General features: G+C 42.2%; 2 protein-coding genes across 4 annotated transcripts; one reads left to right on the top strand and one right to left on the bottom strand.

Annotated features, from left to right (window-relative positions):
- Positions 1-998: 998 nt before the first annotated feature.
- Positions 999-30,108, bottom strand: LOC122155128 (androgen dependent TFPI regulating protein). Its single transcript, XM_042808902.1, has 6 exons — positions 29,956-30,108; positions 22,783-22,917; positions 21,339-21,440; positions 10,887-11,002; positions 6,234-6,385; positions 999-1,042 (listed from the first exon to the last, which is right to left on the bottom strand). The coding sequence occupies exons 1-6, from the start codon at positions 30,106-30,108 to the stop codon at positions 999-1,001; spliced, it is 702 nt and encodes a 233-aa protein (XP_042664836.1).
- Positions 30,109-88,376: 58,268 nt separating this feature from the next.
- On the top strand, positions 88,377-198,462 carry HIVEP1 (HIVEP zinc finger 1). 3 transcript variants are annotated; one of them, XM_042808867.1, is made up of 9 exons: positions 88,377-88,446; positions 90,654-90,800; positions 151,137-151,190; positions 168,175-174,104; positions 180,332-180,465; positions 181,769-181,944; positions 184,363-184,467; positions 193,469-193,986; positions 196,739-198,462. In XM_042808867.1, exons 2-9 carry the CDS (start codon positions 90,761-90,763, stop codon positions 197,906-197,908), a joined length of 8,127 nt encoding a protein of 2,708 aa, XP_042664801.1. In that variant the 5' UTR covers positions 88,377-88,446; positions 90,654-90,760; the 3' UTR covers positions 197,909-198,462. The 3 variants fall into 3 exon arrangements, with proteins under 3 accessions (XP_042664801.1, XP_042664800.1, XP_042664802.1); XM_042808866.1 differs by lacking the exon at positions 88,377-88,446 and adding an exon at positions 89,143-89,184; XM_042808868.1 differs by lacking the exons at positions 88,377-88,446; positions 90,654-90,800; positions 151,137-151,190 and adding an exon at positions 159,320-159,413.
- Positions 198,463-254,623: the final 56,161 nt, after the last annotated feature.

Consider the following 254,623-nt stretch of genomic DNA (forward strand, 5'->3'; position numbering starts at 1 on the left):
ACCCCGGTGAACTGTGTGTGCAGTAACTGTGAGCTATGGGTTTGGGCAATGAAGGCAGAAGCATTGCAGCTGGTTTCAAATCCTCATTGAAACGCAACGCTAATAACAGAGATCCCTCCCGTTCACGTTGACCATGAAGGAGTGCTTACACCACTGCCAGTTTTGTCTGTTTATTGGAGTTTCCAAAGCACATCTCCAGTGTTATAGATGTTAACAACATGTTGGGGCTAATAACAGAAATCAACTATATTGAGCGAGTTTAGTAAACATGTGAATGGGGTGTAATTATATGGCAGGCAGCTTTATGTTAAACAGTGCTTTAAATTAACGTGCTTTCTGTCAAAGCAATCATACAGTCGGTATAATTAGGTTACTTTTGCCACAAGATTAACTGAAACCAAGAAAAAGGAAAAAAAGTTGCGTTCAGATTTCATATTAATGTGGAAGGGGGGATATTTTGCACGTTAATATTCCCGAATGTTTCTCATTAGAAGAATTTGGCTTTGTGGTGAACTTTCTGAGCAAACATTCCTAATTGCAGTCCTTGTTAGCCCAATTTGTTATCTATCTAGCTTGGAAGTCGCAGCAGTGTTAAAATTATCCCTCGTCTTAATTTCTTCCAGACTTGATGAAAGGCAATCCAAACAAGAGCTGGCTTGCATGCGCAGGTCCTTCACGGTGTGGTGCCAACTTGTGAGGGAGTTCATTTACCAGTGACAAGTTTTAACCGTGGACACATCCCGATGTACGTTGTGCAAGAGACGAGAAATCTGTGTAAACAGATGAACACGATTTTCTGATTCATAGCAGTTGCGGAGTTATCATGTAAGAGGCGAACGTTTCACATTTTCCACCAGTTTTCCATATGTCTGATGACATAATGGCTTCACCAGAAGCTGCAACGCATTGGAGAAAGGATTTATCACAGCTGCATTTATTTTCCTCTACTTCATGGCTTCAGCATTCATGGAGAGATTGTTTGGCTTGAAGAGGAGCGTTCACTTGCCTTTCCGTTTGTAGTCCAGTATTACTATTGAATCTCCTGTTCCAAGGCAGAGGAAAAAAGAATGTTTAAAAAAAAAAAGGTAGAACAGAGTGAGAAGTCCTCAGATAAATTCAGGCATGCTGCTGGGAGGTGGCTGTGAACTTGTCCCCAGCGTGCCAGCAGGAACTGAGCTCGGTAGGGATTAGGAGCAAAATGCCTTAGACCAGCTGCCTGCAGGAGTCAAAGGAGCTTGGGATGTCCCTGGCAAGTAAGGGATTACTCAGTTTCTGCAAGAGGGACTTACAATCTGCCAAGGACCACATCCTTGGTTGGGAATAGTGGTGCTTCACTAGTGGAAAAAAGCATCTGCCACTGAGCAGCCTTGTTCGCTGTAACAACATGTGAGAAGCTTTCAAAATAAAGCACCTCTGAAAAGGCAGCAGATATGAATCCAAGCAGCTGGGATATCTGTAGGATGGCACAGGACTTACTGCTGAACCACAGCTTTTTGAGAGCATCTGTACTGCCATGGGCACCTAGCATGGCCATAACCAAGTATGTTGGGGTACCTTTATCATCTGAAGCGCTGTCGCAGCCCCTGTTCCTCTGTGCTGATGATCACTTACAGGGAGCCCTTTTTAAAGGTGCTGTATTTTGTCTGCAGCCCTCAAAGGGCCTGAAACACTGTAATTGCTGGGTTGTATTTATCTCCAGCCTGCGTAGCATGTGGTGGTTGACCTGATAAGTAACAAAGTCCTGGCATTTCTTCCTTCCTAAACGGTCCTGTGAGCATTTAGTGCTGACCAGTACAAAGACTGCAGGGAGTATCAGATCAGCCTATGGGGCCAGAGACAGCATATTAGCAAACACCTGTTTGTATTTGCCCTGCAGTGATGAAATTCTAAGCCCCGGGTCGCCTGAGCTTCCGCCTGTGTGTCCCTCTCTCCCCTGCAGATCATCAGATAAACCTGTCAGCACCACCAGGGCTTGTGACAGATGGTGTGGGTTCCCTTTAAACAGCTGAACTCCTGTACCAAGGAGTAATCTGCAGCTCGGGGGAGTGGCAAGTATGACAGATATAAATATGCCATCACGAGCCTGTGGCATAACTAGGATGAATGAATGAGGCAAAAGTGGGTATTCGTACGTGGCTTGCAAACTCGGGCCTGTTAAACCCTCTTACAGGTGAGTCCCATTCGTCACTGGCAATACTGTGAGACTGCAGACAAAAACGTTATTCGTTCACTGAAATAAATGGATATACTTTGGACTGTTACTCTCCAGTCCTAAAGGCTCAATAGAACAAATGCTCTTGATAGAACAAATGAAGATATATTCTGGAAAAGAGGCTCTGTTTAAAAATCCCTGCTGGACCCTACAGAAACAAGAGGACTGTCAAAATGAAGGGTCGGTTCTGTCTCTATGCTGACAATTACCTGCAGAGCATCAGCATTTTAGGGTTCGTAATAAAGCTGCTGTTTGTGAGCCAGCACAACGGTAGGATGACTCCTCAACCCACACAGCTTTGCTTTGTACCCCTTCGTTTGCCACTTGGCTTTCTGCAATCTCAACTCAGTAGCTGCTCAGGAGGTGTCAAGACTTCAATTGTATGGAGGTATTACTTTGTATTGTGCAGGTTCCTCTGCCACCACGCAGGCTGTGTTTCCCAATAGCTGAGCACTCTGTATTCAGGGAGCTTGGCTTCACAAGTATGTAAGAACAAAAATAAAAGCCAGGGAAAACAACCCAGCTCCTAAAACCAGTTATATGGTTCTGTAAAATATATTTTGCACAGAGGTGCTTCAAAAAGAAGAGGGAAAATATGTTAACGAGAAGATTGCCCTCTAATTTTAGCTTAGCCTTGGGTGAATATATTTCAGCTAAGGCTTTCCAAAGCATTCAGGAGCTCCTACAGGTTCTGCAAGATCACATTCATCTACGCCTGAGGCTGTTGCTAGTTGCTCACCTATTGCTCCTGTTCACCTGCACTTCACAACATGAAAATGAAACAGCTGCTGAACGTTTTATCAGACCTGCTAGACAAAAGGCAAATGAATCCTCTGCATCTTCAAACGCTGGTGCCAGAGACCTCATCTGAAATGTTGCTTTGTCTGCAATGGAGAACTTTGATCCTGAGGATCTGTTTGTCTCAGCTGGAGCAAAACCTGAGGGAAGCTTGCTTAGCTTTTGCTGTTCAGGGTTCTAGTTTTGCAGATCAAAGTTGCCTGCACGATGTTTCCTACCCGTCAGGAATGAGAGAAGCTATCACACAGTTCATCTTTGGCACCCTGACCCTGCAGCCAAATTCTTGGGCTGAGGTAAATGTATGGCAATGAAAGAATCAGCCCATTGTTTCCAATTATCCTCTTTGGAGTTTCTGTATTACTCAACATTGTCTAGCACTCCAGAAACTCTGGGATTTACAACAAACAAAAAAAAAAGTCATTACTTGGTACTATTTTCTGTGCCTCTCGGCCTGTGCAGCTGGGTTGCCTTAGTTACCATGAATCCAACTGTGCGACTGGAGGGAAAGGCAAGTGAGAAATAATACATTTTTAAAGCCTCTAATACTATATGAGGCAGTTTGTCTATAAATAATAAAACAAATTTAGGATCTGGCATCTTTGGGCTGTTCTGAAAAGGAAAAAAACAGGGTTATGTTATTAAACAGCCTGCATTTTTAGCTCGCAGAAATGATGCTGCATCTCTCTGGTGGAGCACAGGACATAGCTTTGAAATGACATGCCCTAAGCTGAAAGTCGCTATCCTTGGACTTTGGAATAATTTGGAGCTAAATATACCTTTATGGGTGGAAAAAACAGTAAACATTTACATAGCTGATGCTCTTTTGTTTTGGCAGAAGTGGTGGTGGCCTGAAGCTACAGAGGAACGTGGCAGAATCCTTATGGAGCACAGTGCTGTGGGACAAGCTTCATTTGCTGCCTACAATTCTCCCCAGGATGCGAGTGCTCCAGGAAGCCAGGTGTGATGCTCTCACTGAGCTATTTGCTAATCACTTCTTGCCTCTTCAAATAAGCACAGCTTATCTCCATTGCTCTAGGCAGAGTCTCAGCCTGCAGCAGCCCAGGCAGGTTTTGTCCTTTCCCACTGCAAATTGCTTTGCTTTGTTGGTTTGGGTTTTGGGTTTTTTTTTGGTTTTGTTTCATGTGTGTGTGTGTTTCTTTCCACCCACTTATTTTAACTGTATCATCTCTTAACTGTGATGAGAAGGTGAGATGGGAAAGGGTAGGATGGAAAAAAAAAAAAAGTACATGGAGGCATTTTTGCTGCAAGAAGAAAGGTATGTTGGAATTGCATCTTCATTCTATTTGCAGCTGTTTTTACTCTGGCAGTGCTGAGCAGATTTGTTTCAGTCAGGAATACATTAAGACTCTGGCACACTGTAATTTGGAATACCTTCCCTCTGGCTGTGTTTCAACACTATTGGGATCTTGTTATCAATACCAGCTTAAGGAAGTCCTGCCTTTCTCATGGGTGGACACAGCCGGGAAATGGATCGGCAAAATTATCTGCGTTAAAAACAAATCCCTGCTCACAAGAAACAGGCATGTGTGGTGGAGTAGGAAGGAGTTGGAGGTGGTGGGCAGGAGCTCATTGAGATGTTATTGCTCCCAAAGCCCCCATGTAATCATACTGCAGGCTCAGATACCACAGAGGGACCAGCTATTGGGGTGTAGCTTGCAGCTTTTTGTATCAGTGTGCTGTAAATCTAGGTAATGCCATCAGTCCTGGAGGCAAGCAGCTGAGGATGCATTTAAAGAAGTAAGGAGAAAGTGAAAAATATAAATGGAGAGACATCCAGCACATGGAGAGGACCTTCATGGAGTATGAGAGCACATCAGACATAAACAGAGAATTATCACGTATGCTGCACACATATATATGATCTGCAGTTACATTAGCACACACTCTAGACCTGAAATTGTTACTACCTATTCATTGTGAAAAAAAATCTGATTCTTAACTAATACAAAACCTGATATCTAACACGAGACCTAAGCTGTCTTGTGGTGGTTGTGTCGTGGTCTTTGATTAAACGGAGAGGTCAGAAATTACTCATAGTAATGGTTGCTATCTATGCGGTGCCTCTTTAACTAGAGCTAGCGCAGAGTGCCTGCAGATCTGTTTTCAGTTACACAGAATCCTCATCATGCATCATATTTATGCAAGAATAAAATTCATCCAAAATTTCCAAACTTGGTATGTAGAGCAAGTGTCTTGTTTGCAAAGGTATGAACCACTGAACTTGGTTATTCAGCACATTTGAAATTCAATCTGCTGCTCTGAGGTAGCTGGGTACGGCTGGTGAGAGACTAGCTACAGACACTCCACTTTGGCTTGACAGGCATGTGAGACTTCACAAAATGGATCAGGCATCAAATGCTCCCTGAGAACAGAGGGAGGTTGTCTTATTTACTTTCAGAGGTGTTTCTGCAGGGCTTTTTCTTTCATCAGAAATCTAGTTTAAGAAATTGCAAATGTTCACACATTTGTCCTAAATAAAATACACACGTTTTCTTGACAGAAACGCTTTCATCCTCAAAAACTTAATCTTGAATGAAAAAGGAAAGAGGCAACCAGAAGGGAAAATAATTAATAATAATAAAGTCCCACACCAAGACTCTCAAGCTTCATCAGTTCTCTTTGCTCCTCCAGTGTTGTCCTTCTAAGAGACATCGTTTCTCCTAACTGCTCATTTATCCAAGTAAGGTTGACTTTCATTTTCTTTAAAGCATTACTGGTCATGCCACTACTGAAGCCAAAGGGAGATGTTTCAACAGCCCATTAAAACTTCCCAAAGTGCTGCTGCATTCACAAAGCTTTCGCTTGGCTAGACTAATGCCTTCCTATAAATTCTTAGTAAACCATTCCTGAGTCTGATAAACACCATACGACATAGGTAAGAGGGTTTTAGGCAGAGCTATTTTGCTTCTCCAAACCACCGTTTGAGAAGGAATTCAAAATACAGTGATTATGCTGGTGGGAGGTTCTTCTCAAGCCACACTGGAGAAAACTGGCCCAGATGTTTCTTTTTGTTTGGCAGAGTTGGCAGCCTTCTAGTCTGTCCTGTTTGTTACTAAATTCTTAGGACCTGGCAATCTCTATCCAGAAGTCACTCCCTGCCCCAGTGTATGTGTGTCCTTCTCCCCACCTGCCTTGGTGATCATAGGAATTCCCTTTTATTTTTTCTAATACGGATAGAAATAAATAAAAAAATTGGACTGACCCCATATCATACGGTTTAGGAACTCTCCAAAATTGTAGAAACAGACGACGATGGCAAGGCTACTGATGAAAAAGGCTCCTAGCCCAGCTGGGCTGAATGAAGCAAAGAGAGGGTACACCCACTCTCCTGTTACAAAATAAATCCATAGGACCCTGGGTGAGAGGAAAAACAACATTTGGTTAGGGCTATTCAGTCAGAAGAATCATTTGTTGACTTCGGGTTTCTAAAGGGCCATGTTATCAAAACAGGATTGATACGGAGAAGATTAGCTCAGCTGTTGATGCATCTCCTCAATATTTGGGCTATTTGCTGTGTAGCACACTTGAGTCATTGCTAAATTAGATGGATTTTGGTGCAGCTTGAAATACACAAGGTGTTCTGCTGTCACCTTGGTGGCATTGGCTATTAAAACAGTAAAACAGCAGTAAAATAGTAAAATGCTCAGAAATACAGGTGTGCACTTCAGTATAGAAGTGAGGCTTGTTCAAATAAGCTCCTAATAGGTTTTTGCTCTTTATTTACTGATTTTTCAGTCCCTATCTAGAATCCAAGGGTCTATGGTAACAGAGGTGCTGTTTCTCATTCTTTCTATCCTGCTGATGTTGAATGCTTTAGAAAGTAAGAAGAGATTTCAGGAGATGACAGGGCATGGACTATTCTCTTAGGTCCAAAATTAGGAGAGGAGAAACAAGTGGGTGGGAAAGAGATGTACTCACTTTGCTCTCTTTTTCCAGGACCAATTGCTAGGTACTGGTTTGGAAGAAGGAAAGAATGAAAAAGAAGAGAATGACTGTCTGAAGTAGGCCCTCTCTTTCTGCCTTTTTCTTCTCTTAAGATGAGACCTGTGGCTGCTGCCAGTTCACTAATACTATTTCTTCCATTACTCATAGTTTATAAGAGTGGATGGAAGCAAGTGCCTAGATTTAAGAGCATAAAAATGGTGTCTAGATATATATTTGAATGGAATATGTAAAGAATATAAAATGTATGGCAGATCTCCAGTGATTTCTGTGAGGCTGTGCCCTTATAGGATAGGGCTGAACTTACCTAAATTGGTCACCTGGGACAAAAGAATCCTAAAAAGATTTAATTATTGACTGGAGAATACACCTGTTGAGTACTTCCCACTACCAGTGCTGACATGGGAACACCATGGCACTCTCTAAAGGTGCCCTGCCTTGCATCATGCCTCAGGGAGAGAAGTGGAAACCGGTTGTCCCACCAGCATGTCACAGAACTAAGCCTTTAAAGAGTGCTGAGGAATAAAATGTGACTGAAAGGATGGCTTCTTGTTTCTACAAGAAGAAAAGGAAGAGGTAGATTGGAGAGATGTTAGGGTTAGTGACAGAGCTGTCTTTGCATGAAGATGTGAAGTGTGCAGATTCATTTGCCCAGAGAGGTGGTGGATGTCCCATTCCTGGAGGCATTCAAGGTCAGGCTGGACAGGGCTGTGAGCAACCTGATGCTCCTGTTGAATGAAGGAGAGTTGGACTAGATGATCTTTAAGGATCCTTTCCAACTCAAACGATTCTATGATTCTATGGTTTTCCAGATTCAAGAGAGGTTCTCTCATCCAACAACCTGGGCTGCAGTACAGCCATAAAGAGAAAAAGGCCTGTGCAAAGGCCAGGGAAAGATGAGTAGGAATGTCAAAGACCAGGTGCTAACTGAAGCCTGTGCAGTACAGATATCCATATGCATTCTTCACTGTACTGGGGCTGCTGTTTTCTTAATACATCTCAAACAGTAAAACAGAGTGAAAAAGTGCCTTTATATATTGAGGAACTAGATTATCTTGATCTAATTTAGCTGGCTGGAGTGCCTGATAGGAAGCACTTCCATGGGAAATTTCAAACTTAAAAAATGACTCGACTGTTCAGAAGCACTAAAGCTCATTCAGTTTCCTGACCTGATGGAAGCTGTGTGTAGCTAGGGTTTTATCTTGGGACATACATTCAGGGTCATGAGTTTATTCATTTTGACTACAGAATGGTTGACAGATTTTTATTTTATTTTATTTTATTTTGCTAGGGATTTCATAAAATGCAACCCAACAACTTGCAAATGCACGTTGCCTCTTTCTTGTGGGCAATCAGCTGTTAAACACACATGCAGCGTTCAGAAGTCGATTATTCTGAACATTTGGTTACACCAAATTTCAATGTTTAGCAAGCTTTTACAGTGAGAATGTAGAACTATACAATGCCCAGAATTATGGAGGACATAGACTGAGAAAACAACTTGGTATAACCAAAGCTGCAACACTGCTGTGAGACTGAGGACAGCATTTAGATAGTGGAGGAAAGTGATGCGCAGCAGCCTGAGAAGGCAGTTTGATGCTTTTGTTATCTGACCATTAAAGTCAATGGGAGCTCTGCATTCACTGGAGGAAAAATAAAAATGGTTCCCTAGGAAATTGTTGAATGGGAAGATCCAGAAAGGAGGAGAACATATTGGCCACACATGAGTTTTCTGAGGTGGTGGTTAATGCAAAATTAAAAGGTTATGAACTGAAAATGAGCATACAGTAAAAGAAAAACATTTTGATTCCTAACAGAGATGAAATATGGGCATATTTTAAGAAAGCCATCAGTTTCTAGATTTTTTTTTTTTTTTTTTGTAGTTTAGGTCTTTATAGATGGTGTGCAATCTGTAATGATTTATATTCCCTTACATTGGTAGTTTGATCTTTTCTCCAAAAACACATGCACAGTTGTGAGGAGTAAGATTTATTTTATCCTGATCTTTATTGCTAAATTGATATTGCCACTGAAATGGGAAAGAGCTTGCTATTGTTACCTCCTTTCCAAGATTTAGAATGACAGTTCTGAAATGTATATATTCTTCACAGCTTTCAGTGTGATGACTCCAAGAATAAGGCAGGAGATGCAAGATCCATCCATGCAAGAATTAACATACCGAGCAGTTTTCTTTGCCGTGATGACCTGTACTGGAAGCTGCCTTTTCTTTTTAATCCTATGGGTGTTCAAAGCTATCAGAGGCAAGAATCTGGTTCAAAAAGTCACAAACTGCTTGATTTCTCACTGCCTTGGAGGGACCTGGCAGCACTCAACCCATCGATAGTAGAGGACGGACAGTGTGATGACAACAGTGACAACTCAAAAAGAGGCTTTAAGGGAGCACTCTGTGTTGCTTGTGAAACATAAGGCACCCAAATGGGGTTATTTAATCAGCAGGTTGCAGCTCCAACAGTAAAATATGTGCACATGTTAAGTACACAGACTGAAAACCTCTTCTGTTAGTTGGAAGCTTTTGTCTCTGGCTTCAGGAACAAGGAAGGCAGATGGGAGATTCCTCATTGTCTCAGAAGGAGGGAAAGCAACAGCGCTGTACTCCCAAGAAGCCCAGATCCAGGTACCAGGGCCCTGGGCCACAGGGGACAAGCACAACAAGGAGCCCAGAGGCGTGCAAGGCCAATTCAGAGAAGATACGAGAAGGACTGAAACAAGCAGTCTGATCAATTTCAGACTGAACAGGATCTGTGAAAGCTTGCCCCCACCGTTATCATTCCCTGGCTGGAAATAGGGGGCAGGAGAGGTTGTCCTATGGGCATGGCACACAGCAGTTTGCTTCTGCATCCACCTGTGCCCTACAAGGCTGAGACAGAGCGCTTGCTGGGGAGCCAGGGGAGGTGGTAGTCCTGTGTGCTTCGGGCTTCCTCATGGGCATCGGGTGGGACTGACTGGAAAGGACTTGGCAGGGAAACGCGTCTCTCACAGCTATAATAGTATTAGGCTGTGGGCCGGATTAGGATAAATGGCTCCAAACTGGGTTGCATAACATAGAGCTAAAGTCTGCTGCTTCCAAAGCCACTCCTACGGGTCTCACATCACGGGAGTGTTTCATCTGGGCCGCTTCTTTTCTGTTCCTGTATTTCAAACAGTGGGCTGAGGTTACTCTCATCTGATGGGTGGATGGAAGTGGGAAGGCTGGATCCCTGCGTGGTTCCAGCTGCTTCTCAGAAAACTTTGGGTGAGTGTACCCTGAAACTATGCAGATCTACTCCAGAGCTGAGTCTCAGAGTGATCTGAAATGTTAGCAGCTGCCCATAACCTGGATGCTATGAGCAGGAAAGGATGCAAACACAGCTCCAGGGGTGTGCAGCACATAGAGGAAGTGGGTGGAGGGCTGTGGACAGGACCCTCTCAGACAGGGTGGTGATAAAATTGGGCACATTGCTGGCAATGTAGGCAGTGTCCACCAGTGCAGATGGAGGTGGTAGTGGGACAGATGCCTCCTCAGTACCCATTACTTCCCACCTGCCTCTGAATATCACTTTCTAACTTTCTAAATCCAGCGTCATGCCCCTGTGAGATATAAAACTGAGTTCTGCTCCTTTCCTGCTCTCCTGGCTCCTGGACTTTGAGAGTTGATGTTTCTGGTAATGTAGGGTCTTCTTTTAAGAGGCTATGAAAGAGCAGGGGATACCAGGTGTGGCCTCAGCAGCCGTACTTAGAAGAAACCCACTCTGCCTGCATCTGGAAATGATCTTCATGAGCCTCACCTGGTGTTTAAATGGCTTATCTACAGACCAGATTGTTGTCTGAGAGGGAACTTAGCGTATGTAGAGTGTGGCCTTGCTGTACAAAGCAGATCACTTGAAGTATGTGTTCTGAAGTACGTGGTTCTTACCAACTGACATAAAGAAAAGAGGCACAGCCTAACAGGAACAGTCCCTTCTTCTTTGCTGGGTAGCGATGCGGTGTGGCAAGGATTTCCAGAAGAGCAAGTGGTAATACAGCTGTGTGCTGCAGAGAAAAAAAGAGTGTGTCACAGAATGGTTGCAGCACTGCTCACAAAGCTCAAGAGCTGGCATGTGGGCAAAGGGTATGGTTCGACAGGAGAAAACTATTGCAAAGTCATTGGTAGTTGATGGGAGAAGGTTAGCAGGATAGCAGAGAAAGATGCACAAATTTAAAAACTAGAGGGAAAAAAAAAAAAAAGAAAAATACTGAACTAGTAATTTTTTGTTTCCCCTGTGAAGTCACAATCTGCTGGATGCATAGCATGATGTTTCCTCTTGTCCAAAGGAAGTGGTTCTATTTCTTTCAATGTTTATGTTTGTCAGAAACTGTGCTGAGTATAAGATATGGTAGTATGGTATCAAAATATATTGCTGTACGTAGTATGAGATACCACAAATACACATGAAATTCTTTAGATGCACTCTGATCTCTAAATGCACACGTGTACAGCATGGATGAAAATGCTTTTTATCTATTTCTTTCAGAGGCAGACAGCCATTTTTGTCTGTCGCTGCCAAATAACAGCTGACTGTACATACTTCCTCAAGACCCCCAGTGCACCCCCAGGAGTTGCTATTCATACCTGGCTGTCACACTACCGAAACAACCCATCTGTCTCAGTTAGTTAGTATATTTTCTTTCAGAGAAAACAGAGAGAAAATATTTACTCGATGTTCCGGTTTCTCTCACTTATTAGCACAATATTTTCTTCTGTTCTGCTTCTCAAAGATATTCTTCAGCTCTACGACCCTGATAGTTGATGTACAAACGATTCCCTCACTAATTTAACCAGAAAAGTGCCTCCAGTGCATACCCTCCCTTTCATATATGGTCCCTGTAACTGTCTGTCACTCCAAAATCTATGCATTAGGGTGCGCACCATCATCATAATGGTAATTAGGTTTTGGGTTTTTTTTTTCTATGAGTGGGCAACTGTTTGTCATCAAGCAAAAGTGAGATGCCCATGGAAGACAGCTATGGTAGAAAACTTCTTCATCCTCACAATTAGGCTTTAGCCATTCACAGTGAATTTGTCCATTTTGCGAAGTGGATATAAGTTCTGGTTTTCATCTGATGTGCAACAGCCTACAAAATTCCTTTGGGTAACAAGAAATGTCCTTGCTAGTCCTTTAATTAATTTAAACCCTTTTAACAGCTTTAAGCTGGTTGTTCCTGCTTGTATTTTTGCTGTACTGAGAAGAATTTAGTATTAGTGACCTGGTGAAATAATCCTTCGTTAAGGCAAACAGTTTTCAAGTAAGGGTTATTTTATATACTTATTTCCTCAGTTTGGGGCTTTTTGTTCTCAGAGTGAACACTAAATAAGCACAATTCTCCAATATGATGCTCCTTTAATAGAGAAAGTATATGATGCTCTGGGACAGTATTAACAGGAATGTTGTGTGTAAGAGCTGGGAAGTTACTGTTCTACTCTATTTGACACACATGAGATTTTGGCTTGCATTCTACCTCTCATCAAGGACACCCCATTTTGACAGGGGCAAATAATTTGGAACACACCCAGAGAAAGAACAGCACAAATGACAAGAGAATGCATGAAACATATTATTGAATCTTGAGAGAAAAGGAAAATGAGATTGACTTTTAAAGACTTACGATGCTGATACAGCAATGACTGTGATGACTGCCTTCTCCGTATCCATCACAAGTAGGACCAAGAGTGATAGGCTCAGTTTCCCTCAAGAGAGATTTGGCTTTATATTGGGAAACACCTCATAAGGACAAGCAGAGAAGCAAGGAGCTAGGGCAGCTGAGCAACCACTTCACAGAAGAAGCTAAGACAAAAGGTTGGGTGTGTTTCTGCCATGCCTCAGTTTTCCTCTTACTTAACGATCTGAACCAGCTCACCAAGGGTTATCATGCAGACTCCAAAGATGATGCAAGAGCAAGCAGAAGCAGAGGATGAAAGCATGGAGAAACAGGGGGTCTCCTTTTCTGGTAAGAACACTGTCACAATTAAGACCACTGTGGCTCTGGGCAGCCTGGTGTAGTGGTTGGCGACTCTGCCCATGGCAGGGGGGTTGAAACCAGATGATCATTATGGTCTTTTTCAACTCAGGTCACTCTATGATTCTATGGTGATGACCACCAGCATCTCTACTTTCTTAACAATCCTCCGTCTCAATTCATGCATCTTTGTGCTGTCTTACAGTACGGGGATCCCACAGGAAAAGAGAAAGAGGAGAGAAAGGCACCTGATTTGCAATTTCTCAATTTCTCTCTTCCATCAGATGATGGCTCAAGACATCCCTCTGATGCACTTTGACCTCATCAGACAGCAGAGCAGTGCTCTCTGATACACTCACAGGGAGCAGCAAAGGCAAGCCCACTATGCTAACACACGTGTTGGCACTGAAGAAGTTTAGGAAACCAGCAGTGGTTGTGAGAGACAGTTGGAAGCTCTCCTTTTTATTATATGTTGATTTAGAAAATCTGATCTGCTAAACTAGTTATTTTTTGTTGGGTCCTTCTCTGTTGGAGGAGATAGAGAAAATACTGAGGGGTCTGTAGATCAAAAAAAGTTTGAAAGTCTCTAGCAAAGCTGAAAATATGGGAACTTTTGGAAATAAGTTTAGAGGTAGGGACAAGTTCAGATTTCTGCTCTGCTTGATTTATAAGGGCCTGAAGACAAGTTTCTTTCTCACTGGAAGAGTGCTGCCACCACCAAGAGCACGAAAACTGTTTGGGAGTAGGGCTGCCTGCCTCTTGTTTTGTGAACAGTTTCTCTCAGCTCATGGATCTATCCTGATTTGGAAGAGGAAAAAGGAGAAAGAGAAAAAAGTAGAAAAAATAGAAAATGAAAAGAAAGTAATCTGTTGTAGTGCAGGAAGGCTTTTTCTCCCCCCAAGTTTAATAATGACACTTGTATAGAATTAATTAATGCACGTGCTGTGTTTTCTATACAAATCATTGTAGATCTCTAAACATATTTTGCCATACATTAACCCAATTTTACATAGCAATGCATTTTCAGCTTATCCTAGCTAGAAGGTCACTGTGTATGTTAACTGGGTGCTCTGTTAAGGGCGATTTATAATTGCCATGCAGATAACTTCTCAAGACAGATAGTTCTCGGTTAGCTCATGCACATTCAGAATGATAGTGTTTAACCTTTTGGTTTTGGATATGAAGTTTCTCTTTTCTTTTCAACCTAGAAACCAATTGCTGGCTTGGAAAATGTGTGGTGCAATCTTTCCTTGTATCTCTTCTATCCTGGAGTCTGCTGGTGACTTCATGTGTTTCTGCCAAGGCCAGTTTGTCCATGAGTGGTAAAATGATGGTAGAATTTCTGCTGAATAACAGAGCATGTTTACAAGAGCAGATGAGTTCCTCACGACACATATTTATACAGCAGATACCAGAAGAAAGCTTAGCTTGCCACAGAATGCAGAGCCTGCCCTTTGCCTATGACACTCGGTTAGCTTTCCAGATGACTTCCCTCTCATAGCTGATAGACGCTGACTTTGGCAGATCATTAGCGATAGGCTGTGTATCATAGCTAATCATATCTGCTGAAAGGCTTTAAAGCCTTTTCACATCCTCCTCAAAAAAGATGTATTTTTTCCCTCTCATTATTTTTACCACTGGTTTCTAGTCCGCAGTTCATTAAGCAAACTTTCAACCCTGTTTAGGTATGCTTTGTCTAAAGAGAACAGCGTTTGTACAGGACCAAATTCAAAGACAAAGTTTTGCTTCCTTCTTTAAAGAAAACATAATAATTAAGCTCAGATTGACACAGATCAAAACATTGGCAAAAATTGCTGGAAACACTGATTCAGGTTTTTTTTAATTTCAATTAACAGTTTCTCAGTTTCCTGTATAAACAGTGAAAGTGTCAAAAATAATTATCTTGGAGAATAAACTATTTTACTGCAAGATATGGAAAACTGGGTGTCACAACAGTGGTGTGTACTGGTCTGCCTGTTGGTGAACTGAACTGAATCACAGACATGTTTTTTCTCTTGGTAGGAAACCTGTTAGTACTTATTTTTCTGTTCTTTTAAGTATTAATTTACTTGTCTAACAACCTCTGTTTGTCGTGGAAAGCTCTTAGCTTACAAGTTTAGTAAGAGTAGAAGCATTCTGAGTGGCAATTCTTTTATTTGTAGAGTGGGAAGAAGGATATGGGACTTTCCAAATCATCATTTTATTAACAAAAACACTTGTTTTTCTGAATTTTTTTTCCAGTCATTTGACTGAAAAGCCCTCCGTGGGTCTTTTTGTCACTTAGGGTATTCAGCTTGGATTTGCTTTCTTTGCTCTGACAAACTCAGGTGAATCGGACCTAATCATAAAATTGTACATTCTTCTTTTTGCTCATGAACTTTGGCATTTGACTACAGGGGAAAAGGTTTCTTAAACGTATGTTGAATTTTGTTTGAAATATTGGCACGCTATCTTGTCTCCTACAGAGAATGATGAAATTATAACATTTTCCTGTTTCCCTCTTCTTTTGTTTCCTGCCCTATGTTGTCAGTTGTTTCCTAGGATACATTTCAGGTTCATGAGTTTAAACTGAGATAAACAGTCCTCGCTGGATGTTATTTCCACTGTTGGGTAAGACCACATGGAATTTTCACTTCCAGTACATGTTATTTTCAGTAATTTGTGTTTGTTTATTCAACATTATAGACTTGCTGTGCCCTTGAGAATATAAGTGAAAGCAAGTTTCCTAGGGCTAAGAAGACGGGGTCGGTTAGAGCTGTTGTTCAGCTGTAGGTTCCAGCTTTGCTGAGCTTTAAGGCCATGAATATTCTCCCCAGAGCTGCTGAGATCACTCACACGCCTAACGCGTGCATTTCAGTTTGACTCAGCTTGACCCTGTTTGACTCCACAGTCAAGGAAATGATGCCACGGCTGACCATAGCTGTTTGTTTCTCATTTGTCTGCATTTACATACCCTCTGTGTCTGCTTTTCATTAATACGTGAGACTTTAGCAGGGGATTTTCACAAACATTTACCACTGGCCAAACTAAATTTAATTGGGCTCAGTTGGACACCATTGAGTGCTTTTGAAAAAGCGCCTGCCTTTTTTTCAGGCAAATTCCCAAGAGTGCTTGTGAGCTGAAAACCATTCATGGTAGATACCCGTGTTTGTGTCTTCTCATAATAAAACTAAATGGCTTCCTGTCACCATAGACACTGTTTAGTTTTATATACTCCTCATAACTTTCTGGATCCCGGCATGTCCTCTCCTTTCTTGGCTTCATCTTGAGATAAATTCCCTCTTTGGATTTATTTTGCTAAGATACTCTCTTCATTCAAATGCCTCCATTAAAATCTTATTTTGCAGTTTGTCTGCATACATTTTTAATTCTTTGAATCTCCTCTTTTTTCTTCTTAATTTTGGAGTGGAAAAAGGTTTAAGCAGCATTGTTCATTGAGATATTCATTAAGATATTTAGCAACGTAACTGATTTTCTTTCAGAGTTGTCAGCTGTCTCTTACAATCTTGGCCATGAGTGCGTGCTCAAGAACTCACTATTCAAGCTCGCATAGCTAGAGTAGGAAGTACGAGGAGCCCTATTATGAGCACACATGGTACCAAATTAATTGGGAAACTACTGCTCAATTCCAGTCCAGTAGCACTCTGCACTGAACTTCAGCTACTGTCTGTGTCTCCCTTTCCTGAGCCTATTCATGCTTATCTTTAAAGGCATTATTTTTTTCCATGTTTTTTTTTTGTACACATAGGTAGTTTGGGAGCATGTTCGGATGAAACATCAGACCAACTGTAGATCAAAGGTAAAGCAGTATCAGAGGTGACATTTTCTGTAGGCATTTTTGCAAACAAGGTCCTGGCTGAATATCTGAGTCATTACTAGCAAATGTTTTGTATCAGTGTCAAAGACAGAATTTTAATTGCATTTCTGCCTGGCATTAGATGCATAGTCTAGGAGCTGATGTTGCACCGCAGATGGAAGCTGATGTGGGACTGAGATGACATCCTTCATTGCAGAATACTTTCATCCAGATGTTCCTTCTCAGGGTGGGATATGGGGGCTGCACCTGTGCACACCAGAATAGCAGCAGCCAGGGAGGATTCCCTGCCATAACATGTGTCTGTGAAACACATACTTTCTCCCGGAGGAAATGAGCTTATGTCAACAAAAATGGGAACTTAAAAAAAATATATGTAGTGCTGGGAAAAGCAAAGCATCTTTGCAGTTAAACTGTGTGAGGAGATTAATGCGTCACAGCCCTCATGCACACATTCTTCTTCTTTGCCAAAAGCTGAATGTGACTGGATACCTATGAAGGTCCATAGGTGCCAGACAGCTTAAAATTGAGATTCTATGAAATGCAAACAAATTGAAATGTTTGTCTCTTGTATAAGTAACAAGAATTATTAAGCATTAAATACCAATTGCAAGAAGAATTGTTTGAAATGGCCAACAATGAAACTGTTCTTGTGTACACATTTGGAGCAGGAGTCTAATTGGAGTGGCTTGGACAAGCAGGTTCTGCTCTACACAGTAGTTTTGCATGCGCCAGGCTGGTCAATGTCACAGCAGCTTCCTCAAGTACTGAACGATATAATCATCCTCATAGATACCCTCATACATGAGTAAGAGTGAATTGCATGCATACACCTCATTTTCTTTTCCAGGTGGAGGTAAACCATACTCTTGCAACACAACATTTTTGTTGGCTGTGTCCACATAGGGAAGGCAGTGGTTTAGCTAGGTACAAGCAGCTTGTAGACACCAAGAAGCTCCAAGATGAGAAGAAGATTGTCAAGTCTTGACCCCGTTCTTACTGACATGGCACTCAAGTCTTTGACTCCATAGTATTTCCTTTTTACTTTCAGTTTCACCTTGGCATTTTAGCTTCACCAGAGCAGAGTTCAAAGGTAGATGACGTGGTTTATGTTGTCTACTTTGCTGAGAGTTTGCCAGGTGTTTTTTTTTTTTTCTTTGCCTCCATTTATCATTTTGCTCCTTTTTAAGTCCTAGCTATTATTCTTACAAGCTCTTCAGAACAGTAACTATTCATAAGTACATGTCATTAAAATGCCTACGGTACTAAAATGCTGATTTTTTTTTTCAAGAAGGAAGGGGGTAGTATGGCTACGTAATAAAGTAGGAAAAAGATAGCTAAGCTAAAATTAGCCACAACCTAAAAATAAAGGAAAATGTATTTTTTTAAAGAAAATTTGTGTTTTACAGGAATTGTGACTTGTAGACAAAAAAAAAAATAAAAAACCAAAATAAAATACAAACCTCCTTTATGGAAACACAACTATAGTATTTCCATTTTTGGCAATGCATCTGCTCAACATTGATGTATTTTTGAGCGTTCTCTTCTGACCCAACATTGCCCTTTTTTGTGCAGCATCCAATTCCATCAGCCCCATCAAAATGTGGTATTCCCCTAAACTACCATTAAGTTGAATAATACATGCATATGATTTAATCCAAGCTGTCTCCAGCAGTTAGTGGTCTTCTGGAGAGTATCCAGATACTGCATGAAAAGAGATAACTGGGAAAGAAATAAACAATTTTGCTTGACAAATGGACCAGTGTATCTTTTGTCCCAGCCATCTTAGTCTAGTAAAAAATCTTGTTCAAATACAATTATTTTCTTGGAGACATAAATCGTAGTTTTTTCTTCCTCTGTGATTCTCAGAGCTTGGTACAAAAGCAGCATTGTTATCCCAGCCAAACAGGAGATGGAACTGAGGCAAAGCCTTTGGGTTAAACTCAGTAGTAAGCTATAAGAGAACCCCAGGTAGCTGGAAGCTATTAGTAAGATTCTTTTCTGCATTAGCCATCTTTTCTGCAGAATAGGAAATGTTTCAGCTGAAACTGCTAAGACTCGCCTAAAATGGAAGCTCTGGATGATTCTGGCTGTGTGGTGGGAAGGCACTGACACCTTCCCACTCTGAGAGCAGGGAGTGAGAAAAATAAGTGGCTAGTTCATTTTTGCAGGGAAAGTGCTGGAGCATCACTGTGGACTGAAGAAGCTTTATATTCCTGAAGTGATTTTGTGTGCTTGTTTTTTAGGCTCACTCTTTAGTTACATAACAACATGTGCCTTCCCTATTTACCGTGTTAAAATAGGCTGAGATAAACTCCCACTGCAAATGACACAGCACTGACATATACTGCTGATACACTGATGTCTTTTTCCACCAAAGTCAGATAGCTGCTGCCTCAGTCTGCTGCAAAATGTCTGTAATCTCAGAGCCATAAAGCACAGCAATGTGCGAAAAAGTATTTGCTTGGCAATCAGTACCTGAGAGATTGCCCCTTAAAATGTTGGTAGCTCCCCAGATCCTCCCAGTGAGTATTTTGGATTGGAAGAAAGAAATACCTCAGCTAAGGCTGAAGACCTGAATGCCCGTTGGGCTGGAAATAAAGCTTTTTGTAATGCTAAAAGAGAGCTTTTTTTTCTGGAGGGCACTGAAGACTTATTTCCAAATCTTTATCATGGCATTATTAGAATTTTTGCCTCTGGCAAAAAGAAGTTTGCTACACACCTCACCTGCTTCCACAGTGAGGAAGAAGTGGTATTTCTATCAAATACTTTCTTTTGGAGGGTTTATCAGATTTTTTCCGAGATGGACAGTGCAGTGCAGTGCACGTTGCACTCTGGTGAGTGATGTGCAGATGATTTCTAAGAGGCCCCATGATGAGAAAGTGTCCCAAAACACACGGATTGACAATAGCAGAGATCAGTCTGCACTCATGGCAGATGTCTTACACTCAATAGCTAAGGAAAAGAAAATTTACCACCCAGAAACTGTCAAGCACAAGATGTCTGCAGTGTATTAAGAGCTTTAGAAATAAAATACCAGGTTGTGATAGAGGTTTGCTTTATGTGAAGTTTCTCTCGTCAAAATAATTTTGAGGAAGAATTGTTTTCCTTTTTTAACACCCGTTTTTGACATTTCTGAAATGGAAAAGCTTTTTGTTGTTGTCAAAATGACTCTGTTATGAAATGTAGATGTAGGTAGGGTAAGGAAGATGTTATAACGAACACATTTTAGGAGTTCCTGCAAATAGTTCTACCTCATAAAATAAAACTGCAAGTTCTTGCAGCTCCTAACCTTCCGTGTCATAAACAAATGTGGAAATGGAAAGGGCAAATTCTCAGCTGTGTGCCGGGATTAAAACAAGAAGCAGAGCCTGTCTCCCCTCACCACTATCCTGTACCCTCCCCTTCCCCAGTACATCTTCTGCTGTGAAGATTTTAACATTCAGCAAGCCGACAATACCCAATTCTGGACCTAAAGCCAGTATGATATTGAAGACAAAAGGAATGTTTTCGGGATTTAAGAAGGAATGGTGCCCTTTTCCATCTATTAAGAGGTTTGCTCTGGTGCTTAAGAGCCCCAGTGCAGATAGATTGGTGGGCAGAGAGCAGGTGATAAGGTTAAAAGTGCACGATGGCTGCTGTTTATCAGTCAGATATCATCAGTGCGGACGGTGCCTGTATGTGTTTGGATTCCACACACATACATTCAAAAACACGTATCTCAACCAAGGGGCTACTCAAAACTCTTAACAAATTTACCTTAAAAGCACTGCTGAGCTGCTGCAGTGGGTTGGGAAGGGGTGCACTGAAGAAATGAAGTCTGGAGAGAAGTGAAGCTGAGGCTTCTGTGCGCTTATTTCATACTTTCTGGCTCCTCCAGTTCAGTCTAGCTCTGAACCTCTCCCTTCTCTCCCCCTTCCCATGAGGCCTCCCTGACCTTACAATCCACCCACGGTTTCCATGTTGCTGTCATCCTCCTTACACTTGACTGATGAGAAATATGTGATTATTTAACACATCATAAAAACAGCCAGAGCAAATGAAGGAGAAATCTGGAAAGTATTTTTAGAAATCTGTAAACAATCATTTCGATTCAGCTATTCAAAGCTGTGCACACGTTAGCTTATTAGCTGTTGAGCTGTCAGATGTTCTTTGGTTCTTTCACCTTTTTAAAATAAAATTAAGAAACACTTTGTTATTCTCCCAGCCATTTTGTATGTCACAGACTTCTGTTTGCAGAAACAATTTCTTTTTCGAGCTACAATAAACAGAGAAGGTTTTTCTTCCCTGTGACTGCACATCATTTCATTGGCTTCAGAGGTTTGACAAGCAATGATTCACTGACATTCCTGGTGTGCTAAAAGGCTTCTCAAGGCAACTTCAGGCACATGCATCTGTTTGTTGTGTACAGCTCAACATCAACGTCAGATAAGCAGGAAGGAGGAGGTGAGAAAGAAGAAGCTGTAAAACTTTTCTGGAAAGATGCCCAACGCAATGGTGGGACGCACATTGCCAAGGCTGTCTGCTGTGCAAGAGGCAGGAGTGTTTGTTACTCACCATGGTGTGATTTAGCCACGTTGGAATGACTCCATCAAGGCTTTTGGGGTAAACCAGCTCTCGGTTGTAGGTGTACAGGATCCAAAAGGAAATAGAAACAAACTGGAAACAAAACACAAGAGGGAAGACATTTCCAAAGGAGAGAAATGGAACTGATGGCATTTGGGCAGTGCTTTCATTTCAAGAAGGTAAAATATCTCCCATGTGAAAAATGGTGATATTGCCAGATAATCTTATGTATCTCACATGTTACAACGTAAAGAATTTACACTGAGGTGCAGTGTTCTGTGCTGATAATGTGAGAAAACTCCGTTTATAAACTGACAGCACTGACATTTCTGGGGAATGTGTGATTAACTTTAAATGTTTTTTCCCTTTGCAGATGGGATTTTTTGATGGTCCAGAAGTTCTCTTTGAGGGATTGGCTGTCAAGCCACACTGCTTGGTAATGAAGTAAAAACAGACCTTTCTAGAGCAGTTCGCCTAAAACTTACTCTACCTTCACTTAATTTCTAAGCTTAATTTCTAATTTTCAGGCCTTGCACCCATCTTTTCCAATAAAGGAGGACTTACAGCGGGAGAACTGAAAAGGAGGAAACAAACTCTGGTGTCAGCAACCAACATCTGGAAACTGATTTGCAGTTTCTTGTCCTGGCTTTGTAGTTGGGCATACATTGTGTCTCCTGGAAATAAGCTGAAAGAATGTGACTGTGTTATGCCTCTGTGCTGGTGAAGATGCATGGGGGATAGGACAAGTACATGGTGGATGTTGCTGTGCAGGGAAGATAAATAAGCCTTCTCTATCCCTGGCAGAATTTCTTTAGTGAGCCAGCTGGCCGAGCTGCTTGGGGACAAGATTTAAGCAGTTTCTCAGCCCTGTGAGATTCAGAGGTGATTGCAGGCTTCATTCACATGCAGTGGTACCCATGGGTTCCAACACTCAGCAGCAGACAAACAGTGCTGTCTGTGGGGGAGTAGGTGATCCACGGTGAATCTGATGTAGACTATGACAATAATTAATGTCCTGTGAAGCTGTATCTCTCTGGTGCTTATTTTAAGTCATGCTGGAATTGGAGAAGGAGGTGTGAGACGTTGTTGTCTCCCAGGCACCCTCTCATGTCCTCTTGGCCCATGCTGCCCTTTTGAGAAATGCCGTAAGTGGATCATTCCAAAGCTATTTGGAACATAAGATTAACAGAGGGGTTATACTTCACCCTTTGGGGTCAATCTCTGTTCATTTGGGGACAGTAACCCTGAAGTTTTCACAAGAAGCTTTGTATTCAATCGTGGATGCTAAAGGCTTACACTGTCTGCTCTTCTAGATGGTCCAAATCTGTTTTCAAATGGTAAAAGGTGGTCTGCAATCCTTATTTGTTTGACATGTGTGCATGTTTTGCTATTCACATCTATGCAAATGTTATTTGTATGTACAGAAGTTACTTACTGTGGACACTGGGAAAGCCAGGACACTGAAAAGAAGGTCTCTGCTGGAAATTACGCACTTAGCACATCGCAGTTCCTTAATTAGCCTCAGGACATCAGCCAGGAAGGACACCCCATAGAAGACAGCCTGCAAAAACTAAAGTAATTACATCTAATGAGGAAAACTCATCCAGCTTTAATTAGCATGTTCCTTACTGAACTCCATTCTTGCTCTTCAGGGAGCTGTTTTGTTCACGAGCTGCAAGCCCGCGTGAGGGAAATAGCTTTGGGCTAAATCTTTTTTACTAACTGAAAGTGATTAAATAAAGTAGTTTGGGAGATAACTTTAACGGTATCTCGTTTAACAGACTAAACAGAGATGTGTCGTGTGATTCGGATCAAGGAATGGAAGGACATGTTGAAAGCAGCTCCATCGCGCCTCGTATGTTAATTGTTATGTTCAGTGTGTCTGAGCAGGAACAGAAGTAAACAAAATTTGGCATGTGTTGGGAGATGTTTCCTGTAAGGGAACTGCTTGATAGCTTCTCCCATGGTTTAGTCAATGCAGGGTCTTCTCTCTGGGTACTCACAGAGCAGCTGACTCCAGGGCTGTACGAACCAAGGAGCTCAGAATGCTCCAGTATGAAAACCAGCTGCAGAAGTCACCAAACCAGAACCTCTGTTGCTTAGCTCAGGGGGATTGAGGGAAGGATTTCAAGTGCTTGGAAGCAGAGATCCAGACTTTACTAATGCTGAGTACATTAAAACATAACTAATGAATTTCAGAGTGCGTGTGGGATCTTTCTTACAAATCATATGCAAGGTATGAGTGTAGGGCTGCTTAGGGAAGATGGTAGGAGGATTTTGTAAACGATCAGGTAAGTGACAAAACAGAATTCTGCAAATTGCATGTGAAATTGTGTGTGAAATTGTGTATGAAATTGTCAGAATATTGTGGTTTAAGCCAATACTGCTTTTTCTGATTACTTTGTTTTCTCTCACAGTGCTATCACAGCAACTCATGCTGAACCAGATGTGTCAGACACACAAAGCCAAGCAGAAAAAAATCTTCTCCTGCTATCTCGCATTCAGACAGCTGAGTCTAGTTTGGTTCTGTTAATTCATGGGGTGGCCTCTTCTTTCAGGCTGCAGTGGACCAAAGTGATGCAACATGGGGAAATCAGTTTACAGCAAATTCTGGACAGCTACTGATGCTCAAATGCTGTGTTACAGCTTTCAGGATGAGATCTCTTTTGCCATGATCTTATTCTGAATCAATGTTTATTTCAAGAGAAGTATCTGAAATTGTTGCTGATTACTTCATTAGTTGGTGAGGGAGCTGAGAAGGGTGGTGCTTGGGAGGGGACAGAATTAGTGCAGCACTTCTCCTTCCAAAATCCCTGTTATGAAAAGGATTGAGGGAAGGAAGGACTGATTTCACCATACCCTTCTTCACAGTAGGACTTCTGCAAGCTTTGATAGAACATTTTAGAGACCAAGATGCCTTGCATGTGGCCACTCAGGATGAGGTCACGCATCACCTGGTTCAGCTGCAAAACCTCATGTTTCCTCTCTAAAGCATGAGGTGAACAGCTGCATTTTTTATATAAAAATGCACACATGGTTTTGTTCAACTCCAAGGTATCTAAACCAGCTGGTTCCCAGCATAAGTTCATACAATCATAGAACAGCTTGGGTAGGAGGGGACCTCAGGGATCATCCAGTTCCAGTCCCCTGCCACAGACAAGATTGTCACTCAGTGCCAGCCAGGGCCCCATGTGACCTGGCCTCAAATGCCTCCAGGAATGGAGCTTCTGCAGCTTCTCTGGGCATGAATCTGAGTCCATTTGGGGATTCAGCCCTCCAAGTCATGATTCTGATACATAGAAGTATGTGCCAGGGTGCAGTGTGCTTAGAGCCATACACATGCTCAACCCAAACACATATCCGAGTGCTTGGCCTCACCAGGACACCAAAACCAAGTCCTTGAAGAGCTAAGAAAAGCCTGGTAATAAACAGAAGCTCTTGCTACACCCTGTAGAGCCAGCAGTAACTTTCTGTAAAAAGCCTGAAAACTGAGCATGAGGGTGGTGACAATCTGGTGACACATAGTGACTAATGACCAATAAAGCAGTTAGGGGAAGGCATGGTTCCCAGAGGATGGGGCTATTATTATCTTGTACGTGTTCAGCCTTATATTAGTCATAGGACAGAGATAGGCTTCTCCCTCCCCATGACCCTTCAAAATTAATTAAAACAAACAAATCTGAAAGGAAACACAGAGTTCCAAAACAGCCATGTCAGTCTGTGAAGTATTCTGTCTTATTTAGGGGAGAAGAAAGTTATCTTCTGAATGGAAAGTACTCATCCAAATATGTAGCCTGATTCATTTCTCTAGCTGAGCGCTAAGAGCATCTCCTGGAGAAGTTTGAATCCTGTCTCAGCAGCACATTTTATGTACTGCTCATAGCTCAACCTATGTCCGTTGGAGTGGATTCAAAGGGTATTCAGTTACTTTGTGGTCATCCTGTATTTTCAGAAGCAATGGAAAGACGTAATAATATAATTTTCAGAGCAGAAAATTGAACCTAGCAAGAACCATCCGTCTGACAGGATGAGAAACAGTGACTTAAATCAGCTCCCAACTTGCAGTCTTTCAAACTTGGTCTTATTCCTGTAAGAAAAAAGTGTATCCAAATCTTGCAGCCCTTCACTAATGGACTAGATGACTTTCAAAGGTCCCTTCCAGCTCAAATGATTCTATGAATGTTGAGAAATCTTGGGAAAATGTTGAGATTAAAAAAAAAAAAAAAAATTGACATGAAAACATGAAATTATCCCAGATGTCCTGTGAACTTCCCAAAGATTGGAAGCATTCAGAAAGCTAACAACTAACCCCACGGAGAGAGTAAGGATATGACAATCCCTTTTGGAGAGATGTTGCTTTCCTTTGCAGACCCTGCGCAGCTCCATGGTGCAAGGTGCTGTAGAAACCCTTCATTTGCCAGATCAGTTTTCCAAACTAAGAGTCATTGTGACAAAGGAAAATTGTAGTTTTTATCCACTTCACTGATCAAAGGGGTGTTTCTGTTCTGGCATGATTCACTTTCACATGTAAGATCAGACATATATACATACTGAATTCTCAAACTTGTAGAAATAAACTGGGCTCCAAACTGTGCCCTGAAAGGGAAACAAATCTAATCATTTGGACTGACCTATTAGATATAACAGTCCACATTTAGTGCAGACACATGTCCCTTCACACATCTGAAAGATAGGTGTACTGAATGCGAGGTCAACTTGGAAATATGTAAAAGAACTTCCACAAGAACTGAAAATACTTCAGTTATATGAGGCAAAAGCATAAGGCCTAAAATGGGGCAGGAATGCAATTAATAGTTTTTGAAGGTGCAGTGTGCTCACTGTTCAATGATTTACTAATAGATTTATGGCAGAGAGCAGATTTTCATGAGCTCAGCTATTTCAGGCAGTGAATGGTTCTGTTGGTATTCTTCTGTATCACAGACAAATAAATACAGAACTAATTTTATCTAACATTTCTGTTTGTTCCCTAGTCGGTCAATTAACTCCTTTAGTGGAAAATCCACTTTGCTTTTTTTTTTATTTCAACAAAAATATTGTTTCCCTTCTGAATCTCGATTGCTACGATCACTAGATAGATAAATGAAAGTGAAGGAAAGTAAGAGCTGCAGCTCTCCTGGGAGCACCACATGTCTGGCAAGGCATTGTGCACAGTGCTCGAAGACAACCGTATCTAGAAGAAATTCTTCCAGCATCCCTCCAGCAGAGCTGGGAGTCAAACTGCATTCCCATCTCCTGGAAATCATCATGTTTCCCCATATTTCCATAGCAGATCAGAGTGAGCTGGCCACAGCAGCTTTCTGCTGGATTGAATTTAGTGCCTTTTTAAAATGCAATTCTGAGCTGGTAGGAGGAATTTTTTGGGAAAGTTTCCAAATGATGCCAGATGCCAGGCAATCATGGCCCGGCAGGAAAGACATAGAAGAGCTGAACCAGAGCTCTGCACGGCTCTGGGGAAAGCTTCAAGGGCACAGCTCAGCATGGCAGCTCCTCTGCATCAGCACAGTGTGTTGGGAGCCTCTCAGCTCTTCCATGGCACTGTTCTTCATGGCACCCCAAGGCACTCCTGGGCCTATTCCCAGTTGTGCAGGAGCACAGCACAGTGGTTGTTTGTGGGCACTGGCGTAGGGAAGGAGCAATCTGGGCAACCATTGGTTTTCAGGGGATGCAAGGAAATGCAATGCCAGGCACGTGCACCTTAGAGGCGGGCTCCATCCCATGCCACAGAGTTGGGGTGTCAGGCAGCTTCTTTGAGGCAGAAGGGCTGCCAACCATGGAAGAGGAATTTGGACTCCCTGCATTATTGCCACCTTTTCTGTGTCAGAGCAAGGCAGCCCCTCTCTACCTTCCCGCTGGCTGACAGCTCCATTGTAGAGTTGGTATCAGATCAATGCGTGGTTGAAGACTGGAGATGAAAGACTAGAGAAGTGGAGCAAGGGCCTCAGCTCAAAGAGATTTAATGGGATATGAGCTGCTCAGCAGATTCATAAATGAGCTGGGGAAGGGAGTGAATGTGAAGGTGGCAAAGCTTTGTAAGTCTTTTTCTATTTTTTTTCTGTGGAAGCTGAGCCTGACTGTGAAATTGCCAAAGAATCTCAGGACACCGGGTGCCTGAGAGATCAAATAGAAAGGCAGAAATCAGTGTTGGTAAATGCAGTGCGGAGTATTTCAGGATAAAAAGCATCTTCAGTTATACGTTTTGAGACGGTGGGCTCTAAATTAGCTATGGCTCTTCAGGGAAGAAATGCGGGGCTCAGTGTGGACAGCTGCCTCATACTGCTGGCTCCTTGCTCAACGGTCATCAGAAAAAAGAATCAGTTAAGACTTTTTAAGAAACAAACAGACTGGGAAACAACTTCAAGCCACTGTATACATATGTGTTCAGAGCTCAACCATTGCAGTCTGTCCTACTTAGCCCTTCATGAAACTAGAAAGCATAAGGAGAAAGGCAACAAGGAAGTTTTAATGAAAGTATTGGCCCTTTGTGAAGAGAGATGAAAAAGACTGAGACTTTCAGCTTGAAGAAAAGAATAACCAGGGGAGGAAATCTCGTAGAGGTCTGTAATGAGTAGCAAAGAAAAAGCGAACAACAATGGACAATTGTAACATAGCAGTAAATGGGAGCCCAATTCATGGTGAAAATGAAAAGCTCTTTCAAAATGAATTGCTCTTTCACACAAGGCATTGTATTGTGGAACCCATTGCCATGGGACATGGGAGGAACCAGAAGTGTAAACAGGTATGATTTTCGTTTATAGAGATGAGAAGTAGGCTTTGAATAAGTATTAGATATCTCAGCTTAGGTTTACCTTCTGGGTACGTCTGGGTGCCGCTGGAACGCAAGCTGAGAGGGCAGAACTGTGGAAAGATCATTTTACACCTCCACATCATCTTGTCTTTGAGCACGTAGCTTTTCCCTGATCAACCGCTGGATACTAAGTTCAAGGGAACCTAAATATCCATTCCAATAGATATTTCTGCTTTCCAAAATGCTGGGAGAGGGGCACTTGTTTTCTCAATCTTATGCTTGAAGGGTTTGTGGCATACTGGGGTGGTAGGTCTCAATATAACTGTGTCTGGGGACACAGGATGGAGGTGCTGCTTTGACCGAGGGCATGGCTGGTGCTTTAGAGGGGACAGCTTTAATCCAAAAAAAGACTAAGGAGAGGAGCTGGGCACACAGAGAGCAGCTTGTCCAGGACTTAACTATAGATGTTTTAGGCTACTGACAAATGTCCCTACATGAAGTACTGAATATCCATAAGGTAGTTGAATCCTGGCCGTTTGATTGTTGGCATTTCAGAATAAAATAAAATAAAATAACATAGAAAATTTCACAAAAAGTCTAAGTGTACTGATAAGAAAATAAGACAAAATAACAACAAACCACTCATATGTCATCCTGATTGAAGCAACGCATATGTCCTCATCCTTCCATTTGGTGCTTGCCCACTGACAAGGACCCTGTGGCTCTTTGAAGCCCAGGCTGCTATCAGCCACTTTGTGTGCCATTAATTTGGTTGTGAATATTTCCTTGAATAACAGAAAAATTGAGGCTGGAAGGGACCTAAATTTCCCAAAATCCCTGAGTGTGTGCAAAAGCCCTGCTTGGAGCTGGGGACACCTTAGGCTTCCAACGAACACTGCAGCGAGGTATCTCCTTCTGAAGAGTAAAAGTAAATATAAATACATCCACTGCCAGGCTTCCCACTGATGCTTAACTCTGACTGTCACATAGAACAAACAAAAGACCAAAGGGACCTCCATCCCTTTGATCACCTTCAGGTTAACTGAAATCTGTCACCTGCAGGAATCCTCTCCCAGTGCTCAGCTTTTCCACCCCACTGCTGCCATCATCACAAGTCACTGATGAACCTTTTGGTCTGTGAACAAGTGCTCAACCCCAGAATATCTCATGCACTTTCATTTTATGTCTGCTTCATGTAATGTCAGCATAGTAGGAGAACCAGAACGCATTACGGTCTACATTTTTCAGTGTAATTTTAGGAAATGCAGCAAACAGCATTGACAGCACTATTAAAACACATGTAATAATGTCACAAGCATCTCTCTGTAGGCTGGAACATCCTCCCCTTGTGTTCTAAACTGACTTCCAAACTCTGAACGCTCAAATTAGCACTATGCCATGCCTTTTTTCACCCTATCTTGAATTTATAGGAAATGCAACCTACTGAAGAGCGGAAGTCAAATTGCAAACAGCATGATAACATGCACTGCTGTTGCTTAACTGTTAGTTAAGGGTTAGATTGCACGCATCAGTCCTTCTGGACATACTCTACTTTGTTCCCCTCTTCTCACTGGTAGCTCATCTTTCACAAAGAGGCAGCTTGCTGTGGAGTACTCACTTTTCAGAAGCCAAGCACTTGCCAGCCAATGCTCTTTCTGCATAAAACCTGTGACTACATTTCACTGCACAAGCACAGGCACCCACTGAGCTCCCTTTGGGCTATAAACCGTTAAAGGAAGCAGTTTAACAGCAGCAAATCCACCAGCTGCATATGTCTTGAGGCACAGACGGCAGACAAACAAATAGACATATTGGTATCACTGTACAACACAATTTGCTTACCAGATTGAGGACTGTCAAATATTTCCACTGCCCACCGTAAAGGAACACTTCAGATGGCCGTTCTTCTGTTCTTAGATGTGTGAGTGAATAGAGGACGAAAAAATACCAGGCAAGAACAAGGCAATGGTAAGCTGCGAGAGTAGAGATTTCCATGCTTTAGCAAAAAGCGAGTGGTAATCAGTCTGAAAGCAGCTTTTCTTTTAAGGCCCTCGGTGGCTGTGCATGGAGGCAGCAGGGAGGGAGGGATTGCCGCCTCTGAGCAGAGTCGGGCCCCTGTGCCACTTAATCACGTTGGTAGGAACATTCACAATGCTGTGAACCTTGCTTCTGTTTTTCCCCTTTTTACTGCTAAGAGAGGCTGGAGGGGGACAGGGTGAGAGAAAGAATAGGCTTACTCCCTGGATTTAAATGCCTTGCTCAAGATTAGCAAAGATTAGTTGCAGAGTTACATAAGTTTTTTGGTGGTTGGTTGTTTTTTTTTTTTTTAATGTGAAAGTCTGGGGGGATCTTTGCTACTGATTTTGTGTAAGTGGCTGTGGTGCAAACAAGTGAGTGAAAACAGACATTCTGCTTGCTTGTAGCTCCAGGTATAGGCACATCTCTGATTCATTTTGAGCAGCCTTTGTGACTGCCTTCCCTTGTGCCAAAGGGAAACACAGTGCTCAGTGAAACTGAGTTGTTAATAGGCTGGGGAGGTGGGAGGGAAGCCGAGAGGATTAGTAGGCAAAGGTTCTCTGAGTTGAAAAACACCGAGCATTGACATTTTTTATGGGAAAAAGCTAGAGTCCTTCACATAGGAAACCCCGGAGGGGATGGAGCATGGGGGTAGGCAACAATGCCAGAGCAGCACAGAGCTCCTCACCCACCTGCTCCCCTAGTGCTGCCACCCAGAGAGCCTCTTCCACTGTGTGACCAGCTGAGGTGAAGGAGAGCAGGACTGGTGCTCACACCGTGGACACGGAGTGAAGATCTCATGGAAATGCTCATTTTTTCGTCCTCTCCCACCTTGCCAAAGTGCCCTGATTAGCACTGGACCCGACACTTCCTATCTGGGCCCCCACAATCGCAGTGCTGCCTGCAGTAATTGCCACCTGGGTATTTTTCCACGCTCGAGCCCTGCAGGATGTGGCAATGAGGAGCTCCTCTCGTCACTGCAAAGGCTTTCCTTGGGCAGGGCTTGGCTTTGGCCAAGCACATTGCATAAAATGAAGTCTTTTTGCATTTCCAATTGTCCTAGAGGGAGCGTTGAGCAATCTGCTGTGTTTTGAATTGGTTTGTTTTTTTCTCTTGGATTTATTTTTCCCCTCTGATACTGGACATAAGGCTCCACGTGGGTTGATTTGCTACGAGCTCAGGCAGTGATTTGCATGTATGTTGGGAAATAGTCCTTTCAGTAAGACTTCATTGACCTCTCCCCTGATTTGGACTACCCACATCCCGATACCCTAAGCATTCCAGCCCAAATGAGATATTTCTGACTTGTTTAGGAAGACGTAGATATAGATGTTCTTGTGGTTGTTTGAGGTTGGAGAAGAAAACCAGAAAAAAAAAAGTGAAGGAAAAAAAAAAAGGAATATGTTTTTGAACATTGACAAAGCCATTGGCCTTTTCCAAGGAAATCCAGCAGAAAACACTTCACAGTTGCCTTCACAGTCTGATGAGAGGCAGTGGGGGATGAGAGGTAAAGACCTCAATTTGCATCCCTCGGGTTGGATATTGGTACAGAAATTATTCTCTGAACAGTGGTGAAGCACTGGCACAGTTTCCCCAGGGAGGTGGTGGAGTCACTGTCCCTGGAGGTGTCCAAGAAATGTGTGGATATGGCACTGAGGGATGTGGTTAGCAAGCATGGTGGGGGCAGGTTAGCGATAATTTCAGTGGTCTTTTCCAACCTTAATGGTTTTATGATTCATGAGCTTCTTCCTCTGCAGCTCATTAAGACATATTAAGACTCATCCCTGCAACAAAAGGCAGGAGTAGAATAGGAGTATGGCATGGAGTATGGCCCTTTTTATTATTGATTTGCATATCAAAGGCACCTGGCATTCAGCACTTCACAAGTTATCTTCACACCAGTCTTTTTGATGGATTTGCTACAGTGCAACTTTAAAAACAGGAAGGCGTCTGCTTTTGCTCAGCAGGTTCCTGAATTCATGCAAATAAATGTAAATGTATGCAAAATGGCAAGGTATGTTTTTCTTTTCTGGAAGATCGTGGCCGGTAGGGCTGAGAAAGTGTAAAGTATGGTGACAGTTTTTTGATGTGGACACCTGTCCCACAGACTGAGACCATCTGCTTTGTTTTCCCATCTACAAGAAGCAGGATACGCATCCTTCAGCCTAGCTACAGAATGCAGAAAAATTGCAAGGGAAGGATGAGTGCCAGGTACGTCTGAAGTCTCACACACCGTGATTCACAGAGTCTTCTTGTGCTGGCAGTGCAATGCAGGGAGGAAATACACTGGAAAAGCAGTAAGCAGTACATTATGCCTTCTCCCCATTGGGATAAACATCTATTCAAAGTTCAGTGGAACAGAAAATTCAACCCAAAACTTTTTTTTTTTTTGCAAGAGTTGAAGATGAAGAAGAAAGAGGGAGCACATCAGGATGCAGACATATCTAGTACTGCTGCAGAGCAGACAGGATCGGCAGAGGATATCCTATTATCCATCTGCTTGATCCCACATCCCAGCTCATGTGTGCAGCTGAACTACATGAATGTATTAATGCTCCCAGCATGCTGCAGGGGCTCATCTAGTTTGAGCAGTGATAGCTGAGTTTTTGCTGAAGAAAACTGGGGGCTTCCACTTGGTGCAATAATTGGTTAAACTAAAGGACAGTGATGACTAACCAGAGCTGTGAAACACCTTACATATGCAAAATGTCCTCTGCTCATATTCTCTTCTAGGGGAGAGAGTTAACCAGTTTAGCTGGTTTTGCTGTGAAATGGCCTTCAATCACTCACTATAAACTCTTTACTCAGAGAGCAGCGAGGCACCAGCACAGGACGCTCAGAGAAGATGTTGGTGCCCCTTCCCTGGAGGCAATCAAGGCCAGGTTGGATGGGGCTCTGGGCAGCCTGATCTGCTGGGTGGCTGCCCTGCCCATAGCACAGGTTTGGAACTGGGTGGGCTTTAAGGTCTCTTCCTACACAAACCATTCTGTGATGCTATGATTATTATGGTTCAGGTAGTGGATGTTACTATCATAGACCAACATGTCTGTTTGAGATGCAACAGTGTGTCTCCAATAGTTGGCACAGTACCTCCAGGCTCCCAAGCACTCCTCTTATTAAGCATGTTGTTACCATGGAGTGCTTGGTTCACACCTCAGCCTGTCTGTAATGAGAGCAAAAAAGGGAGCGATGAGCCCTCATCCCCATGATGTGTTTGTGTGATTATGTACTCAAATGGGCTGCAAGGTGTAACACACAGAAAAGGCCCCATGCCTTGAAAGCTGCCTCTGTTGATAGAAACAAACATTCCTGCTTTCTCATGGGCTAGCAATTAGTGAGGTGACTTTCTTATTATACTTTACACTGGCAAGTTTTGCTTTCTGCCAGAGATTCCTCCATTGATAGCAAAATGAGGCTAAGCAGGAAATTGCCAGCAGGTGGATGGCACTAAGGGCAGGTGGGAGGGAAGGACTCAAAGCCAAGGAAGCCACACAGGAAAGGTTTTGGGGATGTGAAAGCCAAGCTGGGTCTTTATGCCTAGCTTCTTTCCTAGGCACTCTCTAAGAATCTGTGAGTGATGTGAAAATGGAACTGGCTCCTGTCAGAGGGATTTTATTGGGTGAACAAAGCATGAAGTGTGAGGTAAGTGCAGTTTTTCTTCTAATTTTCTGCTGCTTGTTTTTGTCCTTAATGCAATTCTGTTATCCTAGGCTTGAATGTCATAAATTGTTCATTGTTAATTTATTGCTGTCATACGCTGGCTTGTGTTGAGGATGCATTCCCTAAAGCAGGACCCATGGCTGCCCTTCTGTGGCATCTTCTGTATCTTATGTGAGCGTTTCCAGAGCTAATAGAGCATATCTCGGCTGTGTTCTGGTAGCTGTTGGTGTTGTATGGGTTTGTGCAAAGACACACCATCTGATGAATGTTAGCCAAGAAAGCTTTTTAGCATGTAGAAGTAGTCTGCCTGAGCTTTATATCCTTGGGGACGTTTGTAATAATGGTTACAGAAACAATTCTGTAACTGTTCTGACATTCAAAATGAAGCATAATTGACAAAATTGCAAGCCTGGTGTAGTTTTGCTCCAAGCATCCTCGAATCCTGAGCCAAGCTCCTGGAAATCATGTGGTTAGTGTAAGTCATGAGACTTAATTCTTTCTGATTTTATTTGTCTTGGGCTTTAGTAGCTTCTAGGGGTCTGAGTTTTCCAGCTCTTCCTCACAGCTGTGTGAGTGACAAATGTAAAGATGCTCTAACTGCTAATCTGGGCTGAGGGCTTTGCCTTATTGCATGGCAGTGATAGCTGCAACCAATAAAAAACAAATACCCCGAGACCTTGTTTGCTCTCCAAATTTTAGTGCTACAACTGCTGCTTGCTGCTCATGGAAAGAACAGTTTAACTGTTGAAAGACATCATGCATCCTTCTGCATGGGCCTCTCATCTCACCTTCTGTGAGATTTTATTCATATGGATGTTTAAGGCCAAGACGGGAAGTGATTTCTCTCATCTTAATAGGCTTCTTCTGAATGGTTCTTTTAAAACTTGTTCTATGTTGTCAAAGTTCAGAGGGGTTTTTCAGTCCTGTGGTGACAAGTGGTGTGCTGGCAGAAGCTGGATGCAGCAGGTGGCCCTATTTGTGTCTGTGCTCCAATTTCAGTCTGTGCAATACAGTGAGTTTTAAACTGGTGTTTAAACTGTGCATTTATTCACGCTGCTCAATGAAATGTCACTGTGATACAGAAACAACTCTTCCTGCATAACAATAACTAACTTGACACCTGTGATAGCATTAAATGAATGAAAATTATGACATTACAGTGAAATATTTCCAGCAAAGATAAGAAGAGAGAACTGGCTTCAACAGACAGGGAGAAGAAGGCTGAGGTACTCCGTGAGTTCTTTGCCTTGGTCTTCACTGGCAGCCAGGCTTCCCACATCTCTTGTGTTTCAGAACCATTAGGCAGGAGTTAGGGGATTAAAATCTCTTCTGCTTTAAAGCCAAGTGCAAGGTGTTGCACTTGAGTTGGGGCAATCCCAGATATGAATACAGACTGGGAGAAGCAGCCCTCCAGAGAAGAACTTGGTGATCCTGGTGGATGAAAAGCTGGATATAAGCCAGCAGTGTGTGCTTGCAACCCAGGGGGCCAGCAGTATCCTGGGCTGCATCAAAAGATGCATGTCCAGCAGGGAGAGGGAGGCAGTCATTCCCCTCTACTCTGCCCTTGTGAGGCCCAATGTGGTGAACTTCATCCAGACCTGGGGCACCCAGCACAAGAAAGATGTGGAGCTCTTGCAGCAGTTCTAGAGGAGGCTCACAAAGGTAATCAGAAGACTGGAACACCTCTCCTTTGAAGACAGAGGGAGCTGGGTCTGTTAGCACAGAGGGGAGAAGGCTCCGGGGAATGACTGAGGTCACAGTGAGAGTAGATTATCTCCTTCCTCAGTCTTGCACTCTCTGATTGCAAGCTTAGGGAAGGAGGGAACAGCTGGGCTTACCTCTTTCTGTCCACACCTGCCTGCTTCTTGCACTGTGTTACAGTCCTGTGGATTGAGTCAGGGCAGAGGTGGCATCTCAAAGAGCACCTTGCTATTGCTGCTTACAAGGCAGACTGTTGCTATTAACTTCTTAAGGTTATTTCACGTAGGAATGGACTTGATTTTGGGAAAAGGAGAGAAAACAAATTTTTTTTTTCCGTCCTTACTGACAAAGTCTACCTTAATGTTGTTGTTGTTGCTGCTGGCTTTGTTAGATGGAGCACACTGGCATGCTTCTTTTCCTTATGGCTATTTTCAGGGCTGAGTAAAAGCGCCTCCAGCTTTTTCAACACTTCACTTGGCTATTGGTAGATAATCAGATTTACCTGTGAGGAATCTGAACTTGGGATAGGCCATTTGCTACAAAACTCTTGTACTGATATGATCCTTTCTGCAGTCCTCTGAAAACATGGTTCATAAATGTTTCATTACTTTTGAGGGACCTGAGATTTCTTGGTATGTGTGCTTCAGGTTCCTAATGATATCTGAGGTTGTCCATAAATCTTTGTCTCCTGGACAGCTGCTGGGGGGCAGTGGTGTTTGCTGTTGGCTTTCTGGCTCACATACTTGAAATTTTCTTGTGTTCTTCCTTCCTGAAAGTGGGGGTGGAGAAGAAATCAAGAAACCTGCCCCTGCCAAATTCAAGATGTTGGTTATCAGCCCTTTCTACTGTTTATCATTCATGCAGCTGAAAGCTTCCTGTATTTGGCAGTGATTTGAGTTCATCTGCAGCCTGCAGGACAGAGCTTCCTCCTTGTTTTCTACGGAAGCTTTCTTCTGTTGTTTGAGTTTAGACTTGGGAGTGATCCATAGCAGCGCTTTCTGCTTGCACATTGTGGAGCCCTTTAAAAAGGGAAAGCATTGTGACTCCTGCTGTGAAGGAAACCTGAGCTCCTGGACAAATTGCTCAGGGGTTCTGATCCCAAAGTAATAGGTGGAAATTGCTGAAAAGACGATGGTTTTGAGTTGTCTTTTCTTGCCAGACCATGCCCTGCTGTAGTGGCATTACCTATATTCATGTGGGTGAGTGCTGCAGGTGATTTTGAGTGTCTTACTGGTGATGGCCACGGCTGGTGACCAAGGCATGGGGTAAACAGGCAATGAACTGAAGAGCACCCAGGCCTGGAGGAGACTGTTGCTGGGTACCATTAACACCAGCCTCGTGTGAGCCCAGCTGGGATTTGGCTGAGGCTGAAGCTGGGCAGTGCCAGCTCCCGCAGAGAGGAGTGCTGGTGCCACCTAATGAAGCACCAGTGCCACTTCTCTCTATGCCCTGGGCTGCCAAGAGGAAATATCGGCTTCTGCGTCATTAGTGACAGCCTCGTGGTGCTGAACGAGCCTTTGATCCCTTCCTGCCTTGCAAAACTGCATAGTGGGTGGTAAATTAATCCCTGGAGTTCAGCCCAGCATGTGTACAGAAAGCACAGTGGAAAACGTAGGCGGTGTGCACTGATACTCAAAGCCAGAAGCTTGCCTGTGCTCTTGGGCTCCGGTTGGCATGGTTCCCCTGGCTTTGGTGGCAGAAGCTCTCTTGTGCAGGTGTTTACAAGCATGTCCTCCTCTCTGGAGGAGTAACGTTATCAGTGTGGAGCAATGTTATCAAAAAAGCTGAGCTGAGTGATGCTAAAATTCCAGAACTGTTTCTTGCTCAGAACTCAACTTTGTGGCTCGCCAGTGTCTCCACAACACTCGTTGTGATGCTGGACTTGCAGAAGCCAATCCAGCACCTCCAGCTTGCAGAGGTACAGTAACAGCCCTCATCAGCAAGCCTGGTGCAATGGGAAGCAGCAGGCAAACTCTGAGAACACAAGCCCTTCTTTAGGGCTGAACGTGTACAGCCCACAGAAAATGAGATACCCTGATTACTTATTTGTACTTTGTTCCAGATATATGATGGTGAAAAAAGTCAAACAATGTGAAAATGTGGAGAAAATAGATGTAAGCAAGCTCTACTCTGTTTCAGTAGTGCAATGACCTGTGCATTTTGATGGTTTTGGGGATTGCTGTTGCAGATCTGGCTTGCCACTTCAGTTTGTGGGACACATGCAGACTTTTAAAAATGTGTTTGAAGTGTATTTCTGCAGTGAAGGCTAAAAAAAGCCTTCCATTCTAATTGGTCTCACTTAATCCACCTTCAGTTTGTGAGCTTCAGTGGTTAACTTTGCATTTAGGCCATGGAGAGAAGTTTAGCAGGCAAAAAAAGATGAAGGCAAGGACTGAAAAATATCCTACAATCTACAGGAAGAAAGTATGCAGATGAAAATAGCAAGAAATGGAAAGGAGAGCACACAGCTTTCAGTAAGCTGGAGTATGATTCTTCCAGCTGTCCTGCTTTTCAAATGTAGCAGCTGATCTGTGCAAGCAGGTAGCTGTCAGCAGCAGCAGTTATGAGTGCCTTGTTGCCTTTGGGTGCTCTCTTCCTAAAGGAGGGTATGTGGTGAACGCTGCTGGTTTAGAATCAAGGACTGGTTTGGTGAAGTAGAGGGGGGAATTCTGTCTCTTGGAATCCCTGTATTTAAATACATGTATGTATGTAGATGTGTTGTTTTGTCCACCTGCTGATGAGCCTTCCCTGGGTTGTTTCACTTACAACAGAGCAGCTCTATGGTGGAGGAAGGAGATTCTCTGAATTGTACTTTGGTATGACAACATGCTGTTGGACTTTTCTGGCTCAGAGGTTGCATTTAACTTGCAGTTTGCTTATTTTTTGATTGCAGCACTGACTAAAGCAGAATGAATGGAAATGTTGAGTAAGTCCAACATATCTCCAGTGTGCTGCTTAGTACCTGTGTTATGTAACTGGTAGGTCTTCAGTGAAAATCACAAAGTATCAGCAGTGCAGACTTTGTCAAAAAGTTGTGGGAAATCATTAGCAGGCATCTTTTCTTCTTGCCTTGTTCATTTTCCAGCCAGTTAGGTTTTTAGGGGTAGGAGAAGTAGTTTCCAGTGGTGGCTGTCTGCTGTGAACAAGCAGAGAGGCACAGTGCAGCATGTTGAGATTTGAGTGAAGCACTGATGAAAGGGATCTGGGCTTCTTGGGGGTACAATATGCTATAAAGTACTGCTGTGTGAGTCACTATTGTTGTCCTGTTACCTCCCGTCCTTTCCCCAAATCAGGCTGTCCTACCAGCTGCCATGAGGACTCTTGCTCTGCATTTATTCCTCCTTCCTCAGTCACTGCAGTTGGCAGGTGCCACTCAATGGCAAACTCATGACTCTCCTCCTCAACTGTTAAGGTGAAATAGTTGTTAAGGGTAATCAAGCTCTTTCTCTGCCTTCATAGGAATCACTCTGTCATCCCTAATGAATGAGGCTTTGTTCCCTCAAGGTAATCCTGTCTCTCCTTGCTTCTGGTGGAATCTTTCACTCAGGACAAACCTGTTTGGTTTTTTTTTTTTTTTTTTTCCCCAGATGTGGGGAACTGGGGGAAAAGCAGAAGATAGGCATGATTTTTCACATTGATTTCGTCTGAGTTTTGGTAAGCCTTGCTTGGAAGCTGCTCGAAGCTTGTTGGCCTGACATGTTTGTTTTGGAGAGGATGTTCCTTATTAAGTTAGTGGTGGTTACATGCAATGTAAGTTTTTAAAGTGGGTCAGCTACCCAGAAGTCCCAGAGGATGATATGTTTTTACAAAGAGGATGCTGGAGTGGGTGAAGAAGTGTCATGAGGAGGTGAACGACACAGAAATCTTTGCTTCAGAGACAGTAACAACCATCTGACCTCTTTCTGCTTTAACTTTCAGCCCTCCTTGAGCACCTGCTGGGCTTCCCTCCTTGAGTTGAGTGCATCTGAAGCCTGGTGCAGGTCATGCTGCTCACTTCTTCCCCATCTCTTGGGACTTTTAGGTTGGGGATGCTAGTTATGATGGTGTCGGGCTACAAGGCATATGGAGAGGAGCTGTATCTGGATGTGTTGTGACACTAGGGTTGATCCTTGCAGAAAGAGGAAGAGCATGGAGTTCCCCAGTGAGGATGACTAAATGCGTCACTTTATGCCAGCATCAGAAATGCAGGGTGTGTACTTTCCTCTCCCCCTTTCACTTCTCTATTTTTATTTAGAGCAAAGGAGAATCCCCAAACCCAAAAAAAAAATAAAAAAAAAAAAAAAAGTTTGCATCTGTTTCATTTTCACACATATGTCATGATGTCACCTCCATCCCTGGAGGTGCTCAAGGCCAGGTTGGATGGGGCCCTGGGCAGTCTGGTCTAGCATTAAATGGGGAGGTTGGTGGCCCTGCATGTGGCAGGGGGGTTGGAGATTCATGATCCTTGAGGTCCCTTCCAACCTGGGCCATTCTGTGATTTGGGAATTCCTGTGGTTCTGCAATGGCTGTTCTCGAGTGTGCACAACTGAGGGAAGCCAGAGGCAACTGGGACCGCTCAGCATGAGGATTTGGTTTCACAGAGCAAGGCCCTCCTGGAGGCTTTGTCTTCCACTCCCCCGGGTGCTCAGAAGGGGCTGGTGCCTGCAGAGGTTGCTGCTCTTGTGCAACAGCTGCAAATCATCTCCTAAACCCATCCCCAGCCAACACTGAGCACGGCTTTGTTTTGCTTCCCTGAATATTGTGAGGTGCTTAGCAGCCCCAGGGGTTGCAGTGCTCCAGGGCTGCCCTATAGGTGAGCCCATCCAGGGCTGGGGATGCTCACAGCTGTTCAGGACAATTTGTCTTTAGAGACGAGACGTCCTTGGGAATACAGCAGAAAAACAAACTACTCTCCTTTCTTTTTTTTTTTTTTCTTTTTTTCCCCCTCCTGCTTAGCAGTCCCCTGGTGCTTCGCCCTCCCTCGCGATGCTCCCACAGCTCCTCTGCCAGCATCTCCCTCCCGGCCGCAGCCTGCGATTACCGCCGTCGCTCCCCAGGGATGCCCGTGTTTAGCATTGTGCCACCAGGGACACCCCACGTGGCACAAAGCAGCCCAGCCTGCGTCAGCCTGCAGATGCGAGGCGCTTCACTGTGCTTATATACACGTACGCCTATAGGAAAGAGATGATTTAGCTGCATAAACTCTCATTAACGGCAATGAGATCGCAAGGCTGACAGCTCCAGGAAGCTGTTTGATAGCTTGCTCCTGACGTGCGGATTTTGAAGCCCGTGGTCATACCTGGCGATTAGCTTTTCAGCAGTAATCTGCTGCCATGAAAACAGAGCCTTTCAGTGGCTTGCGTGAAAAGCCTCCTGAGTGAGTGCCGTGATTCAGGGCCAAAAATAATACATCTCCCTTAAACAATGCCAGCTCTGTGGTCCAGGCTGACAAAAGCCAGTTAAATTTAAAGGGACCCTGTTAGAACAGGCCTAAAAATAACTCCAGCCAGCTGTGTTTTGGTGAGTGGGTGCATGCTCACATGGTGCTGTCCTTCTACTCTGCCAATTTTGTTTTTTGTTGTTATTGTTCTTTTTCTTGCCTGACTTTGTCTCGCTCTTCTCATGAAGCAAACACAGGCTTTGTATATCTGTAAGTATGTTCCTTTTTCCTTGTCCTCCTCCTGGACAAGTGAAATAAAATACATACAGGGTGTGCATGTATGGAGTACAGCTGCTTCAAGAGCAGAAGCAGAAGAGCTTCAGTTGGTTTCCCCCTCTGAAGCAGAAATCTGAGCAGATCTGTGTTTCTCAGCATCGTTTGCCAACTAATTTTCTCAAGTCCCCTTTCCTGTTTTTGGAGCAGTATAATAACTGCTGGAGAATCCCTTGCGAGGCCATGATAGGAGACATCATCCATCTCCCCAGAGGAGAGCTGCTGTGTTTGCTCATCCCTCTCCCACGTACCCACCAATATTGCTGGGGATGTTACTCTGAATGGTTCCTGCTTATTTGGAATAACATACCCAAATTGCACAATTACTGACAGAGATAATAACAAAAATGGCCCAAGCATTTCCTTCCCACTCTTTTTCTTGTGGGTAGAGATAGAGGTTGCAACACTGAAAAGTGAAGCAGAGATTGTTTTGAAGAGAGAACACCAGTGCTGTTCAAGCACAAGGAAACCATAAAATATGATCAGGTGTCTTCTTATGATTGACAGTGTTCACATCCTAATGTTATTTCCAAAAGAAATCATGAGTGAATGCTGACATCTTGGTATGACTTTGATATGCTTTGATTTTGCTGGAATGCCATTTTCCAAGGGATCTCATGCTCTCCCCAGGGTGATTTACCTACAGTGGATGCTTTCAGCATCAGTGGGATCTGATGTGCATTTTGCTGTATCAATACAATGCGGTTGGCAACAAATTTGGCTAGTGATAGGATATTTAAACTGCTACTTGCAATTCAGCAGGTTTCTTTTCCAGAGCATTCTTCCTTGGCTTTGGGTTTACAAATACTTCAGAGGACAGCAGTGTTCAAGGGTGAAGAGGGTATCTGCCACCAGGGAAAACAAAGAGGATGGAGACTATCAGATAGTCTCAGATATTCCTGCAGGCTTGCACTGGTTGGAGGTATAACAAGCAAGAAACCCTTCATTTTGATCTCATCATTGGCACTGAAATGAAAATGGAGTTCAAAAGGCTTTTCATCTTAAGAAACAGAGAGGGCATCTTCAAGATATTCTTCAGAAAATAGTTAAATGGAAGAACCTAAGTCTGTAGGTTTGGTTTTTTTTTTGCATTCATTGATCTGATCTTAGACAAGGCAGACCAAAAAAGTTCACTTCAGAACACTTGGACTTTCCGTGTCAGCAAATTGTCCACAGCTCATCAGCATGGATTCATTACTTGTCTGAAGAACCAGAAGTCAGAGCAAGTGTTGCAGAAAAATTTTGTAAAAAATAGATTCCCATTTCTGCAAGAAGCTACTGGAGTACATCCACCTTTTCTGTTTACTTTCTGCAAATTGACTTACTGGTGAGAGTACTGTGGATTTTTTTTTTTTCTTAAGGCAAATGTCACATGGTAGTCCCCAAAAAGCAAATGTTGAATTAATAATAAACATTAGCATTTTTTTCCCCAAAAAACTGGAGTTGATCATTCAAATACAGCAGGACTGTTTGATTTGTGTTCAATCAGGACTAATCAGCACAGTCTGAATTTTGAATGTTAAATGCTTATGGAGTCTGCTTATAACTGATCTACATGATAAATTATGCAGACAGTTACACATTTAATTATTTCAACAATGTCTATCCAAAGGTTGGTATCTGCTGGTGGACAGTGCCCAAGTGAGGCAGATGTGAAGGAATACAGAGAGTAATTTCCTATGAATAGTTTACTCATTTCTGAGCTTGATTCTGAGGTTTACAGTTCTTAGCTTTTCTACAATGCCTGTTGCTGCACATTCACGAGGGAGCCTTCTCTCATTGAAAAGTTTTTGGTGTGCCTTGGGGGGAAGCATCACTGCTGAGATGTGATACAGGTCATGTATGGTGCTGCCTGTGGAACAAGATGCCTCTTGAATGTGTGGTGCTCCCATCTGGCTGTTGATGCCATTCCCCTCTTATTTACGGGTGGTGGTTGTTTTGCCAGCCTGTGCTCTTCTTTGGCTGGCATTGTGCAGAAAGGAACATCTTGTCTTTGGTACCAACATATCACAGCCCAAACTCTATGGGAGCATGATCTAACTTGAAACACGCAAATTTGGACTTCCTGATGAATTTTATAGGGTTAAGGAAAAGAGTAATATTGTGTCTTGGGCTTGGATTGCTTACACGATAGGCTGCGTAGCTAATTAAGACTTTCTTATTTTGGCACAGTTTGTATCTGAAGAAAGAGCCTCAAAACAGCCCGACACAGCAATCAAATGTATGTGGTAGGAATGATAACGTATACAAAGTTTTCACCAAAATGTTAATTTGAAGTAGATTTTATCAAACTGAATTTCACCCAAGGTTTTCATTAAGGATAAATCCTAAAAACAGATTAAATAAATAAATCCCAACAAACCAGAAATCCCTTTGTAGAGGGACCCTGGGCTCTCTCGTTGCTATCATTATCATCTTCCTGTGACCTTCTGAACAATGAGAGTTTTCTGACACTGTCATCTTCATCGATTGGAATGCATTTCTGATTTGCCACAAATTAGGCAGTGATAGCAAGAGATGCAGAAAATGCCTTTTTTTTTTTTTTTTTTTTTTTTTTTTAAGAAGTTTCATTAAGAAGTCAGCAGCTGTTTCTCATCCACAGCTCTGTCCCTTCCCTGCTTCTGCCTTTGCAGCTAAATCCCACCAGTGAAACTGAACCATAAATAAAGATGAAATTAGCTTGGTTATCCAATTTGAGAAAGGTGCAAGAAATGAAAAGTATATCACAAGTCAAAGGGATCGTGCTTACTATTTTTTCTTTATTAATAGGGTTTTCAGTCGTCAGACAGAGCAAGTACATTTATTTGGGGCTGTTAAACTTGTACTGTATTTTCAATGAAGAATTAAGTACGGGGCAAACAAAGGTGTAACACAAGGCAAGATCACCTAGGAAGTTCCCACATGGCTTTGCCTCCCTCAGTGATGGGCCTCTCTGCTGGAGGTGAGAACAGAAGGCTTCTGATCTGCAAGAGGAACATTCCATTTCACTTTCTCCAGTCAAAACTCACCCATACCACAGTGCAGCTCACTGTGATGCGCTCCTTCAAAAAGTCTCATCCAGGAAATTAGAGGTTTCATTCTCAGTCTGTTGAAGCCTGTAGAGATCTCTCCTCATTATTTCAGCTAGTGCTGGAACAGGGGCATAAGTGATCCTGACAGGAAAATGAAAATGTTCTGGGGAATCCACAATGGCTTTCAAAAAGTACATTGCTGTGTATATGGTGAAGATGCCTTGCTAGATGAAGGAAAATTGTATGGAAGTTAATATGCTTTAATTTATAGAGAAAAAAAAAAAAAAAGAATAATTAAAAAAAAAAAAAACCACCACCAGGGAAGTTGGCTAGTTAACTAGATAACAAAAATATCCCAAACTCCACAAGTATATGACAGCAAGTATGCACCAACAGCTTGAAAGAATCTCTAAATACTGGAGATTAGGGAGAGGTCTATTCAGGCAACCCTGTGTTTTAACTCTTTCTTAACTTAATTCACTGCAATGAATTGTATTTTCCCCAAGGGAAGAGTAGAAAGGTAGATGAAGTGAAACTGGCTTAGTTGTTCCTCTGCCCCGAAAAACATTGATATGACCCATGCAAAATGTTCAGTTCACCACCCCTGTTGCTCTTTGTGATGGGATAAGGTGAACAGAAAGTTGGCTGTGCAGTTCTTGGGCATAACAGAAGAGAAGGACCCCTCAGACTTGACAATCCTGTTTCAAGGCCCAGTGCTACTGGCAAGGTGTGGGATATGTGCAGACATCAGAAAATAAAAGAAAAAGGGAAGAGAAAGAATTCCTTTAAACTTGAAGATTTGTTGCTCACTTGTATAGTGAAGCACATGGTGGTTGTTTTGTGAGAGAACTCAATATCACCAATCACCTAGACAGTACCTGTAGACAAGACTTATTTGATCTTCCCTTATACAGTGGACCTATCCGTTACTTATGGGATTTGTTTCCTCTCAGGAGGATGGCTTGGGTAAAACAAGGCACTTTGTGCATTTACACGATGAAATAAATGCTTCTAAGGTCGTAATCTCCATTGCTGGAGATATTCAGAAGCTGTTTAGGTGTGGACCTGAGCAGATGGCTCTAAGTCACCCCATTTGAATGAAGTGTTGAACCTCAACAGATCTCTTCCAATCTCAGATACTTCCAGTGGGTATTGTTCTTGGTGATGCATAGCAGTAGGACAAGGAGTAATAGCCTAAATCTTGAACGCAGAAAGCTGTGTACTACCATGCAGATGAACTTCTTTATGGTAAGGATGATGGAGCCCTGGAACAGGTTGCCCAGAGAGGTAGTTTAGTTTCCTTCTATGGAGACATTCAAGACCCATCTGGAGGCCTACCTGTGCAATCTGTTGCAGGGAACGTGCTTTAGCAGGGGGTTGGACTCAATGATCTCTTGAAGTCCCTTCCAATCCCTGTGATTCAAGACGATACAAGTAAATAAATAAATAAATAAATTCTTGTTCTTTCTGTAAGTAAATTCTTCCTGTTACTGCCATCCTACCTGACTGATCTTGGTCTCTCAGAATGTGCCAGGAGCCTGTCTGAAGGTTTGTTCATGCTGCTTAACAGCTATCTCTGTTTTGGACATCTGCTGGAACTGTCCAAGATGTGCTGCTCTTATTATCCATAATGCAGTACCTGTGTCAGGGCTGGGGTTCATTCCTGGTCCCCTCTTGGTAGTGTTGACATAGCCAGTTGCCAGTCTTGATGAGAGAGAATAATAATGAGATGAAGAATGGCGGAGCCTTTTCAACACTTCAGGGCAATGAAAAGTGAACTCTTCAGACCATGCTGCAGTAATTGTGTGTGCTTCCTCTATTGATAAATGCCTCCATAGTTCTGGCTGCAACTTCTCATAATAGCAAATATCAGGGGGAAAAGATAAAATATGTCTAGCAGAACAACTAGACTAGCAATAATACCCCCCAGACATGCCTTTTCCAACCCAAACCTTGGAACACAAAATGGAAAAACATGCCAGCATCTACTTCATTTCTTTTAAAGCTGTCCTTTATCTACAATTTCACCCACTCTGAAGCAAATGCAGTAAGAAGGAATTTGACTGTTAGTTTTTCTCAAATTTAGGTACTGTCCATCTAATTTCCTCTAATGCTTCCAATGCAGACTGTGTTAGAGGAACATATGGTGTGAGCCTGCTTGTACCAGACATGAGCAATGAGCAAGGAAGGCAACTGATGGGTGCCTGATGGCAGTGTCGTCTTCAGTGTCTGTGGTGCTGCACCAATTGGTGAAAGCCAGGGAGGCAGTGGGGTAAGCTTGAAGAGAGTACAGGGCAGGTGCTTTGCTTTGGTCATCCACAGACTACCTGAAATAAATGTTCCGAATCCGAGGTGAAAAGCTGAAACTCTACTAAAAGCAGAGTGTTCTTGGTTCTCACTTTTGTAAGATGTTTACCCAGAAGTCCAGAATTGCAGCATCCCAAGTTCTTCTGTAGCTCTGTTTATGATCCATTGCCTCCTCCTTAAAAAATAAAATAAAGCTGTCTCTTAAGGACAGTGGGAGCTCAGTGGCATCTTTTGTGTGGTGGCTTTTTTGTTGTTTTTTTTTTTTTTGCTGGAGAAGTATGAGATGTGGCAACAAGGAACAGCGCAGTACAATGACTTAGCGGGAAGGGAGATACTGTAATTTGGCATCTTGCGCGGCACACAAGCAGTAGTTTCAGATATGCTTTTCCACATGGATGAATGTCAGCATTACTAGCAAGTTTTTCTTCTCCAATTCTAATCAGCCCTGTAGCAAAGACACAAAACTGTATTCATAAGTGCCTATATATATATATAAGGGTGGCAAATGGTAGAACTGAAGGCTTGAAAATGGAATTCAAAGGACCAATCATCCTTGTGATTGTTCTTGTTATGAAACGGTCTTATGATGATACCTATATTTTACAGAAAGGGAGATGTGCTTCTTCTCAGGCTGCCAGAAGAAGCTGTTCTGTCTCTGTTTCATTTTTCCTGGTAATGAAATGTGGAGTTTTTCACCTGACAGATCAATAGCCTTTCAACATCTTATTTATTTTATTTTTTTTTCCCCGTGCTTCCTAAATGAATGTCTGTTATTTGGAAGCATACCAGAAAAAAAGAGAAAATGACTACAGAAAAATTTGAAGCAGAATCTTACATTTAAGCAACTGTAATGCAAGAAAAAGGGATGAAATGTGATTTTTTTTTTTCCTTCTTTGTGGTGAATGAGGCTGTTACTGCATAATGCCTTTGATTGGTAGATGTTGGGTCCTTTTTTGATGGCAGACAATCAACCAGAATCATCGTCTTCACTAGCATGATCTGCACCTGGCATTTCAAAAACTTTTAATGTAGCTATCCCCAACTTTTGCTGGGTGCCTGGCAGTGATTGCTTTGAGTAGGCTGGACTGGTCTTGCTCTTGTTTCCAGCTAGGGAACTGGATGTACTCAAAGTTATCCCAATAAAGCTTAAGTATGGCCAAGACAACAGGATTTGCCTGTCTGCAAAGCAAAGATGCTTAAAAGCGTTCCTACGTTGCTGCTGTGGAGATTCCTGGAAAATTAAAGTTTTGCCTTTATAAAAAGTAGGAAAAGAATCTGTGGGCAGACCGTCCACCAGTGCACTTATCTTCTTTTCCAATTACTTCTGAGGAATCAGGACAGCAGCAGATCTTGCTTGTCTCTGGTGGATCCCAGAGCCATAAAGGAATAAGAGTAGGCTGAAGAGAAGTAGTGGGTATGGGCTTCTCAAACCTCTGGTGGATTAGAGAACCCCAAAGGGAGGCGATGTAAGGAGCAGTAGTTTTCAGCAGGCTCTAGGCCACTGGGGGTATTTAAGACTCACAGGCAAGATTTTGGCACTCCACTGAAGTTTGTATTTCCAGTTTCAGCTACATTTTACACTGGCCTTTGTCCTGGATGAATGTTGCCTTTTATTCAGGACAAGTTGTCTTTTCAGCAATGTTTAAATGTATTTTTAATGTGAATTATCATGTATGGTACAGCTTCTGAAACAGAAAGGGAGGCTTTGAGAAAGCTTTTTGCTGGCAGTAAATTAGATTCAAGTTTCTGTGATAAGCTGTAATAGCTCTTCAGAGCAGATGTGTTTTATCAATTTAAGAACACAGACTCAGAAAACATGTACTGAATTTAGAGTTTCAAAAATGTATTTTCATGTTAGTGTGTACACAGTCAGCAATAAATTTACAGAAGCTATTACTTTCAGTTAAACATGATGCAGCTTGCAGTGAACCTATTACTTACATATTGGGTGTTGGAGGAGCTTTCCAAGCTACATGTTGCTTCCTACAGTGAAGCCGGGTGCTGGATGAAATGATGGGCTACCAGCCTAGGTTTGGCCAAAGGAAAAAACACCCTACAAGGCAGATAATCCACATGCTGTTGTATAGACCCATAGCACACAGGAGAAGCATCCCACAGTTATGTCAGTGATCCAGTTCCCTGACATGGGGGCTGCTTGGCTACTGCTTCACGTGGCAAGAGACACATCACTGACATCTCCTCCTCCTCCCAAATGTTGCTCTCAGCCCTTGGGGAGGACGTGGTGCAAGCTGCCAGCTTGGGCTGTGCTAAACTCCCAGCAGTGCCCTCTCATTGTAGCACTGCCCATGCACTCCCTCTGCTCAGGGGGATGGCCCTGCATGGTGGTATAACAGATGTCAGCTAGATTGTACAGCCCTGTGATGGCGATCCACAAGAGAATCAATGTGGTCCCCATCTCATAGGTGCTTTTGTGGCAAATCACTATTGAGTTTTATAGAGGAAAGAGGTCCAGATTTTCTGGGTGTTGTATGGGTAGGAATGGAATAAAGTCCTTTCCATTGCCTGGCCATCTACTTCTGTTTTGCAACAGCACCAGTCTGTAAACGAGGCACTTTTACTCACCCCAGCTATAAGAATTGATGAGCACTGCCAACCAACACTTTTAAGATCTTTTTCCTAGGAAGAGCATAACTCAGAGCAGGCTGCTCATTTCTGCACAAATGTCTGTTTTTCAACCAGGCTGTGAAAATAGTCAACAGAATTTTCATGACATTTTCACCAGAAAAAGCAGTCAAATGAGGGAAGGTTTTGCAAAGCAGTAGGTTGATTTCTTCACTGCTGTAGAACACAGAGTGCCCATATATTGAGAAAAAGGCCTTGAATGAGACCTTTCCAATACTGCCCATGTTACTTCTGTGCATGGAACATTTTCCAGTCCTACTGATAAACTGGCTTGCTAGGATTAGAGAATTAAGAGGCTAGGAAAGAGGCTGCTTGAAATTTATTTCTTTCTAGCAAAGCTTTCCTAAGGAAGCAAGTCTTATGCAACAGCATTAACTGTCTGGACCGGATCTCTCAATAGCTGAATTCTTTGGTTATTTTAGAGAGTCCTGCAAAAGAAAATGGTCTGAGTCATTGGTAAATTCCATCTGTCATGAATATTAGATCCCCAGAAAGTAAAAGGCAAAATGTTTGCCCCAGATTCAGGCAAAGTCTGCAACATCATCGTGTTTGTTGCTAACTGCTCAAGTTAGAGACATTAGAGAGATAGTTTCCGGATGTCCCAACCAAAAAGGTCCCTTGAGAGCTTGAAATCAACCACAAGGCACAGACATGCAAGAAGCTAGTTTTCATTTGGTTCAAGTGTGTGAGGGACTGGCTCTCAAACCTCTGATTCCCCTCACCAGCACCATTTCTGTATGGCTTGATTTCTTTTTGAAATGTTCTGTGCAGCCTTGAAAAAAATGCTCAGGTCTCAAATACCTACAACCACTTTTCCCCCATGTAAGGCAATGGGTGCTGGTAGACTTGCACACTCAGGGCGTACAAGGAATTTTCCAGCAATCCCTATAGAGCTGAGGTCAAGTAGAGAGAGTTGGATATTTTCTGTCTTCATTGCATCATTCAGTTGTTTTCAATCCTCAGAAAAGCCTCTAGGGTTTCCAGGCTGGCTCCACTGATGTGACACGATGCTGGCTGTGTTGTTTTCTCTGGCAGTTAGATGTTTTTCTGTTTCATTCTGTGGTTAGGTTGAAAGGGGTTGCCCATGGTTTGGGATTTCCACCTCAGTTCCTTCTTTCAGCATGGAGGAAATTCACTACTTCTCTCAGTGCGATGTGATGTGGATCATGACTATTTTTGTGAAAATCCTTTTCTAGTCCCATTCTGCCTGGAGTTTCATGACAGCAACCAAAACAGATCTGTTCACTTTCAGCTATTTGCACAGAGTGGAACAGCTCCAACTGTAAATACTGAATCTGATGGCAGAGGAGCCAGCAGCCCTGTGGTACAAGTCCACACAGACATCTCCAGCCTGTGTGATATGGGAACCTGAAGTGGTTCTGTCTGCTGGAGTACCCTTACATCAGACATCCCCTTTGTTGCTCAGAGCAATAAGCTTTGGACAGGATTGGGTCAAGAGCAGAGAAGCTGATAAATGCCAGTATGGTGTGTAGGAGGAAGCGGTTGTGCCAAAGAAAGCCACAGAAAACACAGCTTTACATTACCTCATCTCTACTTCATGTTCTTCGGCTGTGAGGATGAGTTGTCCTGGGGCAGATTTTCTCATTAAACTGTGCTCCTTGATTCGTCTGTTTAGGGCCTGGTGCTCAGCAGGATGAGTGCTACCTCTTATTGCAAGATTCTGTAGGGTCTGCCACCATGGGTATTGTTATGGGCTAATTGTGAGATCTCTTAGCTTTATCCTGATGTGCAGAATAACAGCCCTTGTGAACACATTGGTTGCCTGTAAAGTTCTGGAGTGTGGGTAACTAGGCTTGGAAGGAGATATTGTAGGAAAAAAGTGCTTGCTTATACTCAGGTTGATTGGTCTTCTGGTGGCTGAAAGCAGTGCTGGCAGGGAAATGTTGTATTTTCCTATTGCACTTCACTTGTTTGGCCCCAGGAGATGAGAACCAGAGGTTGTGGTTTCTGCAGCTGCAGATTCAGTTTCACAGATAGCTGTCCCTGGTTGGCAGGTGGATCTGCTGACTGACTTTGGAACATAGCAATGAAGCCCTGGCCCACGAAGGTGCTCTCGAGGAGTAAAGATCTGCAAAATTCCACTTTTCGTTTGCTTCAAAGCAGGAATGTAATTTTCCCTTAGATGCAATTCCTCCTTAAAACAAAACCTCCATGTACAAAACACAGTTGTGACTTTGGATTGCGGTAGGGGAAAAAGATGAGTCACATGGTTATAGTCATGCAACCACTGTAACTTTACTTTCTGCAACAGCCACATAAGGCTTGCGTATCTCCTAGAAACATTATAAAGAGTTCAGAGGTGTGATTTAAGAGGAAGAGTGCTAGAAGGCTTTCTTAGAAAAGTTTATTTGTGTGTTCTTACGCACTGAAAGCCATTTGCTTGGCAAATTCCATGAGCATCTACGGTGTTACTGCTGTGACTGAAAGGCTGAGGCTCGTGTCAGTGCGCATAAAACCCTCTGAGAAGAGCAGGTGACATGGTAAATTCAAACCAGCCAAACAAAAAGCCAAAGGTTGTTATTTTGTTTTGGAAAACTTACGAACAAGTGACTGTAACTTCAGGGTTTTTTTAAAAAAAAAAAGAGCAAATTTCTACGAGCTGTCATCACAAGTATGGACAGAAGGTGACTGCACACCAAGCAGAGCAGAAAGCTTTCTGGACATGTTTCACAGGCTCTCTCATAACCAAACTTTTATGGAAACCCCCCTAAACAATCTGGGCTATTTCATAGTGCTTAAACTAAAACTAGCCTTCCAGCTTGCAGATGAAGCATTTGGATTTGTGAGAGCACTGCTCAGCACACGTGTATACAGCGTTTCTCTTGCAGGAGCACTCTGCAGGCAGGGGAAGCAGTGGGGCTAGAGGAGTCCTGGGTGCAGCTAAGTCACTGTGGCACAAACAGGTCCTCTGTTCTTGCAGGTGGGAAAATGCTCCTCTCGGAGTTGTCTGGGCTTTCTGTATCTCCAGGCACATTGTCAGTGTTATAAATAGCAGTGCTAGGGCTACGAAGGAATGCAGGGCTGTGACTAATGCTCTGTTTGAATAAAGTGCCTTCTGCTGTGGATTCATGTTTTTATTTGCAGTTGACACCCAACATTTACAATCTCCCCATCCTGGAGTGCATGACAGATTTGGTAGGGCGAAGCTTTAATTCCTATTGGTAAACTACAACAGCCCCCAATGTTGGGCCTTTTGCAGATCTCTGCCCAAACGTAGGCCACAGCATAAGAAGGTGTAATTTACTGTAAGAAGGACTTTAAGGCTATATCTGTGGCCTAACAGATTGTGTGGAGCATTATTCGGGTGTGCAGATGTTAAAGCATCTTTCAGGAGCAAATCATTTTTTTAATATGTAAGTGGAGATGAGAAGTCTACTGGCACAGACTGGGTGAAACAATCAAAGCATTCCTCAAGGTTTAATGGCTATTTAATGAAGAATTCAAAATTCAGTAGTATAAACAAAAATATCAGTCTGGAAACATTTTCCTAATCCTCTCAAACTCGTATGGAAAGCCTTGCTGCTTAGTACGATCAAAGCTGGCTTCAAGGAGCAATGAGAAGCAAATTGGACTGGGATCATGTGGGAAATCCCACCGGGGGAGTCTCAGTAGTGAAATAAAGCCATTGCTTCAAGAACTCTGCTTTTCTGCCACGTTGCAAGCACAACTGTGAGGAAGTGAGATAGTGGCTGTTGATTCTGGGGACTTTTGACAGGCACCCATTGCATCCATTGATGTTGTAAAGGGTCCTGGAGGGGATGAGGAGCCTCTGCCAGTGATTGATCACAGACCTTCAGCCTCTTCAGTGTGATATGTGCATCTGACCCCGAGGCTGAGGAGAAGAAATGCTTGCTCTCATGACACACAGCAGGTGAGATCATTGCTTGAGGAATGCCAGACAGTGTTGTAATAGTCTCACATGCTTATCTTCTGGATGGGCTAATTTTGCTCAAGCTTTAGAAGACAATTTTTTGTTACTTCTGAGGTGGTTTCTTTCCTGATAAGCTGTTGTAAATGGCAATAAAATCTGCTTTATGTTCTCAGCTTTCCAAAGAAACAGCAACTCTCAGGTCAGGGCAGCATGTTGCAGATGGCCAAGCACTGCAGTTGGATTGATGACTTCTAACTTGAGAGCTGTCTGACTGCCATGTACACCAGGTCTGCCCTAGGAGGGCTGCATCTCATTTAAATAACTGAGTTGTATCCAGAGAGCCACCCAAACCCAAGCTTCTCACCTGCCTTCCACTCTCCATCTTAAGAAAAATGGAGGTGGATTATAGGCAGAAAGGCCCTACCTCATCATTCTCAGGGACCACAGCATCAGTGCAGCCCTGCAGCTGGACCACAGGAGCGATGAAGATGGACCTATGAGCCCGGCCACCATGGTGTGTGCTTTTGTGGCTCTTGTGACCTCTGCTCCCAGGTCACAGAGTTGCTTCAAGCTGCACTTCTGAGAAAAGGAAGTGTCCTAATTGCACTCAGTTTACCTCGCATTGCTCTAGTTCTGTTTATTATACTGAACTCTTTTACTAGTTCACTTCTGCTTCCCCTACAGTAAAGAGTGCTGACCAGATCATGCATTATTCAGAAAATACACTGGGCCTTGTTACATAATTTAGCATTTTTTCCTTCTGTTCAAGCATCTCCAAAATTTACATCAAGGAAATTAAGGGAAGAAAAGCTCTTCAAATTAAAATCTTCCAATTACTGAATGCCAATACTGAAAGTAACTACAAATTTCTGTTTCATAGAGCAGATAAGAGGTAAGAGGATGCACAGCCTTCTTTGTACCCCGCTAAAAGTTAATGGAATCTCTTTGTTTCACTCTTCGACAGTTATAAAAGTGCTGCCTTATATTGCAGTCTCTAGAAGCATAAATAAACCTGTGTATTTATGCACATAGATGGTGACTCAACTGCTTCAGATAAAAGGGTCTTCCAAAATTGCCATCTGATATGGAAGAGGGGGGAAATTTAGCAAGTAATGCTCAGTGTGATGCAAAACTAAAGAAGCAGCAAAATATTCTAACTACCCTGCTCTGAAGTGTTGGATGTGTGTACTGATCAAACAAGAAAACAGGGCTTAATCAGTATTCATTCCGGTATCTTGAAGTGCATAATGTTGGAATATCTCAAAATATAACGGCTTTTGTCCTCATTGGGATAGGTTTTGTCTTGACACAAGCAGGAGCAGATAGTGCAGGATGGCTGATAGTGTTCATGGCTGGTAACCAGCTTTAACAGCCACCTGAATGTGTGATTTCTGCCAGTCCCTGGTCAAGCAGAGGGTAAGCAGAGGAGTAACGCTGGGCTTTCCCTGCCTGAGCTGATTTACTACACTGGTAATTCTGTCACTAATAATAGAGCAACCGAAGCCAAGGGGAACTCTAAGGCAAAGCAGGGATTTACAGTAACCAGAAAGCGAGGGTTTAAAGCAGCCAGGAAGAGAGATAATTGCAAGTTGCAGCGTTATTAAATTGTAATATCAGGTGCAAAGCATTACGGGGCTAACCTAACAGCATGCATCCATGCAGATCTGCACAAAACACTTGCTTGTTCCTCTGTTGTTGGCATCAACTCAACAATCCCCAAACACAGCCTGAGCATAGATCTAATCCAGCAAGGAAATGCTTGGAGTTGAGATCTCTCAGCATCTTGCAGTGCATTTAGAACTGATCTGAGTACCGAAACTTCCGTTCCAAATGCTTTGCTAAGAGTCCTATTTAGACAGGTGAGAGCTTTATTTACCAGACAGCCACTCTTCCTGTGCCATGCACAGTCTGAGTTTGTGTGTGTGGTGAGACAATGCAAGATGTATTGCTGCTGGAGAGCACCACGGTTAGAGGAGGGATTTGAAACAGAGGAGGTATCAGTAACTTTGAGGGGGAAAAAAAAAGAAATAGCAAGGCAAGGTTTTTACCATCAGGAAGCGGGACCCCTTGTAGCTTTTATCCTGTATTTTTGGAGCTGGGTGCTGGTTTCTGGCACCCTGGCAGAGTGCTGCTTGGGGCTGCTGCTTTTTTTCAGTTTGGTGTGATCCACAATCCAATCAGCTGCTGGGCTTTTATAGAGCTTTAAAATGCGTCCCTTTCTCCCCACCTTCATCTGTGATTTACATTTATTAACTGTATGTACAACAGCAGTGTTCTTCAGCTTAGTTTTCAGTTAAGAAACAAGAAGTCGTAGCACTGCTGTTGCTGCGCAGGGGCAATCTCTACTTTTAGAACTAAAATGTTTGTCAAAATAAGGATTTGATTTTTTTTTTGCTGCTGCCCTGTGCCACATGCTGGGTTGGGGGACGGTATGGGAGGCCAGTGCTGTGCAGGAGGATGGGGCACAGGACCTCCATCTCCGCTGAGCTGGAGCAGCCAGGTGAATGGACATGTCCTGCACCACACCTAGGCTCCTATGGGAACCCGCTTTGTTCAGGCATAAGGCAACCCTCTCTGGGCTGTGCTTACAGGTCTATTTTTGCTGCTGCCGGGTTTGAATTCCCTATAAGCTGTTGAGTAGGGCAGAAAAAAAATTCTTCTGGGAAAAATGACTCCTTTGCCCTTTTGGATGCAGTGCTGTGATCTGACCTCCGGCCCAGCGGAGGGCTATTTTTCCAACACTGGGTCTGGGCTCAGGAGCTGCTGAAGTGACACTTTCTCATTCAGACGTATTAGGCCACGCACCAGCTGATGATGTCCTATCCAAAGCACATCTGAAGGATTTGTTTGTCTCTGAAAAGATAATTTCTGTTAAACTAACCCTTCCAGCAGTATGCCATTTCTGTGTTCCTGGCCAGACAGCACTTATCTGAGTATGTTACAAACTGGTACTTAGATCAATGTTCCTCTGTTACGTCTTCACCTGAATGATTTTACCTGTTTTAAAGCTATGCATTTTACAGAAGCCAAAATAATGGCTTTTTCTTTCCAGCAAGCCTACCTGAAAGCTTCATTTAACTGAGCTTACCTGGGACGTTACACCCCAGACAATTTTGACAAATCAATCATGCTGTCTTAATTCAGAAACAATGACGAGTTTTACTGTTCTTGTGTGAAGTTCTTTTGTTTTTATCTTCTCGGTGCGATTATCGCTCTGATTATCTTAGAAGGATTTCATCCGACTTTGAGTTTCGGTGTACTTGAATTCATTATACTGTCTAATTTATATTTGATATAAAATGACAATAGCTAGGAATTGTATTGACAGAACTTTATTGAAGATAATTACTCAATAGGAATCATTCTGGATGAGTTAATCAGTTTGAAAATTTGCTTCAATTTTACAGCACTCCAGCGATAAGAAGTGTAGCTATACACATTTTCCTTGCTAAATTGTAGCTATAATTTTGTTTAAAACTCTTTGAGTTCTATCAGGTAAATTTGAGCTCCCCAGAGAAGCCTGTAACACCTAAGCTCAACTTCTGAGATTTGATTAATTCACAGTTGAAGATGATATTGCTGCAGGCAGACATCTTGCTCGTTTCCCTGCGATGGCAGGTTGTCACTTGCTTCGGGAAGATGGCTTGGTGGGAAGGCTGGGAGAAGCTCAATGTTATTGAGGCAAGGGGCTGTTCTTTTGTGAAGGAGGCAGGAAAACTGGCTGCCACCACCAGAGTCTGGGGTTTTCTCTCCTTCATCCAAACCCCAGGGAAGAGCTTGAGGCCCAGGTTCCTCCCCAGCCCCTTTTCTCTCCAAGTTTCCATCACCGACCTCCATGGGACTGGACACAGGCTCTCATTTAACCATGCACGTAACTTGCTTTGGGATTTCAGAGGCCTTATGCTCAGTGCTTTGCAGAATCAATATACCGACATAAGAAATATTGATTGTAGCTTTCAGTGTGGTTACGCACATTTTCCCTCAATAGGCTGTAATAATTTGCTCATTTGGTTATGATCTATGTCCACTTGAAAGAGTTGTCATAATTGAAAACCTAAAGCTTTGCCTTTTTGTTAATCTATTAAAATCCACTTGGAAGCATGGGCCTTCTCTGTGATATAGTGGCTGTTTCCCATCTTTGGCTGGAAACTGGTATGCATAGGACTGGTTTTCCTGTAACTGCCTTCTGACGAGATGCTCCAGAAATGATTTTCAGCCAGAAGAAAAAAGAAAAAATTCTAACAGTAAACAGTGGAGTGAAGGGAAGAAAGAGATGAACAATTGGCCATGCATTGAGGTACATCTACGCTGTGCTCACAGAGAGGAGGCATTCAGTGGCCACAATAGCTTATATAGGCTTGACCTAGTAAGTGGTGTAATTGTCACTCAGACATATTCAACTGGTATTTATTTCATGCCGTATCTAAAAATGAATTGAGTCATAAAAGTGAGAAATAACGAATACTGAAGATAGGGAGACAGATGTAGAAGGCAGATGAAGACAGAATGATCATGCTGAGAAGTCATATTGAGAGTGTGCATTATGGATCAGTTAATTCTTTCGTAGACTATTAATTCAGGGTTTATTTCTCCTTGCTGAAGCCTCATTGTCCTAATGCATTTAGACAGAGGAATAAAATGAAAAGATGGGGTGCGCATGATTCAACAGCCAGAGAAGAGAGTTGCTGTGTGTGGCCCACCCTTCCACGTTCCATACTTCCCACTATAAAACAATTTCAGATTCTCTTCTAAATCTTGGAAATCACTTATACTATTGTGCTTCAGCTGATTTATTTGTATTCATTTTCCTCTTAGCCAAATAGGACTGTTTCTTGGGAAGCATTACAGAACATCGCTGTGCATTCAAGTTATTTTAGTTTGCCTGTTTGCTTTCTGCAGATCTCAGAGGTTGCCAGCTGCTTATTTTAAGGGTCTGGGCCACCCAATTATTAGTGCTCACCTTAACACTGATTCCAAAGCCTTCAGGTAGCTTTGTATGGATTTTTATACTGCTGTTCGTATCTATCTTATCAGCTCTGGGACATCCTTCGTGGAGAACTCTGGGTGCAAACCACTCAGCAGAGAGGAGAAAAAGGCAGTCACTGCCTTAAAGGCTGTACAAACATTTTCTTGATCTTCAGTTAAGGAGACAATGCAATGTTATGCTGGCAGTCCTCGTGGTAGCAAGCTGACATGACTTTTCCCTCCATCTCATCTTCAAGGCTGGGCCCATGCGCTGTTCATTAGCATCAGCTAATTAGCAAGCACAGTTCCATAGTGTCATATCTCAGCAACCCTATTTCTGGTGTCAGACTCAGTGCCTGGAGTGTAGCAGTAACTGGGAATGCTGCTGGTGTGCAATCCTATAGGGGGGAAAAGGCACAACGAGCCTGCAAAAGCACCATGTGCCCCAGCACATGGTATCTTCATATCTTCAACCCTGGTGGAAATGGCAGACATGAAAGCTGTACAAAGCTGGAAATGCATGTTTATGGGGGGAACTGCTGGATTTGCTAGACCTGATCTGTTCTGATCCAGAGGGGCAGAAGGGCTACACTACCTCCATCTTGCAGGATGTGGCCATTGCCATTTGCATTGTTGCAGCACTCTGTGCAACCACACAACTGCAGGTTCTGCTGTGGTTGCCCAAAGCTCTGGGACAAGGACATAAGAAAGGTGGTGTTTAATTTCAGCATCATGCTTTCTTTGCTTGGCTGGGATGCAGGTGGCAATCCTGGGGCACCCTGACATGAATGGGACAATTTCTTTGCTTTTCTGCTGATTTAAATGAGAAAAGAATCTATCTAATTACTGCAAAAGATGCTAACAGACCTTCGTTGTCTTATGTCAGATTTATTTTCTTTTCCCTGTTATAACATTCCTTCCCCTGCACTTTTGTTCAAGAAGGATTTAACACGGTCAAGCAGGACTTCTAATAGGCTATGATAAACCAATCTTAGTTGGTTTATGTGATTATATTTGTGAATTACTTTAGTATTTCTAGGAAAAGAAATAAAAATACTGTGGAAGATTACGAAAAGTAATCTTCTATATGTTTAGGCTAAGCACAGGTGTAAAAAAATGGACCCTGGTGTGGGAAGCTGGCCCCCTGCTTTTGCTCATTTTCACAGCCGTAATTACAGACCTGTGAATTAGATGCTGAGGAAGCAAAGTTTCACATTAATGAACTCAGCCTCATTTCTTACTGCTATCCAAGTACTTTCACGCGTGAGTTACCACATAAACCCCCGGTACCATCTAAAGGAAAAAGTCAAAACCTCTTTGGAAAAGGTGTATGTGTGTTGACCAGCTGCTGTGCAAAGAAGAAACAATCTCTTTCCACTATCAATTCTCACTGTGCAAATTAATCTGGAAGCTGCTGAACTTTCATCCATGTAGATTTTGCAAACAGAAGGTGGGGGTAAATGGCCAACAAATGGTCTCAGCCTACTGTATGGAAGACGGGAGACGATGAACAATTTTCAGATATCTTTAAGAAAATAAACAAATAAAAATTCAGTCGTAGTCTATTCAAGTATTTGCTGTTGTACCAGAATGGCATAAGTGTAGCTTCAGCAGAATTTCTGGTCAGTAAATTAACTGTTTTCTGTATCTTTGGAGAAGGAGATTCTCTTTGGAGAACTTACTCCAATATTGTGTTTTAGGAAGATTGTTTAAAAAAGAAATAAATGCAATCATTTTTAGATCCTATAGAGAGAGAGAGAGGAGAAAGAAAAAAATAAAAATAAAAGAGGAGAAAAAAACAACAACAAACATTAGAGCATTTGAAAGCAGAAATATCATTGAATTTAAATGGAGCATGAACTCCAGTACACCTAGCAGGCAAGAACCAGGAGGCTGGTTTTAACCAAGCCATCAGAAAGCAAAAATTTTACTGTATTATGCAATTTAAAAAAAAAAAAAAAGAAAAAGTAGGAAATAGATAGGAAGAGCTAAAATGGAATGGGCAAATGCTACAGCTGTGTGGGGCAAAAAAAAGCACAACACCCCCCACCTCATTCCCCACTAAAAAAACACCGACAAAACAGAACAAAAAGAGTAACAAGAAATCCTTGAAGAATCAGGAGGCCAGGACTTGGAAAATAGTTGGATTGTAGATGGCCAGAAGGATCACTTAAGAAACATGGATATCACTGAGGCATCAAGAAGTCACCAACTCAAGAGTGATATTTTTCTCTCCTAGTGTTGGCTAGGGGTGCTACTCAAAATTATACAGAAGAAAATGGGTTCAAAGAAAATGTATTGAAAGAGCTGGACAAACTGGAGAATATCTCCACAGCTCTTAGGCTTGGCCAATCCTGAAAATGACAAAAGTGCTGGTTAGTAGTGAAAGCATTTATCTGATGTCAAAACAGGCATTGTCTTGGAGCACTCAAAGGGGTCAGGAGTGCTTGATGTTTGAAAGTCTCTTCTGGGGGGCAAGACAATTGCAAATCACAAAGGTTTGTTTGCAAGCCTGGCAAGTTAAATATCAACTTAAATATCTGGGGCATTTGGAAGATTTGATTATTGGAAAGTATGATAAGCAAGTAATGAGATATGTTAAGAAGTGATTGACATGAAAATCATAGTAGTAAAAGGCAAATAGTTTAAATGGTGGAGAATGGTATCATAACCAAGGTTGGAAAAGGCCCCCAAGATCAGCCTGTTCAACCACCTGCTACCAATGTTTCCCCACTCAACCATGTCTGTCAGTATAACATCTGTCTGTTTTTCGAACACTTTAAGGTCTTCGAGGATGGTGACTCAACCATCTTCCTGGGCAGCCCATTCCAGTGCTTCACCACTCTTTTGGAGAAGAAATTTTTCCTAATATCCAACCTAAATCTCCATTGATGCAACTTGAGGCCATTTCCTGTCATCCTGTTGCTACTTAGAGGCCAACTGTCGCATCCACAACCTCCCTTCAGGTATTTGTAGAGTGCAGTGAGGTCTCCCCTGAGCCTCCTCTTCTCCAGACTGAACAACCCCAGCTCCCTCAGCTGCTCCCCATAAGGCTTGTGCTCCAGACCCCTCACAGCTTCGTTGCCCTTCTCTGCACACACTCCAGGGCCTCAATGTCTTTCTTCTAGTGAGGGGCCCAAAACTGAACACAGTAGTAAAGGTGTGGCCTCAGAATAATTTGAGTCGGAAGGAACCATTAAAGGTCCTCAGTTGACCTAGGGCGGGGAAGTTAAAAATGAAAATGGAGTTGAAGTGATGGACTATTTGCAGAAAGGTTGCAGAAGATTAGAACAGAGTTACGGTGTCTTTCATAGACAGCAAAACTGTATTGGTGGCTTTCCTTGGTTTTGGCACTGGGTGAAAAAAAAGCTCAAGAGGACTTCAAAGGATGGACGGGAGTGGCCTTTTGTTCTTTTGATTGTTTGCCCTATCAAATCTGTACTTGGAGAAACTACAGATTTTCTCCATCTTGAATGTTTGTAATAGTGTACTGTAGTAAGAGAAAAATTTTGAAATTGAAAGTAATTTTAGAATAATGTGATTGATGGATATGCCTTCATCAGTGTTGAAACATAGAATTTTAGCCACCTATTGTCTAAAAATATATAGCACATATATTTCAAGGAGAGAAGAAGAAAATAATGACAGAATGTAGATTTTCCTCCTTCTCTGGGGGAGCATCTGACTGCCAGAGCACTAGAAAGAAATTTCTGTAGCAGGAAGCCATCCCTTAATTGTCCTCCATAGAATTTGTCTCTAGTGGACGCCACTTGTATCATGATGACACAATTTTCATCATTTCATTTTGATGAAAGCTTTTCATACCTCGTGTTCCCACTGAAGTACAGTTTATGCTGCAGTGAAAGATGTGTGACAAACTGTAGAGATACAGGTTGCATTCTTTTCTTGTTCAGTCTACAGTGCAACTCTTCCCAGGTTAAATTTGCAAATTAAACTCCAAGTTACTCATACTTTATCACAAGTCTGAAGTGAGGGCTGAAGTTTGGGGCTTTCAGCCATTTGCTAACATTCATATCTTTCAAGGTCTACAGTAATAAGTCAGACTTACCCAAGGTCCCCCGCACTGTTATCTCTGTTTAAGGCAAGTCATTCTCGGAAGTACAGATATTGCTGCATGTGATTTCAGTATGAGTTTGCCCTGTGTTTTTATTGAAAAGGGCACTGGAATCAGATTATGTTATTGAAGCATTTTATCTCCTGGTTGAAAACTGGACATTTGGACTGTAGTTTTGCATAAACTCACATCACTCTGTACTTAGACTTTTGAGCAGCTTTTGTGCAGATTCTGTAATTTACCACTTAGAACAACTAACAAGTTAAATCCATGAGATCCAAAATTACTTCAAGTGTTGAGCTGCAAATGAGGAAGCTCATATTGATGAAGAAATTAAAGGCAATTTGTGTGTTTTAATTCTAGAAAATCATAGATGGTGACTAAGTCACTGATGTTACAAAGTGCTGGGCATGCAGTATTTGTCCAGGCTGCTCTGGAAGTATTTCTTGTCTTGATTTGTACAAAGATATTCCAGGCACTAGAGGGAGAAAGGCCAGGTGCTGCGATCAGGCTGTACAAAGGGATGTGTAACCACTGCACAACACATTGCTTTCATATAATACAAAGGTCTTCTGAGAGAGTGAAGAGCAACTGTGCAGGAAATGTCCTCTCATCTGATCTTGTCTTATAGCACAGCATGATTGGTTTACTTGCAGATTTTTTCTGGTGCAATGATGCCAAATTCTTAAACAAGTACGTGGTTTAGTAGTAGTGTTAAGGGAATGCATCGAAGGTGTACCAGTGCTGAAGTGTGTAGGTCATTGAAAAACAAGAAAGAAAAAAAGAAAGAAAAAGTCTTCATGTTTCTCTAAGAGGTAAAATTCTGTATTTGCTAAAACAGGATTAAGGGAAAACTGCCTGTGTAAGAAATATGGGGCTGGGTTACGTACATGTTACCAAGCTCCCCTCACCTGATATGATCAAGTACTTCAGCTCAGCTTGTCTGGTAGCAGAAACTTATGAGTCATTTTTGCATTGCTGGACCCTGACATCAGCAAATAAATCCTCTGAACTGGGAAGAACAGTCAAAAGGAGAAAATAAGATAATACATAGCCAGACTGAGAGATGTGCCTGATTTGCTAGCTGAAGAAATATGCCTTTGCATTTTTCCTGTTGCTCTGAGAATGCAACTCTTTATCTTCTTACTGCCAAGGAAAAGCTTGGTCACCCCTCTCAGATAAAGCGATCTACTTATCTCATCAGTTCCCGCTGACCCATTATTTATTTCACAAGTTAGAAAGATGTCAGCATGGCGTAAGAACCATCAGCATGCATATTTGATGACCACAGCTCCCATAAGCAAAACAAATCTGATATACTGCTAGCAGCCATTAAATATTCTGTTTACTCCATAAATGTACGTTTTTAGAAATCTATTGAGAGACGCTGTCCAAGGAGATTTGATGCTTGGTATTTATTATGAAGCTTAGTTTTGAATATAAATGATGCAGTTCCCTGAGAGTCTAGTCAACACTTACATCCTCTGTACATATTCCAACATTTAATGAATGCTTAGAACGCATCATTGCTTTTGCTTCTGACTATTGTGCAGTGAAATGCAATGACTTTTTGGTTTACACTCTACTGGGATGCATCTGAAAGCTACATGAGCAAGTTCATATTTTAATAACGTACCAGTATTCTTAAAAAGTGGAATCATTTTAAACTATGTTTTATGCAATACTTGGTTGTAAATGCACATTCTTGCAATTTTCAATCCTGTTAAAACTTTAACAGCTTTGCCTTTATGCAAGAAAATCTCCCTGGATTTGCAAGTAGACTTCTTTGTGTTTTGCTATCTCTGTTCAGTGCTGCAGAGATTTGATTTATCTGTGCTGAAATGTACGGCTCCAGTGACTTACAGTGTGAATAATGCCAACTCTTCCTCCAAACTTTGGAGCTCTAGATAAAATAAATAGATTTACAGCAAGATTTGGGTTATAGTTGTTTTTATTACAAACCTCAAACATTTGTTACAAAGACAGACAGTTAGGAGTGTGGGACTGGTATACCCAGCCTGTGGGGATATTTAAGTGAAGGTGTCAAAATAGGGTACCAGGAGGAAGAAGAGAGTCTTTTGCTCAGCAGTTCACCCATAGAGAAGATGTTGAGCTTTTTTGAAAACCCAGCCATTTATTTTAGGAGAGATGTTTGGTACTAAATCTTCCTGAAAACCTGACCCCAGAATGGAAATTGTTTGCAGGGAAGTGTGGGGAGGAAGGGAATACAAATGGGCACCACGTGGTCAGGAGGCCAGAGCATGGCAGGCTGATTCTCCATGGGTAACCAAAGAGTGCATTACACAAATCCCCTGTTTAAAGGAGTCTCAATTCCCATGAGGTCTAGTTGCACATCAGGATTGTGGGTTTGTGTGGAAAGAGAGATTGTATTCTATGATGTATCTACATTTTTTTCCCCAGTGGTACAAAACAGGAAGGCAGAATCATCTAGGGATACGTAGTATGCAAGTTTCACCATAGCAGATGAACAAAACCTACATTTATTGTTTCTGTATTCAAAAACACCACAGATTGCCACATTTCCAGAAGCTTCCATAAACTTTTTAATCATACTCCCTGCTTCACATATTTTTACAGACTTTTGTATCAGTGTTTGTGGTAAACGTTCTGCAGGTAGCATCAGAACACCTACAACTTTTCCACGAAGACTAGGTTGGCTAACATGCAATTAGATGTCTGTATTTTAGAAGCCCTGAAGAATGAGCAGAATTACCTGCACTGCACTCTTAGCACTCACTGAAAGAAATGGAAAATTTTGTGTTTCAAACAGGTGTGGTAAAAAAGCAGCGCAATGGTGGTGATCTGAACCCATGGTGTCACACAGTGCAAGGCCTTTGCTTCTTGGCTAGCAAAAGACTATGGATCTGATTGAGCTGAACATTTTAAATCTGCATCTTTAAAATTAAAAAAAGAAAAGTGTTTACACCATATTAGTAGACAGGAAAAACTATGCAAAACAGTCAAAAAAGAAAAATGAAGTATCAGTTGTACTTTTAAAATGTTTTTTCTTCTCTTTGCCAATGGGTATAACATCGCTGTAGGAGTCTGAAATTAAACCATTTCCCTGTTGATTTGGTTTGGCTTTTTCCAGTTGGAAAGAAAGAATATGCTTTTCTCTTCTCTTCTTTTTCTAGCATTGCAAACGGCCTGCAAGGATTCCCTTCAAAGAAATCTGATCAGTGATTTAACACAATATAAAATGTTATGTAAAAGCACTACGAAATATTCTCATAGAAGCCATTTGGGAAGGAAAAAGAGACAAAAACAAATGTTTCAGACAACATTTCCAAAGAAAGATCTATCATTTTTAATTATTTTTAGACTCAACTTTTTTCTCACTCAAGCACATGAAGAATTGTCTTTTCATATGTGTTTTGTGCCAGAGCCCAAGCTGGGAACAAGGCGTCTTTCTGCTCGTATTTGTGGTGGGACAATTCAGGATCCTGAGGGGAAAAACGTGGCTAAAACCAGGATTACAACCTGGGACTTTAAGAGAGCAGGATTTGGCCTCTTCAGGCTCTGTTTGGAAGAATCCTATGGGAAATGGCCCTGGAAACAAGAAGGGTCCAGGAGACCTGGTTTACTTTCAAGGATCACCTGATCCTGTCTCAAGAATGGTCCATCCCAATGAGCAGGAAAATAAGAGAAGGTGTCAGGAGGTCTGCATGGATGAACAAGGAAAATAAAGTATACAAGAGGTGTAAAGGTGGGCACCACCTGGGCAGGTGACTCAAAAGGATTATATGGGCACTGCTGGAGTGTGCAGGGAGTGGTTAAGAAAAGCCAAAAGTCATCTGGAATTGAATCTCATGGGGGACACAAAAGGTGACAGGAGGGCTTTCTCTAGGTACACTGGCATGACCTAATGTGATTGATGACACAATTTGGTATAATCGATGTGCCTCAGAGGCTGATACATATGCCAATGCTGTTCAGGCTCTTCACTGGTGATCTGGAGGATGGCATATGGCACACACTCTACAGTGTTGTTGGAAGGAGCGGTTGTCAGGACAAGAGGGCTGTGCTGTCATGCAGAGGGACTTCAACAGGCTGGAGAAATGGCTGACAAGAACCTCACCACCGATGGCAGAGGTGCTTCTGCTACGCTCCTGGGGCTGGCACTGCTCCACAAGAGCCGTGGGCTGCAATAGTGTCAAAACTCTGATGCGAGCGGCTTCCCCACTTTACAGAAAGCAGAAACGGATGCAGCTCCTTGTTAAGGTCATCCCACTTTAGCACGGGATAACTGTTACTTCATCTAGTGAAATTCCTCTGGATAGTTTTGTGCTGTTGTGAGAGGAGGGGAAAAAAAAAGGCTGCTAATTTTGGACGTCGTTGCTGTGAGAGTTAAAACTACAGAGAATTTTATTGGCCTGCTGTGCTAGAAGTTAAATATAGGGGCATCAGGAATTTCCCTCCAGGCCAGATAAGTCCCACATAAAATATTTGAACTTTGCAGGCATGCACACCCCATAAGGCAATGTTGAGCATTTAATCTCAGTAGTAACATAAAGAGAGCTTACTCTTCAGAAGCTCTATGCAAGAAGGCAGCTTATTCCCTTTTCTATAATTTCTTCTTATGCTGCTATGCATGAGGTCTGCTCACCATCCTCCTTACTCCTGCCTGTGCAGTCCTCTTCTCCGATCCTTCCCAGCAACACAGAACTGAATTTACACTGACTCCATCGTGTGGAGTTACTTCATGTGTTACTCCAGCATACCTGAGAAAGTTATTTACCTTTTTTTAAAAAAAGTTATGGAGTTTGTTCTCTCATTCCTTAGTGTATTTTTTCTCACTTCTTAGAAGTCCATGGGAGGTGTTTGTCCACGTAAAGATAAAAAGTAAAACTAAAGGTAAAAAATAAAAGATATTTAAAAAAAGAGAGAGAGAGAGAGAGGAGAAAATCTACCCGTTTCCAGCAAATCGATCTGTTCTGAAACCAGCCCTCTTTGGATAGGTCCCAAACATTCACTCTGTGCAGACACCCAGAAATCCCAGGATAAATAACTGATACTGTTCCAGTGTAAACTCCTCCTCACATGTAAGCACTCACGGACAGCTCGTTGCCTGGAGAGGGAGGGGACACAAGATGTCTGGTATGAAAGAGCAGGTCAATGGAATTATTCCTAGAAACTTTTGAGATGTTTCTGGAATGAGCTCACTGTGTTAATGACTGCTGCTTTCCTATAACGGAGTGCGCTGCTTGGGTAGAGGAGGAGCGTGCTACGGCCATGCACTTGAGTTTTGCATGCTTTACAAAGAAAGTGCTCTGACTGGGAGTGGGCTGGGGGTCTTTGGTCCCCCCATGGGGTGGGGAGTGAATGAATAACATAGACAAATAAGGAAAATTACAACCAGCCAGCGACACCCATACCAAAAAGGACAGCAGAGGCATGTAGCTAAACTTAAGATTTCTTTCAGAAGTGAATATAAGGAAAAAAGTCGTATAAGTCTATTTCCTTGTTATGTAAGTTGTATTATTTGAAACAGATCATTTAAAGTTTATGCTTATTCTCTTTAATCTTCTCCCAATAAAACGAGTAAAAATATGTCTTTTCAGCTCTTCCTTATGCCTCCAGCATTTGATACTTAATGGAAAGGGAGTTTACAGTAATCATTTTGTACAACAAGGGAGAAGTTGTATTGTCTCAATCACGTCTTAGAGCTTTTCTGTTTCAGAAATATTACTTTGCACCATTCTCCTGTGCCTGTGGATATTAATACGACTGCGTCATTCAGATCAGAGCACCAGATGAATTCACCAAACTAGCTGCAAAGTAGAATGAATTGAACTTGTCTCACAGTCCTACCATCTATATGCAGTAGGTAAGCTGGGCAACTGTGTAAAATCTAGAGCCGTGCACATGTGTTTAAAGGTACAAGCAGAAGTTATTGTTGTGCAAAAACTGGTGATGCAGTCTTCCTTCAGGTACTTCATCCTCAGTTCATGTTTCTTCTCCGTTTTAAATTGGATATTTTTATTGGGGAAAATAGGGTGATCAAAGTGAATGAGCAAACTGGAAGCAAACCTGCCAGCATCTTCCCAGCCTTCTGGCTGATAGCACAAGGAAGAATGTTGCAAACTTCCCAAAAAGAAGGTGCAAAGCAGTTCAACTACTCTGAACTCAGCCATAGCATATGCAAACTGAAATAATTGTAGTGTTGCTGGCTGCAGCATGAACACTTCAGGCCTGAGAGAAGCAGCTCCCAATGCTTGTGTCAAGGGAGGGTGTGACATAGGCTTCCACAGTGGTTCCATCAGACTAGGCACAACGAGAAGGAGAGGTGCAGCCTGTGTGCCCTTTTGCTGATGCTGTGTCTGATTTGTTTAGTCTCTGTGCCTTTCTGCAAAACTGTGAGCACTGGTTTTGCAGCTAATTGTGCTCTTGAAAGTGACAGACCAGGAAATTCTGATTGCAACACTCATTCAGGAGGCTGCTTTTGGTAGGATGCAGTCTGCGTCAATCTGTAAAGCTGTGCCGTGAAAAGTCATTTTATTTTGTGGAGGATTTTGATCTTGCAAAATCTGCCTGCTTTCCAGATTGGAATGAAGCCTAAATTTCAACATTTTCCATGAAAAGAAAACCCCTTGGGGTCACTGTGTTTCTGGCAGGCTGTTGGAGAAGGGAGGATGCTGGAAACTCACTTTACATGTGAATGGCAGGACCAGGAGCAGTGGGTCTGCAAACCACAGCGTTTCCCACCTTCCTGCAGAGCTGGGAGGTTGTGGGCTGGTGATTCAGTTCCTCAGACCAGCAGTTTGCATAGTGAGTCCTGGAGAACTCTACGCTGTATGCCTAGCTCTGCCTTCGCTCCTCCATGCATGAGTTGGTCCAGTCTGTAGAGTGTTTGCTTCATGGCTTTGAGTTTCCAGGCATATTCCTGAAGTGAACATCCCATTCTGAGAACCAAGAACTTGGCACCCAGCTCTGTAAGAGCTTTGGCATCCAGTGCCAAATTCATGTAGCTGACTTGTCTTTGGTGCCAGCTCAAATCTTTGTCAGAGCTGAACTTGACCTCCATGTAATGATTTGCTGTCACTGATGCAGGCCCTAAGAGTGGTGTCAGGTCTCAGAAACTCCTTGACAGCTTAATCAAACCCTTTCCCAGAGCACAGCTCTGTGGGTAATCTGGCAGATTGCCTCTGTAGGGACACATGATAGCTGCAACATATAGAGCAGCCTTTGCAAAAGGTTTCCAACCACATCCCCACACTCCCTTCCTGCCCCCTCGACACTATTTATTTTAGGCAGCATGAGAGCAGTACAGATCTAGACAAAACAATAAAATGTCTGTGTGCCATAGAGGGCCTCAGTTTTCTCACCATGTCAGGACATTCTTGAGTACTTTTCTGGGCTGTGCTGTTGGGAACGCAGAGCATCTTCTTTCTGAGCCTGATCCTACACCATGGACTACAGCAGCTTTCCTTTCCTTTAGTGAGCTCTACCTATGCCTTCCTCCTTCTTTCAGGATTAACATCAGTCAGAATGACAGAACTTGACACTGTTTTCCTTAGCACACCTTTCACACTGTCAAAACCCATTGGAAATATCAGCGACCCATTTAGTCCCTTACCTCAGGTAGACCCGTACTTTCCTTTCACATATATACATCCAGGCTTCATCCATCCACTGTTCAAGCATTAGCCCCAGGAGAGGTCTCCAAATGTGAGAGGTCATGTAGCAGTCAACAACTGGACATTTGCTAATCAGTGTATCTTCAGAACATGTGATGTAGATGAGTCAGCATCTTCAGACAGGTTCTGACCACAGAGGACCATTAAGTGTTGCACTTGTGATTCACTTTGAGACTGAACATGCCAAGTTAAGTGACTGCAAAAGGGAAAATGGTTTCTAAGGATGTGAAATGTTGCCACCATTCCACATTTTAAATGTGCCCAAGGACATTAGGAGTCATGTTATAATATTGGACAAATGTAGACACAATTCTACATCTACTTCAAGAGCCAGATTAGACTTCTAAGGGCTTAGTCTGGGCATCTTCAGCTTCACCTGAACACGAAGAGGGTTGCTGGTGCTTAACATTTCTGGGAAGTAGACCTAGCATGTACTAGGTTGTGTTGGTGCTCAGCCAAGAGCTTAGGAAGCACAGTCTTTTCTCTCCTTCTGCAGCTTTGGGGCAATCTGTTTTCTTGCATCAATACAAAACTAGTACTAAGAATTTATATGTTTTTTTGGATGGTGGCAGACACTTGATGGAAATCTCCATATGTAGGTCTGGATAGAGATCTGAGTTTGTTTTCTTTTTTCCTTTTTTTGTTTGACCATCTAGAAACTTTGTATAGGAGACCAGAAGAGCTTAGCTTGTTTAACAAATCAAAACCTGAGTCGCAAGAGTGGTGTATAAATACCTGGTAAATAGTGGAAAAATCATTGGTGCTAATGGATAACGTCACCTAATACAAGATCTAGCTGGAAACAAGGCACTTATAAATGGAAAGCACACTTTTAAGGGGAATGATAGAATTGCCCATCCCCTTCCTTTTAAAGACAGAGCTTTATCACTTGTAAGTGGTTCAGATATACTATGTCTGCCAGCCACAGCAGGGAGCGAAAATCAGACACCCAGGAAATCCTTCCAGCTCTAAGGTCCTATAAGAAGCCTGTGCTATTGAACTGATAGAAAGCTGCCAGAAAAGGAATGCTATCTGAGCCTAAGCCTGCTCATGGTGAATTCATTTGAAAATTCAAGCAGATGATTTCAGGGTAATTATTATTATGTTGCTTGCTTAGCTGCAGCTGTGATTTTCTTTCTGTATAGTGTAGACAGAGCTTTACAAAATGTTTCCCAGCACCTTCTGTGATAATTAACAGCAATATGTAAACCTTGCCTATTGTTGCAGATAGCACAACATGTTCTTAATTGCACGTTTCAGATTAGAAATGGATCAAAATATGAAAAGACAAAACAATAAAGTCTTTAGAATTGGTTTCACTCTTAGAATTTGTTTCAGTGTCTATAATTGCTCTTGGTTATATTCTCCTTCTGTTGCATACGTGAAAACCCAACTGGTCTTTCATGGAGGCTTTGTGAAAAAGATGAGAAATGACCCTCTTCTCCAAAATTCAAGAGGTGCTTTGATATCTGGTTGTACAAGAGTATATGAGAGAATTTTTTTTTTTCTTCAAAAGAATATTCGATCTTATTTCCTTTTCTCTAGTATCTCTGATGATTGATTATGTTTACTAAGACCATGGTACCAAAAAGCACAAGGCTAGATTGTGCTGCAGAATTTTATATGGGAATTGAATGGCTGTTTTTCTCAAGAAAAGGTCCCATGAGCTCACAGCTTGCCCCCAGATTATAACAGGTAGGATGAAGGCTGAAGATGCCCAGGCTCCCTACAGACGGTCTGCTGTAGGAATGAGACAGGCAGGTGGTTATTTAAGATATTAAGCTGTAGGGCATGGGTGTCCAGCCTTTTGGTGTGCCTGGGCTGCATTTAGTGAATAAAAATTGTCTTGGGCTGCATATATGTAGGTCACTCCAAAAGTAATCCTACTTATTTCCATAGGAACTACAACAGATAAAAAGAGCACAATAACACTGTTTGATCTGAGCTACAAAACACTGTTTTTCAACATAATAACCACCATAAGCTCTGCATTTTCACCAGCAATGAACAAGAGCCTGCATGCTGTGCTCATAAAAATCTGCACCAGCAGAGGTGACCAACTGTCACCACAGCTGAAACACACCACGCACCATCTCACTCTGCTCACATCCACTGTTTGGTCTCCATAAATGTTCAGCAAGCATTGGTGAATGTCAATGGGTGCAATCTTTTTCTGCATATGGAGGAATTCGGGAACAAAAACGTAAAACTTGTGGGATATTTGACCTTATATTTGTGTGGTGGAAGCTCCATACCTGGAGACATTCAAGGTCAGGCCATGTGTTTAGCCAGTGTGTCAAAATGAATACAATATCTGCCATCACTTGTGCCAGCACTGTCCTTCCCGCGCCCTGCTTTCAGTGGACACAGCACTAATAGCCTACTGATGGTTTGGCTGTTGCTGAGCAATGGGTGCGTGCCCAAAGATCCACAGCCTTTAAAATGTGGAGAGGGACTGGGCTGCAATGCAAGCTGTGCTGGGCCTCATTGCAAGCCCATGTTGGGCCACATGAAATCACGGCCTCTAGTGCAATAGTGATGGGTGTACATAACAGAGTTGGTCAAGGCTCTGTGCTTGAGCTGAACTGCATCATCAGCAGCTGCACATGCTCACCTTATGACTGATCAACAGCATGGTTAGGCAGAGTGGAGGATCTGCTATAAAGCGAGCTTGGGGAGAACTGTATAAATACATAAAAGGGGGAGGAGACACGAGGAAAAGATGGAGTTGATAGAAAGAATGTTTGGATGCAGTGTTCCTGCTGCACTAGGAGAGTTATTGTGAAGCAGATTTGAGTGGAAGATGGAATTACTTCTTATTTGAAATTAGAAAGGAAAATAAATATTGAAATATCGTCACTAACCCAGTGGACCAGCAATGATCAGAAAGCCAGAGAATATTCTACGGCACTGGGAGGGATTTTATGCAGATGATATCATTCCTTCTTTGAATGAGTGTTATTAATCTGCATCTGAAGCATAAAACCATGAGGTAATGGAATACATTAATTGCTCCAAGCTGCCAGCGTCTCTAGGCCAGCAGTTGCCAGCAGTTTCGGAGCAAACTTTTGCACTGGCACCTTGACTTTTTTTTCTCCCCACCCTTGTACCTAGTAGGTAACTTTCATGTTTGCCACAGGTTCCCATTTTAGCCTCCCATCACCCAGAGATTTTCTGCTGATTACTGTCCCATGTCCCAGCTCCTTGTATTCCTGTTGCTTTTTCCTGCTGCCAGCTCTGGAAACAAGAGTGCAGAGACCAGCAAAGCTTATTTGCCTGGACTCCTGCACTCTGCTGAGCCTCACCTGCACTGTGGGCACACCTCACTGGTTGGGAAACCCTGCATTACCTGAACCATTCCCCTAGCTCATCTGGTGAAAGGAAAGGTGAAAACAGGGAATATGAGTGGTGTTTTTCCATCACTAATTAAGCACCTTTAAGAACCTTTGGTTCAGGTGGGACCTCATTACCACTTTCTCCCAGCTACTCAGCTTCTGCTCACAAGGGAACCTCAGAGGATTTTCAGAGCACTGTGTAAATGACCTTGCAGAGCAAGCTATTAGCATTCACTGAGTATGTCCAAGAGCAGAAACCTATGTTAAAGCAATAGTCTGAGATGTAGCACTTCCATTAATGGCTTAACATCTAATTAGATTGTACATCCTCTAGGCCAGATTCTTCTATGTCCAATATAACATGAATAGATAGCTGATACGCAATAAATGTTTTATAGTAGTGTTTAAGGGTTAGAAGGACAAAGATTGATCTGGCTATTTTTAATCTCCAGGTCTCTAACCCCAAAGTCTGGCCTGCCATTCCCAGAGGACCAGAGTTCAAACCTTGTTGTATCTAAGTTGTATGTAAGCTACATACTTTTTATTTGTGCATCCGACAAGCTGAGGTGTCATGGTGTCTGAGAGCAGTTTAAGATATCTGCATGGACGCAGTCCCACTCTGTGCATGGACACAGCTCCCACTCAGCCCTGGGTGAAAGGGACAAAAGCAGTCTGTGTCTGCAGTTCCTGCTGCAATTTTTTGGACAGAGCAAATTACCAAAGTCTTCAGATGGCTCGTCTCTCCATCTCTGATAATCCGTCCATACACCAGTAGACAAGCAGTTTGGAGAGAGGAGAAGTTGAGGAAGAGGAAACTGGGAGACGGGTTTTAGGAGAATACATAAAGCTAAGAGGAAGTAAGGTAACAGGCTTGTTGAGGAGATGGAGCCCATAGAAAGAAGGGTTAGAATGAGGACTGGAGAGAGGAGTCAGCCTTGGTCCAACAATGTGGTTGGAAAGTTGGTCTAGCAATAGGACAGGAGAAGGAATTAGGATGAGACAAGACAGAAGGCTAAGGTTGGGTGAAGCGTGTGTTGGGGAATCCCAATGGGCTCAGACAGTTTTTAGGAGAACTTGGTGGTAGAGCTAGGACTGCCTGGGCAAGGAGAGCGAAGGAAGAGAATGCATCTGGAGCTGAGAGACTACAAAATAAGGGGAGGCTGGCAAAGAAGAAGGACTGAAGGGAGGGAGGGACTCAGTAAGAGGAGAGTGGTTGGGCAAGGAGGCAGGGATGGTGATATGCAGCCCATAGGAGGGAGGAAGGAAGGGAGGAAGGAAGGGGTGCATCCATGGAGAATAATCAAAACAGGAATGGCGTAGTGGGGTGGGGCAAAGTTAATCAAGGTTGGGAAAGAAAAGCAGAAGAGTATGTGCCTCTTGTAACACGTATTTCTTTGGTACGTGCTTACTAGCACTGAAACCCACTGGGAAAATCTCCCTCTGTCTCTCAGTCACGCTCACACAGACATCCTGGCTGATAGACAGGGCAATGGTCAAACACTGGTGGAAGATGTCCTTTAGTTCAAGTGGTGGACATCTTCCAACCCACTGTGCAGGTTCCTGTGTGCTAATGACTGAAGTGTTCGGAAACAACAGCAACACTTCTGGCTTTCAGTGTGCTTTTATAAAACAAGGAAATAATGATTATGTCATTTTCTGTTTTCTTTATATTAACATTTAAAAATCAAGTACTTGTCTATGGGCAATATTATTAATTATTATTATTATTAATAATAATAATATAAAAATTAAGATTGTCTGTGGAGCAAAATACTCTCACATATGAGATTTTCATCTTTAATTTGATGATCATACACTATTTTTTCCTGGGGGATGTAGCTGAAAGTGCAAGATGGATCTCATGTGGGATGGATTCAGGCTATTTTTCCTTTTTTTTTTTTTTAAATAACAAAGAAATCAGCAGACATATATTACATGAAATGAGTATTAAGGAAGGAGACTAGAGCTTGGCAGAGCTGTGTCTTGCCCTGGAAAATAAAAATCTCTCCATGGTTCTGCTCTAATTCCTGTATGATGCTAGTAAGGTCTTGACAGCTTATTTTAAAAAGTATATTTCTTACATTCCATGTTCCAAACTTCAGATGCTTATGCTTGTAGCAAAAGTCAGCATCTGTTGTTCCGTGATCAATTAAAGTGCTGTATAATGTTGAAGCTTCTACAAATAATAGTTTTTAAAAAGAGAATCAAATTGGGCATTTAAAATTAATGAACAAATGGGTATTTGTGATACTACAGTGGTGGGTGTTGTAGGTAGTAGTAATTCTGTCTTCACCACGGGGTTTGACAGATACCATTACTTCAGCTTCAGTGCCATGCTTTGAGCAATATGGTGAAAAAGAAATATTGAGCTGGAGCTCATTAATGGTGCAATCAGACACAATGTTCTCGCTGCAGCAGATCCTGGCTCATAGGTTGCTGACCTCTCAGATCTGCTAGTAGAACAGCACTTCTGGCTGCTCCTCAGTTTTGTGAAAATGGTCTGGCTCGGCAGGGGCACTGTTTTGTCTGCCCTTTAAAAATACATACACTCCTCACAAAAGAAACAACAAACCACAGATCATTTGACAGAATTTGTGTTGGGAAATGACTACAGATGGATCTGTGCTGGCAGATCAGGAAGTGTGATTGTATGCCTGGCAGAAAAGGGGTGATGAGCAGCTGGCAGGAGAGCCAGGGCAGTAGGACTGTAAGTTGGGATGAGCTGTGATCAAAACACATCTGACCCTGCTCCTCTGAAGGGCCATCCTCAGCCACACTGTGCACAGTGGGGTTTCCACCCGGAGGTAAGTATCACAAAGTTGGTCTTCAGTGCCCACTGCTGAGGACCACGCTGTTGCTGCATGCGCAGCCTTCCTTGCTGGGCTTCTTACCCACTAAGTGATGAACTTTATAGTCTGAATAATGCTTTCTGAACAGGTTTTTGCCCCTAAGTATACATGTTATGTAAAGTATATGTTATTGTGCATATGTTTGACTTTTCACAACAAGCTGTATCTTTGTGCTGTCCATTCTTTGCCATCTACCTGAAAATACTCAAGGCGCAAATTAATCCGTCTTATACCATGGCCAGAATCACAATAAGTCTATCAAATGGACCTCACAGGGAACATTTCAATCCCACAGGTATTTGAAAGACACTTAGTAACTTCTGGTACTCCTTAAATATTAACAGCTGCTCTGGACTGTTGGGTGAATGATAGTTTGGAAAGCGTTCTGTGCAGACCCATGACATAACTGTGTCTCAGCTGAATAGGAATGCTTCCTTTAATCGAATCATTGTGTAACATGTCTGATTCACCGTGGAGTTGCTAAGAGTTGCGTCCCAAGTCTCACTGCAGCAGATCAGCACATGGCATAACTTGGGGGTGGAAGTGGAAAAGTGAAAATTTTTAAGCCGTGCTTGTACTCTGAATCTTTGTCTGCAGGCTGGATGGATGCAAAACTGTTTTCCCAACCTAAACCGGAGTCTGAAGGCTTACTTGATGTGTGACCTAAGAACAGTTTGAAAAGAGAAAGCAAATGGGCTCAGTGCAGCAACGAAGCACTGCCTGGCAGTGGGGATGTCCTAGTTGTACACCATATGTCATCCTCAGCAAAGATATGCAGATCTAGAAATGGTTCTTTAGAAATGGTTAGCTAGAAATGGTTAGCTTTATGGTACCAAGCCAGGCAATGACCCCAGCATGAAGCTGGACGGCTTTTAGGCTGCTTCATGTTGTGACTGTTATTTCCAAAGTCTGCAGTGCAAGTACACAAGCTGAATCGGCAAACCTGCTCCGCTGCTCTGGTGTTCTTTGAGTGATTTTCATGTGCAAAGCTTTTGATTTGATTAAGAAGACTTCACCAGTGCAAAAGAGATTGAAAGGTAGTTACAACTTGAGATTCATTTTGTCTAAGTTTAAAAAACAGCAAAATGTGCAACACTATGGTGACACAGGTTTGCAAGACCAAGAGGGTCTGGGGCACATTACCAGCATGTAAACCTTCCTTGAGGGAACTAATTTTATCTGTTGGAAGAAAAATAATCAGTTGTCCTTCAAAAAAGAAGGAATAACCTGGAATAAGTGTCAGTCAGCTGGAGAGGCTATCCACGTGGTAACCATTTATGATATGTACAAGTATGCAATTGATTTTTGTAATCCCAGACAAAAGTAGACACTTCTGAAGCATTATCAGCCTGTGAAAAGCTTCCAAAGACCAAAACTACTGCTGAAAAGCCAGTGGGGTGGCTAGCTTCCAGCTTGGCATCTGCCCTGAATGTTCCATCTACCTAAAATTGCCATTATAACATAGTCAGAAAAGGCATTTTTCATTTCCTGCTCCACATTGATGTGCAGAGTTAATCTGCGCTATTAGCAACTAAACAGTGGTTTTCAGTTCAAAAACAAATGCCTTCTATTGAGGGCTGGATCCTGGCAGCTTCTCCTTAACAGTGGAGAGGGATGAGGGTGCAAGAAGCTGCCTGGACGCAAATGTACCAGAACAGTGCACTTTCCATCAAGTTAGGTTTTGTTTTTTCGCTCTTCATATCTTTAGTTTCTTGTACATGAAACCTCTCCCCCGATGCAACCATGCTCGTGTAATGTGGAGAAAAGCCCTTGCTGCTTCACTCCAGTAGGCCGCTCTGTAGTTTCTAAAGCATTTCAGACTTCTGGTTAAATACGGTGTGCGCCTGCTGTCCTACAATTCAGAACATGGTGGCTCTCCTGGTGGTTGAGTTCACTGAGTCTAGTTCATTTTCTCTGAAGTTGCTTCAGAAAGTGAAACTGCCCTTCTCCTCTCCCTAGATAATCCCCTTCTGCCAATGGTCACGAATCACCCTGGGTGAATTCTTACGCGGAGATGGTTCTGAAGTTCTGTTGAGTCATCTCTGCAATCTGGGAGGGTTTGCTTTGCACTGGCTCCAAAACAACCGAGAGGGAATTGCCTTGTGTAATTGCTCGCTGTCTTCTATAATGCTCATATGTAATACCCTGTGCAGTTCTTCTTTGCCACCCCCACCACTCTTTCCCAAGCTTAACCCTGCTCTTGTGGTATTTTTGCATTCCTGGTTTTAACTGAGTTAGGTCATGAACATGTCTCTACTTTGCAATTATCTCTTCTGGTTGAAGATATTGACGCTCCAGGTATTCATTATTGTTTCTGTGCCAGAGGTCACCATTCCCACTGATATGCCAGCAGCTGGAAATATGCTTATGTATCCCATTTGCTGCTTTACAAAATTAACTTGTTAAACTAGAACCACTAAAGAAGGCAGTCAGAACCACCCCAGAAGTAGTGAAGCAGCTTAGGGAAGTATCCACATAACCTCTCCTGCTGTCTGAATCATAAAATCACAGAATCACAGAATCATAGAATAGCCTGGTTTGAAAAGGACCACAATGATCAGCCAGTGTCAACCCCCTGCTATGTGCAGGTCACCAACCAGCAGACCAGGCTGCCCAGAGCCACATCCAGCCTGGCCTTGAATGCCTCCAGGGATGGGACATCCACAGCCTCCTTGGGCAACCTGTTCCAGTGCCTCACCACCCTCTGTGTAGAATACAACTTGTAATCTTCACGTGGGACAATAAAACTGCATATGAAAAGGAAGAGTCAGTAGCAGACATTTATACGCAGCCTTGACAACCAGTTGACTTCCACCTGCACCATTGGTAAAGGTGATGCTAGGGCACAGATGGGATTCTAAATATTAGCAAATTCCATCACAAACTAAATTAAAATCCAATTACACAAATTTGCAGCGAAGAGGGAAGAATAAATGCAATATCTGAACTCTGTTAAAGGATTTACATTTGTATGAAAACATTTGTAAAATTAAATGTTTAAAAAAATAATTTGTCCAGGAATAATTATGGCTTTAAACAGAATGTAAATGCAGAGAAAACCAAATTAAGCTAGGACATGAGGTAGAGGAAGTTAGTCATAAGAACAATTGCTTTAATTTAATATACTTTTCCAGCAGCCCTGGAAGGTCTTGCTGTAGGATCATTAGGATCTAATTCTTGTCCCAGGAAACACAGCTGTTGCAAGCCTGATACTGTGTGTGTGCATGCACATCTCTGTGTACACAGCTTGTGACAACCTGGACAACAACTCTGAGTACTGCAAGTAGAAAGAGCAGCTTGGAAAGGTTACCCATGTGGACTGGGAATATTAAATGGAAAATCAGCTTGGGGAAAATAGTTGAAAAGTAAACATAAAGTGCAGTAGCAGGAGTAGAAAGCAATAATGCAAATAAAAATATAGGCAGAATGCGGGAAGTGCAGAAGGAATCTCTGTGGAATTATAATAATTTGTAGCAAGGCAAAATAAAAAGTCCTTTAAGAGATTTTAATGTAGCCTTGACATAAGTCCAAGCGCAGGTCAAGATTATTTGCAGCTTGGAATTTAAATTTAAACTTGCAATCTTTTTATTGCAGCTGTGTGTTTCTTTAACTTTTCAGTCGTTTCTTTCCTTGTGGTATTAGATACATTTTTAGAAATTGAGACTGCTCCAAGCCATAGAGAATCTAAAATCATAAGCCAGATGTTTGGAAGTGAAGAGAGGGTGTTTAAGAAACACAGCTTTAACATGATGACATTATGTGTTTTACATATATATATATACATACAGAAAGATATACCAGTACATATACAAATACCAATACAGTTTGCCAACTCTTTTGCTTGTTTCGTGGGTCACACCCTGAGGGGCACTCATAGGTCTTAATGTACTGACCAGATTCACTTGAAGCCCCTACCAGTCTTAAAAGCTCTCAGAAAATATTTGAAGCTTAACATGAGCTATTTGGAGGAGTGGTGGTCTTCAGCTCAGCTCTGCCTATGGATTTCTTTTTCTTTTGAGTTTACAATGTGGTTTGGCCGGACAGCTGGAACTTGTCTTTGCCTCACCACCACGTTCCTTCCTGGAGTTCACTGGGTGCAACCTATGGACTGGTTTGACCTTAGCCCTGCTCTATCACTATGCTTTGGGCTTGTTGGACCAGGCAATCATCTCTGGGTCTGTGCAGCTTGGTGCTGTGAGCAGGTCATGGCATCACCTTAGCTCCTGGTCTCCTCTAAAGGAGAACAACTGTTCTTGGTGCTCCCTGACACTGTCTTGAAATACATATGTGGGTGTGTAGGGATGAGCTAGTGTGGACACTGGTACCAAAATAATAGCAGATGGTAACTCCTGTCCCTTGTACAGAAGCTTGCCAACTGAAGTCACCTTTACATCTAATGAAGGAGTTGTCTCTAACTGACCTCTCTTCCCCTACACAGGAAGCAAAGGAATGAACGATGGCATAGGTAAGAAACTGAAATGTTCAGTAACACTCCAACACACAGAAAATCTAGATGATACTTTTATTTTCAGATGTGAAGATCTGTGGCTCAGTTTTGGCTAGAGGACTTTGACCACAATTAAAGATAATCCTATATTCAGTGTTATACCTCACGGGCTTGAGCCTGCAAAGCATTGCTTGTCTAGGTAAGAAGCATTTACCAATGTAGTTCATGTGAGTGTGTCAAGAGCTTAGCATTTAAATTGTGCTCCCATAGGGAGCTGCTTAAGAGGCATGTACCAGATGGTCAGCCAACAGGGTAGGAAGATAGAAAAGTGGATGAAGGAAGCTTCCTTCTTCCTCCTAACCTACAACTTCTCAAAAGATGCATCCAGACTGGGAGGAAATAAAGTATAACATACAGTGTCTCCTCATTTGACCTGGGTAAGGAAAAGGTGTCTGGGAGAAAAGTAGCATGGTGAGGAACGGATAAAGAGACAAAACAGTAGCACGATGAGCCCTGGGAATGCGAGTGGGGAATGAAGAAGTAATTAAAATGCATGAAAAAAGGATGCTTAAAATAACAAAATCTTATTGGCAGCTTGTGGGAAGGGAGAAGAAATGGAAAGGTGGGTAGCACGAGTTTGGCCTCCATAAACCTAACTGCAACTATCTCATTTACTTCATTCTACAGTCCATAGCAATGCAGGGAAGCGATTCCACATCTCTTGACTTGTGTGATTAAAATGTTCTTGGCATCAGCTTTGGTTTTAATGCGATTGGTTTGTAACATAATTAGAAGGGATTTTACAGCTTTGTGTATTTTTATTTAAGAGACAACAAAAGTAGTGCACAGTTGTGTTTTTTACTTGGAAAGGATTGCTAAAGCATTATACCAGAATGGCAGTACAGTCTTGATAATAAGATCATGCATAGCAAGCATTGCAGAACAAGCTCTTAATTTTTTCACACAATGCTTGTGACTCAAAAAAAAAAAGAAAAAAAGAAAAAAAATGACACAACCTCTGGTTTGTTAGCCGTGATCTCAGTCATATTGTGCAAGCTGTTTGCAGGATTGGATCACAAAATAGACCCTGAAATGGTGGCGGGGTTGTCAGTTATGTTTCAGTTCTGTGAGCTTTCTGGATTTGGTAATATTCCTATGGGGGTTTTTTTTGTTTCCATACAAAGTTTACTGCTGAGGCCGCAGTAAGACTGTCAGAGATGTTATGCATGAGTGGTCCCACTAAGCCAATGGGATAACTCATGTGTTCAAATAATGCCTGTAAAATCTGATACAAGGAGCGCTTAAGCATATGCTCTCTCTTCCTCAGAGCAAACTTGCTGGTATTGGTGGGACTTAACAGGCACACACGCTCTTTCTGATGATACACACAGAAGGAATTACTCCACAAGGCATGTATCTCCCCAAGAAGGGTTCAGAGCTGTGCCTCCCTCCCCACCTCTCATACCCCTGCGCCCAGAGCCTCGTGGAAGTGAGTTTGCTCTTTGCAAGCTCCTCTCTTATCTGTGCCCAGCATCTGCCTCATGTGGCTGTGTCTTCTTATTTCTGCAGGCCTGGCCTCCATGCTGAGCTCGTACTGGAGAAGTACCCACCTGGGCGTTTGGCACCCCTGCCAACCTCCATGCTGTTACAAGGTGCCTGCAGGTCATGTTTGGGATTTCACAGACCAGCCAGGCGCTCTACCACCTCCAATAGGTCCTTGATAGCAATGATACAATTTACGTGTCTCCGTGGAGCTGTGCCAATTAAAACCCATGGAGAATCTGATGTCTTAATTTCTCTTTGATTGGCTGTGAGCATATCTGCAAGGCTAATTGTGCTCCACAAACACACACACGTTCAGTTCACAGGTATGGTTATTCCACTGTTCAGTCAAAATACAATATATGCCATATTTTCGTGACATAGGAGAGGCCTCTACACTGGCTGCAAAGAGGGACCTGGGGAACAATTCACCTCTGAAGGAAACGAAGTGTTGCCCTTTCTGCTGTACCACTTAAGCCAACAGATGAGCAATTTTGAGGCTTCCTATTGTGCCCTAGAGTATGTTTTGATATTGCATTTTAAGACATCGCATGGTTTAAATAGAAGATACAGTCAGTTCTGAAATGTTTTGTCCCTTCTCAGAGAAAAGGAGCTTTGCCACCAGGATGCAACGAGCCCATGGCACAACCTCCTGGAAGGCTGTAACCAGACTTGAAGAAGCCCAGACAAAAGTGGCCTAGTCAGCAGGGCTGTTTGTGCCAGACAAAAACAAAGTACGTCTCTTTTAGTGCTGCTTACTGGAGTGACAAGCCAGCCTTGAGCCAGGTACCCTATTTGTATTACTCTTGCTCTCTCTGCCTAATTTCCCCGTCTTTTATGCTACATAGGTAATTGTTCATCCATGTGTGAAAATTGGTATACGATGCAGTCATGCTGCTCTGATAGGATTTTGGAGAATGAGACCCATGGCTTTTACTCCCTCAGCCTTGTGAAATTTTGGGACAGCTGCAAGACTGCAAGTGCCACGTTTTTAACTTGGATTTGTTTGCTAAAGCACGTTTTGAAACTGTGCTCCTCAGCATTGGAGCCTGACACTTGTTAGCCTTACTCTTAAAAATGTGTATATATAAAGACTTAACAAACTCACTGAACACAGCTGGAGGAACTGATTTCTCAGGAGACCCCATAAAGAGAGAAATTGCACAGCAAGGTTATTAACAGAAAGGCATCAAGGTCATTTAGTTATTGCTGTAGTCCTTTAGATTTAGAAAAGACTGCAAAACTTGAAATGATTGGAAATACCATAGCTTATAAAACATGCTACACGGCCGACTTGTGAAGCACCACTGCAAATACTCTGTGTATTACTTGAATGCCATTTCAGTCAGGGAAACAAGGCTAAAGGAACTTGAAGCTTTGTTGTTGATCTGCAGCTAATGATTGCTAGTATGTCTGGCAAAGTAAACATCCCAGTAATCAGAAATTTTAGCTTGAGGTTTTCAATGGAAGAGGGATTTTTTAATCTTTGTGGATTTCCTATACTCATATATGTACTGGAAAGGGTATGAAGGGAAAATAAATACAGAGAAAAAAGTCAGGAAGTAACTAAAACATCACTAATCCTGCAACCTTTGAGCCGCTCAACTATTTTTATGTTTTCAAAATGCAGTATTTAAAGAGACCTCTGCCATACGCATCTGTGGCAAACATAATGCTAGAGTGACATTGACTAGCCAAATATTAAAATTTTAATAGATAAATGTAAAGAAAAAGTATACTATTGTAAAGACCTTGGCAAGGTGAATATGCGTTAAGTGCATATATGCCTTCTGTTTCTTTAATAGATAAAAGGCTTTGAAAAAAAAAGCTGGAAAACCACGCTGTATTTAAATGAATTGTTCAGAACTTAAAGATGCTGAAAAAGAAAGATCAGAGCAAACCTCCGAGCTGAGGCACAGGGAGATACAGTGGAAAATGTGAGCAACTTTACAAAAAAATTCAGAGGTAGCAAGAAACCTGTCTAGCCCAGTTGAAAGTAAAACTACATGGCTGCAAGGAAGTAAAATGGTGCAAAATACAGAATCTACCAAGCTACAGATATAAAATTCTTTCTGAAAAGACAAAAGCAGTACTCAGTGGAAAGCCTAAAGCTCTGGGACTCGCTTTTTTGGATGCATCTATGCTAGCTTCAGAGCACAAGCCCAAGCTCAAACTTGCCTCATGTTTGGACACAAGACTGTGCTCAGGGCCTTGGGTGAGCTCCATCTTGGGGAAGAGGAAGGGAGTCAGAACTGGCTCAGCCCTTTAATATAACCCCAACGGTATCATGCCCTGCATGGCACATGAGCCTTTGCCTTCTCCCAGATCCTCCTCTGATCTCCTCGTAATTCTGCTTGGAAACAGCTCCCTCCCAGACAGGCTTAACATCACATCCCATAAAACTGCAAGATGTGTGGTGTGCAGAGTCGGAGGTGGTCCAGCCTGCTCAGCAGCAGCATGGATGCAGCCTACCCCAGGCATCAGGGCTGCCTTTTGGAGAAAAGAGTGCTACTGGTTTAACTTGGCTGCTATTTCTGTTTCTTTTCTTTCCCCTTAGATTTTGTCACACCGTCATGGAGGCTTTGGCCAGGCAGGGCATGCAGCCAGCCTGTAGGGTGCTGAGGGGCTCTTGGATCTCGCCACCTTCCTCTGCAATGAGGACTGGTCTCATGTACCTTATGCGTGTGGCTTGGGCATGGTGCTACAGCCTCAACAGAGCTGTGGTGCCAAAGGAGATGGCACAGGGACTCTACTAGAAGGTATCTTCCTCAGCAACATCTTTGCTCTGTAGCTGTGACTGGACACACGAGGCCTGTTATGCTGACAGGAAAGAGGACTGATGCCAGGCCATGGTGACAGTTTGGGTAGGAGGGCATTGCTTCCCATGCCCACAAGAGCTACAGCTGGGAATCACGGAATCGTTAAGGTTGGAAAGCCCAGTAAGCTCATCTAGTCCAACTGCCAACCCATCCCCACAACGCCAAGAAACCATGACACTCAGTGCCACATCCACGCAGTTCTTGAGCACCTCCAACAATGGTGACTCCACCACCTCTATGGGCAGCCTGTTCCAGTGCCTCATCACTCTTTATGGAAAGAAATTTTTCCTAATATCCAACCAGGAAGCTCTCCAATGAACACATGTAAGGAAGTGGCCCAGCTGTAAGGACTCTTCCGAGGAGAGAGGACAAATCCTGACCCAAACAGATGTTAGCATGGCATCATAAACACAGGTACTTGTTTGAGGCACTCCCACACTAATGATGAACATGGTACAATTAACTAGATGTGGCATCAGCGACTGTGAAGCTCACTGAATGTCCAGTTGAATTTCTGGTTAGTAATACACAATAGAGTTTGAAAATCTGTTGGTAAATTGTACCCCATATCATTTTGTTAACCTGGAGCTGGACAGACTCACACTTTCCTTGGTGGCCACCGCATACAGCTGCAGTACCTGGGAAAAGCAGAAAATAAGGCTGGAATTCCTCAGTAAAGCATTTTTCCAGCACACAGTGCCAGTTTGTCCGAATCAGAAGTGAATCAGTTTGCAGGATGCCCTGGGAGGACAGACAGAAGGCAGTGCCATGCAGAAGGTTCCTAAGCAGCTGGTGCTTGGGGCAGCAGGCGCTGCCAGGTCCCTGCCGGCCTCCAGCAGAGCACCTGGCTGCTGCTGACAAGGGAGAGGTGTAAGTATATGGGGTGACAGCTACTGCTGGAGGAAAGTGGGAGCAGATGCTGTCCTAACTCTCTGGCCCTGCTGCAAGTGTGGTGAGCCCTGGAAGTGCTCTGAGCAGCAGCTGGCACCAGGTAAACTAAGATCCTTCTAGTTGAATGGCACTGAATGAGGAGCCCCAGAGCACAAGCTATTAGATAGCAATTTCCTTGACAGAGCCTCTATGTTAATTCAGTACAGACTACTTACAGAATTTCCCTTCTCTGAGAAGATTTCAGCTTTTACAGAGAAATGGTGCACGGTCTTTTTTTTTCCCTCCTTCCTTTTCAGAACTTCAGAAGTTACCTCAAAAAATTCCCCGAAGCCTTAATAATAAAGATTCTCTGTTGTGTGCCAGGATGTAATGTACAATATAACATTTTTACATTTGATGCTCAGCGCAGTTAAATTTACCACAGTGCTTCACATTCAATATATACCGAGAATTCCAGCAAAATCACACACTGTTCAATGAGAGATTTATCATGGGGTGCTTAACAATGAATTATTTAAGAGTACCTAATGTATCATGGTTTCCTGAGAGCCAAATGTGTGCGTGTGTATATACTTATACATAAAATACCTATGAGCCATTATAGAGTACCGGTTTCTGAGCGTAGGGGTTTCAAGTGTAAATCTAGAGGATGTTTAAAAATAGGTGTCCTCCTGAAAATGCAGCGGTGTTTTAGCAGGAAAAAAAGTCTTAATCTCCCCCATTCGGATACACACAGAGTCATTTAAAAGGAATCTCGTAGGTGAAACTCTTAAAAGTGTCTAAATTCTGCTACGGAAGATATTCTCAATGTGCACATCAGTGTGGCATTTCAGATGTTGCTGAAAACTTTTTTAAAAACATCCCTCATTTGCAGGTTGGAGGATATTAGTCTGTGCCTCCTACAAGCAAGCATACATAGCACTTTCCCCAAAGTTCTGTACTGAGTGGGTATGCACTTCCTTTCTACGATGGAAAAACAGACAGAAAAGGACGAAGCGGTCTGGTGTGCCCAGAGGACACGGGCAGGGAACACGCAGCTTGTCTGGCTGCCTTCTCGGAGCTTTCCCAGGGCTGCCCTCAGGACTGTAATTTCTGCCACCCTGGAGATGAGCTGCAGCCCACTCTTTGGCCCCTACCCCTGTCCGTGTGAGATGTGCAGGCTGAGAAGCCTCTCCAGCTGCTTCTTCGGCTCATAGTGGGAACAAACCTCATGGGGCCAGACTCTTGTCTTGGCATTGTGTTCTTTGACCCAAACTGCCTTCCAGATGGCTGTTTGCATGTTGAAATGTGTATCAGCTGGCACCATCTGATATGGAATCACAGAACAGCCCAAGTTGGAAGGGACTCATAAAGATTGTGGACTTCAACTCCTGGCCCCACACAGGACTATCACCCCATTGTCCTCTTTGTCTCCTCTCCCCTATCAAGGACCTGTCTCCTCTCTGCCACCTCACTAAGTTGTAGGACAGTAGTTTGCACTTGTTTGCAGAGGAAGGGCACCTATCACTCTCCTGTACATGATGGTGTGCTGAGAGGACTGGGTTTTCACATTGCTGGGTGACTTCTTTCAGCAGAACACTTTCCTGCTGGCTCCAGTGGGGTTGCTGTTGTCCACCATTCCGTCTTGCAGATGGGAGCACTGCTTTGAACTTACTCGGGACCTCACAAAGAGAATGTGGCTGGGGGACTTCCTTCGCCACCAGCAGCAGCTGCACTATGTCCCTGTTCTCAGGCACTGTATGAGGAAGGGCAGCATTTGGTGCTTCCTCCCTTATTAAGGCAAAGCGACGACAACCTAAAGCTTTCAGGGAGAGGGTAGGAAGGGAAGAATGCAGCGTGCTGCAAAGGCCAGTGGGACAGATTCAATAGGACAGCTGAACGGGACAAGTCAAAGTCTGGAGATAATTTCAGAGGTCACTCGATCTCAGGTTAGCAACCAGTCAGATCTGGATGACTAGTTTAAGCTAACAGCACCTGCTGGATCATATTCACGTTAATATGATCAGCCTGGTGGCAACTCTGTTCTTTAGCAGCAGCCCTAAATCTGAAAGCCAGAGGGAGACGAACAAAGCCCCTACTGGGGAGTTCATCTCGTCTGACGAGAAGCAGGGGAACGTTCCTCCTAGGGGTGCTCCCTGAGGGTCTGATCCTCCCATAAATCTCTCATTAGCAATGGTGATGCACACCACCTCCAGGTGGTTTAAAGGCGCGCTGTCCCCCTGGGCTTTTGTCTTCTGCAGAAGGAACGCTGCTCCTGGGCAGGAGGCGGGGAGCCCACCGAGGCGCCTCGTCAGCCCTGAGTGTTTTCAAGGTACGGATTAAGCGAGCTCAAGAGGGAAGATGGCCGAGGCTGTGGCCGAGGGCCGGTCTCACGCCTGCACGCAGCTCTGCAGCCCGCTGCTCCGCACCTTCCAAACTCGCTTTCTCCCGTCTCGCTCACAAAAGCCTCGTGCGATTAAATGCCGTTAGATAAAGGGACCTCTGCAAAACTCAACACCTCTGCAGACGGTGGTCCCCAACCCAGGCGAAGCACAAATCCCAGGGCAGACCCCCGAGGATCTCTCCCTCCTCCCCCACCCCCCAAACACGCCCGGAGCCCCTCCCAGCACGAGCTGCCCGCCCCGCACAGCTGATGGGCGCAGCGCAGCCCCCGGCCCCCTCCCACCTCCCCGCGGCCCGGGCCAAAAAAGGGGCGCCGCGACGGCGAGCTCGACGCGCCTCCTCCTCGTATTTCCTCCCCCGCCCACTTCCAGCGGCGGAGGGGCTCGCTGCCGCCGCCGGCTGCCGCCCGGCATGAAAAGTTCCCGGCCGCAGGATGCGCGGCGCGGCGGTGAGTTCCCCCGGCGGGGCCGCGGGGAAGCCCGGGCGGGGAGGGACGGACGGAGGGAGGGAAGAAGGAAGGAAGAGAGGGAGGAACCTCCGGGATCTCCGCGTCAAGCCGCGGCGCTGCGTGTGCGTGGCCGTGCCGGTGCCCCGGGGGCCGGGCGGCGGCAGGGGGGAGTGCGACGCGCACGGAGCCCGGCGGCAGCGGAGCGGGGCTGAGGGAGAGGGAGCGCGGGCACGGCCCGCCGGGCGGTACGGAAACCCCCTCGGTGACCCCTCCCCCACCCCCTCCCGCTCGGGCCGGCGGCGGGGCGTGGGGGCGTGGCCGGGAGACCCGGTGACGTCACTGCTCCGGCCCGGCTTCCTGCAATAGAAAGTGAGGGACGGTAAAACACCCCCCCGCCCCCTCCCTCCCGCTCGGCCCCACCTCCCCGCCCTGCCCCGGTCACGGCGCGGCTCTCCCCGAGGGGAGCCCGGCGGGGGCCTCCCGCCCCGCCCCCGGCCACGCCCCGCCCCTCGGCGCCGGGGGGGGCGGAGCCTGGGCCGGCCCGGGAGCGGCGGGGTGGGGGGGGGACGGCGCGGGGGGGGGGGGAGAAGAGGAGAGGAGGGCCGGGGCCGCGCGAAGCGGCGGTGGCGGTGCTGGGTCATGTTTGTGTTGGAGGCTGTCAGGGGAAGGAGGCTGCCGCCCGCCCGCCCCCCCGCGCGCCGCCATCGGCCGCCGCCGCCGCCACGGCACCTCCGCCAGGTTTGTAGTGGGTCCGGGGATAGGAGGGGGGTGCTGCCCCGGAGCCGGGGGGAGGCGGGCGCTTTTCCTTTCTATCCGTAGGGACCGAGTGCTTCTCTAGACCTGATTTTAATTTCTTAAATTTCATTTTTTTTCTTTCAATATCTCGTTCTTATTTTTTCTTATTTTTTCTTTTCCCTTGTGTTCCCCTCCCCTCGCCCCATGCCCCTGCGGGCCCGCTGGGGTCCGTCCCCCTCTTTACCCCCCCCCCCCTTTCCCCCCCCCCCGACGCGTACACGCGCAGCGCTTTGTTCGCTGTTCGGCGCGGCGTTGCGGAGGGGTTTTCCCAGGCTCCGCCCTCCGCATTCATTCATGTTTTTTTTTCCCCCCCCCTCCCCCCTCCTCTCCCCTCCCTCTCTCCTCTGTCCCCGCGCGGTGCCGCCCGGCCCCCCCCCTCCCGCCCCCCCCATTCCCTACCGCCACCTCCCCCGTCCTTCGCACAAAGCAGCCCCCCGCTCGGTATTCCGTCCCCGATCCCGCAGATCCCTCTTGTTGCTCCCTTTGTGTCCGTGCCTGCCTCTCGTTGGGTCCGTGCTGCAGCCACAGACAAAAGCAGCGTTAAACATTAATGCTCCTCTGAGCTGGGGGCTGCGAGTGGAGTGCTTGAAGGGGTTCTGAATTCGGTTTTTAACGAAGCGTCTGTTGTCCGGGTTGAAAATGCTGAAAACCCTACACGCTCTCTCCTATCAGTAGTCATTGTGCCTGTATTAAGAGCTGTGTTGGAGTTTATATAAATTCAAGTAAATTCTTCCTGCTGCTAACTAAGAAGATGTCTCAACTCGAGGTAGCATGACTATAAAAATAAGTGGCGTTTTGTTCAGTTGAGCTGGAACAGTGCAACAGCTCCACTTATACTCTCTATAAGTTCTGTAAGTGCTTTGCCATAGGTCTGTAAGGGATTTCAGGTAATGAAGCATGCTGGAAGTATAGCAGCAGAACGTTAGAAAAGGGAGAAAGGGCTGTGAGTGTTCTGTTCCCTGCTGCAAGCATAATTCTTCCCTGGGAGTTCCTCCAGACCTGCACTCCAGAACTGTGGGTTTCCCTGTGTGTGCTGGTTCTGCTTTTCCCCCTGCAGATGAGCATCCCTTATCTTGAAGCCCGATGTCAAGTTTAGTTTAGTTTTCTGGATTTATTTGCGTGGGACACAAGTTGTTGGAAGCCGTTTTCAGGCTAGGTAACAGCTGATGAATGTGGAAAATAAAGGATCTTGTTTTTCTCATTCCTCCTGAGAAATCCCTAAAACAGTGTCCCCCTTTTTTAATTTCCTTATCGTATTTGAACACACCATTCCATAAAAGGATAGATACAGAAATATTTTGTGCTCCTCACTCTTTTCCATAGCTGATTTAGGCAGGTAGATTTCTTTTTTCTTTTTTTTTTTCCGTATTAATTCACACATCTCTTAACTTTTTTTTTTTTTTTTCTATTAGCATATGGATTAAGTGACCCCTCTGACAAGTTTATGGAGCTGCCACCTCTCTGCTTGCTGTACTTTTCATTTCTGGGAGGAGAAAGCAGTGTATGAGATTAGAGGAAAATGCCTCGGACGAAGCAGATACATCCCAGAAATCTCAGAGGTATGTTGCTGTCAGCTAAGGGAAAAGGGCTTTTTGGGGAGCTTGGGTGTGCTTCCAGCTATGGGAGGTTGAAGGAATATGTGCTTAAGGAGGTTGCTTTGATCCAAGCACTGTTTGCCAGCAATTCTAGGAGTAACCCAGGAGGCTTCTCAAGTTTTGAGAGAAATAAGCAGAATCTGTTCTTATTCTTGCAGTGTGCATGACAGCACTCTCGTTCTGCTTAAAGCAGTAGCCAGCTTGAGCTTGGAAAACGCGTTGTTTCCTTACTAAAGAATTTACAATTGAAATATACCAGGAGATGGGAATTGAGTGTGTAATGTAGGGGCAGTGTGAGAGCTGTCAGCCAGGGGTTGTTTTTCTTGATAGCAATCAGCGTGCCTTGCTGTTGGGGGCTTTTCTCCCAGGCGTGCCCCCGCACTATTTATCACCTCTGTCACTGTGCTGCCTCAGGAATCTCTGGGTTTGACCTTGGTCTCCTTGCTGCACTCCCTTACACACAGCTGAGCTCAGAGAGGAGCAGGAGTGTGAGTGACCTCCCCATAAACTGGGCATCTCCTTGAATAGTATCCCAGCACACTGCGCAGAGCCAGGGGTGGCAGATGAACACCAGCAATCTGATCCTGCGATTGTTTGTTGCTGTCTTGGTCAAAGTGGCCCTGGAGAAATTAAATAAGGGGGAAAAATACAGGTTAGTTGAAGAGCAGACGTGTGTTCAGAAAGAAAGCACTCTTCCACTGCTGCTCTGATCAGCAGCAGTCAGGAGACACGCTTCCACCTGCACCCTCACGTGTGGCTGTGATCAGCCCTTGTAAGGTGAGCTTCACAGCTGCATTAGGGAAACATCCCTTTAGAAAATAAAAGCAGTGACAAACCACAAATAGCAACATGAAGATTCAGAGGCAGGAACAGCATTTGTTTCTGTGCTACGTTTTGTTTTGATGGGTGGTTTTTTTTTTTTTTTTTTTTTTTTAACAGCAACACCCAACAAATGTAAGCATATGTTTCACTTAGTGTACAGTTGAGAGGCTTTTAAGCACCAGTGTATGCAGCTGTACCAAAGGCATTGCATTTGTGACCTGTGTCACTGCTACCACGTGGCAGATCTGCTGTAGAAGACATTTTAGCAGTGTCTTCATTCAGGAAGTGCTGAGTAGTGTTGTTCAGCATGATGGATCAACTTCCATCACAGACCCTGTGAAAGGAAAAGCAACAGTGGGCAGCTCAGCAATGGCTGATGTTTGGTGATGCTGCTTCCCCTTCTGAGCAATAAATTAGGTCTCAGTTTTTAATACTGCTGCTTAACAGCTTGCTGATACAGCTGCTGTTATGTTTTCCAATCAAGTAGAAAGGTGATCGGTTTTTAGTGTTATCTACTCTTGTATTGCTTCAAACTAAAAGGAGTTGAGTCTGATGTGAAGTTTTCTAGCTTTGTGTTCACTTCAGTAAATGCTTAAATAATCAAATTAAATTCTTAATTGTGTAAGAAAATAATTGCTTTTTTTTTTTCCTTCTGTAACTTCCCCAGTCACTTAGCTTTTATTGCCCCTATTATAGAAGTTTTCATCAATTTATATTTCTCTGTAACAAATGGAGGTTTCAAATAAATCAAGGTGGATTAAATGTTGGGAGAAGAAATACAGGTAGAGAATGAGCCCATAATTTGAAAGGACAACGAAACCTTTCATTAACAGATAGAAATGGTTGTTGAAGCTACCCAGATTCTGCGAACCTCACCATGTTGTGAGCATATAGTGCTACTAAATGGGTTATTAGAGGTGAAGTGATTTGAAAAATCAGTTTACTTCTCATTAGTTATGCCCTATTTCCACTTTTAGTATAGATAATGAGGAAAGCTGGATTTCAGTTTATTTTACTTGTTTCTGGGAATGTATCAGAAGATGCTTGCTGAAAACATCAGGTTTTGATGGAATTGGAAGAGGCTGAAAGATTCTGTATTTTTGTTTTCCCACAGCTTATTTTTGTGTATGGGAGGTTGGACCAGCCTCAAATTGAGAGCTTTAACCATGAAAAATAAAAACAATCAACCAACCAAATGAACGTGTTCTATGGCTGTGGTGTTTTAATTTATGGCTACTGGTACAGATAATAACAAGATCTGTAAGAAGAATGTGTGGCTGTGATCTAAGATGAAATAAAGATGCAATATTAAGTGGCTTTTGTTCTGAGGATAAAAGGCATGTTTACATTGTCTAAACTTAATTATTACCTCCTGCACTATGTGCTAAGAATGCCCCATGCCCCCACCTGGCTTCCACCTTCCTTGTCTCAACCCCTCTGGTTGCCCCATAGTGATTGAATGGCCGGTGGCTTTACCTGGGCTTGTCTGGGATTCATCAATGTTTAACTTTTCTGAGAGAGCGCTGTCTAACAACCCTTGGCTGCTCTGTTGTGCGTTGGATGAGTTGCTGAGTTTGCACTTGCTTTCCAAGTAAGCCTGAAGAATAAACAACCGAGTCCAAGAACCTAAAATATGTATACAAATTCTGAAGCAAAAGAAAACCAAAGCAACCAAACACATAACTTCACCTCCTCCTCCTCTCCCCCCTCCATCCCCTACTCCCCCCCCAAAAAAAAAAGTTAATTTGTGGGTTTCTGCAGCATAGAAATAAGTTCTGAAGGTTCTAATGTTGCCTTTGTTTACTGTAAGTAATGTTTTTGTCTGAGGAAAATGAAATTGCATTGTTTAATGTATCGAGCTAAATTCAAGGTTTTGGCAAGAAACCTGAAAGCTCTTCTTTTTTTGACATGGCTTTATTTTACTTATTTTGTATGCTTTTAATAGCATGGATGGCCTCTGTAAAGATTGGATTTGCTTACTTATTTATTGTGTTTGATTTTCATTTTGGAGGGTAATGAGGTCCTGTACCCTCTTCCTCTGTCTCGGTTTCCACCTTCTGTTTATAGATGAGTCAATATATAGTGCCATACTAACCTGATTTTCACAGCAGGAAAGAACCTGTGTCAAAAGGGCAGGATATGGGAAGCATTATTTTGCAATTAAAATTAATTTATCTGTATATATGTGTATAAAACCAACAGAATAAGTCAGCCGTTTGTTTTCATGATTATGTGCTAGTGACATGGTTTTAATGCTTGACTGCAGCTGAACGAGCATGTTATATCTGATGCCTTATGTCAGTGAGGCATCAGCTATGCTGTGCTTGTTTTGTTATTTTGTTTTGTCACGTCAGTCTTCCCTGCTTCTCAATGCAAATAGGTCCTTAGGTTTAAAAGCATTAGCATCAGCAGGGGACTGCTTTGGTGAGGAATCATGTGTGGTATCAGACTTAAGATGAAGAAGGGGGGGGGGAACAAAACCAAAACGCTAACCAGATATCTGAGTTACCTATCAGCCACGCAACCAGAATGGATTTCATAAGCAGACATTCCTGATGTTGTCTCAGCCCCTTGGATGGATGTTTCAGCCATATATCGCGTTGCTAACGAAAGTGTTGTCATCCTCCAGAAAATGAGTGTGCTGTCAAAGAGGAAAACATCCGTCTTGCTCAGGAGATGGGCTGGAAACAGTGGGATCATTGCAGTCTTTACTGCTTACAAGACATCCAGAGCATTGTCTTTCTTAGAATTAACCTTTTTTGTTGTGTCATGTTTTAGGCAGCTGGTAGACTGCTTTGCGTGCAGTCACACTGTATGTTTACATGACCAACGGATACATGGATGTAGCAAACATTTCACAGAAGCAGAAATGTATTCCCGGAGGTACAGCTACATTAGAGAATCATGCTTTTAACAGTACAGAGTGAGCTGGGTTTGTTGTCAGATGGTTGTGAGATATAGGAGGAAAAACAGCTCATGTTTTTGTTTGCTTTGGTGTACCCAATTGCAGAGATTAAACTGAGAAGTTATTTATTCTTTGTACTCTGTTTAGCAGAACTGTGATGCACTGATATGTAATTGTTGCAAATATTTTGAACTCGTTCTTTTTCCTAGATAAGCTTTTTTTTTCTCTTTTTTTTTTTTTTTTAAATACGAATTCTGCTGTTTCTGTTTTTCCTTCTCAGTCGAATTTTTCCATTTGAAACAAATGGTGGATGGGCCCATAAACCTCAAGAACTGTGTCTAAATCTCTTTAACACTTTGTGTTTGTTAAGGAAGTGCAAGTATAATACAAGCTGTTTTGTTCAATAGCTTGATAGCTTTGTTGTAATCTGAAAAGTGTGCCTAAAGTTGCTGGGAAGGCAGTTACGTTCTATGTCTGATTTCCAGGAGAGTGAGATGTCTGTGATGTCTGAAGAGTAATTTAGCAAAGGCTTTTAGAGTTGGTTGAAAATTACAATGTGCTTTCAATATTGAAATAAGCCTGTTGACATTAGAAGCTGATGGGTTAATATTTTGCATTAGTGCTTAGTCATGTAGTCTGTAAGACTTGGGAATCGATCGTTGTGCTGTGCTGTAACTCATGATTTGCATTTCAAAAAAAAAAAAGGGAAAAAAGCAGTTTTTTATGGGATTCACATCTGTAACTTGTGCTTGGTCTATGTAAGAGAAATTTGCAGGTGTAACACTTGACTTTCAGCTCATAGTACTGTTTCTGATATAAAAATAATGCACCGTGATAGGGCAGTTCAAATACGTATCTTGCTGAAATTTCGAGAGCGTGTGTGACACAGGTAGAACAAGAAGTCAGAGCTTTGTCTTGGTGATTCTGTTAGAGATATGCATCAATTTGGCAGCAAGTGTTGCTTTCGTGTATTATTGTTTCTAATAATTTCACTTCAAACTAAAATCTCCCTCATAAAGATGGAAGGATCACTTGGTCCTGTAGGTATCAGCTGGCTGGCCAGGCCTGCCTGCAATGCAATGCGTAGTCTGTATCTCCTGTAGACCATGGAAGCAGTCTCTCTGTGCCTTGTATTTCTCAGCCTGGATGTGGAATGATGGAATTTCTCTCTCTGTTGTTTTTGGTTTTGTTTTATGTATTTGAAGTGTGAATGTGAGCTTGCATGTTAATAACAGAGCTTCTTGGCTGCAGCCGTTAAAGTCCATTGTAATATGAATACTATATATTTTTATGTTTGAGAAACTAAGATATTCTGCAGTGTAAGAAAGTCTGAATTAAAAGCTATAGTTTGCCATCTTTTACCTGGTATACATCCCCAAAACTGATTGTGTAAGCATTTTTGACAGGGTCCGATGCTGTTCACTGCTCAGGACGGCTGGGCCCCTTCTGTCAGTGGCCACAGGCGATGGTCAAATGTCTGCTGAGAGTGGATTGCAACAGAGGAAAAGCTGGCGGGATGGATAAGACTGCACTGCCTTAAGAGAGCTGCATTTTGTTCTTGCCTCTGCCTCCAAGCTTCTTGTGTGAGGTTGAGTGATTCTGTTAAACCAAGCTTCTGCAGCCAGCTGCTAATTGTATTGTGTTTTGCCAAAGCTGAGGTGCCACGGCATAAATTCTTAGTTTTTGTAACTGTGGTTTGTGTTTTATGTTTGAATTGTAGCCATGGTCTTGCAGAACACCCTAAAAAATGAATTAATTCAATTGGGACCTAGGTGACTCAAGTTGAAGACCCAAGATTAGCCAACTCTTTTGGTGCATCTTTTATTCGCTGTTTCCTGCCTGTAAATTGGAGATACCGCATCAGTTGCTAAGGGCCTAGAGGATAAGGTGGTTAGTATTGTAAGGCAGGCACTCAGTGCCTAAACAGTGGGGAAAAAAGGACAAAAAAAAGAACAAAAAAGAAAACAGTAGGAAATCCCCAAGAAATTCCATCATATCTAACCACAGTGCTTCCCATGTGAGTCAGTGCGGTGCCGGGACCCTGTGAGGCAAGGGCAGGCATTCAGCATGTAGGCTGTGCCCTCATGGAACAGAACTGGGGATGGAGGAGGAAACCTGTCCTCTGAGTGAGCTTTTTGACTATTGGTGCTGGTGTTAAGAGCCGCTAGGGCCTTTGGAGAGAATAAGGCTTATGGGTTTAAAATGTTTATACCATTTTCTGTAGTAGCCTACTTCATGTGCTTGGCATAATGTCCCTGAGAAAGCCCCTGGGTGCAGGGAGAGCCTTTAGAGAGGAACGTCATTAAGGTCACAGCTTCCCAAGTGGTACTGAGGTTGTTTTAGTTCTGCTAAGACCGAGGGCAGGAAGCAATTTTTAGGCTGGATCAGCCCCCCCTGGTCCCACACACCCTGCAGGGTTGTGTCTAGGGAGAGAAAGCACAAAGGCAAGCATAGCTAAAACCCTCCTTGTTCCATGTTGCTTGGGCTTACAAGTGTTTGTGCTGGTCTAAGAGTGGGGAATGGAGAGGGGAAAAAAAGTGCCTGAAGCAGAGCAGGTACAATTACTGATTTTTTTTTTTTTTTTTTTTCTAACTTTATTTCTTTCAGTGTGTTGAATTGCAACTTGAACTCATTGTGAAACTATGCTGGAAACATGTATTTGCCATGTATAAGCAGGCTTTTTGAGAGTCTGAAATTGCCCAAAGATGAGTATATATTTTTATCAGGATAGCATTAGATCTGTTCCTTACATCTGGGCTGTTTGCTTTTCCCCGCAAAGCCGCCTCCTTCTGGCAAATCTCAAAACTGAGAAGCAATGGAAGTTCTTAAAGGATTGACTAAGAATTCTAGTATACTGGTAAACCAAGAGGGAACTGAATTTTTCCTAGTTACACATTAATGAAAAACACAAGAAAATACTAACAAGAAAAAATACCTGTTCCTAAAACTTGACATTCAACTGTCATGTAAAATGGACAAAGTATGACTAAAGTTGAAGTAAACCATCAGAACACAAGCACATTTAAATGTAGTTGTAACTGTCAACCCTGATTATTTCTGTATATAGATTGTTGTGTAGCACATGCTAAATATTAGAAAAAAGGAATAATGCAGAGCGAGCCTGCTGGATGCAGACAGTAGCAAAAATAGGTGCTTTCAGAGGGAGAAAAATAACATTAGAAAGAGGGATAAAGAAATGGTGTTCCAGGTAAAAGGATTGCAGAGGCACATCTGCAAGGATGACTGTTGATTTAAAGGAAAAAAAAGTGGAGGAAACAGCTTAATTCTGTTCTTTTGATGGTAGAAAAGAACAAATTGTTTGTTTTGTGTGGACTGGACATCTTTATCATTGCAGTTCGAATCATGATGAAGCTTGAAGAAATTATTGAAGAGTAAAATAAAGGTTAAAAAAATAATTCATACAAACTAAAAAGCGGCCACAGAATGGGGCTTGAATATACCTTATCAGCAAGGTAGATTTGAGGAATAAAAGTGAAGTGAAACAATGCTGATAGGTAATTGTCTTAATTTTGCATCCACTATGTTGCTGATTGTTAATTGAGTAAAGCATATGAAATGCTACAGGACTGGGCATTTGCTGAAGCACGAGCTCCAGTGTGTTTAGGTTTGGGGGAAAAAAAAGATGTAATTGTAGCTGTGCAAAGAGAAACAAAAAGTAAGATTTCCACAGTTCTTTCAAATATTTGTATTAAAGCAGGCATTTGGCTTTGGGGTGAAACTGAGTCAGTTTTTTGGACTCTGAAACGTTTTGTGAGAGACATTTTCTTGTGAGCATTTACAAGAATAGAACTTTAAATAAATAAAATTTTGCCAAGCTGTATCATCCTCGCAGCTTAGTCTGGATGTTGGTTTGCAGTGGATGTGTATGTAGCATAGCTGCTTTAATGTCCTGTGTGGGCAGTGAACTTGCCCACACAAACAACAATGTAATGGCTATTTTCAGGATGTCACCTTTAGAAAATAGCAGGTAGATAACAAAATCTGGGTAGGCCAGAAGAGCTTATTTATCAGAGCCTCCTCACAGTTTTATGGTCACTGATGCTCTGAATTATCTGTTACAAAAGAGGACAGACAGGCTTAGGGTCTCACATTTTTTCTCTAAAACTTCATAAGTTTTCACTTGCATCTGTATTTTCAAAACTTCTATACGTCAGTCTTTATTCCACATTTCCTTTTATATCTAGCAAAATAAGCTTTCTGAGTACATTGTAAGCACTTAAAAATACACAGTTGCAATGAATTGTCTGTAAGAAGTAACAAAGGAATATGCAGCCGTTTCCTTCCATCTGTATCTTGATCCTACTTCACGGTGCTTGGAAAGAATAGTATGGGAAGTGCTTGCTTGCTGCTCTAGGCAAGCACCCCTGGGCTCTGGGATGCATTCCCCCTCCTTGGCAGGAAGGAGAGGAGGTGTGCTGGGCCTCCCTCTGCTGCCTGCACGCAGGGCTGGTGGTGGGGAGTAGCATCTGTCTGACAGAACGCTTTGCTCAGTTGCTGAAGGGGTGAAAACTCTTGTTCTAGCCACAGTCATTTGTTACCATCAGAACAGTCTCCTTGCAGTCTGACTTGAAAAGGGTAGTCCTCTGGTTTTGGGCTTCCGCTGTGTTTGTGTTTGAATCCTGAAATTGTTCCCTTTTGGTGCAGAAGGCATGTCGCTTGAATTTCTTGTGATCAGACAATTTGATTTCACATTGCAAACTGCTCTAAATATTTATGCCAGGAAACATAAATGAGACTTTCCAGAGCTGTGCATTTTCGAGGAGCTAGTTATACAAGTATGTGCTTCCTAGACTTGCTCGTTCTTTGGTATGTCGGCCTTCTGCAGCAAGAATTTTAGCTCAGTAATGGCTTTTGAGATTATGAGGAGGGAAATTGAGGCTCTCTGCTCATTTGGAAAAGTAAGGCTTTCCTTTCTTAAAGGAGATGAATCAGCTGGGCTTTACATTTCCAAGTTGTGCAAGGTGCAGTCTTTCCCTTCACTTGTTAAGGGTACCATAACTCAGAATATTTACATTAAGAAGGAGGAAGGGGGGTAAAAAAAAAGTATAGCAGATGCTTGGAGCCTTCAGTGATGCATTTGTGGAGGGAGTGGGGAAGCTCTTGTTTAGTAGGGCTGGGTGGGACTGTTTGTTTTTGTACAATAACTTATAAAATGTCTGTAAAGTTTCTCCCAGAATGAGATGGCTCAGAGAATGTGCTGACATAGCATTCCCTTATGACCTCTGGTGACTGAAAAAGAAATGGCTTTGTAATGACCTGCAGGTGTGAACAGTGGAAGACTGAAGCTGAGAAAGACAGTGTGTGTGTAGCTTTAATCTTTGACTTCAGATTTTGTCTATACTTCATAATTGCATCTGGTTAGTGTAATAAACTGCACTTAACATCTTTGGTTGACAGCTGAAGCAGTGAGCAGAGAATGTGTGATAAGGAGGACCGTGAACCCATGCGTTAAAACGCCCTGTGAACCGTTTTCCCCCAAATTCCTATGTGTTTAAAAGATAAACTTGTGCTCAGCCCCCTTTGTGAATCCTTCTGTTGGGCCAAAACTGCACAGAGTTTGGAAAGAGGTGCGGAAAGGAAAAAGTGGTAGTTGAGCAGGATCCTGTGGTCTAACGTAGCTACAAAACAACTGTGTATGTGTTCCTAGTTACCTATGAAATATGTGGCTCGAGCCCTGCCAAGCAGTGGTAGTCATGGAATATCCAGAGCATGCCACATGATTTCCTCTGATTTTTTTTTTGACCTAATTTTGGGGGCTAGGAAGTAGAAGTTAATGCTGAGCTATATTGTTTTCAACTACTGAGTGCTGCTAAATCAGATGGAAGATCAAATGCTTGCTCTTACTCTAAAGATTGTGATGCAGTTGTGATACCGAGCCAGGAAAAAGGAAGGAATGTTTAGAAATGGCACGTAAAATATAGTTTATCTGATGGTTTTGCTATTCCATTACCTCTGTGGAATCTCTAGCAGTTGTGCCTTTTGAAGAGGAGCCCATCTCAGAGGAGCAGATGTACAGTTTTTACTCCTTGCTTCAGGATTTCATACAGCAAGAAGTGTTTGTGTTTCTGTCCTGGTTCTATCAAGGAAACACAGTGGTGTGTATGTAATAATTGTGTTTAAAATATTTTTACTCTGCAATTTTTATTAGTAAAATACATCCTATGTCAAAATGTTCCTGTAATTCTCAGTTGTCAAGCGGCAGAGCTAAGTATGCATGTTGTGATAGTTTAATGCATCGAATCTTAAAAGAGAATTGCCTCCTTCAGTGTAAGGACAATGCTTTTGTGAGGCAGATTTGGAACTGTGAAAATACAGAACTTTATTAAAGGGCTGACTTAATAATTTTCCAATAAATCTTTGTGCAGTGTACACAGTGAATTTGTCTTGCACACATTTGTCAATGTATTCTTTTTCGTGGCACTGATTCATGGAACATTTCAGTTTTCTTATGTTGTTTTTCCTTTGAAGAAAATAAAAATAAAAGACAGTATATTTCTGTGTACGTGAAATCATCCACTTTAAAATGGTTTAATAAGTCCAGATAATTGTTCATCAGTATGTTTGAAAATAGTGTTTCTTTGTGGATTTTTTTATTTTTTTCTGGTAAATTTGGAATATAATGTGCCAACAGTGATGTAACTTCTGTCCTAAGAGCTTCTTCAGCACAGTTCTGTACCAAGATGACAGCATTTAAAGAGCTTTCTACACAGGCAAGAAACCCCAAGGATAGCAAGAGCAAGCCTGTTTGTTGTTGGCTGCTGCATACACACCTGCTTCCTGCCCAAATGGTCCGTCTTCTCTCTTTCAAGCTCTTTAAGCAGGCTTCTCCTTTTCTGAAGCATTCGGTGGCTTCAGTACGCTATTAACATATGCAGGAAGGCTCCCCAGGCAAACTCTCAAACTGTGGGCTGGAGAAGGAATCTCCCTCTGGGGGCCTTTGCCTGAAGGATGCTGTCTGCCCAAGTGAGTGGGTGGGCACCCCAGGCAGAGCTAGGCATGTCCCAGTGAGGGCTCCTGGGAGGCTTTCACAGGCAGGATATGGCCACAGCACAAAAGAGGTTTTGATTTTTAATGTTCTTTCAGTGTATGGCTGCCTTCTACCATGCTTCTTCAAAAATAAGTGAATAGAAAATTCTTTAAGACTACCTGTTCAGCTTTTTTGACTTAACAACTCTTAAGTGAGTTGTTTTTTTCCTTCTCTTTTTCTCCATAACAAATTCTCACTGTCTACAGATACTGTTTTGTTGCATATGGCCTCCTAGCAATCAAGTTTAAAGCTTTAAAAACCACACTGTCTTTTCATTCCTTCCTTACTTTTCTTCCTATTCTTAAACTTTATAGACCTTTTGATATTGCGGGCATCTTGCGCATTCTGGTTTTCTCACTGACCAGAGTTGTAGATAGAATGATGCTTAAGAGGAGATGACCCTGAGTTCATGTGAGGAGGCTTTAAAATTACTAAATTCTTTCAGTTAACCAAGTGTGTGCCTCAGGAACAACATCTCACAGTGCAGTGAGAAAGCAGAACAAGGAGTTCTCTATAGAGAAACATGGTGTATTAAGAGCCAAGGCTCAGAGGTTTGCAGCATGTGATATCTGCCTGTAACATGCTCAGAAAGCGTTGCCAAGTAATGGGTTATCAGTATATCCCAAAATGGACCCTATTATTTTAAGAGGTAGTTCTGCAGTCTCCTCAAAATAAAAGAGTGGCCGTGTGGATGATTATATTTCTGGAATGTCTATCAACACACCTAGAACTGCTAGGAGTGCAAAAGGTGCATGAATATTGAAACACTTTCCTGATCTGCACAGTGATTCTTTTTTTGTGTGCTTTTCTTCCATCTGTAAAAGTTCTCGATTCTCCATTCAGTTGAAGGCCCACACTTGAGCAGCTTTCCTTCTGAATGAGCAGCCTCTGAGCTTCAGTAAAGCGCTGCCCAGGTTTGCACACTAGATAGCTCCAATTTGCTGCCTTGAACTGTCAAAAGAACTTCAGTGAAAGGGGAGCATGTGGTGAGCAGGCTGGTGTGCCCCTCACAGCTGCTTCTTCCATGTATATTTGTAACGTCAAGGGCAAGAGAGGTATTGAATCTGTTTGGGTATTTTCTAGAGAACCTTAGTATGCTGTCTGTGGCCACATGTTAAAAGCTTATGCATGCAGCTTGCAAATTTCCTGTTTTCAGTTGGGCTGGGATAGTCTGAGCTCAGTGATGTTGGGCTTCTGTAGCTGGATATGGTAATTATAAAAAGCTATTTAAAAATCCTTAGGAGCAGGGAGGAGTCTGAAAGTTAATGTCTTTTTGGCAGGAGAAAATGGCTCAACAATCATGTAGTGGTCAGTGTTTTCCTGAGCTTGAAAGTTTCTGGTTAACCACTTAATTCTGTGAGGGCATGCAGAACTTTGAAATGCTTTAAAATTTACCAATGCTTGGAAAAAGGGCAGAGAAGTCTGCTTTGGAGCTACCAGGAGGGGTTAATGTTTGTGCACAGTTACGTACGTACTACCTGCAAGTTAATGTGAATGTTGCTTTGCTAGCAAATGCTGACACACAACTCTTCTCTTAAGCCAGTAAGATAACTGATCAGCTTTTAATCCATGAAGCTCTGGATGCACTTTTGGTGACAGTAGCTATGATGATGTCTTACAGAAGAACCCTCAGTAAATGGAAGGAAAGCTAGCAATCAGTTTTGATTAACAGATCTGCATTCAGTGACTTGAATGTCTCGATTAGCCTGCATGCTGCATTTAAATATGCAGTTCTGTATAAACAGAATGTGGTGCTCGGGGAACAAAAGGAGCCTTTTGAATGGTGAAGACTGAGGATGTGAGGTCGAAATGTGCAGGAGATGCACCTGTCTTCCACACCAGTCCTTAGGCACGACATCTGTGGGACTGATAGTTTCAGTTAGCTATGGGGTGATGGGGTTTCCTAATCAGATAAGGGAAAAGACTCTGTGTGTGTGTGTGTGTGTGTGTGTGTGTGTGTGTGTGTAGGTAAGCTGTTGTTAGTGTTTGGTTTCTCTTTAGCACCAAAGAAAGTCAAGCGTGTACAAAAGCTAGAGATGTTCTGGATTATTTAGCATCTGCTCATTTAAATGTGCATTCTCATTGTGATATTTGCTTCATATGTGTATGCAGAACAGTTACTCTTATGTTGTTGGTAATGCTTTATTCTTTCTTGTGAAAGCACAGTTCTTGGTACCAGAATATTGTGGCTTGCTTTGCTGACTCGCTTGTGTTGATCCTTTGGCCAAAAGGCCAAAAGCCTCAACTTTGCATGTATATCTTTCTGGGTTACAGATCCTGGCTTTGAGGGAGACTGACTGAGCAGAGGTTGGCCTGCCACGTAAGCACGCAGTAAAAAATGAGCTTTGGGCAGCTCTGTGGCTTTACGTAGGGGATCTGACAAAAGCATATGGAAAATTCATGCAACGGGGATACTGTATCAAAACAAATCCTGTAGAGAGGCAGACCCAGGGCTTTTCCCTCGCTTCTTCCCTCCCTTGCTTTCTGCGTTGTTTGCTTCTCATCTTCTGCATCTTAAATGATTCATTTTTAAAGAATCAAATTCTGAACAGTTCTCAAAAAGTTTGAGGCAAAAAAACGATTGAACTTGGAAGGGAAATGTTCACATGGAGATAGCATCAGGGAGGTGAGGCACACTGGAAAAAAAACATGGTTTCCTTTCTGCTCACTAGCTACCCAAAAAGAGAGAGCATGCTGTACTAACACATCAGAAAGAGAAGTCCTGTTAGAATAATCTTTTAATTATTTTTACTTTAGCAAATGTTGTAGCTTATGTGTATAGTCTTCCAAAGCATGCTTGGTTCTATTTCTGTGCCTTCTGACTACTCAGGCTCCCACCTGTCCCCAGGTATGTTTGTCTTAGATTACTTTTGAAACTCTGTGGAAGGTTTGGAATCCACCTTCTTCCTGGGCTTAGGGAGCAGAGGCTTCTTTCTGTTTGCACAGAAGGGCTTCTGTTGTTTGTGGTGAACTGGCAGTGGTTTTGAGCACTGAGAAGGAGTAGAAAGAAAACACATGCGAGCAACAAATAAAACAATCGCCTTTCATAGCAAGCAAGTCTGCAACTGATCTTGCCAACTTCTTTTTGTAGGCATTTTCTTTTCTTTTCCCCTCCCCTTCTGCTTCAAATGTTTTAAAAACTGTTAGACATAAGCAGTACCAAAAATAAGTAATTTGCAATTGTCAATCTTTCTGCATATGCAATATCCAAACTTCTCAGTGCTCTGTTGGTACACTGTTGTTGGTACAGAACCATTCATACAGCCTGCTCTCTTGTCTCTGCCAGAGAGCAATGAAGAAAATCACCAGAACTGACTTATGCATTTATCCTGTCATTTTTCTCCTTATTGTCCTCGAAGTGGTCCAAAATCAGCAACAATTGAACAGTAACATTTTTCACCATCTGTCATTTGGGCTCTGCTGTTCTTCTATTTTGCTTCTTTTAACTGGCCCTGCAAAATAAGGTGATTCTGCTGCGTCCGCTCCAGGGCAAGAAGGTGAGATGCAGAAGAGTTGAGAGGGTTTCTGACCAAGCTATGTGGACACCTCCTAGCCACTAAAGCCTGAGGAGTTGCTGTGGCCAAGGGCTTTGCTGGATCAGGCCCTGCAGTGGTCATTTGGGGTCATGTTGGAGACCGTAGCTGGGTCTGTCTTGGCTATCCCATGCAGCAGCATTCCCACTTGACTTGTTGTATTCCAGCCTTTCCTAAAGTCTTTGAGCTGCATGGCTCTCCTTATAAATTTTATTTTTTATTTGCCTCATGAGCATAGGGCATGAACAGGCAGAAAGTGCTGTGCATTCTAAGACCTGTTTCACATGCTCTTCGTTCTGACCGTGGCGGGGTTATATTGCCTTTCGTTTGAGGGAGGCTCTTCATGGTGAATGAATTATTGAAATGAAGTGCCTGAAGGTACAGTTAGGCTTCAGCTCATGCTGAAAAGTAATTAACAGCTGGATGTCTCCCCGTTGAGAATTAATTCCTTTCAGTAGTGCCCAGGTTCTCCTCTGTGTCCCTGCAACTGCATCAGTGTTTCTTCAGCTGAGTGGGTCTATGGCAAGAAACATGGCAAGTATCTCTGCAAATGTACTGGACCTTGCATATAGCAGGTTCGTGCTTTTCATTCAATTTCTGCAGCAAGTGCTGGGAGCACGGGCTGTGGCTTTTCCATCTGGCTGCAGCCTCTGCTTCGTGCCTGGGGACCTGTGCTCTCCTAGCCTAGGAACCACAGAACATGAATCATGGGGATTAGATCCTCAGAAGAAGATAAAGGGAACAGGCTTCTGGCTGTGTGAAGGTGGGAAAGGCTTTTCTTCATCGCTGTTGCCATCTTTGTGCCCAGGTGTGTGAAGGAACTTAGTGTGGCTATGCGGTGAAGGTTGTTGTGAGTTGAGTTTTTTTTTTTTTTAATGTGCCTGTGTGAGAAAAGGGTGCTTTTGTAAATGAATTCTAAAATATATTCCTGTTTCATATGTAAATCCAAGCGTGGGAATTGCATATCAGCTAGCTTTGCACTTGGAAGCTGTACAGGGCTAACGGTGCTGCAGCATGGGTTGAGTGAAACCATGCTCTGGCTTTTTGTGTCCTTGTGCTGCACAGCTGTTAGCAAACCAATCAGGAGTCCTCTAGTGAGGAGGACACGGGGGCTGAACCTCTTTTGGTGCGTTATTCCTTTGCTCCCGTGGTAAATCTCTGATAGATAACAACTGGCTTTGCTTTTTTTGGAGCTGTCGTAAGTCATACCGAACAATCATTGCAACAACACCACAGACTTTTACATGAAAAGCCCGTTGGAAAAAAGCTGAGTGTTTTTCCAGAGATGCATCCAATCTTTCCACCTCCTTTCTTTCTTTTCACAAATTGCATCTCAGAGATCATTAATACAGTAGTACCTTCTCAAGTTAGTGTTCATTTCACCCCATTCATACTAACCCTGCTGCTGTGCTGGTGAGGAAGTGAAGAAATGCTCTGGAACTCACCCCATCACCCGTGGTACAGTAACAAAACAAGTATTTGTTTGAGGTTAGGTAGATAAACATACTCCGGAAGCACAGCTTTGCCCATACCTGTCTGTAGCTGCTGATGTTGGAGCATGCTGCTAAGGGGAAGAGGTGAGTAAGTATTCCAGCTGAGTTATCCTTGCTTCTTAGTAGTTATCCCTTTCCATTTCTGCTTAAGGCCCATGGAAATGCTATGTAATTCCTTAGATGGAAATCTGGAAATTAGGAAAGTGGATCTGTGGCTTTTTATTTGATACCGATTTGTTTTTATGTGTACTGCTGTCCTACATTGAGCTGAGTTTTTTGGTTTGTTTTTTCCCTTTTACTTTCACAGGAAAGGGAAGCATGTACTCATGTCAAGAGCATAATTCCTGCTTGTTTTCAGCAGGTGCTTAAACGCATTTGTAAGTTCCAGCTTATCACAGAACAATTCACCTTCTATTCCCTGTATGTAAATTCAGACACAAGGACTGGTTTGAGTGTATAAATTATACCTTTCCTAAGTGTGGAATTCCCATTGAGAGACCAGGCCTAAAAATACCGAATGTTTCCACAAACAATTCCTGTGCACAGCATGTTGAGTAATACAGCTACAATAAGCAGAGAGTTTCTACTGACAATTTCCCAAATGAATGCAGGAGTCCAAGCTGAGCTTGTTTATATATAGTTTTTATTATTGGTCATATGCTTTTTACCAGAAATCCGGATGCATTTGAATCATGCAGCTTAGTGACACGAAATGATTGTTTGCTGCAGGATGGAAGATTTTTGCATGGCATAGATGTGATACGGTATCTTCCAGCTAATGGCTTGAAAATATTTTGCAGAATGCAAATGAGCAAGTTAAGGCACGTAAACAAAAGTTGTCAGACTTCTTTTCAAGGTCGGTGTGTGAATTGTGTGTTTCTGTAATGTGACTGGAGTTAAAAAGGAAATTCAAAAGATAGGGCTAAAGCATGGGTGTCCAACCTTTTGGCTTACCTGGGTCACACTGAGTAAAGAGGAACGGTCTAGGGCTCCAAAAGTAATGCTTGCTATTTATTTCCATGGGAGCTACAACAGAAACATAAAACTAAATAACACAGGACAGGCAAAATTTATTCTGAACTAGTACAAAATCGTGTAGAAGGGAACCTGAGTTGGTTTGTTTTCAGGTTTTAACATGGCAAAAATTTGGGTGCCAGCTAATCTGGAACACAAAATTTAGCGTGAAAATAGTTGGGATTGTGAGTTCAGATACTTGTTGGTGTTTATGTCAAGTAGTGGCATAAGCATATTTGTGCTGCATTAAAAACCCTAATTTATTTATTTGTTTTGCCCTACTGTGCCACCTTTGGAAAATCCTGGTCAAGTGACCATAGGTGATGTAGAGAAGCTGTTTGTAGTGATAAAAATGATGGTACAGATGCTTCTACCACCTATAAATTTTCTCCTTGCTTGTTGGGAAAGCGAGCTTTTTTTCACTCTTACAAATTAGATCAACTAACATCTGCGTTTCTGCTTGTAATAGTCTACATGAGATGTCAGGCTGTCATTCATGAGTGACACTGTTGAAGGATGTTGGGTTGGTTTTTTTTTGAGGGGGGGGTTCATTCTTCCATCAATGCCCTGTCTAGACTAGGGGCAGTGCAGCTTTTGGGTCAAAGGTACTGATGGCAACTCTGGGGATGGTCAGGTGCCTTCCAGCCTTTGATCATTGTGGTGGCTAATGCTATTCTGTTTAGTCCTGCTAAAACTCACTGAAAATAGTCAGAGGTTTGTGCATGCTAACATCATCTTCTTTCCAAATATGATAATGATGTTGGTAGGAACACAGAAATTCCTAAGGCAAACACAATGTTGACACAAGCGTTTTCTCATGGGACATCAGCATTGAGTTCATTCTGAGTTATTCCTTACACGTACCTATACTTCTGGGCTTGTAATATTCTCTGAAAAGCAGCTTTATTAGATGTATGCTTTCTGAACTCTCCCACTAGGTTATCTTTGGTATTGTAGTCATAATTGAGGTCATATCTAGAAGCAAGATAGCCCAGGTCATATATATGTGTGGGAATGATAGAAGGGGGCAGGAGCGTGACAACAGTCTGTGGAGCACTGTAGTTTACTTCCCAGTATGAGAAATGTCCACATCTGTGTATGAATGAAAGTTCCAAAGGCCTTTTGCAAACCTGAATTTTGTATTTGCTTGAAATAAAGGTAGTGGAGAGAGATATGATGTTACCAGAGAATATGGAGTACATTCTCATAGGAGTACAGATTGTCCTGTTCTGAAGAAAATCTTTTTAAATTATTGGTGTGATTGAACAGCAGATCTGAAAATATGTACTAAAAAGCTAAAATATGTACTAAAAAGCTAAGAACCAAGGACAGACAGTTAATGATAAATAAATGAAAGCCAGCTAATCCCCCCCAAAACAAAGACAAAACAACAAAATACAAACACAGCCCAACACAACTGGATCCAGATGGAGGAAGTGGGATCTATATTGTTTAGCCACAGAAAGACTGTCCAGTCTTTATCCCTGTTTCCCATTATTTTCAGCACAATGTGAGGAATTCTCCTACATTCATGTATTGGAACCGAGAGTAAGAAAGTAGTAACAAGTCTGTTGTCAGTGTGTTGTGCTTTCTTTAATTTATAGCATCATCACTGTGTTGTGCTGCCTTGAAGGACAGAATATATCCTTTGTCCTTACTCAACATTAGCAGAACCAACAATGATGCATGCAGTTGGCAAAGGCCTAAATAACAAAGTCCCCATTCATTGTTGCGGAGTAGTTTGTTTTAGCTTTGTGCATGGTGCCTCTGTTGCATAAGCCATTTGTGGTATAATTTGGGATATCGCACAGAATAATATTGGGCATGAATATCTGGCTGTTGTGCTGCTGAGTTGGGGGAAAAAATACCTTGTTGCACTCTGGATAGGCCTTCAAACATTTGCTGAATTGAAATACTTTGATCAGTTCCCTTGGTAGCATCATATGGCAAGTGCTAACAGAAATAATGTGCGAGTGCAATCGATGTCCTACTTGCAGAAATATATAGAGTTTTACCCTTCATGAACCTACTGCCAGCACAGGTGGTTTGTCAGGTGGAATAGATGGAATAGGAGAAAGTTTATCCTGAAAATACGTACTGTGAGTTACCAGCCTCATAGTGTAACAGCAATGTTTTAGTGGAGCTGTAGGAACTACAAAACAAACAAGAATTTTGTCACTGAGGTCTGGAAAGTTGCTGCCATTAGACATCATTTGTCCTGAAGGTATATCCACCTGCCTTTTGCAATTAGCATTCTGAGCATGCAAAACAGAATGAAGTACAATAGTTTTGGCTGCAAGGGAAGGCAATGCTAAGAAGTTAAAAAGAGCCCCTGAAATACATCAGATGACGATACTGGAAAAACTGCTTTGTTATCCTGAATGCTGTTTAACAAAGAAGTAAAATGCTGTACAGGACTCTTCAGTTAAAGTGAGGAGTCTGTGCATTGTGTTTTGAAGGGAAATAAAGAAATACAAGCAGGCGTTTCACAGACTCATTGATTGCCTTTGTTATGTCTGAACTTTGCTAGGAAGGCACTGGATGTGTTCTGCTAGGGGAAAAAAAAAAAAGTTTATTTTTCTTAGCATTTGTTATCACAGGTCCTCAGTGTGACCTTGCGAAGCGACTGGAGATGCTGGAGGCACTTTAAAGTGAAAGCAGATTTTTATCAGCCAAGTGATGGGTTAATTTGTTCATTGCTGAGTAAGCACAAACAAAAACCAATCAGCATTAACAACCAAGCATAGACTGGGTGATTAATGCCATATTGTGTTTCATTGTTTCTTCAGGATTTTGTCTGAGGTACTTACAGTTACAGAAACCTGAGGGTTCGTCTCTGTGTGGGTGTTCTTCATAGTGCTCACTTTCAAAGGTGGAGAATTTTGGATCACATTTCTGTTGATATTTTTGAGTTTTCTTTTTTTCCTGTTTTCTCGTCTTTAGTTACATGGCAACCATGATAGCAGTGGTGTGTTATTCCTTAAGCTTATCTGGGAACAAGTCTTGATGATGAGTAGGAGGACGCTCACAATTCCTGTGCTTTACCTCTTAGGCTCTAAGTTCATGTACCTCTGTTTTCTAGAGCTATCACACTTCATAGTGATTATATATGACATTAACATGCACTGTTAGTTTTACTTCAAGACCAAACCTGACACGTTAAATCGATGACAGACTTGACCTTAGAGGGTCATATTTGTACACTGTCTTCAACTGTAGCCTGTTCTACATTTTGCCACTTTTGGGGGCTGGCCATCGCAGTGGTGAATTATAAATACCATTTGAGAACCTAATTTCAGTGTCACTACAGTTTTTCGCATTCATAAACGGCGAGGGATAGAAATGCTGATGACAAATTTCAGGTCATCTTGATGTTTTTGGGGGCTTCTTCATTTGGCTGTAAGATTGAATATACCCAGCTGAATCAAGTTTTCTGTACGTGGGGAATGTGTAAATAAGTGAATGAGGAGTTCTTGTATGTGGAGATTAATTAGGATGGCATTAATTAGGAGGCATGACTGTAAAATGCAGGGAGTGCTCCACCTTCATGGACATGCTTATTCTGGGACCAACTAGGCCTCTGTGTATGTTTAGCATTGCCCATTTTTGAAGTATTTAGTCAAGAATAGCTTCTAGCTGTGAGTAGCTGGGCTTTGTGTATGGAATTTGTGTGTTTTGCTTGGCTTCCTAAAGAGGCAATATCCAAGTATTATTTCACTATCAGATTTCAGGCTGAATATTTTGAGTTCGCTTGTTATGCAAGCCCCTGAAATTGCTGTAACTGAGAGAAAGGAAGCAAAAAGTGTAGTTTATGCATTTGATAACAGTATGTATGTAATCAGCACCTCCTGTTTAATGAATTAGTTGACTGTTTCTTTCACACATCAATAGGAGGGAAGACTGCTGGGATAATCAGCAAGCATTGGCAGAGGGATTCAGCAATGTATATCAGCTAATATTTCTTTTAAATAGCTTTTGTGCAGACTAGATCAAAATTTTGTCCCTCTGTGTGTCTAATTATTTTCCAGAAATGGAATCAAGTTAAATATTGTGATCTGTACAGTACTTACGTTCTTAAACCTGAAGGAAGCACATTGAACAATTTTATTTCCCTTCAACAATGCAATCACTGCCTACAGAATAAACTCTTAATTTAGATTTAATGTTTTTAACATATTTGAAGGCTTCCCTGAGAATTTTCCTGTAATGTCAATATCAATACCTATTATTTTTTATTTTTCTTCAATGATAATGAAAATGTTCTTTCTATGGACACCAGTTGTGCTTGCAACATAGTAAGTACTTGGGTTCACCAACACAGAAGCAACAGTGCACACAAACTGCTTGAAACTGTTGAGCCTGAATGTGTGTGTATTCATCCCATGTCTGAAGGCTGCCAAATTCTAGATGCCATCTTTCCTGGGAACTAACCAATGCTCTCTGGCATGATTTTAACTTCCCCTTATGTCTATATTTGAGGGAAAAAAAAACCAAAAAAAAAAAACAAAAAAAAACCCATATGTGTAGTCCTTAAATGAATATAGTGGTTAACAAGCTATGGATTACAACCCACGAAACATATTTTCTTAAGTTTCATAGTGCCTAATGGAAAACAAATATCAGACCTACTAAAACAAGAATATTGCTGTACATACATATACTTCATGCATAATAAAAGCTGCAGGAGAAATCCCCTTCTGAGTTTTTCTTGACTCTGCTTCTTCCTCCTGGCTTTACTTTGCTAAAAATCTGGGGAAATAACCTGTTTGTTGCTGCACGTATATTTCCTTGATAGGGCAAGATGTTTGTATGGTGGGAACTGCAAGCTGCTATCACTACATTCCCTGCTCCCCATACCAACTGCTGGGTGCTCTTGGAGAAGACGAGGAGCAGACCTAAGCTGGAAAGGGGCGTGCTGGGATAGAGCAAATTTTCCTTCCATCAGTAAATTGCCAAGCTTGCTTGCAGTTCTTTGCTGCGCATCCTGGGTAGCACTGAGTTAGGGAGCTAATTCAGCTAGCACACAGCTAGCTTGAACATGGCACCAAATTAGGGGGTTTTGATTACAAAGGGCTTGTGTTTAGTCATGTTCTTAACGTCAGGGGCTCTGTCTTGAGCTAAGGCTTTCTGAACTTGGCTTAAACTATATGATTTTTGAAATGTCAGAAGGAAGGAACCTGAGATGTGTTTATTTGCCTTCTTTCATCTGTTACTCTCACATTTGCTTCTTCCATGTACTGTTGTGAAAGTTAACTTAAGAAGCAAATGTGAGATTTCTGTAACCTTTTGATTCCTCTGTCAAAGCTCTTAAGAAATCATCAAATGCTGCCAAGGTTTATGACATAACTGAAGAATTGAATACATTTTATAATTGCCTTATGCTCCAAGTAGAAGACAAAAAAAATTGGTTGTAGAATAATGTGTAATCACACATACATATTAACTTTTAGGTGCTTGTGTAAGCATTCTCAGTTCTGGTAAGTGGAAATTGTAAGATGAGATGGTCAGCACTTCTGATCTGAACCACACCTTCCCACCCCCACCCCACCTCGCCATTAGTTTCTCAATAGTTTGTTGACACTAGTGCAATTTCCATTTAGGAAATAGAAGATATCTTCCATATTAGCTGCCTCTTTTGATTCAGTGGCTACTATGAAACATCTACCCATCTTTCAGAGTTCTTTTTGTTTTTTTTTCCATTTTGTGTGTAATAAAACAGCTTTTTGTATATGCATGTGTACCCTAATGTATATACATACGTTATTTAGCTAGGAAAACTGTAGTTACTAATGTGGGAAGTTTCTGTGGTTTTCTGATATATAGCTTTATACAACCAGAAAGAGCTTGCCTTTCTTGTTTCAAAATGAGTTGAAGCATGGCTCCTAGGTACTTTCCAAATGAGTACATCATGACATCTCATGTAGCTAGCCAATACAAATCTCACTCAGTACCAGCTGTTGTTACCCTGTCAAGTACATCTTGTGAAGCCAAAGGCCATATCTGCCATGGACTTGTTTAAGGTTTTGGATATTTCAAGAAAAATGAGGATTGATGTGACAGTTATAAATAAAAGTATTACCACAGCTTAACATTGTTTATTTTTCTTGAGCTTTGGAGCATATGTGCGTGTGTGGGATATAGAAACTTTCCATCAAGCAAAGCTCAGTATTACAACAATCCTAATCTACTTCCGTGGAATGACAAAAGGAAATAACTCCTTCAGTTGAGCCTGTCTGTACTATAAAACAAAAAGTATGCGTCCAACAACGATTCTAATAAATTGGCAAAAGTTGCTGTATCTAAACTCGATAGTTGCTTTGCATGAGATGCGAGTCCAGAATGATAGTGATGTATGTGGCCAAGGCTTTGGTAAATGAAAAGTATGGTAATACTGTAAGTGCTGAGATGTTCTGTGCTGTCTGAATTATTTCCTTGGAAGGCTACAGTTCTTAAAACCCTTCCACTCACTGTGTTGCCAGTAAGAGCCAGAAAAACATGTCAGTACTATGGCTGAGATCTTCACTAAGGTTGTAGCCCTACAAATTTTTCATAAAGCTATAGTAGTTTTAGCAGGGTCTTTGTAATCTACCATGCTTGGAGAACATATTTCATCTCCGGACTCGTGTTGGAAGCCATACTGTGAAAGACAGCATGTATGTGACAGTACTCTTGCCTTTAAGGCATGATGGTTAGTAAACAAAATTCTCCATGAAATGGAGGTCCAGGCATCCAGGTGATGGCAGGGCCACGCCAAGCTTTGGAGCAGTCCAGAGACAGGAGAACACAGAATGGTTTTTGAAGCCACTTGCATTGTTCTGTGATCTGTGCTTTGTCCCTTAGAGGCACAGTAGTTTGTATCCCAAATTTTTAAGACCTTACTGCAATGTCTGTCTTCTTACCTAGTCTTACTAAGTGTTCTGCATCTTCCATCACTCCTTCAATCTGACTTCCTTTTTCCACCCTTTCTCTCTATGTGAAATATTTCTTAATTTACTCAACCTTGATAGAAGAATGAAATTTGATGTTGTCTTTATGGATCACTGAAGCTTGGAGATGTTTGTTTGGAGCAGGGAGGCACTGGGAGTGTCCCTCTTTTATTGGAGTTCAATTCGCTGGACCCTTCACATTTTTCTTCTCTTCCCTATTGTGTGGCATAGGGAAATTAGGAGCAGCAATTGAAAAGAGGAGCTAGTGAAAACCAGAAAAGGTTGGAAGGAGAAGAGAGAGCAGAGAGAAATAAAGAGAAAACAGAATTAAAATAATAACAAATACAAAAAAAAAAAAAAAAAAAAAAGAAAGAAAGAAAGCTTAGTTGTGGAATGGGGAAAAAAGAATACTTTTTATAGGATAAACCCAAACTAAACCCAGGGAGATGAGAGATATGACTCATCTGTTTGAACATCTGGTGGGTGATGGATCTCTACAGTCCAACAGAGAGAGATCTCTGTTTTGCTAAGTATGATACAAAGAAGCAAGTGAATTTTTAGCCCCAACTGCTAGTAGTTTGTGTAGACAAAATACACCTATGAGAGGGGAAAGCAGTATTGTTAACTTAGATGCGCAGAGAAGCTAATTTCAGCAAATGATATGCATTCTTTGCTGCTACAGTGTAGAGAAGTCAGAGGTGATGTTCCAGTAGATTTTTGCAGTTATCGGTATGTAGACCTTGTGATATCTAACTATGAACTACTCCATTCTGTTTTCTCTGTACCGTGTTAAGTGGACTTTGGCTTTTTCCTTGGTTCAGGTGACTCGCAGGACTCACATCGCTACGTCACTGTTTGCTGTTCAGCTGTAGGCTTACTGCTGGGCCAGGGTGTACCTGACCTTCGCCCAGGATTACTGGGGACATCGAGACCAAAGCCTCTCCTCTTTCTGTATTTTGAAATTAAAGGACTGCTCCTCTCTTGGTGGGGACTTGCTGCTGGGAAAAGAGTGAAGAGGTCTGCATAAATGCAGAGTTACAGGGGCTCAACTAGATCCCCAAGAAATGATCTAAACAGCTTGCCCTGAAACAAACCTGGCCAGGGCTTCATCACTTCTGACAGGATCTAGCATCTTCATACATACATGTATATTCTTCATCATACATACATATATATATATATATATATACATATACATATAGAAGATAACTTATGAAATGAGCAACATGGATGCTCTCTCTCCCCCCTCCTCTCTCTCCCACCCGCCCCCGACCCCATACGATATATAATATCGCACACACATGTTCTGTTGAAGTGCATTTCTTTGTCAGAAACATTTTCCACTGTTTTGGTACAGTCTTTGGTACTGTAATTTGTTATTCTGCTGGCCATGGATAAGGAAAAGTTTCTTTCCTCTTGGTGTTATCCTTCTGCACAATTGAAGACTCTTTACCTTGGCTCCCTTCAGTTTTCTTTTGTTTAGATTAGATAAGTAATTTATCCTTTCTCTGCTCTTTTGGAAGTATCTTGTGATTTGTCTGTGCCTTTCTGAATGCAGCAACAACAGCTGACCAAAATGCTTCTGCTTTCACCCAGTTATAGAATCACAGAGTTGCCAAGGTTGGAAAAGCTGTTTAAGAATATTCAGTCCAGCTGTTCACCTATCACCTATTTCTCAGTGAACCACATCCCTCAGTACAGCAGTTACGCTGGGTACAGCAGAAGGCTTTCCTCACAGACCTCTGTTGCTGTCTGTGCATTCTAACACAATATTAACTTTTTTGCAAGGATTTCTTATTGTGCACTGCTCTCTTTCCCAGAGCTTCTCTCTAGCTGTGAGAGTGGAGATGGAGTGGTTGATAAAAGGTGGAAAATTTGGTTGTGAAACTAGAAATGGGATCATGGAATGGGAGGAAGGACAACAATTATTCCATTAGTTGGAGGAAAACTATTGGACTAAAGAGTGCAAAAATATTGCAATGGATAAAGCTTAGAAGACTTCATGCATATGTTTTCCATGGTCACTAAATTTGATGCCAAAAGGATTTCAGCAGTAAATGTGCTGCAGTCTAGCTTGGGTGTAAATGATATGATCTGACTTAGACTAGGAGATAGCCAACAGAATCTGTTTTTGTTGTATGTATAAGACGGTACTATTATTGGTATTAGTGTTAAAAGTATGAATGTTAACATTTCCTTGGTTGCGTGCCTGAATGCTGTCACTTCATAGCCCAAGTAGCTTGACCTTTCCGTACCCTTTGTTCAAAAAACATTTCCGCTGAAGTAATTTTAATATGAAGTGCTAGAGAAACTCGCTTTGTTTGATTGGTGCGTATCTTCTTTGGAAAAGTAATAGTAATTTGGTACGTTTGAAGAAATGGTACATTACAATTTTCCTGATTTTTTTTTTTTTGTCTCACATTTGGAATGCCAATGTGTCGCTGCTGCGTTATGGTCTGAGGTGAGTACATGGGGGTACCTGTGCAGAACAGGATGTTCTTGGCTGTCTAGGCTATGTTACACATGCATAGTGAGTTTCTGCATTCTGAAAAGAGGGAAGTCCTCACTCATTGAAACAATTTGTCTTTCAGATTAGGCAAAAAACTTTGGGTCTTTGTAGTGGGCTAAAAGCCTGCAAAATCTCACCACTGTATTTTTTCCACTAATCCGAAGATTGTTTGCTCAGCTGCTTCCATTCAGCGTAGCACTTAATATGAGTACTTCAAAAAAGAGAGGTGGCTAAAGCAAGGAATATATATATATTTTGAAGTTGACATATACTGCTTGTTTCAAACCTCCTTCCATGGTTATGTTATTTATTTTGTGTGTGCATGTGTGTGTGGGGAGTTTGTTTGGTGCGCAAGCACTGTGGGGAGGGATGTCAGCAATTTTTGCAACTGAATCAGCAGAAGTTGTTGGAAAATGGACAGAAGTGTAGCAACTGCTGTGGTGAGCACTGCGGTTCACATAGTGTCTGATTCTGATTATGGGCCTTAAGCTCATACTGACAGGCACACTCCCATTGTTTATGAATCAGCCTCTACATGCTTTCTTTTGGAGATGCACGCAACCATGAGCACACTGTAGTTTGTTTTGATGTTTCCTCATTAGCCTTGAAGGAGCTCTCCCGAAACCTGCTGCCCAGTCGTCGTCTTCCATCACAGTGAAAGTAACTGAGTAATGCTGGGTAGGGACTGGTGCTGGTCCTAGGTCAGGGACCTAGGAAGAACACAAGGGAAGGCTCCCCAACACACCCACCTCCATGGAGGAAGGTGTGGGTTGAGACTTGCTGCCTCATTGACTCCCGCCTTTCAGATGGGAGAAAACCCAACTGGTAATGCAAGAATCTGAGAGCTTTAATTTCTCTATTGATACTTCACTTTGGGCCGTTTTGAGCCCAAACTTCTGCTTTTATTTTTGAATAAGTGTACTGCTCTGAATGCTTGCACACGGTGCCATTGGCCACGTAGCCCAGGGGTGTTGGTTGCAGCGCTGACCTGTTACTATGCTTTGCAATGCCTGCATATTATTAAGTACATTATTTGTTCTTTAGCATGTTTTGTGATCAGTGCTGAACTTCAAGAGTTACACATTTCTCAGAGATGCTGAGTAACTACTGATTCTCTTTTATTTAGTTGTAAATAATTCAAAAAGATGCTTATACAAAGCTGTGGGTGCCCTACTGCATAATTAATGCTACAACAAAACCACAGCAGCGTTAAAATAAATTAGCTGAAGAGGAGCTCTGCCTGCCTGCTACCTACAGAGAAAACTGCCCTACCTTTTTAATGTACTGGATATGTATCTGTAGGTCTCTATAGGAGCAGTTCAGATAGCATGGCTGAAGTCCTTGTGTTGATGTTTAAGAGGGGGTAGAAAGAATAGGAACAAAGATAGCATTCTCACAGAGAGTTCAGAGGCCACTTGGAAAGGACCAGTGGATGTGAGGTGAGATCAAGGCTTTGATCAAAGTAAGATGAGATCTGCATCCATCAGTTTCAATAAGGGCACCACATGTGTAAGTAGGAGGTGGGATGCAAAAAATTAAGGTGGGCATTGGGTGTCAACTTGGTAAGTTGCACAATTATGTTTTCCACGTTGTTTGCAAAAGAACCTAATACGAACTGCAGACTGTACCTTCATTGTGAACTTTTTTGGATTTGTGTACTAAGTACTTTCAGTACAGATCTTGAAAGTTAGCAATGATTACTTTGCATGGTGATCCTTTTTGAAGTAAAGAGCCCTGTATCTAGAAGAAAACATTAAACAGAAGAAAGCGTTCTGCTTTTAAGTCTGTATTTTGTATATAGATGTTGTCTGAATTTTTATAGCACAATATAAGTTAACATGAATATTTACATATTTTTACATACAAAAATAGAATTTTGAACTATTTATTTGAATATGCAAGTATTCTGCCCTGTTTTGTTTTTGTTTTCTAAGTAGTCAGCAGACAACTTTTAAGGCTTTGGTATTTCATGCCCTTCTCACAGTAATTTCAGCTCTTGAGTGCTGATACTTTTTGTTCTATCTTAGCTGTCAGGTACTGAAGTTTCTCAGAAAGCTTTTACACCCATATTCACTGTCAGAAACTGCTCAGCTCATTTCCTTCTTTTTTGCTGTTCATTTGTTTTTTAAACCTCATTCTTAGCATTCATCACAGCATTTCCTAAATCACTTCACATCTCACGGTTTCAGCTAGAAAATTGGTGATGTTGCCATCTGTGGCTGAACGTCCCAGTGCTGTAGCCTGCAGCACTGTGGTGGTGCTGGGACCTGGTGAGGAGCTGGTCTGAGAACATCAAGAGTGTTAACAGTCAGCTCTCCTGAGCCTTGCTGATCGCAAAGCTCAGTGAAACTGCCCAGGTCATGCATCTGTGTCTAGCTCTTTGAAGGCTGTGTTGTCCCATTTCAGTGAATACTGTTATTGGTCACTTAAGCATTTTTTTCCTACTAGCAGCCTAGTGGCCCATCTTCCATCTGAGCTTCAAGGCTTATTCTTCCAGAGCTCAAGAGATATGTGTTCACCTTAGCTGCGTGCTTGGTGAATCTGCTTCCTTTACCTTTGTGCTCAGGGAAAGCTCAAACACAGCTCTTCCCTTCCTCAAGGCATCTCACAGTCGTTAGTTTGTGCAGCAGGACACTGTTGTAGTATAAAAGAACCTTTTGTACACCTTCATACAAGACCCTGAAAGATTTTTGGCCACCTCAGGGATGAGCACCACAGAAGTCCTTCTTGGAGAACCAGCATCAGCATGGGGTGAGCAGCCATTCTGTTGTCATCTCCCATGAAGCTGCTGAAAAGATGTGTAATAAATACATGCGACTTTGATCAGCTCTGCAGAATGCCTTCTGACAGACAGCCTTGCTTAGGGGGCTGTATCTTCGGGATTCTGTTGAGTCATGCTGATGATTATTTAAATGTAAATAATAATTGACACACTTGAAAATCTGAATTTCATTAGGTGAGGGTATTAGACGTAGACACATGAATTCTTTTTTACACAGCACACTGTAACATGCATACTAGTTTTGACAAAGATTTCCCCCCCCCACACCCCGACAGAGATGGCAGATAATAATAAGCAACCAGACAGGGTTATAAAACAGGGGAATATTTTAATCATCTTTGTCTGGGAGGAGACAGGCCAATGTGAGTTAGCTCTTAGACAGTCTACTTTACTGATACTTAGCTTCAACAGATTGACAGCATCTCAGAAAAGAAAATAAGTGTTTGCTATTCCTGTCATAGACTTCTTTCAATCACTGCGACAGATGTTCCAAGCATGTTGTTCCTCTGTTAGGTTTCTCTAGTAGTAAAAATACTGCAGTTTAAATATAGTTTAAACTTGTTGAGGTACTTTGAGCATGGTTCAAAATTGCATTATACCCAGTTTAAATCACAGCGTAATGGGACAAAACCACTGGATAGACTATGCAAGATTTTTTTTCAAAGCCAGGTAGAACTTTTTATTCAATCATTTTTACAGCAGTTCCAACAAAGTGCCATGTTTTTCTACCATGTCTTGCTATCTGAGTTAGGATGAAGACTATGTATCGTACTGAGTTTTTAATTCCAGAATTTGTGATTTAGAAATGGAAAAAAAGAGTTAACAAGCTCTCTCTCCCTGTATCTGCAGTGTTGTCATTGTCACTTGTGACAGCTGTATGTTACGCATCAGAAATGCACACATTTTGTTTCAGTTTTTAATGAAAATAGAATTCAGAATTTGGCAATAGATGAAGTAACTGAGCTGAGACTAATAACCGAAATGTATATGAGAGGTAGCTATGTTTAGTACGGGGAAACTCAGAAGGTAAAAGGACTGTGGTCCTCCCCACCCCTGTTCTCCCTATCAGTGAGTTGCAGTTCAGAACTCCTCTCTGTCATCTCCTCTGCTCATACACCACTGGAAACCACTGGGACAGCCAAGAAGATGGTCAGGCAGGTCAGGCAGAATTATGCTGGACAAGTAGATGCTAAACAGCTCCTCTTCTTTATTACTCTGCTCACTTGCTATCTGGATGACTGCTTGATATTCATGAGACCCACTCTGGGAGACTACCACCTCCCTGTAGCTGCTGCTGCTGGCTATGCCTGGAATTGCATTACAGGGCTCTTCCAGTAAGCTCCAGCTTCCCCTGTGATTTCAACTGCAGTTCTAGTCAGTGACATCGATCAGGGATGCTCTTGTTTGGCTGCTGGCTCTCTGCAGGCTTTCAGCTCTCTCTTCATGACATCTGTCATCAGGACACGTGTACAGATTAAATTGCTTAAATTGCACTGTCTGGGATGAGGCACTCATTTGTTTCGAAAAGCAATGAGTAGATCAGCAGTGGGACACAGTTCAAGGTTTATTTCATCACCTGGACTTTCACTCTGGTGGAATAGGTTGGGTTTTCAACTTTAGAAAATGGAGACTGTCACTTTGCAATCTGTTTCATTACTGGTTCATTTTGTAATACGCCATAACATTACTCCAAGAAGGAGGTAGAGAAACAGCAGTGCTGTGGTCCCTAGAGCCTAATGACTGCAAGCAGCTGACATCCTTGGTGTTCTTGGAGGAGGGGAGAGAAGCTTGCACGGTAATCCCCATTTTGTGAATCTGGTGGCACTAGAAGCAGTGTCTTGAAGGTTCTGCTTCTGAGTGAAAACTCGCTTAATTAAGCAATTTTCTGCCTTCGCAGGAGAGAGTAGCCATTTGGGTCCCCACTGTCATCTCATGTGATTTTGTTTTTTGGTTTATATTTTTCCCCCTTGGCTTGTTTTACAACCTTAGATCAGTATGAATGATCTCTTTTTTGTTAATTTTGAGGGGTTTTTGCACAGCAGTGATCACAGAATTGTAGGGTTCGGAAAGGACCTCTGGAGACCATCGAGTCCAACTCCCCTGCTAAAGTAGGTTCCCCACAGCAGGTCACACATGAAAGTGTCCAGATGAGTTTTGAATACCTCAAGAGAAGCAGACTTCACAACCTCTGTGGGCAGCCTGTTCCATTGCTCTGTCACCCTCGAAGGGAAGAAGTTCTTCCTCGTGATTGTATGGAACTTTCTGTGTTCTAGTTTTTGCCTCAGAGCAATGGCTGTAGCTATTTACTCATTTATTTCTTCATGCTACTTGTGTTGATTTAGTGCCTGTATGTATTTAAACTGTGAGAACAGTGGGAAAAACCTTGAACATTTAAACTTCTGTCCCTTTTTGTCCCTTTTTGCGTTACTCTTCTGATTTAGCAGCAGCATTGCCACATTTGGCCTAGGAGGTTCTTTTTGAAGTTCTTGGGGCAGTTTTACTACCCACAGGCTGCTGAACAAGCTCTCTTTTTTTTTTTTTTTTTGCAGGGTGATGGTGGCCTTCTCTTAAATGCTTTGGTGAAACATTGTGAAATGTTTTATGAAAGAAAATTATTTGTGCAAGATTGTTAACTTTCTTCTTTGGGCTTTAGTCCCTTTTTTAAAGAGCCTAAAGAAGTATGGTGGGGCAGCTGCACCATGAGGGTTTCAGATTAATTTCTTTTGTCCAGTTCACGTGTGTAACTGCAAGAGCATGGTGAAACCATTATTTCCTGAAAGGTAAATCATAGAATCATACAATTGCTCAGGTTGGAAAAGACCTTAAAGATTATCAAGTCCAACTGCAACCTAACCATATTACCCTAAAACCAATCCCCTGCTAAATCATGTCCCTGAGCACCACATTCAAATGTTTTTTTAAACATATTCAGGGATGGTGACTCAAATAGGGACAAATGCCTGAGATTCTTCCTCATTTATTTGTCCCTACCCATTTATGACAGTGGGGTTTGCCGGAAGGTAATGTAGCCTTTAGCTTGGGATTGAACAGTGCTAATTACTGCAGGTGAGAAGAGGTAAAGAGGGTAATAAAGATGCTCCTGCGTGCCATAGCACTTGGATATAGCTAGCAAGAATGGGAGATACCTTGATCCTAACGTAATCTTCTGGCAGTGTGCTTCGCCATCTGTCTCAAGGCCTGCAGTAGATCATTCTGCCTCCCACAAGCTCTCCTCCCAAAGCTGTTTCCCCCAGAGGCAATAAGGAACAGAAGAGCTGCATAGAAATGTTTGTCTTCAAAACTCTCTATTATAAAACTCATCCAAAACTACGACGAGCTGAGTCTAAAACTGGTGCAAACTGTTCCCCGAAGTCCCTTTTTCTGCGTGTATGAAGAACATAAATAAAGCAATAACTTAGTACGTGGGGCACAATATTAATAAGTGACAGCAAGGAGAGCCACAGGCATGGATTCACTATTTAGTAAAGATCTCTTCCTCTAACAGAGGATACAATTTCTTTGTAGGAAATCAGCAGCTGAGAGCGCTGGTGGTGTATTGTGAAAGAGAAACTGACACAGTTGCAGCCGTTTTACCTCACTGGTGAACGTTAATGAGCTGTGATGTTTGTATGTAAGGTACGGAACTTATTCCCTGTGCTATTTGTCAGAAGTTTTGGGGCCATCAAGAGCAGGTTGGGTGTCACTTGGGCAACCGGCAAAGACTTCAGCCTTTGCCTGTGACCTCGTTTGAACTGAGAAGCAGCCGTCTTATCTGTGGCTGTTAATGGCAAAAATACGTTCCGGCTGCAGCATTTTAAAGTTGGTTTTGGAAGGGATCATCAGTGGATAAAGAAGATGCATGCATTGCTCTGTGTGATTCCTCCTGGCTTGCAGCTACGCATTGAGGGAACCGTGTGGGCTTGTCATGGGCACTGGTGGTTCTGCTGGCTTCAGGCTTCTTTTGAAAGGTACTCATTGGTAGGGACGTGGGGCAGCGTGCAGCCTGTTGGTCCCACAGATTAAAAAAAAAAAAAAAAAAGGACAAAATATGAAGTTGGGTTTGTCCTCTTAATGGAAAGTGAAACTTTTTCTCTCTTTTCATTCTCCGGTTTAATTTGAAAGAAGGCAGAGAGGGTGTTAAAATTACACGAGGGCAGTTCATTCGGTTGGTTCAGGGGCTTGGATAGAGTTAGGGAAAAAACCGTCCGTCCTTCGTCAACACAGTGCTTAAGGACTGCCGTTTGAGAACGCTGCGTGTAACCTTCAGCACACGCTTACGGGCTGCCCTGAGTAGCAGTGGGTTTAAGAACACGCCGACGTGTTTTCCTGCAGGAAGACCTAAGTCTCCCGAGCTACAGCTGGGCATATCGATTTTTGCATTCCTTGGCCGGCTCCCGAGGGCTCCGGCGGCAACCTGAGCGGCCCGGCACCGGCCCGCGGCCTGTCGGCGGCGGCGTTCCTGCGCCCTCCTCTTGCGTAAGAGGCGGGCCCGGCCGCGCCGCACCGCGGTTGCCATGGCGCAGTGGCGGGGGAGGGCCCGGGGATCGCGGCCGGCCCGCGGCCTCACCGCCGCCTCCGTGGCCGCCGAGCCCGGAGCGGGCGGCGGCCCCGCGGCTTCGGCGGCGTGGGGGCCGCCTTCGGGGAAAGGACGCGCCGTTCCGGGCGGGCGCGTTGAGGAGCGCGCCCGGTTCTGGGAGCCGCGCGCTGCGTGCGTAGGTGCCGCGCCGCGAGCCGCACGACGGCATCGCGTGCCGAGGTCCCGCGTGGGACGGCTGCACCGTGCATGGCGGCCGTCGCGGAGGGGGACGGCGGCGCCTGCTCCGGTGAGTCCGCTCGGTGCCGCCGCCGGCTCGTTTCCTCCAGCAGCTGGGGACGGGCGGCGGCTCGGCGCGCTCCCGGCCGGGCTGTAAGTTGGGAAAAGGCGATGTGTCGTCTAGAAGTGGAGCGATCTGCTGTAAAAGCGTGTCGGGAGAGCGAACCTCCCCTGCTTAATAGCGCCGTTGCGTCGAGCCGCGTTGCCAGAAAACAAACGCGTGTAGGGGGGAAAACCGAAGTGGATTTAACTTGCTGAAGCTGTTTTCCAGCAGAGGGGTGAGAAAGGCGTTAGGATGTGAGAGCATGCTACTGGGAAATAAGCTTGCATTACACCCACGGAGCATTTACTGTACGTTAGTTATAACCCTGTTGTTTTTGTTGTCTGCAATTAATGGAGTAATTTCTTCCGTGACTGAAACTGCGGGTTGAGCGTGTTTGCTCTGAGACAGCCCTCCGGAGCGGGCGGCCTTGGGCTTATGGCATTAATGAGCTCTTGTGCAGTGCTCTGGGGATGGATTCCTGAAAGGTGTCGGTGGGGGTTAATTCCCTGTTACATAAACAGCCAATAACAGCATCTGGCTGCGCTGGAGCAGCTCAAAAATAGTTATTAGCTCCTAGGCTATTACTGGGGGAAAAGGCTCCGTTGGTGTGCGTGAGCAAAAGTACTTTGTCGCAAACGTTATTTGTAGGAAAAAAGACAAAAATGGATTAGAAGAATTTTCAAGAATTAAAGCAAAAATGCAGCTGTATAAATAGGGAAAGCCTGACCTCGGGCTGTAACACAGCTTTAGCACTTGATTTTACAGCTGGGATGGTTTCTGTTTCCCTGGTTGAAGCGGGAGGGTGAAGCAAAGTCCCCACAAACCGATTTTCAGGAAGCTTGAGCGTTGCACAAAGACGTTTTGAAACAGCGTTGTTGTTTCAAAGCGCTGCCTGTGTGTTACAGGTGTGTGCATGGGCATCTGACAGTGATGTCAGAGCTTGCCAGTGCATCCAGCCGAGTAACATCACTCCAAGGTATAAGCACACGAGCAGCAGGGTGAAGCCCAGCCTTGCATTTATTGCTGCGGTATGATGCAAGAGTTCAGCAGGCTCTGGGCCGTGCAAGGAGAGAACTGCGCTGGAAGCTGAAGTGCTGTGACAAGTAAGGTGGGTGCTTCAGCCCCAGGGGTGTGCTGGGAAGTGAGCATTGCTCCCCTTCAGAGCTGTCTGAAGTTTCAAAGCAGGAAGCAGCTAGCTGATGTGGTCTGGTGGGTGAAACAGGCCCGCTACCTGTTGAAGAAGCCTGCAGAACCAATGCTGGCTGGCATTTGCATGCTTTTGGCTGACTGTAGAATAGCATACAGCTGTTCTTTTGGGATACTGAAGATACTCCTTAGGATGCTTCTCTATGAGAAAGCAGCTTTGCGTTTAACTCATTAACTTTTTCATTTCTCTGATGCTCATTAGTATTGGCAACTACTTTTCAGGAGAAGTAACTCACGTTTCTGTTGTTTCAGTTCTAGGGATTTAACGCATCATTTTAAAAGACAGCATTAGTCCGCATCACAGCAGCTATTTATTTAGGCTTGTAAGGCAAACATATGCTTTTGCATTAACCTTTCTTTCCCTCACCTCCCCTGACCCCAGAGTTCAGGCTGAAACTCAGTAAGTTAATCGCAGTTACCTTGGCAAAAACTAAAAACAAACGAAGATGGATGAAGCTTTGATATTATTTTGGATAGGCTGGGCACGCACAGCTGAAGGAATGAGTCGCTGCTGTTTTGGCAGCTACTTTTGACAGTATAGTGTTTCACCATGTACTTCCTCCGTGGAGGAAGTGACACCTGCCCTGTCGTCTGCTTTCCTCCTGGAGCCTCTCTGAAGCTCCCAGGATTGACAAAGAGCCTTCAGCACAGTCGTATAGATGTGCAAATGTCTGAACAGCCTGGCCATGGCACATAGCTAGTGTCAGGATGTTAGTCTTGGTGTAGGTGTGCTTATCATAGCAAATCGAGTGTCTGTGCATTACTTACAAAGAGCAGATGTTTAGTACAGTCAATATAATTATACAGGAGTTCATGACATTTTAAATTAGGAAGAGTTCTTTTTCCTTTGCCTGTTATGTATTATGATTTGATTATTAATCCCAGCCGTGCTGATGGTGCTGGAGATGACAGATGACAGGACACAGTATGATGTAGAGAGTCAGCTATTAATATCAGCTCATCCGTTCCTGGCTCAGATTGTGAAAAGACATTGAGAAGGCGCCTACAGTACAACAGTGGGATTTATTTTAAGGGAGAAACCACAAGAAAACCCAAGCTCAAATCTTCCATTAATATATTTGGAGATCTTTTTGTAATATCAGGTTTGATGGGTAAGTTCATGAGGCATGTTTTACCAAATATGAACGACAAGCTTGCTTTCATCTAGGAAGTGGGTTACTCCAGGGAGACTGCGAAGCAGAAAGAAGTCTTTTGGACTTTCTCTCTGCCAGAATCATTCTGCTAACAGGGCTGGTGGAGGTTGGGCTTTAAAGCAGTGCACCCACTTCTTTTGGTGTGGTCCAGCTGTCTAGTTGAGACTCCTTACGGGCATACCATGCTGTTTAGATCTTGACTCTCTAGATCACAAACTAGCTCACGTTGAGCACAGTAAGATTTGATTCTGGTTGAACATGCCTTTATGTATGAAGTCTTTATTGCTACTGTGAGTTAAAATGGCACTTTTTTATTACTTCATAATTAACTTTTATCTTTAAAGATCACTCTCAAAGAGATTGAAATGACTATAACCACGCCTGGAAGTTACGAGTGTAGCCATCAGGAGCTCCTTGAAGTTGAGATGGATGATTGCTGTTGTAATTGGTGTTTTACTGTTGTAAAAACTTGGAAAAATTAGTTATAGCCCATCATTAGGATTCTGAAGATACTCAAGAGTTTTGACTGTAGAAGTAATTGCTGCAGGTCAGAAGAGAATGTTTTCTAACTATGCTAATTTTGTGCTGTGCATGCAATAATTAGCTTACACTGTATTTAGGAGGCCCACACAGAAGCCAAGTGTTTTTGCAAAAGAGGTTTTGACAGTTTACTTTGCATGGGTCCAACTGAAAACAATTTAATAAGGCCTGATTTTTAGAACGCGCCTTGCTGAAAATCAAGCTGTTTTAGGAGAACTGTGGTTGCTTACCTTCAGTCACCAGCTGCTTTGGAAGCCCTTGGCCCAACTATTTAGCAAGCCCTGCCAGAGTTTTTAAGGGCAGGAGGAGTTCATGCCCCCACTTTAGATACAACAGCCATATGTGATGAAATAGTAACTACTCAGGCTTCCTTTAAAATGCGCTAAATGAGAAGATGCTGAGGAGGGCGTATAATGGGTTAACTTGAGAGAATGTTTTATGTGAGCTCTTGGCAATAAGCTGTCTAAATATCTCTATGAGACTTCATCTCTGCAGCAAATGTGTTCCTTAGAAACATCCAATAACTCATCATTACAATAAATCATGGCAGCATGGAAATGCTGTTGTGAGCCGAGACGCACGGGAAGGCTGGGGTTGGCGCCAGCACTGAACCCGCCTGATCCAAGGCAAGTTCCTTAACTCTGAGACTAGGATTTTCCCTCCATAAATATTCCCTTGTGCACCTCCCCAGCCTCATCCTGCATGTTCTCTTCATTTCTCTCACTGAACTGCACAAAAGCAAGCGTCCTCTTCCCTGTTCTTCATCTGACAAGGAACACTGTGCTGCTGGTAGGCATATTGCTACCTGTTTTCATTGCTCCATTCCTGGATGCTTTCCAATGCAGCCAAGTCCTTGCTTTCATCTATGCCTTGGGATTCCAGAGGAGCTGTGAAGAAGCAAACCTTTGTGTGAGATTTGGCTGCTTTACAGAGTCGCTTGCCACAGGGGAATGGAAGTAATAACAAGGGAGTTCCCACAGATGGATGGATATTGTGGAGTTGTGCCAGGAAGTTTGGTTTCCTAATAAAACTGTGAGATGAAGTCTTCATTCTGCTAAAATTGTTCAGAGGGTTGCAGCTGGCCTGAGCACGGCCTGAATTTCGGTGAAGGAGCACAGTTAACAATTTTCTGATACTCAGGATTCCCTCTGCTTTGTAGATGCCCCAGTTCCAAGCATGGGATCGCTGTTCTCAGTCCTCCGTAACATCTTGGCGGAGGAGCAGTGTGTAGAAGTGAGTTGGGGTGGGACGTCAGCTTCACCTCATTTATTCCATGCAGCATAGTTACCTGCATACAAGTGTATGGAACGTGTGTATACAGCAAAGAAAAAGCTCAGAATTTCAGCATCTTTCAAGTTTGTAGGTTTGCAATGCATACGGTGCTTTTTGTGCAAAAAGCAAAACACAGCCCTATTAAACCACTTAAAACCCAAGTATTTTCAGAATGAATCCTCTGAACATCAGTGTATCTGTTAATCGAATTGAATGAACAATAGGTATTAAATCCACAGTTGCGAAGTATGTGCCAAACTGTTCCTTATGAGTATCAGATGATTGGAGTAGTAGGCTTGGAGTCTACTTATATGGAGTCTACTTATATATCTGCACTTAAAATACATTGGAATTAAGTTCACAGTCCACTGGTGACATTTCTTTTAGAAATGTGCTTTTGTTATTCTTTACAACTTCTGTGGTTTTGCTTTTCACATTTGAAAGAAAACAACATTCCGTGCTTCTGCAATTTGTGATGGAAATAAGTATCAATGCAGAGTATTTAACTGTTATAAACTTTAAACACTTGGACTTGAATCTCGCTTCTTGAACTCCACTTGGCTGTTCTTCACATAAGTTAATCAAACAAATGAAAGCAAGCTTTGGATGACACATTTTTTTTCTTCTTCAGCTGGGAAACAACAAAACTTTTCTGGAAAAATGCTTCATAATGCAGGACTTGCAGAAGCCCACAAGCAGTTTAGATTTGGTAACGTGTTTTCTGATAGAAAGTGTTTCTTTATAGATATCCTCAAAACAGCATCTTCCTATCAGCATAACAGCTTACAGTGTTTCTGGGGAAGCAGGGCTTCAGTCTAGCCTATGCCATTCCCTAAGCTATTGAAAATTGGCCAGCTGCTACAACTCTACAGTGCTAGCAGTGCCCTCAGTAAAATTTGAATTCATTTTAGGGTTTTGAAACACCATAATCCTGAAATGAGTATTGACTCTTGTGTTCTTAATGCTCAGTTGCAGGATGTGCATGTACCATAACGTATTTCAATTTATTTTGCTATTCATTTTATGGACATGTGTTCCTTGATTTGGGGATAATTCTGGGGATAATGTGCCATATAATGCATTTTACTCTGCGATACTAAGATATCAATCTGACCTTTTTGAAAACAAGTTCTTATTAAAGAATCTTAAAGGACAGTGTATGGTTTAATGTGCTTCATCTATTTCTTGTTACACGGGATTTGTGGCACAATACTTAAAGCTCCTGTGCAGAAATTCTTATTGGCATCTACAGGGTACTCCCAAAATGTGTTTATTAGTGCGTTTTACTGCAGCCTTCTGGGTTTTTTTGGCATTAAGCTTTACTGTTAGACTGTTTGGTTTCAAGTTTTACTTCTAAAATGTAAATCAGACATGATATATTTATAAAGCAAAATTTTGTAAATGTAATGTGGCCAGCCATCTCAAATCTGAACAGGAAGTAATATATTGCCAATAAAATTTGTGTTTGCTTTGCCTGAGTCTTGTTAAATGGTGCAATAAATAGTTACAGTTTCACATTTTGTGTCTTCAGCCATCAGTAGTATAGCAAGAATCTAATGAGTTACTTAATTTTTTTTCTTTTTTTCTTTTTTTTTTTTTTTTCTGTAGATCTTAAGTTCAGCATTGAAGAGAAACACAGCACATTCATTTTTATTGTATATTTCTTGGTCACGTAGATCAAAACATGAACAGCTTTTTGGAGCTTGCATTTTTAAATCCTGACAATTTCATGTTTACTCTCCTTCCTATAAAAATGTTTGATTTCCCTCAGACAGCTGAATGTTTTTCTCCCACTTGAAGCAGTGCCAAAGACAAATATTTGTCAGTGTCTCTTCAACCTGCTGGTCCCACTGGTGTCTCAGAGGCCAGGAGGAACCCTGCAGCAGCCCTGGCTGTAGCTGGTGATGGACAACATGCCACAGGGCTAGAAAGAAGGAAAGAGGTAGACATAATTAAAATATCAGGATGTGCTTTGCTACTGATCCCTGAACAGTCACTTATGCTTGTGTTTAGCCTATGTAGAAGCCTCTTAGTTTCTCCTTTACTGGTCTGTAAGCTCTCATACAATCTGATGGCTGTTCTTGAGTATTTGTGGAAATGAAGTCGTTCTTCTGCTGCAGAACATGGAATAGCTGAGGAGTACTGCAAGGAGCAGGCTGTGATGTAGTGATGTACTGTGTCTATTGTGCCAGGCCTGTTGGCTGTGAAACCTTAGAGATGAAGTCAGGAAACCTTACAATACTTTTAAAGATGTTTATAAAATTTGCCTTTGGGTAAGATGACTGAAAATAGTGTTTTGGATGAAAGAATGAGTGGTACCTCAGCCACGATGATTTTGTCGTGGTGTGTAGGACCTTGAGCACAGGTATGGATTTCAGGATTATGGAATGCTTATGAAATATAGTAACTATTTTTGATAGCATATTTAATTTAACCTTCTTGGGAGAAGAAGGGCTAACTTGTTCCCCCTCCCCCTTTTGTACTGTCTGGTGCCGTGCTCGATAAACAAGGTCTTGATGCTTAGCAGGCTGTGCTACTAATAGTAATTTCCGTTTGTGGTCTCCAGACCTGTTCCATTATAATCGTGCATCAGCATTGGGGTGATTTGGGTTCCTTCATACTTTTAAGTACTCTGATCACCACCTCCCATTCCTACTTAAAAGTGATCAGAGATCGGTTGGATGCTACGTGGCACAGATGGGGGTTGGTCTCGATGATCTCTAGAGGTCCCTTCCAACCCCTACAATTCTGTGATACATCTGTTGATGATGGATGTGATAAGTATCTTCACAGAGTAAGTGTGTTGTGTTTTTCCTGGACATGTACCCAAATTGAGGGTATCCATAGTTTTTGCATGGCCTTCAGCTGAAAACCTGTTCAGAAGGGAGAATGTATTTTAGGGAAGCTGTGGGGAGCTGTAGTTCCCTGTGGTAAGGCAATTTTCTACGTCTTGCTACAGCTGAATATTATGTGTTGTCTTGGCTGCTGCTGCCTCCCAAACTCTCTGTCCCATTGGTTTTTTAGTATCCTGCCCTTTGCCACTTTCTTTCTCTTGTAAAATGAGTTAAAGGCTTTCATTTAAAATAGGATAGGTCAGAAAGGTGCGGTTTTCCTCTCTGTGAAATGGCAGACGGGGCCTTTGTTTTGGATGGTGAGGGATGGTGAGGCTTGCTGGCATAGCTTGCTGTTTTATATGGCTTCCAGAAGAATGTTCCATCGAAACTTTGATGACCTGCTGTAGGAGGAAGAAGGTGCATGGGTGAAGATGGAGGTGGTTCCTGTGAGTGTCGAGGCACTGCCAATAAGCTAATTTACACATTTGAGGGGGTACTGAGGGTTTCGGTTACACCATGTTCAGAGCACTCCTGTAACGTTGCTTTCAGACCTAGGTTTGGAAAGAAGTTCCATCTGGAATCAAACCATATTTTTTAAAAATTTAAAAAATAATAAAAAAAAAAGTGCCTTGGAGTGCTTTGGGTGTGTTGGGTAATTGTGTACACAAGAAATGAAGTTACATAAGTGAAGACACTCCTGTAACCCTAGCCTGGCAGGAAGACACAGCAGAAAACTCACTCATTGCCAAAGAACTCTGGTAGGTTGGAAAATGGGGAAGTTCCAGCACTCGTGTTGCATTTCGTCAGAGAGAGCTGTTGTCTTTGGCATCTCTGCTTGGTTTTGGAGGAGTCCCGGTTTTTAGCCTGGGGAGCTGCTCCTTCTTGCTGGAGTTGTGAGTCTCGGTCTCCTTCTCCATCGCGGAAGGGGAGAGGTGGGCATTTTCTGCAGCTCAGCTCAGTCTCCTGCTGCCAGAACCCAGGTAAGGTCCTTCCGGATGCAGGGTGGTACTTGGAGATGGAATTTTGGGCAGCAGCTCTGGCTGCCTTCCCAGTGCTGCCTGAGGAGGAGAGGGGAAGGACGAGGATGGGTTTAGGGACAGTGCTTGGGACAGCACTGTGCATCAGTTCCCAGGGCAGAAAGGAAAGCCCACACGAATTCTAAGTAGAGGACAGTGACACCCAGCTCTAAATTACACTCTTAGCAGTGTGGTTTAGAGGAGTTTTAAAAGAAGGAAGGGTTTGGGGCAAAAAAGGTATATGTATTTTCCAGGCTATGCTACATTAAGAGGTATGAGTATTTTCAGTTATCGTGGTTTATGAAACATATGAGCAGAGCCTGACTGTTTGCTTATGTTGCTTGTGCTACATATGGCAGATTTAAATGAATATGGAACTGTTTCATGTGTTTCTTATGTTTATTTCAAATGTAATTTACTTTGACTGTGAAAACACTTCATGAGTTAAGTTTGGGGTGTGCAGCGGAACAGCAAAGATATTTAATACTTTGCTTAATTTAGAAAAATGACCTTTCAGAGAAAAGCACTGTGCTTGTCAGACATATACTGATGAATTATTTTCTTACGATGCCAGCGTGTTAGCTGACTTTTGAGAACAACCTTGTAGATAATGAGTGTTATTTTTATCTTAGATCTGTCTGATTGTAGTGCCTCTCACAAATCCAGTCACTTTAGGACTGTAAACACGTAGCAAGATTTGGAAGCAAACAAACAAACAGACAAAAATGCAACAAAAAAGCCAAAGAAAACCCAGCAAAAGGCCATCTAGAGCCCTCTGATCAGCATGGAGGGAAACAGTGAGACCAGCTCCCCTTTGCATTCCTCCGTTCCAGTTCCTCCAAATCACCATTGCAGTGCTATCTGAACATTGCACACTCTTCCCTGCTTTTAAGTGGCCTTAATAAAAACTGCTGTATGTGTATTACCTGTTTCCACAGACAAAAGCAATGACAAAATGACAAAGGCAATCTGTAAGAAATTTTAAAAAAACTAGGTTTCTGACTGCTTTAATTGATTTACATTTGGTAGCTGGTCTGCTCAGTAAGAAGTCAGCAACTTCAGTGTCTTTATTTGTGCAAATGGAGTGAGAGATTCAGCTTTTGGTTAAAACAAACAAACTTGCAGCTTTCTGGTCCGTGAGAACTATTTTCTTACTGTTAATTCAACATCATGCAAAATGTGTGCATTCCTACACGTATACAAAGGGAGAGATGGCAGTTTTGCTTGCAAGCTGTTGAGCTTTGTTTTGCTTTTACTTTTAGTTTGAGTCAGGACAGTCTTCAGGATGTTCAGATAACTATAACTCATAAGTCAGGGGACAAGCTAACATAGGTCGTTATCATTTACTGTATAGTGGTGTTAGGAAGTGCCATTGTACCAAATTATCTCAGTATATTGCTTTGCCAGTTACTCTTGTTTTGCCTGGTGTGGTCCCTTGAGCGCTGCTTACCCAGGCAGGGCTGAGTGGCAGCATGTAAGTTTTCTTTCCCTCCAAGCCATCTGCTGTCCATGGGGCTCCTGGAAGATTGCAGGAGCTGGCTCAGTACAGACAGTCTTGTGAATGGGTTTATACAGACTAAAATATTGCACATCTCTGATAAGCCCACCACTAGAGACAGAAAAGTTGCTGCTGAAAATAGGAAAGCCTGCATTGCTATTTTGATCGGTGGATTTATTGTTTGACTCAGTGGGCTACGAGTTATATTTTGATGCTTGCAGTCAGGTCCACTCCAAAGCAGATGCAGCTGAGCGTTTTTGGTAATATTGAGAGAGCATACTCCTAACTTTGCTACAGCAAACTTACTGTAAATCTGCAGTGACCTCTTTTTGGGTGGTAGCTTCTCAGAATAGCTTTAGTTGTTGTTGGAATAGTGGCAAGTCTAAACTGTATTGCACGCATGTAATGTTATTTCATCTGAAGCAAAACAAAGGATTTCAGTGTCTAAGGCAGCCAGAATAATTTTTAACTCTATCCTTGTTTCTTCAAAGCAAAACGGGACTGATTTATCGCTGTTGTAACAGTGACAAGCAGAGTGTTTCTAAGGGAGAACGCCAAGTGTTTCAGTGGGCAGCTTTGCAAGAAACAGCTGTGGACCATGAGTGTTTTGTTTTCTGTTTTGCTGTTGCTGTTTTTTAGCTTTCCACGCCATGCAATTAGTAGCTGGTTGGTGTTCTGAAAATCACATTTGATCTCTGTCAAGAACACTGTCTGTTTGCCTTTCCCAGGGTCTGTTTTTATTAATAGGAGCATCAAGATTCTTACCTTCAGTATTGTGTGACAAAAACCCAAGAGCCTATACCTTGTTGTGCTCAAAAGGATTTCTTTTCAATGTCAGTGGACAGAATTGATCAATGAATTCATTTGTGGTAGGAAAGCTACATCTAAAACACATATGTTATAAATATTTGCCTGATAGCAGGGAGGAAAATGAGATTTGAGATAAATTGGTTAAACAAAGCCTGTGGGAAGTTCAGCTGCTAAGGCTTACATCTTGATATTACAAATAAGATTTATGAGTTTTCAATTTGGTCTTATTTTTTTTCCAGTAGTGCTCAGCTTGACCTTCCCTAAGACATTTATTATTTTAGATACTTGTATTAAGTCAAATATTTTCCACCTCTCTGTAAATTAAACTGCTGTGCTCTTTTGGACTTTTCTCATGCAGACTCTTCAGCCATCTCTTAAGTAATTTTATTGCCCTTTGAACTTCTGTTTCTGGTACTTTCCTTTCAAGATGAGGCAGTCAGCATAGAACACGGTCCTTGCTCACAGCACTGCAGTAGTTGGATTATTGTTACTATTGCCAGTATTTTTTTCCTAATACACCCCCAAAATTAATAAAAACAAGTAAAAACAACAACGAAGCTTGTGCATTAAATGGCTTTTTTCAGATAGTTGGCAAGAACTGTGGGTCAGTTTTTCAGTGCCATACACCAACAGGTTATAAATTAATTATGTGAGTAGCTGAAACAGATCAGGGATTTGTTATCTTCATTTCCTTCTCTATTTCAGTGCTTTCATCTTTTTTCTTTCTTTCTTTCTTTTTTTAATCCCTTAGCATAATTTTAAGACAACCTTCCCGATAAAAGCATTTTTCTATAATTCACAACTTGGGCTTCTGATGTCCTGGTTGGGTTGCATTGCTCATACTGTCTTATAAGGAGGTGACTCCTGTGGTGTCATGTAATAGACTGTATTTAAATTGTGGATTAAGTTAGGTACTTAAATTATTTGCATACTGAGAACTATATTCTGTTAATAATTTGAAAATTGTATCTATTTTTCCGTATTTCAGCCTTGCTTTTTAAAGGCTTTTTAATGAGTGCAGTTGGGTTTACCTCTGCTTTTGTGCTACGTTTGGAGTAACAGTATCCAATCGTTTACCATAACATGTAAGCTAATGAAATTGCAGTCACCAAAATCTTCAAAATTATCTGCTTAGGAGTGTGAAGGTGTAAATTTTATCCAGCTGGTAATTAGCAATTAAGGTCAGATTCTGTTACTGAATTCTGGCTTGAGTTCAAAATGAATATTCTGGAGGTTAAGAAGAAAACAGTTTAGTCTAGTTGGAAGCAACCACTAAATGGGATAACCCAGCTGAGAACTATTTAACAATAATAATATTTAAACAAACCATAAACTGATCTGATTGGGGGTACTGTAATTGTTTGATTTGGTTATTTTTGGAGGAAAGGTATTAGATGCTTAAAATTCATTCTACAGTGTGAGGCCAGAAGCGAAATACCTGCCTACATATGAAACTGCTTAGTCTTGAGTCATGTAATAAGCAATTAAGTTTGATTAAGTTTGTGATTATGAATTGTAATTACAAAAATTGAGAAGTTGGACAGAATAACTGCCAAAGGTGTGAAATCATGAGGGCATCCATTGTGAGAGTGTATCTTCAGGTTAACTACTGCTTGCCAGTATAAAATAGTGTCCAATGGTTATTTCCAAGGGAAATCACGTGGTTGTTTTCTGTACCTTTTCCTAGGCAGAGACCTGAAAGTGTATTCTGATCTATGGTCTTCTTACAAGGAGGCAAAAATTGTGATTTCTGCTGTGTAGACTACACTTACCAGCTTTGAACTTCTATCTCTTTTCCCTCTTTTGTTTTTTCTCCTTTTCCCTCACCCGTTTCAATACAGAGCAGTGTTTGCCCTGCTGTTTAAAGAAAACACAAAAAGGAACCGAGGTCCTCCTCCACGTATCATGTTAGAGACAGCAGAAGCTTCTGGCCTACTGCAGCATGTGGTGGACTTACAGGAACAAATCTGGGGAAGATACAAGTATTAGGGAGAAGATTATTTGGAGACAACTAATGATTAGGGAAACAGGACTTGGTCCTTGGCAGGTGATTATTAATGGTTTGTTGAGAAAATCCAGGAGAATAACACCCATACAGTAGGGCCAGAAGGCATCTCCAGTGAGATCTCCCACCGGGCTAGCTGCATGTGTCAGTGGAAAGTGATGCATCTCTGTCTTTCATCACTGCAGTGGCAAGCTGACAACTATGGACTGTTTTTTCCTCTCACCTAACTCCTTTTCGCTTTCTCCAGGTGTCATGCTTCTTAGGTTTGGTTACAACAGCATGCCCAAGGGGACAGCCATACCCTGGGGTGCATTGGGTCCAGCCCTGCCACCGGGTGAGGGAAGGGGTTGCCTGAGCCATTCTGGTCAATGAGCGGCTCCAGGTCAGGGAGCCTTGGGTGAGCCAGTTGCTTATTGGCAGGTGTGATTCTTCTTGGAGAAATTGAAAAGCACAGTGTTGTCTGGTTGGCCTCCCTCTCTCACCCTTCTGTTCTGCATGTATGTGAAGTTTGCGATGTTATTTTTCTTCCTATTTACATTGCCAAATTTTTGTTTCAACTGCCCTTCCTCTGATTGGAAATGTGAAGTGTTTGAGCAGACGTTTATTTTATCTGAGCTGTTTAAAAAAAAAAAAAAAAGAAAAAAAATAGTTCTGTAACTAGGTAAGATGTCTCGAATTTAAACCTGAAATTAACAGATTGGGATATATATGGGCAGAAGGCTATTTAAAAGCTTAATAGTATTATGTGTTTGAGGCTGTTTCTTAAGGGATTAATTTTAGTGCTACCGTGGAAATGTCTGAACAGGCATATTAAAAACGTACACAGAAAGTAGTTCCAGGCGATTATACTGGTTTTGAATTTTCATTATTTCAGTCAAGCGACGCATTCTAATTCCTCTTCCCACTCACCGTATTTTTTAGAAGCCATCATTCCAAAAACAACAATTCTTACCATAAATGAGTTAATGAAGTTGGGTGCGAGTCTTTCTACTTTGTTGTGGCACAGGGTTTACATGGGTGAAATCTTCTTGCTGGAGGACAAAGCTCTCGAGGGCTTGCATCCCTGGCCACACTTTGGCATGGGGCTCATGGAGCGAGCTCCCTGCAGGCTTAGTTGTTCTCTTCCCCATGCGACTTGGAGTTGGGTGTGTGGCAGCTTGCTATGGCTTTCTGCCACGCGTTCCTCACCGCCCCCTCATCTTCAACCAGACAACGCAAAACGGAGCGTGAATTCTAAATAAGAAAGGCAGAAACACATGGGGTGGTGTTCGGATTGCAGAGTGCCATCGGTTTGTAGGCGTCTGAGAAGCAGCGAGTTAATTACCTTTCCAAACTTGCAAGTAGATAAAGAAAATTTCAGCAGCGTGCTTGGGAAAGGAGTAAGCTTTTGTTTCAGTTGACGTTTTTCTTGTTTTGTAAGAAATCATAGCAGTTTGTTGTTCCATGGGAGCAGGAAGCGTTCTTTGTATGGGGTGATCTATAAAATGGTGAAGGAGATACAAAACGGAAGCAGTTTTGTAGAATTGTAGCTTTATTTTTCAAAAGAGATCTCCATTTGAAATAGTGTGTTAATAATGTATGCACATACTGCATATGACTACATTTTTTTCCTCCTCTTTTACTAGGTAAAACCCGGTTTCTTGTAGTGAGTAGTTTTTTGTACTAAAAAAAAAAAAAAGAAAAAGATTAATGAACTAAATTTGCAGTGTCAGTGTTCCAGGATGTTTTCCCTGTGTGCTTGTTTGTTATTCAGGGATATCTTTGAGATCATCAAAGAAGGAATGCTGAGAAGATTCCTCAGCCTACTTCCTTTTTTTTTTTCTTGGGGAGGGAAGCAGAGGAAGCAGTTTCTGGTTTGTTTTGTTTTTTGGAAGTTTTGGGGTTTTTTTTCCCTTCAGATTTGGTGCTGATTAGAATCGAGGATATAGAGGATTTTCTTTTATACACATATATATATATATGTGTTACCAACAATGCCTTCTAAAGCCTCACACACAAAGGCACCTCCAGGTCATGGTGAAGGACCTGTTGCTATCTGTTTTGGGCACTCTGCAAGGCTAGAGTGCAGTTTCTGCTTTCATTGGTGGTTAGTGGCTTTGTAACGTTAGAACTCATTCCTAAAAGCTCTAGAAGGTAGTGAAACAAAATGCTGCAGCATTGCTTGTAATTTCAGATCATACTGGTTTGCTGGGAGCGTATTGGTGAATGTACAATCTAATCCTTTCTTAATTCCTTTCTGCTTTGAATCAGGCCACAGCGAACTCCTCCCTGATATGTCTGATTTCATGTCTGCATGTCTGCTAAATTGCCCCCTTCTTCTCAGAGTAGCAGCTTGGGAAGTGTCTGGTAGAGTTGCACAATTTAAGCCAATCTGCCCACGACTTTCCTGCTGATTTTAATTTTCTCCAATTAATTCCCTCATCTTTCTCCTACCTGTGTTGTACTTTTCCCCTAGGAGCCGTTTTATCCCTAGAAATGCATTGCCAGAGAGCACTGGAGGACACCATGGACTCCTCACATCCTTCCCACAAGTCTGCAGGAGTTCCCATGCCCAGACTTCCATATTGCCCCTGGCTCTTCGTTGTCTGTGTTCCTACACCCAGGCTGCTCACAATATTCCTAAACAGACTATCACTTTTTTATGCTCAAAATTCCCATCTGCATTTTAGCTGCTCACCCAGAGAAGCAAATGTCTCCTTAAGTCAGAGATGTTTGCAAGTCCCTTTGAATGGCTGATTCCACGTTCGTGGCTGGAGCACCCAGCTGACAAGAACATCACTCCATTGTGCCTCTGCTTAAGCTTTGTGTTTCAGGTGCTCCTGCTCCTACATCACACTGTAGCCTCAACAGTTTTTCAAAGTATTTTGCTTTCTGTCAATCCAGTATCTGTTCTCTGTTTTTCTAGAAAGTGACAACCCATAACATTTAATTAAAGAAAAGGTAGATGAGGAAAAAAAGAGATTACTTTATAAAGATAGACTTGAAAAGTCCACAGAAAAAGATCTAGTGTAAGACCTTGGGTGTGAGATTTTGGTTTGCTTTAGCAGTAAGACTGACTGATGCCATTCTGAGTGTCAAACGATGGTTTATTCGCACACTTGAGCAGGTAACCTGTTAAATCCTTGGAAAAAGAAGCAAACAAAAAATGAGGTGCATTAGTTTGAATAATGGAAAGCTTTAAATTTGCATTTAGAATATAGCTTACTAAAGAGGGATTGAATTTAAAGATAAATGTGATGCATATGATTGTGTAGCAGTGTTCCAAGTGGGTTTACTGAACAGCGTAGAATTTAAAAATGAGATATTTTTTGGAGAATCAAGTATTGACATGTTGTGTTTCAATTGGTATAGAGGTCAGGCAGGAAGAAAAAAAGGGTGGAGCAGAAACAACTGAACATTCTTCTAGGAAAGACCTCAGACTGTGTTAGAGTGGGCCCAGTTATAAGGCCAATCAATGCAGATGTTGTGGTTCTAGTAAGAGCTGGTGAGAAGAGTGTTGTGTGTATGACTGGGGATGAGGGGACTGAGTTGGAGCAGACACCTAACGGTCACCTAGTCCAACTCCCCTGCGACGAATGGGGACACCTACAGCTACATTAGGTTGCCCAGAGCCCTATTCAGTTTGACCTTGAGTGTCTTCAAAAATGGGGCTTCCACCACCTCTCTGGGCAACCTGTTCCAGTGCCTCACCACCCTTACTGTGAAAAGTTTTTTTCTTATGTCCAATTGTCCTATCCTATCCTGCTCGAGAGTCAGTCACTTTTTTGTAGCCCCACTTTAGATACTGAAAGGCCACTCAGATTTCCGCAGACCCTTCTCTTTTCCAGGCTGAACAGCCCCAGCTCTCTCAGCCTGTCCTCATAAGGGAGTTCCATGCCCTGGATGATTTTGGTGGTCCTCCCATACTGAGGACTTCACATCTGGATGCAGTACTTCAGGTGAGGTCTCACCAGCGCAGAATGGAGGGGTTGAATCACCTCCCTCAAACTACTGGCCACTTTTCTCTTGATGGAGCGTGATTTTGAAAGAAGATGGAGTATTGAGTGAGCTCTCCCTATGCTCATACCCCTAAAAACAAAATGTATCACGTGGCTGATATTTACACATTTTGCAGTTAATACCTGTTCCTTAGCAGGCAAACACTGCCTGTCATTTTGCAGTTAATAAAAATGTGCATCTGTCAATTTCAGTTCTTCCGAGTGATTCGGGGCAGAGCAGCATTAGTGAGGTGACAGTGTTGCTGATTTGATGCACTTAGCCATGGTAGTAAAGACGAAGATGCAAAATGAAATGCAGAGGATTTCAAAACGCAATTAGGTTGCTGTGCAACCATGTTATAAAATGACAAATGAAATTCAGTGCAGATAAATGCAAAGTGATGTCCATGGGGAAAAAAAAATATTCCAACTTTTCATATAAATTGAATTGCTAGTTAACAATCAGGCATGAGATCCCTAGGTCATATATTTGTGTGGAGATGTCAACTGTATACTCAGTAGCTGTCAAAAAGCAAATAAAACATTAGCAATGTTTATGGCAACTGTAGAGGAAAAATAGAGGAAAAACGTATTTGTCACAGTATGCATCTGTGATGCGCCTTCATCTTGAATAGTGGGATTGATTCTGACATCTTTCTCCTAATTCTCTTCTCCTTCCTCATTTGCACCTACAAAGAGCATAAAATAGTACTGCAGAAGCTGTCGGTCACACAAAAGGCTACTGAACAGCCTTTGCGTAAGGGATGATGAAGTAGATGCAGCTCTGTAGTCTGGAGAAGAGATGATGGCAGAAGAAGGGTAGGAGGTTCAGGCCATGGCAGAGCTGTGCGAAGGCACTGGAGGTGAAGGTGTTCTGGAGTGGGAGGTGGCAGGATGAGGCCAACCCAGAAAGGCAGTCCTGTGTGGCAGGAACCTAGCTTTGGAGCTCCTTGCCAAGAGCAAGTGGGGAAAATTAACAGAAGAATTACTTGTTGTATGCAAATGCAGCTTCTGGAGCTTGCGGCACAGCTACATTTCTATAGTCCAGGACTGTTGTTTAGAAGATGTTCATTGCTGTGAGGCATCTGGAGTGCAAGTCTTTCGAGGAGCAGCTGAGGGAAGAGGGATTGCTTACTCTGGAGAAGAGGAGGCTCAGGAGAGGCCATATTGCTCTCTGCAGCCACCAGAAGGGAGGTTGTGGTGAGGTGGGGGCCTGCCTCTTCTCTTGGATAACTGCAGCAAGATGAGGGGAAATGGCCTCAAGTTGCACCAGGGGAGGTTTAGGTTGGATGTCAGGAAATACTTCTTCTCCGAAAGAGTGATCAGGCAATGGAACAGGCTGCCCAGGAAGGTGGTGGAGTCACAGTCCCTGGAGATGTTCAAGAAATGTTTAAATGCTGTAGTAAGGGGCATGGTTTAGTGGAGAAATGTCGTTGCTGGGTGGATGGTTGGACTGAATGATCGTGGGGTCTTTTCCAGCCTTACTGATTCCAAGACTTACACTTGCTCAGCTGTTTTTTCCCTTGACTCCAGCTCTTGGCAGCTGCTGGAAGCAAGATACTGGACTGGACTTTGGGCTTTAATTGTAGGGGACTTCTTTGTACTTATTATTTACTTTTTGAGTGTCATCAAAATTGTGTTTTGGTCATTTTCATAGCTAGTAATACCACTTATTTACTTAATATCTGATCATTAGAACAACTTCAGTATCTAACATCCTACTGAAGATTTAATTATTTCAACCGTTTATATCAGTCAAAATTTTGGGATCTCAGTAAAGAGATCACTGCTCAAATATGCCAATCTTAAGAAAATTAAGTTGTTTTCAATAGTATTGCTGGTGCTTTAGGTTCCTGAATGCTGAGTTTATCTGCTTGCATGGTTTCTGCCTCATAAACTCCTTGCGCTTGAGGAACTCCAGAAATAGAAGGAGAAATTAAAGAGCAGTTTGACTCATCAGAGAACTTGAAGAAAGTCTCCAACCTGTTGTCTCAGGTGATGAAACGCAGGCTCTTGATGTTGCTCTGCTTGCAGATCCAGTTCTGGTACTTGCTGGGTTTGGTGAGCCTTCCTGCAGCAGACTTGAAGTCAAGTACAAGTGCTTTTGGAGTACCAGAAAGATTAGTGGAAGTTGTTCTGTGTTTGGCTGGGGAGTGGCAGCTTTGGCTCCTTGGCATAGAGTGAGCGTTTGAGACAGTATTGTAGAAATTACTCTTTTGGACTTCATGTATTGTTATTTAATTTCTGTGTCAGTCGTTAAATAAATGAATGAAAAACACATTTCTTTCCAGTTTTGGGGCATAAGATCAAAAGACAGCAAATGGAGCAGTGTAGAGGAAGGAGAGGGGACCCTGGGACAGCACAGGAGGCGTGCAGGTGCTCGTGGCACCAGCCTAGAGAAGGCAGTGAGCTAAGGGCAACTTTAGATGTTTAACTTTTAACTCTATGCTGGGGTAAGTATAGAAAATATCATAAAGCCAGAATGAAGCCTGGAGTAGTGAATGTTTTAAGAGGCTCTTAAATAATTATTAAGCAAAATGCAGTGATAGCAATCACACCGGTAGAACCTGGCTGACAATGCTCTAAACATCAGCATAGCAATGCTGTAATTACTTTACTAGATCGCTGATTAGAAGCTATGCAAATGTAAATGCAATCAGTACCTGTGTTCCTGCTTTGTTTGAAACAATGTGTAAATGAATTATCTCTTGTGTCAGGCTCATGTCTCTCTTGGGAGTAAACACAGGAGCAAGGACTGGCCTTCAGAAGCATAGCTGCTTCCAGAGTTGAAGGGATGCCTGTGGAAAGATGCTGAGCAGGAGCTCATTGTGAGGAAGAGCCTCACCTGCATGTCGGTTCTTGTACTAGATGGTTACCCAGCCTCTGCCCACAGGTGCCTCACTGTGCACTGCATTCCTCCACTGGCCCTGGAAGGAGGCATCCAAAAATCCTTCCCTGCAACCCTCGTATGCTCAGCTTTTCATAAGTCTGAATGCTACATGATAAAAAAACAAAACAAATGGCAGTTGTATCCAAAGCAGCTGATCGTTCCATGATCATGTATCTATGAGAGAGACTGAGCTTGGGTTCATATGCAAAGTGTATACGTAATTTATGCGCATACACCATGTCAGTCTCATCAGGAGTCATTGCTGTGCTTAAGTAATATGTATGTGATGGCAAGGATAGAGCTGTTATATACATAATTTATGTACAACCTCTGCATTGACTGTTTTATTGTATATGCAGTATAACCATACATTGCTGATACTAGTCTAATCTCTAGAGTACAGATTGCGTCTTCAAGTATGCAAGCAAGCTTTTTTTTGTTGTTGTTAAATGAAAAATAGGGATTTTTATATTCTATTTTTAAGAGAGTTACGTAAAGTATCTGTCATCGGTTTTTCATTTTTAGATGCAAATAATTATATACGGCAGGGAGCATGATGAGCAGTTAAAGTTGACATTAGAATGAAAATGCATAAGGTTTTCCTGAAAAACTGATCAAATAGGTCGTCAGTCAAGGTTATGATCACGACTAGAAGAACATGTTTTAAATCTCATTTGAAATGTATTAAAAAAAAAAGAAACAGATAACTACTCCTGCATCTTCATGCTAGTTACTGAGAGTGTTAAATTCGCATTTCCTAATTTTTAGGGAGATTTTTCGATTTCCCCTACCTTACAGCTGCATGAGGAACCTTCAAACCTATTGCTGACTGACAGACAGAGATTTAATATGTTTCACCTTGCATGTATGGTGGGCTGGGATCAGCCTTGCTAGCAGCTGTCAGGCTCATACCAGTGTTTCTAACCTATTGAGCCCCGGGCTTTGACTCTCCAAGCCCCCAAGGTGGAAAGGAGAAACCAAAGCAAGTGCCAGAAGATGTCAGGTTCCCACACTGTAAAATTAAAGAGAAGATTCAGAGACTGCTTTTGCTTCATCTGATCTTTCCTTTTAATCTTGAACATTCCTCATTAAATGAGGGAAGTGAAACGTTTGGGGACAGAAGAATGGTTTTTAATTAGAAGCAGATTTAAATTTGAATGTCATATAGGCTTTGCAAAATGTCTTTTTGCTGCTGTTTGCCAACTTCGCAGGATTTAATTTTGCAGCAGAAAGGCGACGGTGGGAATTTAGGGCCATCAAAGAAGTCTTTGGCACAACTGGCGTCGGGTTCTGCCAGGTCTCCCACCTTTGCTTGCTCGGGGATGAGCTCATCCTGCACCAGCACTGCTGCTGCCACCTCACCCTCAGTGAAGGGCAGGCTTCTTCGGTGTTGGCAGGCACCTCTGAGCTGAAGGAAAACCAGAAGGCTTCTATTTTCTCTGTCCTTTTTTTCCATCCTTCATCCTACCATTATAGCCTGCTGCTGTGTTCACTTTAGTACACTTTCTTTGTTCTTTTTATTTTCCTTTTTTTTTTTTTCAATTAGCTGCAGGGGAGTCTTAGGATTGATCTCAGTTAGGATTCATCTACTTAATGTTTGGACTGAATGATGCCTGCAGTGCTGAGGGAAGAGCTCGTGGGTATCCCCTGCATCCTGCTGTGGCCTGCTGGAGCAGGGTGAAGTCATCACCCAGGGCAACAATCCAAGCTCAACATCAACTCCTGCATCCATGGGTGAGCTTTAGAACACAAACTCCTGAAGCACAAGGGTTTTCTTTGAGAGAGGTGGACAGTTGCTCCGCATGAGTGTGGAAATAGGTTGTGGTCACTCCATGGAAAGTCACAGCTGTTCTCAGTGCCAGTATGCATGGTTCATGCAGAGCTGGGTATTTTATTTTATTGTAATTTTTTTTAAAAAACCTGGTAGTATTCTTAATGCTTACAGAAGCAATTCTTGTGCACTCAAATACAGAGCACTGGCATAGTGGTTTTAGTCTGATGGGTTTCAATAATCCGAAGATGGAGATTTCTGCACAGTGTCTCAACCTCATCTCACTGCTCTCAAGCTGTGTCTCTCCCTGCTAAAAACCACAAAAATCCCACTTAACGTTCTGATTTCAGCAATACTTCCCAATGCACATAGCGTGATTACATTCGTGCACTTGAACAGAAGAATATTTGGTCTTAGCAGCTTTCTTCTCTCCCAGTGATCCAACAGAGAAAAAAGATTTTATATCTTCGGTGGTGTCCACTGAAAAACATGCAAAGCGTTTTTTAACATTATGTTTCAAATGTCATCTGACAGAGAAAGGTAAGAGAGAGTGGGTTTTCTTTAGAAAGTCGCACGAAGCCACTTGTCATCTGAAGTTGTTTTGCTGGAGGTATTTTTAGGATGACTCAGGCGTAAGGTCTGAGAGTTCTTCTTGCATTAAACTGAAGGGGAAAAAAAAAATGCTGACATTTTCCTTCCAGCTGTTTTGGTTAAATATTTGAATAAGCAAAAACAACCTTTTAGGCAAAAAAGGTTTTTTTTTTATTTTTAAGTTCTGGTATGGATTTGCACCATATTAAGTGCTAATTCTCCAGTTACCCATAGAGAAGTAGGTTATATGTGAATGCCAGTGAATATTTACCACCTCCTACTCCCTTGTCAAATGTCCTGGTGGCTTAAAAGTAGGATTGTTTCCTTTGTTTGTTTGTTTAAAAACAACAAAACTAAAGCCATAATCAAACCCACAAATGAAAGATTGCACTTGCTTCATCTTAAATTGTTGACAGAAGTTACTGGTTTCGTATTCTGCAAACCTCACGCTTTTCGGTAGTTTCGCTTTACTTGCTGAAATTTCTAAACCTTTATTTATCAAACCTGTCTTTATTTTTCTTCGCTGACCACAGTGCCTTTAAAGTTTTTCATGTGTGAAATGAAAATTTTAATACGTGTAATCACATTTGTATTTGTAGGTGTTGATGTCTTGAAAAAATCTGAAAGTCTTTTTAAACTATATTCTCCTGTTTGTGATGTATTTAAATCCATGTGGTTATGTCCTCGGTGAATACTGCAAATAGAGAACGTAAAGCTGGTGAAAGTTTTATTTTTGCTTTTATTTTTCATCCATCACAGCCCTACCATCTCAAACTCACTCTATTGGTATCCTCTTAAGGATCTTCCATAGCGGGAGACATATAAATCAGCAACCATCTTTTCCTGTGTGTAAGCCTCCTTGCTCAAGTTCCTAGAAAGCATGGTTACATTATATATGGTTACATATATTTAAAACCCCAAGGAATTAACTGTTTATTCTATGCAGCAGAAATCTGCTGGTGGATGTGTTGGACAGTAGCATGAAAGCCTTTAAAACTAGAGAAGGAAAAACCATTCCTTTGCTGCAAATGCTGTAAGAGAAGTACAAGTCATCTTGTTTGGATGGAGCGTGATGGTGGTGGCGCTGTGATGGTCCTGAGCAAGTTGCATTCATAGCTCAGGCAACTGGACTGCAATATAGTACTGCTGGTGCAGATACTTGAACTATCTTGCTGCAGGGGAATGGACTGAATGCAGCCAGGACAGACAGACAGACAGCTGGAGTGGGTGTTGGGTGTGGTGCTGCAGTTCTTGGACACCTGCAGCCACAGCCAGGCTTAATTGGGAATTGCTACATCTCATAGGTGCTCACTGGCTTTTCTTTTCTCCTCTTTGTACTCACGTTGTGTCATTGTATTTTATATACATTGCTGTTATGCCGTGTTACCTACAGCTTACTATTTTGTGGTATGCACCTGTCTCTGATAATCAAGAGCTGACTCCATGATTGTTATGTGATGTGGCATCTTCGATCCCTTCACATCACGAATGCACGATGATTTCATTATCCTTCCTCTCTAGTGAGCACTTGAGAAGTGTCTTCTCCCTTAAATAAGAGTTTGTGTGTCACATGCTCATCATTTGCTTTAGATGTGTGCCACTCCAGCAGAACATCTACTGGCAGCACTAGAACGTATCTTACAAGAACCCACAGTCCACTGAAGCACTGTTCATAGGATCACAGAATAGACTGGATTGGAAGGGACCTTAGAGATCACCCAGTTCCAGCCCCCTGCCATGGGCAGGGCTGCCACCCACCAGATGATGCTGCCCAGGGCCCCATCCAACCTGGCCTCAAACACCTCCAGGGATGTTCTGTCATTGTATGGGCAATAAAGAGGGAGCTGCAACTGCAGCATAGCAAGAATTTCCCTTAGTTGTATTATTTTCTGTTGTCCTAGCAAAAAGCAAATGAAGTTCATTTAGCTCACCTGCGTGCTTTTCTTCCAGTTCCTTGGTGTTTCGGGGTAAGTTCTTTCAGCTTAAACCCTCACACATTGAGGAGACGGCCGCCAGTATGGCGTCTGGAGCTGTAAAATGTAGTGGGTTGTCAACATAAATTTAGTGCTGAGTTGTGAAACATGCCTCAGTGCCTTGGTAAGAAAGGTCATGACCCTTATCAGATGGCTGTCAAGGGTGTAGTGCTGTTTGCAGGTAATGGCTGCACAAAGATGCTTCTACAGGTAGGAAAACATCTATGCAATAGATGTCACTCATTGAGGAAGGCATTTGAGGAGATGCACAAAGTATAGGAGATTTTTTGGCCAGATACAGAGTATGTGGTTACCTAGTTATTGTTTCGGTTATCTGTGGTACTTTGGAATGAATCTGACAGAGAAGCTATCGGCAGTTCTGATACAAACTCTTTCTCTTTTTTTCATCTTTTTTGAAATAAGAGATAATTCATTTGGGGAGTTCAAAGTACTTATCTTCCTGGCAATCTAATGTAGCACGCTTCCAAAATACGTAAATAATTTTATCTGTATAAAATAGAATGATTATGAATTTAAACACATGGATTTATGGTACCGTTTATGTGAGGTATGCTTGATAATACTTTTAATAATGAAATTGCATTTGTCTTTGTAGCTGCATATAAATTTTTGTGACAAATCTTTTACGTCTTCTCAAGAGCTGGGCGCTCCCTAGTGCATTACATACATTTCTAAACAGGGGAAATGAGTTTGATAACCATAACCAGTCTGCACATTTTGTTTGTTTTTTTTTTTGGTAAAGCGTTAGTGGCATACATATATAAAAGATGCTTTGTTTGTTTTATCAGTACTTGGTGAATGTTATGGAGACCAAACAGTGAATGTGAGCAACGTGAGGCAGTGGGTGGTGTGTTTCAGCAGTGGAGGCAGTGGGTCATCTCCACTGGTTCAGATACCAGAACACGGTATGCAGCTCTTGTTCATCACTGCTGAAAATGCATAGCTCATGCTGGTGACTATCAAGCTGGTGAAAACTATTGTAACAGAGAACTTGCTCTATCAAATAGTGTTATTGTGCTCCTTGTATTCTGTTGTAGTTCCCATGGAAATGAATAGGAGGCATTACTTCTGAAGCAGCCTACATAAAATAATAAAATTATAGATTCATACAGTATTTTAGCTGTTCTTTAATCCAGGAAGCCCATAAACATGAAGTCTTCATTGGTTAAAGCATATCTGTGTAACCAGGTTGATAATGAGCCAGAAGAAGGTTGTTTTCTTCTTGAGTTGCTCGTGTTTGTGTTCAGTGGCCAGTGTATAGGTTTAGCAGAAGCTGTGTATAGGAGAAGCTGTGCTTTATGTATGTACATTTTGCTAGCTCTGGAATGAGGAGGTTTGGCTCTTAAAATTGTGGTGGTTTCTTTCTTATCAGCAGCTCAGCTCGCTCATAGCTGTGGGAGTCTGCCCTGTAGCCATTTGTGTGGGTCAGTTTGTTAAGTTGCTGAGCTTCAGTGAGAAAAAGAACCTGGAGCTAGATTTAAAAGGCAGAAACGAGGAACTGAAGCATGCTGAACTCAGTCTTAAAACCTCTGAGAAGGGTTTGATTTAGTTACAATTTTTTTTAGATCTGCTTGTAATATAATGGGAAAACAATTTGGGGCTGAAAACAAGTGGTTCGAACTTCCTTTAGTGGTTCAGCTCATAAATATTGGAGAAGTCATTTAAAACCACTTATTTCAAGTCTGTCGAAGAAAGGGCTGTAACCTTGCATGACATAGGAATGGTGAGTAAATGGGACGATCACATAGCAGCCCTCCCACTGGTGAAGAGAGGTGAGGCCTGTGCAGAGCCATCCTGATCTCTTGGTTATGGCAGCCAGGAAGCCCAGTGTTTCCTGAACTGGAGCAGTACTGTCAGAGAAGTTTAGGATGGTTGCAGTCCTCTTCTGTTCTTTCCACTTAATTTCATAAAAACTGGAACCCCCCCAAAAAAAAATATTTCACAGGCATTTTTGGAGATAACAGTGATGTGTGAAAGCCACGTTCCAAGCTCAGGTCCTGGTCTGTCACACCGTAGTGCTGCTGCTCCTCATCCTCATCGACGTGACCTCTTTTTCCTGATGCTTCTCAGAGGGCGGTGTGCTACCAAAAAGAATGGATCTCCAATTTTTCGCTCGTTCCGGCTGCACTTTTCCTTGCTTCTTTCTCTGCGCATAGAAGCACAGGCATACACAGTGTGACGCTGCTCCTCCCAGCAGGATCTGCTGTGCGGCAACAGCAGAAACACAATTCCTTCTCCTGCACTGATGAGTTTGGGGGCAGCAGGCGTTTTGCTAAGAACAGTGAGCATAAAGGCTCGAGGCTGCTTTTTGCTCCTGCTGCGTGCGCGTGAACGATGGGTGGTTTCGCAGAGGAATGAGTGCTGGGCTGCTGCTCATCCCCCCACCACTCCCATGTGGCCACTTCGTGTATCAAATCCCATTTGCTGTTTATATCACCATGCTTAATGCTGCATTGTCTTGTTCTAACAGCATTTCTCACAATCGTATTAAAATACTCCGTGTGCATATTAACATACTCTGTAATGCATGATAATACCTATTCTGAAGAGTCCCCTGACTGCATAAATTCTTACAGATGGCATGAAACTACAGAGGGATTAGCTGTTGACTGCAGATCTGATGCCATTGCTTTTCTCTCTGCAGTTCCGTGTAATTTAACATGTCAATAGCCTTGCTGGTAAAACATGATGAAATTTTATATGACAGTATTACTCATAATGTACTGCGTATTTACGTGTGAATGGTGTCATTCCTAAATATAAACAGCTAGTTTGAGACAGACTTTGGTAAATGACTTTCTCAAAACTTGCTTCTTTTCTAATATATTTTAATAATTACTTCTTTTTCTTGCAGACAAAATTGAAGAAGCACAAAAACAACTTAATGGAAAAGAAGACCAACAAAGAGGTAATAAACAAAATCAAAATGAAATAGAAAAAGCACATTGTGATTCTACAGGCTGATGTAAAGCTTTCCTGCATCAGTGAAACTGGGCTCCACTGGGCTGTGGGCATTGGATGAAGCCCAGGGTATGTGTATTGCTGATCAGATGCTGCGATCTGTAACACCCCAATTTTGTGCAGACACAAAAGCTTTGTTCTAACCACTTGAGTAACTGTATTGACCTAGATAAGGCTGCTGAAGCTATAGCACTGGAAACTGCACAGTTCATTGACTAAAGCCTTGTACTAACAGTTTGGTTCATAATATGATTTATCTAATTGTTAATAACCATATTTGGTTTATGACAAGCAATATGTGATGATTTCTAACAGATGCTGAAAGGAGATTGATCCTCATAGGCTATTTTAAGAAATAGTTGACCTGTGACAGATTAAGCCTGTGTGTTAGGGTTTAGAAAGCTGGTGAAAAGTCATTGTATTTCAAGGCTGGCTGAATGCAGGAATACCTGTTAGGTTTTGTGTGATAAAGCTCATTTGTGCACCCACAAACGAGTGCAGAGAAGCAGCATGGGGAGGGAGAGACCAAATAATCCCTGGCTAGGCTCCCCTGGGCAGAGCCATGGAAGACTCATCTCCACAAGCCCGGAGGAGCACAGGGGTATGAGGGCAGGTGAGAACCCCAGTGAAACACTTGAAGAAAGCAGACTCTGTCCAGTACCCTCCCAGGGCCATTGCAGCAGAGCCACAGCCCTAGCATCCAGACGTGAAACCCATCACCATGAGCCATAGGGAGTAGCTCACCTTTTGGACTGAAAGTGTAGTACTTGAAAGGGGACGCATGAGAGGATGTAGGGAAGCAACTCAGGGGCTCAAATCTGTGTGTCAAGGCCAGGTTGGATGGGACCCTGGGCAAATGGTCTACTATTAAATGGGGAGGTTGGTGGCGCTGCCTGTGGCAGGGGTTGGAGGTTCATGATCCTTGAATCATGATTCCAACCTGGGCCATTCTGTGATTCTGTGTATGCATGTGAATGTGGTGCATATGTGTATTCTTTGTGTTTGTGCCTACTGGGAATACATTTTCAGCTTCACTGATGATCGGACCTGGTGTCATGGAGCAACAGCATCACCTTTCTAAGTCTGGTGGGTCCAGAATGCTGTACTTTCATCTGTCAGTCCCGCATTTCACTGGTTTGTCTTGCTCTGAGTAGATACTCATTGCACTCATGTTAGTGACCTGTCCTTCGGAGCTCTGACACATCTGTGAACAGCATTGTAAACTGTTGATACTCACTCCTGGACTCAAAGCATTTTACCTTTTCAAACAATGAATTTAAAAACTTGCTGAACATTACAGAACAGAAGAATCCCAGGGGGGATGGATCCCAGCGGGGCCCGTCTGACCCATCATTATGCTCAGGACATACAGATTGAGGACAACACCTCAGCTTGGCCACTTTGTGCAATCTGTTTCCTTCCTCCCAAGGCTCCTTTTAGGACATGTTACCATGAATCCTTTTCTTTCAGTGTTGTTTGCCTTCAGCATTCTCTGGCAATGAATTGCAGAAGTTCACTACCAATCACATTAAGTACATTATTATATCTTTTTTTTTCTCCCAACTTCCTACTAGTTTTAACAGGTGTCCTTTGGTTCGAGCATTGTCTGATTTGTTAAATAAAAGCTCAACATTCATCTTACCAGCTGCTTTTGAGATTTCGTAAACCTTGTCCATATCCCACTCAGCTTTGTTCTCTCCAGACTCATGATTGAGTTAATTTTTCGAAAGAAGATTTGATACAGGCTGCCTTGAATGGGGACTAACACTATGATGTCGCTTTATGCCTTTGTGAAAAAGGTGAAGGAGAAAAAAATATGTGGCTGGGGGATAAAAGAAGCCTTCTAAACATTTACAGAGACTTTCCAACAAGCTAGGCCTTCAACTGAATAGACTTGTGATGTATTTTGTTTAGCGTACCATAGGAAAGCAGCATTGCCATCCAAACATAAAAGCTCAGTATGTAAAGCATTACTGTCTGCTCTTGTTGATGTTGGTCCTAAAGAAGTAACATTTCTCTGGGTTGATTTATTTATTTTTGGATAGACTTGTTAAGCTGAAGATGAACTGACCTCTATTTTCAGGATTTTCTTCTCAGCTGTGCACCAATACAATCTTTGTGATCCCACACAAAGGAAGAAACTTTCTCCACTGTGCTCTGAAGGGGATTGGGCTGCAAAGATTTGCATGATGATAGCACATGCCTGTCAGGGGGTTCAGGAGGCAGAAAGATTATGGCTTAATTTTTGTGTCCTAATCTAAATTTGTAGGACTAGTTGTTGAAAAAAAAATTATATATAAAATTGATACAGAAATGACTGGGATAATATGGTGACTTTGTACCTTTTCAACTAAGAAACATCCTTTGCCATTTTTATCACTTCCTTAAGTGTCTATTTTTTTTCATTATTTTCTGTAATATGAAGTAAATTAAATGTTTGTTTGAAGGCCACTGAGAAAAAGGAAAGTGTATTTTGAGCTAAACAAGTAAACAAAATGTGAACACGCTCACATAAAGTATTTTAATCACAATGCAGTGTATACAAATTCACCTTAAGATGGCTGTATATTTTTATTGCAAATTAAATACTGCCCTGTCAGTACTGGAGCTGTTAGAGGGTGTAGCGTGTTTGTGGGGAGGAATTCTTCATAAGTTCAATCATACTGGGTTCTTTGCTGACTGGTATTGTACACTGGTCAGTCAAAACTTTATACATGTGTGGGATTTAAGATGAATTTAATTGACTACAAAAAGATATGTATATTAGGCATCGCATTTTGCCATTAGCTGTAATAATCCAATTAAGAGCAAATTGAAATAGATCTCTGTTGAACACAAAGACAGTAAAGAAACAGACATCGTGTTGAAGTTAGCAGAATTCAGTTACTTAGTATGAATTTGCAACTGGAAGATATACATATATTTTGAGTGATAGTCCGCAAATACATTCAGGTTGCAGATAGGTAACCTGCAAGTTGAGACCAGAAATGTGTTCTTTAGGGATCAGCTCCACTCTTTTCCTGCTCATCAGCTGTGTAAGGTGGATAATTCTTCCATCATGTCATCTTCTTGTAATTGCTCAGTTGCCAGTGTGAATTTTTAGTAGGAGAACCTTAGCATCTCTTCAACTTTGATTGTTGTTGACATAACAAAGAAAATCTTGTTTCTCATGAGTGGTCTGTGTGTTGTCCTTTAAAAGCTGGAAGGGATGGTGGTCTTCGAAAACCAAAACTTTCTCCTTGTGAAGGCAATGAAAGCTTTCCCTGACGGTACCCATTTGGGTATCACAGTCTGGAGAGCAGTTAGCTGAATCTGCTTTGGCTTTGATCTGCTGCTGGCCTCCTCCTAAGATATCCATCCCAAGAAAGTCTCTCTGTCTTCTCCCTTCCAGACTGATAAAGTCAAGTCCTCTCAGATCCTTGTGGTTACCACAGAGGCTTCTGTTTTGATCATCCTCTGAACCAGTTCAGCCACTGAAGCTCATTATGAAGCACTGTAAGCATTTGTTTTCTTCTTTATCCGTTGCAGCAGTTCTCTGCTTATCACAACAGGCTGCATCCTAGGGGCACCAGTTCCACGAGCACTGTCATAGGATTTTAGTTTAGGGCTAGTGGCACTTACCCTAGTTATCTTGATACTTGGCACCAGCGATGCTAAGGCTGCTGAATCTCTCATGCTGCTTCTGAAACTTTTCAGGGAACTAAAGTTTGGTGACAAACTCCAGCAACACCAAGATTTGCCATGAAGAGGGGTTGCAGATCCTGTACAGACACTCAGCACTCTGGAACTCAACAGCGTTGATATGGTGATGTGGCCTAGCATATACTCCACAAAACCCACTTGTCCCACAAGCTCTCTCTGACTCTTAGTTGTATTATTTTGGATTATTACTTCTTCTGAGAAAAAGAAGCAGTGATAAATGGCAATGTCACAGGGAAGATAGGTGTTCTTACTCTGCATCTCCATTGTGGTGATGGCTGTATCTTAAAGTATGTAAGGGCAAAGGTGATATGGGATGATCTGGAAATGTGTGTGTGTTCTTTGGCTTCATTGCAATTTAGACTTGCAGGCTGTCTTGGTTGTTTGTCCGGTATAAATTCATCCCTTTAAATAAGCTATTGTTCTTGTTTGAATCTCTACTCATGTTTTTTACTTTCTTCTGACATGGATAGAGCTCAAGTACCAGTTTCTTCATCAGATGAAGTTGTAAACAGTTTGTTAACTCGCACTGCAAGCTGTGTGCAATGTAACAAATCCCTCCTGGACTCAGACTTCCAGTCCCTCTAATGGCATGCAGATGTCTGCCAGACTCCTCTCCTGATCTCTTCCCAGTACTGGTAGGTATGTCTCTGTCCAGCTTCAAGGAAAAGGCACTTTTCAATCTATTTTACCAGCAGTCAGCTGCATTTCTCTACTTTCACACTTGATCACTTTCAGGTTTCTCAGAGAACTTCTCCAGTTTTTTTACTTCTGCTGGAGATGCTTCATAGTGTAATTTGAACACGATGCTGTATATTCTCATGAATCCTCCCTTTCAGATACTTGGCATTGCTATTCACTGGTTGGTCTGTGAGGTTGCCCTTGCCACATTCCAAGTTCAAACTGTTGTGGCAGATCTGTCTCGATTATAGTGTTCCCTTCCAGAGTCACCACAACTTTCTCCCTAAGGTTGTATTGGAATTTTACCCAAATCAGTTCTCTTTCTGGGGCTTCGTGCTTCAGTGTTAGTAGTACCCTCTTCACTTGCATCCTTAGACATAGAAACATTCTTGACAGATCAAGAGTTTTGTTTAATTTTGGTCAGTGCTTGTGTGGCAGCAGGGTCTTACCTATATTTGCTGAGAAACTACCAAGATACAACCATCCAAAGCCATGGTTTGGACTCCAGCAAAGTCCAAGCCATTTCTATGGTGATGTTGGAAAAAAAAAAAAAAAAACAAACCAGCAACAGCCAAACAGAAAATCCTGTACTTCCAGCTTCTGTCTTGAAGGTGCCCAAGGCCTCTGTCCACTCTTTTTATAGGTACTAATCAGTCTCAAGCCTTAACAGGCTGACTTGGCATTTGGTGTAGCAGTTCTTTACTCAGTAGCAGCTTACAGGACTATGAAATTCACCAATTACTGGCTTATGACCGCACTTAGAGTGTGAAACCACTCATGGTGCAAATGTACATTTGAACTACCATGGAAGGAAAGGATAAAGAAAGATTGCTTAGCAGCAGCAAGCATTCTCTGAGATGCACAATCTACTTGCACATATGTTCTCCTCCCACACTTACAGCCCCTTCAAAGTAGCATATTGGCATGGAGGAGAGGCAACTGAAATCAAATGCCCTTTACCTTGTTTGCCCATCTGCTTTTTTTTTTTTTTAACTAGAATGTTGTGGGTTTTTTTTTTCTAGTAAATTGTACTGCACTGAGATTTATGGGAGGTATTGTAAATAGAAGCAGGAGAGATTAGTTCGGAAATGCAAGTTCTGCTGCTGATGGACTGTAGTCATATTTTTGTATGTTCAGAGTCCTTCAAAACCCTTCCTTATCCCTATTGTTAAATGGATGCGTTACTGACAAAATTACAAGGGGACTTTCAAATACAGGATTAAAAAATATACCAGCGTTCTCTCTAGTTAATCAAAATGCTGCATGCATCTTAAGATCGAGTGCCTTTTTTATGTAGCCATGTCCCAGCTTACAGCTGACTCTTATTGGCCTACCATCTGGCCTCAAAGGAGCAGCCAGGTCCCTTCCCTCCTCTCCCATCCCCGCAGGCACTCCTTATCCTGCTTCCTGCCACTGCCGCACTCCCTGCCAAAAGGCAGGTGGGAACACTGCATGCTAGTGATGTACCCTGCCTCACAGTTTATCAGCTGTGGTCAGGGTTGTATTCTTTCATCCCAGTATTCAGGGAAGTGGGAAATCACAGAATCGTAGAATGGCTTGGGTTGGAAGGGACCTCAAGGATCATCAAGCTCCAACCCCTCCATTTCAGGCAGAGCCGCCAACCTCCATATCTAATACAGGACCAGGCACGGAATAAAAAGGGGATAGGGTAAAATAGTAATAAAATCTGGAAGTGGGGCAGTAAGCAAGCGTTTTGATTTAGCATCTTAGAGTGGTCTCTTCCTCCACAGATGTTTCTCAGAATTTTTCATGTGGATCTGTAAGCATGTGAGACTTCTGATTTTTTTATTTTATTTTTCTTCTTTCGTACCGTTGTACTATCATTAGCCCCACATATTTTCTTTCCATTTTGTATTTGTACGAAACTGAGCCTTACATTTTGGACAAGAAATATAACTGAGATCCAAAGTTACATTTATTCTTTTCATCTTTCTGTCCTTATCTTCAACAACCACACAGGCTAGAAATGTCGTTACTTTAAATGGAAGCACATTATCTTCAGAAGTTGCAGGTTACAGCACTGTCCTGTTTGCTGCTTAATGCTGGTGAGAGGATTTTGCTGGCCTTTGTATTTTTCTGTTGATGCACACCAGAGCTACCTACATACCTGCCTTTTACTTTCCAAGTGTTCAAAATGACAGATAACAATGCTATTTCATGCAATTCAGTTGTGCATTTACTTGATGTCTGATTTCATAGTGTTTATATCTCCATTAAAATATGTCAATACATGTATCTGAGAGGTAATTTATTTAAATTGTTTTGTGTACGTTGAACTGTAAAGTCTTAAATCAAGACTGAGTTATCTTCCTCAAATATTTACAGCAGCTCAGACAGCAGTGATTGGCTAAATGGGGGAACTCTTGATGTCTGTAACTCATGTAATACAAGATCTCACATTTTCATGAAGTCCCACCTATTCCTAAAATCTCTGATGGTTGCAAATTAAGCGAATATTGTATTCTGCTAATAGTAACCAGGATGGCTTCAAAGGTTCTTTCAGGCACATTCAGTGCATGGTTTTGTGCCCAGGAAGGACAGTGAGAAAACTCTGCTGACTTCTGTGGGAGCAAGAAGTCTCTGATAGAAGACTTCTGTGGGAGAAGTAGTCTCTGATATCATTTATCCCCATTTCTCTCTGTGTTCAATAGTTAAATACATTCTAATGTCCCCATGGTGCCTGTGCAGGAAAACTGATAAAAATGGAGATGTCTACGTGTTCTTTACTCTAAGAAACATTATGAGAATATGAGCTTAACCCAATGAGTTTGCTGGCTTCTGTAATCCTCCTGGGTTGTGAGTCAATGTCTATCTGTTATTTCTCATTCTTTGTTTTGTTAGTACTTTTAGTTTAGACTACTAGCAGCCGAAATCTACACAGTTAAGTCCACTGCTGGTGCTAGACGCAGCAAGAACTGGTATTGTTTTGACAGACAGACAAATAGACTTACTGTTTTAAACTGAACTTTTCATCCTTTGCAGGCTGCAGGGTGTTAAAATGTTAACGTGATGTTGAAGTAATAGTATTTTGACTCTTCATCACAAATGTAGCACATCTCTTGAGTGATATTTCAGCAAGAGGAATTCCATTCTGCAAGTATCATTTTCGAAGGGGCATTATAGAAATTGTCACTCAAAAACAATCGTCGAAAGAGAATCTTCCTGATAGAAAATGAAGAAGAGGCTTTGCCAGCGTAGGTACAGCATACTGTTAAATTAATAGCTATGTACACAGACATCGTTTCCATCTTTAGGTTGGCCTGGCCAACCTTGGCATACCTACGTGTGTGTTGTTAGCTCTAGGGTTGCTAATTTTAGTTGGTGTGAACTGGGAGCAAGCCAGCTGTGGAAATGCAAAATTTTTTGCTTGTTAGCTTCCTTGTAGTCTTTCTAATGTATGAGTAATGACTGTGTTTTTGGTACTTTCCAGATAATCCTTCAGTTCACGGAGTTGATAATTTCCTTCGGTCTTCTTCTAAAGGAAAAATACAACATATAAATGAATAGTGAATTAGATACAGTATATCCCTTTTTGGTAGCTGTATGCTATAGGCTGACTTGATATAGGAGTCTTTCATAGGTATCTCCTAGAAGTGTGTGTACATGTGCATATTTTCTTTTTACCCTCTCACATCTGTGGAAAAGGACAAGACAGGACGGGGAAAGAGCTGTGAGCAGTTCAATTGACCATTGAAGACCTCCAAAGCAAACGCTCCCTGGAAGGAAGATCATCCTTCCCACTTTTGGCACAGAAGAATGAGCTTCCATGGTAGGGACATTCCTGGTTTCCACATTTTCAGCAAATCAACTATTCCTGTGGTTTTTTTTTTTTTGTCCAGTTCACAACACCATTTAGCTCTAGAAGAAGGGTCCATTATGTAAGGTTTTTTTCTACTCACTTTGCCAGAGCTCTTATTCTTTTCTGTATTTTTAGATAGTACTGTTGTCAGATTTGAGCTCTTTGCTGCTCTCCGTTGCGTTTTATTTGCTATAGGCAATATGGAAATTTCTTCATTTGATCCCTGTTTTTCAAATGGAAGATGTTGTCAAAGAAATGCATAGAATATGACTAAGAAGATTTTTCTGTTTGAACATCATTGTGCGCAAAGACAGTGTAGTTAACATCTTGCTCCTTTCATTTCTGTTTTTTCCCCTTCTGACTCATGTTTGGGGAGTTTATATTCAATATCTCATCTGACCAGCTAACTGTGGCTGCTTGCTGATAACCCGTACGTTGGTCGTCGTTTCATGAGCTGCTCTGTAATTCTGTGTTAATGGCCTTAATGTGCTAGGGTAGAAGTTGCTCTAATGATTTATTAGCCAAACCTATCTTATCAGTAATAACTGATAATCCTTAAATTGCTAACATAATTTATTTGTAAAGCTGTTCATAGCACTGAATAATGTTCTGAGAAGATTCTTGTATGTCCCTCGGGAAATTCCATATTCCCCCAGTATGTACCTATCCCCTAGCCATTTCTAACACACTTTCTCCAGCTAGTTATATTTAAACATCTTTACTCTGTGGATAAGTGGGTGATACTGGCTTCTGCTTAGGCTTTGTCTGAGAGCCCTTCTGTTTAGGAAGCTTAGTCCAGTTATCAAATGGCTGAAATGTAGAGCAGTATATAAACTCCATAGGGCTAGAAATATCAACTATTTTTTTTTTTTTTTTAATTTCAGCATGTTTAAATGAAAACTAGTGCATGCCCTTCTTGAGTGTTCACGTGTTGACATTTTGTGTGCATAGCTACACGGTAAACATTGGTTGTATGGTAGGCAATTGCTGTTCCTGTGTTACTTTTTGTTTGTCTTTCAAAGAAGTGCTGGAGTCTTGTGTAATTTCACAGTGATTCAGTCTCTGCTCTTTTTCTTTTTTTTCCCTTAACATGTATAATGTTGGGAAATCTCGACTGATACCAGGTTTAATGTACTGTGTTTCATGCTGGGCAGGAATTTAACTTTTTTAAGGAGAAAAATGATGTGCTTTCACTGGTCAGTCAGGTCAGTGCAGATGCACTGATACATTTCATTCCTGTTCCTGTATGGAAGGTGGCCTTTCTCAGCTGAAGCTCTTGTGTTGCCTCAGTGATCAGATGTTTATTTCTATTTGTTCTTGATGATTTTCCTCTTAGGAGAGGTGCTCCGGTCCCTTCATCACCTTGGTGACCCTCTGCTGGACTCTTTCCAGTATTATAGAACATTAAGGTTGGAAAAAACCACTAAGATCATCTAGTCCAACTGTCAACCTATCGCTATCACGACCACTCACCTGTGCCCCTCAGGGCCCCATTCACATGTTTCTCAAACACTCCCAGGGATGGTGACCACCTCCCTGGGCAGCCTATTCAAATGTATTACTGTTCTTTCTTTCCTAATGTCCAGCATATATACTGGTTGTTAATTTTCTTCACCCAAGCCAAGAAGTTAATTGCACAAAAGTTTTGAAGATGGTCTTGGTGTCATTAGTATAGAGTCCTTACCCCTGAGATCTGCCTCTGTCAAGCCTTACTTGATGTGAGTAGCCACAGGACTTGAAAAGATGCTGTCATACAGGCAGCCCTGGATTGCAGCATGTCATTTACTCTCTACCTATCCCAAGGGGGGGAAAAAAAAAAAAAGTTGGCAGGCTCTCAGGGTGGATGAAACTATATCACAGCAGAGCTTCCTGATAAGTCCAAGTTGTGTGCCTGAGGCAAAGGTGTCCTGCTTTCTTTGTGCTGAGGTATTATTGCTCAATGCCTAAACCTAATCCACTCCGCACTTGCTAATGGTTGCACAGTGTTTTATTTACTGTGTGCAGAGCAGCCCACAGTACACCTTCCTCTGTGGCTGCACGTTTAAACCTGTCACTCACTTTACTTTGCTCAGTTGGTATGTGTTCTTGATTTTCATGGAAGAAATGCTTATGTTTTTGGTTACCCAGTGGAACATTTGTGTCTCCATAGCTTAAATTTGGTCAGTTCTTTCATCACTCCCACCGCAGCTCTTTTATCCTTCATGGAATTTTAAAGTGTTGCAGGCCTTGTATTTCAGGAACATGTTACTCCAAGGTGAGAAAAGGGTCTCCCTTTCTCTAATGTTATCTTCAAAGTTACAATTTGCTTATTATATTATATTAATATAATTAATTCTGTGTTAACATCATTGATCCTGTGTTGATATTAAATATTAATATAGTTAGTATTCTATATTAATGTTGTATATTAATATGGGATTGTTGGGAACAGTAGATTGGATAGTTGAAATGCTACAGTTTATGCTAAACATTGTTAAACAATATTTTCCTGTTCTTAACTATTGCCTACTTTTGGTAGCCAACACTGTGAGTGTTTCATGGAAAATCACTGACTTTTTCTCCCAAGCAATTGAAGGTTTCTCTCAGATGTTGTGCTAGCTCTGTCCTTGGAGATTTCCAAGATCCAGCTGGACAAAGCCCTGACAACCCAGCTGGCTCCTAGAGCTGGCCTTGCTTTGAGCAAGAAGTTGGACCTGTTGAGGTCCCTTCCCACCTGAATTATCTTCTGAAATACTAGCTTGTAATTTTGAGGAAATTTTAGTGGTAGAGGCACTAGGTTTCATGGTGTAACTTGAGATGCAAATGTTGTAAGTTCATCAGTCTGTGATGGAAAGGAGCAATAAAATTTAATGTGACTTTGCAGAAATTAATACTGTCACTGTGCTTAAGGGAACTATTCCAATGACTGCTGATGCCATATTAGCATAGCTGCATCTTCCTTGAATCTTACGTTGGCAGGATGTTCACTATTTCAGTTAACAAAGGAAAAATATGATGATGAAAGACTTACTTCTGCATGGATTGAAATGGCTTTTAAAAGAAGACTGGGAAACCTTTTCCTTGCTGAGAGCCAGTGTAATACCTTTGGTGGGCCACAATTCAACCCAGAGCTTAGTGTTGTCTCTTAAAAATACCAAGAAAAAGAATCATGTATTTACAAACAGTACAAAACTATAAACTCACTTTTACCTATCTGCCCTGTATGGAATGATCCAGTATTTGCTGATGTGAACAAAAGGACAGCCATCAGCATGGATTAACCTTTGATCCAGTCCCTATCAGACTACTTTAGTGTTTGAATGTCAGCTCTCCTCCCCCTTTTTAAAAATGAATTAATGTCAAATTATGATTTACATACAGAATAAATGAGACTCTGCTCTGTATATGCTTGAACTGATGTTCCCAGCCATAAAAGCACTTTATCATATGTTAAACCTACTGGCAGATTTGCAGATGTCACTGTTGAGTGCCCCAAGTTCATTGACTTGCACCCTGCTCTCTAAAATGGTAACTTCCCTGTGACTGTCCCCAAAAGTATGAAGTGTACCTGAAGTACAACTGTGATCCATCTTAAACTTGACTCTAAGATCCTCTCTGTGCTTAAAATTAAGCATTGTGCCAGGCTTGTTCATGTTTTACTGTTGACTGAGAATGTTTTTATAGTTATGTGTGCAGTATATGTAATCACGTTGTGTTTTGGGTTTTTTTTTTTAAACACTTTGGACAAACTGTAATTTCAGGAAAAATACTTGTGGCAGTACTTAGCTTGCATGAAGCTAAAGAGGTCATTTAATAATAATAAGAAAAAATAATAATGAAAGCTTAGTTATGCCCTGCTGCGTTTAATGTAAGTTCTGGTGGCCTTAAATTTGCTGGTTAGACTTATTTCTTTATCTCATAATCATGTTCTTTTACTTATTCATGGAAACAGGCCCAGTGGGGTGATTTATGGCTGCTTTGCAATGGTTTCACTGAACTCAAAATTAAATAAGCATCAGATGTCAAATACAAGAATACTTTGAATATTTTAAAGCACTGGGAAGCTTAGCTTTAATCAGAATAAGATCCTCAGTTACAGCCTCTCTCTTTTGAAGAGCCTTCCATCTTTGAATGTCTACTGTTATTAATTGTCAGTAACCTTTTGGCTGTGTGTTTAAGATACAATATTAATTCATTAATACTTAAACACGTTCTGAACACGTTGATTTTGCTTCCGGGAGCTGAAGTTCAGATTTAGGCTCTGAGATTTAGGTACATATGTTGAAAATCTTTGTGTGCAGTGATTTGAAGAATTCTGCAATATTAAGTAAACACAAAAGAGGATGGAAATTGTGCCATTCATTGGACTGTAGGGATATGTAGTGGTTGCTGGCTAAATGCTTCACAGCATTCTGGTGGGGAAAAAAGGGAGTTTGGTGGTTTGCTTCAGTTCTTTAAGTACAAGCACAGAACTCTACTGGAAGGGAAAGAAAGAGAGTGGGTGTTATAATAACTTACAGGCTTTGAGACAGGCAGTTTTGAAAGCTGCTTAAACAAATCCATTGAGATCATTTTGTCAAGACAATGCCTACTTCACCAGCGAATGCTAGAGAAGAAAAACTCAGATCTTTATTATACCCCTCCTTTATTTGCTGCATGAGTTACTTCTCTAAATTGCTATCGACACCATCACACTTGTGTTCTTTTGCTCTATTTCCTGTGCACAGAGCCAGGTTCAGTAAAGAAATTATAGATGAATAAAGTCATGTTTAGAAGTGTGGAATATTTTGAGCGCAGAAGTGATATTGAAGCAAAATAATTAAGAGAGTCCTGAGAGCAAAGCAGAACAAAGCAGAACCAGATAGCACAAGAAAGAGATGCTCTGGTATCTGAAAAGTGATATGTTATGCATAATGGCATTGTTACCTCTCCTCTTAGACTGGGTGACCTGATCCTATTTGATGACATGAATAAGATGCATTTCAGACATCTGACTGAAGTGACAGCACTTGGCAACAAAACCACTTCACCACCTAAAAAGAAGAATTGCTGTAGCAGCTTCACCACCAGGTGAAGGGCTTTGTGAGTGCACGGGGAGGCGAGCAGAGTGGAGTGGGAAAGAGTAAGAAAAGGAAATCCGCTTCCCCTCAACCCCCTTTCACATCGGGTTGTTTTGCATTCCCTTTGTTGAGTTTCACCTTGTTGGTTTGTGACCCTGGCAAGGTATCAGCCTCCTGTGGCTCCCAAAGGCACAGGAAGGGTCAGCATTCTGGGACCCGTGCTTTGTGCCATTCCTTTTATCTCCTGTAGAAGTACGGATGCAGCTGATCTTTCTGCAGCCATTTAGCTGCAGGTTAACAAGTGCATAATGGAATGTCTTCAGCTTGAATGGGGAATACAAAAAGAAGGCTTACAAGGAACAAAACGTTAAAAATAGGTGAAAATATGTTGTCAGGTGTTCCTTTTGTGTTGTTGTTTTTGTTTTAATATGCTAGAAATTTGATTGCTAGCAAACATGAAGAGAGTATTTCCTTCAACAGTAAGTATTTCTAAGCTATCAAGGAGTAAAGTTCAGCACAGTGCTTGTATTATCATTAAGCTTTGCAAAGCCATTGTAAAGAAAGTATATTTAACAGGATTTTATGGGCAGACATAATGAAGTAAAGATGAGACCCCATCTCTAGAATTGCAAAAGATGTAGAAATAAGAAACTAATTCTCATCATTTCCGTAGACTGGAATTTCACAGTTCTAGACAGAGCAGAGTTATGAATTTATGAAGACTAAAATAAGTGAATATTACTATATGTAATGCATAACTTGCCTTTTCCTGTATTTTTTTTTTTGTTTCTTTTTTGAATAATTTTTATGAGTTTGCATGATTGAATGATACTTTTTTTTTTTTTTAAGTAAAGCAGTAAATAGATTACAGAAAATGCTGGTGTTATTTTCATAATGACTCATGTTTTTAATTGCTTAATTTTGTTTTTTAATACTGTTTTTAAGGCTTTTTCAAGCCACACCACATCCTTCAGCCATGCTGAGGCTTCCAGTCTCTGTCGTGGTGCTTGTAAAGTGTGCTTTTTCCTCTGCACTGTAGCACTGAAGCCCAGGCATGATAGCTGTTTAACAGCCTGAGGCATTGAGAAGCACATCATTTGGTTGTTCAGTTATTTCATTATAAAACACCTTGGTATCTCTGCGTATGTCTGCCTGGATGCTTGCTGTTGGTGGCACTTTTGTCTTCCTAGTCACATGTAATCCACCCAGCTTTTGCCCAGGTGCTCAGTCCAGCACCACCACCAGCAGTGTGATGATGGCTGTGGGGGCGTGAGTGTGACAGGATAAAAAGCTGCAGCGTGTGCTTAAAAGGAACCAATTTACTTACAGTCAATTCATGCGGTCATGCTTCTAAGAGATCACCAAGCCATGGCTAAAAGCACCTTTTTATATAATTATCTTGATGCTTTCTCTCTGATTCATGTGAAATTGGTTTTGTTGTTATTGTAAAAACAGATGCAGTAGACTCTCACCAATTTTAAAGAAATTGCCACTAATAATATTAGTGTAAGACACACATTTAGTTGGGAAGTGGTGGAAAGTACAAAACATTGTGATGGAAGACAGCTGTGCTTTGAATTTGCTAAATCCAGACTAATACGCATAAGTTCTGGTGCTAAAGCAATAACTGCAAAGTTCATTCAGTCGTTAAATGAGCAGTCAGTGCAGAAATTTCTTCCTGTGTGCACAAGATGAGCATGAATTCCTCACAGCAGGAATTTCAGAGGTAGTATTTCTAGAGAGGGATTCTAGCACCTCTGTTCCATGATGGCAGAATGTGACAAAGCCCTGTCTCACTCTTCACGGTTAAATTTCCTCTGGTAGGGCTGGGAGAGCAGCAGGTCAGGTTCCACAGGACTTTCACATGTGCATTGCATTACGTATGATGTTTATTCATTAATCATTCTGTTTGCTGGGAAATGGTCTCAATAGCCATTTGCTCTACCTGAATGTATGTGTATGTTAAGTTGGCAATGAGTTGAAAACAAGATTTTGGGCTTCTCAAGCCCTGGCCTTAGCACACAGTCCAGTCGGGTTATGTTTTTGCACCAAGTAGTCAGGTCATCTTCTTATCCTGCTTTTCTCACTGGTCACTTTCTTTTCTCATTCCTAGACAGGCTTTAGACATTGCCTGAATTTTCTTTAAATGGAGCTGGAATTTCATGCTGGATTCATCAGCACCAGTATCTCTTGTCAGATGCACATTGTGTGTTGGCTTTCCTCCCACCACGTATTGAAGCCAGCTGGTGTTTCTGCTAGAGGATACAGGATACTCTGTGCCACTGAAGGGGAGTTGTAGGGTGGATTGGTACTGGGAAATTTGAGTTTTCTCCATGAATCTGCTTGAGAAGTTAACTGAGAATCTGTCCACTTGTATGTAGTCGTAAGGCTTTTCTTACCTAGGAGAGTACGTAAACCTCTGTACCTGAGTACCTCTGTGTGCAGGTAACCCTGCTACATGCAGTTAGTACTGCTTCCCAAAGTGTGTGTGCAGCTGAATATTTCAGAGGTATCAGACTTCTTGTCACATCAGATCCTTACTTTGCATTGAACTCTGGCAATCAGACAAATATGTTTTTCAGCTAACAACCCGTTATAAAAGTTGGATTAAATGGATTTGCACCCATTTAATATTTAGCTTTTTCTGCAGTAACTGCCAGTGATGCTAGGTAAGACAGTGGCTCTGATGAAGTGTTTGTATGCTGGGAAGTAGGTTAAACATAATCAACTGACAGATTGTTTATCTTAGCAGCATCATACTTAGAGGTATGTAATGCCAGGTAGCTAGTGAAAAACAAGTTCATAAAAATCAAATCTGAAATTGAGTCTAAGTGTATTTTTTGTTACAGGGAGGTTGGGCTCTTTAGAAATACATCTACTAGCTACAAATCATTCTGCTGAATAATATTTCAAACTGTTTGCTCTTGGCTACATTCCTGAAGCCCCTTGTGCATACCTGCTTAAGATCAGCAACAAGTGTAGCAAGTAATGAAATAATTCAAATTTAGTTTATTTTGTTTCATGATGCACAAATAGAAAATCATTGAAGTGCGACTGATTTTATTTATCTGCCATAGTTGCTCATCTGAAATGCTATTGGAAGTTCAGTAACTGGAGGTCTGAAATACAGTATCTGACAGATGGTGTGGGTGGTTTGTGTCATTTCCATGATAAATCTACTTACAAATATAACGACGAGGAAGATGTCTGCAGTCCTTGAGTAGTACGACGTATAGACAGAAAAGGTGACAAATACAACATGAAAATGGATCTGTGTCTTGGTTCTTCATTTTCCTTCTGCAGTGGTTTCAATTTTTGAGCAAGTGCAGAAGAGAGATTTCTTTTTACTTCATCTGAAAAAGAATTGCTATGAATACGAAAATATTCTTTCAGTAGCCTTTCTTTTATATATATTTTTGAAGCCTATCCTATAGTGTATTACGTTTGTAATGTCTTGTAACATCAATAAACATTACACTTGCTAGATGAAAACAAAATAGACCTTTGGTAAGATACATTTACAATTACAGAAATATTGGAGGCAGGATATTTGGACAGTCCTGTTGCCCCAGGGCTTTCTCTGTGAACTGCTCTTACAGTTAAAGTTTAGAGATGATAAAATGGTATAAATAAAAATATAACTGCATTATTCCATTTTAATATTCTTTCTTACTCTCTTTGTGTTTTAACAGAAATCACAGATTCTGGTACTAGAGGAAACCAAGATACAATTAAGGGCGTGAAAAGAAAAAAAATCGTGACTGAAAACCATCTAAAAAAAATACCAAAATCGCCTTTGAGAAACCCTACGGAAGCCAAGGTTAAACAAAATATAGACCCTTCACCTCTGAAAGTTCTTCAGGATGCCTCAGAACATGCCACAGCACAAGATCACTTACCTGTGCAAAATGGAAATCAGTGCACCAAACAAAATGGGGGAGTGCTTAGTAGCGAGATAAGCACTGAAACCAAATCTGAGATACCAATGCGGACAAAGCTTTCATCAACACATCAGTCCTTAGACTTGAATAAGAAGGCAGTGGAGGATTCTGATGTGAACCAGCTAAGCTTGCCAGAGAAGAAGTCTCTCTCCAAGTCCTTATCAAGTAAAACAAAGACTGACAGTAATGAATGTATTACTTTTGCTGATGGTAGTACATCTTCCCCATGTACACGTACTGCTTTTGATGTCTTATTAAAAGCTATGGAGCCTGAACTGAACACCTTAGCACAAGAGTGTCCCCCTTACGGAATGCAGGTAGAGAAACTGAGACCAAATAAAACTGTAAGCACCTCTGCTAGTCTCGTGTCCAATACAGTGAGCATCCAGAATCAGTCTGCTTTGTCACAGAATGAGTTTGCTGCTGGACCTCGTTATTTCCCATGTACATTAAACAACATGCATGTAGCAACAGCAGCCAAGAGCGGACAAGCACAGGTCCAGACCATTTCTCCTTCGCAGGATCTTGTTACTAAAACCAGTCAACAAAATCACCAGGTTGTTGTGTGTCCAAGTTTCACTGGATCTGTGGTGCAGCAGCAGAGCCAAGAAAACCCCAAGCTCCAGCAGATATACAGCATAGCAGTAACTTCATCTGGCATTCACACTTCATCTTCCACAGTAACTCAGGTTTTTCCTCAAAACCAGTTAGTAACAAGTTCATCTTCACCTTTGTCAATTAACACATCTAGTTCAACACATTTGTCTATAGGTCCCGTGTATAATTCAGCCCAGATAGCATCAGTTGTAAACCATGGTGTAGAACAAATATGTAACCTCCTGAAAGACCAGAAGCCTAAAAAGCTAGGGAAGTATGTCTGTGAGTATTGCAATCGGGCCTGTGCCAAGCCCAGTGTTCTCCAAAAGCACATCCGATCCCATACTGGAGAACGACCTTATCCTTGTGTGACATGTGGATTTTCATTTAAAACCAAAAGCAATCTGTACAAGCACAAAAAATCTCATGCACATGCTATCAAACTTGGACTTGTCCTACAACCGGAATCTGCTGGTCTCTTCTTATCCCATGACTCAGACAAAGCACTTAGCATTAATTCAGACGTAGAAGAAAGTGGTGAAAGTGAAGATGAAGGTACTGCTGATGAAAGACAAGACGATCAGGAACTGGAACCTGCACAAATAGTGAAAGTCATTTCAAGTGCAGAAACGTTACAGAAAGAAAGCCCTATTCCACTAAGCAATCCAGACTGCATACCAGGTGATTCTTCATTACACGATACAGAACCGCAAGTAAGGGCAGCTTTGCCAAAAGTAGTAGTTCACCCTGTAAGTGTTTCTCCATTAAGGGCTGACAGCCCCAAAGTAAAAGACCCAACACCTGAGCTTGCAGCAACACAGAGAAAAGGAGATTTTAAAGCAACAGATCTTCAGTCAAATTTAACACATACAGCATCACTCAAAGACAGTCACGTAAAGCAACATCAGAAAACAGAAATGGGCTCATTAGAGGAGCAGCTGGGATCTGCAGTAGGAGCAGTGCATGCTCAGCTTCAGAGACAGCAGGCAACAGATTGTTCCCAAGACCAGCAAGGAAAATGTCTTTTGAGCCCTAGAAGTTTAGGTAGTACTGATTCTGGTTATTTCTCTCGTTCTGAAAGTGCTGATCAAACAATGAGCCCACCAGCTCCTTTCGTAAGAGGACTGCTGACCTCTGAGAAGGACTCAAATAAGAGTTTGCCTTCTGCGCCACGAACAAGTGGAGTGGTGGCATCAGTGGTGCAAACTGTTTGTGCTGAGAAAAATTTGATTCTTTCTGGCCAAATGCGACCTCCCATGGCAACAAAAACCCTCGAGGAGCGTATCTCAAAGTTGATTTCTGATAATGAAGCCGTTGTGGATGACAAACAGTTAGATAGCGTGAAACCAAGAAGAACGTCTCTTTCAAGAAGAGGAAGTATAGATTCACCGAAATCCTACATATTTAAGGATTCTTTCCAGTTTGATTTAAAGCCCATGGGAAGAAGAACTAGTTCGAGCTCTGATATACCAAAGTCTCCTTTCACACCCACTGAAAAATCAAAGCAAGTTTTTCTTCTCTCTGTACCATCTCTTGACTGTTTGCCTATTACACGGAGTAATTCCATGCCTACTACCAGTTATTCAGCAGTACCTCCAAATGTAATACCACCATCTCATCCACTTCGAGGAAGTCAGTCATTTGACGATAAAATTGGTTCTTTATACGATGATGTTTTTGTATCTGGACCTGCTGCTCCACTGAACCAGGGTGGACATCCTCGGACTCTTGTTAGACAGGCAGCAATAGAAGATTCTTCTACTGGTGAAAGCCAAGTTCTTGGACCAGCACGATCTGTAGAAGAAGGTTATCTGGGATGTAATTTATCAAATGACTCTTTATTGCAGAGAAGCAAGTCCCTGGCTCAGGCACCAAGTTTAGAAAAAACAAAGAAGACCCCTCAGGTACGAGGAACAATGTTTGAGTGCGAAACCTGCAGAAACAGGTATAGAAAACTGGAAAATTTTGAAAACCACAAGAAATTTTACTGCTCAGAGTTGCACGGACCTAAAACGAAAGCAGCAATTCGAGAGCCTGAGCATAAAACTGTTCCGAATAGTACACAGCCTCAAATGCTGCACTACAGAGTCACTACTTCAACTGGTGTCTGGGAACAGACGCCCCAAATAAGGAAAAGAAGAAAAATGAAAAGTGTCGGAGATGATGATGACCCACAGCAGAATGACACAAGTATGCCATCAAAGAATGCTGAAAGCCAAAGTAAGCCAGCAAATTCTTCCAGTCTGTCAAAACACAGTGCAACAGTATTAGGTTCACAACAACCAAGTAGCCTTTTACTTCAAAGTTCACAGATTCAGCTTGTGGCTCAAGGCACAGATCTGACTGCCGAGACAAAGATGTCTCCGCTCGCTGAAAAGCAGACAAGTTCAGTTATGCAAGAAAAGGTGGAATTGAAAAGGCAAGGGACTGGCATTTCAGTAATACAGCACACCAATTCACTGAGCAGAAATAGCTCGTTCGAGAAATCTGAATCCTTTGAAAGAGTATCACCAGTTTCATTTCAAGAGCCCAACAAGGTTGCAAAACACCTCTCTTTGAACGCACTTGCAGTCCAAGAGGATAGACACTCGCATCTGGCTACTTCCCAGCATCATCAGCCACTGTCATCGGAAGCAGCTAGAGGGGAAGTGCAGGGAAGCCAAATAGTTTCTAATGAGAGAAGCATCCCAGTGCAACCATCAAGACTTGTTCGCCAGCATAACATCCAGGTTCCTGAAATACTGGTCACAGAAGAACCAGACAGGGACCAAGAAAACCAATGCAGCGATCAAGAAAAGACAGAAAGATTTAACTGGCCACAGCGCAGTGAAACACTGTCTAAATTGCCAACAGAAAAACTCCCACCAAAGAAGAAAAGAATTCGCTTGGCTGAAATGGAGCATTCATCTGCTGAATCCAGTGTTGACTCCACACTTTCGAGAAGTCTGAGTCGAGAAAGTAGTTTGTCTCATGCTTCCAGTTTTTCAGCTTCACTCGATAAAGATGAAATTTCAAAGGTGGACAATCCTTCCAAAACAGAGCTTGCTAATAAGTCAGCAGAATTCCTTATGATTCCTGCTGGCTCTCACATTCTGGGCGTGCCTGGCCCTCATTATAGGGAAATGAGGCGCGCTGCATCAGAGCAGATCAGCTGCACACAGCCCTCAATGGAGGTAGACTACAGGAGTAAGTCTTTTGATTGTGGAAACATATCTCCATCAAAACCTGCCTCACTCACAGAGACAGCTGCTCCAAAACTGTCATCTGGAAATGGGGTTACTGGACATGTGCCTCTGCTAGAAAGAAGGAGGGGGCCATTTGTAAGACAAATATCTTTAAACATTGCTCCAGAAAGTCATCCAGTTAAATCAACTTCTTCTTTTCAGACAGCCCATGCTACTGATGTGCCATTTCACAGGCTGCAGACCTCCAGCAAATCCTTGGTGAAGTTTCCTTCAAGTACTCAGCATTCGCAAACACACTCAAGGCCTCACTCAGCAATTCAAAATTGCAATCCAGGTAATATGTCTTTGGTTCAGCAGCCTCTAGATCATGTTTTGAATAATCAAGGACAAACATCTTCAATGCATCAGCTTTCCCAGACCTCTACCAAAAAATCAGCCCAAGGGGCACAAGTGAATACGAACACACTGTCTTGTCATCCTGATGAGAAGAGAGATTGCTTTGCTCCAAAATATCAGCTCCAAGTTAAAACATTACATATAAGTCAGCCATACTCTTCAAAATTGCTAAAAAATAATCTATCAAGTCAGTCCGTCTCAAGTCACGTTGGGGTGGACCAGAACATGCCCTCTTTTGAGCTGCAGGCTAAACTATCCGACAGTATGTCTAACCCATACTCTGTGCCTCCTCTAAAACAGATTATCCCTAACAACTGCAGCAGTCAGTTGCATCAGATGCCTCCTTTTGTAGTTCCTGTCCGTATTCACAGTAGCATGCCATCGTATGGCTTTGCAACTGTTACACCCCTTCCTCACATTTTAGTGACTCAGGATCAGGTAAGCCAATCCGCTTGCAAAACAAATGCTGTGACATTGCCAACACTTGAAGGCAAAGCTCAGCTGCCAAAATCTCACAAAGATAAGAGGACTTTGCCAAATTCATTTGAATTTGAAAATCCGCTACCAGAAAGTGGAACCAGAAACTCACCTTTGTCAAGCTCTTTGAATATTATTCAGAAAGTGCCAGTGAGTGGACTCTTCCCTCAACAAGAAGCTACGGCTTCAAGTAAACGAATGCTTTCCCCGGCCAACAGTTTGGATATTGCCATGGAAAAACAGCAGAAACGTGTTAAAGATGAAAGTGGAGCTGCATGCATGACAGAAGCTGGGCCACTGCATCCACTGAATGTTCGATCTAATGACCCTATTGGTAAGCAAAAGAAACCTGTTTTGGTGAGACAGGTTTGCACCACAGAACCTCTGGAAAATCACCTCTTAGATCCTGATGGTGTTGCACAGCATGAAAAAAGCAGCAAAGCCAGTACTTCAGACCTGCTGTTGCCTAACCGTCATTCATCTGAAACTGGTGTTTCAGAAACTCCGAAGGAATCATCAGAATCAGAAGACCTTAAGTCTTCAGCATCACCGGTGTTTGTAGTTAGAAAACCATCTGAACCATCTCCAGTGAGTAGTCAGAGCTCTGTTGGAAAGGCAGTAAGCAGCAGTCAAGAAAGAAGGTCCCCAGGTAATAGTCATGAGAGTGAGCTAATTAATAGCCAGGGCCAAGCAAAGCTACTGACTACACTAGCTGTGATGAATGCAGGAGAAATGCAGAGGTTGTCATTTCCAAGCCTCAAGACCTCAACAAGTTTTACCTGGTGTTATCTCTTGAAGAGGAAACCACTACACCTGCTGCAAAATGATCAGAAGATTTCAGCCTATTCTACGTGGACCATTAGTCCCAGCAATCCCAATCCACTAGGTTTGTCAACAAAGGTAGCTCTTTCTCTCCTCAACTCAAAACAGAAAGTGGAAAAACCGCTGTACACCCAAGCAAGAACTACTCATCCCAGGTCGGATATACTGGTCTATTCAAGCAAGTGGAAGAACAGCTTAACCAAGGTACTTAATCTGTGCCTGATGTATATTTATCATTTACAGAGGATTTGCTTTGGAAATCATGCTGCTTCATAGTTTGGAGAATGCAATATGCCTGACATGTATAATATATGTGCTTATTTATTTCTGTTACGCTGGATCAAACCGCTAAAGAGATCCAAACTAATTCCATTAAGAAACCTCTTCATAAACATTTATCTCTTTTCATGGAAATTAGTTCCTGGATTTAAATCTGTATTTGAAGTATTTATTATGGCAGAAATGCGTTTGGCTATTTTTTAAGTACAAAGGATATAACAAAAGTAGTTCCGGTACAAGTATTTTTTTAAACACTCACAACTTAAAACAGGTCAATTTCAGATCATAATTGCATATTTTGCCTTAAAAATCTGCTGGTATTTTCTGTTATAAGAGTGTGCTTAGAGTGAACAGGTGTCCATGGATACGTAGTAAAGATATTTTTCACCACTGCTGATCATTTAGTGTGGGAGGAACAGTGTACCACTTCCCTTTCTCCCACCTAGGTTAGTTGACAGTGTGAAATAATGCCAAAAATAATGAAATTTAAAACAGAATTGCAGCTTCCATTTAAATACTGACAACTTCTTAGATCAGTATGAATCCAAAAATGCTATTAAATCTTGTGCAATGGAATAAATTCAGGGTGATGTTTATGATGTACATAAAACACTATGTAATTCCAGAGTCAGATGCAATTTATTTCATTAACCACCTTAGGGCTGCATAGATACCAGCAGGATTTCAATACTGGACCATATGGAGATTTGTGTTGAATTTGACTTTCCTGCATAATTGATGTGCCTCTGTGAATTGGTAAATGCAACACTTGGCCCTGTAGTATGGCAGTGGGTGTCTGTGTCTAATGGATCAAGTGCTAGCCAGCAATGGCTCACCGATCGAAGCCATAAAGCTCACTAAGGAGAGCCTTGGTCTACAGTGTGATTTTGTGCTCTTCTTTCTCCTCTGTCCTGCACTGCGTATGATTGTTTCTATGCTTCTCTTCTGAACCTGCAAAAATTGGAGGCCGTGGAGCAATGTTCCTCCAGAATCACTCAAAGGCTGCCTATTTCATATAAACCATGTATAAACCATTTGGGAGGAAGAGTAATTACAATTATTGCTTGCCCTAATCTTGCAGTCTGCTCTCAGAAAATCTTTCTGGGCTTCAGGCTGGGAATCAAGACCTATAGGGCCTGTAGTCACTCTAGAGGAAGCATACTGCAGCCTTGGGAAAAGATGTATAGTCCTGGTGATGTTGAGTGATGAAGACCAATGCTGTTAAAGATCACAGCAGGATGTTCCTGTGTTTGCTAAATGTTTTGCTAAAATACAGAGTTGACAGTGGGGAAAAGAGCTGCAAGATGAGAAACTGTGTAAGAAATAGTAAGAAATAGTTTCAGAATTACAGGAAGATTTGAGATGATATCCAGAAACGCTTACAGCCCAAAGAGCATTAGAGTTAAATCTGGGACATCTTGATACCAGTGAGAGATTTCACTAACGTTCATTTTGGAGGTCAAAACTTTATTTTCTGTATAACACATTACAGATAAATAGACTGCTGACTTGGTGCTAGTGCTGTAAGTGAACTCAAGTACTGGATCCATATTAGCATGCCTCCTTTTACTTGAACTCATACTTTTTCAGCCTGCTTCCTCATGTGATCTATGAGATGTACTTAAATAGTGCTTAATTATTAAAAAGAATCATGTCTAGTTGAGCATTTTGTTCTAAGGAAGGCAAGTCAAGTCTCTCTTTAGTTTTGTAATTGACTCATATTTGTTTCATTTTTAAAGAATGGCCTATTAGTTGAAATGCTCTGATTACAAAGCTGTTGTGTGCTTCATGAGGAATAAATTTTATCAACAAACAAATTCTGTTTAGAATATAAGTAATAGGTAACAATATTCTGAGAAATATTATGACAGCACTCTTTTAAACACTTTAGGAGTTCTTAAATGCTGTAATAGGCAGCTGTCAGGTACATTTGTACTGCTTCTTCCACAAAAGAGCCATAGTTATCAATTTTTCTTCATTCTTTCTTGCTGATGTTTTGAATGAAGCGTGCTGGCACAGGGAAGATGAAGAGTTTTGAAGCTCTGCTTGGGGCTGATTTATAGGTTTCCTTCAGGGTTGTTACATAGGAAGAGCGTACAGTGAGAAATGACCAATTAAAGTTTAAATGGCATCTTAGATTGTATGAGCAAGGTTTAGAAGGCAGGAAAAAAGAAATGAAAGGCTTGCTAGGTACTGTGACCTAAGACCTCCAGAGTTTGCCTCATTTTATTTCAGTGACTCAGGCAGGAGCATTTCAGCCGTTTTCAGGATGATGAGGATGCTGTCAGAAGACAGCTCTGTATTACTGATCTCCAGTTTGACCTGGTAATGGAATGGCTGGTGCCCTCAAGGAAGAGTCTAGTTAGTGTCATCTTAGAAGCTGTCCTGGATGAAAACAAAAACTAACTTCCCCATCCTGTTCATGCCCATTAATTCTCTCAGTGGCTTTCCTAGTAGAGAACATCGACAGTCCTTTGGGAAGTTATTATTCCATTTTAAACGAAAATTGGAAAAGAAAACAAATTAACAAAGTAATTCTCTTGTTATCTCCAAAAAAAAAAAAAAAAAAAAGAAAAGAAAGAAAGAAAGAAAAGGAAGAAAGAAAAATGTGATGGATTTCTTGCTTAAAAGCTTGGCAGGGCACCAAGATCCTTGGACAACCACAGTTCGGGCTGCCAGTTTTCTGGGGTTTGTGACCATCGTTCGGATGTTTTATCAGATGGCTTGCAATTTTAACCCTGACCAGACAGGCAGCTTCAAGTATTATCACAGTGCAGTTTATAAGTAATAGCAGAGAAGTGGTGCTGTTATCCCTCACCTCTTCTCACACAGTCACAACTCTTCTTGGAGCAACGTGTAGCATTCTGCTGGGGTGGCTGTGTCTGCAAATCTTACAGAGATAAAGCGACTTCATGAGCAACCCCTGGTTTTGCCCCCAGAACCTGGTTGTGTTTAATGAGAGCTCACGTTGCTGACCACTGCTAATCATAGCCAAGAAGGCAGTTCTTTAGCAGTGGGAAACGAAGAGACACGTGAGCAAAATGCGAACAAGGAGGAACCCCAGCACGTTGTTTGCTCTTCACAGTTCACTGCTCAGAGGCAATAGGTAAAGTTGCCACGTTCCAGTGGTTTGAAGAACAAAGCACAAAATGGTACTGTGAAAGAAGTTTCTGGAATGAATGCAGCATGTTAAAATGTAACGTGGGGCTCACCTGTATGCAAAAGGCTTGTTTCATCTCCTTTGTTTGGTTGGTTTTTTTCCTCTTTTCTGAATGGTTTTGTTGCCTGAGCTCATTGGTGTTGCATCAGGGGCTCTTTCTCTATTCTCTGCATTGATTTTGGCTTCCCTCTCTGAAATGAGTCAGTCAAGTTTGGAGTATGCCAACGTGAAGATCTCCCAGTGTAAATAGGCTGAAGAATGGACAGCTTCTACTGACTGCAAAGGTTTCCTTTCTTGGATAATGAGCCACAACAGTCCAGCTCACCGCTGGAAAGTAGTTAAATGCAGAAGATTTTTATGTGTGAACTAGTAAAAGTTTAAAGATATTAAAAACATTTCTCTCTAGTGGCTTCGTGCCAGTGGGAAAAATGTTTAGTAAATACTATAATCTGAAATTTATAACTTCAATGATTCAGGCTCCAAGCATGCTTGGGTTTTTTTGTTGTTGTTATTTTTTTTCCCAAGTTATGTTTTAAAGTACCAGAAGTATCTATTGAACTTGGTCTCTGGGCAGCCCTAACAGCAGGTTTTTTCCAGTTTTATACCAGTAATTGGAGACTGTGGGGTGAAATTGGATCAAAACGAATAAAGTAGAAATGAATCATGGTCTTTTGTCTCTATGGCAGGAGAGAGAAAACTGCTACAAATGGAAGCTGTAAGCAATTGTGGAGAGGAACGTTTTACAACATGGCCATTTTTCTGCCCTTCCCACTGGCATGTGTGGGGAGTTCTTAGGTTTTAGGTGAGGTATGGTAAAGAATTTTCATGCGGGAAACCCATGCAGCTAGAAACTGATTGCACATAGATTTACAGGGGAGCCAAATCTTCTTCAACGTGGAAATTTTCATAAAAATTAAGCAGTTTTCTTCATTACCTGTGAGCACCTCTCTAGATTTCTTTGGCAAACTCAGTGTTTCTATCGGAGCATTTCTGGAAAGGCAGTATTTTGCATGTTAAAGACACTGAAAGAGCTGCTAAAAGTAGCATATAACCAGTAAATTAAAGTACATCAGTGGGAGGTAGATAGTAATTTGAACATGTTAGCTTGTCTTATCTCTGTACATAATTGTGTGTATTAAAAAAAAAAAAAAAAAGTGGGTGGAGAGGAGGGGAAAATCCCAGAGGTATTTAGCCTGGTGTTAGCTTTTGCACTCTAAGTACTTTTGTGAATATATTATATATTATAACAGCGTTTCACCATAGTTTATATAATGACATGGACCCAATACATTTGGAATCTTTTTTTTTTCTTTGTCTTTTTATTATTGAAATTGAAATGTGGAAAAAATATTTAGCATTTATCCTTGATCAGTTACTTAATGATTGTGTTATTCCAGCTGCAGAGGATATTTATGTGGTATTGGATTTATTGCATATGTTCTGGTTTTTTTACACTACTCTTTTCCTTGTTAAATTACAAATGTCACCTGGTTACTCTTTGTTTGCAGTGGAAACAAAAGCAATTCATGTGCTAGATAGCGTTACAGGAACTATTACGTAGTTGAGTTGCAACTGGTAGAGTAAGCTCATCTCCTGATATTTCCTATCCTATACATCACCACCCTCCACTTTGTATGAATACTGTTAAAACACGTAGGGTGAAATTTCTTTCTTCCTACACTCAGGCCTGGTTGTCATTTATGCTTTGGTAGGACTCCTCATATGCTTGAAAATCCAGCCCAAATCAATGTCAGAACCACATGAACACATATGGCTTGGAGCTGTACATGCAAGCCTGTGCATATTCCTAGGTCTTTGAATCTGATAGGCAGTCACTCTTCCTCTGATTTGTGTTAATTCCTCATCAGCCATGGTCCACCTCAGAAGGGAAGACGGATGCTGAGATCTTGGGGTGGATGATGAGCAGGGACTGGGTCCCAGAACAGCGTCACCCTTCAGTGCTCGTAAAGCATCAGTCATTTCAAGTCAGCCAGCAAAGCCATTCCTCTTGGCAAGAATTCTCAAGCTTGCAGCATTAGATTTTATAATGAGTAGAAAACATAAGGCCAGTCTTTTTTCTCCCATCATTTTATTCACTTATCAATATGAGCAAATGTGGTGAGTATGCCAGCTATGTGGGTAGAACAGTTTATAAATACAGCAGTAATAATTGCTGGCTAATTGGATCTTTCCTTCATTGTTGCCCATTTTATAAATATCCTAGACTCTGGAAGGAATAGATGTTATTTGGCAATTTTAATTTTTTTTTATATTTGAGGGGAAAAAAGTTCATTAGTAATTGAGAAACACGTTTTTGTTCTGCTAGACCACTGTTACATTTTCTCTTAAAATTTGGCCTGGCAGTGAGGATTAGCCATGGAGTCCTGCTCTGGAAGGGTTCTGGTTGTCCATTATTACCTTGCCAAACAGAACAGACAATACCTACACCACAACAGGAATATATTGTGAAAAATACTAGAAAGCATACGTTACTAGTTAGTACCTGCCATTAGTTTTCCCTTTTTCTTCTTTGCTGGACCACAAGAAATGAGTTTCTCGGTGATGGACTTCCTTCTCTATCCATGTCCCTCGTAGGCACTGGGAAGCTGGAGCTGGGAGGGTGCTACTGAGATGTCGTGGGACTTGAGCCTTGAAGAGAAAGCATCATTAATTGGCTGTGAGCTAAAAAAGGTCACCTGTACCTTCCCAAAGGATGGAAGAGGCAACTGCTGTAGATTCAAAGCATTTCAGTTTTCCGGCTGAACTTCCATATAGATTTGCCACTCCATTAATAGTCAGCATTAGTAGAAGAGAAATTTAGTTAAAGATATTTTTTGATTCTCGTATCTTAAAATATGTTAAAATAATCAGTTATTATAATGGTGATTTGTGAAAGGAGTTATGCATTTATTCCTAATGCTTTACATATTTGAATGGTTATGAAAGATACTAATTTTAATGATAAATGTATGAATATCTCATTTTCTTTCAGCGAGCGTTAAATAGGAAAAAAATAACTGCATCTGAATTCAGCAATAAGGAAAGCTCCGAATCGAGCACTGAGCATGATAAAGAAAATTCCTTTATCAAAAGCGAACCAAGAAGGGTGAAAATCTTTGATGGAGGGCAAGTATTGTGCTTTATATATTAGATATTGCTGGGAAGATATTTTATCTTGATTTTAGACCTTGCAGAGATGTTGCTTCCTGTTAGATTTATTTTAAACAACAGTTCCCATTCTGTGGTCTGTGAAAGTTGGTTTATGCTTCTGTGAAAAATGGAAATTCATCAGAAGCACAGAGCCATGAGAGTTGGGAGAGAGTAATGAAATAGAGAACAATAGGCAGCGTGATTCATTTCTTTCCAAAGGGCAAACATTAATCAGCAGTAAAGGCAGCTAGATACTGCCATAGATGTAAATTCTTTTCCTGTATTTCTCTTCTGTGATAAATAATGTGTATTCTACAGTAAGCTAGTGTAATTGTAGCCAGAGAGGACACAGTCCAGGGCTCAGCAACAGACTGCAGTTCAGTTGCTATCTGGCAGTTTGCTGGGGTATATGCAGGCTGCAGAAGTCCTCATTTGAAAAGTGCCATGGAAATATTTACTGAGTCCTAGTCCATGCACTGCAATAGTTTTAAATCAGTTGCCTGATCTGAATAACAGTTGCTTTAGCTTTAGCCACATTGTTGTGCCGTGTACAGCATCTTATAAAACAGGATTTATAGTAGAAGAATCTGCCAATAACACTTGTAAAAGCTTGGGCACAAACGGTGCATATTTTATTGTTCTAGTAATTGTTAACAGTCTGTAGGCTTTCCATTTGCAGGTTTATAGTTTGAGCCCAGTCCTGGCCAGCAGGTAGGCTATTGCCAGCCACTCTGGTAGAGCACTGCTATATGCCTCTGCACAGCCCCAAATGTTACAGGGAGCAAGTTGCAAAAGCTAAACATTTGGCATCCATGAGCAGAGAGATGAATGCTGGGATTGCATCAGGGACTTTTTCCATCGAGAGACAGTCCCAGTAGGCTGAGCGTGAAGCACATTAACAGAGCTTTTGAAAGACTTTCCCACTGTCTAAACTGTTGTTGTTCCTTCTCTGTATCCATCATGAAGCCTCAAAGATGCTCCTTTAGAGCTCTCTCGTGGTCCTCAAACTTACTTCCAAGAGCTGACTCTTTAAAGTATGATTCTTTGTTGTGAAGATGAAATTTGAAATCTTGAAATGATTTGTCTCCAATGGTACCTTTATTTTAAAAGATACACCATTGATTCTAAGCATGTTTATGACTGTAAGTTTAGCAGATAAATGCACAAGTTGTTTTTATGTTTTTTATAGTTTTTTAAATTTGATAGATCATGGTTTCTAACTAGTTTTTTTTTCTTTTCCCCTACTACAATTGCCTTATTCTTATGGTGCTGCTACTAGGTACAAATCAAATGAAGACTATGTGTATGTCCGGGGGAGAGGAAGAGGGAAATATATCTGTGAAGAGTGTGGAATACGTTGCAAGAAACCCAGTATGCTGAAGAAGCACATTCGCACACATACAGATGTCCGTCCTTACCACTGCAATTACTGCAACTTCTCTTTCAAAACTAAAGGTAGAGGCACTTCTCTGCATACATTTTTTCCCTCTTTTCCTTCTGTATTAAAGCACAGTTCTCAAATCTGGCTGCCATATGCTAAAGAAGTTACCTTGCTGCAGAGTTTGACTGTCTAATGTTTTCCAGTGTTTGCAGTCCTTTCTGTCTGCTTGTTCAGACAATCATGCATTTATATGAGCAAACTGTGGCATCTCATCTAGGTTAGAAACTGAAATGGAAAAGGAAAATATAAGAATATGATGAAAGCCAGGTCTCATCCTAAGCAAAGATAGGAACACAGTTTTAAGTCCCCACTGATTATTTGGACATATGACATGGACATATTTTGTGCTGCTGTTAGCACTCAACAAATAACTGTATTAAAAATGGTTTTTAGACCCTGGAAGAATGGAGTTCATTTTTCTCCTTAATCTTGTAACTCAAAGATGGTGTTTAAAGTCTGTTTACAACAATATTTAAACACATCCAAATTTAAATATGTATATTAAATAATGGTAGATCCAGGACTTGTAGTAAGTAGAAGAGCTAGGGTAAGTTCACATTCAAAAGACTTCTAGTGAAAGGTTCTAAGCAGTCACACTGTTTCCAGCTTTGAACATCATTCAGGTGTAATCTCCCCAGCTGTAACCTCAGGAACATTTGTACCTACAGAGGGCTTGAGACTACTCTGCAATTAGGAGGAAAACTTCACAGGACTGCAAAAATAGGATTGGTAGTCTTCAGGTGTGTGATGAACTAACACTGCCTCCTTACACCTTAAGGCACCATGTTGCTTTGTTGCACCATCTTTAAAATTAAATGCTGGATTGTGAACCCAATAAATACTGATGAGGATTTTTGCATAGTAGGCTTGCTGGCCCAATTCCGTTAATTAAGCTCTGCCCATTTAAAATTCTCTTATGCTTCAGGTGTAAAAGGTACTTGTACTTGTTTAATGTTCTGCAGTTGCTAACCATGACTGTTGCCAGTGCTAGCAAAGTTGGGCCTAGGACTGGATGCCTGAAGTTTGTTAAACTACCCCACATGAAAAGCCAGTGTAGGCAGTAATTTCACACAGCACGTAAGGCCAAGAATTTTGCTATTTGTGAGCTTATAGCAATACCACATGGCTTCATAACAATCATTTCAAAATTTGGAGTGAAATCCTAGTCTTCTTTCAAAGTAGGAATTAAATATTCCACAGCTATGGAAGCATTTCACCCACTATAATTTCTTCCATTTGCATACCTCAGAGAAACTGGATTTTGTAAGATAATATGAAGTCTGAAATAGACTGTTAGTTACAATAATATACATAGATTGCCCTGAAAGTAATGCCTCCTATTCATTTCCATGGAAATTACAACAGATACAAAGAGCACAGCCACATTATTTGGTAGAGAAGATTCTCAGCTACAAAACACTATTTTTCAACAGTCATCACTGTTAGCTATGCATTTTCGCCAGCAACCAGCAGGAGCCTGCATTTTGCACTTGTAACAATCTCTGTCACCACTGCTGAGACACGTCACCATTTCATCTCCATAAAGGTTCACCAAGCATTGAAGAACGTCAGTGGATGCCATTTCTTCCTCATGGAGGAATTCATTGACACACCTTTGCTTTACCTGCACTTCCATGTCAGCTGTCATTTTGTCAGGCAGCCCCTTTGCTGCCATCTGTCACGTGGCAGGAAAATGCAATGGGATATTGGTGGGAATTCTGGTTCACATTCTGCTGCCGTACTACCAATATCTGTCTGGGATGCTGTGGGCCAATAGAATAAAAAAGGAGGAGTTACTTTTGGAGTGGCCCTCATACATTTCACATACTCATCATTTAAAACTGTGATCTACTTTTAACTCTTTCGTGATGATATTTGCCATACTTCCTTTCTAAAGGGAATGGCAGCACATGAAGCTTCCCAAGAGTTATGCGTTCACTTCTGAAATTCAGAGCAAACATTTTCAGGCTCATATTTTGAATAAAATTAATGTATTTGTCTAAGTTGGCAATGGAAATAATTGCACTGAAATAGAATCCATAAAATACGAAAAGAATTGCAAGATATGAACTTTAGTTCCACATAGTCGTTTTCTGTCAATATTAATATGAAGACTGAATTAGTCTTTCATATTTGCCAGAAACAAATGACTTTTTTACACATATGCAAAATGCATAATTTTCCATGATTTCCATTTTATTCTATTTTATCTTGCTGAAGAGCTGAGCCAGAGGCTGGTAGCATTCAGGATGATGAACCTGCTGTAGCCCTTGTCAACTTACATTGAAGGGCAAGGCTCTGCCAGATATGAAATCAAATTGTGTATGTGGTTGTAAATGTAGCTGAATGAGATATGGACATGCTGTGTTAATATCACCATACATTTGTGTAGTCAAAGAGCAGTTCATTTTTGCTTTTGTTTGTTTCTTAAGGAAATTTGACAAAACATATGAAGTCAAAGGCACATAGCAAGAAGTGCATGGATTTGGGAGTCTCAGTAGGCTTAATAGATGACCAGGATGGAGAAGAAGAATTTGGTAAGAATTTAAGTCTTTTCTTTGCTGCATTGTTAGATTTATTTTATTGTCACCCTTTATTACCCTTTTTTCCAAAGTTTTTAAATTAATGTACAGGAAAAAGATACAGGGAGGAAAATCTTAGAAGGTACTGAAAGGGAGCAAGAAATACTGGAAAAACCTTCACCAAAAGAAATGATGAGCATATGCTAAAGATATGTTGCTGCTGAATTTTTCACAAAGTGTTATGCAGTTTAACTTTATCAGTTTCACAGACAAATCTGAGAAGATTGAAAATACCAGAAAAACAGCTGTTTGGCTGGGAAAAAAATAGTAAAATGTAGGATTTTTTTAAAATAGCTTTGCATAAAATTGTCAAATTTTTGAATACATGTTTTGTAAATTGTATTACTGACTCACCACCCAGAACTATAAATATTTGCTGAGTGCTTTGCATAGGCTTTTCAGGGAGGCTGATGATCTTCTGATGTAGAGTGCTGACCTTCTTCACAAATATGAATGGGAGTAAATCAGTAAGTAGAAACAAAAGATTTTCGGCTGGATCTATTCTACTCTTCCATTGATGCTCTTAGTGTTATCAAAATTATTTGCTAGTAGTTGAAATTCTGTATCTCCAACATACCAGAACAGCTCTACTGAAATGGAGGTGAGATTGAGGAGAGTTGAGGAGGGCCACACTGGGTTCACATGGATTCTGCTCAGCATGCTAAGAAATGTGTATCTGTACCAGATGCAGTGAGCTGTATGACAGGGCTGCGTGCTAACACTCTGTTTGGGAGTCTTGACATGTCTTGGTGCAGCAGTGGCATTTTCTACATGCTCCTGCTTTTCAGCAGCAGTGTGAGCTTTGCGTTGTGTTTTTCTTCTTGAAGTGGAATAGTTTATTAGATTGCAGATGAGGTTTTGAGAAAAGAAAGCTGTGGCGATCTTCATTTAAAGAATAAAGGGCAAGAAAGATGAATGCACTTGCTCCCATATGACAACTGCTAGCAGAATAAGCGAATTGGCTTGAATCTAATTCTAAATAATTCTGGGAAGATGACTCAACTAGTGTGATTCAGTAGTGCACTAGGTACCAAGAAATCTGCCTTTTCCTTTTTTAGCATTGTTAGATATATTCATTTTTGGTAAGCTAAAGACATGTCCTCCTTTGCAATTGAGGTACCAGAAAGAATAACACAGAAGATAAGCAACAGTAAGCAGCTTGTGATCCTTCCCTCAAACACAAACAGTGTTCATAAACCTTTTCAGCCTTCACATGACGGAAAAGTTGTCGCGACTCCTGTAAGCACCATTCTGAAGCTGTGTTTAATTTGGTTTTAAGTAATTAACACCAGCTTTATCTTTTTCCTAGGCAATGAAACCATGTTATTGATCGATAAGTTGATATTTCCAATTGACATAAGTTTAGTATCATGGTAAACGCTCCAAATGTTAACAAATTATCAGTAATACCCTATAGAAATAAGCCATTTCAAGCAGTTGTTGAAAGTCTGCTTTTCTTTGGCTCTAAGACTGAAAGACAGAGAGTCCTTACATGCAATGTAATGGTTTATTACAGCTGTGTGCAACTATCCTATAAATAAACTACATTCCCAGATATATAATTTTTGTTTCAGTAATTAATAAGTTAGAATCTTTTGGAGAGAAATAAACAAAAGCCACAGAGCAATGCAAACAATCACTAGGATTTGCCATGTAAATCCACGAAGTTCTTTCAGATATTGAATTGTAAGGCTGCAGTGCATTTTTTTCAGAGCAAAACAGGTAACACTTCCTTTTTTGTCTCAGAAACAAAAAACAACTTAGTGATAAAGTCCCTATCTTCTCTAAATGATCCGACTCGGATACCCACAGAATCACAGAATTGTAGGGGTTGGAAGGGACCTCCAGAGATCATCAAGTCCAACCCCACAGGAAAACCAGCTGTTGAGGACAAAGCTCGGCACTGAAAGTCCCATCCAAGAGGCAGGGTAATTAAGCCCATGGTAAACACATCTGTCCCAGCTAGACCAGTCCAGCCTTTCCAGTTACCACAGAGCACAGTGCATTTACAATTATCCATAGACATTCAATGAGTAGCTCAACATTTAAAAACTGTGATTGAATCTTTCACCTCACCTAGCCATGCTGGAGGGTGTTTCTCTGGGTAACTCAGAAACTTGCTTGTTGGCCCATCTTTAAGGCAAAGAGGAGGGAAAAAAAAGAAGTGTGAATTATTTCCATGTGAGCTTTGTAAATATAGGTGGTTCTGCTGCGCTCTCTGAAATACTAATTTTTTGGCCACATTTGAACACAAGTGAGTGGGGGGCTTTTTTGAGGTGTGTGGGTGGTCTCCTTGCACCATCCCTCGGTCCCCTTACCCAGGCAGCCCCACTCTGGCAGCAGGGCTGGCCTTGGGAAAGGAGCTTGCCCTTGGCAGCCAGAGTCAGCTGGATCTGATGGCTTTTCCTAGTTGAAAGGCAACGGGAGATGGTGTGCAGGAATGTCAGAAAATGTAGTAGGAAATAATTCTGACCTCAGAAATAAAATTTGTTCTTTCCCATAAGCTGTGCATGTTTGTCTGGTTTCCTGACCCACAGAATGTCTGTCTGTCACTATTTTTTTTTTTACCCAAATGCTGATTATTCTCTGATGGCAATAGCAGTATCTACAACTTTCCTTTAAATTACTAAGTTGTATTTCTTCTATCAGACGTGGAATTAAAGAATTAATTTTGGAGAGTTGGCCATAAATTTAACAAAGCCGTCAGCCTTTTATTTACTAAGGAATTTGGCAGTTCTGCAAGTATTTTGCACATGATTTTTAAGCACAAGCTGTCATGATTGGAATATATCATTTTTCAGATTGACATCAGAAGATAGCTTTGACCTGATTGTAATCAGATTAATAACATCAGCATATTGAGTAAGGAGTGCAGAATAGTGCACAATCCTGAACACGGGCATGTAAACACAGAGCCTGCTTTTTCAGTAACTTGAGAAGCTGAAATTTGGTTGTGCTGTCACATCGAGGGAAAAATAAAGAGATGCTCTCTAGCTGTCTGACAATATATGTGATCAGAGCTTTTAACATAGCATTCTTTGTGTTTGGACTTGTCATCATTTGGGTATTAGTAAATACTTTCTGGCCTGGGTTTTGTATTCAAAACCATTCCCTCATCCACTTATCTTTCATCTTCTGCTCTGTGGAATGTTCTTGTCACCAAAATACAGGGTTACAATGTAAGGAATGTTAATATCTGAATTAAATTGTCAGGCGAGGTGAACTATTTAGTGTGACGGACTGCAACTGGGGATATCCTCTTCTGCCATGGTGACTGGATGTCTTGCTATTCAGTCTGAAAAACAACAATTTGTCTTTGAATTAAAACAGTTATTAAGCTTGAACCCATTATGTTTCACATGTAAGTTAATATGTGAATGGTAGAGTATGCCTGAATAAATGTAAACAGTAGAGTTATTTATCAAGGAAATCTTTAGATGTGGAGAAGTTGTTTAAGTGGTCTCTGTGGAAAAAAAAGTTATCTAGAAATGATCAGTACATTACCTGTAAAAAATCCTAATTTTAAGTTTCAGATGGGTGTCATATATGTATGCATATATATATTACATATATACAACTACATATATATTTAAACTTTCATTTTCTGCAGTATTAAATAGACCCTTCTAAAGACACAGTGTTTCTAAGTTAATTAGCTATACCTTACTTATCACAGCAGACATTAAATTAGTTTCCATGGCTCTTCATTAGCTTAATCATGACTCAGTCTGTGTTTTCACTGCACCTGCGTATAAGAAGTAAAAATAAATGGAAATTCTTACAGTGATATTCTCCTTTTGCAAGTAGAGTGGAAGGCTGGGTCTGTGTAACTCACATGACTAATTATTTATTTTTTTTTTAATTTTTAATAGCACTGCCTTATCTTCAACTAGATATACATTAAGTATGCTGGAGCCTTACACCTACAGCCTGTGAGTAGACTAGCTAATGCTAGGGTGGCTTTACAATGTATAGGATACCCAGGAGGATTCAGGGATAAATAATCTCTTTAAGCAACAGAGATTGCTCTTATTTTTTCTCGTTTAGTTTTGCCTAGTTATTTTCCACACTCATAGGGGTGAAAGTCAAAAGCCCACTTTCTTTTTTTTCCCTCTTCTCTGAGAAGCAGTGGCTGTTACCAGTCTGAGTTTAACCCAGTAGATGTCACTGTGAGTCCTGCGTGGTGATGATGAGCACTGGACAAACAGTAGCTGAAGCAAGACTGAAATCAGTCAATGAAAACCAGTGAGCACAGTTGAAAAGTCAAGGAGACGGAGAGTTTGGATGTGGGTGCTAATGTTGTTTCACCCAACAGCACTTTGTTTACCCTCACTTCTTTTTAAATTTGTTGGAATGGTTGTGAAACTGTCCACTATAAGACTAATACGATAGGCAAAAGGCAAGTCTGAGCTTGTATTTCTTTAGCAAAACAGAGTGTGTGTTGATGTACAGACCTTATTTTCAAGTTCACAATAATATGATGCCATACTCAAAATATGTCTGCCTTCCTTGCCCTAGTGTATATATATATATTGTTACATCTGATGAAGAACATACATAGAAAGAGAACAAATGCATGCATTACTAGATACTGTATATGCTCACAGAGTATATAAATTTTGTATTAATCCCTAACTGAAGATAACTACACAGTTTGATCTGGTAAGTCCTGCTTTGAATTACTCTGGTGCTAAAAGCCATCAAATTTAGTGTAATCCATTATGGAACTAATTATACAACTAAAAGCTAGTGGACAGACAAACAGATACTTAATAAGATATATCTTTAATCAGTGTAAACAGAGCTAATAGTGATAACTACAGTTAGTCCATATACATTTTTCCATTTACTCATATACTTGTAAAACTTAAGCAATCTAGACGTGTGTTTCCAGGTTTTCCTGGCAGTGAAAGAAGTAGAATGCACATTTTACTTTTCTTCAGAAAATCTACCTGATTATGATCAACTTAAAAGCCATTGAACTTAATGTCATTGTAACCAGTGCAGAAATGGCTCATCTGTAGGGCCTGATGATTCAGGTCATGTGATGGACTAATATATGAATCTCTCTCTCTATTACAATTACAAGCTGTAAGTTTAGATGCTGAAGACCTGTCTGATACTTTGCTCTGGTACTTTGTGGTATAGCAGTGACAAGATGACTGTTGGTAAAAGCATGTGCACTAATGATTCCTGTAGGAAAAAAAAACAACTTTAAATTGTATAGAGATCCCTGTATCAGTTACCTAATAGCATCACAGGAAAAGCAGTGCATGGACTTAAAAAGCAGTTTGCTAATGGACATGTTAGGGTGCTGATAATTCCAACTAATGCTATTGTGCTAAAGAACTTCAAAATTTTTCTTTCTTGCTTTGGGGTAAAATATCAGTATAAAAGTGTTCTTGCAGATCTCTCCAAATTCTCCTGTGAAGCCCTAGAAGTCATTCTAAAGGTTTAAAAGAAAAGATTGCAGCTGACTGAAGATGGGAGACATTCCCTCTTTTTTCAGAAACACTCTTTATCAAAGATTGAGGCTGTCTTGAATGGTTTTTCTGTTTAAATGCTAAGATTTGAAAGAGAAGTAGCCTTCAGAAAGCATAACAGCTTTTGGCTGTTCTTGAGACATGGGAATTACAGGTTCAGATCACGTAGGATATGCATGGATATGCATTTTCAGTAATGTTTGCAAGCTCTCAAAGCAAAGGGTAGGAATGAGAGAAGTCAGCACAGCCAGGAAAGTGCTTTGGGAGCCCCACTGGGAGCGTGCTTTGCTGATGGCAACTACTTTGTCCATGTTGAAGGGTAGAATGAATGGTAGAATGACTTGAAGAGGCTTTGGATCAGGCATGCATTGAAGGAAAGAAAAGCATTCTTCCTTACTAAGTGTTTTTCCTACCTTTTTTTTTGGTTTGTTTGTTTTTTTCCTGTTTTTAATTATTGTTGCTATTGCTTTTTGGTTTTGGTTTTGTTTTCAGAAAAATCTGGGACTTTTCACACCAAAAGCCATTTCCTCACGTGCTGGTGGCCCTTGAATTCATGACATATCCCACAGCCTCGTACAAAGTTGAACACAAATGGAACAGTAGTTCCATTTGGAAACTGAGTTCTAGTTGTATATTTCAGCTACATAATCATATAGTTGTAATTGTGCATAGTTTAAGACAGGAAGCAAAGAATTATTTTTTTCCTAATGAAAACTTAAAATTAAAAGCCTAATTAAAAAAAAAAAAATTAAAGCCTAATTAAAACAAGGTAACTTGTAGGCAGAGTGGAATCATCAAAATGGAGCTGGGCCAGCACTCCTAGGGTATCCTAAGATGGTACTTAGGAAGAATCTGTCACCGTGTGTGGTCACAGCCCAGATACCACTTTCAAGTAGACCATGCCTGGTTTTGCCACCTCCTTAAACTGCAGATTCAGATCCTCTAACAACTCACTAACACCTGCACTGGTGTACAGTGATGCTTAAAGGGATGACTGACTACAAAAGCTGGGCACCTCTTGTTTCACTGGATGCACACAAAAGTATAGAAGGCAGAGCTGTCCTTTTCACATTGCCAGAGCAAGCAAGTCAGGAGTGCTTTGTTTTTCACATCTGATGTTTCAGAGCAGTGTGGGAGTAAGGGAGCTGTATTCACTGCTGTCACCTCGCCTACTCTGCAGGCTCTGGCCCCAGGTAACCACTTTTAAATAGAAGCTGGCAAACTCATAAGGGGTGGAGGTAAACAGAGAAACAATAGAGGGAAATTATATCCCACAGAGCACTGCATTTAAGGAGTCTGTGTCCCACGCATAGTTCCCCTTCTCCTTTTCCATGTTTTCCTTCCAGAAGGCCTCTAGAATGCAGAAAATGCTCTGCATAAGCAGGGTTTTATAGTAAATCTTGTAGTGTTTCTAAATGCTGATTTGAAAATTAGATTTCTTACTTTAAATCAGGGCATGTTCAGGCATATATTTTGCCTGCTTTAAAAATGTGGTGTCAGTCTAATTACTTCAAGTAGTTTCTTTTGCCAATGGAAACAGTCATTTGTGATGGCCATCCGACTTGATAGAAAAGGTGATTCGTTTAGAGAGAAGGAGAAAAAAGAAGCAGTACAGTTTCTGAGAGGAGATAGATGTGTGTTGTTAGTAAGGAGAAGAGTAACCTACAAAGAGATCCAATAAAAACTACAGCATGAAACCCAAGACTTTGCAATGCCTCGTGCAGTATTTAAAAAGATGGAAGAAATGCATAGGTCACCCTTTAGATGTAAAACACAGAGCAATTTGTGACATCTGTCACAGAGGCATTGAGGGAATTTATTTCCATTCAGAACTCAAACATATGTGAGCATTCTAACTTCATAGATTGTTCTGCTTTGCATATTAATTATCAAGAAGTATTAAACAGCAAGAAATGAGGAATGGAAATGACAGAAATGAAGACAAAACGCTGCTGAACAAATTATGTATTTTCTTCTTTGAATGATTTTGTAGATGACAGTTATAAATGAAGACTGGGTAAAATCCTAAACCATATTTTTGTTAGCATTATTCCAATGATCTGCAGGGTTTAACGTATTTTTTAATAACATTTTGGTTTCATGCCTGCTGTAGAAAATGTAGAAAATCTATATTTTCCATATTTAGTTAATGTACAAATTACTGTGTAGGCAAGAGAGGGGCAAAATCATTACAGAGGGATTTTTTCAAAGAAGCTATTAGTCTTGTTCCTAATTGCACTGCTCATTTGAAACCATAAAGGCTTATAATGGTAGGTAGCTTGTTGAGAGGTAGCTCAATTAAACCCATTTATTTTACCTACAGCTCAAGATGCTTATTTTCGTTTTGGTAACTTAGCAGCCTAATGTATTTGTAATGCATTCTACTTCTTGAAAAGGTTTCTTTTTTTTCCAGAGTCGTTCATTTTGATAATAAGTTGCTGTGCAGATTTCCCCAGAACAGAATCTCTACATTTTTGGCTAACCAGCCATCCCTCCTTTTGCAGAGCCAAATGATTTTTATGCTGATATTTTTTTGGGAGCTCAGCAGACAGACCTTTAATCAAGTATGAAATATTAGCGCATCCAAAGCATTTTGTCTTTTTATAAAATGTGATCCCAGACAGTCTGGCTTGGAATCAGATACAGCAGATGGGATTTTGTCTCTTTACTAAAGAAGATTTTCTCTTTCCAAGTTGTGGTATAAAAGAAGGAGAAAAGCTGCAGTAGAACTGCATTACGTAGAAAAATTTACCTACAGGCAGCACAAAGTATCTGTACCAGTTTGACTTTAAGAGTTGAAGTCAGGAAGGCTTCTTCTTAGGAGTAAAATTTCATGCATAAGTAAGTTTTTATAGGATTAGGGCTTTCTTGTCTCCCAGGACATCTCGGGTGACTTGCTCATAATTCTTTCAAAACGTGAACAAAGTGAGAAATCTGGAAAGGTCTAATTTGGTCTCTGTTGCCTGCTAACGAGACAGATTCCTGACTAACAGCCTCCAGTCTTTCTGTTTGTATCTTTCAAAACCCTTTGCAGCAGTGATTCATACTGGGTACAAGGACACCCACTTATGAGTCAGAACCAGCTAGAGAGTATCCCACTGTGAAGGTTGGCAGACGAGCTTCGCGTGTCGTCACTAGGAGCTTAATGAAGCAGGAATCTGCTCACTTCTCCCCCAGCGAAAGAGCGAAGGGTGACTTTGAGCAAAAGGCTATAAATGGCTTAAAAGAACAACCAAACCCAGAAGGTGGAAAGCAACAGGAAACGGGAGATGAAAGATTATGTAACTGCATAACTTAATATGTGTGCTGAAAAACAAAAGTGAAAATCTTCCTTGTTGTTTTGATGACGTGGGAAGAAGTTGAAAGATGCACATGGCATGCATTTTTTTGGCATTTCTAATCATTCCCTCCTACCTCTTTCCTAATCAATCTGGAACCTTCGTTGGCTTAACTTCCGATGCTTGCTTTTGCAGGTGAGAAGCAAAGATTGGGCTGTGATCGGTCAGGGTTTGATGCGGAGGAATCCGATGGTGCGGATGAAGATGAAAATGACAATGAAGATGATGATGAAGATAGCCAAGCTGAGTCAGTCCTATCCACAACCCCCTCGGTGACGGCCAGCCCCCAGCATCACCCCTCTCGACACAGCCTGCAGGATGCCACAAGCGCTGATGAGGACAGCAGACTGCCGGACTGCTTTGGTGGGATTCACACGGACTCCATGGATGGTCTCCCAAAAGCACTGCTCACCAAGATGACTGTCCTTAGCGCAGCGCAGTCAGTTAGCAGGACCTCCAGGTCACCAGCAGAGTTTACCCACCAGGAAGAAAACGAGGACAAAGCCCAGGAGAGAGGAGCTGGTCCCCACAGTGCGGGTACTGCACTGGCGGACTCTGCTCCTGCTTCTCCAGGTCGCCATATGTCTGTGGATTACCCCGATCCAGAAACAACTGTGGCCCACTCCTCGGTAGCAACCACAATCCTTACAAAGGTAGGAGTCCAGTTCTGGGGGTCAGAGTGTTGTTTAAAGATCATGTCGTTGATTTTTCACAGGTCTAGCCCTTCATTCTTAGTGTTGTTGGCTCATGCTTCAAAAGAGTTGAAAAATAGCTGAAGCACAAATGTGTAGACTGTAGAGACAGCAGTGTTGTAGTGGCACTGGCACAACTTTTTAAAATTCTGTAATTCTGTCTGCATCGTTTCTGAAAGGATTAATTGTAATGCAGTCATTTCAGATGAAGTTTGGAGCTAGTAGGATGTATTGCAAATGAGATTGGATATTACAGATATGTAGAATGAATGTATGGTGGGGGTCATGAAGTTTTCAGTGGAAAGTGATGTAATTCAGAAGTCACTTTACTCTGAAATACAACGGTGGAATCATTGGTAACTCCCAGGGAAGACTAATCTAGTCCCAAAGATTTTTGCCTTATTGCTGTACAAAAAATTGGGCAGTTGCTTATCTCTCCCCAAATATGTTTGACAGTAAATTTAGAATGAGCACCATATGTTCAAGGAATCTAGGGATTGCCTTTGCAGAATAACAAAAGGAGATAGAAGCACAGATCTGAGATCTGAGTTCCCACTGCTCCCAGTTTTTCTCCAAATGAAGGAGCATTTTGATAGGAAAAGGATCATTTTTGCCCATCACTATTCTGGGCAGACAGACATGTGGAAAGGTGCAGTCGATGAGCAAGACTGCAGGTGTATTCAGTAACATTTGCAACCAGTGCTTGTAAAGCTACAGGGAGCCAGCAGGTTTTAAGCATTTTACAGTTCAGCAGTATTCTAATGGAGTTTAATGGGGACAGCATAAATCATATACTTCATTGACCCTAATGATATCTTTTGAAAGTTTTGAATTCTTACTGTGACCATGAGGGCAGTAAGGCTTCCCAGGGTAATGCCCAGAAAAATACGATGCAAAATATTGCAAAGTTTTAAGTAGGGGAGTAATTACCTCCCTGTCTGTGATGACTTCAGCAGAGATGCATGCAGTTACAGAAAAATAAGCGGCAGGAAATGTTCAAAATCATAAGCAGCAGGTAAAGATTTGATGATAGTTCAAGTACTTAGTGACTTGTTCTTTGAAAATCTCTACTGCTGAATTGGTTTTTTTAAAAGAGTTAGATAATGAACTGTTGGCAAGGAAAGCCAGTAAAAATTATTGCTGCGTTTCATTGTTTGACGTATCGTCATTCCTGCTTGTGAGAACTGTGAGTGCCGTGTGGCAAGTATGAGTTGGAGCAGTTTTGTAGCATGACAGGGAATAAGATGTAGTGGTCTCTGGTCGCTGCAGACATCTGTCACAAAAGGTAGGACCATAATATTTGTGTTGTGTGTCCAGTTGTTATCCATAGATACCAAGAAGGCATTTGACTGATTTTACTCTCTTAATCAGACAGAACTACTGAAGGATCAAGAAAATATTCACACAGACAAAATCGTGGAAAGTTCTTAAATTTATATAACTCTAACAATTCTCCACATTAATATTAAAAAGGCATGTAAGTGATAAAAGGCAGTCATCCCATACCAGACTGCCTCCTTTCCCAGTCAGAGGAAGTGGTAGCTGTGGTTCTGATGTTTAATCTGCAGTCTGTTCCCATCGTGCATGTTTGTGGATCCAACTTCTTGCCGTTGAGACAAGGGATTGAGAAAGTTCAGGAAGGCTGTATGTTCTTTCAAAAGTATCCGAACCAGCTTATGAAGATTTCTAGTGAAATGTCAGACACCACTTAGTCCTGAGAAAGACTTTCACTTCCTTCTGACACGTCTTCCCATGTAGAATAGATGACACTGCATGGTCAATAAATTCTGTTTACCTTTAACCAGTACATTTCCTACTAGCTGTTTTCAAAAACTTTTGTTGGTAATTTGTTTTTGTGCCTCCTCCAGAGATTTTTTGAGAAATTTTTTGGTCAAAGCCACTGAATTACAGTTTAGGACTCTGTAAACCAAATAAAGTTGTGCTGTTCTTTCTGTATTACAGGCAGGCCTAAAATCAAAAATTGACTTCAACTGCAGTTTAAGATTTCTTGATTTAGGTGTTTTTAGGAAAGGAGTTGTTAGCCTTGGCCAGTAAAAGAGTCTACATAAGAGGAAAAGAGAGTATATAATACAATTGTTTGTCCAGGTCTGTGCACCAAACCAAGGCAAGATGGGGCAGCTGTGGGATGTGGGTCTCACACCTCATTCCAGTGTCCATCCATCACCTCAGCCTCAGTGGGTGCTGCAGTTATCATCCTTCTCTTGTCACCCATTTTCTGGGCTAGGGTAATAAATGGGCAAACGGGTTGTGATGCTATCCCTGCCTTCCTGAGGCTGCAGTGCCTCTGCTAAGTGAATCTGGTGTATCAGAAGTGCCGGCTTATTTAACATTTTTGCCTGAGGTGATTTTCACAATAAACAGCTCTCCAAAGCTGCCTTCCTCCTTTAGAAAAAACAGCCACGTACAGAGGATATTCAGCAATGTTTTTGAGTCCTGTGCTGAAGAGAAACGAGCAAGGATAATCATGAGAGGAAAATTCAATTAGTAGGAGAGGAAGGAGTTGGAAAAAGAAAGGAAGGAAATCAGTTCATTGTTCAAGCTGGGCAGCATTTACCGTGAACCAGTCTGTTGTTGTTTTCATCTAAAACGAAGTGTGAGGGGGTGGGCAGCACGCCAAGCAACCTCGAGATTCCATGTAACCTGGGGGCAGCAGCAACCATCCTGTTAACACGTCCCTCTCGTTCTCTCCCAGAGCACGCCTTCTGCCACCTCTCCCTCCTCGCCCGCGGAGCAGAGCCTGCGGACCGCGACGGCATCGCCCTACACCGAAATCCAGGAGGAGAAGCTGCCCGGCGCCCCACTGCGCTCTGCCGAGCTGAGGCCGAGCCAGACTCACCTCTTCAGCCACCTTCCGCTGCATTCTCAGCAGCAGGCCAAGGCGCCCTACGGCATGGTGCCGGTAGGGGGGCTTCAAGTGGTCCCTGCCGGCCTGGCCACCTACTCCACCTTCGTGCCCATTCAAGCTGGCCCGGTGCAACTCACCATTCCCGCCGTCGGCGTCATCCACAGAACTACGAGCGGCCTCGGCGAGGTGGGTTGCACCGCCTCGGCTGCCGCCACGAATCCCATTGGGGTTGCCGAAGTGAACAGCGTGGTGCCATGTATTCCTATTGGCCAGATCAACGTGCCAGGCATCCAGGGTCTCAGCACACCCAGCTTGCAGCCTCTCCCACCCTTGGGCATGGAGACGGTGAACATCTTAGGCCTGACAAACACGAACATAGCCCCACAGATGCGCCCTCCTGGAATCACTCTGAATGCCGTGGGCCTCCAGGTCCTGACTGCCAGCGCTACCCCCCAGGGCAAGCCCAGCCCTCAGGCTCACATCCCAGGCCTGCAGATACTGAACATTGCCTTGCCCACCCTCATCCCCTCCATCAGCCCGGTCAGCGCGGATGGGCAAGGAGCCTCCGAACCACCAGCTTCAGGCAGCAAAGCTGGTGACGTCCAGCAAGAGCCAGCTCCTGCCAGCTTCCCTGACGTGGGCCACGCGGCCGGGGCTGCTTCTCCTCAGGTGGTTGCCGGTGGCCAGCGGTACAGCGTGAAGAGCCTTGCGGAGCCTGCCCCCACGAGCGACTATGAAAGACTCGATGGGCAGGGGAAAGGTGATGCTGAAAAGACTGACCTCGCCAACCTCAGTAAGCCAAAGTGCGACGTCTCTTCGGTTCAGGTCAAAAGGGCTTCCCCGGTACAGCCCCGCTCAAAGGTGAATTCTGACGTTTTAACCAAGTCCCCGGTCCATCGAACTGTCTCTCCGGATAGACAGGTACACAGGCCAGCAGCATTGCCCCGGAGGCAAAATACGGTGCAGTTTAGTGATGGCAGCAGTGACGATGAGGATAGACTCATAATAGCAACCTAGTTTTTGTTTTCCATTGTGTTTATTTTTTTATAACACTTACAGGTTTCTTTGCAAACCTTCCTTTCCTTAAAGCACATTTTTCTGACACAAACCCATTACTAATCTTTGTGCAATCATGAACTCTTGACCAATAATTGTTGTTTCTTGTCAGCTCCAGCCATTTTTGTACATGTTGTATAGACGATTGTGCCTTTTTGGAGTTTTATGTTTAGAAACCTGTACAGATTGTTGAATATATATATATAAAATATATATATATAAAATATGTATATTAAACCCAGGTAGTTGCTTGTGTTTAGTAAGTAAACATCTTATGTCAGATAAATAAATGATTAAATTATATGTTGCACTGTTAAATGTAAATTTTTATGGCTGTGGGACAAAGTTTCTGTGTACAGATCTAGTATGTAAAACTCCATATTTATTGTATCCATATTAGTCTTGGAAAAGGGTCTGTCCATCTTTCTTGTGTAAGACGGTAGCTTTACACTTCAAAGAGAAATACAGTATCTGTGTTATGAAATATTACAGTAAAATTTTGTTTACTGACTTTATCATTGCTTACGTTGTACCTTCTTGATGCAAAGTTGGAGAAGTGCTCGACTCAGTCATTTTAGTGTCGTTCCCATTGCTTTCAGCTTAAAAGGATTTGGTGATGGCATATGCCCATGTGGTTTCACCTGCTGTAAGAGAAAGGGTACCTTCTGTAGGCTTTTGGAAAAAAAGCTTCCGCTGCAAAACATCTGGTGATGATGAAGCAGGGAGGGAATCCCTCAAGTTTTTTTTTTTTACAGTAAGCATCCACCAGCCCAATTTTTTTCCTCTTCATACCTTAAATTTGAAAGCTTCCCTGAGGGAAGAGGGTCAAGGTGACATATTTTTGTAATGTTGAACTATAAAGCCACTTTTTATTGAAATTAAAATGTTGTTAAACAAGAAAGGAATAGTTCTATGTCTGTTTTTAATTGCAAAATCTGCCCAGCAGTTGATAAAGCGGGACAAAGTTAATTGTTCCCTAAATTTGACTTTGCCTTATTCATTCAGGATTTAAAAAAGAAAAGGAAACAGGTTTTACACATGCAATTCATGTGCCCTTATATTGACAGACTCATGGGCATACAAGACATGGATGGATCCCAGAGTCCTGCAACTGAATAAAAATTGTGATTGCACACAGTGAATGCAGTTCAAGGGTGCCATGAAAATTTTCATATGTTCAGCTACTTGAGGAAAGAAGCCTCACATGCTGTAAGGAAACGCACTTGTGAAAGTTTCGAGCTGACCTGTGATCTTCAAAGTGCTGTTTTTTATGCTGTGCCCTTCCATCACGTTCTTGCAGTGATAAAAAGTTTATAAAACTGTTTTAACAAGCTAATTTCAGTCGAAAACTGTTAAGATGTCAATTTGAAGCAGGATTGCCTATATGAAAATAATCAGGATGAGGGCGCACAAAGCAGCTGGAGGAAAAGGGTGGGAAGCAAAGCATCAGGAGCAAAGCTGAATGAGAGCTGAGCTGTGTAGTTCACAGACCAACTCCTGCATCCAGCTCAGAGAAGTAATTCACACCTTGTACTGCTTGTATTCAGGAACAGCAATATTCAAGATCCCTTCGTAACCTTTCTTCATCTTCTGTACTGTACTTGCGTTGTACTCGTTGCATTATTCCATTAAGGTGTGTTGTGAATCTGTAGGCGATGGTGAGTGAGCTTTATTAACTTTCAGAGCACTTCAGGACCAGAAAATCATTTATATTACTGTGATCATCTGCCAGTTTTACTAATCCAGCGATTAGAAACGCGCATGCTAGAAACGAGAAATTGCTGTCGGGTCAGACGTGAACGTTGGTGACATTTCTGGTTGTGTGGAGCCTCCGCTGAGGGCTGAGCACCCAAACCACGAAGCCAAACTCTCAACTCACATTGAGTTAATGAGAGTTAAGAGTTCTCAGCGCTCCGCAGCATCGGACTCCAAAGTTGTGAGTGTCTCGTGTGCAGCCGCTGTGTGAAGTGTCACTGTGCTTTTGTATGTTCTTTCTATAAGCGTGTGGTGATGTCGATGTGTCTAACATCATTATCATTTATACCAAACGTGAAATTACCTCAACCAGCCCAAGTTAAAGAAAACCATTGCTGCATTACATATGATTTGAGAGCCTTGCTACTGGAACCAGGGGAAGGTTTGTTGTTAATCAACCCTATGCATTAGTTTTGACTTCTTCAAAGTGAGCATATACCAGAAAACTAGAGCTATGCTGATTAATTCCAGGCTATTTTCCTATAATGTGACAAAAAGATAACTGGATCACACAGGTTTACAGCAATGTGAGCCTATCGCCAACATTTTGATTGCTATTGCAAGGATTAGTATTTCTCTGAATTTTATCAGGAAGCATTAAGAAGTAGCTGTTCCACATGCCCTGAAGTTCTGATTCATAACCATTTAGAAACTCCAGAGATTTACCATAGACGTATCTTAAATATTTATTTAACTAGCAATTTTTCTGTGCTCTTGTTCTGAGAATTAATGCCAGGAAATGCTGTACTGGCACAGAGAAGCAATCACCAGTTTAACACAAAATTCATCCTGGTAAATCAGATCATCTACATGTGTCTCTTTTCTGTTCCAGGTGTTTTGAAGACAACAAGGTCAAGAGATGGAAGTGGTATCTTGAAGAGTAGGAATGGCAAGGCAACAGATAATGTCATAATGAGGAAAGTTAGATGTCTGTCATTTGGTAAGTCAACAGCAGTAAAATAGAGGAAAAGGACCAGTAGACAGCGAGCAGTCACCACACTTCACCATGTAAAGCAGATGAAGTACTCATTTGAAGCAGGATCTCTGATATAGCTAACTTTGTTCAAGCGGAGTTGGGAGGACATCACACTTTTCTAGAAGATTTGCCACCCTGATGACTGTACTGTTTTCCTTCCCTTTAAAATGTTTCAAAATTAGTTTTCCTTGAGGTACTTCTATAGCACTGGGCAAAGGGGAAAAAAATCCTAGGAAAATGACTAGAGTAAAGAGAAGGTTACACTCCCTACCTCTCCTCTGTCAGTGCCTATCAGTTCCATTATTATCATGCATGTAACCAGTATCTATACTGTACACCTGCACACAGGTGTCCTGCATTTGCACAAACCTGGGAATGCTGCTAGCAGTTAGTATTTTCAATCTGAGTTAATTCTTTTTCTATTTTAAATTGCATTTTCTTCCTTCAATTGAATAGTAGTGCACTGTGGCAGTAATGCACAATTGCACTTCCCTTGCCACAGGGATCCCTCTGTTCAAGTTAGTAGCAAACATCACAGAGATTTGCCAGTTCAGGATTAGGACTGGCAGTCTTCGGATGGTGTAAATTATCACAGCTGAATTGGAGTAAATAGCATTGGGTTGTTTACTCAGGGATCAATTTTTAACGACTGTCAGACATCCTCTGGCAAATCCAGGACAGCTGTTCAAACATTAAAAGGCCAGGGTGAGTGTTTCTCCTCTGTGCACCCAGGCACAGTCTGGCATCTTCACACAACCTATTCCCATCAACGGGGTGCAAACAGGTGCTGGCTAAAGACTGGGCACAAGTACAGCTACAGTAAGGACATGACATGGTCAGCTTCTGTGAGAGACATGCAGATGCTTCCCTGTTAAGTGCCAGGGGCCCTCCCTAGAAAAAGAATCGAGCGGTTGCCTGGAGCTCTCCTTTCAGCTTGGACTGCAGTTCATTTCTCATTGCAAGACTTGATGTTTGCTGGTAAGGTGGATATCAGATTTTGAGGACGGTTTGTTCCCTTGCAGTCCATTTGACAATATTGGTTTTAGGACAGGGACTCTATTAAAATAATGTGACTGTATTCTGTATTTGGGGTTCATAAGCTACGTCATGACCCACCTGTTCCTTCTTAGTACAAGATCTAAAACACCGGCAGCCGCTTCTGCTATAGTCAGCCTGAGACCTCTCTACCTGTAGCATTACAACCCCATGCGTGACAGGGGCATTTTGCATACATACAAATTGAAACATACATTGAATGTGCTTTATTTCAGACTGCATTCGTTGGCTGAACGCAGCCTGGGTTACCACAAAAACAAACATACTCCTTAAAACAAAGACTTATTTTGCTTTACATTCAACTAAAAGTTTTGAATGGTTTCTTAATATAGCAATAAGAGATGTGTCTCGCCTGCAGTCCACTGACATGGACGTTAAACACAAAACAACTCTCACGATACTTTTTCCAGAAGCCCTCATTTTTGCAAGATAATCCTCACTGAAAGTTTTATCAACACTTCAGTTTAAACCCATGAACAGCCCTTCAAAGATGCTCTTTGAGATTCAAAGATGCATGGGGATGGTTTCCTCAAAATCAAAACCTAAAAAGACAGGTTTTGGTGTGACTGGCTTGCCAAAAGCCAGGGAAGCCAAATAATCTACAGTGAAGAGTGCTCGCTTGAGACAGCCTTCAGCTGATTCATCTGCAGGGCCCCTACTTCTGTTGCATTTGAAAGTTCCTTTGAGACATCCCCTAGCAGGGGTTCTTTACCTTGCTGTCAAGCTTTGTAAGATGAACATCAGGTGTCGGCCACCATAGACTAAGTGTTATGGCCAGTCTGTAGTTGTGAATGTTAAATTAGGAATGTCTTAAAAAAGCATGTGACAAGAATTGTCCTTCTGCACCTTGAGAAATTCTCCTTTGCCTAGTGTGGCTCTCCACACCTATGGATGGCCATCTTTAGTAATATATAAAATATTAGAGCCTTAGGTCACATAGAAACCATTAATGGCTTTTGTGTCGAGGGTCAGACAGCTGTCATAGACCTGCAATTGTTAGCATAACACTGGATTGCTAACTATTCTTGGCTGAGGATAAAAACAGGCTACTCTAAAATACTTCAGATTGTTTATTAGATAATCTTAAGTGGAATGGCCGTGGGTGGATGAGCAAACAGCAACAAGGATGTAACAGCATGTAATTATTTGATTTGATGTTCGTGTTTTGTTCCAGAAATGCTGAATCATAAAAAAGCCTTATGGCAAACATGCTGCTGGTGTTATGTTTGCCCCTCCACTTCTGCCCTCCAGACAGACAGGACAACTCCACGTGTTAGGAGATGAATGGAGATTTGCAGGTACTCCATGCGAGACCAAAGGAAACCATGCTAGCTGAAAGATGAGCAGGCTTCACATTCCTCAGGTTCTGTCATGGAAAGAAAACTTGCCCTAAGATCAGTAAATTAGCCAGGCATGCTTAGTTTTCTTTGGTAATAGGAGGCTTCTTTTCCCTAAGAAGGTCAAATGTTAAGGCCTGTTTGGTTTTGTAGCTGTGTTCTCTTAGTGAATTTGAAATCCATTACCATGCATGAGGCATTGATGCTGGAAATAGGCCAGCTGAAGGCTGTTTGTGACTTCCAATATATCCACCATGTCCTCTTTTTGTTAAGTTAGGTGCTTAAGACATCCTCCTTGTGCTTTAGGAGTTCCACCTCTAAGCCAACTGCAGGCATTTGTGAGCAAGTTTCTTCAGTGTCGACACCAAATACCTCCTGAAAAACAAAACTCAATTTAGCAAAGGTGCCAGTTGCACCCTATAGGTAGCATCTCTCTAATTTTGATTAAAGGATGTGCATGGCAGGGAGTGTCGCTGCTCACATCCACCCACCTGCCAGGAGCACAGGGCTGCCGGGCACCCTACAGGCAGTGCTCCATGCTGAGGGCTGGGGATGACCAAGTCGCTGGGGTGCTTGGGCACAGGAAGGCAGCATCCTGTGTTTCAGCCCCGTTGGCCAGTGCTAGGTGTGTCCTCAGCTTGGAAAAACAATCTAGAAGCCAAAACAGAAGCAAATGTTGAAACAGCGTCTCTTTGCAATGTAGATATTGATGTTTTCTTCTGGGCATCAGAGTTTGCTTTGCCAACAGATCCGGTGGGCGTTCAGAAACCATTTTTGACGCTTGGAGGTTTAAATCATGTTTCTTTGTTTATCCCCATCCTTATAATATCCTCTGACTCTCTCTTATTTACAGTGTTTCAGAGCAAGAGCTCCCACACCTAGTGCTGATGAATTTTGCTGGACTGGGTACCTGGCTTCCCTGTGGATATCCTGTTCTCCTGTGAATCACTGTTCCTACTCAATACATCCTCCAGCTCAGATCAAAGACACAGAATATATTAGGTATGAAGGCATCAGACAGCTCAAGCAGATTAGAAAAGGCACACGCAAAGAAATGCATCCCAGCTTCTCCCTTGTGTCCTGCTGAAAATGGGCACACGCAGAGCATTTGCAATATAGAAACAGCAGACACAGGAAAAAAAAAGAAGAAAAAAAAAACCTCTTTGGAAATTATGTAGTTTAACCAGACCCTGCTACAAATTATCCTTTCTAAGTATTTGCATTCTGTACTTTGTTCTTCCTTGCACTTGGGAACTCATCGGATGGAGGAGGACACCTGGGAGCGCCAGCAGAGAGCACAGCATCAGCACAGGCCTTGGTGGTGCTGGTCTCAGTGTTGAGCCTTGCCTGCAAACACACAATTAAAGGAACATGAAAGCACGTGCTCTGTGTCTTTCAAGTTTATGCGTTCCGTTGTGTTCTCGGTGGTTTTATTCAACAGTCCATTTAGTGATACGAACAACTGAGAAAATGCTGCACGGGTGAAATGCCAAAACTTGGGCACACCAGGTCAACATTGATTATCTTAATCACCCCTTCTCCCCTTGAGTCTCTGAACACAGGTTTGGGCTAAGTCGGTTAAGTCTTCATTTCAGCAGTGTTTGATCTAGAAGTCTGCACAAATAATTATTCTTTTAAGATTCTGAACGTGGTTGCTGGTTTTTCCTTTTTTCAATAGAATTTTAAACTCCCCTTTTAACGTGTGCCTTTTGATCCTTATTCTTTAAGAACAGGATCTGTGTCTGATTTGGGACAGCAGACGATGTGTTTGGATAATGAGAGCCCATTTTTGTGGGAGTGCTGGACAATCTATTGTGATTTTTCAAGAAGCTGTTCCTCCAGTGAGTGCAAGTTGCCCAGTGGTGGACCAAAGGCTGCATCTGTCTTCCTCCAACTAAGTAACTTACTCCAATCATCAGTGCACCAGAAGTAGTGCCTGATCACATCACTTTACAGTGCTGGAGAGAAAGAGGGGCAATGGTTGGTCTTCCAGTAAAGCTGTCTGCATGATGGTGGTGCCAAACATGGGCAATTGAGCTGAAGCCAGCTTTGCCCGTATCCCTGTTGAGTACCTTTTGAGCTTCTGGTACCAACAAAAAAGGGATGGGATCTGGGATGATGGACTTTGATGCTTTGAGGAGGAGGTTGAATACTTCCAAAATGATTCATTTTCAGACTGTGACCTCGGTGCACTGGGGAGCAGTGTCCTTCTGCCTGCAGGGTGGCCAGGATTTCAGTCATGGATCTCAAAGGCTGAAGCAGGGAGGGTAGCCAAGCACAGAACATGGCTATTTCTGGCACAATGGGGATTGCTGTTAATGACACAGGAAAGTGATTTTTTTATTTATTTTTTTTAAGCCTGGCATTGCTCCTTCAAGCAAATTAACGTCTGATACATTTGCATTTCTCCGTGTCATTAACCCAGATGCATACTGCAGGCCCTACAAGCTTGTGTCTGCTGGCAAGGCTAAATCCTGCTCTCTCACGTTCCTCACACACTGAGGGAATTTGGAGTCTCTCGGTTTGAAGCTGGCTTGCTATTTTGACTAATTGCTTCTGGTAACAGTTAATAGCGTTCTGCAAAGGCGCTTCATCTGCTGACAGCAGATTGATGTAAGGAAGGGACACAGTTCACGTTTCCAAAGGGAGCATCGGGAAACCCATTACCAGCTTCATTAATCTGTTAATAATAAAATTAAAGTACAAATAAAATGTGACAAATTGGGTTCTGTTGTGAAAGTCACTTTCACAGGAGGGTCTGAATAAAGGTCAAAACAGACTCTGATTTCTGCTGTGTTTTAATAGTAGAATCAGAGGAAAGCAGTGTAGAAGCACTGTAATTAATCCAGCGGTACCATAATTGTCCCCAAATTATACAGAAAGAATTTGACAAGTGTTTTTTTTTTTAATCTTGAGAGCATTTACAAAACCTGGGACGTGAAGCTTTGTCACACAATGTTTAAGTGCTAATCCAATTTCACAGGAAGCTTCCAATAATGAAGGTACAAGAGATGATCAGATTTTCCTTGCCTGCATATCCATGGCTGCTCATCCAGTTGAAACTCAAGTTTACCTGGCACAGGGACGAAAGAGGGAGGAAGAGCCTCCCATGTGCAGATCTCTCAGCAGCAGTCTCAGAGATGAGCCTGATATGATAGAGATGCACTGGAACGGGCTGCCCAGGGAGGTGGTGGAATCATCATCCCTGTGGTGCTCAGGAACCGTGTGGATGTGGCAGTGAGGGACACAGTTAGTGGGCATGGTGGGAATGGGTTGGACTAGATGAGCTTACAGGTCTTAATGATTCCCACGTTCTATGATTCTGTGATCAGAAAGAGGCTCCATCAAAGAGGCTTCATCAATGGCACGTCTCTTTTCTGGTAAGACAAGGTTGGCTCGCTTGGGGACACAGCTGCAAGGAGCAGAGGGCTCCCTCCCTGCAATCTGGCAGAGCATGGTCTGCTGTGGGCACCCAAACCCACAGCAGCTCCTGAGGGAGCCCAAGCAAGCAAACACAGAAAAGCGTTAACACGAGGTATTTGGAGGGAACGACTCATTAAGTCACGCAGGGTGACTGCATGCAAAACTGCTAGCTGTATTTTAAAAATCAGCAGGCTGTCCTTTTGGTTTATGTGAGTCAGGAGTCTGCACAGCCTTCTTCTCTGGTCATTGGAGAGAGAATCTCAGGCCCGCAGAGAGCAGCACCGTGTGGAGTGAGCCATGTCTGCAAGGGGAGGAGGGGGCTGGCAGCAGGGAGGGCACACTTGTCACCTCATCCCTGAGAGAAGCAGTGGGAGGTGTGAACAGCATGGAGAGGATTTACCCCTGTTGATGGGCTGCAGTCTGCAAAAGGCAAGAAGCCTGGAAATCGGATCTGAGCTGGGCTCAGAGATCTGGAAATGAGTGGACTGTGTGACAGACTATTAAGCACCAAGCACAATACGGGGGGAGGGAGATAGCAGGCTGCTCTTTCTTGGGTAAGCCCTGTAAGCACAGAGCTGTGGGAGGAAGGGGCTGGAGAGAGGCTCACGCAGCCATGTTGCTTTGGCACAACATGCTGTGATGCTCAGGAGCACCATCCTGACTCCAGCTGCTTGCTTTATACCTTCAGTTTCACATTTAATATTTACTGGCCATAAATGTCAGGTTAGCTCTCTGTTCCTTATTCTGGAGTTTGGAAGTGCTGCTACCCAGGAATGAGATTTCAACCTCTGTTGGTAGATTTGGGTAAACTTGGGGCTGCTAAGGATCAGTGTTCTAGCTAAGCACTTACATGTGCACCTGGTGTGCCAATCTCATCTACAGAAACCATCGCAAACCTTCCCATACAGCCTAAGTGGCTGCTGTCCCTTTCATGAGGCTTTTTTTTCTGCTCTCGTGGGCTTCTCACAGTCAAACAAAATAGTAAGAAAATAAATAAGGTTTCAGCAGTAAAACATCAACCAGCCCAAGGAAGAGTAGAGGGAAATTTAATACACCTGCTCATAGTTTGGAATACCAAACTATTATTAAAATGATTTAGAAGAGCCCAAATGAGGGTGGATCAGTTTGTTGTTGTTTTTCCAGGAGATGCTTAAGAGGTGACTAGCTCAGTCTTTGTATAAACTATATGAGAGTTTCAGAAAGGAAAGGGCTATTTCACTGAGCAAAGGAGCAAAATGCAGAAGCTGGAAGCTTGTTAGACATGTGTGTTGTTGTAAAGATAGAAGGCAAATGAGGATATGTAATCGACATGTGAACAGTTTCATGTGGGATGTTTGCCATTCCTTTCAATCTTATGTCAATATTTGGATATTTTTCTCTATGGTTCAGGCAGTACTGTTGAGCTCAACACAGAATTTACTGAATGAGACTTTTTTGGTCTGTGTTAAACAAAAGATAGGAGAGAACCTGAATTGTCCCCACAGCTGAAAAATTGATGTTCACATGAATTTATGGGACCGGAGCTTCCTTTCTTAAGACCAGAGCTCATGGCTAGTTGTCTGCCCTCTGGGAAGGTTGGGTACCACCCAGAGGTGCATGTGTTGGGCATCAAGCTGTTACTGCTCTCATGACACTCCACCTCTCAAAAACATCCCCGGCTGAGTATTTTCAACACACTTTTAAGGGGATATTTTGCATCCTAAAGCCCAAGCCTGAAACCTGCAATGAGTTATGTCACTGACACTCTACAAATGGTGTCACTGCAAGACTGCGGGATGGTCACCAAGTCAACTGCAAACCATAAAATCAGTGCATGTCAAGTCAAAGGGACAAGTCACTGCTGTTATGATCAAAACTCAGCAATGTGAGTAAGTTTATGAAGTTTCAAGGCCTCGAAGGATCAGAACAAGTACAGGGGGGAAGATACTGCTGGGCCCTGTTGGACCTGGGCAGTCACCGGTGCTGCAGACTCTTAACAAAATCATAATTCTAGATTATACCCTGATGCTGGAGGAGTAAGGGAAGATCTGTTGAAAATTAAAAATAACAAAATACAACAGCAAACAAACAGAAAAAAAATCAATGCCGTATTAAACTACTATTATTAGACTACTACCAGGGGGAGGCTGAGATCTGACACACCATCCTCTTTTTGCCCGGGCAGAGGATGATGTCCTCAGAGCCAGGAGTACAGCCTATGGGTAGGAGGAAAGGTGGGATGATGTGGGGCAAGAAAAGCACAGGTTGGCAGGCCCATGCATTTCAGGCAAAAGTCCTCATATCTTCAGAGAAGTGGGACTTTCTGACTTTTCTCCTCTCTGAAAACCAGGTTATACCAGAGATACATGTGTATTTACATACATGGGACTCCACCACAACTGTCTCCCTCTAAGGGGAAAGAAGGCCAGGCAGGCCTCCAGATTACTGAGTGCTTTGGCAGCCCAATCTCTGGAAGAAACCTAAGGCTGGGATCCAACCACTAAGCCTTCATCAGGGCCATGAGACCATCCCTAATGGGATTCTCTCCCCTACATCCCTCCCTTCTCTTCTTACAGTTGCTTTAGCTGTGTCCCTTTGCTCCTGATGCTTCTTCATTCATGTCTTCCCTAAGTAAGCCTGTGCTTATGACATTAAATACATTTACTGTGTGTTGGTATCAAGCAATTGCTTTTAAATGATTATCTTCCCCTTTCTGTTATTACCCCTCTATTTCCTCTGCTACTTTTCTTGGTGAGTTATGTGAGGAAGAAATTACTGCTATTTTGTCTGGAGGTTTCCCTGAGGAACCTTGTCAAAACGAACAGTCCTTTTACTAAGCTTTTCCATAAAGATTGAGCAAAAATAAAACAAAATAATTAAATAGCTCCTGAAAGAATTCAGTGTCTAAAACCCTGGGGGGAAATAATGGCTCCATCTACGCTGTTTTGAAAGCCTTTATTGTAGCTCAGCATTTATGTTCTGCATAGGGTCTTTCAGTGTCATCATCATCTCCATGAGATCTGAGTACTTTCCAGGCATGCAGTTAAGTGACGTGACTAACAGGTGTCGTGTGTTCATTCTCGTATCCTCTTCCCAAAGGGAGAAACCAGTGTGCTTGGAAGCCTTGTTTTGGAAGTATATTGCTTTTATTTGAGGCATATTTTATTTTTGCTTTTAGTGTACTTGTTATCATCTGTTTCTGTTGAAGGAGTTTAGTATCACTCCAGGAACAAACGTGCCTCCTAGCTGCCCATTCTCCCGAGAGCTTTGTTCTTCAATACAAGATCGAGCAGAAGAAAAGAATATTTGGAAACTTTTTCTGAAGTTAGAAACAAGAGGCTGCTGAATACATAATCTGTTCCTGCAAACCAGTAGGACAAATAGTGTCTTGGCTCTTTCCGGTGTGCAAAAATATCCTTCATCTGGGCAAAGTCATGGTTGCCACAGCCCCAGGCTTGTTGTGGCAGGGGAACCTTGAACTCCCTTTCTCTTTTTCTTTCAAAGTGCATGAGGATTCCTAAGCTTTGGAATTTGCCCTTCTCATTGGATGAAATGCTCCCAAATTGTTTAGTTTTCTGGCTCGTCTGTATCCCCGCTACTTCTCCGAGAGCAAGAATTAATGTGTTTGGTCCTGCAAGACATTGATCTTGCTGGCACCGGTTCAGCAAACCACTTACGCAAGTGTTTAAATTTTAACCAGGCAGAGGAGCTGAGCCACAAAGGTTAATGGGGCTGCAGCAGGGACCGCGGTGGGATCATCTTCCCTGACCCACAGCCTGACCTGCCAACATCCCAGTGATGCCATAACTTGAGGGTGACCTCAGCACGTTTGTTTGTCCTGGAGTCAAATGAGTATATGGAGACTTCTATGACTCCACCTTAGCTGTCCTGGCCCACAAGTTGACATCTACACAGAGGAATTACTGGGAAAAAGCAGATATGGATGGGATTGGCTCCAAGATTTTGTCCAACGGCAGCTGGTTATGAAACCCTTGAGGGATCTTTGACGTGGACACCCTCCAGGGAGTGCACCCTCCTAGCTGACATGCTACATTTTCTGAGGTTTTCTTGCCTCCTGAAGGGGTTACGTGGCACAACAATGGGAGGCTGGCACCATATTTTGGGTATTCAATTTTCTGCAGGCCTGGACTTCAGCAGTTTCCTCCAGCCCCGTACTATAATGGTGAAAGAAGAAGCCAGCACTAAGCCTGCAGCACAGACAGGAGCTCGTGCACATTCTTTGTTCTGTACAGAAACAACAACAAAATTCATCTTAAGTGTGATCACTCATAAGCCTTCTGAGGCAGCCAAAATTGACCCATCCTTTTTTTGAGCAAGCGGGTGGAGGGGAAACAAGCTCCAGTGGTCCCAATTACTCCGTTCGGTAGAAAAAGAATTTTCATGTAATGACCTCAGCAGGGAGTGAGCAGCTCCTTTTGTGTATTAAATTAAAATCTCTGGGGGAACATTAGGCCTTGTAATTTGTATTTCTCAGATGCAATTTAAGTCTTTCATCAAAAAACCTCATAATGACTGAGCTCTGTTCTACCTGGTAGATTCATTTTCATCTGAAGGATGAAAATAGCCAGCAACATGCTAACAAATTCCATGGGGAGAACAATGTAATGATAAAAATAATCTGATGTGGGCATGAGTTCACAAATGCAAGCACATGCCTTATGGATCACCAAAAAGGAAAAGGCTGTCTAAAACATCTTCTTTATATTAAGAAAGAAGCAGGGAAAAACTCCCTAGCCTGCTCATTAAGGGTGAAGTACACAAGCAGTTTCCGAAGAACTGAGGCCCCAAATGATGCATCTTCATATCTAACTTAGAAAAAAAATCTTATATGCTAGGATGACTGCTTGCATAAATGCCATCTTTTAATGCTGCATTAAATTGACTGAGGAAAGGGGAGATCTCCCTGAGTAACAACTTTCACATACAGGTAGCTGCAGAGAAGAGGGTTGTGCTAATAACTGATGTCAGATCAGACCTCATGCTTTGAGGAGCATGTGTGCTATGCCTGAAGTTGTAGGGCTTTTCTAAGAACTGCCTGTGAGTGTAGGAGAGAAGCAAGCGTCAAGATTCTTCCTTCAGCTGCATCCTGGCTGTTAGCATCAACAGAAATGGACTTCAGACAGAGGGGTTTTCTGGTGTGAAAAGCATTCCTTCCCCTCCAGCTGGAAACCTTATCTAACCTCACTGTTTATCAAAGCACAGTCATGAAGGCATGCTTCCACAGTGATTCATCTTCTGGGGAGAAGCAGAGCCTTTGGCAGGACACATGGTAATACCTCCTCAGGGGACAGGTATACCTGGGCAGCCATGGCCTGAAGGCAAGCTGCAAGCTGATCCTTCCTAACCCAGGTGAGGAAGGAGGAAAAAGGGAGAGAGAGAGAGATGGAACAACAGGAGGGAACACAACGCATTTTTAAAAGCACCAGTCAAAATAATAGATTCGGTCTTTGTATTATGTTGTGGTTCAAGTGACTATAAACATCTGGCAATCTCAAAGAAAGAAAGATGATCCAGTATACCCATGGCTTTGTCTACAATCATTTCCACTACGAATTTAAGTACAAAATCTGCTTTGGAACAGGTTTGTCACTTGTTCTTGAAATATTTTCCATCAGAACCCTCAGTTTTTGTGCTCGCTCTGCTACTACATCAACCAGAAAAAGAAGACCCAAGAAGGCAAAGCCCTGTTATCAATATAGGCAGGCTGGTAACAATGGACAAGGAGAAGGTTGAGGTACTGAACAACTTTAAGAAGTTGTGTTCACTGTAGCTACTCTTCACAGACTCCTCAAGTAGATGAGTTAGAAGGTGGGTCCTGGGGGAGCAATGTCCCTCCCACTGAAAAGGAAGATCAACTTCACAACCACCTGAGAGTCTGTGGGTCCCAGAGAGGTGCATCTCAGAGTCCTGAGGGAATTCACTGACGTAGTCATCAAGCTGCTCTCGATTGTATTTGAAGTCATAGTGTTCAGGTGATGATCTAGCTGTAGATGTCCCTGTTCGTTGCAGAGGACTTGGACTAGATGGCCTTTAAGGATCTCTTCCAACCGTGCATAACTGTGTTATGCTGGTGTTTCTGGTGATGACTTGCTGTGCCTGTGCTACCATGGTACTAACAATATCTCCTTGTAATCTCTGTCCTTCATAGCTCCGTCAGGAAAAACAAACAACAGAAGCCTGAATTTCTGTTTGTCATAAATCACTATGACTGCACTCTGTCTCAGTCCCATTTCTTACTAACCAGATCCTAGGAAACTTACCAGCAAGTCTGTACTTGACACCTCGCTGAGTGGTGCAGTTGATAGGACAGAAGGAAGGGATGCCATCCAAAGATGAGGTTTAACAAGGCCAAGTGCAAGGTGTTGCACTTGGGTTGGGGCAATCCCAGATATGTGTACAGACTGGGAGAAGAACTCCTTGAGAGCAGCCCAGCTGGTGCACTAGAAAAGTTACCTAAGTGACTGCAGTTGTAGCTACAGCCTGCAGTTCCAGGTTAATCTGCTGAGATGTTAGACTGGCAAAAGCAAACAAATACCAAAGAACAACAACAACAAATAGAACACAGAATTGTATCTCTGCTAGAAGCGGTCTCCAGAGATAACCCAAACCAAGAAGACCAAGCTAACATAGTCATGGCCCAAGCTATGTGATTAAACCTTTAAAGACAGAACATCCATTGCCATCATCTGTTCCTAAGCTCCTCAGGGGTAACAGAGCAAGTGAAACGATTGGCCTCACCAACTCCTGCCAAGTCATTTGTCCCCACAAAGCAGTCTGTTAACCCCAGACATGCCCTGAGGCAGGGAATGCACCAGCCCCCTATAACTCAGTGCAGGCCAGCTGAAGCCACCAGAAAAAGAGATGTATTCCTGGCAAGCTTCTTCTACTGCTAATAAATTCTTATTTTCCTCACTGCAAGGGATATATGCCATTTCCTTCTGCCTTCTTTTTAACCATGGATACCTGAATGCTGAGTTTCTACAAAGCAGAGCCAGTGAGCAGGCTGTTCCTGTTGCAGTTGTCACCATCTTGCAGGAAGGAAGCACCAAACCCCAAACCAAGGAGGAGATAAACAGGCAGAGAAAAAGGCCAGCGTGTTATATTGGAATTCCTTGTAAGCAAGAATATTAAAAGGATGAAAATCAATTCATAATGAATTCAGGAGGTTCTCTCTACACATTTTAACTGCTTTATCTCACTGAGGAGGCACTCCAGCCTCACTAATGTACTTTGTTACACAAGCAGAGCACTCTGGCATTGATTTTTCTTTGTAGAGGATTATGAATCAACGTGATTTAAGCAACTGAGAGTAATGGTCAGCCCTGAAAATTGAGCCAAGCGCAGGAACTTTCTGGAGAGAAGCAGCTTCTTTGTATCAGTGCTTTTAATTACATTTGAAGACATGTACTGTCCATTAATATTTGACCTTTAATCATGTTTTTAAGAGGTGGCTCTATTGAAAACCAGTTATATCATGACAATGCGTGCAGAAGCTTAAACCAAACCATTTTTTTTCTTTTTCAGCACTTTCGGGAACAAGTGTCTGAATTAAAAAGCAAATGACTGCGGCCCTGTCTCTCATCTGGAGGCATAAAAAGGATGTGATTGCACAGGAGTGCATGTGAGGTGCAGCAACCACAGGATTCTGGAGAGTCCCAGAGCAGCCCAGAGCTGGCAGCCCTGCAAAGCTACCTCTTTCCTATCAGCAGGACTGAGAAAAGCTGCTCCAAGGCATCCAGCACCTTCCTGTTGTGCAACACTTCTTAGGCAAGAGCAGGGAGGAAACCTCCCTCTGCAGATCCCCAGGAGCATAAATACAATCCGTAGCGATGGTGTAAGCATTTAGGGCTGGAAACACAAACAACATTGCTCGGGCTTACATTTCCCGCTGTGGCGATCAGTAGTTATTTGCTATCTGTGACGGATGCCAAAGGCAGTGACCTTCAGAGCAGAGCTGGATAGGGTCCTCTCAGGGGTGACAGAGGCTGCAGATCTCCCTCCAGGACTCCCCTACCTGCCCCAAGCTGAGAAGACCCAAAGGTTCTCCTCTGGTTATCTCCCCTTCCCTCCCTTGAAGCTTCCCAGTCTCCTTGCTGTCCAGATGTGCTGATAAAATCCAGCAGGCTTTGCATAACTTCCCTCTTGAAAAAAAATAAAATAAAATAAGAAAAGTGCTGTAGTAGCAGTTCCTATGGAAATTTATTATGTTAATAACATCCTCTGAAGTTCTCAAAACCAAACTAACAGCTGTTCAGAGACCAGTTGTTTCCTCTGAATTCATTGAGTTTCTGGGTGAACATGGACACTTGGGATATAAATTTGAACACTGCTAAAACAGATGCTCAGAAAACATCCAAGCCAGAAACAGAATTCTGATAAAGCTGAAAGCTGAATTTAGCAGTTGGGTCCCTGTTTTCTCTTCCCTCTGATCAGGAGGGAAAGGCTTACTGGTTTATTGCTGTGCTATTAATGGCAGCAATTAGCTTTACATGTGATGCTGGGAAACTTTCTGTGTTAGATATAGGGTCAGACTGCAGGGGTAAGGCAGAGCTCACATTAAGAAGTCTCAGCATCACGTTCTGTCCTGTGCTTTCTGCCTGGCATCTGTGGATGTCACTGCATTGCTGCTGGCTTACCCCAGTGTGAAGGTAAAGGAAACCTTCCCAGTATGAGGGATGACCACAAGGCTATGGTGTAGCCCATAAGAACCTTCCATGGTGGAAACTGAGGATCATAATGAAATTACCGTGGTGCAGATTTGAAATGAACTCAAGGTAATATTTTCTTCACACAGAACACAACTGAACCATAGGAATTAACCATGAAAATCTATGAGCACTAAAATCTTTCTGTTCAAAAACTAGATAACTCTTAGAAATAAAAACACACGGAGGACCACTCCATGACAAGTAACACAAGCCACAATGGGATGAGCAAGGGAACTGAATGGATGCACATGCGGATGCAGTGTACACCTGGACCTTGGGAAAGGGGGAGCAAGGGGAGCTGATCCTCTTGGGCAGGAATGGGTCCAAAATCTGATGTGTCTTTTGGTTCTCAGCTGTCCTGACTGCTGGCCAACACAAACCCTCTGGGATGCCACTGAGGAGATCATGGCATAGCCATGATCAAGCCCTTCTTTTTTTTTTTTCTTTTTCTTTTTTATTTTTAATACAAACTACTCAGGATGGCATTTACTACGCTTCATTTATGCGAATTTGGTAAAGCGGCCGTAGCAGAATTTTTTTCATACACAGACATCCCCAGGCATTAATCAGTCTATTTCCCTTCCTGCTTAGAAAAAAAAGAAAGCATGCTGCCTTAGGACCTCCTGGTGCATATTTTTCCATCTTATATTTGGTCTTAATTTTCTATTAGACAAGTCACTGGGCAGCATGACTTATGCAGACAGACCGTTTCCTTCACAGTGCTTGTCCAGATGCAACTCATTTTCCTACCTATCATGTGTGATGTTTCATTAAACCCCAAACATGGTCCTACAGCAGATCTGCAAAATAATTGCCATAGATCTGTGCCACCTTTCTTTATAGGTTTGCAAATGAATGTGAGAAGTGGTTATTGCTTTTGCTCACATAGAAAGCCACTGTGAGAGAGCATAATCTGTTCAGAAACTGCATCCCTGGCAGTTTTATTTATAGAAAGAAAATGGACAATCTTTCTGGGCTGCGCAGGGAAATACTGGTGCCTTTTCAAGTCTGGCAGGGGTATCTTTGCAGAGGGGTGTGGGATGAGCTGTGGCAATGACACTGCTCCTCACTTGGTTTTGAATATAGCAACTGTGAAAGATGGGCGGAAAGGACTTTTGCAATTCAAATATGCTTAAGCCATCTTTCTTGAGAGAAAAACTGGAGTATATCCTTAACTTTAAAGGCAGCGTTAATGCCTTTAAGGCTAACTGTAGCCTCATATGAATTTAAGCAAAAAAGCGTAGTCCCTGCTTTTCCTCCAGACATGGGTTTGAAGATGAACTACAGAAGGAAGCGTATTGATCTGTCTGTGCAAAGACCTGAGCCCAGAAGGATAAGTATGGACAATTAATCCCCTGCAACAGTGTAAAATGCTTTGAAAGAGTCCCTTCCGTTCCTCCTGCTTCACGTACTGACAACAGCAGAAGCCAGGCAGACAGTGGGATCTGGCAGTGCTACCTGTCTTTGGGAGGAAACACTGGCTGAAGTCAACTGAACCTCCTCATGGATGTGCCATTAAGTGGGTAGCATCCTTCAGTGCCTCAGAATGACATGAGCAGGATTAGGGCCTATGAGAGGCACCAGCACATAGCCCTCAAGTTGGGCTTTGTAGGAGGTTCTGCATTCCCCCCACACCTATGTCCTCAACGTATTTTACCTTATTTATGTAACTAACTTCACATCCATTTTCTCCCCAGAGTTCTCGACAGTTCTTTCATTTTCCTCCTTGTCCCATCCACAACCCAGCTATATCTGGCCCCAGTTAGCAGCCATAATCTTCTTTTTTTTTTCCATGTTTCTTTTCTTCCTCTTTTGGAGCATAATCCCTTGGATCTGGAGGCTGTGGTGAAAGGTGAAGAAGTTAGAATAAGGGCAAAGAAGTTGGAGATATTCCTTAGATTTATCATAAAAGTTTAAGTTTAGCCCTGAAAATCTTTCATATCTGAAGTCTAGCACCCTCACCAAGCAGCAGCTTGCACCACAACTGCTCAGGCTGTCGTAGCCCAATGGGAGGAAGAAGCTGGTCCAAAGCAGTGAATGAGCCAGCTCACCAGAAAAGCTGATGGAGATAAACAAGAGGTGATTTGGTGAGACTGGGAGTCATGAAGAGAAGGAATGGGTTATTTCTAAAAGATTAAAAGGTCAAAGGCCACAACGTGGAGAAGTCAGTCTAAACCCAACCCAAGCTGTTAGCGTGGAATCATCTGAAAAACAAATCCAAGGGCCAATCCTTCAGCTTGTTCAGTTCTCCCCACCACCTTCTGGGCACACCTTGATTCAGGGATGAACTCTTGTGATGGCACCATCTGATGTCCCTCTGCCCATGACACAGTGACAGCTGCTCCTCTTTGTCCAAGGTTTGCTTCTCCATTGTATGTAAGTATGTGATAACAAGTAGATGCTAGGAAGAAGCCCAAGGGCAAATTCTTCCTCCTCTGACAAAAAAAACAAACAAACAACAAGGCACTGTCATTTCTCTCAGGTGGTTAAAGTGGGGAAGAAAACAGCACATCTTCCAGGACAGCACCTGTCTGACAGGACAGTACAGTGACAGAATATCTCAGGTTGGAAGGGACCCATAAGGATCACCAAGTTCAACTCCTAGCTCCACACAGGACAACTCAAAACCCAACCCCTACACCTCAGAGCGTTGGCCAAACACTCCTTGACCTTCATCAGCCTGGGGCCGTGACCACTGCCCTGGGGAGCCTGTTCCAGGGCCTGCCCACTCTCTGGTGCAGAACCTTTCCCTAACCTCCACCCTCCCCTGACACAGCTCCATGCCGTCCCCTCAGACCCTGTCACTGTCACACAGTGCAGAGCTCAGCGCTGCCCTCTGCTCCCTGTGAGGAGCTGCAGCCTTCATCAGGCCTCCCTTCCATTCCCCAATCATTACACTGCCCTTCCTCACAGTCAAGGATGGAGAACAGCTCTGCACTATCTACAGGCTTTCTCTGTTCCACAGCTTGATTTCAGGTGTTGCTCCTGTACCACGATTTTAACACAGACCAGGTTCCGAAATAAATAGCAGAGCAGGAAAGAAAAAAGGCATCCACTCACATTCATGACCTACCAGGCTGCCTATTTGACTCCTCCAACACTTCATCCTGAAAGTCAGCATCTTTGTTACCTCTCCTTACAGACACCAGTGCTTTTCAGCAAGCCCGAAGCAAAGCAGCTGATGTTACTCTTGGCGTTTAGGGACCTGTGCTGCAGTTTGCTTTAAAGGAAGGGGCCTCAGTGGGCTCAGGATAATTCCCTGAACTGGCAGACCCACAGCCTGTGTGGGATCCCTCTAGTTTTCACTGTGGCTCCTTGCCTAAAGCATGCCTGTTTTTCTAGCAGACCTTTGGTGAAGAGAGCTCAGCAGAAACGCTCCGCAGAATCCAGCCTGAGGCTGCTGCTACTCAGCCCTGGCATTAAACCCGAGAGCAAGGCACCACCTAGAGGCATATGCTGTGCAGTAAGGCTGGAAAAGAAGCACAAGCAGGCTCCAGCTTTTCCCTGCCCAAACAACGATGTAGCACAGTGCTATCAAAAACTAAAAGCTCCAGCGTTCCCGTTTTCCTGTTTCTTATTTTGTCTGAACGAGTTGATTAGTTTGAAAAATAAATGCAAACCTGGAATCGCCTGAGAGATCGAGCTGCGTTCAACGCGTGCTGGGAGGGGAAAATGAGCCAACCACATGGAGTCTGGAGGGAATCTTTAACAGGAGTATAATCCAGGCAAGGTGTGCTCAGTTCCCTGGAGGCTCCCCCGAGGCCCTTTGCGAAAGTCCCAAAGTTTATGAATTAAACAAATGCCATTTTTGCAGTTGCTCGTTCTCATCACCCAGCATATCACAACCTTTTCCCCTTGAGCAGCTGGAGCAGTCTCTACAGGCCAGAAAGGACAAGCATCACAGCACTGCTGAGGCAAAGAGCCATTTTCCTCACACAAGCCATTTCCTCTGGCACTCTGGTACTGAGCTATCAATTCCCTGTTCAGATTCACCACCCAGAACCTGGTGAGCAAACACCTCCTGAAAACAGAAATGTACGCCTTAGCTTTCTCCCTCCTCATTTTCCTTTTGCAAGTTATTCTTTTCCTTTTTACGACCTCTTTTTCCATTGTAAACTGTTACTGGCCTCTCCCAAGTGAGGAGTTAAGAAATAATTGCCAAGCTTGGGAAAGCAGAATTTCATTTGTTTGTTTTGTGCCCTGGAGTATGTATCATGAAGTTTATTTCACCTCTGAAAACTGTTACTAGTATGCAGTAGCTCTCCATAACAGTAATTATCACAACTAGAGACCATCCCTGGATCTATTTCCACCTCTGCACTGGCATTTTCTTAACTTGGTCTCCTTGTTCAGTCACGCTTTTGAGAATAAACTCCAGTGCCCACTTTAATACCCAGAATAGTGGCCTGTGTAACATTTCTAATACCTCCAGGCATGCTGAAAACATCACTACATCCTTGCAGTGAGAGAACCACACCTCTGACAGAACTGAATTCTTGATGCCCCTTCAACAAAGGACCCTTTTGCTTTAGCTGCTGTTCAGTTTTCCCAGGGATATACTCCATAAGAGGCCACAACAGGGTGGCCATATGCACTCGCAAGCCCAGAAAGATGAACTTCCTTCCTCGGTGTTCATAAGGCAGTGCTTCTACAGATGTTTGAAACAGCTCTATCCCCTGCACTCTGCCATATACTGACAAAGCAGGAGGCACGTCATGGCTTTGCTCTGCAAACCACTTGAGTGCATGCTTAAAGACATTCATGTCAATGGAACTGGTCTTACAGTTAACTCTGCTGAGCACAGATTAGGAGTTCAAGTGAACCCACCTAGCAATTTTGGCAGCTGCATGGATTTACTGTAAGAATTGTCTCTCTTGAAAGCCTCAGCAATTAATATTTCTTCCTGTGTTTCATTTTAAGCTCTCTTTTGGGAAGTTTTGTATGTGGCCCCTCATAGAAAGGTGCTCCTTATCAGCAGCAGTTCTTGGAGATGGGTAGTGCTGTCTGTCTTTGCTCTTTTCCAAGAATTTCTCATTTGCACAGGGACATTTGCAAGGTGCCAGCTGATTTATTCCAAGTCTGTTTCCACTGTTTTCTCTTTTCCACATGCATACAGTGGCACATACAGAGCAAACCCACGGCTGAGACTTGTTTCCAGTAAGTCTCTCAACTACTAGTGCTGGAAATTCTACCTTCTTATTGTAAAAGATATCATACACAATCCCGAACACACCACAGGGAAAACAGGATGTTACCTCCATTAAAGATATGAGCGATGTTTATGGAGAAAGAGGAGTGGAAGTAGAAAAAACTGTGAATAGCACCTACAGCAAGAAGAGCCCTTAGGTGCCCTGCCTTGTCCTTTTCCTATAACAAGGGCAGAAGAAGAAAATGAAACATGCCAATTAACACATAGTGTAACTTTCCTAGAAAAGGGAAGTGGGGATTTCTGTTTTGCTTAAGTCAGAACTGGTTTCCCATGAAGATAAGTGGGTTCTGACTAGGCTCACTTTGCCTTGCTGCTTTTGGTGTAGATTTCGTCAGGGAAGCCAGCTAGAAATAAATATGCAAAGCCTTAAGCTGTGACATATGGCCCAGTTCAAAGAGCGACTATCAGAAAGGGAAGCTAGGAGTTCTGTTATTTCTTTCTTCCATTATGTGAAACAATACATTTTAAAAGATAGTGCCAGCTCCTCTTCTGGGAAACAGCAGTTCTGGTCACTGGTGGCTGGAGCAATTTAACAAAACTTGATGACAAGAGAAAATCTTGAAATATGAGGTCTTTGAATCATACCTCTGCTGTTCCTTATGTTTGGCTTGGACTTTCTCTAGATTAAATTTCCTTGTTTGAGGGAAAAGCATGATTTTAAAGGCAGGAACAAGACTGCATGGTTAAGTCACTGCAGTTATGTATCAGTAATAAAATTTCAAGTTTTGCTTGAAGGTTTTGCTTTGAAGTTTGGGCCTTCCTTACTGTTTTGTCCTTCTAAAGTAAAATCGAACTGTTCCTGCTTGGTTTCAGCTGGTTTAAAACTAGCTTCACTTTTCAGAAAGAGTATTTTTACTGGAAAAAAGGGAAATACATTTCCAAGAACTTGAGCAAAGCTGCTCTGCTTTGTCAGCTGGCGGCAAGAACACTATCCCATGATTTATACAGTCCTCATTTCCACAAGACTCATCCTAAACCTGTGTAGGATACAGCTTGTTCATCGCTATCTCTGTTGAAATCAGAACCAGTACTACAATGCTACAGTGTAATTCTGCTAGAGAAGGTGGAATACATTTGTCCTTGAATAAGAAAAAGATGTCGGTAAAAACTGGGAAGGGTTGATTAATGTTATGAGGATGACACTAGGGAACAATTTTGAGGCAACAGCTGAACACCTATAGGAAAATGAAGAAGCTGCATCGCTTTCTTTTGCCAAGGAATACAAATCTCCTTGCAGCTGATTCTGCAACAGCAGAAAGGTCTGTCTGCAGCTATCATGCCTGCAGAGGTGTTCCTGTCGCTACCAAGTCGGGGTCTGCTGGTGAAGAGCTCCTAATAGGGATGTGCCTCAAGCATGCTGAATGAAGGCAGCTGGCCTCAGCCCTATTCACTGTATGTGTATGTCATACATGGGAAATGTTGTTGCAGGAACCTCAAGTTATATATTGCCCCTTCCCTGCCAGAGGTATCTCACCCCATCACGTTTCCCAGGCACTTTGCTCTGTGCTGGTGGATGTGCCAATGTTGCTGGCTGCATGCAAACTTGAGAACAGGCTCATTGCTGGGACTGGAGACATGGGGTGGTGGATGTAAAGTGATGTAGCTCAGAGGCATTGGCAATTTAAAAGCTGCCTTTTTTGCTTTCCTGTCCCTGTCCAAATCTCCTCTTGGTCAGTGACACCCCTGAGTAATTGCTGTAACAACTCCTTGGATCAGTGCAATCTATGTTTTACCACAGAGTAGAGTGGATTTTTTAATATGTGCAGTCCCTTTAAATATAAGACAGTGTCCAAGACAACAGGAGAGCTTCTGAATTCTATTCATTTTTGTTTATCTCACTTTATCTACAGCTTTTCTCCTCAGACAGTTCTTGGTATAATTTGTTCAAGCTGAAGGGTGCAAGAAACAGCTGGAGAGTGTTTAATGTAATATTTTCTTGCAAAGCTGACTTCTCTGGGAGAGACAAGGTCAGATAAAGACTAAGAACTGGCAGCTGGAGAGATGCAGTCAGCATTTCTTTAACCAGCAAAGTAGGCCCTGGTCAAAAAAAATGAGACTCAAGCATCTGCCCATATGGACAATGAGTAAAGCTTTAGTGCTTGGAGCTCTGGTACATGCAAGGCTACTTTCCTACTCACCTTGCAAGCAATAGAGCTAACAGATCTGGGAGTAAAGCAAACATTTGGAATATGTAAGGAAAGAAAAATAAGACCATACCCATGGCTCAGGCTGTATCTCAGTGTTTTCTGATACATGCTTGTTGTCTCACAAAGCAGTGGAATTGGCAAGGCTGTTCACCTAACTCCACTCAAAATGGAGGTGTTAAAACAGCCCCAGAGGGGCTGCAGCAAGAGGCCTGCACTGTAAAGGAAGTTCAACATAATTCTTGGAACAATACATTTGCTAATTGCCTTAATTTCAGCAAGGCTTTTAGACACAAAGGAAAGGGTAGAGCCAGCTAGATCTCAAAATTCTACTAAGTTGAGTCTTTGGAGACAGTCCCATTCAAAGGTGGAGCAAAGCTACATAATAGGTGGAAAAACACCAGGCATTTGAAAAGAACCACAAAAAGTCAATTTAACTCATGGATCCAAACCGTCTTTGAGTGAGCTGCATGAAATGAAGATCTTGCAAATACTTCCTATGCAAAGCGACATAAAATCCAAGAGACATAAAATCGAAAGAGTTAAAAACTGAGTTGTCTACTGGAGAGGGCAGGATACAGGTTTGGGGAGCTTGGTTCATTTCTCCACCCTTCCAGCGATTTATCGAGGGATCATGGACAGGTCACTGACTCAGACTCACCCCTAACTCCAGACCTTTTAAGGATGATGCCTAAATTTAGGACATCAGCATCTTAGGCCTCTTTCTACCATCAGAGGAAAGCCGTTTGTTTTCTAGAGGGCAATTCAGGTGAGATAAGGTATTCATCTACTTCAGAATCTGTAGCAGAATACCTGTTGTTAGGCTGAGTGCTGGTCTCCTTGTTTCCAAACCCAGCTCTGAATATGGGGATGAATTCTTTAACTAGAAGATGGGAGACGTGAATGTATTGAAGACCCTGAAACTCTCTGATGAAGATGATTCATCAGTTAGTTGTGTACTGTTGTTAGTGATTTCCTTAGGAAGATTTTCCAAATTGATGCTTTCTTTTTGACTTCCTTGCAAGCCAGACGTGCCAAGACATAAGTAAATAAACCTTAAAAAGCACATTTTCTTCTAACTATTATTTGCAAATAAGTACTCTGTGATATGTTGCTGCATTCACAGAAGAGGTTGTATATAGAACCAGATCAGGTTTTGTACAGATGACAATTTCTGTTATTTTCTTTTACTTCACTGAGTCCTTCTGTTGCAGTCTTTGAACAAGTCTCTTCTATTTACTGATGCCAGTCTTTACTGTAGTTAAATCCCTGCTTGCATGCCCATTCTTAGGAGGCTGATTATCAAAACGTAACTTTTCGGCATCTTTTCACAATTCTAGAAGACAAAAGTCATACTGCTGCTATTTTGACTTGTGATGGACCTCCAGACTATGTAGAAATACATCTCTTTTTGTTGCAAAACAGAGTCCAAGCATAGCTATGAAAATACTCATCTGTCCTACTGGATCAAACTATTTCTCTCACCACATTGTGTCCAACATGGCCAATGCTGGATGTGTCTGCAAGAGCAAAATGTATGTCAGTTCAGAAAATGCAATCCAAGTTAAGCTCCACAGCAGATCCAGTTCATAATGGAAAAGAGTTAGGGCCTCATATCCTCTGGGGCCTCTGCATGCAATCACACTCAAAGCCTGAGAGAAAGGGATTTGGTTGGCCCATGTTACACCCATAGGGCTTAACCTTGTGCCTGCCTCCTGCTATTATACTTGCTGCTCCTGCCCAAGAGAAAATGGATTCAGTAGAGGAGCTCCAACAGCTTGCTGGGACAGGGAACAGCCCAACACCTTCCATACCTACAGCTCACTTCAGTGGCAAGTGGACATACTTCTTCTCATGACATCCAGAGGCAGGTGGCTAAAGTAGGGGGGAAGTCCCTGCTAACTCTCACCTAAAAGTATCTTCTTCCCTACTGTCTAAAACTTGGCCTGGCTTCCAGTGACACATTTCCCTGACACTTCCAGTTCTTTGTTGTGGAAATTAAAGGCAGAAGGAAGGTTTCACAAGGGTGTCTCTGACACCTGGATCTTTGTAAACCATCCATCCTTTTTGTGTTTCTACTAACAGCAATTTAAGCCCTGGGAGAAACTGTGACCTTTGTTCAGTAAAGTTGATTTTCTCCTTTATTTGAGCTCTGTGCCATTCTGATTTCTGCTATGACCATGTTTTGGCTGCTTGCTTTCTTTTAGAGCACTTTACAATAATTACAACTGTTGTAATTAAATTTATCAAGTCCCTTCAGCAAGGAGGACCCAACCTCCTCTGATTTTAAATAAACACAAACATGGTGGGAAGCAAAACTTGGACAACTCTGACAGCCTGTCCTCAGCCTCACCTTCACACTAGCTTGCCAGTAGTCTCACTCATTCTTGACCCAACTTTGCCATGGAGATGTAGCAAGTGATATCCAAAAGGTGTGCAAAACAGGGAAAAACCCATCACAGAACTGGCTTTTTCCTCCTCCTTATGTGCTGGGGCTCTAACAGCATGAATCTAGTAACTAGTACGTCTGAATCTGGTACTGACCCTTAGGACAAGAGAGGGTCCTGATGCCTGTTTTAAACAGGGGGCTGCAAGTGCTGGGTTAGTAGCAGTGCTTTATGAAGTCCACAGCCTTAATGTGAGATGAGCATCTGCATCTTTTGAGAAACCTTGCTAATTGCAGATGAGAGGAAATGAGAAAAGTCGGTTGGTTGCTGTTCAGCCTGGAGAAGATCGACAGGGGATTTTATCCCTGTTTATAAATATCTGAAGTGCAGCAGTCAAATAGATGAGGTCAGGATCTTTTCATTAGTGTGTAGCAACAGGAGAAGGCACAAGCTGGAACACAAGAAGTTCCATACTAATACAAGGAATACCTTTTTTACTGTGATTGACAGAGCACTGGAACAAGCTGCCCAAGAGGTTGTGGAGTCTCCTTCTCTGCAGATATTCAAGCCTGGATGCTTTCCTGTGCAACCTGCTGCAAGGAACCTGCTTTAGCTGAGGGTTGGTCCCTTCCAACCCCTGTGATTCTGTGGCTCAGGGAAATTGCATGTCACTCTAAGGGCCCCAAATAGCAGAATTATCTGGTAAAGGGAATTAGAAACTTTGCAGGCTGGATAGTGACAAATGAGAATAAGGCCATTTCCCAGAAGGCTAGATTAGTTAGCTCTTTAATTTGCATGTTACCTTAGGGAGGAAGAGGAGTCTTCCACTTCCTCTTGTGTAAGATGAGACTGCTAAGGGGAAAAATACTGTGAGAGAGTCAGTCAGTGAAGTAAAGGGAGAGCTAATGCAACTTTCACTTCAGAATTGTGTTTCAAATCCGCAGAAAACAGCATGTTGCTTTCCTTGCTCCCTGGACAGAAAGGCACAGTTTTACAATCTCCTTTCTTTGTTTCACTGATAAGCAGGCATTTCAGATTTCTGACACTATACAAAATGTCCTTCCGAAATTTCAGTCAGCACCACGGCCTTTCCAGCTGGAACATTAAGCCAGATGCTGGCTGGCTAGCTAAGTTTTCACACCATTACAAAGTGTCATAGCTGTGGCAGGTACTTGCACTAGAAAGGGAAAAGGTAGCTTCCAAATGGGCAGTAGTACAAACCAAATGCAGAGCAAATGTTCAGAGCTTTGGGGCAAACTGACTTGGCATGCACCAGAACAACCTGTTGAGCACAACTTCGTACTACTGTGTGTGACTCTGCACTTCCATTTTGCAAACACTGACTGCTAGTTGAAGTTTAGTCCTATTCTGCTTATTTTGTAAGACCCCTACTGTGACTCATACTGTGGATTCCCACTGTAAATAGCTACAAAATTAGCAAATCTTCCTTTTTTGGCAGAACTTCCCAAAAATGTTTCTGTGTAGTACACAGCTGGTACTTCCCCGCATCCGAGGAGGGCTCGGGGTTACCCCTTCCAGTGGAAGCCCATCTCCTGGCATGGTATTTCCCCTTCTGCACCACTGGCAACTGCATGTAAATTAGTTTTTGCATTCCTCTGACAAGCAACAGGCTTGCTTGATTCCGGTTAGTGTCAGGACCTGAAGGCAGAGCAGAAATCACTGCAAGAGAGGAGGTGGAGCTCTGACAACAATACCAAAGAAATATTTGAGGATTTTTTTATTTTCTAAAAGAAATAAGGAAGGAAGGAAGGAAGAAAGAAAGAAAGAAAGAAAGAAAGAAAGAAAGAAAGAAAGAAAGAAAGAAACCAACCTTTGGAGCTCCCCAGGATATCATGTTTCTGCTTAGTTACTCAAAGGAAATGTGTGTCATTTTTAACACCTATCAAAATGCTTTCTAACAAGGCTCTTTGACAAAGAAGCAATTATCTGACATTGACATGAGTCACTTTGGCTTTATGTGCACATCTTAGAGAGAGAAACCTCAGGGAAAAAGATATTCTTAAATAAGAGCTGGCATGAAGCAGAGTTCCTAAGTGACAGGCCTGGAAAGGCCATGCCTATTTTATACAGAAACGATTGCTATCTTTCAACCCACATAACTGCATTGCATTTTTTCTTTCTTAACACCAAGCAAACAGAACAAAACAGAACAAAAACCCACCTGATTTATTTCCTAACTTGCAAATACTGATAAAGTTTATTATTTCAGCGGGCCAGGATTAGTTTTTATTTGTAGCTAGGTGACCTCTGCTGGTAGATTCTTATCATTACTGTAATAGTTCACACATTCAGGCTTAGATACAGTAAAATCCCATGGGGTAAGCACTGCTCTGTGTGGACAAGACGACAATACATAAGCAGATACAATTCCAGCTCTCAGACTCCCACACTGGAAAGGTGTAAGCGACCATCCAGCCTAGATTTCTCCACTCACAGAAAGCTTTAGAGAGCAGCTTTTAAGAGCCGCATACAAAAAGCTACAATCATTTCAGTTGAGGGTAACATTTCAGTTTATTCAACATCTTGGTGGAAATGGCAAGTATTGCTCAGAAGGCCCCAAAATTTCATCCCTGGAAGTACTGGCAAAGGGAAGGGTTTGTCTCCACTTGCGTTCCTGTGTTCCTTTCTTGTTCTCGTCCCACGTGCCGACACGTGGAGAAAGCTCAGCAGCAATGCAAGCTTTCTTCTGACTCAGCACTCCGCAGACGCTCTGTCCGCTAGGATACAGCGGCACAAAATAACACCATACCGAAAAAAAACCCACGGGCATTCACCTGAGGTAAAACAATGCAACTCGCAGCTAGCAGCCTCGGTCTTTGTGATACCCAAGGTCACTCCTATTCTTGCAGCACAGTGCGAGGAAATACCACAAATACCGAGAGGGCCTTATCTGTTTATCAGAGGTGGAATTGGCACGCTCTCCGGGGCCGCAGCTCCGCGCAGGGGCTCGAATTCATCCCAGCAGCTCCCCAGAGCCTGGGTTTGGAGCCCGCACGGTGCTCGGCGTGCTCCACACTCGTGTGCGTTCACCGTGACATTGCACCGACGAGGCAGCGGGTGCGAAGGTGTTGAAAAAGCCGCGTTCAGGCGGAGTGCACCAAGAATTCGCCCCTTTCTGACCTCGCTGTTAGGCGCCCACACCTCAGACAGCTTTATACCACCGCTGTGCCACCGCGGGCCCGACGTGCATCCCGCGGGCACTTCCGCGCTGTGGCCCCGCTGCCGGCACCGCTGGGGCGGAGCGGCTGCCGCCCGCAGGTGCGAGGTGCGAGGTGCGGGACGGCCGTTCTCCCTCAGCCGCTGCCCAGCCCGGTGCCCCCCTCATCCCTCCCCACCCCCCCGCCGCCCGCCGCCGGCGCTCTGAAGTTCGCAGGCGATTTCCTCCCCGGGCCGGCCTTATCTCGGGCCGCACGTTGCCGCGCGGTGACTAATAGCGGCACAACATTGTCTCGGGATAAAATAGCGCCGGGGCTGTTTACCCGCTCCATGGGGGTTCGCTATAAAAGGGAGCCGGGGACCGCCGCGCCAGCCAGACGCGCCGTGCCGCCCCGAGCCGCCGCCTGCCCCCGCGCCCCGCCGCCAGCGGGAGCCAGCGCCCAGCCGGCCACAGGAGAAGCCCCGTCCCTCCTCCTCCCAGCTCCTCGGCTCTCTCTTAAGCCCGTCTCGCCTCCTTCTCCCGCCGCCCGCTATGGATTGCAGCCGTCTGCTCCTCCCGCTGCTCGTCGCGCTGTGCCCGGCGCTGCTGCCGGCAGGTAGGTGCCTTAACCTCGCACGGGGGAGCCGGGTGCTGAGCCTGGTGCTGAGCCGGGTGCTGAGCCGCTACCGCTCCCTCTGCAGCCCCCGGAGCCGAAGTGAGCGCCGCGTCGCCGCCGCCGCCGCCCCCCGCCGCCGCTTCGCATCGCCGCGCCCGGCGCTGCTCCTGTTCGTCGCTGCTGGACGAGGAGTGCGTGTACTTCTGCCACCTGGACATCATCTGGATCAACACCCCCGAGTGAGTGCCCCGCTGGGCTGGGGGAAAGGGGGGTGGAGGTGGTGGTGGGATAGGGGTTTGGGAACGCAACAGAAAGGGGAAAACAAAAAGGGAAATTTCTGTGCGCGGGCTCTCCTATTTCTTTACCCCACCTGCTGCTTTCCGGCTGAGTTCAGCAGCGAGCCGGTTCGCTAGGAGAACACAGAAGGGATCTGAGCACCCAGGATGAGTGAAGCTCTCCTCGTTTCCCTAATGCACCTGCGCTCCCCAGAGCTCTGGGTGCTGCTCTGTAGAAGGTGCAGGATGCTTCTCACAGCCTACGGAGTGGTTTTGCCAGCTTGCCTTTGCATGAGCATTTTGTCAGGCTGAAGGCTTGCTTGCACACGAGGTGACCCCTCACCAGCTCCTGCAGTGCCTTGCTGTAGAGCAGTGCACCCACAGCGTTCTGAGCTTTGTCCTCTTCTGTCATCTCCAGGCTGGATGTGGCTCTGGGCAGCCTGGTCTGGTGGTTGGCAACCCTGTACATAGCAGGGGAGTTGAAACTAGATGATCATTGTGGTCCTTTTCAACCCAGGCCATTCTAGGATTCTATGATCTCGTCCCCAAAAAACTGGGGAGCCAGAGCCTCTGTAACGTTGGCTTTGGGGATCTGCACTACCACACTGAGCAGAGAGGATCTGTGTTTTTATTGCTTCTTTCAGCATTGGCAGTTACCAAAGTTCAAAGAGATGAAGCTTTATCACACAGGGAGGGATAGCAGCCTTATGAAATCGCAATTAGAAGGTCATTAGCTGTGCTGGTAGCCACTCTAATTACTATGTTGCAGGATCATCAGAAGTATTCGCATGGAAATTATGACCAACAAGGCATTCCCAATTCCACAACCTTTACTCACACAATCAATCCCATTGATAAGTCTGCCCAATGTACCCTGCTATTCCAAACCCATCAAATTATTGGGGTGACTTTCATGTTGTCTCTTTGATCATAGGAAGACTGTTCCCTATGGTCTTGGAGGCCCTTCTCGGTCCAGAAGATCGCTGAAGGACATAATGCCTGAGATGCTTGCTGGAGCCAGCAACAGATGCCGATGTGCCAGCCAGAGAGACAAGAAATGTCTGAACTTCTGCCAGATGGGAAAAGATCTCTGGTGCGTCTATTGTTGCTACTCTTTAAAAGGCACCGTGTGTGAATAGGGCTGGATTGTGGTAGACTTACTCATTTTGGCACTTGCTGAGTGAATAATCTCCTCAGAGCCTTGCCTCCTACCTTGGCGCTCATGCTGCTATGATACACTCCATGGTTTGGCCCAGAAAGATTGCTTACTGCATGCCTTGAGGAGTGGTTGGTGAGACACCTCACCTTGTGGATTGCAGACTTGTTTTTTGTTTTAACAGCAGCACCTTTTCCCTTTTAACAGGGCTCAGTCCACAGCAGAGAAAACCTCACGTCACCGCAACAGAGCTGGTGGTTGTGTTGGACCTAAATGCATGAATCAACAGTTTGTTGACAGCAGGAAAATGAAGAGGTGAGTTTTTTCTCATCCTGCTGTAGTTCCCCAGGGTAGCACTATAGGGTGCATAGTTCTCCCCTATTTGGGTCAACTCTGGCTTAGCTGTTGATTGCAAATGGAGAGTTTTCTGGAAATCAGAGAATCTTTTCAGAGCTTTGTTCATGCGTTGGAGCCTTTGCTCCAAAAAAAAGACAAAAGAAAAGACAAGAGTACCAAGCTCTGCTTGGTGTTATCCATCTGCTTAAAGGGAGCAAATTCATATTTAAGACAACTATAAAACAATTAAATTAGGAAAGAAATAATAGAACTTGGTATTCTAGTATGTTTGGCTGTTATCTCAATTACTTAAAAATATGTCCCAACTATTCTATTATGAAATGGACTCCGGTTGCTTTTCTTAGATACTTTCCTACATTCTACTGGGTAAAGAAATTCTATCAGGATGTTCAACAGGACAAGGAGAAATGGTGATAGGACAAGGGGGAATGATTTCAAACTAAAAGATGGGAGATTTAAGTTGGGTAGAAGGGAAAAGATTTTCACACTAAGACTGGTGAGGCATGGGAACAGGTTATCCAGAGAGGGGATGAATGCCCCATCCATTCAAGGTCAAAATGGACAGGACTCTGAGCAACCTGATGTAGCTGAAGGTGTCCCTTCATTGCAGGGGAGTTAGACAAGATGGCTTCTAAGGGTCCCTTCCAACTCAAAACATTCTGTGATTCATTATCTCTCTTGTTGTGACTGATGTGGCTGGCTTCCTAGAATGCAGGAGGCAGTTTCTACCTGTTGTGTCATTTACATTGTCTGATTAAATGTATGCAGTGTGAGTACAGGATTCTAGCAATGGAAAATGCCAGCCAAAAGGTTGAGAAAAGGGAAGATGAAAATTAAATGAACATTTGAACCCAACTTAATATCTGAAACAGAGAGTATATTTCAGAGCTGCCCTCCGAGATCCATGCATTAAAAAGTTGAGTGGTGGTAGGTGGCAGTATCACTACACAGTGCAGTTCAGAGATGCACATATGCATCAGCTTTGGTACTTTTATGAACCCCATAGAGGTTGGAAGTCAGTTTTGGAGCTGAGCATTGGTGCAGCTATGTCACCTTTGGTATTCAATCTTCAGCCCCAAGCCTGTGTGAAAGCACAGTGTATGCAAAAGCTCTTCCATATAAAAGTAGACTCTCAAGTGCTAGTTTGGAAAGGAAAGCAGGGTTTATGCTAGCAGGCAGCCTGATGATTTTCAGTGGTACTTGGGCCCTAGAGGTCTTAAATCATTTCTGAAAACAGCGCTTATGTCTTCAAAAATGCACGCATTCACTGGGACTGGGTCAGTTTTACCTAAAAGAAATAAAACAGCTGAAAAGAGTAATATGGAAGACCTCTTGGTTGGATATGTGCTATTTAAGGGCATTTAAATTTAGATGAATGTTTTAACTTCTTTTAACGTTTGAATTGAAAATCTGAATGACATATTATTTAAATTGGTTTAAGTTGGCATAATCATGACAGATGTGTAGCAGTCATTGGTTTCTGAGGGTCCTGTGGCAAAAATTGAGACTGAGGTTTATTTCATCAGACTGCTGAATGTGTGCACACTGAATATACATCTTCATTACTGTAACAGTAAGAATATATTTCTTATTTTTTCAGGCTGGAGGCTATTGGTAACAGTATCAAAGCTTCCTTCAGTATTGCAAAGCTGAAGGCTGAGCTCCAAAAAGGACGGAAGCTGAAACATAACAGGGCAAGCAAAAGGCAAAGCATCTGGAAGAGCCTGAAAATGTCCTAGTGGGAGGATCATCCTGTCTTTCTTCTTTACATCTTCTGTCAAAGCATCACCAAAATTCTTTGACTTTTAACATTCCACAATGGCAAAGGGCCTATCTGTTCAACTGTTTGTGCAGCAGGACGAAACACTGAGGAAGACCCATATTTGGAGCTATAAAAGCAAAGGATTTCATCCTATTGGAATTCAGATGAATGGGGAGAAGGGAAATCCAGAGTAATATACCTTAAAAGTCATCATTGTGAAGAAACATTTGAATATTGCTACTGGAATGTTACCCATGAACTGGGCAGCTTTCAGGGTCTACGTAAGCATTTTGCAAGGAAGACCTGACTGATGTACTTAGGAAGGACAGCAAGCAAGATCTGAATGGACAAATGTCAAAGTAATAACTCTTACTTCTTGATTAAAATGCAAAAATGAAAGCCACAGTGCTACTCTTGTCAGGACTTACTGCATATATACATGTCTACCTCGCATACTGTTTGTTGCACTCCTGCTAGAGTATTTTTATACCTTGTTATTGCCTTAACTAATCAGCTGCAACCCTTTGCCTTTTTTCAGAAGTCTAGTTTACTTGTACAACCAGAGTTATCTGAATGTGGGTTAGATGCTGTGCTTGTTCACATAGCCAAAGTCCTTTGCCTTTGGATACCAAAGGATCATTCAAGAGAAAAGAAATGTTGGAAGGCGCTGCTAGGTTTCCCATAACAAGGATATCTGGCTAACAAGTTCTAATAATAGAGATTGTTGTGTCTTACACACCACCAAAACAGCACTGGAGTGAAGCTGTACCAGATACTGTTGTGAGATTCATTCGGTGCCTTGTTTGGTAGAAACACGTAGAGACAAAGGGTTGTTTTAAATTATGTCAAAAGGCTAATATTGGGTGAATGTTTATAGCAGTGAATTTGTTCACGTTGTTGAATTTGCTGACAGGTTTGGTTTAATTTTATGTGCCTTTTTTTAAATGTATTTATATTTACACAAGTACTTCATTATATTTACCATGTTGAATACACATTGAAGCAGGCCATATTGGTCTATGCGTGTTTTATGTATTTCTGTATGAAATTGGGAAATGCTTTATGCCTATCGAGGTAAATGTCTTCAGAAATAAATATTTTTAATTACTGTATTGGCTTGTTTTCAGTGTGCCCTGCTTTCTCTATGCGCTGACATATGAAGCTGACCTGGGTGAACTCTGTGCTCATGACTGCCTTTCTATCAGAGTAGCAAAATCCCAGCATGGGCAATTTATGCCAGGGCTATGCTAGATGTGAGACAACAGACAGCACTTGCTCTAGCTAAAATCTTCCACACAAAAACTTGCTGATGAATTTGAGTTGGCCAGATGAGTTTAGACTGCTCTTTAATGTCACTAATGTCATTTTTCATCCAATGCTGAGTATACTGTACCATTAAAATATTGCCAGTAAAGGTTGGACGTTAATGAGCTAGAGGAGAAAAATGCACACAGTGGATGCTTTGTGGTCTATATTGGCCTCAATAGGGTTATATTATCTATTACTATGCCATCCCAAGTCTCAACCCATGCTACCAAAGCTAAAGATGAAGATCTCAATGGGTCCTGGCCCCAAATTAGGAAAGTGCTAGAGCAGACATTGAATATTGCATATCTCTAGACGATTTGGGCTAATGTAGTTATAGCTGGAAAGATGCTTAAAGCAAATCAATGGATGTAATGATCTCTGATTCTGTAGTGGGAGAGAAAAAAAGAACCCCACTCAAAATATATATATATATCAATAGTTCAAGTTTTTTAGATAAAATTTTATTTTTGAAGAAAACTTTTATGAGCAGATGAAATACAAGGCATGAGACAAAACCTGGCTACGTTGGCTGTTAAAAAATGCTAGTATTGTTCTAGATTTCTTTGTCGATACTCGTTTGCTTGCAGCTCACTCCATATCCCAACACCAGAAGTCTATGTGCAGCCTCTGCTCTGTTTTCTTCATGCTATTCTGCTACTTTTTGTGTGATGATAAAAGCCGAGAGGTGGCAGTGTCGGCAGCCTGGCTCTGTGTTAAGTGCTGCTTGCTGTAGTTTGTGTTAACAAGCTGCACCAAAAAACAGAATTCAACAGTCTGTCTCAGAGAACAAGCAAAAGGGAGCATCAGGCTCTTTATCTGAAGGCTGGCTCACGTACAAATACCACGGTTCCTCCCAAAGGTTTGCTCCTTCTCAAAGTGAGTCCTATGGCAGAAAGAGCTTCAGCACCCCCCCCCCCCCAAAAAAAAGAGGCATGGTATGTGCTGGGATTTCTGGCACTGAGGATGTGGCAGGGTAAAAGTACATTCTTATTTATAATAAATGATCTGAGTGAAAAAATATTCTACCTGAAGCCAATGGAAACATTGCTCTGATTGCGGAGGCAAGGCTGCAGAATTAGGGCTTTCATTCTTTTATCTAGAACTCATCTCAATTTTTCTCTCACGAAGTAAACCTTTCGTGGATATGAACAGTTTGCAAGTAAATGAGAGTTTTCTCTTGTATGAGATGAGATCTGAAAAGGACAAGCAGGAGCACACAAAGAAGACTGTTTTCCACCGGAAATGGTCCCAAACTACACCTGAAATCACAGCTCAGATTAACATCAAGGAATGGCCCAGTTCCGAAGCTGTTATCAAGTTGTATCTCTCTCATTTTTCATGGATTCATCACGATCACTGCTGAAATTGCAAAAACCTTCATTGGAAAATGCTATTTCTCCCTAATTTATGCTTGCTTCAATGCTATGTGCTATGTGCGTTTCTTACTTGCTCCATCTGTTTATTTTCATTTTCTCTGAAGAAAAGTTGTTTTGACTGCATACCAAAGCAAGGTATACAATAAAACAAAGCTTTGACATGTGAGTCAGGCTTGAAGTCAGGAAAATAATACAATGCCACTGAAATTCCTTCCATCTTATCTACATAATTCTGACCTAATTTTTCCAGAAATGGCAACTCTAATCTGTACCATGTTATCATGAACTGCCCTAAAATAATTCACACAGGATGTCCTAATGTTGCCTATAGAAGTTACCAAATACCAGCCTTTTTGTTCATGTTTCCTTACATTAGGATAAATTTAGCCACTACAACACATTTCTATATTTACAAACAGAATGAGCTGGTTAGACCACTGTTTGAACGCGATCTGATGTTTATTTTCTTAGCACTCAGTTATTTGCCTCTGTGTATATAAAACCGTATCAATTTCAGCTTCATCTGCATTGTGGTGCTATTATTAGGTTCCTTGGGTAGAAATCCAGCTCCCTTTCTTGACCAGTATCTTTGTTTAATTTACTGTTCTTCCTTTGTGACCCAGGAAACAAAAGGACAGAGTTTTTGATTTATTAGATGCGAATTCTTGGAAGCTGTGACGGTGAACGTAAGTATGCAAAGAGACAGAATGCCACAGATAAAGTAGAAAGATACTGGCAGGATCATTTTTCCCAGAGTAAACATCATGCAAAGGAGATTTTGGAAACACAGCCAGAATCAGTGGTCAAGTTTTTCTGCACTTTATATCTCTGATAAAATCTGAACTAGGGGAGCCAATTTTTCTATTTCTCAATATGGTTAAACTATTGGCTGCTACGCCTCTGCGGTGTGCCTGGGACAAGCTCCTGTATTCTGATCAGGTCAAGGAGACCTGATTCTGTCTGAAGTCCACCGGGTCACTCGGTCAGCCAACAGTTCTCTCAGTATGGAGGCATCATTCATTTCAGTGAAAACAAGAGCAGAGCTTGACCCAGAAGGGCTTTTTTCTCTCTGATATCACCATGAAGAGAGCAAACGGACACTGAATTTGCTGATGCTAGCACAAGACTTCAGTGGCTTTCATTGCTGCTGTTCTGCCTTTTAATTTTTTCTTGCATTTTTTTTGTCCCACAAGCATTTGCTAGCAACAAATTTGATAAATATCTCTTTGCAGCAGTTTGTCTTTGGCTCAAGAAAGCTGCTCGTAGGAGAAGAAGAGCCCTATGGAACCTGTGGTTTCATCAACCTCTCCAGCTATTCTGGGGGCTGCAGAAATGATTTGAATTCAGCAACTGTACTTCAAGCTCACATTGTTGTGTTTTTTCCCCCAAGGAAATAATAATAATAATAACAAAAAATTAAACCACTAACACTAACTTCTTTTTTTTTTTTTTCCCCAGCTAATGGAAATAAACATTATGTACCAATCATTAGAAACAAAACTGGTCTCTACTCTTCTGAGAAGAAAGAAGCACTGTCGTGTAGTCTGGACTTAGATTTACGTATGCTTTCTCCATCTCTTTTCACAGGTGTGATTTAATCAAGCACTTGGTGTAGTGTCCATCATGAAAAATGAGTCAATGACCTTAGGACACACCTGTTCAAAGGCAGACACATGCATTAAATGTTCTGATGAACCAGAACTACTCTCCTAGTCAACTTCTCATTCAGTCCTGTTGTTTCAAGAGATTTGTTCTTCTTCTACTTCTTGTTCTCATCCTCTCTTATTTCTAACAAAGACATAAAGCAGTGATATTCACAAACTAGACAGCAAACTAAAATGGACAGAAAAATTGGGCAAATGGTGCTCACAGTACTCTTTGCAGAAACAGACCTTTATTTCGTCTACTTGTATGCAGAAAAGTTCTTAAGTAACTGTGACCTATGACAAGTGATTTAACGCATAACTAGACTGCAAAGAGGTGCTGGCTACTTTGCAAGGACTAAGCTCCCTCCTGGAGGAGGTAGGGATTTCTGTACTTTGTCACGTCCTGAACTTGCTCACCCACTTTGGTGAGTATCCCTGGAGCAGCGTAAATGAGCATAAAACAGGATCTATAATGTCATCCCCTGGAAATGTAAACCATCCTTCCCACCTGGCCACAGGTTCCCCCTGGGTAATGTCAACTGAGCTGCTTTGCAATAGCAGCACCACCATTGATACCTATGGTCTCCAAATCCTTCCACTGGTTTTACAGGTATCTTATAGCAACATTTTCTGAGAAAGCATCTCAGCTGGAGAAGTTGTCCGCTGGTTACAGTTTCCCTACAGATGGACCAACATGATGTCACCTGGGTTAGCTTGGAGGAGCTCCACTGGCTTCACCAGCCTAGGGAAACAGTCACATAGATACAGACATGAACATGAAATCTACAAATACTTCTACAGAAACTCCTTTGTCCATATTTCTTCCACATGCTCAAAAGAAGAACTGGTTTCATCATTTTTCCAAAAACTATACTCCTGTGTCTTTCTAGAGTCTGATGGCATTTGTTGAGGACTTGGCCCGTGGATTTCCTTCTAGGCCTCTGCTGATCATTAAGCCTTTCTCAGTATGCATGCAGCAGGACACTTTGCAGCTTTGTGCTTTCCAGTGGTTTGAAAACAATGTGCATTAAAGCTGTTAATTTAATTGTACTTGGCCCTAAGTCTGCTTCATTATAAACAAGAGAAGATCTTTCATTTGGATGGAAGGTGAGGTGTCTGCAAGAGCTGTCTTTGCCCCGAATTGGCAGTGGATTATGGATTGTTGATTTCAGCATTGACCCTTTAGGCAAGTCACAAAGTTGGCTGGGTATCACCGTGCAGTAAAATTGTACTCTTTGAACTAACGACTTTGCTGAGCCATTATTTTGCTCCACAAACATTTCTGAAAATGTCTATACATGCACAGAGGTCAACTTTCTAAGCCAACTACCTTTCCTTCTTCACTATTTATTTTTCTTCTTTCAAGCATTTCTTTGCTGCTTTTGTGGCCAAGTGCAGCTTTTGTAAGCTGTTTCTGGATGAAGCTCTGATCATGGTTGTTTGTTCTACCTGTGATCCATGAATGTCTGAAGAACCATGAAATGTGATTAAGGGATGCAAATTCATACATGCTTTGCAACAACCTGCATATGTGAAATTCTTGGAACAGTTTGCACTTCCACTGGGAATTTTTTAGTGGTCCACATTAAATATAAAGTAAATCTTTGTGTGATACATGGAAAGTATGTTTGAAAAAAGGTTGCAAAAACAAGATGTCAGCATGGACAAGAACAGAATTGAGTCCAGACTCATAGCAAGTAAGAAAGATAGTCTGATTAAAAAACCTGTTTGTATAACTGCATTAGCAGCTATTGCAAAGCGTGCTTGTAGCAGGGCAGATAAGCACACAAAATCAAAGCACTTGGTAAATCTGCACGTGCACTTGTAGTATGGACACAAATGCATGTGTAATGCAGCACAGTGAAGGTGTTTCTGGTGATGTACAACACATTTTGGATTTGCTTCCTTCTGTCAAAAAACTCTAGTCTCAAGGGGCTCTCTGTCCCTGTATTTGTCTTTTTTATCCCCTTTTAATACAGCAGACTCTGGTCAGTGTGGCCAAATTATTCAGGTGCCCTCACCAAGGATGCTTTAGCTGCTGCTCGCAGCACCCTGCCCAGGCAGTGCTGTGCACAATGGTTGCTTTTGCCTGTACTTCTGTTTAAAAAGCTCATGTTGTTTACATGGATTTTTTTACTATGAGGTCTACAAACTGCCCTCAGTTTTTCCTCTCTGGACAGCACATTTGCACAGCTCTGAATGGTTTATGGCTAATTAGAAACAGAACACAGGTTTGTGGGGTTTTGTTTTTGTCTTTCTGCTGCATTCGTTTAGCTGCTCTGTGGGGATTTGGCAGGGATATTGTCAAGGAGATAAATAAGCTATAGCCTGTGTGACTTCAGCGTGCTAAGAAATGCCTCCTTTTAACCTGACAGCCCCACAAAATTGGATCAGGTGTCGGAAAGACTGACAAAGCATCTGAGGACATGAGATACGCAGCAAATGACTGATCTCCACATCCTATCTGGGTCTACAGTAGCTTTGGAGGGGAGCTGACGCAGAACTGCCCTTCTCTCTCTACCTGACAATCTTGAATAGCTGATACATTGCCAGAACTAATTGTTGCCCTGACAGGCCTTTGATGCCTGGAGGAGTCAATTTATAACTGATGAGCTCCTTTTACATACCTCTGCTGGTGGAGCTGTTGAGATAGTTACAGAATCAATAATCGCTGTCATCTGGGGATCCTTTTATTTTCTCTCATTTATTTAGGAGGCAGTTCTGAATGTCTGTAAATGCTCATCCCCAACTTCCCAACACCTTGCCTAGAAAAAGATAAGCATTGCTAGGAGTGAGGCTTGGTACAAGGAGAGAATATGCACCTGAAAAGTGGAAAAGTACAGGTGGATGTGGAGGAGGAGGAAAGACAGTCTCCAGTCTGTACTCAGCCGCTTATGACGGTCTTGCCAAGAAGGAAGACACAGTTGAAAACAAGGGCAGAAAGGTCTTTATCTACATGAAGGAACCAGACAATATTTGACTGAATTACGTTCTTATGGATGAGACAAAGACGCAGAATTTTGACCTGTTTTTCAAGGGCATTTCATGACCACTACATGATGGAGAACCCAAAGAAACCTCCTCCTTGGACTCTCTGAGACGTTGCTAATTCTTGCATCAGACTCCTCTGCAAAACTGTAAGGATATGGCAGAGGTCATAATACTCTTGCATAGTCATTTGATGATTTCATTTTTCTCTTTTTGACAGAAAAATAAAATTATGTTTTATTATAGAAAGATACTGAGAGTTAGAGGAGATACAGTCGAGCTGTGTGCTCAGCTCTCACAAAGCTCAACTATCAAAGCTTGCTGGACATCTTGAGAGGGGCAGTAGCAGCACAGAAATGGTCCTGCCCTTCAGTAGACCTCCCTGAGCAAGGCCTAAAGGTACTGAAGGAGCAATGGGCATTAATGATGACAGCAGTGCCAAGAGAGGCTGACTTCCAAACAGGCCAGCTCACAGGCAGTGTTAGCATCACCGCTGCACATCCGGGATTCCCTTTTTCTTGGGCCATCAGAAGCAAAGGACAGTTTCAAAGAACATTGCAATAACAGCACTTGGATCTGAAGGAAAATCTTGCTCTGCTTTTGCTGTTTGCTTACTCTCCAGTTGTAATAACAAAAAAGGAGCGCTCCAGCAGGGCCTGGCTGACTCCTGGAAATAAAGTTTGCAGGCATGGACCCAGTATCGCTACCACTGACAAATTTTTGAAAACACATCCTTGCAGCCATGAGTCTGTCTTATACCTGGGAACTTCATTTGCACGCAATCCCGTCTTTCAGTACAATCACTTTTCCTGTGCCTGATTATCCTGATGAGAGAGAGCTCATTAGAAAAATGGAACGACACAACCCAAGTGCAAGCATGAACAATAGGAGGTGCTGACTGATGCTTCACTTCTCACTCACCCCTGAAAGCTTACAGACAAATGTGAGGTTTTGTGGTGTGGTTCAGTGTGGTTACCCCAAAGCTGTCTGCGGCCTGGCCACCAAGGCTTGTTCTCACCACAAAGGAGACGATCCCTGAGTCAAATTTCTCTCTGATGTCCTCCAGATTGAGGAACATTTTGACCAAATCGAGAAAGAAATAACTGAGATGTGCTGAATCTTTTGCCTTCAGTATTTCCAAGTATGCTGACTGGGGTCAGCTGTCACTTTCCCAATGTAAGTTGGACTTATTGAGCATACTATGAATTCAGAATTTTGAATTACTTGGAGTGGTCTATACGAAGTAAAGACAGGAGACATTGGTAAAAGTGACAGAAATGGCATGTGAACATGCTCATACAGTGATATCCAACTCATCTCCAGCCTAATCTTTCACTATCAAGGGATTTATTCTTAATGTGCTATTTATTTTGAAGAACAGGTATGCTTCTCAGCGAGATAAATTGTTCAGAAACACCACTGAGTAAGAAATAAGGGAGGAGAAAAGGAGAGATACACATCCAGTCTAATTTTGAGATAAATAGTTAAATGCAAAGAGTCTAGGAGATCCTCTCCAAAGAAATGAGATTGTTCCCAAGACATTATGCCATGGGATTATGATAAAAGAGGTGATATGGGCCAAGAGGACAGGTTTATAAGGAGATGCCAGAAAATATGACAGAAGAGTAACTGTGGGGAAACAGTCTTTTGGCAACATGGAGGTTCAGTAGGAAAAATCTTTGTGTCTAGATTGAGGCAGTTTAACTTACATAGCTGACTGATGCACTTGAGCTGAGAATGATCCACTGGAGGCATCTGTCTTTCTCGACTGACCGGGCAAAGGAGCCTAGAGAGATTACACCACTTTATCTTCATGAAGTAGCTTTTGAGGAGTACAGCTTTATTAAGCAGAAGGAAATGTGCATTTGGGGCTACTGTAGTCAATATCTAATATTCTCATGTGAAATCTGAATTTCCCACAGAAGAACAGCAGAACAGCTGTATTTTTTTCAATTGTCCTTTCATAGAAAAATAATTCTTGTCCAATATCTTCCAAGCAACTGCTAAGAGCAATATGCACTGGATAACAGCTATGAAATCAACTGAAGGCATAGTGAAGAAAATAAAGGAAACTCGTGGCAAGATAAACTCATCTGCCTAAGCTGGATTTCTAGGACAGGTTTGATTACTATGAATGACCTCTAGGTCTTTGCATCCTGAAAACGCAAAAAGACAAAGGGAAGAAGAAAGCAAGAGAGAAACAAGTCTGATAAGAATTTAACTCCCATGAAATTTTGAATGAGGCTAGCTCCTGAAGCCAGGCCCATAACACTCATTGCTGGAATGCCTCAGGGGCATGAAATGGCTAATATTGATTACCATAATGAGAGAGAGGAAAAAAAAAAGCTATTCCTGGTCTTTGCTAACTTAATCAAGTATTTGGAAAGCCTGCCACATCCAAGAGATGTTATTTTTAATTGTACGTCTCCAGGATGATCTTACAATGGAAACTCTTCCATCCTGGAAAAAGGGAAAAGTTAAACTACTGAAAGGAAGCAGTTCAAAATTAAGATGATTAGAAAGTGATAATTTTGATGTGGTTAGAAAAGATGTAGAAACAGCACTGAAGCTGTTTCTTTCAAGAGAGTACATGCCAGGATCTCAATAACAATCAGTTCTCACAGTGCTCATTCCCAGTTTGAAGAAACTTTATGAATTTGTGCCACATATGATAGCAATCAGAAAGTCAGATCATTTAGACAATGCTGATATTCCTTGAGAGAACTAGTTTAAGCCAAATTTCTCAATATGAGTTTGGCTGGTGAAAAAGTTGAAGTCAGGATGGATGTTTCCAGAGTGGTATCAAGCATGAGAAGTGACTGTGTCCAGGCCCACCACACCCTGCCCTGAAATATCTAGTGATGTAAGTGAAAAGTTATGCCAGCTTTGAGCCAGGTGAGTATTCACTGAAACTTGGTGAAGTGACTTCATGCACTGAAGATAGAGACCAAAGCTGTGGGATGAGGCCACTTAGATTTGAATTGATTTCTCATTAATGTTTGACAACAGAGGGTACAGTCAACTGCTGCAAGAAGACTGTAACGGCAAAGAAGCATTCTCCTCAGGTCTTTAATATTCTCAGGTGATTAAATGTGAGTTACGTGCCTACTGTTATTTTGGATAAGCTGAAATGTGTTTCTCTTCACTAGATGAGATGGTAAAGATACAGGTAACTTCTAAATTGATCTTTTCACTGCAGACGAAAACAAGGGAAAGGACTACAGTGTGCCTCTTGTGCTCTTAAAAACAAACGCACACAAATAGAAGTGATAACATTTGTTGACTTGCCTCCTGATCCAGAGACCTGTATACAACTACAAAGATGGAGCAAGCTTAGCTTATCTCCTGTTTGTTTACTGAGCAGTTTACCTGGTATAGATGCTGTCCTCAAGTTCACAGCAACTTGTGTTTGATTTTCACAGGATTACAGTGACACAAAGAGCTCTGCTGGGGAAGTTCCTGCAAACCTGAATGAAAAACAACTGTAAGGGAGGCAACTTCAAGAAGTGAGTTTTCCATCCAGGCACCATCCACTGTGATCTCCCAGATTAGTGATTGCAATAACACTAGAAGTCATGATCAGTCTACATGTTTAACTTACACAGTTTCCAGAATACTTGTGACCATGGGAAAGAGTAGAAGAGAAAGGTAGACAAGGAGGACATGGGAGTTACACATTAAGATACCAGCACATATCTACTCCAAGATACTAGATACTTGCTGGCTCTAAGTTATGGGACTAAAGAATCACACTGCACAGAAAATAGAAGAGACTGGAAACCTTGCAGGAACAGGATTTCTTCTGAGATTTTGAGTAATGCCCGTTCCTAAATCTCTGGCAGGCAATAAAAGAATAAGTGAAAGACAGAGGAGGAAATTTTGCTGTGTCTTATGCAAGCGCTGCATTTGTACTCTGACATGTACTCTATACATTGACTTCTGCAGGACTTCAGCCAATGCCAAAATGTGTTGGAGATGATTTTTTTATATATGCTCAAAGAATTAATTAAATCAGGGTGCAAAGTCATGCAAAGAGTTAGATAGAGCTAATTCCACTGTTTACAGCTTGTGATGAAGGGCACAATTGCTAAGAATCTGTCAATCTTCTTCAGCTGCTGATACCAACCTTTTAACATTTGTCTGAGTGACACAGTGACACCATCATTTCTTCAGTGTCAATACTTTCCTGTTTCCCAGTGTACTTATTTGATTTATCTTTCTAGAGCCTGATTTTGCTGATACGTTCATAATAGTTTGTCATGCAGTTCTGGAGGTTAAGCAATGGCAGGAACAGTTAGTTAAACTGAAAGGCAGACTCAAGTCTACAACCCTGGCCATTAAATACTTTCAGCGGCAACTTAGATATATTTAACTTTTTTTTTTTCCTACTACTATTTCAGTTAAAAAAAAATCTGAGTCAGACTAATTTGTTTGGGAAATTCAGTTTCAAACTAGCATTCAATTCCTCCAGGGTTTCACTGTCTTGTATCATAAAAGACATATTTCCTTATGTGATTTTTCATTCAAACAGATGAAAATTGATGAGCAAAACTGAGTGAACTGAAATGCTGCTATGTTGCATCTCCAGAACAAGATGCTATTATGGGAAACAGAGAACTGATGAGAAAGGGACGCTGTCACAAATGAAAGATTTCGGTATTGTAGTCCTTAATTCTGAACTAAGTAATGCTGACATAAGACAAAATTATTTTTCATTGTGAATCAAGTGCCCTGGAAAGATGTGAATTCTTTTTATATTTTAAAAGGATGGGGAAAAAAAATACTGTATTCAGGACACAATGACAAAAACAGACGCATTTTATTTAATCATAGAATCATCAAAAGGTTTGGGTTGGAAGGAATCCCAAGGATCATGCATCTCCAACCCCCTGCCACATGTAGGGCCACCAACCTCCCCATTTAATACCAGACCAGGCTGCCCAGGGCCCCATCCAACCTGGCCTTGAACACCTCCAGGGACGGGGCATCCGCAGCCTCTCTGGGAAGCTGTTCCAGCACCTCACCACTCTCTCTGTAAAGAACTTCCCCCTGACATCCAACCTAAATCTCCCCTCCCTCAACTTAAAACCATTTCCCCTTGTCTTGCCACTATCTACCCTTGTAAAGAGTTGACTCCCCTCCTGCTTGTAGGCTCCTTTTATGTGCTGGAAGGATGTGTCAGCACCTACTTCTTTCAGAGCTCTGCAAGATTGTGAATGTGTATTTCTGAACAATTAACTAAGTTTCCAGTGCAAATGAGTTACAACTGAAGAACTTGGTATTCAAGGTTGGCAAAATTCTGCAGTTTCGTCATACATGAATGCATCATCTGTTTTACTTAATATGTAGCTATTTTTAAGTTATGTTTCATATCTTTTCTACTGTTCTTTGATGTACAGCCTAGGAAACAGTTTAGCAAACTCTGACACGCTAGACAGAAATAGCTTCAAAAGAATTGTGATGAATGTTTCCCTCCAAGTACAGGAGTATTCAGCCACATTTTATTTATAAGGTATGCTGTTTAGCAGATGCATATGTTTGCAAGGTGTCCAAGTTATTTTTAATAGTTTCTTTAACAGATCTGATTCGTTATTTGCAAATTAAATCCTTTAATAGGCACCAAATTCTTGTAGAACTAAAAATGGTGTTCTAAACTTTGGCTTTCAAAGCATTTTTGGATGGTTTTTTTGCTGACATGGACAAAACAGGCCATTTTCTATAAGGAACTTCCCTTCTGTCATTTCTTTCTTCTACGTACTTTTGCTTCTATTTTCCTCTCTTTTTCAATAATGGAAATGTTAAATGTGAGGATGGGGAAGGGAAAGAGGAATAACAGTTTAAAAGCAATAAAGGAGAAAAGCTTCAGTCCTGGTTTGGTGTTAAAAATAGTCCAGTCTGTTACAATGATCCTCTCTGTTTTCGCAATTACTGTTGTAGCAACAGCAAGTTTTTAGAGAACTGATAGCAAAAACTCACTTTATTGCCATTGTTCTTCAAGGACTCTGCTTCTATTTCAGGTGGTTTTGATAAGTTTGGTTAACTAGACCAGGGAGTCCTGGGAAGTTTGATTCAAAATAGCTGTGCAAAATTAACCTTTTTCAGCAATAACAAGGATCTCAGTGAGAAACAGAAAAATTAAGGGTTCAGTCTTGTCTCCCTTTATCTGAGCTGGCTGCATTTCTTTGGGAGGAGCCTGATTTGCACTGCTGAATTCTTCACCCCATGCCTTGCCTGTCTGTTTCAGACAGAGGCAGTGAACTCATGAAAGCTGGATTCCACCCTGAGAAACATTTGCCCGCTGGCCTTGGGGATGCCCACATGAGGCAGCCCACCACACAGCTATGGGACCACTAAAGCCATCCTGCAGGACCAGCAGGTGCTCAGATGAATAATTCCACCCAGCGGACAGAACTGAAGAACTGAGGCATGGGTGCAATGTACCCATCTGCCAACCATTGGGACCTAGAAACAAAGCACTTAGGAAAATTGAGGCATGGATTCTCTATTGCTCTTCCTGGGGCTTGTCTGGAATGTCATTTCCTACTTAGCATTCCGGTTCACAGCTATGACATTTTCATCATGTTCTTTTCAAAAGGAAACAGCCCTGGCCCCTAAAGACGACTTAACCACCATCCAGTCCCAAGTGGCCCCGTCTAGTTGGTCTCTCTTCCAGCTGTCTGTCTCTTGGTTTTAATGAACTGAAGCCATAACAAAGTCCGGACAACACAAGAGCAATTCAGTACTGAATTTCTTTCAGCAGTGCTAATTCCTTTGGCCTTTAGAGGGGCATTGAACCAGAAACACACCTCAAATGGGCAGACGGTAAAACAACGCAAACAAACAAGCTGGGGAAACAAACTGGAAGGTTAAAGAAAAGATAACCTGTGTCTGTTCTCGGGAAAGTGGAGTGTCTTCCTCCTGTTCAATTCACCTCGTGGCTGGGCAGGTCAGGACTGATGGCTCTTGGTAGCCCACATATAAAAACAAATATTGCTCTATCATTGAGTGCTCCACTGTTGACACTCAATGCCTTTTCATTTTTTTTAAGACTCTCTCCAGAATAAGTAAAACTCAGCCTGACTAATAAACACGTGCAAATCTTTTGTCTTGATTGAATTTTGTGTACCAATGAACATGCAAGAAAGGAGGACCTCCAGGAGGGCCTGAGAAATTGCAAGAGAGAAAGAAGAGATGAGCATGCAAAAATTCCTGAGTGCGTATGTGTGAAATAGAGACCAAAGAGCCTTTTCCCTTCATTAATGCTATGTTTCAAGATTTCTTATTTTTAAATAATGTCTAAAATGGCACATGATAAAGAATGCAGGGTAATGGGGCATTTCATTTGTATATATTTTTTTTTTCTTGAGCCATTTAAGTGATGCTGTGCATGACATATGCTGGAAATGATGAAGAGAAATAATAGATAAGAGTACATCTCAGCAGCTTCTGAATAGTGATGCGCAGGGCTGCAGATTTCCTTGTCTGGATGCTGGGCATTTCAAGCTACATGCCACCAAACACACAGCTTATAGTTATTGGATGATCTCTACAACTTTCCTGGTTTAACAAGAGGTTGGGCTGAGAAACGGCATGGAATGTTGGACCTTGATTGCCTGCTATTTTTTGCAAGGCATGACCTTTGGACATCCAGAGATACCCTGTAGGATGAGATGTATGAGTTGCCCTTGCAACTCATCAGCCCAGCCTACATACTCTGCCAAATAACTACTGAGTTCACTGCTTAATCCTTTCTCAGTTCAGCTTGGACCTCACACAGCACCCTGTAAGGAAATTATTTCTCACATCACTTTTATTTCCACTGTACACCTTCCTGCCAAAAGAGGACTGCTCTGGATGTACAGGCACAGATCACTGTATGTACATCAGCAATTCTTTTGGAAAACACCACAGTTCATCACTGGTGATAAAAATCTGTGAGCCCTCCCTCGGGCTTTTTATGTGAGTCACAAAACATGGGGAGCTTGAGAGCCAGTGCAAAACTGGAGGAAAAAGATTGGCTTATTACAGTGCAAGTCTGTAGCTGAAAAAGGACTATAGGTTTGCAGGCAGAAAGGTTCTCACATGCTACTTACTGTGCTTGTAAACACATGCATTAACCAAGGGAAAAGAAAGAAAAAGCATTGAAATAGAATAGAACCTCTTATTCCACAATTCTCACCTCTTGCTGTCTGAAGCAAGGTTAATGAAATTGCTCAGCCACGCCAATCTGTTGAGCCAAGAGTTTGTTATCATGCAGACAGCCAAACACAGATAGGAGATCTATCTGGAAGACAACTCTTGGTGTCTTCCTCTTGTCAGAAGCCTCAAACCTGAAAGTCTTCTTGGCTGGGGAAGTGAGACGGAGTGAACCTTTTGGTTCCATTTCCCCTCCTATGCAAAAGTGATCTGATTCTCCATGACAAAATAATTATACTTCATTGAAATGCAACTCTACAGTGAAAGCCAACACTGTCAGGAAGGTATGTAGAGTGTGTACCTTAACCACAAGCTCACACAGAAACACATTTTTATGTGTTTACAGGTACATACATACTTATACACATACATCTGTATGAAAAAATTGTTTATATTGGACCTGACATCAGCTCACTGAAGGAAAAGGTTCTGTATCTCTTTTTAGTAATGACTGGATCAGGACTTAGGAAGTTTCCCAGCTGTAGCACAACTTATTGGTGAGCAGAGGGTTTACAAAATTGTGACAAGAGTAGCTGAACTACAGGAAAAAAAAAAAAAAAAAAATAAAATATAGCTGGGATGCATAATATTAGCTTCATTTTTAAAAGAAAATTAGGGCTTCTTCATAAGAAACATATTTTGTTGTCTTGGTCAGTAAGCCCAAAAGCAACAATGAGATTATTCAAAATTGTCCGTTTTGGGTGTCGTCTGTTTGCCAAGGATTCTACTGGTCTCCTTGGCTTGTATATAGTAACAGAGGGAATCATAGAATGGCTTGGGTTCCAAGGGACCCCAAGGATCATCAAGCTCCCACCCCCTGCAACAAGGAGGGCTACCAATGTCTACGAGAAGTACTAGATCAGGTTGCCCAGGGCCCCATCCAACCTGGCCCTAAACACCTCCAGGGATGAGGACTCTCTCCTGACTACTGGAGCACTTAACTTATGGCTGGTTTAGCTTCTGCAACCAAACAGTGTGACAAGCCACAGGTATTATTAAAACACTGACATGAATATGAACATTTCTCCTCTTGAAGGTCTTGTCCTGGAGCAAGAAACAAAGTAACAACACAAAAAGGAGCGCTAGTTTAGTGATCCTGTTATTTTTGCTCTGTAGGAAACCCGGCATAGTTTGGGCATCTGCTAAGCAAATACCTAACCTGCACTTAAGAGGTCACTTGTGCCCTTCAACACAAACACAGTAAGAATGCTTCTGCCTTCTTTTGTTCCAAACTGAGCTTATTTTAGCAGAAAAATACGAGCATGAGAAAAAGAGGAGTAATCAGAAGAGGCTGGAGCAAGGTGCTATCTGGGAGAACAGAAATCTGCATAGTTTATACCCTCAGTGGCCTCCTGACTTCTTTCTTAAAGTTGTTACTTTTTTCCTTGGTTTGTTGCTATTTCAGCATGAAAACTCAGCCTGGGCTCTATTAATGGCATTCAGCAATTTTGGCTCCGCTTGAACTCCAAATTCCTCATCAGAAGAATTTTTTTTTTTTTCATTTTCAGAAATAACAAAATGCCATCCCTGATCAAGGATACAAGTTCCAACAAATGTGAGTGGATGCAAATATGAGAGCCTTGCACACCTTTAATGCTTTCTTGTCATCCTGCTTCATTGTGCTTTGTCTAAGAAATCTGTTAACTTTCAGTACGTAGCTCGGGTATCTGGTTTGTCTCACCTACACAACTGAAACAACTGCTGTATGTGGTCTGCAAGAAAGCAGCACATACATTGCTGTTCAGGCTGATTTGCCAGATATTGAGACTTTTCACCAGCTAACAGTGCTTCTCAATAAATGTCAGGACAATTTCTATTTTGTGGGCAGCTTAGATACCAGGGACCAAGTAAAAGCTTCCCAGTTCTCTGTTTCATCCCAAGATTATCCTCAGTCTTGTTCCAGATCACACCATTTAGCACAGGCCTCTGCTAGTATTTTTCCAGGTAGTTTGACTCCTCCTCCATTACTTCCTTTCTGCCTTATGGTACCCCAAAATCACAACAAATAAATTTCTTCCACTTCCTTTGGAGATTGCCCCCTCCCAGAAAGGCCTCCTAAAAGTGCTTTCTTGGCTGATGTTGCAAAAATTTTACTGCAGGAAGTTAAACAACTCAGACTTTATGTTCTAAAACCTTCTTTTAGCTAACTTCTGTCTTACAGTAATTTTATACATATAAATATTTTCCTAGCACACAACAGACTTCCACAGAGTGTGGTGATCCAGGAAATGTATGTGATGGTCATGTATGACCTCAGCAAAATGCCTTGGGGAGGTCTCCCTGGTGGTATGATGCCAGGACTTGCGCAGGTAAAGAGCCAGATCTGCTCTCTGTGGGAGGTCTGAAATGTGTTGACTCAAAGGCAATGATGCAACGGCCTTGAGGAGGAGCAGAAAGCATCCTGCTTGCCTGCACCTCCCCACTCTCAAAGGAATCACATTCCACTTGGAGATCTGAATCCAGAAAAGCACATAGCTATCCTCAGAGTAATGGGGCAAAAATGTGGTAGGTAGGACAGCCTGAATTTTTGTGTTAGCCTTTTGGCACAAATCCATCATAATAACTCTGTTTTTCTGGCTTTTTCTGTGCTGCTTCCAAAATGACAGAGATTATATATGTACAGGGCTGGTTACTTACCATTGCAATTTGTGATTTATTCTGAATTGGTCTTAGTGTTTAATCCAGTGCAGTAAGGTCTGCTTAACAGAGTGCTATTCTCCAGCAATTTCTCCGGTTCAGTTTATCAGGGTGTATAATTGAAGAATATTAGGATGTTATAAGCACAAAATAAACAAGAGAGTTAGGCAAAGCAGACTATGATAACAAAAGAGAATAAATAGGAAGCTTACCCCTATCCTGGGCTCACTCACAAAACTCCAGCAGAGCAGATCTCCAGCAGAAATCCTTCCCCACTGGCAGCCAGCTCTTCAATAGGTCTAGGAGAGGTGCAGCCAGGCTCCCCCCCTTCCGGCAACACAGGTGAATTGCCTTCACCTGTGCTCCTGTGGCTGACTCAGTGCTCGCCTCAGGTGGTCAATCAGAGGTTCAGGCCCTGACTCAGCAGTTCCCATACACAGGGGAAATGATATACATTGGTAAAACATGATTCCTTGAGCTGATATTTAACTTGGACCCTAAAACAGCCAGCATCCTTGTAATCCACTGTAGTTCTGTTGGCTCCATACACAGATCTCAAGGTTAGTAATGAAATATCAGCAGTAACAAGAAGCAGCCATTACCCATTCTCAATTATACCTTTACGGAAAGACTGCTGCAAAGGAAGAAAGCAACTTGGCTTGTACAATTAGTCCAGCCACTCATAGTAAGCAGTAAATGTTCAAATCAATGTTATTGAAAGTCAAGCACACTTCTGCCCTACTGCATACTTCAATCTTCAATCAATTCCATTTATGGTGAAATAGCAGATGCATCTTCTGAAACTTTTGTTGTTCTTGTTGTTTTTGTTGTGTTTTGTTTCTTTGGGGTTTGTTTGTTTGTTTGTGAACTGCTTTATATTTTTGTCTGTCATGATTTCTGGAATGCCAAGGAGCTCAAGAGCTTGATTATGTTTTTGTAGGGGAAAAACCTGCTTTCTTTAGCTTGTCTTGAAACTTCTGCTTGGTAAATTGATGTAATATCTGACTCTGTCAGATTCAAGCTTAACAAGTCTCATTACAGCGATTTAAACATCACTGACCATTTTTCCAGTTCTGCACACAGGTCTACAGTTTAATTTCCAAACTCTTTGCAGTCCACCAAGGGCAAGGCAGATGCCAGAAGTCAGCATGTGATACTTGCACCTGCATCTGTGTGTATTACAGAATGATCAAAATCCATTCTATGACAAACATGGAGTAAAACAGAGGTGAGCAAGGGCTGGTCATTTGTCCAGTCTCATTACTTGTAGTAATCCCTATACCAAGCTGCTGTGTCACTGTGCTTGGAGCCAGGCTGTGATGGTATGACTCCTGTTTACAGGGAATGGCAGACAACAGGGTAGAGTCCAGACCTGAGAGATTCTGGAAAGGAGAGTGAAGGTAAGCATGGTGAGATGAGTGCTCTACTCCAAGAAGTATCATTTTTTGCCCTTAGAGACCACAACCCCCCAAAACAGCGGTAGATACCTTGTGAAGTACAAGATCGATATACCCAGCTAATCATAGATGATACAAAGTTTTGTACCAATCATAACTTGTGCAAATATTTTGAGGTACCAAGCCTTTTCCATTATTTGCTATGTGTTAACAATGTAGAAGAAATAGGAGAAGGAATCAAAGGAAAGCGCAGCACAATAGAAAATATCCACTGCCAACTGAGGAGACTATCTGGTCAGTCATAATGCCTAGATGTGCATTTTTTTGTTTGTGCTGCCCATACAATGCTCTTCTCAATGAGAGAAAATGAGTGCCCACCTTCGTTAGATGCTGTTTACAGGGCTTATGAAGATGAGGCACACAATCAGTAGACCTCTTGCTTGTATTTTCAGGATCTTCTATATTGGAACTCATCAAAGACTTTTGAACTGGAGCATAGAGAGCACTGCTTTGAGATTGCATGCTCCCAGGCTAAGCTGTCCTGCACTACGGACAGGAGTGGTGCCTACAAGGCTGTTTTCCAGGCCGCTGAAATGCCGAGCTCTGCCAGTTTGTATAAGAAGAGAAGACCATCCAGGCCCCATCATCACAAACAAGCCAAGCAGTAAATGTTTAATCTCAACAGGGCCCTAGAGCATCACCTCCACATGTCACTGATTGTTAGAGGCTTCAAAATAGTTTCCTAACATCCTCTGACAAACTAAGACCTGTGGTAAAGACTGAGAGCCAGAATAAATAATGTGGCAAGTAAAGGGAGAAGAAGAGACCCACCGGATGCCCGTGTTCAGGAACAATTGTGCAGCAGGAAAATTGTACTGAAAAGTAACAATAGCCTGAGGAAACGAGTTGTATCTCACATACTGGAGAAGACGGCAATCTTCCTTTCCCCAGAGAATTCTTCTTGGCCCGAGATCAAGTGTTTGGCTTAACACAGATATCATGAACAAGATACAGTACAAGATTTAACACTGCTAGGATCTGCAAAACATGCTGTCATGTCAGTATCACACCTAGGACCTCAACATTCTCATGTCTTTTCCCAGTACTTATTTTCAGCACTTCTCCAGTATGCTGCTAACAGGATTTTTGATCTGGGTAGTGGAGACGCAGCAAGGCTGGAAGGGCTCAGATGTGCTGAACAATAGGTGAGCAAACAAGTTAGCCTTCACAAAGCTACAACTGTTGGAATTGCATGGCCCTAAAGAGCTAATCCCAAATGGACCTGAAAAGTGTGCTAGGTCTCTGTCTCCACAGAAGTGTTGTAGGGTCACTGATGGGCAATACTTAGCTTCCAGCAGTGGTCCAGTGCAATTGCAGGTGGATGTTCTTACTGCTGGAGATACCTTTTTGAAATCACTGCTGACTGTTTCCCAGTTTTTTTCACACTCTTGAAGATGTCTAATGAAACATGTCCAACTATAGCAAAAAACAAACAACGACAAACAAAAAACACCCACAAATGCATGACTTAGCTATGCAGTAGCACTATACTTTCCCAATTTGATATTCTTACTTGAACAGGAGACTTGCCTGCTAGTTCTGTATTTGGTGGTCATGGCTAATCTTTTTCTGCAATGGATGATAAATACACAGGGTCTATGAGGCTGTGAAGGAAACAAGATGCTCCATGCAGGCATCTCCACCACTGGTACTCCTTGGGTGATTTTACTCTCTTACATCCCAGCTACCAAAAGGGCTATGCTAGAAATAAAGCTTTTCCATGTGCCTATCTCAGGAGGGCCTTTCAGCAAGACGCTGATGTATACAAAGGCCTCAGCTCCACAGTCTCTCCAAGTTTTGAACTGTACCTTCCCTGCAATCTGCAAGTGTTTTCTGTATGATTTTCTTTTCACTCTGATTTCAACAGTACCTTACCATTGCAATTCATGTCTTTTCAACTAAGAAATAAAAGATTAGTTCTAAATCAAAAGAGGAACAAGGACTCTAATTGCGACTCATCTCTTTTCAACAATTTTCTTTTTTTCATTTTTTTTTTTTAAATGAGACCAGAACGATCACAGGCAAAAAATCTGCTGATGCCTGGAGAAGTTTGTCTGGTGTGCTGGAATTCCATCTCCTACTGGGATTCACTGAATCCAGTGCTACCATCAGTCTGAAGTCAGGACATCTCAACTAACTCAGACCTGTTTTATATCAGATTTACATAATGAGAGCTTACAAGCTGACAGGTGACAGACTTCACTGCAACGGCAATTAAATCTGGAGTTTATTAGCATTCCAAATAATTGTTATAAGTTTACTTAGACAATTTCACCAATTTGCCTTTTAAGACAGGTTTTCTTTGCTGTCCATGTGTATATTTGAGAACATCTTTTTTTCTTAAAGGTAGAATTAAAGGCTTGATTTCATTTTTGAGTCTTAATGTGTCTCTCAACTGTAGCCAAAAATTAAAAAAATAAAAAAAAATAACAGCAAAACAGCATACTTTCCTACATGATGTCTGTATGTTTTTCCAGTCAGAGACTTTGTCTCCCAATCTTAGAACACAATCATTGTATGGTAGTCTGCTGTTTGTTACTAGTGAGGTTGTCGGCCACTGAGCCTGCCTAGCATGCATCATCAGTAAATAAAGCTGCCCAGCATTTGGCAATTGCAAGTGCAGTCCTCAGAAAGGCAAGTGGTTACTGTGGCTGCAAACTCTCCTGAGTAAATTTAGGCAGTGGTCAAATGAATAAGAATATTAGACCCCTTCAAGCTGAGCATCTTCTGCAGTCAATGTCTATAGGAAG

This window comes from Centrocercus urophasianus, unplaced genomic scaffold (genome assembly GCF_019232065.1).
Source record: "Centrocercus urophasianus isolate 14NV4802_14NV808 unplaced genomic scaffold, USGS_Curo_1.0 seq_11, whole genome shotgun sequence".
Classification (NCBI taxonomy): domain Eukaryota; kingdom Metazoa; phylum Chordata; class Aves; order Galliformes; family Phasianidae; genus Centrocercus; species Centrocercus urophasianus.

What these genes read in the sequence shown, in the direction of transcription:
- HIVEP1 (XM_042808867.1), top strand. Translation starts at nt 90,761, where the DNA reads ATGCCTCGGACGAAGCAGATACATCCCAGAAATCTCAGAG. An exon ending in GGAAGAACAGCTTAACCAAG is followed by an intron (nt 174,105 to 180,331) that starts GTACTTAATCTG and finishes ATTTTCTTTCAG; the next exon opens with CGAGCGTTAAATAGGAAAAA. An exon ending in CTTCTCTTTCAAAACTAAAG is followed by an intron (nt 181,945 to 184,362) that starts GTAGAGGCACTT and finishes TTGTTTCTTAAG; the next exon opens with GAAATTTGACAAAACATATG.
- LOC122155128 (XM_042808902.1), bottom strand. Translation starts at nt 30,108, where the DNA reads ATGGAAATCTCTACTCTCGCAGCTTACCATTGCCTTGTTCTTGCCTGG. An exon ending in CGTGGCTAAATCACACCATG is followed by an intron (nt 11,003 to 21,338) that starts GTGAGTAACAAA and finishes TTTTCTCTGCAG; the next exon opens with CACACAGCTGTATTACCACT. An exon ending in TCTTTTCTTTATGTCAGTTG is followed by an intron (nt 6,386 to 10,886) that starts GTAAGAACCACG and finishes CCTCTCACCCAG; the next exon opens with GGTCCTATGGATTTATTTTG.